Source organism: Bufo bufo, chromosome 5 (genome assembly GCF_905171765.1).
Source record: "Bufo bufo chromosome 5, aBufBuf1.1, whole genome shotgun sequence".
Classification (NCBI taxonomy): domain Eukaryota; kingdom Metazoa; phylum Chordata; class Amphibia; order Anura; family Bufonidae; genus Bufo; species Bufo bufo.
Window position 1 is genome coordinate 173,187,230 of NC_053393.1, and position 288,358 is coordinate 173,475,587.

Genomic DNA, 288,358 nt, shown 5'->3' on the forward strand with positions numbered 1-288,358 from the left:
TCAGCGCCTTTGGTGGATTATAAAACCCACATCATTATCTGTATAAATGTATAATCTCTTCCTCCAGCTTGTATCCCACAGCTAATGCCCACTATGTCCTGATCTAAACTCTAAACTCTCATCTAGTCATGCAACATGATACATGGACAATTTATGTAAGATACATTTTGTATATTTTTATATGTATTTTTTGGTACTAAAATGCTAAAACATTGAACAGCTGCTATATACAGAATATGATACGTAATATTTAAAACTTTCATATGGTCCTATGTTTGTGCATACTCACATAAGAGGGGATTTATCAAGCACCACTCCAGAAATCTGGAAGACAAGGGCTTTGTGACTTTTTGGGCTTATCTGCAGAAAAATGGTGTAACATTTTGGATTTTTACACAACTTATGTTATGTCCAATTATGGAAAGTGGGGTGGTTAGCTTGTCGAGGAAATTTAAAGGGCTTCGGTCACCAGAATGATTGTAGTGAAACAGGCTGACCTGTGACATGGGTGCAGGTCAGCAGAGGCTAGCAGCCTTGGTCCCATCCCCATCTGCGTCTTTATTTCTGAGAAGATAGAACGTTTAAAGTGTAACTGTCATTCTTTTTTTTATTTGTGTAATGTGTAGGGGCAGTGTTACTGCAATTTCTTTTTAATATACTTTAATTACTGAAATCGCACATTTCTATTAGAAAAATAACTCTAAAGTGGCCCATTTTGGGCCTTAGCAACGCTCCTCTGTCTTCTGTTTACATAACACAGTCAGTTTTTAGTAAGTCTACACTGTTATGTAAACAGAAGACAGAGGAGCGTTGCTAAGGCTCAAAATGGGCCACTTTAGAGCTATTTTTCTAATAAAAATTTGCGATTTCTGTAATTAAAGTATATTAGAAAAATGGTCAGTATCACTGCCCCTATACATAAAAAAAAGAAAAAAAAAGAATGACAGTTACACTTTAAGATATGCAAATGAGCCGTTCTCCAAAATGGCTCCATTTTCCCTGCTGCCACCGTACCCCTGAACTTTAATTGACAGGACCAGGCAGTGTAAACGTCATCACCCTGGCTCTGACTTCTCCTAGTCTTGTGTTTTTGCTGTGCGTTTTGTTACCATGCGCATGCGCAGTACAGTAGACAGAGCCTCGCTGATAGTTCTCCTCTGTACTGTGCCAGATACTGAAGCGCATGCCAAAGGTTAGAGACTAGGAGAAGTCAGGGCCAGGTGTGATGATGTTTACACTGTCTGGCCCTGTCAATTAAAGTGCAGGGGGGCAATGGAGGCTCATTTGCTTATATTAAAAGTTCTGTTTTCTCAGAAATAAAGCACATGTCGTGTGTCAGGCTGTTTCACTACAATCATTCTGACAGATTTACATACAGAAGCCCATTAAGCCAGATTTATAAACTGTTACTTCAAAGGCAATAATATTTCAAGAGAGAAGGGTTAGACTTAAACATGCACCAAATTTCTTTTATCAACCAACCTGCAGCATTTTATACATTTGGTGCATATTACGGCAACGCAGACTCCTGGAAAGCTGACTTTAAAAATTCCTCTAATTATAAATCTCCCCAACAGTGGTCTTTTCTGTTAAATGTGAATATATGTGATTTTATTATAAAATTTTTATGATTAGGTTGGGAATTTATAACTTCAAAGTGATATCAAGATATCCAAGATGTAGATTAATATTCATATCATGTTGCTTGTGGTACAACCCTCCTGAGACTCATAATGAGCAACTCTGAAAGTGAATGTGCCTTTTTTGTATTTCCACAATGAACTGGTAGTCCAAATGAAATTAAATGCAAGATTTGTCCAGTGTATCTCACCTTTGTGTTAATAAATGCGTATATTGGACAAAACTTTGTGAAGGATAAGACCTTTCACAAACAGCTGCAGGTAGCGAGCACCAAAAGTAAAGATCAAACAATTCAACACTTTGAGATCCACTCACTGTCAAAAGTTTCTGTGCCTGTATCCAGCTTTTACAGAGGAGTCATGGCGGGATACGTACATCACAGCCTATTCACATGAAGACTGCCCCAATTGTATACCAGACACTCAGGAATGGAAAGCATTGAATCTGACCTTGATCAGAATATGGAATCTGAAAGAACCAAAGGCAGCACAGTGGAGATGTGGTTCTCCAGTTTGGTGGCCTGACTGCTCAAGGTAGAATGAGCCTAAAAAATATTTTCCATAAGTATCACTAGGATGTTTTAGAATGGGAACTACTTATAGAAGCTGGCTATGGAAGTTTAAAGGGAACCTGTCATGTTGAACGTGGTTTCTGAGCTGCAGGCATGTTATAGAGCAGGAGGAGCTGAGCAGATTTAGTATAACCTGTATTGCATTCTTTAAAATTTCTGCTCATTCTGGACTTTGTAGTCCAGGAGGCGGCCCTATCAGTGATGGACAGCCTTCCCTCTATGACTGTGTATACAGATATAGCTGTCAATCACTGATAGGACCACCTCCTTGACTTCAAAGCCCAGAATGAGCAGGAATTCAAATGAATGAAATATAATTTATACTGAATCTTTTCCAACAAAACTATCAATCTGCTCGGCTTCTCCTGCTCCTCCTGTTTCACATTTTCATGGTGACAGGTCACCTTTAAATTATTTCTGCATTAAAATCTTGTTCGATTTTCATTACATACCAAGAATATGGCCTAAAATCTGCTGTTAAAGGGAATGTGTCATTAGAAAATGACTGATTGTTTAAATCATGTTTTTATGATTAATATATTTTAAAGAATTTTTGGTATTGTTATTTTTAATTTTTCATACCAATATCTATAGTTAAACAAAAAACATAAAATCCTGCAGTTTGCGCACTGCCCACTAAGCCTAATAAAAGGCTCCACTTCTTGGTCTGTACAGATCACTTTACTGCAGTTATCTGCTTATCTATATACAGATGTGATATCATTACAGGCAGGATTAGAATGACAGATACGACAGGATCCTCCATTCACAATAAGTGTTTGTCAGAGCTTATCTATTCTTTCCTTGTGCAATGACCTCTGCACAGGGCACAGAGCATGCCTAGAAAACTCTCTATAGAAGTCAATGAGGTCCCCTCCTGACCATTGTGTCTATGGCCCATGGGGCTGCCATAAAGCAGTTTTCTTAATGCTTTCTAAAGGCTGTTAAGAACAGCTCAGGCAAGATGGTTGCCCCCATAATCATGTTCAGAAAACAGAATAAAAAAATCTGCAATCAGAAAATAAAAACAGATTAGAAAAAAAAGAATATGTGTTGCTATCAGGTCTCAACTGGCAGATAACATTTCTGGTGACATATTTCCTTTAAATCCACCATATGTATTACATGCAGGATGTCTGAGAAGGTTGTCAATCAACAAGGTCATGGTAAAGTATATCAGTAGTAATACGTCAGAGCAACTTGTAACTTGTATTTTCTCTTGAAGACACTTTGCAATTCATCTGACTGGTTTTCTCAATTAAATTGACTTGTAATATGTGGATTTTGGTATATTTTGAGCAGATTTAACCCTTTGCATAGCAGTGGATAACATCTATAGATACCTTTTTGGTAATGAAAATATCCACCAACTCCTTTATGACTCTGCAAAGCACAGTTGAGGGAAATTTGTTATGGTCATTGTGGCAAAAAAAAACAAAAAACTGGAATGAAAAGTCACAACTTTGGGGTGGAGTTTATTGGGAGACTAATTGGCTATGGAAGCCCAATAGATTTATATGTATTTACACCTGAAACTGGCAGAACTTATTTCACAAATGTATGCCAGCTTATCGCCAGCATAGATTTGCTTTTTTTGGGGGAGTGACAGGGGGGAATGTGACAAATGTAATACATTAGTTGCATCTAACTTCCATGCACTGTGGACTAACACCACTAAAACCGGTGTGTGAACCAGTCTTTGGCTACATCACATGAAAGTGAAAAACAAACAATGATAGTTTATGTGGTTATTCACACGGCTGTTATTTTGATGGCCAGTGAATAACGGACGTCAAAAAATAGAACATGCTTTGTCCATTTTCACGGACTGGACAGCCCCTGTACAATTGAACGGGACCGTTTTTAACAGTTGTTTCTGAGAAAGGAATCAGTTAAAAACAGGTCCATCAAAAACTGACCATTTTTAACAATGTTTTTTTCACTGTTGTGTGAATGTAGCCTTACTAAATTCAGTAAATTCCAGTTCTTTTAGGTGGTGCGGTAAAGGGTTGCAGAGGATTTTAGAGCCGTCACTACAGTATGAAAAAGACAAGGGGTACATTTATTAAGCTCTGCACTCCAGAATTCTGACTTCCAAACTTGCAAAATAGGGCTTTACAACTTTTTGGGCTTATTTGCTAAAAAAAAAAATATATATATATATATATATATATATATATATATATATATTGTGACACAGTGAGGGGTTGTGTCTGGCAAGGCAGGTATTTTCCTCCCAGCATGTGCGGCTGGGCTAGTTTCCAGCCAGGTGAGATCAAATACCGGACCTGGCTGTCCTTAAATAGGCAGCTGGGCTCAGCAGAGATGTCTCTGTTTTTGGGATCTGAGGCTTTGTGCTGTGCTGGAGGGCTGAGAGCCGCATGCTGGGGAAACAGCCCCCTAAAGCCTGTTGTGGACTACTGGAGGCAGAACTGCCAGCAAGGTGACTTGTGTTATATGAACTTTCCATTGTGTGTCAATTAACACCAAGACAGCAAAGTTATGTGCTGTTTTGTGCAATTGCCTCAAGTGTGAATAAACACTGACGTTTTGAGTTAAGAACTTGTATTTTGCCTCTGTACTGCGCCTGCTTACCTTATCTACCAGAGCGAACCCCACTATATATATATATATATATATATATATATATATATATATATATATATACACATACAGGTGAAACTCGAAAAATTAGAATTTCGTGCAAAAGTCCATTTATTTCAGTAATGCAAATTAAAAGGAATTGTATTAATGCAACTTAAAATTAGAATATTGTGAAAAGGTCTAATAGGCTCAAAGTGTCACTTTCTAATCGGCTAATTAATCCATACCCCCTGAGCAAGGGGTACCTGAGATTGTGACTTTGGGGTTTCATAAGCTGTAAGCCATAATCATCCAAATTATAACAAATAAAGGCTTGAAATATCTCGCTTTGCATGTAATGAGTTTATCTCATATGTTAGATTCACCTTTTAAGTTGCATTACTGAAATAAATGAACTTTGCACGATATTCTAATTTTTCTAGTTTCACCTGTGTGTGTGTGTGTATATATATATATTGTTAGGCTACTTTCACACCTGCGTTCGGGTGTCCGCTTGTGAGCTCCGTTTGAAGGGGCTCACAAGCGGCCCCGGACGCATCTGTACTGCCCTAATGCATTCTCAGTGGATGCGGATCCGCTGAGAATGCATCAGTCTGGCAGCGTTCAGCCTCCGCTCCGCTCAGCAAGCAGACACCTGAACGCTGCTTGCAGCGTTCGGGTGTCCGCCTGGCCGTGCGGAGGCAAGTGGATCCGTCCAGACTGACAATGGAAGTCAATGGGGACGGATCCGCTTGAAGATGACACCATATGGCTCAATCTTCAAACGGATCCGTTCCCCATTGACTTTCAATGTAAAGTCTGGACGGATCCGTTCAGGCTACTTTCACACTTAGAAATTTTTTTAAACTATAATGCAGACGGATCCGTTCTGAACGGATCCAAACGTCTGCATTATAGGAGCGGATCCGTCTGAGCAGACACCAGACGGACCCGCTCTGAACGGCAGTGTGAAAGTAGCCTTACCCTGTCAATATGATTTAAACTAAATTTATCAAGAAGTCACAAAAATTGTCTCAATCTTAATAGTAAATGGATAGCGTAGAAAGTGGAGTAGCATCTCAAGGCAGAAGGCTTAGACTTAACCGCCTCCGGACCGCCTAACGCAGGATCGCGCTCCGGAGGCGGCAGCCCTGCGCACAGTCACGCATATATGCGTCATCTCGCAAGACGCGAGATTTCGCTCAAAGCCGGCCCGCGCATCGCGGGCAGGCAAAAGTTAGAAGAGTATTTCGTCACCATCCTGCCAGCCAATGATCGTGGCTGGCAGGCTGGCGATTTTCAAAAAATCAAATCAAAAGCCAGATAACACATTATACGGTATTAGTAAATATGATGTGTTAAATGGCTTGTCTGCTCCTCTGCTGGTCCTTTTCGTTGGTTGGTTTCAGCAGAGGAGCAGAGATCACTGTGAGTACCCACCAACACTACACTTAGCCCCAGATCACCCCCCATCACCCGAATTAACCCCTTGATCACCCCTTGATCGCCCGTGTCAATCACCTAGTGAAAGGAAAAAAGTGATCAGTGTAAACTGTCACTTTTTTTTTTCACTGGTATTGACTGATAGGTTTTAGGATAGTTTAGGCCCCTTGGTTAGGTAGTTTAGCGTCAGTTAGCGCCCAGCCCACCGCACCGCAGTCACTGATTCGCTGATTAGCGTATCGCTAATCAGCATTTGTACTTTTATAGTATCTGTAAGTGATCAAAACTGATCACAGTCAGATCTATAATAGTATTAGTGTCACCTTAGTTCGCCCTCCACCCAAAACGCAGTGTTTGCCCGATCAGGCCTGATCGGTCGCCCACACGTGCGTTCACCCACGCCCGCCCCACCGCAGTGACAAAAAATATATATTTTTTTGATCACTGCACAATCACTTTCCAAGCGCTGCGGCGATAAAAAAATCAGTTTTGATATTTTTTATCAACCGCAGCGGCCTCCGGTACTTCGCTAGCCTCCCCTTTGTAAGACAGGCTTGCTTTTTTTCTTGGGTAGTCTCAGGGAATACCCCTAAATTTAGTAGTCCAAATGTCAAACAGGGGGTATTCTTCTGAAGAGGCCTACAGGATTCTGACCCAGTCGGATGAGGAATGGGAACCCTCATCTGACGAATCTAGCGGGTCAGAATATGAACCTGTAGAAAGCAGTGGCACTCTGACCCAAAGTTCGGACGAGGAGGTTGAGGTCCCTGATAGAACCAGGCGTACCCGGCCCCGTGTCGCTAGACCACAGGTTGCGCAGTATCCGCTTCAAGAGCAGCAGAGTGGGGCTGGCGCTGTCGGATCACGTGGTGAGGCATACACCAGCAGCGCAGCCCTCCCTGGACCTATTACCAGCACTGCCGTATAACATGGTGAAGTGGCGAGCACCAGAAGGGCAGTTGAAGCTGGTACGGTGGCACGTGCAGTAGTTACCCCGTCGCAGCCACCACACAGACAGGCCCGTAGACCCCCTAGAGTCCCTGAGGTGCTGGCAAATCCTGATTGGCAGTCACCAACTTCAGCCGCACCTGTAGTTCCCCCTTTCACCGCCCAGTCTGGAGTTCGGGTTGAGACGGCTCAGATCGGTTCGGCCCTGGGATTTTTTGAGCTGTTCTTGACTGCGGAGCTCTTGGACTTAGTCGTGGCAGAAACAAATCGGTATGCCACTCAATTTATATCCGCCAACCCGGGAAGCTTTTATGCCCAGCCTTTCCGGTGGAAACCAGTCCAAGTTTCCGAAATTAAAATTTTTCTGGGCCTTCTCCTGAACATGGGTCTTACCAAAAAGCATGAATTGCGGTCATATTGGTCCACGAACCCGATTCATCACATGCCCATGTTCTTTGCTGCTATGTCCAGGGCACGATTTGAGGCCATCATGCGTTTCCTGCACTTTAGCGACAACACCACCTCCCGTCCCAGAGGCCACCCAGCATTTGACCGGCTCCACAAAATTCGGCCCCTCATAGACCACTTCAACCAGAAATTTGCAGATTTGTATACCCCAGAGCAAAACATCTGCGTAGACGAGTCCCTAATATATTTTACCGGGCGCCTTGGCTTCAAACAATACATCCCAAGCAAGCGCGCCCTGTATGGGGTCAAATTGTATAAGCTCTGTGAAAGGGCCACAGGCTATACCCACAAATTTCGGATCTATGAGGGAAAAGATCAGACCCTGGAGCCGGTCGGTTGCCCTGACTACCTGAAGAGCAGTGGGAAGACAGTCTGGGACTTGGTGTCACCCTTCTTTGGCAAGGGGTACCATCTTTATGTGGACAATTTGTACACAAGGGTGGCCCTCTTCAGGCATTTGTTCCTAGAACAGATTGGCTGCTGTGGCACCGCGCGAACTAGTCGCGTGGGCTTCCCCCAACGGCTCATTACCACCCGTCTTGCAAGGGGGGAGAGGGCTGCCTTGTGTAACCAAGAACTGCTCGCGGTGAAATGGAGAGACAAGCGTGACGTTTTTCATGCTCTCCTCCATTCACGCAGACACGACAATACAAATTGAGCGAGCAACCCGTGTCATTGAAAAGCCCCTCTGTGTCCACGACTATAATTTGCTCATGGGAGGGGTGGACTTCAATGACCAGATGTTGTCTCCATATTTAGTTTCCCGACTCACCAGACGCTGGTATAAGAAGGTGTCTGTATATTTAATTCAATTGGCTGCATATAATAGTTTTGTTCTCTACAGTAAGGCTGGGAGAACACGATCCTTCCTCAAATTTCAGGAAGAGATCATCGAGAACCTCCTGTATCCAGGAGGTTCCGTGGCCCCAACCACCAGTGTAGTTAGCCGTCTACACGAGCGACATTTCCCCAGTGTCGTTCCTGGTACCTCAACCCAACCGTCACCCCGAAAAAGATGTAGTGTCTGTAGCAGGAGTGGAATAAGGCGTGACACCCGCTATTTCTGTCCTGACTGTCCTGACCACCCTGCCCTATGCTTAGGGGAGTGTTTCCGGAAGTACCACACACAGGTACACTTAGCATAGGGATTGCATCTCACAGGACAGGCACACAGGGCTATTAGGGCCCTTTCTCTCACAGCTGCTGCAAACCTCTCCTTTCACCTGGGATAAAGTGCATAACGTACTTCGCCACATCTTTGGGCGATTTGCGCTTTGCACATTGTCCCATGGGGAAGGAGAGGTTTGTCCTATAAAAGGTAAAAAAAAAACAAAAAAAAACACCAGTAAGCAAAAAAGTTAACTTTCAGTTAAAAAAGTTAAAAAAAGTTTATATGTTCTGTTCAAAAGTTATTATAAAGTTAATAAAATTTATTGCGTTGCGGCCTGGTTTTTTCTTTTTTCTTTAGTTTTTTTTACCTTCCAGGTGGACCAACTGATCGACTAGCTGCAGCACTGATGTGCATTCTGACAGAAGCATTGCGCTGCTGTCAGATTACACGCAAGTCGGTGTATGCGGCGCTGCAAGACGAGATTTCTCCTCTGCAGTAAAAGATACGTTTGCCGAGGCATATGAGCTGAGGAGGTGGCGGTGTTCATATGCTTTGGCAAACACTTTGTATATATATAAAAAAAAAAAAAATCCCGGCAATGATTTATTCATCCACATCGATTGATGTGAATGGATAAATCTGGTTTGCCAGGGCATACGGGCTAAGTGGGTATGGATGTTGGGCGGAGCTCCTATGTCCTGGCAGACGCCTTTCCCCTCCGTTTTTTTTTTTGGCAGAGATTTTTTCCTCCACATTGATCGATGCGAATGAAGAAATCTGTGCCGTTCATTTTTTCTTTCAGCCCTGAGGCTGAACGGAAAAAAAAAATCTCATTACCCGTATGCTCAATATAAGGAGAATAGCAGAAACTCCTAATGCTGGCGATACATGTAATGATTGCGGAGACCCTCAAATGCCAGGGCAGTACAAACACCCCACAAATAACACCATTTTGGAAAGAAGACACCCCAAGGTATTCGCTGAGGGGCATATTGAGTCCATGAAAGATTGAAATTTTTGTCTCAAGTTAGCGGAAAGGGAGACTTTGTGAGAAAAAAACCCAAAAAATCAATTTCCGCTAACTTGTGGCAAAAATTTATTTTTTCTATGAACTCGCCATGCCCCTCATTGAATACCTTGGGGTGTCTTCTTTCCAAAATGGGGTCACATGTGGGGTATTTATACTGCCCTGGCTTTTTAGGGGCCCTAAAGCGTGAGAAGAAGTCTGGGATCCAAATGTCTAAAAATGCCCTCCTAAAAGGAATTTGGGCACCTTTGCGCATCTAGGCTGCAAAAAAGTGTCACACATGTGGTATCGCCGTACTCAGGAGAAGTTGGGGAATGTGTTTTGGGGTGTCATTTTACATATACCCATGCTGGGTGAGAGAAATATCTTGGTCAAATGCCAACTTTGTATAAAAAAATGGGAAAAGTTGTCTTTTGCCGAGATATTTCTCTCACCCAGCATGTGTAACGGTCGCGTACACACACACACAGGGGGGAGGGAAGTGACCACTGCGCTCCACCCTTACCCCTGGCCCTGCCTACTTGCCTCGCGAGTCCTAATGACAGGGGACAACTGGACCGCAATCCCTAACTTGGAGTAAGTGCAGGGATGACAGACAGACAAACAACAGGACGTGAACGGACCGAGTCAATACCAGGAAAGCTGCAAAGTACAAATGGAGCAAGCAGAGAATTGTCAGGAGAAGCCGGGGTCATAAATACCAGGAGAGCAGAGAAGTACAAGAGGAGTCCTAAGAGAGTAGTCAGGTGGGAGCCGAGGTCACAATACCAGGACGGATGCGCAGTACAGGAGGATCAGGCAAAAGGATGGTCAAGGAACAGGATCAGGTAAGTATTCAGCAGTCCAACAAATACCAGGAACCTAGAAATTAACAGGCAACCTGTAGCCAGCAGGCTGCCTGTATTTATAGTGGGGAGTGAGGGTCATGTGACGTGGCCAGCGTCACATGACCGACAGACCAACCAGTCGAGCACCGAGTGATCAGCTCGGCGCTCAAGGCAGACTTAGGAGCAAGGAGCCACCCAGCTAGTGAAGCCGCCCTGGGAATGAGGTCAAACACAGAACCTCATTCCAAAAGCTAAGCAACAGTTCTGCGGGCAATGGGGGACCGAGTGCACCTTCGGAACCCCGTGACAGCATGGGTATATGTAAAATGACACCCCAAAACACATTGCCCAACTTCTCCTGAGTACGGAGATACCACATGTGTGACACTTTTTTGCAGCCTAGTTGGGCAAAGGGGGCCACATTCCAAAGAGCACCTTTAGGATTTCACCGGCCATTTTTTACAGATTCTGATTTCAAACTACTTACCACGCATTAGGGCCCCTAGAATGCCAGGGCAGTATAACTACCCCACAAGTGACCCCATTTTGGAAAGAAGACACCCCAAGGTATTCCGTGAGGGCATGGCGAGTTCCTAGAATTTTTTATTTTTTGTCACAAGTTAGCGAAAAATGATGATTTTTTTTTTTTTTTCTTACAAAGTCTCATATTCCACTAACTTGTAACAAAAAATAAAAACTTCCATGAACTCACTATGCCCATCAGCAAATACCTTGGGGTGTCTTCTTTCCAAAATGGGGTCACTTGTGGGGTAGTTATACTGCCCTGGCATTCTAGGGGCCCAAATGTGTGGTAAGTAGTTTGAAATCAAAATCTGTAAAAAATGGCCGGTGAAATCCGAAAGGTGCTCTTTGGAATGTGGGCCCCTTTGCCCACCTAGGCTGCAAAAAAGTGTCACACATGTGGTATCTCCGTACTCCGTACAATGTGTTTTGGGGTGTCATTTTACATATACCTAAGCTGGGTGAGAGAAATATCTTGGCAAATGACAACTTTTCCCATTTTTTTATACAAAGTTGGCATTTGACCAAAATATTTATTTCACCCAGCATGGGTATATGTAAAATGACACCCCAAAACACATTGCCCAACTTCTCCTGAGTACGGAGATACCACATGTGTGACACTTTTTTGCAGCCTAGGTGGGCAAAGGGGCCCACATTCCAAAGAGCACCTTTCGGATTTCACCGGCCATTTTTTACAGATTTTGATTTCAAACTACTTACCACACATTTGGGCCCCTAGAATGCCAGGGCAGTATAACTACCCCACAAGTGACCCCATTTTGGAAAGAAGACACCCCAAGGTATTCGCTGATCAGCATAGTGAGTTCATAGAAGTTTTTATTTTTTGTCACAAGTTAGTGGAATATGAGACTTTGTAAGAAAAAAAAAATATATCATCATTTTCCGCTAACTTGTGACAAAAAATAAAAAGTTCTATGAACTCACTATGCCCATCAGCGAATACCTTAGGGTGTCTACTTTCCAAAATGGGGTCATTTGTGGGGTGTTTGTACTGTCTAGCCATTGTAGAACCTCAGGAAACATGACAGGTGCTCAGAAAGTCAGAGCTGCTTCAAAAAGCGGAAATTCACATTTTTGTACCATAGTTTGTAAACGCTATAACTTTTACCCAAACCATTTTTTTTTTTTTTTTTACCCAAACATTTTTTTTTAATCAAAGACATGTAGAACAATAATTTTAGAGAAAAATGTATATATGGATGTCGTTTTTTTTGCAAAATTTTACAACTGAAAGTGAAAAATGTCATTTATTTGCAAAAAAATCGTTAAATTTCGATTAATAACAAAAAAAGTAAAAATGTCAGCAGCAATGAAATACCACCAAATGAAAGCTCTATTAGTGAGAAGAAAAGGAGGTAAAATTCATTTGGGTGGTAAGTTGCATGACCGAGCAATAAATGATGAAATTAGGGTAGGGTCAGAAGTGTAAAAAGTGGCCTGGTCATTAAGGGTGTTTAAGCTAGGGGAGCTGAGGTGGTTAAAGGGGTTGTCTCCCTTCAGCAAATAGCATTTTTCATGTAGAGACAATTAATACAAGGCACTTACTAATGTATAGTGATTGTCCATATTACCTCTTTTGCTGGCTTGATACATTTTTCAATCATGTTATACACCTCGTTTCCATGGTTATGACCACCCTGCAATCCAGCAGTGGTGGACGTGCTTGTACAATATAGGAAATAGTTCCGCGTGACCGAGACCATAGGAGTACACACAGATCAGTGATTTTTCCTATAGTGTGCAAGCACGACCACCGCTACTGGATTGCAAGGTGGTCATAACTCCTGTATATGAGCAGCGTATAATGTGATTGAAAAATGAATCCAGACAGCAAAGGAAGCAATATGGACAATCGCAATACATTAGTAAGTGCCTTGCATTAACGTTCTCTACATGATGTCATTTGCTGAAGTGAGACAACCCCTTTAAAGATACGCCGTGTATCACACATTATACAAGTAGGATAAATTTGGTGCAAATTATAGCAATCCAGACTCCTGCCAGATAAATCTTCCCAAGGTATTTACCTAGCGCTTTTCTTCACATATGGAGGAAGAGGCTAGACAGGCTTTGAAGTTCAGTCCTACTCTCCTGTGCCCTCAGACTAACCTATAAAGCATGGTCATTGAGCCGTATAGTGTATCCAGTTGTGTGTAATGAAGGAACAACTATAAAGTGTTTTGCAACCAGCTCTATGCAGTTGCAGCCGTTTTCAAATCTTCTTATTCTGTCAAGTTGCAGAAGTGACCTCATTTATCCATTGTGTGGCTACGAGCCAGGATGACTCGAAATAAAGGCAGCGCCTGCTTGCATGAGCTTGCGAACCTGACCCAGGGGTTTACAGCAGCTGCCTCATTGTCAGTCTCCCTTACATGTACGAGGCTGCCAGGAATAGGATTACTCACAGGGGTTTAGTAGGAGAACAAATGTTATCTCCCACAGTAATAGCATCTCAGCTTTGCTACAATTCCCACAAAGCACATTACAGCCAGAGAACCTTTTAGTCGTAGGACATAAGTGAGATGTGGTGTAAGTAGTGAATCAGCTCTCACTATACATGTGCACAGGTGAAGATCTTACTCAATTCAATGAGAATCTGGTAAAATATTCGACAGCAATAGAACCGGCCGTACATGGAAAACTACTTTTAAAGGGCATCTGTCAGCAGATTTGTACCTATGACACTGGCTGACCTGTTCCAAGTGCGTTTGGCAGCTGAAGGCATCCGTGTTGGTCCCGTGTTCATATTTACCTGCATTGCTGAGAAAAATGATGTTTTAATATATGCAAATCAGCCTCTAGGAGCAACGTGGGCGTTGCCATTACACCTAGAGGCTCAGCTCTCTCTTTCCACTTTGAGTTGACAGGGCCATGTGTGATCACGTTTACACTGCCTGGTCCTGTCAAAGTGGAGAGGGCGAGGATGCTGCAGAGAGAGCTGAGCCTCTAGGTGTAACAGCAACGCCCCTATTGCTCCTAAAGGCTCATTAGCATATATTAAAACATCATTGTATTCAGCAATGCGGGCACATATCAACATGGGACCAACACAGATGCCAAGTGCACGTGCAACAGGTCGGCCAGTTTCATAGGTACAAAACTGCTGACAGATGCCCTTTAATGGTTTATGTCAACTTTTTGTCCTCTTCACTCTTTACCTTGGCGCACTGCCATACATACACCTGTGGCTGTACCTGCTACTACAGCTCAGTTCCATTTAAAATTCCTTAGAGGGATTATCCCTTTTTTTATTGCACCCTGCCTGGGATACATGTGGAGAAATCCACACTCCCCCGCTCCCTACCACTCCGTTTAAGCTCCCTGAATCTTTTCACTGGTCAAATTCTGCACAGATAGGGTGACATGAGCCACTGCAGCCAGGAACTGTCCTCAGTGGTGATCTGTCTCTAATTGGCACGTGAATCCCTGCACAAGGAAATATTAACATTTGCAATCTTACTGTATAATACAGTGTGTCTATCCTTTATGTACTGCCACGGGTCACCAGTAAAACGCCTCACATGACATTCTTACTCTTGCTATAACACATTGCCATTGATTTATTCCTCTTTATTAGGCCTCATGCACACGACCGTTGTGTGTTTTGCGGTCCGCAAACCGCGAATCCGCAAAACACGGATGGCGTCCGGGTGCGTTCCGCAATTTGCAGAACGGCACGGACAGCCTTTAATATAACTGCCTATTTTTGTCCGCAAAGCACGGACAAGAATAGGACAGGTTATTTATTTTTTTGTGGACCACAGAACGGAGCAACGGATGCGGACAGCACACGGAGTGCTGTCTGCATCATTTGCGGCCCCAATGAAGTGAATGGGTCCGCATGCGAGCCGCAAAAACTGTGGCTCGGATGCAGAGCAAAACAACGGCCGCGTGCATGAGGCCTTATATGTATTTAGCTTTCTGGGGACACTCCAGGACTACAGACTTGCATGTTGGTCAGTAATGCTTAATGAAAGTCCACCTGAGGCCTTGTTCACATTTACGTGTCCGTTTGACATCTGTGACAAATCCATCTGTGCTTCATCCGGGAAGAATAGCTGTGTCCGGTTTTTTGCCCTTCGCGTGTCATCCACATTCCACGGACACTGCTAATTTCCGGAGCATCTGCTACCAATGGTCCATGAAACACTGACAGCGCACGGATGCCATCCATGTTGTGTCAGTGTTTTTTCACGGACCCATAAACGCAGCGTAGTACAATACCAGCAAAGTGTGTGAGAGTACACAAATAGTATGTACACTTTGCAGATTTTTTCAGAGCGGAAATTGACCTGCCGTGAGGATTTTCAAATCCGCAGTCTGTCAATTATGTTTGTGGTTTTAGCTGCGATTTCACAATTTTTCAATGAACGCTGAGATCTGTGGCCAAGCTGCAACAAATATGCACCAAAAACTGCAGATTTTGGTGCGGATATGGTCCAGAAATGCATATAAATCCAGATGGAAATTCTTGTTGATCTTATATCTGTTCATCCACGCTCGTGTGAAGGCGGCCTTAAAGAGGACCTTTCACCACTTCTGACATGCCTGTTTTAATAGTTAGATGAATTCCCCATGTAATAACAATTATAGAGCATCTATTCTTATGTCTGTATGTTGTGCCATTCCTCTATTATTTCTACTAGAAGGTATGAATGAATTGCTGTTCAGTAAGGGTACAGAGGGGAGGTAACCAGTTGGGGGCGTAACTGCACAGTCTGACTCTATCCAATCAGTGCTGCCATTGTCAGACTGTGCAGTCACACCCCCACCTGGTTACCTCCCCTCTGTACCCTTAACTGAAGGCTAATAGCAATTTATTCATAACTTCTAGTAGAAATAATAGAGGAACGGCACAACATACAGACATAAGAATAGAGGCTCCAGAATTGTTATTACATGGGGAATGCAGGAAGCTATTAAAAGAGGCATGTCAGGAGTGGTGAAAGGTCCTCTTTAAAATCAATGGGTATGTGTGCTGTCCGTGGAAAATTTTCATATCTACAAGACAGGGATAAGCAACTATATCTACCAAACTGCAAGTCACAGAATGATTATTAATATGAAATGCTGATCCAGCAATTTATTTAAAGGGGTTGTCCGAGTTATTTTTAAAAAGACAGGGAACCTATTAGAAGAGCTGGTCTTTTTTGGACCTTTTACGCTGGCATTGCTGCCGGAATATGCCTAATTTATGATGGGGCATGTGCCTGGTCATAAATTAGGCGCATCTTTGGTAGTCCTTGCGGCAGCCACTGGCTGGTGTAGTTTTTAGCAGCTTTTACGCCTATTTCCTGGTATAAAATGAGTAAACTTGCTGGGCCAGAGCCCCAGCCCTGCCCTAGCCCTGCCACTCCCTTTGCAAATATTGTCACATGGGCATTCAAAAAGTCACAAAAAAAGGGTCAGTGTGACAATTTTACGCCAAAGGTATAAAACTGTTCGAATGGCTTTTTAAGCTAGGGCTACAAGGTAACTTGGGTCCACACATTAAAGGTCCATTCACACGTCCGTAGAATGGGTCCACATCCGTTCCGCAAACTGCGGAAAGGGTGCAGACCCGTTCATTCTCTATGGGGCAGGAATGGATGCGGACAGCTGTCCACATCCGCATTTCCGGAGCGTGCCCCCGATCTTCCGGTCTGCGACTCCGGAAAAAAATAAACATCGCGGATAACAATAGGCAGTTTTATGGGGTTGCTGGCCGGGTGTATTGCGCATCCGCAATACACTACGGACGTGTGAATGGACCATAAGATCACAAATGTTGATCTGCCATTCGTACCTGATCATAGTGAATGTGGTCATGCAGAAATCCAACAGGTTCGGCCAGCCATTGTGTCATACTCGTGGCAACTTGCAGGTCACAAAGCAACCACAATCAATATCATAAAGTGAATGTACATAGTGTGGCCTTCAATCTTATGTCGTGCAACGGCCTTGCCTTAAAGGGGCTGTCCACTCATTTGCAAGTGATGGTGTATACTCAGGATAGGCCTTCACTATGTGATTGGCGGGGGTCAGACACCCTGCCAATCAGCTGTTTCGCTGTAGCTCTGGCGCCGGAATTACACAGCTCCATCCGTTGTGCGGTGGGCAGAGCTGGTTACTGCAGCGCTACTCCCAGCACTGTAGTTATTACCAACGCATGGAGCTGTGTAGTTCCTGTGCCAACTTCCAGCACCAGAACTACTGCAGAACAGCTGATTGGGATGTGGACAACCCCTTTTTAAGATGTTTCCACTACCACATCGTTATATCACCTCAATAATCACATTTTCAATGCAATTACGATTAAAATGACAAAAAATTATTTGCTGGAAAAAGAAAGGAGGACCATCTGTGGTGAACTGGCAGGCCCGGTACATGTGTCTAAGCTGTATAATAAAACTTAGCCCAGAACGCCATTCATTTTAGGTATTTCCACCAAATTTGCAAGTATGTACCACAAACCCCCTGACAAAAGGGACATCAGCAGGGACACTTTCTGTAGAAAGACTGAAAACTGGTGCCACCCAGAGAGGACCCCATATTTCTTCTGTTACATATAGCTACAGATTGAAGTGTAAGAGGAGAGGTGTACACTGTGGGGGTCAGTGACAAGCCAATCTTTTACCCCCTTTTGCGCTCTCTTTAAATGCGCCTAATTTTTTATGAGGCGTGCACCTCGTCATAAAGTAGGCGCACCTTCAGCAGTCCGTGCCCCTGACCGAAAAACGATAGCAGCCCCTGACTGGAGTAGTTTTTTTGGCCAACATTACGCCTGTTATGTTATAAATGGTGGTAAATTTGAAGGGGCAGAAGTCCCAGCTCATCTCCCAGCACACCCGCAACACTCCTAAGTGTTGAACACAGCGCAAAAATGCCCGTGCGACAAAACATTGCATGGGTATTAAAAAAGTCGTAAAAATGGAGTCGGGAGACATTTTTTGTGCCAGAAACTGGCATAAAAATGTTCAGAAATGACCCCCTGTGTCTTGTTCGAATCATTCTGGGAAAGCGCTCTCCCAAAATCTGGCTCACATTTAGGCCTCCTGTACACGAACCGTTTTTGCGTTCTGTATACGGTCCGTATACAGAACCATTCATTTCAATGGTTCCGCAAAAAAAACTGAATGTCCTCCGTAAGCATTCCATTTCCGTTCCGTTGAAAGATTGAACATGTCCTATTATTGTCCGCAAATCACGTTCCGTGGCTCCATTCAAGTCAATGGGTCTGCAAAAAAAACGGAACACATACGGAAAGGCATCCATATGTCTTCCGTATCCGTTCTTGCGGAACCATCTATTGAAAATGTTATGCCCAGCCCAATTTTTTCTATGTAATTACTGTATACTGTATATGCCATACGGAAAAACGGAACGTAAACAAAAAACGGAACAACGGATCAGTTTAAAACGGACCGCAAAACACTGAAAAAGCCATACGGTCATGTGCGGGAGGCCTTAGCCTGAGATGGAAGAGGGGTGGACAACCACAAGGACTCTCCACCACAACAGGCCATAGATGAAATACACCAGGTGAAAAGAGAACAAGTGTTTGATCGGGGCAGTGATGGAGAGCGTTAGTTCATGCCCACTGCCCCATGTAAAAAGGCTACTGAATCAACCTGTTAGGATACTTTCACACTTGCGTTTTTCTTTTCTGGCACTGAGTTCCGTCAAAAGGGCTCAATACTGGAAAAGAACTGATCAGGCATATCCTAATGCATTCTGAATGGAGAGCAATCCGTTCAAGAGGCATCAGGATGTCTTCAGTTCAGTCACTGTCAGGCGTTTTGGATGGAGGAAATACCTCAGCATGCTACAGTATTATCTCCGTCCAAAACGCCTGATCAGTTGCCGGAATGCCGGATCCGGCATTAATTTACATTGACATGTATTAGTGCTGGATCCGGCATTAAGAAACACCTGAAGGACGGATTCGTCCTTCTGGTCTGCGCATGCGCAGACTGTGAAAAAAAATACAAGACGGATCCGTCTATCCGCATGACAAGCGGAGAGAGACGGATCCGTTCTTGCTATGCATTTGTGAGACCGATCCGCCTCACAAATGCTTTCAGTCACATCCAGATCGGCGGATCCGGCAGGCAGTTCCGACGACTGAACTGCTTGCCGGATTACACTGCCGCAAGTGTGAAAATAGCCTATGTAGATAAATTGTACATTGGACCTATCCAGGGGAATGGTAGCGTTCTAATGTCATAGTACAATTGATTTGTAACCCACATGCTGATCTCGGATGTCCGTTGTGAGGGATGGGGTCCAATGTTTGCTTACATGGGTTTCCTATAGGCATTGGATAAATCCATAGGGACTGTCCACATATCTTGTCCATTTGAAGGAATATACCGTGTATGTCATGCTTTGCCTGTCCGCTGTGAGATCAGTGTCAGTAACCAAGCCTCTTAAATTGAGCAGGGAAGGATTTCTCCTTTAAGATTGCACTCCTTGGGATCTTTATAATGACCTCCCCCCTGCCCCATAGCATTTAGCTCGGGGGGGGGGGTAACGACACAGGGTGGCTCAGTCACTGTCATTATAGTAGTGCCCTGTTCTGTAGGTTTGCTGTTTCCCCCACCCTTTATTTGCCTTTTCTCTCTCCCTGCTATCCCCCATTCTATCTAAATCTGGGTAAGGCCTCTTTCACACTTGCGTTGTCCGGATCCGTCGTGCACTCCATTTGCCGGAGGTGCCTGCCGGATCCGTAACACCGCAAGTGAACTGAAAGCATTTGAAGACGGATCGGTCTTCAAAATGCGTTCAGTGTTACTATGGCAGCCAGGACGCTATTAAAGTCCTGGCTGCCATAGTAGTAGTGGGGAGTGGGGGAGAAGTATACTTACAGTCCGTGCGGCTCCCGGGGCGCTCCAGAATGAGCGTCAGAGCGCCCCATGCGCATGGATGACGTGATCCATGCGATCACGTCATCCATGCGCGTGGGGCGCCCTGACGTCACTCTGAAGCGCCCCCGGGAGCCGCACAGTAAGTATACTACTCCCCACTAAACTTTACCATGGCAAACAGGACTTTAGCATCCTGGCAGCCATGGTAACCATTCAGAAAAAGCTAGACATCATATCCGGTAATGCGCCGAAACGACGTTTAGCTTAAGGCCGGATCCGGATTAATGCCTTTCAATGGGCATTAAATCCGGATCCGGCCTTGCGGCAAGTGTTCAGGATTTTTGACCGGAGCAAAAAGCGCAGCATGCTGCGGTATTTTCTCCGGCCAAAAAAACGTTCCGGTCCGGAACTGAAGACATCCTGATGCATCCTGAATGGATTTCTCTCCATTCAGAATGCATTAGGATAAAACTGATCAGGATTCTTCCGGCATAGAGCCCCGACGACGGAACTCTATGCTGGAACACAACAACGCAAGTGTGAAAGAGCCCTAAGGCTACTTTCACATTACCGTCATGGATCTGCAAAAATGCTTCTGTTACAATAATACAACCGCATGCATCCGTCATGAACAGATCCGGTTGTCTTATGTCTTTTATAGCCATGACACGATGTTTTCTATTGTGTCAGAGAAAACGGATCCTTCCCCGTACATTGTATGTCAGGACAGATCTGTCTTGCTTCGTACCACATAACGGACAGAAAAACGCTGCTTGCAGCGCTTTTCTGTCCACGATGGGAGCACAACCAAATGGAACGGAATGCATTTTGGTGCATTCCGTTTCTTCCCCATTGACAATGAATGGGTACAAAATGGAAAGGGAAAACGCTAGTGTGAAAGTAGCCTTAACTGCGCCGAGCATGACTGGCTCTAACCGGTTATTTCAGGCTGAAGAGCGGGAAGATTTGATTTGTCTGATTAGTTGGAAGCGCCAATGGTGGGAAGCATGTCCTTTAAAGTGCCATGTTTGACCAGGGCTGGTGCCTGTTGAAGAAGACCGAAGACCAGCGTCCCTCCATTTTGAATTGTCGTAATGTTTATTAGTGGGAGTTTTGTTACTGGGTGGACTGATTTAGATGGATCTGATGTTTTTAACTGAGGACAATATGAATATTTATGGGTTTAATTAATTTATTCAGATGAATTATGGTAATTAACGAAAGTATTTATTTCAAATATTTTCATCTGAAGACTGGTGTAGAGTGCGTTTATTGAGGATTTATTAATGAGTAGGCTTGAGCCACCATATGCAGAGTGATACGTGACGTGCTATGCAGAAAATCGGCTCCAGATTCAATAAACGTCCTCTAAAACTTCTTTATTTTGGTATAAAATAGTACAGCAGACACATCCACCTTGTATACAGTGATTGTTGACGCGTTTCAGACACTACGTCCGTAACGTGCTATGTATGCAGCAGACACACGAGGGCGCTGCTGAGGCAGCTGGGTGACAGACAGCAGCGTTTGCAGATTTGCAGGGACATTAGAGGAGGCGTCGGGGAGAAGCCGGCTGAGGATGGATACGGGCAGGTTGGTTGCGGTGGATATTGGATGTGAGTGCTGAGCGGTTACCGGCGCAGGCAGCAGGTTGGGGACCGGGAGGAGCCGGGCATGCAGTAGAATGGTCGCAGGTGGCTGGGAGCCGCAGGAGAAGTGATGAGAAGCTGCGCTGGGACTGTGCTCGGATGCTGTAGTGCTCAGCCAGGATAGCCGGCGGCAGGAAGGGGTCCTGTCCCTGCTGCATCCTATGGAGACTGTCAATCCCGAGCCCAGGCTGCTGCAGAGCCTCGCTGACAAGAAGCGGCTCAACAGGGCGCCTTCCCCGGCCAGACCCTTCTTGAAAGACTCGCACCCCAGGGCGCCCCCTGCTAAACCCTCCGTGCTGCCCCCCAAGTCTCCCAGCCCCGGCATCAGACGCCAGTCCTCCGGGCTCCTCGTCACCCAGAACCGCCTGTCCAGGCGCAGCGTTCCGGCCAAAGACAAACCAAACCCCGCGAAAGCCGCCAGTGCCAAGGCTTCCCTGAGCAGCAAGAGGGCGTCCAGGCCGAGCCATGGAGCGGTGGAGCCGGGCAGCAGGAGGGAGCCGCTCTGTGCCCCTTCCTCCCCTCTGACTGCGGCAGGTGCCGGGCGCAGGAGGGCGCACAAGCTGGAGCCCCCCTCCCCAGGAGCCAGGGTCAGCCACACTGACAGCAGCTCCGACCTGTCCGACTGCCCCTCCGAGCCCCTCTCTGATGAACAGCGCCCCCTAGCGGCTCACAGCAGTGACAACGAGTCCGGCTGCAGCGAGCGGCTGGTGGCATCCTTGCCAGAGAGAGTCCTTACTGCGGAAGCCAAACAGGATGGCCCCAGGAATGAAGAGCCCAAGGGAGCTAGGAGCACCCCAAGTAAAAACCCTGCACCCCCAAATCCAGGACAAGACGAGGAGCTGCTCAGGGAGCTGGAGGAGCTGCGCTCTGAGAATGACTATCTCAAGGTGAGTGTTGGTTGACAATGGTGGTGGTGCCCCTAGAGCAAGGCCACCCCACCCTGCAGGAGACACTGGTCAGCCACATCTGGTTACTGTAGTGCCACCAGGGTGGGTAAAGTGGGGGGACACAAAGGCCCTCGCCCAGGGTAGACACCATTTCCTTGATCCATGGATGATGTATCACACCATTTCAGCCTAATGTATTTGCATTTAGCAGTAGATATTTGAAAGTTCACCACCACCACCCGAGACAAACCTCTCTGTGTGGAAAGTTCAACCATAACAGTTAGTGGTTGGTGTTGTACCCATTGAATGCCGCTTTGAAATCTCATGTTGGAGCTGTCCCAGAGTCTGCTGTAATCTAACCAGTTCTTGAGGGATCACGTGGCCTGCACTACCACTCCTTTCCTGTAGAAGTGCTGTAGGACACTTCAGGTGATCTCTCTCTCTAGCGGTTGCAGTTCTGGGCTGTTACATGGCTGCAGTACCACCCGCTAGCTTACATTTATTACTACTGGTGTATAGGTGTCTGACCGTAAAGAGGTCTGTCTCCCATATATCGGAGCTGTGAGATGACATCACTTCTGCCTGCTGTGTAGGTGTGACATCATGAAACACCATGGTAGAAGAAGTGGCACATTAGCAATGCAGCATCTTATATTATGTATACAGTGGGACCTCAGGTTAATCTAAGTGTAGGAAATGCAATAAAACAATTATCATTTGTGCACCTGTTAGGGCTCATTCACACGACCGTAGCCCATCTGTGACCGTATTGCGGGCCACAAACAGTGGTTCCACAATATAGGGCACTGGCTGTGTAAATCGCACCTTTGACTTGAACGGGTCCGCAATCTGCAAGGCACGGTGCGGAGGGAAGGCACTGGTCGGAATCGCTTCCGTGAGCTTTTTGGTCAGTGCCTCCACCCCGCAAAAGATGGGACATGTCCTATCTTTTTCCATATACAGCCAGGGCCATAAATATTGGGACACCAACACAATTCTAAGATTTTTGGCTCTATACACCACCACAATGGATTTGAAATGAAACGAACAAGATGTGCTTTAACTGCAGACTGTCAGCTTTATTTGAGGGTATTTACATCCAAATCAGGTGAACGGTGCAGGAATTACAACAGTTTGCATATGTGCCTCCCACTTGTTAAGGGACCAAAAGTAATGGTAATAATGGTAATAATCATAAATCAAACTTTCACTTTTTAATACTTGGTTGCAAATCCTTTGCAGTCAATTACAGCCTGAAGTCTGGAACGCATAGACATCACCAGACGCTGGGTTTCATCCCTGGTGATGCTCTGCCAGGCCTCTACTGCAACTGTCTTCAGTTCCTTCTTGTTCTTGGGGCATTTTCCCTTCAGTTTTGTCTTCAGCAAGGGAAATGCATGCTCAATCGGATTCAGGTCCGGTGATTGACTTGGCCATTGCATAACATTCCACTTCTTTCCCTTAAAAAACTCTTTGGTTGATTTTGCAGTATGCTTTGGGTCATTGTCCATCTGCAGTGTGAAGCGCCGTCCAATGAGTTCTGAAGCATTTGGCTGAATAGGAGCAGATAATATTGCCCGAAACACTTCAGAATTCATCCTGCTGCTTGTCAGCAGTCACATCATAAATAAATACAAGAGAACCAGTTCCATTGGCAGCCATACATGCCCACGCCATGACATTACCACCACCATGCTTCACTGATGAGGTGGCATGCTTAGGATCATGAGCAGTTCCTTTCCTTCTCCATACTCTTCTCTTCCCATTACTCTGGTATAAGTTGATCTTGGTCTCATCTGTCCATAGGATGTTGTTCCAGAACTGTGAAGGCTTTTTTAGATGTCATTTGGCAAACTCTAATCTGGCCTTCCTGTTTTTGAGGCTCACCAATGATTTACATCTTGTGGTGAACCCTCTGTATTCACTCTGGTGAAGTCTTCTCTTGATTGTTGACTTTGACACACATACACCTACCTCCTGAAGAGTGTTCTTGATCTGGCCAACTGTTGTGAAGGGTGTTTTCTTCACCAGGGAAAGAATTCTTCGGTCATCCACCACAGTTTTCTGTGGTCTTCCAGGTCTTTTGGTGTTGCTGAGCTCACCGGTACGTTCCTTCTTTTTAAGAATGTTCCAAACAGTTGTTTTGGCCACGCCTAATGTTTTTGCTATCTCTCTGATGGGTTGTTTTTGTTTTTCAGCCTAATGATGGCTTGTTTCACTGATACAGACAGCTCTATGAATCTCATCATGAGAGTTGCCAGCACAGATTCCAAATACAAATAGCACACTTGAACTGAACTCTGGACCTTTTATCTGCTCATTGTAATTGGGATAATAAGGGAATAACACACACCCGGACATGGAACAGCTGAGAAGCCAATTGTCCCATTACTTTTGGTCCCTTAACAGGTGGGAGGCACATATGCAAACTGTTGTAATTCCTACACCGTTCACCTGATTTGGATGTAAATACCCTCAAATTAAAGCTGACAGTCTGCAGTTAAAGCACATCTTGTTTGTTTCATTTCAAATCCATTGTGGTGGTGTATAGAGCCAAAAATGTTAGATTTGTGTCGATGTCCCAATATTTATGGACCTGACTGTATTGCGGATTGTGGACCCATTTAACTGAATGGGTCTGCGCCGCAATACGGGATTCACATGGCTGGTGCCCGTGCATTATGGACAGCAATTTGCGATCCGCTGCACGGACGCCTTACATTTAGGCCTCATGCACACGACAGTATTTTTTTGCGGTCCGCAAAAAGCTGTTCCGTTGTTCCGTGATCCGTTTCCGTTTTTGTTTCCGTGTGTCTTCCTTGATTTTTGGAGGATCACCAGACATGAAAAGTGAAAAAAAAGTTTGCCTTGCAAATGATAGGAAAAAAATGGACGCGGATGACAATCTTGTGTGCCTCCGTGTTTTTTCACGGACCCATTGACTTGAATGGGTCCGTGAACCGTTGTCCGTGAAAAAAATAGGACAGGTCATATTTTTTTGACGGACTGGAAACACGGATCACGGACGCGGATGTCAAATGGTGCATTATCCGAGTTTTCAACGGACCCATTGAAAGTCAATGGGTCCACAGAAAATCACGGAAAACGGAACAACGGACAGGGAACACAACAACGGTCGTGTGCATGAGGCCTTAAACAGATTTTTGGACTCCTCCCAAAAATATGTGAGGGCAGGGAAACTGAAAGAAAGAAAAAACACCTATTGAATGTCGCTCTGTTCCAGAGGCTCCCATCCTCAGCGGACTGGAAATGTGACATCCTCCCTGTGGTCACGTGGAGCTCTGCAGCCATTCACTGGACTCAGCAGTGACATGTGCTTTAGGGCTCATGCACATAGCCGTAGTTTCATCCGCATCTGGTCTGTGTTTTTTGTGGACTCATTCATCTCAGTGGAACTGCAAAAGGTGTGCTGTTCACATCCGCAAGTCAAGTCCGTTCCGTGTCCCAGCCAAAAAATAGTTGTCCATTTTGTGGACAATGATAGGACATTTTTACAGAAGTAAAAAAAAAAAAATGGTGGCGTGCACTCGGCCATGATCTGTCTTTTGCAGATCCGCGATTTGCGGACCGCCAAACATGGGCGTGTGCATGAGCCCTTAGGCCCCTTTCACACGGGCAAGTATTCCGCGCGGATGCGATGCGTGAGGTGAACGCATTGCACCCGCACTGAATACCGACCCATTCATTTCTATGGGGCTGTTTTACATGAGCAGTGATTTTCACGCATCACTTGTGCGTTGCGTGAAAATCGCAGCATGCTCTATATTCTGCGTTTTTCACGCAACGCAGGCCCCATAGAAGTGAATGGGGCTGCGTGAAAATGGCAAGCATCCGCAAGCAAGTGCGGATGCGGTGCGATTTTCACGCACGCTTGCTAGGAGACGATCGGGATGGAGACCCGATCATTATTATTTTTCCTTATAACATGGTTATAAGGGAAAATAATAGCATTCTGAATACAGAATGCATAGTAAAACAGCGCTGGAGGGGTTAAAAAATAAATAAATTTAACTCGCCTTAGTCCACTTGATCGCGGCCCGGCATCTCCTTCTCTCTCCTCTGCTGAACAGGACCTGTGGTGAGCATTAATTACAGGTAAAGGACCTTTGGGGACGTCACTCCGGTCATCACATGATCCATCACCATGGTAAAAGATCATGTGATGGATCATGTGATGACCGGAGTGACGTCCCCAAAGGTCCTTTACCTGTAATTAATGCTCACCACAGGTCCTGTTCAGCAAAGGAGACAGAAGGAAATGCCGGGCTACGCGATCAAGTGGACTAAGGCGAGTTAAATTATTATTTATTTATTTTTAACCCCTCCAGCGCTAGTTTACTATGCAGTCTGTATTCAGAATGCTATTATTTTCCCTTATAACTATGTTATAAGGGGAAATAATACAATCTACAGAACACCGATCCCAAGCCCGAACTTCTGTGAAGAAGTTCGGGTTTGGGTACCAAACATGCGCGATTTTTCTCACGCGAGTGCAAAACGCATTACAATGTTTTGCACTCACGCGGAAAAATCGCGGGTGTTCCCGTAACACACCCGCACATTTTCCCGCAACGCCCGTGTGAAAGAGGCCTAAGACCACTTGAAAAATGGCAAAAAATCTTATTTAGCATGGCTGGATCTTAACAAGGTTCCAAGTAGAGCTTCAACATGCAACAAGAAGAAATGGGAGTGAGAGTAAACGGTTCTGAGGCCGCCACAAAATATCATCCTAAAATAAGGACTAAAAATAAAGATTAGAGACAAATAAGCAGATAAGGCTACTTTCACATCTGCGCTTTCCCTTTCCGCTATTGAGATCCATCATAGGATCTCAATAACGAAGGAAGACGCTTCCATTTTGTCCCTATTCATTATCAATGGGGACAAAACTGAACTGAACGAAGCGGAGTCCACCAGAATGCACCATCGCGGAAAGATCCGTCTTGGCTATGTTAGAGATAATACAACCGGATCCCTTCATAACGGATTGTCTGTGTGAACAAGAAGCAAGAAAACCTTGCAGCGAGCACAATCTTTTCTTTTGGACTGAGACTCTTGAGGCTTGTTCACACGAGCGGATGCCGTGCGGGTAATCTGCTGCGTGAAAGAGAGCCAAGCCCCATTCCGGACGGCAGAGACACGGAGCGTTAACATGATTGATAATGCTCCGTGCCTCTCTGTGATCTTTTTACTACAAAGTCCCGGGGACAACTTTATCTCACTGTGATTTTGTAGTAAAAAGATCACAGAGAGGCACGGAGTATTATCAATCATGTTACTGCTCCGTGTCTCTGCCGTCCGGAACGGGGCTTGGCACTCTTTCACGCAGCAGATTACCCGCACGGCATCCCTTAGGCTATGATATGTTTTTTTGTGGATCTTATCATTTGCAGCCTTCTTGGTGCTTCTTGAAAATCCACAGATATCGCCGTTTGAACTTTAAAGGGGTCATCCTACAAATTTACAACTCTTTTTACTCGCCTAACTGGAGAACTTTTTTTTTTTTTCTTTTTTGTGGGAGGACAGCAGCTGGTCAAGCTCCTGCATCTCCCAAGATGCCTTGCAATTAGCTCTTGTTAACCCCTTACTCCCCCGCATGGATAATAACCCCTCATGTATAGCTGCTATATATGATTTGTAATGCCCCCCCCCTGTCTAGGAATGAATTGTGTCCTGGGCCTGATAGAGCAGAGAAGCGGAGCAGTGCGGACACAATACTGCATTTTGCTGTTTCCTCCCCCTGAGCAGAAGCTACGGTGCTAGAAAAACGTATGCATTGTCCCTTACAGTGATCATGTTTTGACATGATGGTGATTATTTCTTTCCCAATTGAAGTCAAAGGGGGAATAAATGTAACCTCATCACAAGAGTATTGAGGAGTTAAAAACCACAGCGTGCCATGGAAATGTGCAGATTATCACATATAGTGTATTGGATATCTCCAAACCCAACTCGCCATAGAGGAAGCTGTGCGTGGGTGTGAATATGTGATTATGGTCAGAATCTGTACAGGACGAGACATCATACTGCTATCAAAAGGGAGGACCGGCGATCGGCCGAACATTCCTTCAGATCATTGTCCTTTAGAAACATTCCCAGCCGTGCTGATTTGTCATTGATCACGTCTTTTCTGCCAGCATAGAAATCATTTGTCGGCAGGGCACCCCGTTGTGGATACAGGGGATGTGCTGCCCACCATATGCTAGCTGTATGGCTATAAGTGAGCCTTCTTCCCCATACAGCAAGTGATTGCTCCATTGAAATGCACGCTGCTGACTTGGTCCATTCACACGTCTGTATGAATGGTCCGGATCCGTTCCGCAGGTGCTGACCCATTCATTTTCGATAGGGCTGGAATGGATGCGGACAGCACACTATGTGCTGTCTGCATCCGCATTTTCGGATCTGCACTTCCGAATCCGCAATTCCGTTCCCGAAAAAAATAGAACATGTCCTATTCTTGTCCGCAACTGCGGACAAGAAAAGGCATTTTCTATTATAGTGCCGGCGATGTGTGGTCCGCGAAATGCGGAACGCACATTGCCGAAGTCCGTGATTTGCGGACCGCAAAACGCCTACGGACGTGTGAATGGACCCTAAAACAGGCAGATTATCTCCCTATGAACATGTTATCAACAGGTTTATGTGCCAGGGGACAGTAATGATCACACTGACATATGTATTCTGCAGTCCGCAAAAACGGATCCACAAAAAATACGGATGACATCCGTGTGCTCCTATTAGAACAGCTGGCCCCTAATAGAACAGTCTTATTCTTGTCCGTGATGTGGACATCACTAGGACATGTTCTATTCTTTTGCGGAACGGACATACGGAAACGGAGTAACTGAACAGACACGGAAAGAAAATACATTTGTGTGCGTGAGCCCTTATTCTCACGTATAATACTCTGGGCTTTTAATATTGATGACCTATCTATCCCTGCTGCTATAACTATGGCAAAGCAGCGGCGAGCAGGAAGAGAGACGGGAGGCGGCACGCGCACACAGCGCACACCTTCCCATCATTCAGCTGATGGGCGGGGGTGCCGGCTGAGCATAGGTCATCAATATTAAAAGCCTGGAGAACCCCTTTACTGATTTTACCCAGTTCCTGGCCATAATATTCTGCAGTACGTGTAGGACTGTATTATAGGCTTGTGTCAAGCAGAGAGAAACCATATCTTGAGCAGCCAGTTGCTGAGTACTGTGTAATAGCAGTGACCTTTCTAGGGAATCCGGCCCAAGACATAAAATGTGTCTGTAGTCTCGTCTCTGGTACTTTGGGACTCTTTGAATTTGGACTTTTGCTGCATTTGTTTGTTTGGATAAGAATTATTCGATATACTGTATCTAAGAGGACCTGACTTTTATTAATCCTGCATGTAAGCATCCCTGATGAAATATGATGGGGGGGAAGAAGGATAAGGTATATTGGATTTTAAAAGGCCGATGCTTTGGTTCCCACGGCCAGGTCTACATAGAGGCAGATATGACTGCACCCTCCATGACAGGGCAGTCCTCAATTCTACCATAATGCCAGTTTCATATTTGGTGAATTTGTTCTGGGTTCCCGGTGCATAAAGTACAGCACGGTGCTAGTAACTGGTGCCCTACAAAAGCCCATTCACACATGACAGAATACAATTCAGATTTTATGGCGTGCTATGGATTTCCCAATAAGTCATGGATTCTTTTCATAATTCTGAAGATTTAACCCTTTGCTGATCATAATAGACCACTAATATTTCAGTCTTGGAAACTCCCTTAACGTGTGTGTGTGTGTGTGTGTGTGTGTGTGTGTATATATATATCCCTTAGGATTTATGGGTATTTCGGTTTTGCAATTTTCAGCATTAATTGACAGGAAATCGCGAGACTTTGTGTAATAACTTCGGAAATTGATGTCTACTGTAAAAAACTTTGGACCTTGGAACCGAACCCAAGTTCGGTATCAAGGTTTTTTTACATTTAATTTCCGAAGTTATTACACAAAGTCTCGCGAGACTTCGGCTAATACATTCTAATACTGTACGTTGCTCCGTACAGTATTAAAACGAAGATTTATGTGAATTGACTTCGGATGAAGCATCCTAAGTCGATTCGCTCATCCCTACTTGCAAGGCTCTGCCCTGTAGACACAACATCATCAGGGACCTTACCTCTGAGGGCGATGTTCTGCTCATTCTCATGGACACTGCCATTTAAACGTGATGTCAGCAATGATGCTGTGCCTTCAGGGGGAGGGGGCGATTTTTACAGTAGGGCTTCAAGCAGGCTTGGATCCAGGGCTGCTGCCAGGAATTTCAAGGCTCTCGACACTTAAAACAGTACTATAAGATCCCACCTTTACAACACAGCTTTTCCATAGAGGAATTAAAAGCAGCTTTTTACTATACAGAAGGTCCGGGGTTCAAATCTCATTTGCATCTGTAAAATCTTCTTTATAGTAAAAATGATGGCAAAAAAAATAGAATTTTTACTTTCAAGCTTTTTGATGATAAAAGTTCCAATTTCCTGCAATCTTATTGTTATTAAAAAATATCAAAGCAACAATGATTAAAGTTTTTGTAAGGCTACTTTCACACTGAGATCCGTTCAGGGCTCTCACAAGCGGTCCAAAACGGATCAGTTTTGCCCTAATGCATTCTGAATGGAAAAGGATCCGCTCAGAATGCATCAGTTCAGTCTCCATTCCGCTCCGTAGCTACTCATTACTGAGTTCATGTTTGGAAGTTGGATTTCTGTTTTGGGGGGGTTTAGTTTTTATTCGTTGTTTTCATTAAATTTAATGCTCAAAAAATGTTTTGTCTCTCTCCAATTTCTTCTTGTTGCATGTTGAAGCTCTACTTGGAACCTTGTTAAGATCCAGCCATGCTAAATATGATTTTTTGCCATTTTTCAAGTGGTCTTAAACTTTTGATCAGGACTGTATACTATTTACTAGCTGAAGGACCCGGCTTCGCTCGGGTATATTTAATCTATTTCATTTAATGTTTGTGTGTGTCGTTTAAGGGTACTTTCACACTAGCGTTATTCTTTTCCGGCGCTGAGTTCCGTCCTAGGGACTCAAATCCAGAAAATTACTGATCAGTTTTAGGCCGCTGATCACGGACGCGGAAGCCAAACGGTGCATTTTCCGATTTTTCCACGGACCCATTGAAAGTCAACGGGTCCGCGAAAAAAAACGGAACAACGGCCGCGGATACACACAACGGTCGTGTGCATGAGGCCTTATCCTAATGCATTCTGAATGGAGAGTAATCCGTTCAGGATGCATCAGGATGTCTTCAGTTCAGTCTTTTTGACTGATCAGGCTTTTCAGAAAACCGTAGCATGTTGTATTTTTACCTCCGGCCAAAAATCTTGAACACTTTGACTGAACGCTGGATCCGGTCTTTTTCCCATTGACTTGCATTAATGCCGGATCCGGCGCCGTGTGTTTGCATGTTAAACCCGAAAAATGTGAAAAAAAAGTTAGTCCATAAATGGCGGATCCGTTTTTTCCAATGCATTTTTTCATTGTGATCAAAATCCTGATCAGGATTCAAATGTAATCCATTTTCACACGTTTTTCCAGATCCGGCGGGCAGTTCCGGTGTCGGAATTGAATGCCGGATTTAAACAACGCTATTGTGAAAGTACGAAGTAGCCTAAGAGATATCAACACTATCCACTATAACAGTGACATCTACAGCACCCCGCTCCCAAAACAGTGACCTCCACAGCCCTCCACCCCTTAAAAGGGACCTGTCACCTCCTAAATGCATGTAAACCCGCCAGCAGTACCTCAGGGCAGCCCGCAGTGCGATACTAATCATACTTTTCATCCTGCAGTCCGATACTGCATAAGGTCAGAAAACGATCTTTTATCCTCCGTCTGCACTAATTTGCATGTTATATTTTTGCTGATAAGCGAACTGTAGGGGGTCAGCAAAAGGCCACACCTTTAGGAAGTGAAGTGTGTTATATTTAGCGTTAGTTACTTTTAGTTCCAAACCACATAAAAGTTTGATGACCATATCCAGCCCACACCCCACATCATAATGGTTTCATGCTAACCCAATCTATTTCGTACTCCTAGTTAGGGCTGCAGTAAACGAATATTTTAGTAATCGAGTATTCTACCGATTTTTTTTTTTTTTACGAGTAATTTAATAAGAAAAAATGAATTAATAGACTGTTTTCCTTTATAAAAACTCATCAGACCCCCTGCCATCAGTCCCCAACACCCTTCACCCCCCCCCCTCGTGCGATCAGCCCTACTGCATCAGCTCCACTATCCCCCGGTGTCATCAGCTCCACTATCCCCCGGTGTCATCAGTTCCACTATCCCCCGGTGTCATGAGCTCCACTATCCCCCGGTGTCATGAGCTCCACTATCCCCCGGTGTCATGAGCTCCACTATCCCCCGGTGCCATCAGCTCCACTATCCCCCGGTGCCATCAGCTCCACTATCCCCCGGTGCCATCAGCTCCACTATCCCCCGGTGCCATCAGCTCCACTATCCCCCGGTGCCATCAGCTCCACTATCCCCCGGTGCCATCAGCTCCACTATCCCCCGGTGCCATCAGGTCCACTATCCCCCGGTGCCATCAGCTCCACTATCCCCCGGTGCCATCAGCTCCACTATCCCCCGGTGCCATCAGCTCCACTATCCCCCGGTGCCATCAGCTCCACTATCCCCCGGTGTCATCAGCTCCACTATCCCCCGGTGTCACGGCTGTATGTGAGCAACAAGAGCATACACTGTAAATAGAGCTACTGACCGGACCCAAACTAGGGAGGATAAAGGGTGACCCCTGTCAGACCCTCAAAGCTCTCCCTATGCTGCTAAAGCACATGCCCGGATCCAAATGGTGGAACGAGGCATGCCCGCGTACCTAAGACTGATGACCACTGTAACCCCTACACTAGTGGAAGGGGCACGGCCACCGGTGCCCTGCTCAGTATATGGAGGGAACCGTGGTCGCCTCAGATCCAGTCAGGAAATAAACAGATACACAACAATGTCTGCACACTTAGCTGAAGGAGCTGCGGCAGCAGAGAAGACGGATCCAAGGAGAGCTGGCAATATCCGGAGTACTTGCTGCAGCAGAACACAGGTCCAGTGAAATGATGGCTTACAAGTGATGATACTCAAGCAAGAGCTACAACCCAAATGAGAAATATAATCCACGCCCTACAATAGGAGGAGGGGTGATTTAAAGGGAGGGAAATCAAACGCAGGAGGAACAGCTGGGAGGAAGGAAACAGAAAGTAAAGAGCAGTGAGAACTCCTCCCAGCTCTAGTAGTGACATCATCACAGGGGTGGAGAAACAGAGCTGTGAGAACGTCCCAAAGCTCTGGTAGTGACAGTACCCCCCCCTCTACGGGTGGACTCCGGACACCCAGGACCCACCTTCTCAGGATGAGCCCTATGAAATGCCCTGATGAGGCGAGTGGCTTTAATGTCCGACACCGGAACCCACATCCTCTCCTCAGGACCATAACCCTTCCAATGAACGAGGTACTGAAGAGAACCGCGGACAACGCGAGAGTCCACAATTCTGGAAACCTCAAACTCCAGATAGATTGCCATCAACCAAAATTGGAGGAGGAGGCAAAGAGGAGGTTACCGTGGGCTGGACATATGGTTTTAAGAGAGATCTGTGAAATACATTATGTATCTTCCAAACCCGTGGAAGATCAAGACGGAAGGCAACAGGATTGATGACTGACAAGATTTTATAAGGCCCAATAAACTTGGGACCCAATTTCCAGGAGGGAACCTTCAGTTTAATATTTCTTGTAGACAACCACACCAGATCACCCACATTCAGGTCCGGACCAGGCACACGTCTCTTATCAGCCACACGCTTATACTTCTCACTCATCTTTCTAAGATTACTCTGAATCTTTTGCCAAATGGTAGACAAAGACGAGGAAAATCTCTCCTCCTCAGGTAAACCAGAAAGAGCCCCTCCCGAGAATGTCCCAAACTGCGGATGGAAGCCTTATGCACCAAAGAATGGCGACTTATCAGAAGATTCCTGACGACGGTTGTTCAGAGCAAACTCAGCAAGAGGGAGAAATGAACACCAATCCTCCTGGTTCTCTGCCACAAAACAGCGCAAATATGTCTCCAGATTCTGATTGAGGCGCTCAGTCTGACCATTCGACTGCGGGTGAAAAGCAGAAGAGAAGGACAGCCGAACCCCCAGGCGAGAACAGAAAGCCTTCCAGAACCTGGACACAAACTGCGTGCCTGTATCGGAAACAATATCAGAGGGAATGCCATGCAATTTAACAATATGGTCGACAAAAGCTTGCGCCAACGTTTTAGCATTGGGTAAACCAGGGAAAGGTACGAAATGAGCCATCTTGCTAAAACGGTCCACCACCACCAGGATCACCGACTTCCCTGAGGAACGAGGAAGATCTGTGATAAAGTCTATGGACAGGTGTGTCCAAGGACGGGAAGGTATGGGTAACGGGAGAAGGGAACCTGAAGGCCGTGAACGAGGGACCTTAGCACGAGCGCACGTCTCACAAGCAGCCACAAAACCCTCCACCGACTTACGAAGAGCCGGCCACCAAAATCTCAGAGCAATGAGATCTACCGTGGCTCTACTCCCGGGGTGACCAGCAAGAACAGTATCATGATGCTCCTTGAAGAGTTTGTGACGTAGCTCAGGAGGCACAAACAACTTCCCAGAAGGACAACGGGCAGGTACCTCAGTCTGGGCAGCCTGGACCTCGGCCTCCAAATCAGAATATAGAGCAGAATCAACTACCCCCTCCGCCAAAATGGGACCCGGGTCCTCGGAGTTTCCTCCTCCCGGAAAACAGCGAGAGAGAGCATCAGCCTTCACATTTTTGATCCCAGGGCGGAATGTGACGACAAAATTGAATCTGGAGAAGAACATAGACCATCTGGCCTGTCTCGGATTCATACGCCTGGCCGACTCCAAGTATGCCAGATTCTTATAGTCGGTAAAAACGGTGATAGGGTGCCTGGCCCCCTCCACCCAATGGCGCCACTCCTCGAAAGCCAACTTGATGGCCAACAACTCCCTATCTCCCACATCATAGTTTTTCTCTGCCGGGGAGAGTTTTTTTAGAGAAAAAGGCACAGGGTCACCATTTGGCAGGAGAAGGGCCCTGGGACAAAACCGCACCCACACCCACCTCGGAAGCATCCACCTCAACAATAAAAGGTAAGGAAACATTGGGATGCACCAAGACGGGAGCAGACGCAAAACTCTCTTTAATCTTAGAAAAAGCTGCAAGCGCCTCCTCCGACCAAGAGGAAAAATCCGCCCCCTTTTTTGTCATGTCAGTGAGAGGTTTGACAACAGAGGAATAATTCAAAATGAACTTTCTGTAATAGTTCGCAAAACCCAGAAAGCGCATCAATGCCTTCTGATTCTCAGGAAGCTCCCACTCAAGTACAGCACGGACCTTCTCCGGATCCATGCGAAAACCAGAAGCAGAGAGGAGAAAACCCAGAAATTGAATCTCCGATACAATAAAAAGACATTTCTCCAGCTTGGCGTACAATTTATTTTCCTGCAGAATCTGCAGAACCTGAAAAAGATGATCCTGATGGGTCTGAACATCAGGGGAAAAAAATCAAAATATCATCAAGATACACCAATACAAATTTCCCCATTAAATGGTAGAAAATACTATTAACAAAATGCTGAAAGACGGCCGGAGCATTCATCAGGCCAAAAGGCATAACGAGATTCTCGAAATGCCCGTTAGGGGTATTAAAGGCCGTTTTCCATTCATCCCCCTCTCTGACCCTGACCAGGTTGTACGCGCCTCTCAAATCCAATTTGGAAAAAACCTTGGCCCCAACAATTTGGTTGAAGAGGTCCGGGATCAGAGGAAGGGGATAGGGATCGCGAATCGTGATACGGTTCAGCTCCCTAAAATCTAGGCAAGGTCTCAGAGAGCCATCTTTTTTTTTTTTTTTTTTTTTTTTAAAAACCCGCGGCAACAGGTGATTTTGAGGGACGAATATGCCCCTTATCGAGACTCTCGGAGATATAGGTTCGCATTGCGATTCTTTCCGGTTGTGAGAGATTGTAGAGGCGTGCTTTTGGCAGCTTGGCGCCGGGAATGAGGTTAATGGGACAGTCAAACTCCCAGTGAGGAGGTAGCTCCTGAACACCGCTCTGGGAAAACACGTCCGAGAAATCAGAGAGAAATGATGGCACAGTTTTAGTAGACACCTCTGCAAAAGTCGCTGTGAGACTATTCTCTCTACAAAAGTCACTCCACTCATTTATTTGCCTTCCTTGCCAATCAATAGTGGGGTTATGTCTAGTGAGCCAGGGTAACCCCAAAACTAGAGGAGAAGGCAATCCGTTAAGGACAAAACAAGATATATCCTCCACATGAGTGTCACCTACAGCTAGCCGGATATTGTGAACAATGCCCTTCAGAGATCTCTGTGAGAGTGGAGCAGAGTCCATAGCAAAAACAGGTATATCCTTTTCTAATGTGCAAACCTGAAAACCATGCATGGCTACAAATTGAGTGTCAATAAGATTGACGGCCGCTCCACTATTGACAAAAATCTCACAAGAAATGACTTTGCTCTCTAGCGCCACCCTGGCAGACAGGAGAAAACGGGAACTGCAGGTCAGAGGAAAAGCATCAATTCCTACATCAACTTTGCCCAAAGTAGCAGATGAAGCAGAGTTTGATGATTTACCTTTTGAGGTTTTTCTCTTATTATCGCTCTTAATACAGTTCAAGAATCTCCTAGACGGACAAACATTTGCCAAATGACCTATGCCCCCGCAACAAAAACACACCATACTCTGAGGACTAAATCCTCTTTTATCAGGGGCAAGTCGACCTAGCTGCATGGGCTCCCCCTCAGAGGGGACCGAGACAGGATGAGGCCCCTGCACACTGAATGAGACCGCACCACTGCCCCTAGACTGACAATGGCTGGACAGAGAGGTCTCGTTTCTTTCTCTTAGACGCCTGTCAAGGCGTACTGCCAATGACATGGCAGACTCTAAGGACGTTGGTCTCTCATGGAAAGCAAACGCATCTTTCAATCTCTCTGAGAGACCATGACAGAACTGACTCCGGAGTGCAACATCATTCCAACCAGAATCAGCTGCCCATCTCCGAAATTCAGAACAATAAAGCTCCGCAGACAGTTTGTTCTGGCATAAAACACGTAAGTTAGATTCGGCCAAAGCAACACGATCCGGGTCATCATATATCTGCCCCAGGGCCACGAAAAATCTTTCCACGGATCGAAGGGAGGGATCCCCTGATGGCAGCGAAAAAGCCCAAGTCTGAGCATTACCCCTGAGCAGGGAGATGACAATCCTCACCCTCTGCTCCTCATTACCAGAGGAGTGGGGACACAAGCAAAAATGGAGTTTGCATGCCTCTCTGAAGCGAACAAAATTCTCACTGCCCCCGGAGAACGTTTCCGGAAGTGAGACCTTTGGCTCGCAACAGACTCCATGGGCCGGAGCAGAGCCCAAAGCTTGAAGCTGAGTCATAGATTGACGGAGATCCGCTACCTCCAAAGAAAGACCCTGCATGCGGTCAACCAGGCCAGAAAGCGGATCCATGTCAAAAAGGACGGTTTTGGTGGATTATAATGTCACGGCTGTATGTGAGCAACAAGAGCATACACTGTAAATAGAGCTACTGACCGGACCCAAACTAGGGAGGATAAAGGGTGACCCCTGTCAGACCCTCAAAGCTCTCCCTATGCTGCTAAAGCACATGCCCGGATCCAAATGGTGGAACGAGGCATGCCCGCGTACCTAAGACTGATGACCACTGTAACCCCTACACTAGTGGAAGGGGCACGGCCACCGGTGCCCTGCTCAGTATATGGAGGGAACCGTGGTCGCCTCAGATCCAGTCAGGAAATAAACAGATACACAACAATGTCTGCACACTTAGCCGAAGGAGCTGCGGCAGCAGAGAAGACGGATCCAAGGAGAGCTGGCAATATCCGGAGTACTTGCTGCAGCAGAACACAGGTCCAGTGAAATGATAGCTTACAAGTGATGATACTCAAGCAAGAGCTACAACCCAAATGAGAAATATAATCCACGCCCTACAATAGGAGGAGGGGTGATTAAAAGGGAGGGAAATCAAACGCAGGAGGAACAGCTGGGAGGAAGGAAACAGAAAGTAAACAGAGCAGTGAGAACTCCTCCCAGCTCTAGTAGTGACATCATCACAGGGGTGGAGAAACAGAGCTGTGAGAACGTCCCAAAGCTCTGGTAGTGACACCCAGTGTCATCAGCTCCACTATCCCCCAGTGTCATCAGCTCCACTATCCCCCAGTGTCATCAGCTCCACTATCCCCCAGTGTCATCAGCTCCACTATCCCCCAGTGCCATCAGCTCCACTATCCCCCAGTGCCATCAGCTCCACTATCCCCCAGTGCCATCAGCTCCACTATCCCCCAGTGCCATCAGCTCCACTATCCCCCAGTGTCATCAGCTCCACTATCCCCCAGTGTCATCAGCTCCACTATCCCCCAGTGTCATCAGCTCCACTATCCCCCAGTGTCATCAGCTCCACTATCCCCTAGTGTCATCAGCTCCACTATCCCCAGTGCCATCAGCTCCACTATCCCCCAGTGCCATCAGCTCCACTATCCCCCAGTGCCATCAGCTCCACTATCCCCCAGTGCCATCAGCTCCACTATCCCCCAGTGCCATCAGCTCCACTATCCCCCAGTGTCATCAATCAGCTCCACTATCCCCCAGTGTCATCAGCTCCACTATCCCCTAGTGTCATCAGCTCCACTATCCCCAGTGCCATCAGCTCCACTATCCCCCAGTGCCATCAATCAGCTCCACTATCCCCCAGTGTCATCAGCTCCACTATCCCCCAGTGCCATCAATCAGCTCCACTATCCCCCAGTGTCATCAGCTCCACTATCCCCCAGTGTCATCAGCTCCACTATCCCCCAGTGCCATCAATCAGCTCCACTATCCCCAGTGCCATCAGCTCCACTATCCCCCAGTGCCATCAGCTCCACTATCCCCCAGTGCCATCAATCAGCTCCACTATCCCCCAGTGTCATCAGCTCCACTATCCCCCAGTGCCATCAATCAGCTCCACTATCCCCCAGTGTCATCAGCTCCACTATCCCCCAGTGTCATCAGCTCCACTATCCCCCAGTGCCATCAATCAGCTCCACTATACCCCAGTGCCATCAATCAGCTCCACTATCCCCCAGTGCCATCAATCAGCTCCACTATCCCCCAGTGCCATCAATCAGCTCCACTATCCCCCAGTGCCATCAATCAGCTCCACTATCCCCCAGTGCCATCAGCTCCATTATCCCCCAGTGCCATCAAGGCATAAGCTGTGGAGCAGGATCATGCTTGGTAGATGCCAGCTACCACAATAAGCTGCATAACCCGCATACCACTGTAAACTGGCACTGAGCCCTAATACCATATGTATAACAGAAAGCCAGGACATAAAGTGCCACCTAGGCTGTAAGTCTCGCCCCCTCCTTTGCACCAGTGTGACCTGTCATGTCATCCTCCAGCCAGCACATGGTACCAACAGTGGCTGGCATTCCTGTTACACCAGCCCCACTCCCCAGGATCCTCACCTCCTTGATCTTGTCCCACTTCTGCTTGACATCAGGATCTGCAGGTTCCTTGCCCTCCACTCCGATAGGCTCATCCTGCAGCCCAGGACCAAAGGTGGAAGAACACTCCACACTGAAAGGCAGCAGACTGCCGACTGGCATGGCAGCTGGAAACACGCACAAAGTTTCCCTCAGTGGAGTGCAGCAAGGTACGGGCCGGCGGGTGACCACATAGCGGTGAGTTAGCAAGCGCTTCACTCCTGCTCTGTGGTCACATGACACAAACTTTAATCGAGTAATCGTTTCAGCCCTACTCCTAGTGCTTATTCCTATCCATATGAACGACACATGTAGAAGATCTCGATAAGTTTGTCCCAGGTTCGGAAACAGTTGCACCCTCCCAGAGCCACACTTGGCTGCTATACTCCAAGACTACTGCTGCTTATAGAAAATATACAACTTTTAGTAGCCATGTAGGGCGGAATGTCTGCAGCAGAGTTTCCATTACCGATTTTGGTGCAGATTTGACGAGGACTTAACCCTATACATTGCAAAGGGAGGGTGAGATCAGTGGTGGAAATTCACATATACCGTATTTTCGCTTTATAAGACTCACCAATCTTTATCAGACCCCCAAATCAGACTCCCAATCTTCAGCAGACCCCCAATCTTTATTAGATTTCAGATCAAACTCCCAGTCTTCATCAGACCCCCAGTCTTCATCAGTATCAAAATCTTAGCTAACCCCATTAAGCCTGATTATAAGAAGATATAGCATCAGTCCCTAACTCATGAGGGTCTTACTTCTGGGACCACCTCCTGTTCCTGAACTTTACTTCTGAGTGACACTTCCAGCCAACTGCTGTCCCGCTGTGTACAAAACAGCCAGAGTGACCTCTATTCCTTCATATTTCAGGACCACTGGGGATCTACAAACACTGAGGGACATTTATCAAAACTGGTCTTCCCTGTAAGATGTCTTAATTAATTAAAGGAGTTGTCGCACAAAAAATATTCTACAGTTTTTAAACCAGCTCCTGGATCTGAATACTTTAGTAATTTCATGTAATTAAAAATTTACTTATTTAATAAAATGTACCTGTATAGTGCCACTTAATTTCTTTTTTCTTTGACCAGCTCATTAAAGGGAACCTGTCACCGGGATTTTGTGCATAGAGCTGAGGACATGGGTTGCTAGATGGCCGCTAGCACATCCGCAATACCCAGTCCCCATAGCTCTGTGTGCTTTTATTGTGTAAGAAACCCGATTTGATAAATATGCAAATTAACCTGAGATGAGTCCTGTATGTGAGATGAGTCAGGGACAGGACACATCTCAGGTTAATTTGCATATGTATCAAATCGTTTTTTTTTTACACAATAAAAGCACACAGAGCTATGGGGACTGGGTATTGTGGACGTGCTAGCAGCCATCTAGCAGCCCATGTCCTCAGCTCTATAGCTAAAATCCAGATGACAGGTTCCCTTTAAGACTGGTCACACATGTTTCATCTTTCATCTGCCTCCTGAGCTGTTATAGGAAGACTAGGCGTCGCTTAGCTGCAGCAGAAAAGACACGCCCCCTGACCTGCAGCAGAAAAGACACGCCCCCTGAGCTGTCAGCAGAAAAGACACGCCCCCCTGAGCTGTCAGCTTGATATAAATCTAGCAGAGCAATGAATGTGGAGATCTCTGGACCCATGTGAGGTGCAGGGCTGGTTCTAGATTTGTTAGAAAGAGATTGTCATGTACTATGTGATGTCTGATTTAAATTTTTTACATTAGTCATGGGATAACCCCTTTAATGGATCTCTTGAAGTCAGTGCACCAGGGACTGATGTATGCTTCAGCTATTACTTACGCCAGTCAATGGCGTAAGTTACAGTAAAAACGGAAGGCTTTGCTAATCCCCGCCCCTCTGCTAAGACCCACCCCTTTTATTGCCACTTTGCTGGGAATTGGCCAGGCACAAACAGCAGCGTGCATCATTTTCTGTCCGGCCAGTTCTCAGCTTTTGCGCTGGATTGCAGCCAGATCTCCACCGGACCCCATTATAGTTAGGGTCCATTCACACTTCCGTATGTGTTTTGCGGATCCGCAAAACACTGACACCGGCAATGTGCGTTCTGCATTTTGCGGATTGCACATCGCCGGCACGATCATAGAAAATGCCTTTTCTTGTCCACAATTGTGGACAAGAATAAGACCTGTTCTATTTTTTTGCGTAACGGAACGGAAGTGCGGATCCGCAAATGCGGATGCGGACAGCACATTCCAGTCCCATTGAAAATGAATGGATCTGCACCTGTTCCGCAAAATTGCGGAATGGATGCGGACCCATTTTGCGGACGTGCGAATGGACCCTTACTGGGGCCGGCGGGCATCCCTATCGCATCCAAAAGCCCCAGATCAGGAGAACTCCAGCAGGCTGTTCTCTGCCAGAATTGGTGCCGTACATGTGAAAGTAGCCTTAGGGCATATTCCACCGCTGTGTCATAACATTGTAGGATGGGAATGCCCCTTTAATTCAGGAAGTCACTGCTAGTTTCCAGGATAAGACCTTTATGAGCGTATGTGTTTTGCAGTCTGCAAATTGCGTAGCCGCAAAACCTGGTACCCGGGCTGTTTGCACGCCGCCATTTTATTTTACTCCTGTTGAAATGTCCTTTTTGTCTGCAAAATGGACAAGAATAGGACGTGTTCTGTCTTTTTTGTGGGACGGTGAAACGTACTTATGGATGCGGACAGCACACTTCAGACAGCACACTGTCAATAAATGAGGATTGGATGTGTACCGAAAATACGGTTGGGTGCATCAGGCCTTAAATGGGTCAGGGTTCTATATGATGTTTCCGAGGCACTTCCAGCACCCGCACATGGTGACATGTTATTACTATACTGTCAGGATAAGGCTACATTCACACACACTTATTGTGTTTCCATGTCCGTTCCTTTTCTTTTGCGGATAGGATGTAGACCCATTTATTTCAATGGGTCCGCAAAAAATGAGGACAGCACACTGTGTGCTATCTGCATCAGTATGTCCGTTCCGTAGCACTGTAAAAAAAAATAGAACATGTCCTATTTTTGTCCGTTTTGTGGACACGGATAAGCATTGTTTCAATGGATCCGCAAAAAAAAAAAAAAGATGCCATACGGACGTCATCCATTTTTTTTGCGGCCCGCAAAACACTCATATTGTCGTGTGAATGTGGCCTTACTGTTATCATGCAGTTTTCAACACCAGATACTGTTTTCAACACCTGCTGTGTTGTGCTACGAAGTGTTAATTTTAGTCGCTGTATTTCTCTTTTCACTCTAAGTCCAGACGGGGGAGAGAATTCCTCTGGAGAGCATCTTTTCTCTTTTGTGGTTTCTCCCTTGCAGGGGGTTGTAGTATAATGGGCACTATGGCAGAGATAAATCCCCACAGTGGACGTCCTCACATTGAGCATATCTATTTCTCGTCAAGCTGTGGGAGAAGCAGGGGGAGGGTCTGGAATAATTACTAGGTCATGCTTCGTTTTATGGTAAAATCAAAGATTAACCCTTCAATGAGTAGCTGATCCACTATGGGTGTACCCTGGCTACCTATGTGCAGCAACAGATGAACCAAATTCCTGACTATGACAAAGTCTCCTGTTTGCTGCAGCTCCACACATCTGGCTGGACTATATTCTGTTGGAAAGTAGGTCACCCATTTTGTGTACACGTATATACTGTACAAATAGAGAACGGTATGCTAGAAGTTGACGATTTGTAGTGATAGCTGTGCGTATGTCATCAGCAGTAATGGTTACTCTGTATCAGCAGTGGATCTATAGTGGGTTTACCGCATATGGATACATTTCCATTATTGACAGCATGCTATTACCTCCTGCCATTACACCACCATTATCATGTACCGTACTGATAGGTCTCTTCCTGCTTTCACATGGAAAATGCAGTTTATGAGATAGGAAGATACTGAAATGGCCAGGCAGAAACGTCATAAATTAATCGCCCTTTTTGTCTTGTGTAGGTCTCTCTCTGTCGCACGGTGTATTTTCACTCACCTGCCCATAAGACGCACCTAGGATTTAGAGGTGGAAAATAAAGAAAAAAAATATTGATTGACCTCAGATCAGACCCCCAATGTTAATAAGTCCCCCCCATTCAGACCTCAGATCAGACCCCCAATGTTAAAAGGACCCCATTCAGACCTCAGATCAGACCCCCAATGTTAAAAGGACCCCATTCAGACCTCAGCTCCGACCCCCAATGTGAATAAGAACCCCCATTCAGACCTCAGATCAGACCCCCATGTTAATTAGAGCTCAGAGCAGAGAAAAAATAAATAAATCAACATACCTTTCCTGCTTCGAACACCACCGCTCCCTAGATCCAGCGCTCCGCTCTTCCCGGTCTTCCTGTGACCCAATGTCGCACAGCGCGAGGTCTCCGAGCGCAGGTTGTGGCGCCAAGGAAGATCAGGAAGCGGTGAGTACAGAGCCCACATAGGGAGCACTGCATTCTCCGCTTCCCGGTCCTCCTGTACTAATGAGCACTGCCATAATGGAAGCGCTCATTAGTATTCGCCCCATAAGATGCACTGACATTCCCCTCCCCCCCCCCCTTTGGGGGGTAAAGTGCGTCTTATTGGGTGAAAATATGGAATATATACTACATTACTGTATCAGGTCAAACCCCACCAAAGGCATGTACTAATTCCCACTTCTATGGTTGCAAATGTGACCAAAAATATACCTTGGATCCTAAATTTTTGGCATGGATAACTTGAAATTGCTGAAATTCTAGTAGATATCATAGACCGCTGTTGCATCCACAGCGTTGGATCCTTGTATAGGAACAAGCCATCCCCTTGAAATGAATGGGACAGCTTAGATGTAATTACACCTGCTCACCGCTGCGGATGCGACGGCAAGCAGGTAAACAATAAAGAGGAGACAGTGCTGGCACGGCGCGCGCCTTCTCTTCAAACAGCTGATCGTCAGTTGTCCGACACTGATAAGACATAGCCTGATAAAAATAACTTGGACAACCCCTTTAAGACCTCACGCACATGACCGTAGTTTCAGTCCGCATCCAATCCCCATTTTTTGCGGATTGGATGCGGACCCATTAATTTCAATGGCGCCGCAAAAGATGCAGACAGCATACCGTGTGCCTTCTGCATCTGTAGGTCCGTTTTATGGCGCCTCCCAAATGATAGAACATGTCTTGGCCGTTTTGCAGACGAGAATAGGACTTTTCTCTAGATGGGGGGGGGGGGGGGGGGGAGGCGGCATGCTCACAGCCAGGATTCGCAATTTGCGGACTGCAAAACACTCTCGTATGCATGAGGTCTAACTGAATGTGCAAGAGGTACCCTCGGAGGTGAAACATACATATTAGGCCTCTTGCACACGAACGTTGTGTGCCCGTGGCCATTCACTTGGGTCCACAATCGCAGAGATGCGGAACGGAAGCACGGATCGGAACCCCACGGAAGCACTACGGAGTGTTTCCGTAGTGTTTCTGTCCGTGCCTCTACACCGCAAAAAAATAGAACTTGTTCAATTTTTTTTTGCGGTGTGGACGGATCGCGGACCCATTCAAGTTGAATGGGTCTCGACGCGTCCTGGCCGCCACACGGACGTTGCCCATGCATTGAGGAACGCAAATTGCGGTCCCCAATGCACGGAACGAATGCACAACGTTCATGAGATCTAGATCTAGTTTGTTATGTTATCATTCTACGGTATATTACCAGTAGAGATGAGCGAATTTCAGATTATGAAATTCGTTCACGCTTAATTTACTGGTGAAAGGTGAATTGCGTTATGGATTCCGTTACCACGGTCCATGACGCAATTCTATGACGGAATGCCTCATTCCATCATAATAGAAGTCTATGAGCTGCATAACGGATCAGTCCCATTTCCGTTATGCAGGAGAGGACTCCCCTGCATAGCGGGAACGGAACGGATCCGTTTTGCAGCCCATAGACTTCTATTATGACGGAATGAATAACGGAATGCTTCTAAAGGCATTGCGTTATGCATTTCGTCATAGAATTGCGTTATGGTCCGTGGTAACGGAATCCATAACGCAATTCACCTTTTGCCAGTAAACAAAGTGTGAACGAATTTCAAAATATGAAATTCACTCCTCTCTAATTACTAGTGGTATCCCTGTAATACAAGCGTACTTTGTCAGGTCCTGTTTGTTCTCATTGGTTTACATGCTGTGCGTCATTATTAACCCCTATTGCCCACTGTACTGTGTCACTCAGCACATCTTTATATCGGCTTGTATCTCTGTTGTTGCTTTTTTTCTGTCTTGTGTTGAAACTTGTGGCCTTTGTATTGATATTGATAATAAGAATGTTTTACAATAAGTTCCTAGCATTTGGCCTCAGCTGCGTTCGTGCTATGTTCTTCTTCTCTTCGATCGGCGGTGGTTCTTCTCACGTCATTATCCGGTCTGGAAATAAGCTGCAGTGGACAATCCTCCTATATTCTGCCATTAGGCCTCATGCACACGACAGTATTTTTTAGCGGTCCGCAAAACGGGGTTCCGTTATCCGTTTCCGTGTGTCTTCCTTTATTTTTGGAGGACCACCAGACATAAAGGAATGTAAAAAAAAGTCCAAGACCAGTTTGCCATGCCAATGATAGGAATAAAACGGACGCGGATGACAATCTTGTGTGCCTCCGTGTTTTTTAGCGGTCTCATTGACTTGAATGGGTCTGCAAACAGTTTTCCGCAGAAATAATAGGACAGGTTATATTTTTTTGACGGACTGGAACCACGGATCACGGACGCGGATGGCAAACGGTGCATTAGCCGAGTTTTCGACGGACCCATTGAAAATCAATGGGTCCGCAGAAAATCACGAAAAACGGCGCAACGGACACTGAATAAAACAACGGTCGTGTGCATGAGGCCTTAGGCCCCTTTCACACAGGCGAGTATTCCGCGCGGGTGCAATGCATGATGTGAACGCATTGCACCCGCACTGAATCCTGACCCATTCATTTCTATGGGGCTGTGCACACTAGCGGTGATTTTCACGCATCTCTTGTGCATTGCGTGAAAATCGCAGCAGGCTCTATATTGTGCATTTTCCACGCAACGCAGGCCCCATAGAAGTGAATGGGGCTGCGTGAAAATCATAAGCATCCGCAAGCAAGATTTTCACGCACGGTTGCTAGGTGACGATCGGGATGGAGACCCGATCATTATTATTTTCCCTTATAACATGGTTATAAGGGGAAATAATAGCATTCTGAATACAGAATGCATAGTACAATAGCGCTGGAGGGGTTAAAAAAATAAAATAAAAATTTAACTCGCCTTAATCCACTTGATCGTGCAGCCGGCATCTCTTCTGTCTTCTTCTTTGCTGTGTGCAGGAAAAGGACCTGTGGTGACGTCACTCCGGTCATCACATGGTCCATCACATGATCTTTTACCATGGTGATGGATCATGTGATGACCGGAGTGACGTCACCACAGGTCCTTTTCCTGCAGTCAGCAAAGAAGAAGACAGAAGAGATGCCGGCTGCGCGAGCAAGTGGATTAAGGTGAGTTAAATAAAAAAAAAAAAAAAATTTTTAACCCCTCCAGCCCTATTGTACTATGCATTCTGTATTCAGAATGCTATTATTTTCCCTTATAACCATGTTATAAGGGAAAATAATAAAATGATCGGGTCCTCATCCCGATCGTCTCCTAGCAACCGTGCGTGAAAATCGCACCGCATCCGCACTTGCTTGCGGATGCTTGCGATTTTCACGCAGCCCCATTCACTTCTATGGGGTCTGCGTTACGTGAAAAACGCACAAAGAGGAGCATGCTGCGATTTTCATGCAACGCACAAGTAATGCGTGAAAATCACCGCTCGTGTGCACAGCCCCATAGAAATGAATGGGTCAGGATTCAGTGCGGGTGCAATGCGTTCACCTCACGCATCGCATCCACGCGGAATACTCGCCCGTGTGAAAGGGGCCTTAGAGTTTTTTTTCATGTTAAGATCACATGCACATGATGAATTAAATCCAATATAGAATCTGTGGGAGAAATTCGGGCCCCATTTAGTGGAGCTAATCTGCATGTACCTACTCACTATGGTTTCCTTGCAGAACCTGCTTCAGTAAATCATACGTCCCTTATTTACGTGGATTTCAAAACCACGCAGAAAACCCCTACCTGTATGAACAGCAAAGCCGATTTCCCATTCAAGACAATGTGACACTGATTTCCATGCACAATACACACCAATATCCGCATGACATTTTTCTGTGTGAACACGCCCCAAGATTTATCCAGTATGTAGCGTTGGCTTGCTGGGACAGGGTCAGCGTTACCTTTTTAAAGAACCAGATGAAATGTATAAATTGAAGTTTAGTGAACATGGGAGGAGATTAATCCTATCCCACTATGCTTTTCTTTTTTTCTTTTTTAGCTTAAGAAATGTGGGAGGGTCCATCAGGGGCACATTCATCATTATTTATGGCAAGAACCGGTGTAAATAAAGTCTATGACCGCTCTGAGCCTCCGTAGATTTCATTCTGGCGCATGGACTGCCAGAGGAGGTATGTCATTTATGATGAGGTCACACCTTATAAATGACATGCCGGACTTGATACATCAGGGCCATGATATCTTCTTTCCTGAGATATCATTATTTGAGTGTTGGGCGCCATACTATACATTTTTTTTTTAATGACTGTTTTATGGGGAACTTGTGTGGATGAACAACAGATTTAAACAGTGGAGAATATGGGAGGAATTTACCAAGACCTGCTTTCCAGAATTCTGCTTTCAGAATGTCGCTAAATAGGGCTTTGTGCTTATTTGTGGGCTCACTTTTGCAGAAATGTAGCAAAATTTTGCATTTTTACACCACTTACTCCAGTTTTGGGAAGTGGATGGGAAAGTGAGTGTGAAGCTGCTGCAAAAATGATCACAATCTTCCACACTTGCGTTGTTAATTCCGTTATTGAAATCCGGCAGAGGACCTCAATACCGCAATTAAAAGGATCCGTTTTGATTTTGCACGTCAGGATGCATCCGTTCTGTTAGGATGCAGTTGTGTGAAATCTAAAACGGAAAAAAAACGGATCCATCACTAAATACATTGAAAGTCCATAAAAAACGGATCCATCACCATTGACTTACATTGTTTTCAGTGCTGGATCCATTTTTTCCCCCATTTTTATCACCACTGCAAGCTGCGGTTTTGTGTCCGGTCAGAAAACGGAATGCTGCCAGAACGGAAGACATCCTGATGCATCCTGAGCGGATCTCTTTCCATTCAGAATGCATGAGGACTAAACGGAAACGTCATTTTTTTTTCAGTTATTGAGATCCCCTGCCGGATCTCAATACCGGAATAACAACGCAAGCGTGAAAGCAGCTTACTCCAGTAAAGGGGTGGTGTAGAAAGTGGAATAACCGCTCAATACAGAAGTGTGAAGTCAGGGTGCAAATTATGGCATAGTCCTGCAAAGCTGCTGATGACAAATCTCCTCCTAGGTGTTGATGAGCAGCCCATGTGGTGGATGACTGATTGGATCCATGCACGGTCTCTGTGACAATACCGAACTTATCATATGTGGAGGACGTGTTGTCACCACAGGCTTTGTCACTTTTAACAGTCACATTTCAGCATAGAAGAGAAATGATAGCTCTGCTTGAAGGGGATGTGAAGTGTATGATATTTATTCCCTCCTTTGAACAATTTAATATAATAGCAGTAATACTGGTTCTGCTGGTAGATCTGCCATTTGATATGATATGTGAGCAAACTTGATAATACATATGTAGTTTATGTGTAAATCTGCCCCCTGTTTTCTTTCTTTATAATTAAAGGGGTTCTCCGGGAATTAAGAAAATGAAAATACTTAAATATTACTTCATTATTAATATATTCTCAAATACCTTTCGTTTAGTTATAATGGCTCGTTTTGTCCGGGGAGCACTCATTTAGGAGAAATAAAATGGCCGCCGTCCTACTAGTCCACACAAACCCTGTCCTAATTACACAGGAGGACAAGTTAGGCTGAGTTCACACGGGCGAGTATTCCGCGCGGGTGCAATGCGGGAGGTGAATGCATTGCACCCGCACTGAATCTGGACCCATTCATTTCTATGGGGCTGTGCACATGAGCTGTGATTTTCACGCATCACTTATGCGTTGCATGAAAATCGCAGCATGTTCTATATTGTGCGTTTTCCATGCAACGCAGGCCCCATAGAAGTGAATGGGGCTGCGTGAAAATCGCAAGCAAGTGCTTGGAGACCCGATCATTATTATTTTCCCTTATAACATGGTTATAAGTGAAAATAATAGCATTCTGAATACAGAATGCTAAGTAAAATAGCGCTGGAGGGGTTAAAAAATTTTTTTTTTTAATTTAACTCACCTTAATCCACTTGCTCGCGCAGCCGGCATCTCTTCTGTCTTCTTCTTTGCTGACTGCAGGAAAAGGACCTGTGGTGACGTCACTCCGGTCATCACATGATCCATCACCATGGTAAAAGATCATGATCTTAGCTGTGTGCAGGAAAAGGACCTGTGGTGACGTCACTCCGGTCATCACATGATCCATCACCATGGTAAAAGATCATGTGATGACCGGAGTGACGTCACCACAGGTCCTTTTCCTGCACACAGCTAAGATGAAGACAGAAGAGATCACGAGCAAGTGGATTAAGGTGAGTTAAAATGTTGGTTTTTTTTTAACCCCTCCAGCCCTATTTTACTATTACTATCTTGTATGCAGTCTCCATTAGCACAGTCTGTTTTGTCCATCCTCTCTGTACTTCATGTCTCCTCATGAACTTCATTCCTACAGAGATTTAGCTGAAGATCTTATCATCTGACAAGCAGAGAGGAGGATGAGGCAGCTCTTTACCTCAGTGTTGTAAAGTAACTTGTCCTGCTGTGTGATTCGGACAGGTTTTGTGTGAACTAATAGGACGGCAGCCATTTTATTTCTCCTGATGATTGTTTCCTAGAAAAAACGAGCCATTATAATTAATGAAAGGTATTTGGGAATATATCTATAATAAAGTTATATTTAAGTATTTTCATTTTCTTAATTCCCGGAGAACCCCTTAAGTTACTTCACATCCATTTCCCTTAGTTGACCTCCCTTTAAATGGTCCTGAAGCTCTCCGATCTGTTCTTCACCTGGTAATACTCCTTCCTAGTGACTGGGGAGGCAGACGGGATAGTGGAATGATAAAAGACTGCTTAGGTCTATTATCCAGAGAAGCTAGTGGGGGAGGGCAGCTCTCTTCATTTCAGGCTTTCAAACAAGACAAAAAAGGATTCCTTTGTGAAAGACGTATTGTTGTTTCTTTTATTTATATAGGAAGAATAGGGACAGTAGGACACAATTTTATACGTCATATTTTTTTTCTGGCCAAAAAGGCCTTCTGAAGTGGATGTCATAATGGAAACCATTGCTTTCAGTAAGAACATTTTCCAGCTTATCACTTCTTTGCAAGGACCCCAGGCTTGTCTTGGGGTAATAATAGTCTGGGACAGGCAGGACTGTGCAGGTAAAGGTTGAAACTGGACAACTCATTGACATCATGTTGACAACAGTTGACCTCTGCAGCTAATACTGTCCTCAGCTGTGTTACCCGGATGCAGCGGTGACTTCATAATGACAACACATGACTGCTGCAGCCAATCACTGGCCAAAGCAGTGCACTGTAGAGGTCAGTAATTGGCTGCAGCGGTCACGTGTTGAAATGATATCGCCACTGCAGCCGGGAAAGCAGGGAAGTGCCTGGAGAACCTGATTGGCGTGGGATCTGCCAAGTAAAAAAAAAATCATCTATTCTGTATTACAGGTAGATTCCCTGAGTTGTCCACTGAAACCGGCTCTCTGGTCAGGAGCAAAATATAATACACGACAGCAGTCTGTCTCAGATCTCCATAATTTAAAGGGGTTATCCAACTATTTGTAAATGATGACCTATCCTCTGAATAGGTCATCAGCATCTGATCGGTGGGGGTGTGACACCTGGGATCACCACCGATCAGCTGTTTCAGAAAGCCTGGTGCTCCTGTGAGAGCTGCGGCCTTCTCGCTACTTATCCTGGGCGCAGCCCAGTCCAACATGACCGGCCAGAGGATAGGTCTTCAGTTTTACGCTCTAATACCAGGCACAACCGCTTCTAACAGTACAGAGCTCTGTCTGGTAACAATAAAGGGAGCGTGGGAGCCTTTTCAGGTAAATTATCACGGGGTACAACTACCCAAAGCACAGACCATCAGATTTCAAGTCCCGGATAACACCTTTTAGCCCCTTGTGTACTGCAATCAAAGTTGAGTGCTACATACAAAGGAAAAGCCTTTGAGCAATCACAGTGATATTCTATACAGCCAATTGTCCTTTGAAGAACCTTAGGGCTGTCTGTCTATAATATTTTTTGTTAGGGCATACTATGGCTGCTTTCACACATCAGTGTTTGATCAGTGATTTTCATCAGTGATTGTGGGTCAAAATCAGGTGCAGGTAAAAAACATAGATCAGGTGCAAATCTTTCCATTATACCTTATCTCTGTAGCCACTACTCCTGGTTTTGGTTCACTGATCAAACACTGACCATATACTGGCTATATTAATCTAGTTTCACATATGCATTAAAGGGAACCTGTGCTGACCTGACTGAGGGCAGCATAAAATAGTGACAGACATACTGATGTCAGCGGTGTGTTCACTGATGAGCTAAAAGTAAGTGGTTGCTGAGAACCAGTATCATAATCATTGCAGCCCAGGCCTTGAAGAGTCCAATCTCCCTGAGAAGAGTCCTGGTTATCCATAATCTCCTGCTCTCCCCGCCATCTGCTGATGATTGGCAGTTCTCTCCTAGATAGATAGGGAGAAAACTAGGTAGAAGACGGTCAGTCATCAGCAGGTGGGCCGGAGAGCAGGAATTCATGAGTAACCAGGACTCTTCTCAGGTGGCCGGGACTCTTTTCCAGGCCCAGTCTGCAATGATTGTGATGTTGGTTCTCGGCAACTACTTACTTTTAACTTATAAATGACAGACCGCTGAAATCAAATCACCTGTCTCTACTTTATACTGCCATTAGTATGGGCAGCATAAGGTTGATGGCAGGTTCCCTTTAAAGGGAACCTGTCACCAGGATTTTGGGTATACAGGGAGTGCAGAATTATTAGGCAAGTTGTATTTTTGAGGATTAATTTTATTATTAAACAACAACCATGTTCTCAATGAACCCAAAAAACTCATTAATATCAAAGCTGAATATTTTTAGAAGTAGTTTTTAGTTTGTTTTTAGTTTTAGCTATTTTAGGGGGATATCTGTGTGTGCAGGTGACTATTACTGTGCATAATTATTAGGCAACTTAGCAAAAAACAAATATATACCCATTTCAATTATTTATTTTTACCAGTGAAACCAATATAACATCTCAACATTCACAAATATACATTTCTGACATTCAAAAACAAAACAAAAAAAAATCAGTGACCAATATAGCCACCTTTCTTTAAAAGGACACTCAAAAGCCTGCCATCCATGGATTCTGTCAGTGTTTTGATCTGTTCACCATCAACATTGCGTGCAGCAGCAACCACAGCCTCCCAGACACTGTTCAGAGAGGTGTACTGTTTTCCCTCCTTGTAAATATCACATTTGATGATGGACCACAGGTTCTCAATGGGGTTCAGATCAGGTGAACAAGGAGGCCATGTCATTAGATTTTCTTCTTTTATACCCTTTCTTGCCAGCCACTCTGTGGAGTACTTGGACGCGTGTGATGGAGCATTGTCCTGCATGAAAATCATGTTTTTCTTGAAGGATGCAGACTTCTTCCTGTACCACTGCTTGAAGAAGGTGTCTTCCAGAAACTGGCAGTAGGACTGGGAGTTGAGCTTGACTCCATCCTCAACCCGAAAAGGCCCCACAAGCTCATCTTTGATGATACCAGCCCAAACCAGTACTCCACCTCCACCTTGCTGGCGTCTGAGTCGGACTGGAGCTCTCTGCCCTTTACCAATCCAGCCACGGGCCCATCCATCTGGCCCATCAAGACTCACTCTCATTTCATCAGTCCATAAAACCTTAGAAAAATCAGTCTTGAGATATTTCTTGGCCCAGTCTTGACGTTTCAGCTTGTGTGTCTTGTTCAGTGGTGGTCGTCTTTCAGCCTTTCTTACCTTGGCCATGTCTCTGAGTATTGCACACCTTGTGCTTTTGGGCACTCCAGTGATGTTGCAGCTCTGAAATATGGCCAAACTGGTGGCAAGTGGCATCTTGGCAGCTGCACGCTTGACTTTTCTCAGTTCATGGGCAGTTATTTTGCGCCTTGGTTTTTCCACACGCTTCTTGCGACCCTGTTGACTATTTTGAATGAAACGCTTGATTGTTCGATGATCACGCTTCAGAAGCTTTGCAATTTTAAGAGTGCTGCATCCCTCTGCAAGATATCTCACTATTTTTGACTTTTCTGAGCCTGTCAAGTCCTTCTTTTGACCCATTTTGCCAAAGGAAAGGAAGTTGCCTAATAATTCTGCACGCAGTGTAGAGCTGAGGACATGGGTTGCTAGATGGCCGCTAGCACATCCGCAGTACCCAGTCCCCATAGCTCTGTGTGCTTTTATTGTGTAAAAAAAACGATATGATGCATATGCAAATTAACCTGAGATGAGTCCTGTCCCTGACTCCTCTCACGTACAGGACACATCGGGTTAATTTGCATATGTATCAAATCGGTTTTTTTACACAATAAAAGCACACAGAGCTATGGGGACTGGGTATTGCGGATGTGCTAGCGGCCATCTAGCAACCCATGTCCTCAGCTCTATACCCAAAATCCAGGCGACAGGTTCCCTTTAAAATGACCCTGCAGGCTGCTCCAGCCGAGGAACAGCCAGCTGGAGTTCATTGATAGGGTCGGAGCACTGCCAGACCCCATTGACTATAATGGGACCCCCTGAAGAAGCCTTGCGTGAAATGTACGTTGGGGTTGCTGGAGCACTACACAGGTACTTTGTCTATGGCTTTACAGTGAACTATTTAGCTTCTGCTATCCATGTACTCTGCTATATTTGCACTCTGCACTTTATATGCATATTTTGGTTACTATATATGATACCTTTACTTAGCTTCTATAGTTTTGCCTGACTATATGTATTTTTGATATCCTGTTTGGCCCACATGCACATTAGTGCTATATTTTTATATACTCATTGTCTGTATCTATTTGCCATTCCAGGTGTTAGTTGTGCTCCGTGTCATCTTGTGTGCTCATTTTTCACCATCTACTGTTTTCTATGTGCTTTTATTGTGATTTGTCTCATATGGAGACGCTAATAAAATTGATATATTTATAATATTATTGAGTGCGAGCCCTATTTTTCTCTCTTTGGCGTACTACCATACGTGGTGGCTCTGCACGGGTACTCACTTCTGTGAGTCATTCATTATTGGTGCCTATAATGGGACCCTGCAGGGATCCAGCCTGTTTCCAGCATTGGTGCTGAGATTCGGCCGGACAATAAAACAGTGCTTGCACAAGTTTTGGTCTGCCCGAATCCCAGCACTCATGCCAGAAACTGGATGGATCCCCACCTTATATATATACCTTACAGCTGCTGTCAGATGGCTCATTCTGCTGACAGCTATTCTTCCCGACTCCCCCATGGTCATGTATATTCAGCCAGGTGTCTACATGTCTGGCCATAGGGGAGTTTGTCGATTCGCTTGTCTGCTTGTTGCGGAATGATATTAAGTTGTGCTTTAGGTGTCAGAATCGTCGTCTTGTACAAGCAGAAGGCATTTTAATGGACCTAGAATGGTTGTCCATGTTTCTAGTGAGATTCATCTCCACGCTGTTCTTCTGTGTGGCTCTCGGGATGCTCTGATATGAAGCAGCACCGTCCAGCTGGAGTGTCACAGCCAAGTCCACGCCTTACAAATCACACATCACAAGCTTTGGGCCCCTTTTGTGTGTGTCATTTATTTATTTTAATTTTTTTCAAGATGTGGTCGCACAAGTCATTGGTGGACATTGTGGAGCTAGAATCTTCTGAACTGGAAGATCTAGAGAATGGCTGCCACAGGACTCTCTTTTGGCATATACTGTGTACATAGCCATGTCAGAGTATGTCAGGGAATATTCCTGGTATATACCTCTAATATAGCGAACAGAGCATAATCAGGGGCACATTAGTGACACAAGAATCCAGGCTGACTTATAGTAGACATTGTTATGTGCTTCCAGTAAGTTACCATATGCTACGTATACTTCTAAAGCAGTTGAATGGATACACACATTTCTTCCAGTCTATTGTCTGGCCCTCATTTGCATTGATTATTTGGGATTCCTGGGCTGTGACTGTCACTTACTGCACGGACCTTATTAATCCCTAATAAATGCTGTGACGTCACTCGTGCCCTACCAGATGGTATAACAAAAGGTGCCGCAGGTCATTGTCTTCTAATCACACGCTTCCAACTGAGCCTTATTAGCATGGATGGCTCCTTTCTCTTTCCCTAAATTCTGAATGTTCTGCACCTATAGTTATCAAATACCTAAATGTAACTTCTTCCAGAGCTTGGTTCATGCCCACATATTATTTCATGATTCACAGGGGGCACAGAATATCTTCTACGTATAGTACAGTAAGGTTGTGGTCACACAGTGGAATTTCCCACATGCAGTTTACACCAAGAAGTGACATGTCACCTCCTGACACCGATTCTGTGCCGGAGCATCTGTTTACCAGACTAGGATTAGCGCCATTGAATGGAGCTAAAACACTTGCGGGCACGTGGCAGATCTGCGTCATATATCTGAGAGTCACCCTCATATTTCTGTCCAGAGGTCGCAATGGGGCCTGTTTAAACGTCATAGACGTTTACAAAACTCTTTACAAAAAGTCTCATGCATAGTCCTACGCATGAGACTTTCTTTGGTCCGGAGCGCTGTATTAGTGCAGCCTCTGTAGTCTGCTCAGTCCCTGCCTCCGCACCATTCATTTTGGTGCGGCTGGCAGGAACTGAATAGGCCTCAAAGGCTGCTTAGATCTCTGGCCCCCTGCAGGAGCCCAGCTGTAACAGCCGGGATCGGAGATAACACTGACCCCAGTTGCTTAAAGGGTTTCTGTCATCAGAAATTCTGTTATGTAGCTGACTGACACTAGCGATGTGCTAATGTCAGCAGTACATAACAGTGTTCTTTATACTTTTGTCCCTGCCGCCGTTCTACTAAAAGGCGCAGGCACTGCGCCGAATACAAAACGGGACGGCGCAGGCGCAGGATTTCTTCGCCGATCAGGAGAAGTCGGACGTCATTCAAGAGGACCTGGGCGTGCTAAATGGTTCGTAGACTGAGCCTCTAGGTGCTGAATCAACGCCCTCATAGCACCTAGAGGCTTATTAGCATATTTTAAAAGTGTATTTTTTAGGAGAACGGCGGCAGGGACACAATTATAAATCACACTGTTATGTACTGCTGACATTAGCACATCGCTTATGTCAGTCAGCTACATAACAGAATTTCTGATGACAGAAACCCTTTAACTCCCTAGATACCACAGTCAATAGTGACTGTGGCATGTAGACATTTAGAAGCGAGAGTCCTACCTCTGCTGCAATCTTGGAGTTCTAGTGTGATGCCATGGCAGTTGGGGGCCTAACAAGGGCCCCCAGACCTTATTGGGCTGCATGTCTATTAAACAACCTCTTTAACTCAGAAGTCACTAATAGTGTGCATAAAAATTGGCTTTCCAAAATGGACAACTCCTTTAAGTAAATACTGGAATGCTGTTCTACCAGTTTATGATGCAGTTGAGAAAATAAAATGGCATCAATGGGCCAAATGTAAAAAATTACACGATGCCCTTGTATTTTCACCAGGTAGACATCTGCATTGTTTTTTTTTCTGTTTATAATGGAGCCACCACGCCGTGCTGTATCCATTGTACTACAGTGTCCAATGGACCCCCGTGGTCTCTTGTCTAGACTGAATAGCGATGCAACTGCTGACGGAGGCTCTGAAGCCCAGACAGTCTTATAGCGTATGTACTAGTATCACAAGCCAGTGCTTCACATACTACATTAGATGTGAGATGAACACTTGTACTATGTTTGCTGGACACGTTTGGTAACGTATTCCATTTTATGTTTATACGGCGACAGCCTTCCTTCACATGTATTTGTTGAGAAATCCCCCCGAGGTATACCTATAATTGCTGGTTATTCCTCATATAGGAGCTCTTTGAGATCCCTCTGAACAGTTGAGCTTGTTAACTCTAATGTATGCCTAATATTAGTTGCCTCCTCCATTCATCCTGTTGCAGATCTTTTCTTATGGTCCATTTCCTTTGCTAAGGGCCCATCTGTGATGTTCCATCTGTCTTCCACCTGATGAATAATCTCCTGACACTTGCCTTTCATTTCTTTTAAAGGGAACCTGTCATCAGCTTTATGCTGACCTCACTGGGGGCAGCATAAATCAGTGACAGAAATGCCGATGTCAGCGGTGTGTCACCATCAGCTAAAAGTAAGTGGTTGCTGAGAACCAGTATCATAATGATTGCAGCCCGGGCCTTGAAGAGTCCAATCTACCTGAGAAGAGTCCTGGTTATCCATAATCTCCTGCTCTCTCACCCATCTGCTGATGATTGGCAGTTCTCTCCTAGAGAGAAAGGGAGAAAACCAGGTAGAAGAGGTCAGTCATCAGCAGGTGGGCGGGAGAGCAGGAATTCATGAATAACCAGGACTCTTCTCAGGTGGCCGGGACTCTTTTCCAGGCCCAGTCTGCAATGATTGTGATGTTGGTTCTCAGCAACCACTTACTTTTAACTTATAAATGACAGACCGCAGAAATCAACTCACCTGTCTCTACTTTATTCTGCCGTTAGTATGGGCAGCACAAAGTTGATGACAGGTTCCCTTTAAAGGTTGTTTGCTAAGACCAGTTATTGCGGTACACAGTGCTGACAATGGCTGACAGTGTACTCACCTGAAGGCCGCTGATGTTTGTTCGCATTACGTCTTTTATTTGCATTTTGAGATCCACAAACCTCGTTTTCCAGACTTTAACTGGAATTATTCATTGAAAAGACTAATTGAATGGTGACGCTGTGGACTGGTTCTGAAAATGAATGTTTGCCCAGATTGGATTTTCCACTTGCTCTAACTAGCAGAAGGTGGAAAATAACAGAGGAGCAGCTCAACAAAGAGTTTTACGAAAAGATGCTCCAGAATAATTAGAGAGATGTCAGGAGGACTCTTCTCATTGAAAAGCTAATGCTTACTCTATACAGTTACCCAAATTTTAATAGCAGCTTACACAACAAGCAACATTTAGTATTATTCGCATTTAGGGCCCATCCATACGACAGAATTTGCTAGAGGAATTTTGTCACGGCCGCATGGTGTTGAAAACAATGGGTGGCAGCTCTGCAGTTTCCTCTTTAAAGCCGTAACCACACCAAGAAGGGACATTTTGACGCGTTTTAAGCAGTCCCATAAGCATTCTCATTCTGTCTCTACATGGCTGTCATTATCTATGATATCACCATACACAGTTACCCCCAGTATGCCCAGTCATACTTCCTGCCCTGTTAGGTAACGACCACATGTAGCGTAAAAGCTCCAGAGTTTCTCCCGTGGAATGGCGCATGGAAAGTCTGTGGCATATACAGTAGCAGTGACGTGGATGAGATTTTAACAAATTTGCAAATTCACAGAAAAATGCAACAGAATCCGCACTGGTACCAATTTGGTGAAGATTTTGCCAATTTCAATTTTTATCTAGATACACTGCTGATTTTCCATTGAGAAAAATCTGCAGTGGCCCCACTTTATGTGACTGCTCCCTTACTGTTCTTTTCTTTCCCTGAAGATGCACTTAAAGTGTAAGTGTAATTCTTTATTTTATTTTTCCAATGTGTAGGGGCACTGATACTGACCATTCTTGTACTATACTTTAAAGGGGTTATCCGAGTTATAGCTATATATGTTTCGGTGGCTTATAAGGTTATTAAAAATACATTTGTAATTTACTCACATTATTTCTTCTGCAGGCTTTCTGAACTGTCGATGTGGGTCACGTGACCCCTAACATCATCCACCAGGCTCCGGTGGTGACATTTAGTGTACAGGCTTCTCCCTGCCTTAGGGAGTGGCCCAACTCTGTACACGAAACATCAGAGCCTTGTGTGCCCGCCCCCCTCTCTCTCCTCTGGCTGCCACGGCTCCTGTGAGGGATCGCACATTCGCGATCCTTACCAGTGCCGGCAGCCGTGCAGAAAGATTCAACAGTGTGCCCGCTCCCTCCCTGTGATCCTATCTAAGCTATATGACAGCTATATGTATCTAAGCTATATGACAGCTGTAACGGCACCCCGGGCATAAAAGGGGTTAAAACCGTTTAGGCGATCTTCCCCTTTCAGAGCTACAGGCACAGCTACTTACAGAACACCAAACTCCCGAACGGCATACAAGGGAATGCTCCAAACTCCCGAACGGAATACACCATAGCACTCCAACCTCACGAATAGCTGCTAGCAGACGAATAGTAAAAAGAACCCAAGCGGTATACACTCCTAGCAATCAGTCTCTAACCGCATACAGTGAATCCCCCCAAGAACTAGACGAGGCTCTGTGTTGAGAGTCAAGCAGTGGACAGCCAGCGCTGTGTGTTTATTGATCTTATATACACATTAGTACCACCCACAGGGTTTTGTAAAACAACCAGTAACCCCGTACAATACACTCAGACACTCCCACACAAAATCCTCCCCTCTGCCTGTGATACAATTACCTTACACAATGGGTTAATGTAATTATCACAGGCAGGAGAATACACCGTTTTACACAATGTCTTCTGTCCTGGAGACAATTGGGAAGTAATCCAATATATCTCCAAGGGCAGAGGCAAAACTCCATTAGCCACATGGTAGCAAAAGACAATCAGAGACATAACAATATTTAACTGTGCAGCTATTGCATAAAACATAGACATTTAACATATCCCCAGATAGCTCAAGGTCTGAGTGCATTCAATTATTAGGTTAATGGCACTCAGACTACACGAATACAGTTCAATTGCCATGGAGCCAAATTCTTTCACATAGTCTTTGCAGGGGAAAATCAAGCGTTTCAACATGGGGCCATAGTCTAAAGGAAGCAGGCGGGCAACCAGGCTTCTCCAATGCAATGTGGCGAGATTGGTCTCGTCACATCTCTCCCATTTTCCAAACAGACTAACAGGGTATCTGACTTCCTGCCAGTCAGTGACCTTGTTAGTCCAGCAGCCCACCCACAAAACAGAAACAGCAGTATAGCCCACCCACAATAAATGGTTACTACACCTGGGCAAGGGAGAAACCTGTCCATGTCCATGTGCCTCACTACGGCTGTGTGGGGGACTGGTAGACTGCCTTGGTGGGTTGCTGAGTGGGCAGAGACCAGCGGTACTCTGCCCTGGTGCCAGCGTTACCACAGAAGTAGCCTGGTTGTTGGAGGGGGAGACAGACTGTCTCCCCTTTAGATACACAGCTCTGCTGTTGTAGGGAGAGACCGGCTGCCTCCCCTTTAGATAGACCACCATGCTGCTGTGGGGGGAGACCGACTGTCTCCCCTTTGGCTAAACAGCTCTGTTGCTGTGGGACAGGACCGACTGTCCCTACCCCCCTGTGCTGTGAGTGCAAAGACTATGGTCCCACCTGCACTGTTGTGGGGCTTACTGTCTCTCCATGGTGCGTTAAACTGCTGCTGGGACTGGGCTCCCAATTCCCTGTAAATCACACGGCCACTGGGGAATGGAGACTGTGCTCCCAATTCCCTGTAAATCACACGGCCGCTGCGGAATGGAGACTGGGCTCCCAATTCCCTGTAAATCACACGGCCGCTGGGGAATGGAGACTGGGCTCCCAATTCCATGCAATTCACACTGCCAATAGGGAGAGGGGGTAACAAGCTCCTCTCCCATACATACTTCCAGCCTCTGGGAGGGAGACCGACTGTCTCCGCTCCCAATACAGTGTCCTGTTGCTGGGGAAAGTAGACTGGGCTCTCTATTCCCTGTAGGACACACTGCCGCTGAGGAATGGAGACTGGGCTCCCAATTCCCTGTAAATCACACGGCCGCTGGGGAATGGAGACTGGGCTCCCAATTTCCTGCAGGACTGGTGGAGAGACCTCGGTCCCATCTCCACCGGCCACCTGGGGTTCTTCCCAGTAACACTCCACAATATCTGCCCAGCTGAATGGGTCTGGATCCGGGTCTGTCATCTTGCTGTCCTGCTGAGCCTTCCCAATGGAGTGAAAGAGATCTCGGTAGTCCTGCTCCAGTTCCCACTCCAGGGTTGCTATGTGAGCCAGGTCTTTCTCTACCTCATGGGGGTCATCCCAATCCTGCCTAGCCTCCCTCTCGTAGAAAATGTCCTGAAGTCTGGACTGTGCAGGGCCCCCGAAGTCAGGCTCTGCAAAGGACTCCCATAATAGGCCAGGACCATCAAACTCCTCTCCCTCTGGCTTGTCATACTCAGCTGCCCAGGGTATATACTGTGCCATATACCACCAGAGCGCCTGGTAGGCATCCTCCAGCCATAGCTACTGCCATACCCGGTGCTCTAGTTCCTTCACCCATTCCTCCAGGGGCTGCTCTCCCAGAAAGGGCATCCGCAGGGCCACTTGCTTCTGCAATCGCTGCTTTTCACTGGGGAGGCTCTCTCCTCGCTGGTATTGTACATTATCCAGGGCCTGGTACCAGATGCCTTTCCTTAATGCATCCCGGCCATCCAGGTCTTCCTCATTGTATGCCACTGCTGGTTCCATCCTGCTGCTGTCAGGGTCGCTGTACTGGGACATGCGTTGCCCTCAAATTGTAATTCCAGGGAATGATGTTACTTTGTAGCTGTCCTTCTGGGCTGTGATAACCATCCTGTCGCTTGCCACCAATTGTAACAAGCCACCGGGCATAAAAGGGGGTAAAAGCCTTTTATGAGATATTCCCTTTCCAGATGCAAAGGCAGCTACTAAAGACGCCAATCCCAGCCGAATAGGAAAAACCATCCACCAATTGTAACTGCACCCCGGGCATAAAAGGGGTTAAAACTGTTTAGGCGATCTTCCCCTTCCACAGCTACTTGCAGAACACCAAACTCCCGAACGGCATACAAGGGAATGCTCCAAACTCCCGAACGGAACCTCACGAATAGCTGCTAGCAGACGAATAGGAAACGCACCCAAGCGGTATACACTCCTAGCAATCGGTCTCTAACAGCATACAGTGAATCCCCCCAAGAACGATACGAGGCTCTGTGTTGAGAGTCAAGCAGTGGACAGCCAGAGCTGTGTGTTTATTGATCTTATATACACATTAGTACCACCCACAGGGTTTTGTACAGGGTTACTGGTTGTTTTAGAAAACACTCAGACACTCCCACACAAAATCCTCCCCTCTGCCTGTGATACAATTACCTTACACAATGGGTTAATGTAATTATCACAGGCAGGAGAATACACCGTTTTACACAATGTCTTCTGTCCTGGAGACAATTGGGAAGTAATCCAATTTATCTCCAAGGGCAGAGGCAAAACTCCATTAGCCACATGGTAGCAAAAGACAATCAAAGACATAACAATATTTAACTGTGCAGCTATTGCATAAAGCATAGACATTTAACATATCCCCAGATAGCTCAGGTCTGAGTGCATTCAATTATTAGGTGAATGGCACTCAGACTACACGAATACAGTTCAATTGCCATGGAGCCAAATTCTTTCACAGTCTTTGCAGGGGAAAATCAAGCGTTTCAACATGGGGCCATAGTCTAAAGGAAGCAGGCGGGCAACCAGGCTTCTCCAATGCAATGTGGCGAGATTGGCCTAGTCACAACAGCTATATGTATCTAAGCTATATGACATATACATATAGCTGTCATATAGCTTAGATACATATAGTTAAGTTATATGACAGCTATACCTATCTAAGCTATATGACAGCTATATGTATCTAAGCTATATGACAGCTATATGTATCTAAGCTATATGACAGCTAAATGTATCTAAGCTTTATGACAGCTATATGTATTTAAGCTATTTGACACCTACAGTAGGTGTCATATAGCTTAGATACATATAAGCTGTGATATAGCTTAGATATATATAGCTGTAATATAGCTTAGATATATAGAGCTGTGATATAGCTTAGATATATATAGCTGTAATATAGCTTAGATATATATAGCTGTGATATAGCTTAGATACATATAGCTGTCATATAGCTTAGGCTACTTTCACACCTGCGTTCAGTGCGGATCTGTCTTGTATCTGCACAGACGGATCAGCACCGATAATGCAAATGCTTGTATCCGTAAATAACGGATCCGTTTGCATTATTCATTAAAAAATAAAGTCTGAGTCAAAACGGATTACATTGAAAGTCAATGGGGGACTGATCAATTTTCAATTGCACCATTTTGTATCAGTGAAAACGGATCCGTCCCCATTGAGTTACATTGTAAGTCCGGACGGATCCGTTTGGCTCCGCATAGTCAGATGGTCACCAAAACGCTGCAAGCTGCGTTTTAGTGACCGTCTAAAAAACGCAACAGAGACCAAATGCAGCCAAATTGATGCATTCTGAACGAATCCTTATCGATTCAGAATGCATTGGGGCTGAACTGATCCGTTTTGGGCCACTTGTGAGAGCCCTGAAACGGATCTCGCAAGCGGACCCAGAAACGCCAGTGTGAAAGTAGCCTTAGATAGATGTAGGTGTCATATAGCTCTCATATAACTTAGATACATGTAGCTCTCATATAGCTTAGATAGATATAGCTGTCATATAGCTCTTCCTGCAGAAGTGGTAGCTGCAAATACAGTGGAGGAGTTTAAGCATGCATGGGATAGGCATAAGGCCATCCTTCATATAAGATAGGGCCAGGGGCTATCCATAGTATTCAGTATATTGGGCAGACTAGATGGGCCAACTGGTTCTTATCTGCCGACACATTCTATGTTTCTCTCATATAGCTTAGATACATATAGCTCTCATATAGCTTAGATACATATATATCTGTGTATCTGCAATGTGACAGGAAGATCTTCTGCCGGTGTGAGCTAGGAGATGATCATGTGACTGTTTTTTATGCAAAGTGCAGGGGGCGGGGAAGGTCAGATTATTCACACCCACAAATATTCATGAGGGAGAGCTCAGGCATTGTTGTTACACGCCCCCACAGCTTTGCTGCAGCATGTAATCAAAGCAATAATAACATAACTATGCAAAGGTGTAAGTATGGGTTTTTTCTCTTGAGAAATCAAGCTTAACTAATGTATATGTATGTCCTGATGAGTTTTAGAAGTTTTTTTTCCTATAACTCGGATAACCCCTTTAATTACTGAAATCAAACATTTCTATTAGAAAAAAAGCCCTAAAGTGAACCATTTTGAGCCTTAGTAACGCTCCTCTGTCTTCTGTTTACATAACTGTGGAGACCTGCTCAACCCTGACTGTGTTATGTAAACAGAAGACAGAGGAGCGTTGCTAAGGCTCAAAATGGGCCATTTTATAGCCATTTTTTAATAGAAGTGTTTGATTTCTGTAATTAAAGTATATTACAAAAATGGTCAGTATCACTGCCCCTATACATTACAAAAAATAAAATAAAATGACAGTTACACTTTAAAGGGGTTGTCCCATGACTAATGTAAAATGAAAATCAGACATCATATATTACATGACTATCTCTTTCCCAGCCCTGCACCTCACATGGATCCAGAGATCTCCACATTCATTGCTCTGCTAGATTTATATCAAGCTGACAGCTCAGGGGAGTGTCTTTTCTGCTGCAGCTAAGGGGCGTGTCCATTCTGCGGCAGCTCTCCCTATCAAAACTAAGAAAACAGTTGAAGGATGAAACTGAGCATGTGTGGCCATCTCAGTGAGCAGGACAAAGAAATAGGAAAAAAACACAAACAGCAGGTGGCGCTATACAGATACATTTTATTAAATAACTCACTGGCTATGCAAAATTTTTAATTACATGCAATTACAAAAGAATCCAGATTCAGGTGCTGGTTTGAGAACTGTAGAATATTTTTGATGGGACTACCCCTTTAAGGGAGCCAGCAAATGGTGTTGAGGAGGGAACAGTCTGGCCTCATCCCTTTTAACATCTCAATAGCAGAACTGTGGCTTTTATTTTGAGCAGGTACTTATAATACTTATTTATGCCCATGACCGTATTTTACGGTCCGCATTGTCCAATCCGTATTGTTCACAGATTAGACCCATTCATTTATATAGGTGTGCAAAAAAAACAAAAAACAGACCCCACAAGGATGTCATCCGTGTGCTGTCCGCATACATGTGTCCTCCGCAAATTATAGAACATGTCCTATTGTCTGTATTGCAGATGAGCGTGAAAAAAATGTGGATTGCACACGGGTGTCCGTGTTTTGTAGATGGTTTGCAGACCCCAATGTGCATGAGGCCTTAAACAAAAGATTCAACTGATCTAAACACAAAATATGAATCATCATAGAAGCCTTTCAAGAATCAGCTTTTCAATTATATCCGTTCTAGTTTTCAGTTCTGTATTGATCCTTGAACAGATTTTATAGTTATTTTTTCACATAAATACTTTGCGTCAGATTTTTCTATTGAATGTTCTGTGAATGGAGATACCACCAGCCATTGTTATCGTGCACAGGGTAATCCTTTTGCCTGCTCTTCCCCAGAATACAAAGTAGATGAATGAGTTGTATAACACAGTGACAGAGACCAAATCATCCATTACCTGCACAAGCCAAAAAATATTCTGCCGAGGCGCTTTCTTGTGCGAGGCATTTAGTCTGTATTGATGCATGTTTCTCCATTCAGTGTCGTCAGAAATGTCTTATTCGGCCAAAATATGAATGGCCTAGTACAGCATTTTACAGCATAAGCTTATTTTAGAAGGATTTTTCCCTTTTACACGTTATTCTTTATGTACTTATGTTAATATTGGACTTTTAACACTCCATGTATCATTTTAAGGGCTTGTTCACAGGACCGTTGCCCCTCCGTGCCCGTGCTGTGGACCGCAAATTGCTCTCTGTATAGCGTTAAAATGAAGTGTTTGAACGAATTGACTTCGGATCTATGATCCAAAGCTCGATTCGCTCAACACGAATTATTTCTCTCTGAATATGGGATTGGGAGTCAGCCACCCCCGGACATCTCTGGTGTTCTCCCTTGAGAACAGTCGGATCAGGCATGTTGAAATCCAAAATGCTCACCCATTCTTTCCCTTGACATCTGCCATCAGTGGCTAATTAGGACACTTCTATGCACAATTGATGGTCGGCTGATCCCATCAAAATCAGGAGCAGGTGCAGCGAAGAAAATGGGTGCATGAAAAGGACTGCATCAAATATTTGGTGTAATAATAAAACCATGCAGTGTGACTTTTCCAAGCTGAGCTTGTAGTACATCTTAGAATTTATTATCCTATTTGAAAGATTGAGGGTCATTTATCAAAGCTTTTATGTTATTATTGCGGCATAAAAAAAGTCTCAAATTATGGTGCAAGCCACAATTGAGCAATAATTTGTGACTTTTCACTTTTTAAAATTGGGTGTGCTTAGCAAGAGGCACGTGGCCTCCACAATCCCACGGATTTGCTGTCATTTACACCAGAATCTGGCTGTGTAGATGACCACATAGATTTGAAAGTCTAGTGCACGGCCCGCCTGGAAAAGAGAGGCCTGTGCCTCCTAATATATTTGGCACGTTCTGCGTCAACTGACTTTATACTAAGGGTACTTTCACACTAGTGTTATTCTTTTCATGCATTAAGCTCCGTCCTAGGGGATCAATACCGGAAAAGAACTGATCAGTTTTAGGCCCCATTCACACGTCCGCAATTTCGTTCCGCATTTTGCGGAACGGAATTGCGGACCCATTCTTTTCTATGGGGCAGCACGATGTGCTGCCCGGATACAGAATTGCGGACCCCTACTTCCGGGTCCGCAATTCCGTTCCCGAAAAAAATAGAACATGTCCTATTCTTGTCCGCAATTGCCGACAAGAATAGGCATATTCTATTAGTGCCGGCAATGTGCGGTCCGCAAAATGCGGAATGCACATTGCCACTGTCTGTGTTTTGCGGATCCGTGTATCCGCAAAACACACACTGATGTGTGAATGGACCCTTATCCTAATGCATTCTGAATGGAGAGCCATCCGTTCAGGATGCATCAGGATGTCTTCAGTTCAGTCTTTTTGCCTTTTCAGGACAGAGATAATACCGCAGCATGCTGTGGTTTTATCTCCATCCAAAATTCCGGAACACTTTCCGGAATGCCGGATCCGGCATTTTTTCCCATTGAAATGCATTAATGCCGGATCTGACCCCGAGTGTTCCGTCAAAACTAATCCGGCATTGCGGTCTGCGCATGCTCAGACCGCAAAAAATGTGAAAAACAATAATGCCGGATCAGTTTTTCCGGATGACACCGGAGAGACAGATCTGGCATTTCAATGCATTTGTCAGACAGATCCGGCAGGCAGTTCCGGCGACGGAAGTGTGAAAGTACCCTAAGGCTGGCTTTTGTGATGCCAATCCTAGCATATCTGCCCCAGTGTCTTTTACATACTTTTTAATGTCACGGCTCCATTCTCATTATGTATTGCTAGTGCTCGAAATTGTATTAATTTCTTAATGGGATATAGTGTCTATGTGAATACAGAGGAGAGACACTGTGTTGAAAAGCTTTGCCTTCTTTGAATTTGCCTTGGCATACTGTACCTCCTTCCTGCCTTAAAATGAGTGCAAACCTAATAATAGTGTGTTCATATCCCAAGGGCAGCAGGCCGGTAATGGAATGAGTGGGTCTCAGAGACTGAGTTCTATCTTAGGAAATACATTTGAAACTTTATATTCTCACTTAGTTGCCATCAACATAACTGTAGATAGTATTATTCTGCAATTTACCGAACTCTTATTAGACGTAAAGTGTAACCGAGACATCTGTGTCTTGTGTGTCCATTGCTAATTACATTGTGTCTCCTAAAATGCCATTGAAAGTAGACATGATCTTTAGGAGGATATATAATGATTACAATCGTTTGTAAAATCAGTTTTGAATACCTTGATGGGTGTAGTTTCTAGAATGGGGTCATTTTTGGGTGGTTTCTATTATGTGAGCCTCACAAAGTGACTTCAGACCTGAACTGGTCCCTAAAATGTGGGTTTTTGAAAATTTCTGAAAAATTTCAAGATTTGCTTCTAAACTTCTAAGCCTTGTAACATCCCCCAAAAATAAAATATCATTCCCAAATTGATCCAAACATGAAGTAGACATATGGGGAATGTAAAGTACCGGTAATAACTATTTTTGTAGGAATACTATGTGTTATAGAAGTAGAGAAATTGAAACTTGGAAATTTGCAATTTTATACAAATATTTGGTAAATTTGGTATTTTTTTTATAAATAAAAATGAATTTTTTGGACCTCATTTTACCAGTGTCATGTAGTACAATATGTGACGAAAAAACAATCTCAGAATGGCCTGGATAAGTCAAAGTGTTTTAAAGTTATCACCACTTAAAGTGACACTGGTCAGATTTGCAAAAAATGGCCTGGTCCTTAAGGTGAAATAAGGCTGTGTCCCTAAGGGGTTAAAGGAAATCTGTCACCAGGATAATCGCTATTGAAGTAAAGCCATGGCCTAAAAGCACTTAGTACCTTATTTCCATATGTGTCTTTGTTCCAGCAATAGATGTTTTTTATGCTCAGAAAATCCAGTTTATTTGGTATGCAAATGAGCCAGTAAGGTGTCCAGAGGGGCGTCATTCTTGCAGGAAGGAGCCCAGACACACCCCCTGCCACTCCCTGCAGGTCACACTCAGACAGCATAGTGCTGCCGTATTACAGTGAGCTGTTCAAAAGGACACGCCCAATATCCGGTTAGGCCACACCCCCTCCCACTTCTCAGCCGACTGAGATTGAAAAAATGAAGTTAAAAATCAACTTCTAGGTCCTGCTAAGCCACGCCCAGATCTGGTTAGGACACGCCCCCTCCCACTCCTCAGCCAAATGCGATTGAAAAAATGAAGGTAAAAATCAACTTCTGTCAGTTGCAAGGGTGGGAGGGAGGGTGACTTTCTCCCTGCAGCTTACACTCAGACAGCACAGTGCTGCTGTCTGAGAGTGAGCTGTTCAAAAGGACACCCCCCCCCCCCCCCCCCGATCCAGTAAAGGCCATTGTTAAGGGGGCGGGCCCCTGTGGAGGTCACTGTCAAGGGGGTGGTATGCTGTGAAAGTCACTGTTAAAGAGGAAGGCTGCTGTAAAGGTCAAAGTTAAGGGGGTTGGCTGCTGTGGAGGGCCAATTTTAAGGGACGGGGCACTGTGGGGGGGTCACTGTTTTGGGGGCCGGGTGCTTTAGATGTCACTGTTATAGTGGATAGTGTTGATATCTTTTAACGACACGTACAAACATTAAATTAAATAGACTAAATATACCCGAGCGAAGCCGGGTCCTTCAGCTAGTAGCATTATATTGATTTATTATGCTATGTAACCCTTACAGTTCTGGGATGTATTATATGACACTGACAGCATTATGTCACTGTTATCCAATACATTCCAGACCTCTAAGGGTTACGTAGCATCATAAATCAATATAATGCTATGTGACCCCAGCAGGTGAGTCCGTAGCGAGACACTCGCTTGTCTGAGGCCATGCAAGCTCCTCTGGAATTCTGTGAAGAAAAAGGATGCAAATGAGCTATTAGCAAGCTCTGCCTCTGATTCCACCAGATGTAAGGCAGGTGTTTGACCCTTTAAATAAACCTTGAGACATAACTCGGATATTAAATAAGCCAGCACCTCATCTGCAGACAGCTGTTTCGGGGTGATTGCCCCTCATCATTGCAGAGCAGAGAGTACTGGCTTAGGCTACTTTCACACTAGCGTTCGGGGCTCCGCTTGTGAGCTCCGTTTGAAGGCTCTCACAAGCGGCCCCGAACGGATCCGTCCAGCCCTAATGCATTCTGAGTGGATGCGGATCCGCTCAGAATGCATCAGTCTGGCAGCGTTCAGCCTCCGCTCCGCTCAGCAGGCGGACCCTTGAACGCAGCTTGCAGCGTTCGGGTGTCCGCCTGGCCGTGCGGAGGCAAACGGATCCGTCCAGACTTACAATGTAAGTCATTGGGGACGGATCCGTTTGAAGTTGACACAATATGGCTCAATTTTCAAACGGATCCGTCCCCCTTTGACTTTCAATGTAAAGTCAAAACGGATCCGTTTGCATTATCATGAAAAAAAATTATTATTTTTTTTTTTTCATGGTAATGCAAACGGATCCGTTCTGAATGGATCTAAGCGTTTGCATTATAGGAGCGGATCCGTCTGTGCAGATACCAGACGGACCCGCTCTGAACGCCAGTGTGAAAGTAGCCTTAAGCGGGTGAGAGGCCTAAGTCAGGATTTGGGGGATACTAACTCTCTTTCGGAAGAGAGTGCCTTAGGGCTCATTCACACAAGCGGATGCCGTGCGGGTAATCCGCTGCGTGAAAGAGAGCCAAGCTGCGCTCTGGACACCAGAGACACGGAGCATTAACATGATTGATAATGCTCTTTGCCTCTCTGTGACCTTTTTACTACAAAGTCCCGGGGACATCTTTATCTCACTGGGATTTTGTAGTACAAAGATCACAGAGAGGCACGGAGCATTATCAGTCATGTTAATGCTCCGTGTCTCTGCTGTCCGGAACGGGGCTTGGCACTCTTTCACGCAGCAGATTACCCGCACGGCATCCGCTCGTGTGAAAGAGCCCTTAGCCGGCTTGAGGAGACTTATAGGCAATCACCCCGAAACAGCTGTCTGCAGATGAGGTGTGCTAACACACATCTGAATGCTCCAGACCAACAAAGTGCCAAAACTTCTGGTTTTATACAGGTGGTCAAGCTGACTGATGATGAATTAAACAGGGGCATTTGATTAGCAGCAACTGGCTGCTACTTACCCTTTTAATTCCTATGGAAGCAGTAAGGGTGTACTTAATTTTTCATACACAGATTCTACATTTTGGCCTAGTTTTTATAAAATAAATAATGGCATGGTGTAATTTGTCCTGTGCTGTGGATGATCTGAGGTTGTATTTACCTAGTTTTAAGACCTTCTAAGGGCCATTTTTTTTATCCATGTCCTGATATGTAAAACCGTAAAATTTAAAGAGCGTGTACTTTGCTTTTCCCATTACTGTAAAAGGTAAACTAAGGTAAGATAAATCAATCTATACAAAATTACTAAACCTTTTATGTAGAGCACATCTGTATATTTACACATACCAATTTTCCATAAAGATAAAAATCGATTGCTGAAGTGCAGTCTAGTAAGGAAAATAATCATGAACATTTACATGCTATTCTGATTTGTCAGATATGTATTATATATACCTAATTTTTACGTACCATGAATGATTAGTTGTTAGGCTAAATAAGTACCGTTAGGGCTACACACAGAAATTTGCTTTGGCATTTTTACAGCTCAAAAACCTTGGTAGAAACGTTTGCATGTTTTTTGGCGTCGCATGTGTTTTTTCCTTAAAGGGCATCTGTTAGCAGTTTTGTACCTATGAAACTGCCTGACCTGTTACATGTGCGCTTGGCAGCTGAAGGCATCTGTGTTGGTTCTATGTTCATATGTGCCCTCATTGTTGAGAAAAATTATGTTTTAATATATGTAAATGAGCCTCTAGGAGCAATGGGGGTGTTGCCATTACACCTAGAGGCTGAGCTGTCTCTGCAACTATCACACCCTCTGCACTTTGATTGACAGGGCCAGGCAGTCTAAACGTCATCACAACTGGCCCTGGGGCTGTGTGCAATACCAAACACAGCCGCTATACAATGTAAAACACTGTGCTTGGTAAGCACAAAGAAGGCCACAGAGCATAAAAGAGCGCGGGTGCCTTCTCAAACAGCTGATCATGGGGTCCGGGGTGTTGGACCCCCACCAGTCACATACTGATGACCTATCCAGAGGATAGGTCATCAGTTATAAAATCTTGGAAAACCCTTTTAAGCAATCTGAATTAATAGAAGTTGTTATATTTTCACACTTCATCTTCAGTCTATATTTCCTGACATTGTTTTAACAGGATGAACTGGATGAGCTGCGAGCTGAAATGGAGGAGATGCATGACAGCTATCTAGAGGAAGATGTTTACCAATTGCAGGAGCTCCGAAGGGAGCTTGACCGAGCCAATAAGAACTGCCGTATTTTGCAATACCGCCTCAGGAAAGCAGAGCAAAAAAGCTTAAAAGTTGCACAGACAGGCCAAGTGGATGGAGAGCTCATCAGGAGTCTGGAGCAAGACTTAAAGGTAGGAGAAATATTATAAGGTATTAACTTTATTCATTATGTAGAAGAATATTCAAAGTGGCTCCTCCAGCCTTCAATAGTTCTATATTGTACAATAAATGAATCCTCCAGTGCAAACCTAAAAATGTATTCTATATAACACATGTATAGTCAACATATCTGTTGCTGTCCATTTCTCCTAAGCTGCCTCCTTTCCTATCCCTAATTGGTTCCCTTGCAAGTTGGCCATCACCATCAGACTCCTGCATGCAGAGCCCAGTAAGAAAGTCTAAGGCCCCTTTCACACGGGCGTTGCGGGAAAAGGTCCGGGTGCGTTGCGGGAACACCCGCGATTTTTCCGTGCGAGTGCAAAACATTGTAATGCGTTTGCACTCGCGTGAGAAAAATCGCGCATGTTTGGTACCCAAACCCGAACTTCTTCACAGAAGTTCGGGCTTGGGATCGGTGTTCTGTAGATTGTATTATTTTCCCTTATAAGATGGTTATAAGGGAAAATAATAGCATTCTGAATACAGAATGCTTAGTAGGTGATCAATTGAGGGTTAAAAATTAACTCACCTTCTCCTCTTGTTCGCGTAGTTCCCGGTCTCTTCTTTACTTCTTTAATGATGAGCTGTGGGCTAAAGGACCTTTGGTGACGTCAGATCACATGCTCCAATCACATGGTCCATCACCGTGATGATGGACCATGTGATTGGAGCATGTGATCTGACGTCACCACAGGTCCTAGCCGGTAGTTCATCTTTTAAGAAGTAAAGAAGAGACCGGGAACTACGCGAACAAGAGGAGAAGGTGAGTTAATTTTTTATTTATTTTTTAACCCTCAATTGATCACCTACTAAGCATTCTGTATTCAGAATGCTATTATTTTCCCTTATAACCATGTTATAAGGGAAAATAATACAGTGAATAGACTGTCACCTAGCAACCATGCGTGAAAACCGCACCGCATCCGCACTTGCTTGCGGATGCTTGCGATTTTCATGCAACCCCATTCACTTCTATGGGGCCTGCGTTGCGTGAAAAACGCAGAATATAGAGCATGCTGCGATTTTCACGTAACGCATAAGTGATGCGTAAAAATCACCGCTCATCTGAACAGCCCCATAGAAATGAATGGGTCGGTATTCAGTGCGGGTGCAATGCGTTCACCTCACGCATCGCATCCGCGCGGAATACTCGCCCGTGTGAAAGGGGCCTTAGAGTCCACTGATCTCAGATGTACACAGTATCTATACGACTGATGCTGGTCCATCCGACAGCAGTGAAAGGAGTGTCTTACACTTTCCAACACTGCTCTGGGTAAGCCTGAGATGGTCGTGACCATATTGAAAGGTGTCCAAAGGGGGACCAGAATGGGGGAATGGTGGGCACTAGGTATCTTGACTGTACATGTGTCATGTAAATTTTAGGTTTCCACTGTATGGTCGCTTTAGTAAAAGTCATAAAATTGGATCCAGTCATAATTTAGCCAAGTTTATTTCTGAGTAAGCTAGATGACATGCAATATGGCCACCATGTAAGTCTGCTTGACTTTGTAGAAGTACCTCCACTGGTCTCTCACTGCTGCTTATGTAAGCCGCTCTCTGAAAAAAATAATTCTTTACGAAATGGAAAAAAAGTGGAAATAGTTTTTATTTTATAAAGCCTTTAATATAGCAGGGAGGTACATGGAAAGAGAAATTGAAACGTTTCAGCCTTAACATGCTTAATTTGAAAGGGGCTCATCAGGGTATGGTTCTTCTAATTTTTCCCATTTATTTCAGTCAATTTTTGTATCCATTAATTAAAAATGTCAACTGCCAGATTCCCACAGCTAAACAAAGCCTTCAGTTCTGGCCCAGGTCCGACCATGTTAGGGTCATATACTGGATGCTTAATTACTTTAGTTAGGACTCTCACAGCAAATAAACACTGGAGTGCTTCCTGTCAGCTATAAAAAGACTTCCTAGGAACGGGAGATAGCCAGCTAAGACTTTTTGTACAGCATTGTAGCTCCTTAGACACTGGGTCCAGAATTAGACTCAAGTGCCAAGTCCCCTACTGAGCAATGAGCTTTATTATATCAAGATCATGAATATTCTTCTTTGCACTGCACTTATGAGATCAGTTATTAGTTAAAAAAAAAAAAAAAAAAAAAAAAAAGATTGCGCTAATCTAATGATCTGTGATTGTTGTACAACTTGATAAATGTTTCATGGAAACGTAAGGGTGTGTGATAAATGTGGATGTTAATGACTCCTGTGTGGATGTCAAGGGGGAGATTTATCCAAACTGGTGTAAAGGAAAATTGGCTTAGTTGCCCATAGCAACCAATCAGATTCCACTTTACATTTTTCAAAAATGCTGTGAAAAATGAAAGGTGGAATCTGATCGGTTGCTATGGACAACTAAGCCAGTTTTCCTTTACACCAGTTTTGATAAATCTCTGCCTAAGTCTTTTTCAAAGCAGTCCATTTTATGTTGCACCTCTACACATCAAGTTAAAGGGGTTCTCTGGGAATTAAGAAAATGAAAATACTTAAACATTACGTTATTATAAACATATTCCCAAACACCTTTCAATTGTTACTATGGCTCGTTTTGTCTAGGAATCAATCGTTAGGAGAAATAAAATGGTCGCCGTCTTATTGGTACACACAAAACCTGTCCTAATCACGGAGCACAAGTTACTTCAGAACATTGAGCTGTAGACCTGCCTCATCCTCCTCTCTGCTCTACTTGTCAGGGATTATCATCCTGAATACAGTTTAATATGATCTTAAGCTGAATCTCTGTGGGAATGGAGTTCATGAGGAGACATTAAGTACAGAGAAAGAAGTGTATACCAAAAACAATTATGGGAAGCTCACCAAAATAGAGCACGGCCTGCTACCATCCAATAGCTAGACAATAAATATACAAAAAGATGGCCATCTGGATTAAATAAGATTTAATTGACTTCTTGTGAGCTGGCCATCTTTTTGTATATGAAGTACAGAGAGACAGACAGGACAGACTGTGGTAATGTGGGTCTGTGGTAATGACTGCATACAAGTGCTGCTGCTCATTAGCCACATCTTCAGCTCTCTCTCTGTACTTCATGTCTCCTCATGAACTCCATTCCCACAGAGATTCATTGTGTCATTTATATTCAGGATCATAATCACTGACAAGTAGGAGAGAAGGATGAGGCAGCTCTTTACCTCAGTGTTGTGAAGTAACCTGTCCTTCTGTGTGATTAGGACAGGTTTTGTGTGCACTAATAGAACGGCAGCCATTTTATTTTCCCTAATTGTTCCCCAGACAAAATGAGCCATTATAACTAATGAAAGGTTATTAGTAATTAGTAATTTTATTTTCTTAATTCCAGGAGAACCCCTTTAAGTACCATACTGAAGTGCATCTAACACATCCAGCCACTATTTCCATTGTCAGTTGGTGATTTCACTGTTGATATACTATGCTAATTCCAGCTCGAAGTGTTTATTGCCTGTATGGCAATTATAGTGTCACTCATGTCTTAAATGGCAGGTAGCATTTAGGCAGAAAACCTAAGTCACCTTCTCAGAAACTGTGTAAAGACCTTTCATCCTGTAGCCAAATCATATCCTGATTGTGCCATACATGAGCCTTTTACCTGTAGGGCCCAGAGACTTTAGGAGAGTATCACCATGGTAGGTTGTGGTTCTCTATTGTTGTGACCCGCAGATGCATCTCTAGGTCCTGTACAATTCCAGGTCCCAGGCATCCGGGGGCATGAGTCTTAGTACCTTGATGGATGGAGTTGTGTTCAATGTCCTCTAATACTAGGAAAGTTTGTACCTGGCACAACCATTCTCCAGGGTTACTCCTAAGTTACTCCCCAACCTCGCTCTTAGATTGCTTTGCTGGGGCAAAATTTCCCATCTCACCATGTGTGTTCATTAAAGGCACTCTAGGGAGCATGGAGTAGATCAATATATAGTTTTTGGTAAAACACTCAGAGCGTATAATGTTTTAATTTCTATTATTGCTTACTCATTAAAGTGAATGGGAACAGCGCTGCAAGTACAAATTCTGTCCACTACACATTGGGTGGAGCTGTGTAGTTCTGATGTGACTTCTGGTGCCAGAGCTACTAGGAAACAGCCGATCAGCAGTGGTGCAGGGTGGCGGACCCCCACTGTTCTGATATTGATGGCTTATCTGATAAGCCATCAATATATAAAATCCTGGACAACCCCTTTAAATTTAGCACAGCAATTGGAGCAGTGAATAGAGGAGCTCTGGATCCACGTTAAGTACCAGGCTGGTTCTAGCATTTGTTAGAAAGATACTGTCATCTATTACATTAATCATGAGATAACCCCTTTAAGAGGATCTGCAAACAGTAGCAAAGGCTTCTATTCCCTTTTGTGATTTTCTGTAATATAAAAATTGTTGTAGACAGTAGGAGGTAGGATAAAGTGGCTACTGATTTCATCGGGCTTTGGGCAACTCTTGATGTGCACAATGTGACCTATTCATTCTCTATGGGGCAGGAATGGATGTGGACAGCACACAGTGTGCTGTCCGCATCCGCATTTCCGGAGCGTGCCACCGATCTTCCGTTCCGCGGCTCCGGAATAAAAATAGAACATGTCCTATTCCTATTCGGACAAGAATAGGAAGTTCTATGGGGGTTCCGGCCGGGTGTATTGCGGATCCGCAATACACTACGGACATGTGAATGGACCCTAGGGTTTTAGAAAGTGTCCTCTACCCTTAGTCCCTAAAATCAAGCGATCTTTTTATGCCTGTGTGTATAATATCCATGTATGTGTGGTTGTGTCATACCTTGTCAGTGGCACCCTAGGCAGTCACCTACTCTGTTTTTCCCCTGTCCTAGCCCTGAATATACGTTTCAAGGCGCAAGTGCCTGTTTATGTAGCTGTGGTATTGTTTTTTTTCCTTTTTCTGGAATAATTTTTGATTCATGCCAGAATTGTTCAACCCACATTGTGGCATTCAGAGCACATAGGGACAGAGACTTAACACCTGCTGAATACTCTACAGGCCTCTGATTGATTTATTTCTCATCTGTGCCCTCGTGTTTCTAGGTAGCCAAAGATGTATCTGTCAGATTGCACCATGAGCTGGAAAATGTGGAAGAGAAGCGAATTAAAGCAGAAGATGAAAATGAAATGTTGCGTCAGCAAATCATTGAAATGGAGGTGGCCAAACAGGCATTACACAACGAGCTGGAAAGAGCAAAAGAGGTAAGAGCTTCCCGTCCTGTGGAGAAATGTGAAGGAGAAGTCCAGAAGAAATGCATTCAAGAGGCCTGTGTTAGGCTAGGTTCACACTGAGGATTCCTTGCCAAGAGCTCATGCAGAACCTCCCTGCATGTTAAACCATACAACGCCTTTTTCCCGGTTTTAAAAACTGCACCACAACAAAAAGAAGTGTCCTGTGCATTCTTGACCCCGATTCCGCATTGAATTCATTCATAATGGCAAGGAATTAAACTCCTTGCCAAACCCGCACACAAAACCGCGTTAAAAAACACATCGGGGGAAAAAATGCATGGAATAAAACCTGATGATGGCCTCATAGGACAATCGCTAATAAAACAGATATTTGAATTCTTCTGTACCACTGTGACAACATTTTTGCTAAATTGAAAGTTTCAGTGCTGGATGCCTCGTTTTAATTATCTTCTCAGGAGCTGGTGATACAAATGTCACGTTGTCATTAGTAAATTTCTGTGACAACCAATATGGCTGCACCACTTACTGTCACTTTCACAACAATTCTCACCACAACTACATAGAAAAATATATCTTTAAAGGGGTTGTCCAAGTGTTTAACACCGATGACCTATCCTCACTGTACATCATCAATATGTGACTGGTGGGGGTCTAACTCCTGGCACCCCCGCTGTTTTAAGTGGCCACTCTGGTGAGCGCCGTGGCCTCTGTGCAGTTTACCAAGCACAATGTCGTCCATTGTATAGTGGCTGTTCTTGGTACTGCAGCTCAGCACAATTAGTTTAAATGGGACTGAGCTGTGCATAGGCCATGTGACCGGTGGATGTGGTGTCACTGGCCTAAGAAGGGGCTCTGGCACTCAAGGAGTGCCACGGCCTCTTCAAACAGCTGATCAGCAGGGGTGGCAAGAGTTAGGCCCCCACCGATCAAAAACTGAGGAACGGTTATCAGTATTAAAGGGGTTCTCGGGACTCTCCAATATTGATGACCTATCCTCAGGATAGGTCATCAATATCAGATCGACGGGGCTCCAACACCAGGCACCCCAGTCAATCAGTTGTATGAGGAGACAGCGCGCGCAGTGTGCATGAACGTCTCCCTTCTCTCTTCCTGTTCGCCGCTGCTTTGCCATAGACCAACAGTGAACAGGAAGAGAGAAGGGAGACGGCACGTGAGAACTACGTGTGCAATCTCCTCATACAGCTGATCGATGGGGGGCTGGGTGTCAGACCCCCACCGATCTGATATTGATGACCTATCCTGAGGATAGGAAGAACGGACCGGCACTCGCTGTTAGTATATAATCTTGTGATTTATTGTCACATTCCAGTGACGTCGTTTCGATAAAGGCAGATTGTATGCCGAAACGCCATCACTGGAATGTGACAATAAATCACAAGATTATATACTAACAGCGAGTGCCGGTCCGTTCTTCCTTTGATCTACATGGGACGCCTGCCCTGGGACACGCGCACCGCCACTCTATCTCCCATAGTGCAGATCGATATATTGTACACACTATCCTGAGGATAGGTCATCAATATAGGAGAGCCCGGAGAACCCCTTTAAACACTGGGACAATTAACAGCAATGTAATTCAGGGTTTTGTTATGCTTTGTATAAACTAGTAAATCTTTGGATTTGTAAAATGGTAAATCCCTGGATTTGTTGGATAAGGTTGCAATGCTTGTAGCCATCCAAGTTTTGTGAAGATTTTGGTTGACCAGCTTAGGTTGCTTCACATCTGATGTTTTTCACATTTTTTTTGCCATGATTTCTACAAAACCAGGAACTGTGAATGTGCACTCTAATTTCAACATCTTGCATTCAGTGTGGATTTGCTGCGAATTTCACCCTCTTTAAAATTCATACTGCAGGTCAGTTTGTCCTAAGGTATGCCCCGCAGCATGTGGAGGCGATGGGACAGATGGATGGTACTTGCAGAAACTTGTGACCTGAACCATTGACTTTTAGGTACCTGCACACATTGTTTGTGGCTTTTCAGTGCGGATTCTCTTGCAGAAAAACCGCAGCGTAATACAAAGTGCTTGAGATTTGACAAATCTCATGTCTGCCAGCCCTGTGCTCTGGTGAAATCTCACGCCGTTCAGCATTCGCGCCCGCAGGGCTGGCAGACAGATGCGAGCGCTGCCCGGCCCTGTCAATCAGAACTTGGAGGGAGGAGACAAAGGTGGGAGAACGGAGCCTCTAGGAGCAGGGGCAACGCCCCCCCCCTCCCCCCGCTCCTAGAGGCTAATTAGCATATTATAACAGTTAGATTTCTGGCGTAACGGGGGCATAGATAAAAGTAGGAATAGGCTAGTTAGGTTTAGCTGACATTAGCACATCGCTAGTTTAATAGGGTTAAATCTGGTGACAGAAGCCCTTTAACAAACAGAAAATCTGCAACAAACACCACACAGATAAGGGTACTTTCACACTAGCGTTTTTCTTTTCCGGCAATGAGTTCCGTCCAAATGGCTCAATGCCGGAAAAGAACTGATCAGGTATATATATCCCCATGCATTCTGAATGGAGAGTAATCCGTCCAGGATGCATAAGGATGTCTTCAGTTCAGTCATTTTGACTGATCAGGCAAAAGTTAAACCGCAGCATGCTACGGATCCGGCATTTTTTTCCATAGGAATGTATTGGTGCTGGATCCGACATTCAAAATGCCGGACCCGTCCTTCCAGTCTGCGCATGCGCAGACCGAAAAAAAGGTGATAAAAATAAATGCCGGATCCGTTTTGCCGGATCACACTAGAAAGACAGATCCGGCATTTCAATGCATTTTTCTGACTGATCAGGCATTTTTAAGACTGATCAGGATCCTAATCGGTCTTACTAATGCCATCAGTTGGCATACGTTTTGCCGGCGACGGAACTGCTTGCCGGATCACTCTGCCGCAAGTGTGAAAGTAGCCTAACGCACCTAAACCACGAGAAACAGTGCAGTTTTCAGTGCCGTTTTTGGTGAAGATTTCTTGTGGATTTTCTGCATGCAAATCTGCACCATGTACAGCCACCCTTGCTACTTGCACATGTTGCAGATTACACGTGGTTTTTCCATGCAGATTCTCGTGCGGAAAAAACCTTGCATAATACAGTACCAAAACGTGTATGAGATCAGACAAATGTCATGTACACTTTTTTTTTTTTGGGTATGAAAATTTACCTGCTGTGTGGATTTTGGATTCGGCTGCATGTCAGTTCTTTTGCGGTTCTTTTGTACAGATTTCACTCTTTTCAATACAAGGGTGAGATCAGCGCAAAACCTCATCAAATCCCCACCGAAAACCGCAAGTAATCAGCTCGAATGTCCACGAATTTTCAAGACAGACCGCGTGCAGGTGCCCTTTGAGGGTAATTGTTCAGTGTGGATGACAGTAGGATGATCCATTTCGAAAGGGCCTAAGTAGATTCCTGAATCTTACCCAGACAGCCCAGGATTATTATGCAGCACTGCCAGATTGCAGCCACACCGACAGGAGGTTATCAATGGTCGTATCTTGCAGCTGCCGCCAGCGATGTAGACTCGCCTTAACCCCTTAGTGACCACACACATTTTTTAAAAAGCCCATGAAATCCTAATGGGAAACATTAACTGCCCCTAGTGACTCGCCTCTGCAAAATCACCCTTAATACTATAACAATAGTCTTTATTTATAACCATACTATACCTAGAGGAAGAATTCTAAAAATGGCTCCAATTAACCCTTAAATTGCTTCAGCGCAGAGGGTATCAAATACCAACATGAAATGCAGGTATTTGATAAATCTCCCCCTAAGACTTGACAGATGAACCATACATATGTAATTATAATCTGTTACCCACAGACTAGAATGACTTTGCATGACTTTTTTCTTTATTATTAGCCTTCTACGTAGTAATCATTAAGTCGGCGTCTACATACGTAGAAGATAAAGCATAGCTTTCCGTCTTTGTGTGGTTATCAATAGGAAGCAGAGAAAATATATGGCTCTGGCCTTTTCCTAGCAGCATTGTCTTGCAGTAATACCCAGCTGCTAGAAGTTACTTTGTGCTTCTTTGTGTCCGCCTCATGCTGTTTATATTGCCAAGAAGCCTTCAGACAGTTGCCTGGCTGGGCATCACAGAGGGTTGGGGCGACCCGGGTGAAGAGCACAGCGCTGCAGGAGGATTAGGCGCAGGGGAGCAGCTGCACTGGGATTTGCCGTGAATAGTTTAAATGGTTTTGTTAAAAGAGTGAATGGATCAGGGCTGGCGTGAAGAGAAAAGGAGGAGAGGGTGTTGTCTCCACAGCTGACAGCCCTCATTAGTTCTAATGGAAACAGACGGCCTCGGTGACTTGACATGTCAAGAACGTTCATTGCACATTAAACTAACCAGCAATAATTTACCAGTTTCCCACAAAATATATAGTTTCATGTCGTACTTGTCCAGTGTTATTTTTAAGAAAGTATTACGGGGTTAGTCAACATTCTCCCAACTGTATGTCGTTAACAGCACATCCTTTTAGGACAGATGATCCATGGCATTTAAAGAGCACCTATCAGCAGGGCCAACCCCATTAAACCAGGCATACTGACTTGATCCCGCTGATTAAAATGATTCCTGTCTTAAATCGGTTGTGGAGTTCCCCATAAAAATAATTGTATCCTTCATGCAAATGAGGCATCAGTGCACCGAGAAGCATGACCAGCACTGGAAAGCTAAAGAGCTGAGGTGCTCCGAGGAGCTAGGCCGCCCCCTCAGTGCACTGAAGCCCTCATTTCCATATAGAAGAAAAGTCTTTTTTTTCCTTGGAAATGCCACGATCGATTTCATTTTCACATTTTCATTTTGTTCAGCTGAATCAATCTTAGCAGGATGTATGCCTAGTTTAAAAGGGTGGATGCTGCTCATATAGGGTTTTGAAAGGGGTTGTCCGAGTTATTTAAAAACTTGGGCAACCCATGCAAATGTCTTAAAATAATGAATGTATACTCACCTGTTTCGTCCTTTGGTTCTTCGAGTGCTGTGCTCCGGTCCTCCCACTGTTGACGCTTAAACTCGGACAACCCGTTTAAGCATGCATGATTATTTTGCATGCTAAATTACATTGCGATATCACATGTAGTATTAGCCTTATGGGATCTTTTGACATTGCTTAAGTTTAAGTCCCTCTCCCTAGAACCAACAAACAGCTCACTGATCATATATGAAATTGTAGCGCAGCAAAGCATGGGCACTATGACTCCATGGAGGCCCAGCCTTAGATGTGATTTTACTACAGAACAGTGCCTATGGGAATAACACTCTAACCCTATGTAGTGAGGCTGCAAAGGCATGTCAGCAAAAATGAGGGGCAAGATGGAAAGGAGTATGGCTGCAGAGTTTGTTCCCTATGTGACCATGGAGACACACGGTTCTGCATTAGAACTGTAGGCACAAAATAATAAGAGATTGTTAAAGAGGACCTTTCACCACTCCTGACGTGCCTGTTTTAGTTGCGTTCCCAATGTAATAACTCTGTGCGGCGCTGTTCCCCCACTCATCACGGTGGTCCCCGGTGCCGTGCTCATCTACTTCCAGCCTCTGTTGCAGCTCTGGACTCTGCCTGTGCGGTTGGTACTACCTATGTGGATTCCGCTCCACAACTTTCATTTAACTTGGACACTGCTTGTACTCGGCTACTGATGTGGCAGTACGCATCACTCTCTGGGCGGGGCTGAGTCATGTCATGTGATCTCGTTAACCTACCCTGGCTCTCCTGCAGGTATTTAAGTGGCTCAGCCCTTTACCTAGATGCCGCAGAGTCAAGGTCCTAATCTTGTGCTAAGAGCTTGCTTACCACTTCGTTTATCGTCGGATCCCTGCCTGCTTGCATCGCCTCTCCTGTTGCCGACTCGGATTGCCTGACCTTGTTCCTGTGCCACCTGCCCTGACCCATTTCTTGTTCTGACTATGTCTCTGGTTCCTGTCTTGTTGCTCCTGGTAACGACCATGCCTGTCTGACCATGTCTGCCTGGATCAGCTGCTACTGACTGGTTTGTGCTCTGGAGTAGCCCCTGGCAATTACCGACGCTCAAGCCTATCCTCACCATCTGAGGGTCTAGTGAAATCTGGGTAGTTGCTTAGTTACTCCCCTCCAGAGTATTGCTAGTCAGTGGCACAGTGGGTTCACATCCGCTGATCCGTGATACTAACAATTCTGGAGAATCTATTCTTATGGCTCTATGTTGTTCTGTTCCTTCATTATTTTAACTAGAAGTTATGAATTAATTGCTAGCAGTCTGCAGTAAGGGTACAGAGGGGTGTTAACCAGTTGGGGGTGTGTCCCTGCACAGTCTGACTCTATCCAGTCGATGCTGCCATTGTCAGACTGTGCAGGTACACAGCCCCAACCGGTTAGCTCCCCTCTGTACCCTTACTGCAGACTGCTAACAATTCATTCATAACTTCTAGTAGAAATAATAAAGGGATGGCACAACATACAGACATAAGAATAGATGCTCCAGAATTGTTATTACATGGGGGATGCATGAAGCTATTAAAACAGGCATGTCAGAAGTGGTGAAAGGTCCTCTTTTTTAAGGCCGCCTTCACACGAGCGTGGATGAACAGATATAAGATCAACGAATTTCCATCTGGATTTATATGCGTTTCTGGACCATATCCGCACCAAAATCTGCAGTTTTTGGTGCGTATTTGTTGCAGCTTGGCCACAGATCTCAGCGTTCATTGGAAAATGGTGAAATCGCAGCTATTTAAACCACAAACGTAATTGACAGACTGTGGATTTGAAAATCAAATTTGCTTTATTTTTTATTTCACATGCATTGCTTATTGTTAATAGGGTTATTCCGCCTGGTCCGAGAGCGTGTGGTCGGGATATTAGACATCAAAAATCGTCATCATCGTTTGGGAGTACAGTGTCTACTATTTCAAGCTAGGAAACTCATAGCTAGATTTTGGCTTAAACCTCAGTCTCCGACTAGGGGAGAATTCCTCAATAGAATGTCAGATATATTACGCTTAGAGAAAAGTGTGTATGTTAAAAGAAACTGTGCTGGGAAGTATGTCAAAATATGGGATAACTGGGAGAAATGCAGGCTACAGTGTCCGGTTTAGCCTTTCCTCGTAGTTGGACTACGGGGTAGGAAGCAGGGCTGTGGAGTCGGTAGATAAATGTTCCGACTCCGACTCCTCAGTTTTATGTACTTCCGACTCCTCTGTATTAATATGCGAATGTATTTTATACATTCCTTATTAATCAATCAAGTGGCTGGATAGTAGCAGCAGGCATAAACATCAGGAACAGGATCTTTACCAGTTCAAAAATACAAACCACATTATTTGGTTGTTTTAGAACAAAAACAAAGCTTATCTATAATGAACCAAAAACAAAATCTGTAAAACCTAGAAATGGTTTATATTAATCTTGAAATGTAGTTATAGGCTTAGCAAATGCAAATCAATTCAATGTAGAGTTCTAAGGAAGAGAATTGCCTCTGCCAGATCCTCTTTCATAGAGGCTCTTAAGTCAGACTTTATTATTTTTAGGGCTGGAGGTAGTTGGGCTGCTGCTTTCTCCTTTGTGTGCTTATCTGCTGCTGAAGATAGGGCAGTGGGACGATCCAGGAAGGGGCATTTATTCTAAAACATGATTTTCCTAGGAGAATCCCATAGTCATGTTTAAAGTTTAAGCTAACAATCGGAGTTTACAAGTTTTTATAGCCTTAGCTAAATGACAACAGTTTTTCCAATGGTTTACAGCTTCAGTCTTGAACTATTGGCCCTCCATTCCCTTCACTTATACAAGTGTCTCACTCTCTAGTCCTCCAAAAAACATATTTATTTAATCCCTTATCAGTGAGAGGCTAGGTTACACATGGACGCTGCGTTCCCTGTAAAAGCAGAACACAACACTATGGAAAGTATAAGTATTGCAGCTCCTAATTGTGCGTTTGCGTGCCATATAGTGAAGGACATGAAAAGCATGCTTCTTCACGGTCACTTAACGTGTTCGTTTTGCGGTTACGTGAGGCACTGCATGCATTGGTCTTTATTCTTACAGTAGAGAAGTCATTAATTATAACTTTTTGTGAATTGGGACATTTAAACTTGCTTTTTTTTTTTTATTCCAATCTAAATTTAGTAGGAGTCGGAGTCGGTGCATTGTTTGCCGACTTCGACTCCGGCTCCAGGTACCCAAAATTTCCCCCGACTCCGACTCCACAGCCCTGGTAGGAAGAGGCGCAGTATTGGTTTATGTAGGCTCTCTATCTCCTCTATCCTATTTTACTCTGGATGTATGCTGTATGAAGGTGTGTAGTACTACGCAGGTCGGGTGTGCAGAGGTCTGATACACAGACAGGAGGTGTACACCAATGGATGTGCCTTTGACATGCTAATAAGATGTCCAATCTTGGAGTTTGGATCCGCTCCATCGCTTGGGTAGGGAGGGGGGGGGGTACTGGGCTTTAGTTGGGTAGGGAAGGTTGGTTTCCTGTTGATAAATTATTAGATGGTAAATGTGGTTCTGTACCAGATATAATTTGTAACTAGAATACGTGATTTTATGTGCTTCTTGTACCATGGTTTATGTTACTTGTGATACTTATGTAAGTAACTATCTGTCCGATCGTGTAATGCTATGGTATTTTTGTCATCAACTGTTGCATGTATGCTGTACAGACTGTCTTCCTTTGCTTTTTCGTGATTTTTTGAAAAAACAAATAAAAATTATCTGATTTAAAAGAAAATAGGGTTATTCCAGCCGAAACATTCCTCAACCATCCTCATGATAAATGTTAGATTGATGCCAGTTTTCTACGATGCCTACTTATTGCTAGATGGGGCACCCCAGTCACTAACCCAGGCTTCCGCACCATACAACTGTATTGGAGTCATGGAAACAGCATCGGATAGATGCTCGTTGTAAGGGCTGTTTACTAGGTGAATGTATTTAGCTGTACATAAATAATATGTTTGTCTTCCACATAATTCATATCGTTATGACGTGTTCATTTACATTCTTCTCCATGCGGTACAGCCTTGCCTTGTTGATGCAGGCAGGAGATTTACGCCACAACTTATAGCCTGTGTAACTTTGCCTTTTTTTATAACATAGAGCACTTGAAGGTCTTGTCATTTCACATTATCAACATCTAATGCTAAATGCCAGGGAGCTGGCTGAGCAGGAGGTGCAGCAGAATTCCACTGTAGTCTTCTTGGCAGGAGCAGATTGTGTGATCTCCCCTCCTGCTTGCAGAATGGAAATAAGACCGTCAGTGGGGAAATGTTTTACAGCATTATTATACTGCACTTTAATAACATTTATACACATGAAGAGCCAACGTGAAAGAGTCGTTCATAACAGATAGTGTCTGCCTGCTGAGAATGAAGAATACAGGAAAGCACTGCAAATCCTAATCCACTAAGTGGTGGGGCAGTGACGTCATATCTACTGAGATTACAGGTTTGTCTAGTTTTTTTTACCTCTTTCTGTGCACTGTGCGCATGGAAGGAGGATATGTCTGAATAGCAAGGAAGACTGGGACAGATAGTAATGTAGTCTAATATTTAGACAGTGTAAATTTAGATCAGACAGTCGGAAGTTGCGCCAGATGTAAGGTGTGTAAGGCAGGTTTCACATGCCTCCTGTCATCCGGCTCAGTTCCCCTCTGGCGTTATCTGCACCACTGAAATCAGAACTGATCCCGTAGTTTTCTAAGGGGTCACTCACAAGTATTTGGCACATTACTCATGATGCCATATGTCAAATAGCGCAGGATAGAAAAATGCTGCATGCTACTTTTTTCTGTCCGGTGCCGTCCCACTATGGAAGGCGTACCTGGGCACTAAAGTGTACTGTAGAACACATGTTGTGTCTGGTTCCTAGCCTAAAATAACTGCCCGTGCACAACTGTTAAGCGGGCCTTACATCTTACAATAAATAAGCCTTTTCTAACTTTTTTCAATAGCATTCAGCCAAAAGCAGTTGAAGGTGTGCGGGTATCTTTAGTATTTGAATGGCTTCCTTTAAAAGAGAAGTGCAGAGACAATGCATCAGTGCCTGTCAGGAGAATATTGCCTCTGGTTTATTCACAGACGATGCAGTCATAGAGAAAAATGTAGAATATGAATTTCTCCACTGCCGTGTATCTTAGTTTTCAGCTTGTTTACGAAATTAAAGCTTCATTCATTCTTGTGCTTTCTAAGATCTATAGTATATTCATTTGTTGATTACCCATCTAAAATGATATTGCACCTAATGAACCAGTAAAGAAATCATAGGGAACATGATTCCATAAAAAAGGTTTTGGTGAGCAAAAACCGTATTACGTATTGCCACATATGGTGTTTGCAGAAGAAAGCCTTTTTTAGAGATGGAGCATTGTTCCCTACGTTTTCTTTACTAGAGGAGGTTTGACTGGTTTTGGAGACAGGTTTTGGACAGATGGCCTTAAGTTCTCTTACAAAATGTCTTGATAAACTTGGGAATTAATTTTTCCTTCGATGATAGCAATCCGTCCAGGCCCTGACGCAGCAAAGCAGCCCCAAACCACGATGACATCTGTCCACCAGCTGAAGCTCAACAGAAGATGGGTGTTGCAACAGGACAACGACCCAAAGCATAGAGTAAATCAACAACAGAATGGCTTAGACAGAAGAAAATACTCATTTTGGAGTGGCCCAGTCAGAATCCTGACCTCAACCCGATTGAGATGCTGTGGCATTCACACCAGACATCCCAAGAATATTGCTGAACAGTTCTGTAAAGAGAAATGGTCAAGAATTACTCCTGACCGTTGTGCACGTCTGATCTGCAACTACAGGAAACGTTTGGTTGAAGTTATTGCTGCCAAAGGAGGTTCAACCAGTTATTAAAGGGAGTCTGTCACCACATTTCAGCATATTAGACCGATCAAATAGGGTTATATGATCCACCCAGAACTTAAAAACTGTACCTTTTGTTGTAGAAAACGGACTTTTCTTTTAGCCGAAAATGAACTTATAAGGTTATGTTAATGAGCCCTCTCAAGTGCCCAGGGCGGTCTCTCAATCCTCGGAGCCCCAGGCAGCACCTCCTCAACGGCTCATAACCCCGCCCTCCGTGCGCCTCTCCCCGCCCGTTTACTCCCCTCCCCTGTCCTTTTCCACTGCTGCTGTGCGGTCCAAATCGTAGCGGGCGCATGCGCAGTAGGTATTGCGATGCCCTGCCAGGAGCGGGCATCGCATTGCGCATGCGCTCGCTACGATTTGGACCGCACAACCGCAGTGGAAAAGGATAGGGGAGGGGAGTAAACGGGCGGGCAGAGGCGCACGGAGGGCGGGGTTATGAGCCATTGAGGAGGTGCTGCCTGGGGCTCCGAGGATTGAGAGACCGCCCTGGGCACTTGAGAGGGCTCATTAACATAACCTTATAAGTTCATTTTCGGCTAAAAGAAAAGTCCGTTTTCTACAACAAAGGTACAGTTTTTAAGTTCTGGGTGGATCATATAACCCTATTTGATCGGTCTAATATGCTGAAATGTGGTGACAGACTCCCTTTAAATCCAAGGGTTCACATACTTTTTCCACCTGCACTGTGAATGTTTACATGGTGTGTTCAATAAAAACATGGTAACATTTAATTCTTTGTGTGTTATTAGTTTAAGCAGTCTGTGATTGTCTATTGTTGTGACTTAGATGAAGATCAGATCACATTTTATGACCAATTTGTGCAGAAATCCATATCATTCCAAAGGGTTCACATACTTTTTCTTGCAAATATATATATATATATATATATATATATATATATATATATATATATACAGTACAGACCAAAAGTTTGGACACACCTTCTCATTCAAAGAGTTTTCTTTATTTTCATGACTATGAAAATTGTAGATTCACACTGAAGGCATCAAAACTATGAATTAACACATGTGGAATTATATACATAACAAACAAGTGTGAAACAACTGAAAATATGTCATATTCTAGGTTCTTCAAAGTAGCCACCTTTTGCTTTGATTACTGCTTTGCACACTCTTGGCATTCTCTTGATGAGCTTCAAGAGGTAGTCCCCTGAAATGTTTTTCACTTCACAGGTGTGCCCTGTCAGGTTTAATAAGTGGGATTTCTTGCCTTATAAATGGGGTTGGGACCATCTGTTGCGTTGAGGACAAGTCAGGTGGATACACAGCTGATAGTCCTACTGAATAGACTGTTAGAATTTGTATTATGGCAAGAAAAAAGCAGCTAAGTAAAGAAAAACGAGTGGCCATCATTACTTTAAGAAATGAAGGTCAGTCAGTCAGCCGAAAAATTGGGAAAACTTTGAAAGTAAGGGCTATTTGACCATGAAGGAGAGTGATGGGGTGCTGCGCCAGATGACCTGGCCTCCACAGTCACCGGACCTGAACCCAATCGAGATGGTTTGGGGTGAGCTGGACCGCAGAGTGAAGGCAAAAGGGCCAACAAGTGCTAAGCATCTCTGGGAACTCATTCAAGACTGTTGGAAGACCATTTCAGGTGACTACCTCTTGAAGCTCATCAAGAGAATGCCAAGAGTGTGCAAAGCAGTAATCAAAGCAAAAGGTGGCTACTTTGAAGAACCTAGAATATGACATATTTTCAGTTGTTTCACACTTGTTTGTTATGTATATAATTCCACATGTGTTAATTCATAGTTTTGATGCCTTCATAGTCATGAAAATAAAGAAAACTCTTTGAATGAGAAGGTGTGTCCAAACTTTTGGTCTGTACTGTATATATAATAGAAAAAGTAAGAGCAGCACACTATATCAAGCGATATGTGAGGAAAAGCACGGTTGCACTCCAACGTAGCACAAAAAACTGTGATTTATTCGACCCAGTGTCGGCAACGTTTCAACTGCTTTTTCAAGCCATACAGACATGTGCAGTAGGTGTGTTCAATTACATCCATGATCATACAATTAATACAATAAATAATCCAAAAGATAGATAAAAAGCATATACAAATATATAAATAATCCAGTGAATGACATAATCCAAATGTGTACAATTCATATAATATAAGCCAGTGTATTTTATATACTACCATAAAAACATTAAAGACCCATAATTAATAAATACATAATTCAGGTGAACAATTAAAAATCAAAGCACAATCTCACATCGTGCAATGGACGACTGTCACCGCCAGATCTCTAAGAAGCTCTGACAGACGTTCTTCTGTACCTCCTGCATGATGTTCTTTTGTTTTGCTTTCACTTTGTCATTTCTTTCCCTTCTCCCAGCTGTCATCTATTCACACTGATTGCCTGCCTTTATATCCCCTCCCATACTGCCTCACTTTGTGGTTTACACTACTTCCTGAATTGTGCTCTCTGCTAGAAGCTGCAACTGCTGGTTCCTCAGATAAGTCCCTTCCTTTATTTGTGTTTTTCTGCTGGCTTGAATCTAGGTGACCCTGACTCCCTCCGTATTAAGTGCAGGGAGCCGGTGCTCGTGTCCCCTCACTATTGTAGGGTTTTCAGGTGTCATATAGTCGAGGCATGTGGGCATGCAATTATCTATCATAGAGATCTTTGCATGGGCTGAGCAGTAAGGGAGAGCTCTAGGGCTGTTATAGGGCTCACCCATATGTTCCTTAGTTTGGGATCAAGTCAGTCTGATGTTTATTTGTGACTTCCAGTTTTCTGCAACACCATCCCTGACAATGACAGGACCGCCGCGGCGTACACACTGGGCCAATGCGCATGCGCGGGACTTCGATCCAAACGCAATGCTGACATCTCGCGCGAGACGCGATCATGCGTTGCACCGAACTCCCGTGAGAAATGTGATTTTGTGTTACAGCTGCGAGACCATAACAAAGATGTACGGCTTTCTCCACCATAGTCACAGCGCATGATCATGCCCATTTTACAAGCGCCACCCAAGGGCGTCACATAATATAGAGACACATAATCCAAGAAAGTGCGAAATTCAAATATTACTAGGAACCTACCCTTAGCCTAGGATGTGTATCACACCGGTGTTAATGCGTCAGCAATGGCACCACTGTGTCCGGTTCCCGAAAGGGCGCCTCCACATTTACTGTGGTACACGACACAGTCGTTACCCATCACAACCATCATCGGCCAATTAAAGTTCCAAATAAAATTCCCTTTGATACATTGCCCTTTTGAAGGTATTTTGATGTTGGGTATCAAGATGGTGCGATTTAGAGTCATATAACTATGTCCAGTACAGGGATGGAGGCCATGTGCCACTTACCGGTGATGTGTGGTCCTCTGCCCTGATTGGGAGGGTGCAATAATTGGGGCGACCCCTAATGTTCCACCTTATCCCCTGGACTATTTATTGGAACTTTTATTGGCCGATGATGGTTGTGATGGGTAACGACTGTGTCGTGTACCACAGTAAATGTGGAGGCTCCCTGTCGGGAACCGGACACAGTGGTGCCATTGCTGACGCATTGACACCGGTGTGACACACATCCTAGGCTGAGGATAGGTTCCTAGTAATATTTGTTTGAATTTTGCACCTTCTTGGAATATGTGTCTCTATTTTATGTGACGCCCTTGGGTGGCGTTTGTAAAATGGGCATGATCATGCGCTGTGACTATGGTGGAGAAAGCCGTACATCTTTGTTATGGTCTCGCAGCTGTAACACGAAATCACATTTCTCACGGGAGTTCGGTGCAACGCATGATCGCGTCTTGCGCGAGATGTCGGCATTGCGTTTGGATTGAAGTCCCGCGCATGCGCATTGGCCCAGTGTGTACGCCGCGGCGGTCCTGTCGTCCTTTGCACCATGTGAGATTGTTCTTTGATTTTGAATTGTTTATATCATGTTCACCTGAATTATTTATTTATTGTGGAAGCAATGTGGGAATTTAGTCCATTGTCAGGGTATGGAAGGCTGGCGGGGTTAGTCCTGTTCGGTCCGCTTCTGGCATTACCTGGAAAAAAGCAGGCAAGTTAAATCGTGAAAGGCGTCTGCCGCCAGGTTCTTAGAGCCCTGGATATGTCTGCAGATAAAATGGAAATTGTAACCCATTGAAGCCAGACCAACTTGCGTAAAAAATAAATAATTGGGGGGGATCTGGATCTTCCCTTGGCGAGTATTTCAACTATAGACTGGTTGTCTGTGATAAAGATGAATGGGGAATTAGCCCAGTGCCTACCCCAAACTTGAGCTGCTGCTACGATGAAACATTCCAGACTGGTCTTAGAAGCTTGTTCCAAGCACTCCTGAAGAAGAGGGCTTTAGACCCTCGAAACGCGTTGAGCCACGTACCATTAAAATGATTGACCAGAAGCCACTTGTGTAGGCGTTGTTCAATTATTTACATTTCTGCATGTGATCCTGGCTGGGGGGGAAAGTAGTCCCAGGGGTCTCTGAATTGATCCGGGTGACAGCCCCCCCCCCCCCGTGAAGTGAGTGCATTTGATTTTATTTTTCTTATTTTATAATTATCATCTGTCAACATCACCATTACATGGATGTGTTGATAGTCTTAAATATTTGGCTCTTTTATCAGACCTAGGTGAAGGTCTTTTTATTTATACCTACCTTATTTATATAACTAACAACAGATTCGAATTATCATCACGTCTAGTGACTGAGGGAATTTGGCGCCTATTACGTGTTTTCTTTTTCTTTTTAACGGGTGTGAAGGGTTCTTCCCTCTTTTTTCCTTTCTACACCACCTCTATGTCTTCTATCAAAAGAAAGTTATTAGCTAATGAATAACCATTTGGCAGTGGCAATGGTTAACCAAAATCCAGTGCGAACTGGTCGAACCACCATGGACTACTTTTGGATCCGAAAGTCAACCTGTTCGCGAAGTAATATTTATCCATCCGATTGATACCATAAAATTACCTGTGAATGCAGAAGGTATAAGCATGAAATAAACGTGAATCTTGAGCAGAACAAGCAGAGACGAGGACCGTGCCTATGACCTAGACAGAAAGCAAGGAGGCAATCGTTGAACCTGGTGATGACGACTGTGAGGGCCGCAAGAGCTGAAAGCAACAGGCAAGGCATAGGCAAAAATATTAGGACGTGCTAGCCTAAAACACGTGAAAAACGTAACAAAAATAAGCTCCAACAAGTCTCTCTCTCCAACCTCTGCCGGCAGCAAGGGAAGAGAGAGGGATCCTGATTCAAAGTATGCCAGTATCTCCTGTCTGCTTGCAAGTTTTGCCTTCATTCTCTTCCATAAGCATATAAAGGGTTAAATTACCCTTAGCAATGCATAGGATGATATGGGTGTGGATTTGCCACAAATTCATTTGAAATTTGCTACAAAATTAGCAGCAAAAATTCTTACTATATATGACCATCCAAATGTCCTGGTTATATCAGTTTTTCTTTTACCCAATTTTCCTAAAATGCTGAAAAACCGCGAGTTGGAATAGACCCTTTGTTTAGAGTTGGCAGATCTTCACAAAAAGTCGTCCAAATGAACGGAATAGCTGTATATTATTCGCACAGTTAGCGCTGAGGTCACGTGGCCGCGGCCTGGGACGCGAGCTCCGTTGCCGGGGAAACACCCGAGCGGTGAAGCTGAGAGCTCGCGGCCCACGTAACCTCACAGCGCCGGCGGGAGGAGATGCGACCGGAGCCGGCCCTGCAGCGGGTGGCCAAGAGAGGGACCCGGTGGCTGAAGGCCTGCTTAATAGTAAGTATTGGTGTCATGTATTTGACCCTGTTCACACATTCACCTGTTCACCCAGTCTTAGTGCATTTAGTAGTGTGCTGCTACTTTTTTCACGTTTTTATACATTATTGCCTTGGTAGCTTGCACCTGCGATTCTGTCTTGGTATATTTCTATACCTGGCTGCAGATAATTGCGATTCACCTGAAGAGACAGCTCTGGATTCTTTTCTCTACAGCGAGTAAATACAGTAAATAGGATAAAGAAAAGGGCATTGCAGTATTCATAATTTAGCAAATATTTTTAATGCTAAAAATAAAAGGATAATATTTCTAATTTCCCAACTCCTGGAATACTGGCTAAAGTGTGTGTGAGAAAACAATAACAATACGAGAGGGAACAGCTCTCTGTGGACTGCAAAGATACATAGATACAAGCGGTTATTTAGCTGGTGATGTACACAAATACAGATTTTTATATATAAATATACCGTATATATATATATGCCTCTACATTATGATATATTTATAACAGATCAGAATACTCAGGAGCGCTCTAGTCGTGCTGTTCCCTCTGCCATTTAAAGGACGTGCTCATAAATCAGTGAGCCCAGGGGTTCAGTGCTCTGATGAGATTTGTCTAGCTAGGTCACTTAGGTCTTGCTGTAGAAAATCCTGGTGTGTACGTGTACAGATAATCACAAGTGCCTGGAGAGGCTCTGTCTAATCCAGAGATCAGAAGAGAGTAATGTTCTGTCCTGTGTTCTCTGCAGAAATGAACATCAAGACTGAGAATTGAAGATAGGTACTATAGACAGTTTTAGGGTACTTTCACACAACGATATGTATTTTGTGGTTTGCAAAACACAGATGTGCAAAATACGGATACCGTTCTCGTAACGTCCGCATTTTATGCGGCCTCAATGGGTCCATGGTCTGCATTTGCAGCCAAGAAGAAGACATGTTCTATCTCTTACAGAATGGACATACTGATGTGGAAAGCACACGGATGTCATCTATGTGCTTTCCTCATCCATATGTCCGTTCCGCAAAAGATAGAACATGTTCTATCCCTGACCGCAAATGCTGACCACAGACCCTTTTGAAGTCAAGTGGTCTGCACTAAATGCGGATGTCGTGCGGATGGTGTCCATATATTGCGCACTGCAAAATACATACGGTCGTGTGAATGTACCCTTAAGGGTGCCTTCACATGTAGCAGAATTTGTTCTGGGGGGGTTCGTTTTTTTGGGGGGGTTTTGTGGCAGTAAGCACTTTGATTTCTGCAAGTGCTATTCAGATGAATGGAACTGATTTTCAGTCGCCTCTATGTATGAAGGTACCCTTAGTTTTCCAACAAATGTATGGGTGATATACAGTAAATATGAAGTGGCAAGTCAGGTGGCCATAAAAATACCATACACTCATGAACCTCCGATTTTATATAGAGCACATAGAGGTCCTTTCTCTCTGACCTCTTGAGATTCTATCAGGGTTACAAAATTACTTAGTACCGTTCAAAAAAGACACAAATCTATCAAGTTCAACGAAGGGATGGGCAGGGATGTAAATTCACATATTTTGGATCCTGACTTCACACATAAGTTCTTGCTGGCATTTTATAAACCTTTTGTTTTTGTTGTGTTTTTTTTTGCTGTAGGAATGCCAGCTCCAGATATCATCTGAAAGTCTATGGGAAATAAGAAAGTCAGGGCTCCAATTACTTAAATTGGTGGGGCGGCCAGCTCTAGGAAGAGTCCTGGTTGTTCCAAATGTCTTCCATTTAAGAAGTATGGAGGACACTGTGCTCTTGGGAACTTCCATTTTCTCCAGCTCTGTGCCTCCACACAATCCTGTCTCTGAGCTCTACAGGCAGTTTATTTCCTCGTCATGGCTTAGCTTTTGCTTTCATATACATTGTCAACTATGAAACCTTATATAGACAGGGGTGTATCAAATCATGTCCAATTAACTGAATTCTGAATTTGCCACAGGTGGACTCAAAGAGGATCAAGCAAAATGTGAGGCCCCCAAAGCTAAATTTCAAGTGTCATAGCAAAGGGTATGAACACGTATGTCCATGTGAACTTTTAGTTTTTCCTTTTTTAATAAGTTTGCATACATTTTGAAAAAAGTAAAATGCATGATTGCTTTACTTACTATGAGACAAAGTAGAAGCTCTTAGCTCATATTGTTGATCAAAAATATGTCGGGGCAACATAATGATGCTGTAAATTTGGTTCAGAAGAACTGTGCGAGGATCGGCATTGCTTCCTGACTACAATTAGAGTAAGGAATCTTAGTTATACATTGCATGCACATAGATTTGTCTGCATGCAGTATACCACCGCTAATCCAATCTCTGCATGTGCAGCCACTTTTCTGCCACGACTGAATTGTGAAAAAATAGAAAGAGACTGTTCTCATTAGAAACCTAAAAGTTTAATGTGCACTGGAGTCTATAAGGGGGATTGCTGTTAATTATTGTCGCCTGCTGTTTTGCCTAATTGTAGTGCACTGATAGACTTCAGCATAGAAGGAACTCATTATTCTGTCTACCGCTATGTTTGCCAGTTCCAATAAAAACAAGGTGTAACATGTAATTATAGTTTTCTACATATGATGGGAATGTAAAAGCTTAACAGAATCCTGCCTGTGCATACAAGTAGTGATATGTAGGGTAAGTACTGGACACTGGCAGCTTCTGCTTATGGCACCTGGTGCGTTCAGAGGTTAAGAAATGAAAGGATCCTAACTATTAGGGAGCATTCAGACACGGCAGATTTTATTGCAGAAAATGTCTGCAACTGAAAATCAGTTCCATTCACCTGAATGAAGCTTGCATACATCCACATGCTTCCCGCCAAAACAACCCCATTCAAATGAATGGAACTGATTTTTGGTTATATACATTTTTTTACAACAAAAGCTGCACAGTGGAGAAGGAGGGAGAGCGTCCCTCCCACATCACCGCAACGCAGCTGGCCACTGCCACCAATGAAAAAGCTGAAGGGCCCGATGAATGTCAGGGAGAGATGGAGAGGAAAGCAGAAACTCACCTCATCCTCGCTGTGATGGAAGCTGATAAGTCAAAAAAAATTAAAACAAAAATATAAAAGTTTTAAAATCACCCCCTTTTCCAATTTTACATATAAAAAATATAAAGGCCAAAAAAAAAAAAGTATCAGACATCACTGCGTCCAAAAATGTCAACTATTAAAATAGTTTAAAAAATGTTCCTGTGCAGTGAACGCTGTAACGGAAAAAAAACAACTTTCAATTCAGTGTTTTTTAAATCACTTTTTCCCCTCAAAAAAGTTGGTGATCAAAAGTTGTATGTACCCCAAAAATGTAACCAATAAAAACTACAGTTTGTGCCACAAAAAAAAAAAAAAAAGCCCTCATACAGCTCTGAAGACTGAAAATAAAACAGTTATGGTTGTCAGAAAATGGCGATGTAAAGCAAATGTTGATTTTTTTTCAAAGGTTTTTATTTTTTTACGTGGTTTCAAATGGTATCAAGTATCACAAAACTTTTTCTTGGTATTGAAACCAAATCAAAATTTTGGTATTGTGACAATTCTAATAGAGTCAAGCTGGTCTACTGGTTGAGCCTTCTGACTGGCAGACAAGTACTGTATATACTCTAGTATAAGCCGACCCGAATATAAGCCGAGGCCCCTAATTTTACCCCCAAAAAATGGGAAAAATTATTGACTCGAGTATAAGACTAGGGTGGGAAATGCAGCTATAATGCAGAGTGTATGTGTATATAATGCACACACTCTACATTATATACACACATCTGCAAGAGGGTGACTCAGATTGATGGGAGTCTGACTCTGACTCCCTGTATTTAATGCAGAGTGTGTGCATTATATACACATTAAATACAGGGAGTCAGACTCCCATCAACTGGGCATTTATTTTTTTTTTTTATTTTTTTTTTATATTTATCAGGTTGTTTATTTTTTTTTGTTCCCCCCCCTCCCTACTTCATACTTGGCCGGGGAGGGGGGGGGGGATGTCCAGGGGGAGGGGGGGCTGTCCAGGGGGAGGGGAGGCTGTGCAGGGGCCGGTACTTACTGCCGGTGTAAATCTCGCGGTCTGCTCCCAGTGTAAATCTTGCGGCCCGCGTGTCTCGCGAGATTTACACTGGGAGCTTAACAGAGGTGCCGCGCGGACGTGCTGGGAGCTGACCGGAGCAGCTGTAAAGGTAAGTAACAGCTTCTCCGGCCCCCAACATGTCATGGTGCCAAAAAACTCGTTTAAGGCTACTTTCACACTGGCGTTCAGAGCGGGGCCGTCTGATGTCTGCTAAGACGGATCCGCTCCTATAATGCAGACGTTTGTATCCGTTCAGAACGGATCCGTCTGCATTATAGTTTGAAAAAAAAACTAAGTCTGAAAGTAGCCTGAACGGATCCGTCCAGACTTTACATTGAAAGTCAATGGGGGACGGATTCGTTTGAAGATTGAGCCATATGGTGTCATCTTCAAGCGGATCCGTCCCCATTGACTTACATTGTAAGTCTGGACGGATCCGCTCGCCTCCGCACGGCCAGGCGGACACCCGAACGCTGCAAGCAGCATTCAGGTGTCTGCTCGCTGAGCGGAGCGGAGGCTGAGCGCTGGCAGGCGGATGCATTCTCAGTGGATCCGCCTCCACTGAGAATGCATTAGGGCTGGACGGTTGCGTTCGGGGCCGCTTGTGAGCCCCTTCAAACGGAGCTCACGAGCGGACACCCGAACGCAGGTGTGAAAGTAGCCTTATACTCGAGTATATACGGTACTTTTATCACACTCCCACCCACATTTGATCTGACTATTATTCCAGTTGTTTACTGATTGCCAACATGGCTGGAGAAATCCCAATCAGAGGATTAAAAGGAACCCGTCACATTGAAAAGGCATTCCAGACTTTAGGCAGCAAGTTATAGAGCAAGAGATACGGAGCAGATTGACTTATATTTCATGGGAAAAGATTCAGTATAACTTGTAATTTATTTATTTAAAAGAAATCTTCTAATTCTGGTCTTAGGAGTCCAGTGGGAGGTCCTACTCAGACTCGGTGTTCCCTGTATGACTGTACATAGAGAAATAGCTGCCATACAGTGGGACCAGAATAGTGAGAATATTTAAGGGGGTTCTCTGGGCCTGTACTTAAAACGCTTCTTTCAGCTTAGGCTACTTTCACACTTGCGGCAGAGAGATCCGGCAAGCAGTTCCGTCGCCGGAACTGCCTGCCGGATCAGGCAAAATGTATGCTAACTGATGGCATTAGTAAGACTGATCAGGATCCTGATCAGTCTTAAAAATGCCTGATCAGTCGAAAAAATGCATTGAAATGCCGGATCCGTCTTTCCGGTGTCATCCGGCAAAAACAGATCCGGCATTTATTTTTTCACCTTTTTTTCGGTCTGCGCATGCGCATACCGGAAGGACGGATCCGGCATTCCGGTATTCTGAATGCCGGATCCGGCACTAATACATTCCTATGGGAAAAAATGCCTGATCCGGCATTCAGGCAAGTCTTCAGTTTTTTTAGCCGGAGATAAAACCGTAGCATGCTACGGTTTTCTCTTTTGCCTGATCAGTCAAAACGACTGAACTGAAGACATCCTGATGCAAACTGAACGGATTACTCTCCATTCAGAATGCATGGGGACATACCTGATCAGTTCTTTTCCGGTATAGAGCCCCTGTGACGGAACTCTATGCCGGAAAAGAACAACGCAAGTGTGAAAGTAGCCTAACCTGTGGAGAGAAGACACTTTATGCAGTAATTACCCTTCAGACACGCTGCAAATTTCGCAATCCTAGCAGGAAGGCAAAGGCCTCATATTAATATAGTTACATCTCTGGCACTCTGTGCACCAGAAACTCGTCTACACCAGCCACAAGCTGGCATAGAGTTAAGCAATAACTGACGCCAGTTTCTGGCACATGTTTATTAAATGTCCCCACTGTGACAAAAACTCCAAAATATACCCCCACAAATATGAGGCAAAAACCCACGCTGCAGAGCCGCCTGTGTGGTTATTCATCCTTTGCACTGGCGTACAGGCTCCTTGTGTACAGAAATCTTTATCTAAGGGTACTTTCACACTACGCAATCGCATACAAAACTCACCCCACTCGCAGGCAAAACCGCACGATTTTCCCGCGACGCACCCGCATCCTATCCAACCCTTCACACGTGACGCCCGTGTGAAAGAGGCCTAAATCAGCATGAGATCTTATTTGCATTTATTAAAGGTAGGTTCACACTGAGTTTTTTGGAGGAGGTTTTCAGACAGATTTTTTTTCAGGTTTTTCAATCAAAGCCAGAGGTGAATTTGAAAGAAATAAGAAATATAAGGGAATGACTTATAATTCTTCCTCTTGGATCCACTTCTGGGTTTGGCTGAAAAGCCTGCAGGAAAATCTGCCTCAAAACCTCTTCCAAAAGCCCCATGTGAATATACCCTCACAGTTTTGGGGTGCTTTTCATATATGAGTAGATACAGAGGGCTCGCGGGATCCGACCTCAGGGGGTATTAGTCCTCAGACTCGCTGCTCCGGCTATAGAGTAAATTGGCCGTCATGTAGAGCTACAGGGGGAATTACTTGATTAGAGAAATGTGTTATTCGTTATTCATTACACACTTCTCGGTTTCTCTTCCGGCTCCGTAAAAGATTTCAATTTTATAATAGGGTGTTAAATTGTGTTCAGGTTTCTAGACATAATCATTAAAAAAATCTGAGGTCATCCTTAATGAACTCGTGATCAATAGTCATATGTAATTTTAAAGCATCTCTGGGATAATGTGGATCTTGATAGCTTAATTGTGCATGGGAAGTTTCCTAATGAGCCGGCTGCCATTGTGTGTGATTTCATTCTGAAAATCCCATAGTATTAACAGGATGTTTATATTGATCTCCCTGCTTGAGAAATTCAGACCAATTACAGTTTAATGGCATAACTAGTATTAATATTACATGTAAGCATATTGATTCACCTGTAGTATTAGCAGGCATCCAATTTCGTACATTTAAATTTCTTACATTTTTTGCGAAAATGTGGCCCTTTGCATGGCATTAGAAATTATTTCTAATACACTGCATTGCAGTGCCCACGTAATACCACCATACAACTCAATACAATTAATGCTGTTCACTTGACTAGCTGGTACAGACTGATTGCCCAAACTGCAACCCAAAACCCACTTATTTATCGCAAAGTGCCAAGACAGCAATTTAACCTGAATACCAATCTAGTGTATCTTCCATGTACCATTTAGCTATAACAGCCTGCCTGCCTTCACTGCGCTGCCTGTGCCGTTCATAGTGCGCCCTGCGCTGATGAATGGCAGGAATGGTCTAAGGCATATTGGTACACCATAGACTCTTTCCAGGGTGCAGGTGCCCACAGAGAGAGCTCTGAACTCCACCTCTGGCACCCTTGTCATAGGTTCGCCACCACTGGCCTAGGGGGTACACACCAAAGTTCTTTCAGTTTTGTGTGATGCCCTCCAGCCATTCTCGTGGACTTTTTCTACCTTCTTAGCCCTTACAGACACTAAAAACAGTTGTGACTTTTTTTTTAACATTCTATGGGTATAGTCTATTTAACGGCCATCAAAAAATAGTTAATGTCCTATTTAGTGTGTTTTTCATGGCCTGACAGCCACCATACAATTCAAGAGGGACGTATTTAATGGATGTTTTCATAAAGGCATCCCTGAAAAATTGACCTTTTTGCCATTTTTAACATCCGTTATCACAATAGTGTGAATGAGGCCTTAAAGAGGTTTTCATACCTCAGACCTTGGTGGCATATCGCTAGGATATGCTACCAATGTCAGATATGTGCAGGTCCCACCTATCTCTTTAATGGGACCTCCAAAGTGAACGAGAACACAATGTGCAAGCTCGGCCAACCTCCATTCATTTCTATGGGAGTTCCAAATATAGCCGAGCGCTTGCTCAGTGATTGACATCTGTGTGAAGTCTGTGTTCTCCACGAACAACACACAGATCCATTCAATTCTATACGTGTATTCAGACATCCGCGTTCTTCCACGAACCTTTGGTCTCCAGGAAAAACGTGGGTCCATGCACTACATGGTCCATGGACAGATTGATCCCATTCTATTGACTATGGTCTGTTTTTAATTAATCTGCTGATGCAAGTTGGTTCTGTCATGTGGGTCTTGTTGCCTTCTGTTATATGTGAGTGTTGCAGGTTAACTTTTTTATGTAAAAGGTGTGGGGGGAGGGTGTTGTTTTGTTATTTTTCCATACCCAAAATTTGAAATTAATCTCCATACCCCCTCCCCTCTCCCCATAATGATGTGACCTTCAGGCGCCACTCCAGACATCAAGTAACACAGCACCAGTAGGCACACCACAAAATGATGGGATACTTGACTGGAAATGTTTTTGACTATGGGTTCCTTGGCTAAGACCAGTAAAGAGACACTGGTATACAGTACCTAGGAAAGATGTGTGGGCTGTTTCCATTCACTTTGTGACTGCTGGGCTTACATGCAAGCAATCTATAAAATTTTAATGCCAGTTTCTTTTAAGGGACGGTTAATTGCGGCCATGTTACATGAGAAAGCTCGTTAATTATGCCTTGTATTATAAATAAATCAGCATTTTAATGTGTTTTTCAGCTGCTGCTACAAAGTATGACATAAACTGAATTATTGATTTTTGGCTTTATGGAAAAATCTAAGTAATGCACAAAGTACAAGTGCGCTATTAGCGATTAAACTTATGTACTGACATTCCTTTGGGCATCAAATGCAAGACTTGGCTTGAGATTACTATATTACATATAGAAGTGTCTGAGTTAGAGGCTGTAGGCACGCTTGGGCCCTTATCTTTTGTGTAAGTGCATATATTTTGGCCCCTTTGTACCCTATGGCTCATACAGCGTTCAAGTATCACAGTACATAGCAGAATGCTGTTCACAGTAAAATCCAGGCCCTCTCTGTCCTCTCCTGAATGATCTTCTAAGCTGAGTTATGGACAAATCACAGTTTGGTTGGTTGTTCCCCCTTTAACTTCTTAGCCACAAGTCATTTTGGACACAGCTTTTATTTTCTATGGGGCTCCTTTAAGAAGCTGCAAAAAGAAAGTCTATATCCTGTGAAAGCAGAGTTAGTCTGACAGCAGACAGAAGGTCTCTGTGATGTGTGTTCAGAGTCTTGCTGATGTCCTTAAATGGAAACGTTAAATTGTTCTTTAAAAATGAAAAAAAAACTAAAATCTATTAAGTAGACTGATTTCAAAGCTGCCCGAACTCGGAGCGAGCATGTTTATCCCAGCCACTTCTGTGATGATTGCATTGCTGCATTGAATTTCAAGATCTAGTATTATGTCTACAGCAGCCACAATGTGTTCGAAAAGATGTTTTTGTTGTATGGTTACAGCATATTACGAGTAGTGTAACCTTAAATGGCAATGGAACACATTTCATTCTTACAGATGCTTTATTTCCTACCAATTGAGAAACAAATCATTGCTTGTATTTGTATTTTTAGGACATATTTGTGAGTATAGATTTTGGTATTTGAAGATGGCTGCCTGAAGAGCGTTACTTTGAAGTGTTATATAATGTAACATTGTATTCTTAGTTGTTTATTTGCTTGTCTAGTTCACAAAATGATACCGTTAGCAAAAATTGAGTGTTCTTGAAGAGGTTGTTTCATCTCAGCCTTTCATATCTGAGATGGGAATAACACTGAATGTTAGCTACTCAAATAACCTACCACAGCAAGCTACACTTGTATGGTCTTGTATGGGGGGGGGGGGCACAAAGTGTAAAATGAAAAAAATTATAATAGAAAATGTCTCTACTAGCCAGAATTGAGGCTTTTAGCCCCACCCCATAAACCATATATATATTCCCTATATCAAAATGACCTTAATAGAAAGGGGAGACAATTAAAAATGTATTGCTACTTTCATATCCTCGTTTTTGCTGGATCCGTCATGGATCAGCAAAATCGATTCCGTCATGATAATACAATCGTCTGCATCCGTTCTGAACGGATTCGGTTGTATTATCTCTAAAATGGCCAAGACGGATCCGTCTCTAAAACCATTTTAAGTCAATAAGGGACAGATCCGTTTTCTTTTGCGTCAGAGAAAACGGATCCGTCTCCGTTGACTTACATTGTGAGTCATGACGGATCCGTCTTGCTCCGCATCCCAGGACGCACTCAAAAAAGCTGCTTGCTGCGCTTTTGTGTGCGTCATGGGAAAGCAATAAAACGGAATGGAATGCATTTTGGAGCACTCCGTTCCCTTCAGTTCAGTTTTGTCCCTATTGACAATGAATGGGGACAAAACTGAAGCGTTTTCCTCCGCTATTGAGACCCTATGACGGATCTCAATAGCGGAAAGGGAAAACGCTGATGTGAAAGTGAGACTTTGTGATATAAAAAAAAAAATCTAGAAAATGTGAAAGACAGACAGTTGTTTTCCTTTCTTTAAATTTTTTAAGGTATAAAAAGTATAAATAAAAAATACTATAGTAAAAATGGCATAAAAATAAAGCCCCTTGTGTCACCCAAAGAGCTGCAGGGAATATTAAAATGACCGCATGTACTAAGAAAAAATAAAGAAAAAATGTGTAGGGTAAATGGCCGGTCTTGAACTGGCCAAGGACTGTTATATGATATTAATCCTCTTTACTCATGGACACACACAGAAACACATGCAGGACGTTTAGGAAAAATCGCAGCATGTTCTATATTCTGCGTTTTTCCATGCAGCTCTGGTTCCATAGAAGTGAATGGGGCTTGCGTGAAAATATCCAGATGCAATACGTTTTTCACTGAAGGTTGCTAGAATGTAGGGTACCCAACAGCAAGCCGCAACAGGAACGAGCCTCTCTAGCATTGCGGGAGATGCATTAGGGGGGGAATTTTAACCCTTGGATAACCACTTTCCCCTGCTACATGGAGTCATCATACAAGGAGGGCCATGTACTAAATCCCAAAATGGGTAGAGCTCAGTGCAACCATAGTGTAGCAGCTATGTGAGTATGCATGCACGGTGATACAGTCAGGTCCATAAATATTGGGACATCGACACAATTCTAACATTTTTGGCTCTATACACCACCACAATAGATTTGAAATGAAACAAACAAGATGTGCTTTAACTGCAGACTGTCAGCTTTAATTTGAGGGTATTTACATCCCAATCAGGTAAACAGTGTAGGAATTACAACAGTTTGCATATGTGCCTCCCTCTTGTTAAGGAACCAAAAGTAATGGGACAATTGGCTTCTCAGCTGTTCCATGGCCAGGTGTGTGTTATTCCCTCATTATCCCAATTACAATGAGCAGATAAAAGGTCCAGAGTTCATTTCAAGTGTGCTATTTACATTTGGAATCTGTTGCTGTCAATTCTCAAGATGAGATCCAAAGAGCTCTCACTATCAGTGAAGCAAGCCATCATTAGGCGGAAAAAACAAAACAAACCCATCAGAGAGATGTCAAAAACATTAGGCGTGGCCAAAACAACTGTTTGGAATATTCTTAAAAAGAAGGAACGCACAGGTGAGCGCAGCAACACCAAAAGACCCAGAAGATCACGGAAAACAACTGTGGTGGATGACTGAAGAATTCTTTCCCTGGTAAATAAAACACCCTTCACAACAGTTGGTCAGATCAAGAACACTCTCCAGGAGGTAGGTGTATGTGTGTCAAAGTCAACAATCAAGAGAAGACTTCACCAGAGTAAATACAGAGGGTTCACCACAAGATGTAAACCATTGGTGAGCCTCAAAAACAGGAAGGCCAGATTAGAGTTTGCTAAACGACATCTAAAAAAGCCTTCACAGTTCAGGAACAATGAACAGATGAGACCAAGATCAACTTGTACCAGAGTGATGGGAAGAGAAGAGTATGGAGAAGGAAAGGAACTGCTCTTGATCCTAATCATACCACCTCATCAGTGAAGCATGGTGGTTAGGGGTGCACCGAAATTCCGGCAGCCAAAAATATCGGCCGAAAATGTACCTAACCTATTGTTACATATCGGCCGAAAATATGGGGTGTGGGATTTGTCACCCACCATCTGCGGGCGGGCGGTTCACTGCATCTTTATTTTACCTTACAATCGTGACGCTCCAGTAACAACTCTGCAGGCAGAGCGGAGGGCGGCGTAACATCACATACTCACGTGACGCGCCTGCTCCGCCTCCTTCATTCATAAAGTGGGCGGAGCAGGTGCGTCACGTGAGTAAGTGACGTTACGCCGCCCTCCGCTCTGCTTGCAGAGTTGTTACTGGAGCGTCACGATTGTAAGGTAAAATAAAGATGCAGTGAGTGATGCTGTGAGCAGCAGGGCCGGGGCTGTTATGGGTAGGGGGATCGGTCTATGGCACTGCTATGGGGAGGGGGGATCTGTGCACTGTTATGGGGAAAGGGATCTGTGCACTGTTATGGGGAAAGGGATCTGTGCACTGTTATGGGGAAAGGGATCTGTGCACTGTAATGGGGAAAGGGATCTGTGCACTGTAATGGGGAAAGGGATCTGTGCACTGTTATGGGGAAAAGGATCTGTGCACTGTTATGGGGAAAGGGATCTGTGCACTGTTATGGGGAAAGGGATCTGTGCACTGTTATGCCCATAACAGTGCACATATCCCCCCCCTCCATAACAGCGCCACCCACAGATCCCCCTCTCCATAACAGCGCCACCCACAGATCCCCCTCTCCATAACAGCGCCACCCACAGATCCCCCTCTCCATTACAGCGCCACCCACAGATCCCCCTCTCCATAACAGCGCCACCCACAGATCCCCCTCTCCATAACAGCGCCACCCACAGATCCCCCTCTCCATAACAGCGCCACCCAGATCCCCCTCTCCATAACAGAGCCACCCACAGATCCCCCTCTCCATAACAGCGCCACCCACAGATCCCCCTCTCCATAACAGCGCCACCCACAGATCCCCCTCTCCATAACAGCGCCACCCACAGATCCCCCTCTCCATAACAGCGCCACCCACAGATCCCCCTCTCCATAACAGAGCCACCCACAGATCCCCCTCTCCATAACAGAGCCACCCACAGATCCCTCTCTCCATAACAGTGCCACCCACAGATCCCCCTCTCCATAACAGCGCCACCCACAGGTCCCCCTCTCCATAACAGAGCCACCCACAGATCCCCCTCTCCATAACAGCGCCATTCATTTAAAAAAAAAGTATTTTAAAAGTATTTGGGCAAAAAGGCAGTTTCGGTTTCGGTTTTCGGTCAAGGGCATCCTGAATTTTCGGTTTCGGACCAGAATTTTCATTTCGGCGCACCCCTAATGGTGGTGGTAGTGTCATGGCGTGGGCATGTATGGCTGCCAATGGAACTGGTTCTCTTGTATTTATTGATGTTGTGACTGCTGATAAAAGCAGCAGGATGAATTCTGAAGTGTTTCGGGCAATATTATCTGCTCATATTCAGACAAATGCTTCAGAACTCATTGGATGGCCTTTCACAGTGCAGATGGACAATGACCCAAAGCATACTGCAAAAGCAACCAAAGAGTTTTTTAAGGGAAAGAAGTGGAATGTTATGCAATGGCCAAGTCAATCACCTGACCTGAATCCGATTGAGCATGCATTTCACTTGCTGAAGACAAAACTGAAGGGAAAATGCCCCAAGAACAAGCAGGAACTGAAGACAGTTGCAGTAGAGGCCTGGCAGAGCATCACCATCGATGAAACCCAGCGTCTGGTGATGTCTATGCGTTCCAGACTTCAGGCTGTAATTGACTGCAAAGGATTTGCAACTAAGGCTACTTTCACACTAGCGTTCGGAGCGGATCCGTCTGATGTTTCATCAGACGGATCCGCTCCTATAATGCAGACGTTTGCATCCGTTCAGAACGGATCCGTCTGCATTATAACTTAGAAAATTTTCTAAGTCTGAAAGTAGCCTGAGCGGATCCGTTCAGACTTTACATTGAAAGTCAATGGGGGACGGATCCGCTTGAAGATTGAGCCATATGGTGTCATCTTCAAGCGGATCCGTCCCCATTGACTTACATTGTAAGTCTGGACGGATCCGCTCGCCTCCGCACGGCCAGGCGGACACCCGAACGCTGCAAGCAGCGTTCAGGTGTCCGCTCACTGAGCGGAGCGGAGGCTGAGCGCTGGCAGGCGGATGCATTCTCAGTGGATCCGCTTCCACTGAGAATGCATTAGGGCTGGACGGCTGCGTTCAGGACCGCTCGTGAGCCCCTTCAAACGGAGCTCACGAGCGGACACCTGAACGCAGGTGTGAAAGTAGCCTAAGTATTAAAAAGTGAAAGTTTGATTTATGATGATTATTCTGTCCTATTACTTTTGGTTCCTTAACAAGTGGGAGGCACATATGCAAACTGTTGTGATTCCTACACCGTTTACCTGATTTGTAAGTAAATATTCTCAAATTAAAGCCGACAGTCTGCAGTTAAAGCACATCTTGTTTGTTTCATTTCAAATCCATTGTGTTGGTGTATAGAGCCAAAAATGTTAGAATTGTGTCTATGTCCCAATATTTATGGACCTGACTGTATATGTGCGTTGACAAGCTTTTGCCAGGCAGCATATAGCTCTAGAGTGAGCTGAGAACTTTCCAGGACCATCTTCCGCTATTACTTAAGTACCTCTATTATGTTACCGCTCCAATGATTGTGGTTGTCTGGAGCTGCATTTGAAGTACAGACAGACAATATCATAGTTCTAAATTGCATTAAAGCTGAGGAATAAGAGGATATGACTATACGCCTGGCATCATAATCTCTTGACCTATTGATTTTGTCTGCTTCTATGAGCCTCCTTGAGGGTTGTTGAAATTCAGGGTGCTTGTAAATGGTTAAAACGATGATCCTGGCATCCATTAGGCATCTCTTCCATTTATAGCATAGAAGAGCACTCAGTGGCTCTGCCGATACAGCACTTTTTCTTTTACCAAGGGAATGATTAATTCCCATGTTGTATATCCATTTCCATGTTTTTCTATATGTCTATAAATCATTCCAGGAGAAGGCCATATCTGTTCTGTGCACATTCACTGAAAATACAATTTTACACTAGGTGCCTGTATAGTGAGCAGCAACGTTTAGAGTAATTCAGTCAGTATCCAGGACAGTGCTGCTTGACTAATGGCAAAGTCATTGATTGCTGATCCCAACCACAGGTAACCTTGAATGAACATTGCAAGGTCACAAAGCAATGGAAGCTTCCATTTTTAGATATTGACAGATAAGATGTGGGTTGCTGTTGTTCTTGGATTTGTGATACTTACGGTTAATGGTCTGGATGCTTTAGGACATGTCATGAATATCAGATCTACAGGCGTTCAACATCTGGCACCCCCTCCGTTTGAGGAGGTTGTAAGGAGCACAGTGTCCTCCTTGCAGCTTGGATAGTGGCCATGCTTGGTATTACAGCTCAGCCCCATTAACGAGCTGTGACTAGGCCATGCGACCAATGAACTTGACCTCACTGATTTAGGAAGAGGCTGTAGTGCTCACTAGAGCGTGGTGGCCTCTTCAAACAGCTGTTTGGCGGGGGGCTGTAAGTCTGACCCTCACCAATCTGGTTTTGACAACCTATCCATCAATAGCAAAATCTCGGGCAACCTCTATCTAGTATATTTTTTCTGTTGATGTCTATGGTTTGGCTACTGAAAAATTAAACTGGTTCTTGGATTTTTCTTAATGGTCCCTGTAGACTACAGTAACTTGTTTATAAGCTTATATGAAAGTGGGCATCTAAATCTAAAGAGAAGATGGTTGAATGTGGTCCGTTACATAATTTTGGAATAGTAGGTTATGTACTTTTTGAAGGCTGTTATAGAACTGTTATGAAATTTGAACTCTCTGTACATATAACAGGCAGCAAATAACAAACAGTAAAAATAAATGCTTCCATTTTGTAGAAGAATACATTTTTAAAGTGGTTTCTTGGTTCAGACAACCACTGGTAATATTCTGTGTTGGATATGTTCACATGTGATGGATTTCACATGGACTTCTGCATCTTATGAATGTGAGTAGGGCTTCTCTAACCCTGTTCACTCGCATTGAGAGATTTTCATGTGGATTCTGAGTGTGCAGTGGAGAAAAAAAAAATCTGATGTGGAAATAAGTGGAATGTCAGATATTTTAGATGCAAATGGCAAGGATTAGCCTCATTGAATGGCAGTGAGGATAACCCTTATGCGAATCGGCTGCATACACACAGCAAATCTACAGAAAATCTGCAGAAGAAATACACTGCAACCCCCACCTGTTAGGCAGGATAACAGAGCATTGATTAAAGCTAATAAACAGCCCATGGATTTCCGTGGAGCACAGATCATATGCATATAGATTAGATACATACTGGATGACACGCCAAAAACATTGTCTACATTTATCCAGAACATGTAGAAGGAGGAAGTGACAATATGCTGGATATGTTATAATGTGACTTATATTGCTGTATCTGAGAGTGTGTGATAGCCTGAACCTCAGTACTTACCACTTCGATAAGATTGGCTGTAATGGTTGGCTTCCTGTATTCAATGCCAATGATCAAATGATCATCTACAATGCTTTTCCTAATATATTTTACTGTATTTTAGACTGCTGAATACACAGCTTGAACCCTGCACTCTGTTTTAATTGGGCTGGGGCCAATGGAGGACCTGTCACAGTCACTTATAGCTCAAGGTATTGCAAAAAGCTTGAATCTTATAGAATGCAGGCTCAATAGATAGTTATACAATGGTAAATATATAAGACCCGACTACATGCTTACTGCTGAAGAAGGTCCACATGACTGAAATGTCCAGCGTATTGAGCCCTATGTAAACTTACCATTGTATGATTACCTGTTGATTTCAATAAAATTGAAGTGTTTTGCCATACCTCGAGGGGGTGCTGTGGAATATTTTCCTCCCTTTTGTATGCAGTGGCTGTAGTCTTCTTATGCTTTGATATCCCATTTGCAAGATATAGCAGGAAATCATTCAGAGAGTTGGCAAAAAAACTTAAATTGCTTAAAGGGGTTGTCCCACTTAAGCAAATGGCATTTATCATGTAGAGAAAGTTAATACAATGCACTTACTAATGTATTGTTATTATCCATATTGCTTCCTTTCCTGGCCTGATTCATTTTTCCATCCCATTATACACTACTCGTATCCAGGGGTTATGACCACCCTGCAGTCCAGCATTGGTGGCCATGCTATTTTTATTTATTTTTTGTAAAGTATAGCAAACTCAGTATGTGTGGATACATCCCTATACCAAAACTCTGCTTTTTATCATGTTTATTTTTGGTTCAAAATGCTGAGTTGATTAAATTCTTTATATCGGTCAGAGCTGTTTTCCTAATAAAGAGCTCCAAACAGGACATTAATTTAATCAATGTTCTCTAACCAGGGGCTTGTGTTCCGCATGTGGTTCTCATGCTCATTGGATGTGACCCTCAGGCTGATTACTGCAGTTATGAAAGAGGAACATCCGGTGCATATCAGTGGGATGATAACAAATATTGTTGGAAGATGTTTTCTTATCCAACACTTGTCATATCCAAATGTGGCTACACATACTTTAAGGTGCTCAGATGTGTAGATCATATACAGTAGGAGTACAACTCCAATTCCAAAAAAGTTGAGACACTGTGTAAAATGTAAATAAAAACAGAATTCAATGATTTATAAATCTCATTGACCCATATTTTCTTCACAGTAGATCATAAGACACATATCAGATGTTGAGACTGAGACATTTTACCATTTCATGAAAAAAGTTAGAACTTGATGGCAGCAATGCATCTCAAAATAGTTGGGACAGGGGCAACAAATAGTTGGAAAAGTAAGTGGTACTAATAAAAACTGGAGGAGCAATTTGCTACTAAGTCACATGACTGGGTATATAAAAAGAGCATCATGTTAGAGGTTCACCAATCTGAAATGCTGCATCCTAAAAACAATTTCTGAAAAATGCTCCTCAATGTGAAATTGAGTTTGAATATTCCAACATCTATGGTACTTAATATCATCAAATAATTCAGAAAATCTGTAGAACTCCATGTGTGCAGGGGACAAGGCCAATGGTCAATATTGAATGCTCGTGATCTACGGGACCTCAGACGGCACTACATTAAAAACAGACATGATTCTGTACTGGAAATCACTATATGGGCTCAGGAACACTTCCAAAAATAATTTTAAGTGAACACAGTTTGCCATGCAATCCACAAATGCAAGTTATAGCTGAATCATGCAAAGAAGAAGCCATATGTCAACATGAGCAAGAAACACCTCTGTCTTCTCGGGGCCAAAGGTCATTAAAAATGGACTGAGGCAAAATGGAAAACTAGTCTGTGGTCAGTTGAAATTATTTTTGGAAACCATGCACTCATAAGGAGATGGACCATCCAGCTTGTTATCAAAGTACATTTCAAAAGCCTGCATCTCTGATGGTATGAGCTTGCATTAGTGCCTATGGTGCAGGTATGTACTCCCATCCAGACAACGTCTCTTTCAGGTAAGGCCTTGCATATTTCAGAAAGACAATGCTAAACCACATACTACTTCCATCATAGCAGCATGGCTTCGCAGAAGAAGTCCGCGCGCTGAACTAGCCAGCCTGCAGTCCAGACCTTTCACCAATAGAAAACATTTGGCGCATCATGAAATGAAAAATCCGGCAAAGAAGACCCAGGACTGTTGATCAGATAGAATCCTACATCAGATAAGAATAGGACAACAGTCCTCTCCTAAAACTCCACCAGTTTGTCTCCTCAGTTTCCAGACATTTCCAGACTGTTGTTAAAATAAGAGGGGATGCTACACTATGGTAGACATGGCCCTGTCCCAAAATTTATGAGATGCATTGCTGCCATCAAATTCCAAATGAGTTTTTTTTTTTCTCATGAAATGGTAAAATGTCTTGCCTTCAACATCTCATATGTGTTATATTAGCTATAAGATTTATAAATCATTGCATTCTGTTTCTATTTATTTAAATTCTACACAGCGTCCCAATTTTTGGGGAATTGGGGTTGTAAAAGGAATGGTGTTTCAGCTATGTTTACACTTGGGTTTTTAATAATACTGCTATTGATATTACTTGAAGCAAATATAGTTTAATCCAGTGTTTCTACTGTCCGAAATAATGAGAATCCATCTTGTCTAGAATTGTCTTCTCTAGTCTGAATATGTAATGTTCCTAGGTAAAAAATCTCTCTGTGCTCGGTCAACCACCTCTGCCTTTAGCGCTTCACCTTATTAGTGTCATGTCCTTGGCTCGTCTATCTATTTTCATCTACTCAGTGTTCTTGGGGAATTTGATTCTCTTATTGAGCAGCTTCTCAAGATACCATCACATTTTACCACCTTTCAAGGGCTAATCCAGTAAACCATTTAAAGCTTTATTGATTGGTTGCTCTGTATACCTTCTTGTTACTATCCCGTATAACCTACCAAGGTATTACATGTACATTATACATAGTACTAAGGCACAGTGGTAAATTGTGGGAAAAATAATGGTGGCCGTTACTGGACTCATAATAACTGATCTCATCAACCGGAGTTGTAGGGGATTTTTTTTTTTTTTTTTAAATGTTCCATATTTTCAAATCGGTGGTCTCAATGGACTTAAAAAGATTTTCAGAGAATAACTAACTTTTTAGTGATGCCTGCAGCTTGCCTCCTTTATTGTAAGATTCATGCTTACCTACTTCCTGCAGCTCTGATCCTGCGTTCTGGCTCCTTCATGTCCATCTTCTGGTCCACTGCTTGTTTACTTCCGGTCAGTTATGGGCATAGTCATCTGCTCCACTGTAGCCAACCACTGACGTGTAGGTCGTGGAAAAACTATGTGTTGCTTGAGGATGAACACGTGACCACTGAAGCCAGTGTTTAGCCACCGCGGAGCAGGTGACCAGGTGGATTGGAAGTTAGACATGTGGGAGTGAGCACACAGGACCATAGTGGTGGGGAACAGGTTAGTATGAATCTTTCTAGGACGGAACCAGGCTGCGGGGAACACTGAAAAGTAAGCTATTCCCAGACAACCCCTTTATAATAACATCTTATTTGATATTGAGTGTAAACATTCCTCTCGCACCAAATGTAATAATTACATCAAAGGGAATAAAAAATATTAAGGGCTCATTCAGACGGCCGTATGCTGTCTGCAAAAATGAGGATCCGTTTTTTGGCGGATTAGATGTTGTCCCATTCACTTCTATGGGGCCCTTTTCTTCCATTGCAGGGCTCAGCAAAAAAATTAAACATGTCCTATACTTGTCAGTGAAAATCAGGACATGGCCCTATTGAAGTCTATGGCTCAGCAAAAAAACAGAATGAAATCCGTTTTTTTGCGGACATGTTGAACTGTCCGCAAAAAAACGGATCCGCATTTTTGCGGACAGCATAAGGCCGTCTGAATGAGCCCTTAATATATGTATTTTGGAAGTTAAGTTTAAATATTGTGGGATAATTTCTTAACCTCTGCAGTTTTACTTGGCTATTATAGGAAATACAGGTTTAACTCTTCTCAAATCAGGTATTTAAAACAGCCAGTGATATACAGTATGTATAATCATTTACATCAGTAAATACTAAAGGTTTGGTTAGACATTAAAAGAATATTTCAGATTTCTAGCTTTTTATAGACTTTACTTTTTTGTGCCATAATTCTTCCCTTGAAGGCTTTAACCCTTTCCTGACGAGGTGATTTTCAATTTTTGTTTTTCACTCCCTGTCTTCCCAGAGCCATAACTTTTTTATTTTTCTGTTTACATAGCCATATGACAACTTGTTTTTTGTGGCACAAGTTGTACTTTCTAATGCCACTATTTAATATTTCATAGGTAAAATTGACTTGTGCTCTTCATTCTCCAGGTCAGTACAAATCCGGCAATACCACATATGTATAGTTTTTCTTGTGTTTTGATACAAAAAAAAAAATCTTATTTGTTCAGTCTGGACTGTTAGAGCAGGAGTGCAGCAGTGTGTTTGATTAGAGGAGACATCACATGGAGGTAATTTGCCTGGTCACATGACCCTCCATCAGCGGCCATCTTATGGACAGGAGCTCTATGTGGGCAGCACAGAAGATTTGCCTAGCAATGGGATCTGGCTTCTCACATATAGCAAACAGTACAGAATATCACCAAAGACTATATTAGGAAGTGCCATATAGTCATTACCTACACATTGGTCTCAAGTAGTCAGGAAGTGGCCAACCTCCTTAAGTAACAAACTTTGCTGCATCCCTAACCCCTTATGGACCCAGGAGGAGAATGCTCGTCCTAAATGGCCGGTACTTTGTGCCCCAGGACGAGCATTCTCGTCCTGTGGTCCTTCCTCCCTCCCATGTGCGGTGCCGCGATCAGTAGCAAGGATCTGTTACTGACAGCCGGATCCCTGCTGCATCCACCAGCATTGGTGATAATGCCGATGCCGGTGGATTAACCCCTCTGGGAGGTTTGCGCTCCCTCTCCTCATCCATTGGGTCCCCGCGCTGCGGTGGGGGGACCCGATGGCTGCCATGGCAGCCCCAAGCCATTCGAGGGCCCCCAGGCTGGGTTTCATAGGCAAACTATCAGTGTATTACACTGTGTAATACACTGATAGTCAATGCAGTACAATACAGTTGTATTGTGCTGCATTGAAACAGGGATCGGACCCTGTAATGTTGAAGTCCCATAGTGGGACAAAAATAAAAAATAATAAAAGTGAAAAAAAAGTGTTTAACAATAAAAAAAATGTATGTTTCAATAAAAAAAAAAAAGAAAGCTCCTTTCCCATAAAAAGAGACATATTATTGTAAAAAATAGAAAGGGAAAAAAAAAACTGACATATTAGGTATCGCCGCGTGCGTAACAACCTGCTCTATAAAAATATTACATGATCCAACCCATCTGGTCAACACCGTAAAAAAAATTAAATAATAAAAACTGTACTAAAAAAAGCAATTTTTTGGTCACCTTTCATCACAAAAAGTGTAATACCAAGTGATCAAAAAGTTATATGTACCCAAAAATAATACCAATCAAACCGTCATCTCATCCTGCAAAAAATGACACCCTAACTAGGATAAAAAAATAAAAAAAAGATATGGCTTTCAGAAAATAAGGACACTAAAACATAATTTATTTTTTTTCAAAAATGCTTTTATTGTTTAAAACCAAAATATAGCTTATAAACATTAATAAGGAAGGTGCACTACTGTGGATGCAAACAAACAAGTCTGACTGAACCCTCAAACTGGTGTTAAAATTGAGAATTTAGCCAATATATCCTTATATGAAGGACATATCTGAGGCCGAGCACTGCGCCAAGGTATCTCAAGTAGCTCGGGAACTAACGCTAACCTACCTGTGCCGTATGGGCAATACTAGGAGCCAGTGGGCGAATTACAGGAGCGTTAGGTCCGACTCACAGCAAACTCCCAGTTACCTCCAGCATGCAGCCATGCTTGCAATGGGAGGAGGGAGGAGGCTGTGAGTCTCACCCAAGACTGACTGATAAGGCCCAGGGCTCACAGGTGCACCTAAATGTTGCCTATGGATGAAAATCAGGCACATTTAAATATGGAGTTTATATACCTCCAAACATATCTATATACAAACTACAAAAAATGGTGTGGTGTCAAAAGGCAGGAAGTGCTCAACCCCATATGCAGTTGTGCATCTATACCCAGGGGAGCAGATCCTGCACTTGTGGCCCGTTGCTAATGGCGATCCCCTGCAAAAATGCATACAGTGGAGGATGCCCGCAGCGGACCACAAGTACCACAAAGAGACATCCTACACAAGATAGAAAAATGTGTGGATGTAAATAGCTATTTGAAATAAACATTAATAAGCCTCCTCCCATTGCAAGCATGGCTGCATGCTGGAGGTAACTGGGAGTTTTCTGTGAGTCGGACCTAACGCTCCTGTAATTCGCCCACTGGCTCCTGGTATTGCCCATACGGCACAGGTAGGTTAGCGTTGGGTCCCGAGCTACTTGAGATACCTTGGTGTGGTGCTTGGGCTCAGATATGTCCTTCATATAAGGCTATATTGGCTAAATTCTAAATTTTAACACCAGTTTGAGCATTTAGTCAGACTTGTTTGTTTGCATCCACAGTAGTGCACCTTCCTTATTAATGTTTATTTCATATAGCTATTTACATCCACACATTTTTCTATCTTGTGTAGGATGTCTTTTTGTGGTACTTGTGGTCCACTGCAGGCATCCTCCACTGTATGCATTTTTGCTGGGGATCGCCATTAGCAACTGGCCACAAGTGCAGGATCTGCTCCCCTGGGTATAGATGCACAACTGCATATGGGGTTGAGCACTTCCTGCCTTTTGACACCACGCCATTTTTTGTAGTTTGTACAAAATATATCTAAAAAAACTGACATATTAGGTATCGCCGCATCCGTAACAACCTGCTCTATAGAAATATCACATGATTTACCCTGTCAGGTGAAAACTGTAATAAAAAAAAAAACTGTGCCAACAAAAATCTATTTTTTGTCACCATACATCACAAAAAGTGTAATACCAAATGATCAAAAAGTACTATGTACCCCAAAATAGTACCAATCAAACCGTCATCTCACCCCGCAAAAAATTTGACCCTGCCTAAGACAATCGCTTAAAAATAAAAAAAGATATGACTTTCAGAAAATGGAGATATAAAAACATTTATTTCAAAAATGCTGTAAAACTGAAACAAAAGAAAAAGAAAAGTAGACATATTTGATATTGTCGTGTCCATAACAACCTGCTCTATAAAAATAGCACATGATCTAACCTGTCAGGTGAACACTGTAAAAAAACTAAAATTAAAAACTGTGCCAGAACAGCCATTTTTTGGTTACCTTGTCTCGCAAAAAGCGTAATATAGAGCAATCAAAAGTCATATATACCACAAAATAATACCAATAAAAGTGTTACCTTATCCTATAATTTCCAAAATGGGGTCACTTTTTCGGAGTTTCTACTCTAGGGGTGCATCAGGGGGTCTAAATGTCATATGGCAACTTAAAATTATCCCAATGAAATCTGCCCTCAAAAATCCATATGGCGCTCCTTTCCTTCAGCAGTTTACGAGCACGTGGGGTATTTTTCTAAACTCCAACATTAAACAAATCGCAGCCAATGATGTGTGATAATACAACAAAAAACACCAATTTCAGAACACACATATTCAAAATATCAAATTTTATTATATACCATGATTACATTATAGACACAATAAAACCCATAAAGAACAGATTATGCAGGAGAGAATATGGAAAACTGTGTGTTCCCTGATTACACTGAAATGGTAAGGACACAAAGGCACTAACATCAAATTATAACCATCATGGTTAAGTAACAAACACTGCCCAAGTCCTACACCCACCCAGCATCCATCAATAACAATCCATCTCGGAGGGCACAATGCCTAACTGTGTAAATAGAGACAAGTGCCTACACCCCCGACCGGGAGTGCTAACAGCAAGTTCCGAACACAATATTACTCCTGAGCAGCCTAATAACATACACATGAATGGACACAACTGTGGGGATACCAACCAGCGATCAGGAGACACGCCACCCCGACGTACATTTTGCCGTCTCTTCCTCTTGGGGGCGCTCAGGAGTAATATTGTGTTAGGGATATAATATAATTAAATAATATATATTAAAATATATATATATATATAATCAAATTTGTTATTTTGAATATGTGTGTTCTCAAATTGGTGTTTGTATTTCTCTAAACTGCAGAATCGGAGTAATAAATATTGAGTTTTGTTTGGCTGTTAACCCTTGATGTGTTGCAGGAAAAAATAATTAAAATGAAAAATCTGCCAAAAAAGTGAAATTTAAACATGTAATCTCCTTTTGCCTTTAATTCTTGTGAAACACCTAAAGGGTTAACAAAGTTTGTAAAATTTGTTTTGAATAACTTGAGGGGTGTAGTTTTTACAATGGGGTCATTTATGGGTGGTTTCCACTATGTAAGCCCCACAAAGTGACTTTAGAATTGAAGTGGTCCTTAAAAAAGTGGGTTTCGGAAATTTTCTTAAAAATTTTAAAGTTTGCTTCTAAAATTCTAAGCCTTATAAGATCCTAAAAAATTTAATTACATTTCCCATATGTCCACTTTCATGTTTGCATCATTTTGTAAATGTAAAGTAATAACTCTTTTATGATTTATCACTATCCGCCTTAAAAGCAGATACATTTTTAAAATTGCAAATTTTTCCAAATTTTTGGTAAATGTGGGATTTTTAATAAATAAAGGTGAAATATATCGACTAAAATTTTTCACTATCATGAAGTACAATGTGTCAAGAGAGAACAATCTCAGAATGGCTTGGATAAGTAAAAGCGTTCCGAAGTTATTACCACATAAAGTGACACATGTCAAGTTTCCAAAAAACAGCCTGGTCCTTAAAGTGAAAAATGGCGAGGTCCTTAAGAGGTTAAGGGGCTAAAACGTGTTTATAATTGTATTTTTTTTAAAAACAACTTTAACTATGGAACCCAAAGGTCCTTTAGTATCCATAATAAAATTCTCCACCAACCAGGTAGGAATCTATAAACTTTATAAAACACTTACAGTATATGTGATGAGGCCTTCTCAAATCCCAAAACAAACTCACTCAAGGGTATAGGAATCACTATAAAGTAATTGAACCGGAATTTATCATTAACTCCAATTTATCTTTGTGTATAGGATTTGTTACACATCTTCCTTTCTTCATAGAATAGGCAGGAGGGTCTCTGGAGCTTGCCTGCAGTGTTTTTGACCCAATGCGCAAGTTCAGCTGATTAATAGAGTAAACAAGCTTAATTAGCCATAGACTAAGCACATACTCCCTTATAAAATTAGACCTGGAATAGGGTTGACACGAGTGCTGGGGCTTGTACGAGGACAGAAAATAGTTTTAGGCAGTTTCATTATTGGCAAAGTGTCCTGCCGTTAAACATAGTAGTTAGACGGGGCAGGAGACATGTACACTATGGAAGATTCTCAAACACACTTGCTAATATCTCACTGACTATGTTCATTGTATCTATGTCTATTTTATTATGTACCGTTTCCATTCACACTTACCGGCCTGTTACCTCTCCATTGCAGCCACAAAAAGTAGAGTTACAAATCACTGAACCATTTTCTGTTTCTCTCTATACTTTTGCTTTTAACCAGGCGGCGTCTTTCCTAACCTTGGTCTACCTTCTGCTAATTTTAATCTCTTCCCAATCTTCGTTCTTTAGCTGTGCGATCTGAAATCTGCGTTCAGTGTGCAACAAACCCCTTATATTCATGACTTTTTTCTTTCAAGATCTCTTAATCTACTGGACCTTACAGAAACTTTGATTCAACAATCTGACACAGCTTACCTTGCTTCTCTCTTATGGTTGCTTACATTTTTCTAATTCCAAGCTTGAGAATAGATATGGCGGTAGAGTCAGCATACTTATTTATTCACAATGTACCTTCTAGCTCCATTCCACAGTATTATCCATTTCCATTACCTTCTTTTGAGGTCCACACCCTCAGACTGTTCCACCCACTGTCCCTGAGATTGGTGGTTGGCCACCGACTCCCTGACGCACCCACTTAGTTCCTGGATGACTTTGCTGCCTGGCTTCCACATTTCCTCTCTTGTAAATTGCCAACTTTCATTTTGGGTGACTTTAACATCCCCATAGGCAATCCAATCTCTCCATCTGTCTCCCAGCTTCTGTCTCCAACTTCCACTCTTGGCCTTTCACAACGTTCTTATTCTTAGATGCACAAATAATACACTTCTCCAGGTCTTCTTTCATCTCTCCTCTGTTTCTGACTTCACTAATTCTCATCTCCCGATCTCTGATCACAACTTTCTTTCCTTCATTGTCACAAATCCTCATACATCCCAGCACCCTCCTACTTATCAGTCATTTGGAAATCTACATGCCATTGATCCTAAGAAACTTATAGACAAACTCTACAGTCATCTTTTTCTCCAATCTCTTCCCTTTCCTAACCAGATATGGCTGCAAAACACCATAGTGATACCTTGAGAAGCATCAATGAAGTAATGTCCCCTACACTCGCTACCAACACATAAGAAAGCATCCCTGGAGAATTTTTTTGTGGGGAAAATTTCATGCACCGGAAGATTTCCTCCATTATAACTTTAGCTAAGAACCTTTAACTCTGCCCTTCAGTTTGTCAAACAGACGTATTTAATAAACTATCCAGTAATCCGAAAAAACTCTTCAACAGTTTTCACTCCCTCCTCAGTCCTAAAGTGCAGGTGCCTATTACATACAGTATCTCTGTGCTGTAGATCTGGCCACTTCAAAGAGAGAGTAATTATCAAGTTATCAAGGCATTATCAAGGCATCATCAATGCCCTTCTGTCCTGCACCTCCTCTCGTTCACTTTCTACATTTGACCAAGTCACAGAAGAAGGTCCCCAGGCTGCTCACTTTTTCTTGCCCTATTACTTCATCTACTGACCCTATTCCCTCACACCTTCTCCAGTCTCTCTCCCAGGCTGTCACTACTCACTTAACTAAAATTTTCAATCACTCTCCCTCTTCTGGTATCTTCCCATCCTCTTTCAAAACATCTATTGACCCATCCTACACAAATAACTACAAACCTATCTCTAATCTCCCCTTCATCTCTAAGCCTCTGGAATGCCTGGTCTACTCTCATCCACTATCTCTCTGTTAACTCTTTCCTTGACCCCTTATAATATGGTTACGCATTCTATAGAAAGTGTTCTTATCAGTGGCAAATAACCTACTGAAAGCTAAATGCAACAGTGACCACTCTGTACTCATTATTCTGTATCTATCTGCAGCATTTGATACTGTAAACCACCAACTCCGAATGCTAACAATATCCAGATCACTTCATTCTATGACATCACCCCTGTACTGTTACAAAACACCTGTCTATCTACTGTCTCCAACTCATGTCCTCGCTCTATCTGAAGCGGAATCTTTCAAACATTGAACTTGTCTTTACCCTATCTACTACCCTACCTAAACCTGATATTTCACACTCAGTGTGTGGCACTACCATAACTCCTAGGCAGCACGCCAGCTATCTCAATGTCAGTATCTATCCACCAGCTATCTCAACGTCAATATATGTCCAACCCTTATTCCGATGAATCCAGCTTGTGCCAGTTATTGCACTTCTTGCTCATACAGTATAGGATTATATTTAAACTTCTTACTCTCACCTACAAATCTCTCCACAGTGCTGTACTCCCTTGTATCTCCACACTAAGTTTTGTCTACCACTGTATTCATGCTATAAACTCTGCAAATGATTTAAATCTAAAATCCACCATAATCTGAACCTTTCACTCACGTGTCCGAGACTACTCTCAAGCTGCGCTATTTATCTGGACTGCCCTACCTTAAGCAATTAGGTTAACTCCTAACATCCAAAGTTCTAGCCGCTCCCTAAAAATACATATTTTTAGGGTGGCCTATCACATCCCCCAATATAGCGGTTTTCCTTTCACCCCTCCCCCTTCAACCTCCGTCTTCAGCAACTGATCGTCATCTAACAATATCCACCACACCCCATGCACCCCATGAGCTGGTGACTGACTCATGCAGCTTTTATGATATTCCCTATTTTGTTAAGATGGCTGGAACATTGTACAAAACAAGCACTTTTTTTTCCTTTTGTGCCACCCCTATCTCCTTTATATATTGTAAGCTCTTGCAAGCAGATCCCTCATTCCTCTGAATTGTTGACATGTTTGTTGCTAAGTAATGTACTGTACGATCTTGTTTGTACATGTACATGAACCCTCTAATTGTAAAGCGCTACGGAATATGTTGGCGCTGTATAAAGATTATTATTACTTGGCAATGTCCCGGACTCCAGAGTTACTGGGACGAGGTCATATATTCTTTAAACAAAATATTTGATTTTAAAGAGGACCTTTCACCGATCCTGACATTGTGAACTAAGTATACAGACATGGAGAGCGGCGCCCGTGGATCTCACTGCACTTACTATTATCCCTGGGCGCCGCTCCGTTCTCCCGCTATGCCCTCCGGTATCTTCGGTCACTAAGTTATGGTAGGCGGAGATTTTGGTCACTAAGTTATGGTAGGCGGAGTCTGCCCTTGTTCTGCTGTACAGAACCTCCCAGGCTGTGAGCTCTGCGCTGCGATTGGCCAGCGCTACAGCAGAACAAGGGCAGACTCCGCCTACCATACCTTAGTGACCGAAATCTCCGCCTACCATAACTTAGTGACCGAAGATACCGGAGGGCATAGCGGGAGAACTGAGCGGCGCCCAGGGATAATAGTAAGTGCAGTGAGATCCCCGGGCGCCGCTCTCCATGTCTGTATACTTAGTTCACAATGTCAGGATCGGTGAAAGGTCCTCTTTAAAATACATTTGGATCCTAAATTGTGTCTCCATGGTTTTACCTAATAGTAGTATTATCACTATGCAGTGGTCCCTACTTATTGCCAGATCTCCTATTCAGTAGGTCAGTGGAAAGAGCTACTATTTTCTTTTATTGGATTTGAAACAAGCATCTCCATATCTTTGGCTAAAAATCAACTCTCGGGTGAAACTGGGAAACTTGGGTTGGGGGATTCTAATTGGGGTGACACTTTGAAACTATTTCTCAGGCCTTTTCCATATAACTGTTATAACTGATAGTCAATCGTGTTAAAGAAACATTAGTCACTTTTTAGCACTGCTTTGAATGAGAAAAATGAATGCAATGGTTGTAAAAATCTGTTAAATTGGATGTGTTGTTAGTCTAATGACAAGCACTGATAAAAATGCCAAAACAAGTGTATGTAGAAGCTGCCAGGGCAACAGATGGCATTGAAAAATATTTTACAGAGTTTGGCAGTTTCTCCAGTTCTCCATTTATGAGCATATGATAAATAATGTATAGAAAAGTGCCTCGTAACATACAGTATGTCATAAAGAATGTCATTTGTGTGATGTTGACCTGTAATTCTGATGATAATACATTTCCTATGGTGATGACAACTAAATTCTACAACGAGCACATATACTGGCAAAAGGACCTATCACAATGACAGACTGCAGTGGTCCATTAGGATGTATGAAAATGATGCAATCCCCATATATCCTATTCGGGAGAAGGGGGAATATGACAGCTATTCTATCTGCATGGGCAAAATATATGATCTTTGTTCTGATGAGACAGTACTGTTTATTAAAATGCATTATGAAAAAGCTCTGATAAATATGGCAATAGTGTCATTACCTATGCTGATCTGCACATTTCATCTATTGTACACATACTAGGATGAGTCTATGTTTGTCTAGGAGGCTCTGTCGAATAAAGGGTTGGCATCTACTTTTGGATTTTTATTTCTACCTATGTTTTCAAGGTTATACTGTGCAAATGCATTATCTGCCATTGACATCCATTATTTGCAAAAAGTCTACCTAATCTTTATAAGCGTGAACAATAGCAGAGTGTCCTAAGCTATTGTCTACAATAACAAATTATGCTTGATGTTTAGGACAAAAAATATATATATTGCACTCACCAAAACTATGGCAAAACCTGTGAAAATGTGCACTGCTGTACAGGCTTCACAAGTAACGCTAAAACTGTGGCGGTACCACTTTTCACCAGCTAAACCCCATTTCTATTCTGTCACATTGGTGTCATTAAGTAACTCCATGTTACCTCATACTGACTCGTTTAGCTGTTTTAATTTGCTTCAGGCTCTGTTCTCGTCATGTATGGGCTCTTTGTTTGCCGCATCAGTTATGAAGTGCTCCTGATGTATAAGTCCAGTGTATTTGTGGCCAATATACACAGTCAAGCAACATAATTATGACCACCAGATAATATCCAGGGTAACCGCTGTGTGCAGCCCGGACAGCAGCTAGACAGGCTGGGAGTGACTCAGTAAGGTCCTGGTAGGTTGTGTGAAAGAAGTCATTATGAGCGCCATCTTGACTACTTCTTGTAGACTAGTATTACTTTGGCAGTGAGCCGATCCACTGTAGCTTGTTGGTCCACCCTTGTGCACCCTTGCAGTGCTCCACAGTAACCACGTCACTTATTCTCAGTGGTGCCATTTGTTCACTCACGATACGCTTTCACCGCAGCAGCATTTCACAAACTGCGCAATTTCAGAAATACTGACACCCTTTGCCTGAAAGCCAATAATAATCCCATTTTGCAACTCCCTTTTTACCCATGACAACAACGAAGGATATGTGTGCACACATCCTATCCATCACCTTATATACCCACCAGGCCAGCTCACCACACGTGACTTCCTTCATGAGCTGCGCACTGCCGATGTCTAAAGTAGGAAGTGGTCCTAATAATGTGACTCGAATGTATATGTTGTGTGGGATTTCGCTCTGGTAGACAGGATTAGGGGACGCAGTATAAAGGCAACAACAAGTTCTTTGGATCAAACAGTTCAGTGTTTTATTCACACTTTAGGCAAGTGACAAAACAAGCAGACATAATCAAACAGAAAGTCACCTTGCAGTGTTGGTGGTAATTCACACCATGCGGCAATTCTGCCTCAAAGAGTCCTTGCCCATAGCAGCACCAACCTGTTTTCACGCCAAACAGGTAGCAAGCCTTCATCCAGACACAAGGCTCCCCGATCCCAACACAGAGACACGGCTTCTGAGCCCAGCTCCCTATTTAAGGACAGCCAGGTGCTGCCAAAACCCAGACCGGCACTTAAAATTTGGTCCGGTATTTGACCTCACCTGTCTGTAAATCAGTCCAGCAGCACATGCTGGGAGGAAAATACCTGTTTTCTCAGACAAAACCTCTCACTGTGTCACAGGCTTTTATTTGTTTTTTAACTATATGAAAAAGAGTAGCTGGTGGAATATAGTACGTTTTGCAACACTGTTCAAACCTCAGTTATAAAACCCAAATATAATGGCCCACATTTTCTAATGTGAGTGCACCTAGTGTAAATTGTGCAAACATGTGGTGCAATTGGACATATCCAGGTTTAGAAAAATTACCTCTGCCTGACAAGGGGGTAGTTCTTACTAGAAAAAGATGTGGCTTTGTGGGGGTGCACCATAAATCTGTCATAAAATTTTGTTTCAAAGTAGGCCAATGTATAGTTGGTGTATAGTGTTTACCCCAGGGAGTACCATGTCTCCTTGTGGAGTGCCATACAGAGTCTTAGGGTATGTTCACACAGAGTTTTTTCTTCAGGATTCCTTGTGGTTTTTATTCCAACACAGTTTTTCATGAGTTTTTTTAATGCTGTTTTGATGTAGCTTTTCATCCCACACATTACACTGGGAACTCTGGGTGCGGAATCCACGTCATGTTTCATATGAATTAACAGACGGTCTCCCTTTTAATTTAATACAGTGGAGATTATTTGAAAGGGTGTAGAATCCGTGCTAAAATCCACATTGGAAAAAACGGTGTAAACATGCATATCTAGACAGCCTAACTTTACACCACCTAGGGCTCCAGACTAAAAAAATGTCTTACCTAGGGTTGTCACAATACCAAAATTTTGACTCTAACTCGATACCATTTTTGTCGGGACAAGGTGACAAAAAAAAAGGCAAATTGCAAGTTTTTTTATTTTTGTTCTGTTACTGCGTTCTCCGCATAGGAGATATTATTAAATATTTATACCTTTTCCGACGTGGCCATATGTAATATGTTTTAAACTTTTAATATTTTGGTGTTTTTTTATTTGTTTACTAACTATTAGCCCCCTTAGGGGCTATAACCCTTGTCCTATTAACACTGATAGAGCTCTATTAGGGTGAATAGGACTTCACACTCTTCCTGCTGCTCTGTGCTCTGTGCACACAGCAGCATGGAGCGGACTATGGCAGCCAGGGCTTCAGTAGTGTCCAACAATGAGGAGGAGAGAAGAGGGGACCCTGTGGCCACTGCCTCCAATGATTATAATAGTTATAATACTGGGGGGGGCGGCGCACTACGCCACCAATGATGATACTTTATAATACTGGAGTTGGGGGGGCGAACTGTGCCACCAATGAATATAGTTGATGCCTGAATACATACCCAGGCTGCTGGTGCCGGCCATATCCCATACCCGGCCTCTATGACTGCGCGCTGCGATCCGCCACAATTAGCCCCTCTGGTGCCGCACCTGAGGGGTTAATTGTGACGGATCACAGCGCGCAGTCATATAGGCTTGGTGCCAGATATGGGATATGGCCGGCACCCGCAGCGTTTTTATTCAGGCATAAACTATATTCATTGGTGGCACAGTGGCCACAGCCCCTCCCCTCCTCCTCCCTGCTATCATTCCATTGGTGGCAGCGGTGCAGGGGGGAGGGACTGCCTCCTTCTCCCCTGTGCTGCTGAGGAGAACATGGCACGCACTGAGAGAAGCGCGTCCCATGTCAGTTCCTCGTGTGTGAAAGAGGCAGAGCAGCGCAGGGTCTAGACGCAAATGGCAACACGTCTACAAAGTCTTGTCGGCATTTTGCAATTCTAAGTCGCATTGGCGACCATTTTGGTCGCTATCTGGAGCCCTGCCACCTGTAGGATTAGTAAATACAAGTATGCCTCAGTGTGAATACAGACTTTTATTAGTCTTTGTGAGATCACAGTGTGGCAGATTTACTAATACTATCTAATAGTAAGATGGTGTAAACTTAGACTAGACAGTATTTAACTGTGCTAGATGTATTGCAGTGGCTGATGTATGTTTGAATGATAAATCTGGTGCATCTATAGACTGTCTAGTCTAAGTTTAAAGAGGTCGATCACCCCTGGGGGTTTTCACGCACACCCTTCCACCCCAGCATGGCCAGACCTGCGGAGGTAGTCATTGTTACCTAATCCCCGCCATTGAGTTCCTGTTTCTTCACACTCCCCGATGCAGATCATGCCACGTCAACATTCTGTTTGATGTGGGTCATGGTCACTTATAGGAGACACTTCACTTGCTGACTCAGTGACTTTCTGCAGCGGCCACATGTCTCTCATATTTCATGTCTGTAGGTCATGTGAGAGCTGCCTTGGCACGGGGGGGAAGCAAAGGAGACAGAACCCAACAGGGGGTATCAGGTAAGTGTGATTCCCTACACGGGTCTGGCCACGCTGTGGGGTCTCCCTGAAAAATCCCTGGGATGAACAACCCCTTTAAGCCACTTATTTGCTGGCTAAGTTTAATCCAAAAAAATAACCAGTTGTTTTGAGCCATACCCCTTTCCCACAAACTAATGCCCCTTTACAATAACCAGTACCCCGTTGGCCGAAGAGAAAAAAAAGTATCTAAAAGTGTTTGAAACAGTTAAAGGTTGTCAATTTTATTTTTATATTTATGAGCTATCCTCAGGATAGGTCATCAGTATCAAATCGGCAGGGGTCCAAATCCTGCCCCCCCTCCAATGATCAGCTGTTTGAAGAGACCGCAGCTCTCGTACGAGCACTGCCTTCTCATCACTATTTACCTGCTCGCAGTCACAACTGCAGCAGCAAGCAGGTGTAAATACGACGTTGTCCCATTCGTTTCAATGGGATGGCTCTTTACTGGGGACGGAGCAGTTATAATTACACCTGCTCACTGCTGCAGATAAACAGTGAAGAGAAGGCAGCTCTCATATGAGCTCTGTGGTCTCTTCAAACAGCTGATCGGCGGTGCAGTTGGACCCCCGCCAATCTGATATTGATGACTTATCCTGAGGATAGGTAATAAATATAAAAAAAAAAGCATCCAACTCCTTTAATAGATGTAGTGCAAGGTACTGTATGTATGTGAATGGGCACGACATTTGCCAATTTCCAATCTTCCGGGACGACTCCTGTTACTAATGATTGGTTAAATAAATCTGTTAGCGGTTTTGCCAGCTCACCACTAAGCTCTTTTAATAATTTTGGGTGTAGGGTAGTAGGGAGGAATCGAGCAACTATAGACCAGTGAGTCTGACATCAATAGTAGGCAAATTAATGGAAACCCTATTAAAGGATAGGATTGTGGAACATCTAAAATCCCATGGATTGCAAGATGAAAAACAACATGGGTTTACTTCAGGGAGATCATGTCAAACAAATCTTATAGATTTTTTTGACTGGGTGACTAAAATAATAGACGGTGGAGGTGCAGTAGACATCGCATATCTAGATTTTAGTAAGGCTTTTGACACTGTCTCACATAGAAGACTTATCAATAAACTGCAGTCATTGAGCATGGACTCCCATATTGTTGAGTGGATTAGGCAGTGGCTGAGTGACAGACAGCAGAGGGTTGTAGTCAATGGAGAACATTCAAAACAAGGTCATGTTACCAGTGGGGTTCCACAGGGATCTGTACTGGGACCAATTTTGTTTAATATCTTCATAAGTGATATTGCAAAAGGCCTCGATGGTAAGGTTTGTCTTTTTGCTGATGACACAAAGATATGTAACAGGGTTGATGTTCCTGGAGGGAAACGCCAAATGGAAAAGAATTTAGGAAAACTAGAAGAATGGTCAGAACTCTGGCAACTGAAATTTAATGTGGATAAGTGCAAGATAATGCACCTGGGGCGTAAAAACCCAAGGGCAGAATATAGAATATTTGACACAGTCCTGACCTCAGTATCTGAGGAAAGGGATTTAGGAGTAATTATTTCAGAAGACTTAAAGGTGGGAAGACAATGTAATAGAGCAGCACGAAATGCCAGCAGAATGCTTGGATGTATAGGGAGAGGTATAAGCAGTAGAAAGAGTGAAGTGCTTATGACGCTGTACAGAACACTGGTGAGACCTCACTTGGAGTATTGTGCGCAGTACTGGAGGCCATATCTCCAGAAGGATATAGATACTCTAGAGAGAGTTCAGAGAAGAGCTACTAAAGAGCTACTAAACTAGTACATGGATTGCAGGATAAAACTTACCAGGAAAGGTTAAAGGACCTTAACATGTATAGCTTGGAAGAAAGAAGAGACAGAGGGGATATGATAGAAACTTTTAAATACATAAAGGGAATCAACTCGGTAAAGGAGGAGAGCATATTTAAAAGAAGAAAAACTACCACAAGTGGACACAGTTTTAAATTAGAGGGGCAAAGGTTTAAAAGTAATATAAGGAAGTATTACTTTACTGAGAGAGTAGTGGATGCATGGAATAGCCTTCCTGCAGAAGTGGTAACTGCAAATACAGTGAAGGAGTTTAAGCATGCATGGGATAGGCAGAAGGCTATCCTTCATATAAGATAGGGCCAGGGGCTATTCATAGTATTCAGTATATTGGGAAGACTAGATGGGCCAAATGGTTCTTATCTGCCGACACATTCTATGTTTCTATGTTATGTTTCTATGTTACTGTATGTATGCCAGTAAAATACTAAATCTGCCCCAATAAGAATACATGACTGCAAGGAGCGGGCTGCCAGCTGACCCTGCTTCTCACATATAAGAAGGCAGCTGTGACTACGAAATAGATTAGATTTTTATGCATTTATTTAAGCTGTTTTCATTGTATCACCAATACTTATTATAACCTTATAGCACGTGTGTAATGTCTGCAGCCATGACATTTGTGTTCCTAGATAAATATAGAGCAAACCAGGTCATAGATGTTGTTGCCACCACAGAGCAAAGTAGCAGCTTTTATATGAGCTGTTTTTACTCAGCATGAACGCACAGCCAGACAGGGTTGTGCAGTATCATTGGCAATAATTGTCCTATATAGTATTGCAATGGTGCACAGCCAAGTGGGCACACTGCATCTTAAAGGCACACCATATAGAGTTTATTTTTTTTAATTACAATACTAAAGAAAGTGTTTGCACATTTCAAGTGATATATCAAAGTATAAAAGAGTAACTTGTTCAGCTGCTTGATCAAAAAATTGTTACCCTTAAAAAACAAAAAAATACCCGGTGTCTGTTAGGACTTAATTGACGCTCTTCCACGAGACCTGAAATCAGCTGCTGTGTACCACTATACTGTGCTGCCCTCAGAGAAGGCAGGATAAAGGAGCTGATAGGTTCCTGTTAAAATAACATTGATATTTTTTTCCTTTTTTTTTTTTTTTTTAAGTGAAAGAAATGTACTTCTCAAACTTTTTGGCATTTTTTATAATTTACATTTTGAGTGAACCTTAATCAAAGCCATTGGAGCCCCCCTCCCCCCCCCTTCCACTCTAAAAAATAACAATAGGGCAAATTTACTAATCATGTCTAATATTGAGATAGGATAAAACTAGACTAGACAGTCTGAGAGTGTGTGAAATATAGCGCAAAGGCTAATGCTTGATGGGAAATGTGGTGCCTCTTTAGGCTACTTTCACATCAGCGTTTTTGGTTCCCAGTTTTGAGATCCAGCAGAGGATCTCAAAACCGAGCCAGAACGATTTTGTCCCCATTCATTGTCAATGGGGATAAAACTAATCAGTATGCATCAGTTCCGTTTTGTTGCGTTTTGTGACCAAACTCAAGCTGGAGGTTTTGTGTCCAGTCTGCAAAACCAAACAAACTGGATCCAGCAAGAAAAACAATGTAAGTTAATGGTCCCGGATCAATTTTTTTTCGTTACTGAAATGTATTTAATTTCTATTTAATACAACCGGATCCGGATTAAACTGATGAATTCGGGTGTATTAAATGAAACGGAAGCATTTTATTCAGGTTTTGAGGTCCTGTGTCGGATCTCAAAACCTGAATAAAGAATGCTGATGTGAAAGTTTGAAATTACATCACCTTTTGGAGTAAACTTAGGGTGCATTTACACCAACAGATTATCTGACCAATTTCTGTCCAATCAGACCAAGAGTTGTTGTGTATAACAAAAGATCTGTGTGTAAATGGCCATCTGACCAATTGGCCAGAAAATCTGTCAGACAATCTGTTGGTGTAAATGCACCCTTAGAGCGGCTGTCTAGACCTGCACCATATTCATCACAGGGACTCAGGCTGGAAGATAAATGTGGTGCAGGGATAGACACTGACTCTAAGCCATCTACTGGTTGGCTTACTTTGAGACAGATTTTTATGTCAGAATTGGGGCAACTTTTTGGCACAAAATGGGCATCTTAGACCCTGCCCGTTTCCCATGAAGCTACACCCAGGGGACCCAAGTAAGTATATTCACTGTGGGTGGCCCGGCATATGGGGGGCTTTTTATAGGATTGGATAACCCCTTTAAGTAAGCCAACTAATAGGTTGTATAATCTTAGCCTAGACAGTATAAAGATGCACTAAATTTATCATCCAGTGTCAGCCACTTTGATAAATTTGGCCGTTCATTACCGTCTAGGCTAAAGCTAAATGTATATTCTCTGAACCCGCTGATATCCAACCATCTAATGCGTATGGAAGGGGGGGGAACTTTTACCTGTCCTGATGGCAGAAGTTGGGTGAAAGAGTGGCTGGATATGTTGTCTAGCAACCGCTCTTTTTTCTCCTTGCTCATGCACAACACATGCATGCTCGGTAGAGACCGTGTTATTTCATGTGAATACAAATATCTAAAGGCCCCTTTTACACAGACCGATTATTGGAAAAAATGGAGGTGCCAGATCCAGCACCTTACCAATTTACTAGGTAATAGAAGTAAAAATGCTGAGTTCAATGGACCAAATTTTCTATAATGATATCCATTGGGTTTCCATTACGGTTTTAACAATTCTGCCAAGCTAAATAACACTGAATGCAGGCGTATTTTAAAAAAAAATTCTGGACTCTGTTATGGAGGCTCTTGCTGAAACCTCTTTCACACGTGTGAACCAAGCCTCATGCCTCATTCACACAGTCAGTGTTCGGTCAGTGATTTCCATCAGTGATTTTGACAGATCCAGACCTTATCTCTATGTAGCCTCCACTCCTGGTTTTGGCTCACAATCACTGATGGAAGTCACTACCAAAACACTGACGTGTGAATGAGGCTTTAGTGAGCTTGTTAAATGGTCATCTGGTGATCCCCAAGAAAAATTTAAAATTCACTGTTGTCTAGTATGAAATATAACAGGTTGTCATGCAGGGACGTGCACAGACATTTTGAACGGCAGGGGCTTGAGTAAAAAAAAAAAGGGCACTTGTCATAATTTAAAAAAATGTTTGTACCACGAAGCTTACTTTACTAGAAGTCCTACCTTGTTCTCCATCAATTTTTTGATACTGTACTTGTAAACATGACAAAATCCACAAATATTACTTTTTTGGTTTCACCGTACATATTATGGTAAAATGAGTGATGTGATTACAAGACTCTACAGACTCTAATATGCAAAGAGACAACACACTACAACCACAAGTATGCAAAGGGTCAAAGCAGTACAACTATTGTTCCTTGGCATACTTGTTTTGTTCCTGGACTTTAAATTATATACAATATATTACCAGGGTGGACACTGAGGGCAGACAGGCACTAAAGGAACTTAGGCAGCAGACGGAGTCGCACAGGCCGGCGCTTGCTCCCTTGCATTAATCCCGCTGGGGGGGGTCACGTGACGTAGTAGACGTGCGTCACGCACGTCCGCTACCCAGGCAGCCCCTGCGCTAGCCTTAAAGGACCCTGTCACCCTGACCCTTCACAGGTGAGCGGGCGGACTGGTGAATAAATTGTATCGGTGAATAAATTGCGCTGCGGACTTGCGGCGCGCCTGTAGTGGGTCAGCTTGGGCAGGGCCGTCTTTAATATTGATTGGACCCTGGGCGAGAATTTACTTGGGCCCCCTGGATCCCGCCTTCCCACACCCTAGCAGGCAATCATGCCCTCCACCACTATATATAATATAGTTTACAGTGAATGACTGTAAATACTTACAGTTCTGAAGACTCCAGCAGCTCAGGATCAGTGCTCAGGGCTGGAAGTGGGCACCGCTCTGCAGTTCAGGAAGGAGACCGGGGCTCTGCTCACCCTAGCGTTACAGTGCACCCCAGCACCCCACAGTATGCAGTATAGCACCCTATAGTATACAGCACCCCACAGTATGCAGTATAGCACCCTATAGTATACAGCACCCCACAGTATTCAGTATAGCACCCTATAGTGTACAGCACCACACAGTATACAGTAGAGCACCACACAGTATACAGCACCCCCAATATATAATCTCATATAGCACCCCCAGTATATAATCTCATACCACAGCCCCCCAGTATATAATCTCATACAGCAGCCCCCCAGTATATAATCCCACACAGCAGCCCCCCAGTATATAATCCCATACAGCAGCCCCCCCAGTATATAATCCCATACAGCAGCCCCCCCAGTATATAATCCCACACAGCAGCCCCCCAGTATATAATCCCACACAGCCTCCCCCAGCATACAATCCTCAGACCCTCCCCAGTAGTCACATCCAGCTCTCCAGCGCTGACAGACTCTCTCCCCTCTACAGACGCTGCTGAGCAGCCATCCCTGATCTTCCTACTCTGAAGACAGTCGGCCAGTGCCTGTGATAGCAGAGCGCTTCCGACCCACGTGACCTACCCATCTCCTGCAGGCTGCAGCAACACTGAGTCCTGGAAGAAAGAAAGGACCTTTGATTACCTCATAGCCATGTGACCAGTAATATCGCTATGTTACTGGTCACATGGTGATGATGTCATGTAAGGTCCTTTCTCACACAGCTCTCACTCTCTCACAGTTCGCTTTGGAGTGCCGGTGTTCTGTAATGGCATTAAAGGGGCAGAAGGGGGCAGCGGCTCAAGCCCCCTTTGAGCCCTATGTGTGCACGTCCCTGTTGTCATGTAACATAATTAAACTTTTGTCACTGAAACTTACATGCCCTTAGAATATTATGCAGCAAAACCAAAAGATCATCTCTTTTGATATAGCCCCCCATCTAGACTGTGCCTCTGTCTTCTGTGTATATTGGCGTCGCTATATATGGATTCAGTTGTATTCTCAGTGCAGATCCCTGATGAGGATATGCTGTATTGTAACAGCAGGGTTGACATTTCGGAATATGTAAACCAGGTATTTTTAGTACAGGGTATATGATTTTTATGTATCCTTTTTATTATTGTTTTAAGTTTTAATTTCTTTTACCAAACGGTTAACGTTGCTTCTTTGAACTAGCCACTTTTACTTCGATTACCTAGTAAATAGTAAATTATTTAATGAATAATTATAACCCCTAGTGTTTTCAGTATTCCCGAGTAACCAGAGTAATTTTCTTGTTTGCAGACCACTCTGAAACGAAGAGGAAGTCGAGAGATGCACAAAGATAAAAAGACCTCCAGTCAGGTATCTGAATTTTGGCTTTTTCAAGTGATTGATGTAGCCACTGCTTTCATGTGAGTGGAACATGTTAAAGCTTTTGGGGAAAATTGGGCTAGCTACCTAGAAACTGCCTTCATTAAAGGTATATTTCATTTTCTTCAAGTTCACCCCTATCCACAGGATAGACTCTAGAGGATATACTGTTAGATCAGTGGGGGTTCGACTGCTGGAACCCCAACCAGTCATGAGAATGGCTGCCCGGTACCTAATGGGGACTCCCAAAATTAATGGAGCGGCAAGTTGAGCATGCGAACTGCTGCTCCATTCATCTCTATAGGGCTGCCAGAAATAGCTGAGCATTTTTGTACTTGGCTGTCTCCGGTAGTCCCATAGAGATGAATGGAGCAGCCGTGTGTATACTTGACTTGCTGCTACATTTATTTCAGGATCCCCACAGAGTATAGTGCCTCTGTTCTCCTGATAGGTGGGGGTCACAGCAGTCAAACCACCACTGATCTAATAGTTATGCCCTATCCTGGGAATATTGGATAGCTTGACATAAGTGGAACACCCCTTTATTAAGGGCATTGCGCTTCTTGGTAAATGTAGCGCATCTTATGCCAGTCTTAATAAATTTCTCCCACTGTTGAGTTGAGAGAGGAAATAATGTCTGCTTGGGTAGATAGCTGTATACTGGTTTAGAAGGAGCATTATAAATCTCTATGCAGTGAGCTCCTTCTGGTGGTGAGTACAGGCAGACAGACTGTTATAATGTGCCATAACACTATGGATATGAGAAGGTAAGACATCCTTAATCCATTAAATCTGCTCCTATTTAGATTGAATTATAGGTATGAATACAGTCCAGACGTCCACCAAAAGTCACTAAAAGCAATCATAAACCAAGAGGAGGAACAGTGCAACTGAATAAATATATTTCTACCACCTGAGATATTAAAAGGGTTCTCTGGGAATTAAGAAAATTTAAATACTTAAATATTACTTTATTTTAGATATTTTTCCAAATACCTTTCATTAGTTATAATGGCTCATTTTGTCTGTGGAGCAATCATTAGGAGAAATAAAATGGCCACCGTCATATTAGTACACACAAAACCTGTCCTAATCACACAAGAGGACAAATTACTTCAGAACACTGAGCTAAAGAGACGCCTCATCCTCATGCCTCAAGATAAGATCTTTAGATGAATCTCTGTGGGAGTGGAGTTCATGAGAAGACAAGAAATACAGAGAGGATAGAAAGGACAGACTGTGGGACTGTGGTAATGGAGACTGCATACAAGTGCTGCTGCTCATAAGCCACATCTCCACCCTCCTCACAGTACTTCATGTCTCCTCATGAACTCCTTTCCTGCAGAGATTTAGCTGAAGATCATATTAAACTGTATTCAGGATCATAATTTCTGACAAGCAGCGCAGAGAGAAGGCTAAAGCAGCTCTATAGCTCAGTGCTCTGAAGTAACTTGTCCTGTTGTGTGATTAGGACAGTTTTTGTGTGTACTAATAGGATAGCGGCCATTTTATTTCTCTTAATGATTGCTTCCTAGACAAAATAAGCTATTATAACTAGGGTTGAGCAAAGCAAGCTTCGGATCATACAGGGTGGGCCATTTATATGGATACACCTTAATAAAAATGGGAATGGTTGGTGATATTAACTTCCTGTTTGTGGCTCATTAGTATATGTGAGGGGGGAAACTTTTCAAGATGGGTGGTGACCATGGCGGGCGGGTGGCAATTTTGAAGTCGGCCATTTTGAATCCAACTTTTGTTTTTTCAATAGGAAGAGGGTCATATGACACATCAAACTTATTGGGAATTTCACAAGAAAAACAATGGTGTGCTTGGTTTTAACGTAACTTTATTCTTTCATGAGTTATTTACAAGTTTCTGACCACTTATAAAATGTGTTCAATGTGCTGCCCATTGTGTTGGATTGTCAATGCAACCCTCTTCTCCCATTCTTCACACACTGATAGCAACACCGCAGGAGAAATGCTAGCACAGGCTTCCAGTATCCGTAGTTTCAGGTGCTGCACATCTCGTATCATCTGAAGGCAATCGTCTATGCTGTGAAGATATGAGATTTTAATACTGTACAGAAATTCATTTCCATACAGCATTCAAATGTATGGGCCCCGGCGATGTGAAATTCGTTATGTCCGAAGTCGCGCAAGACTTTGTTTAACTTCGGCCATCAATTTTTTAACTTGAAAGCCACTCTAAAAATTGATTCGAAGCCAGTTTTGGTACCGGTTGGTACCTCGGTACCAAAGCCGACTTCGGATTCAAGTTTTTAAATGGTTTTCCGAAGATTGCAAGACTTCGGCGATGACGAATTTCACCTCGCCGGAGCCCATGCATTTGAATGCTGTACAAAGACAGATCTCTGTACAGCATTAAAACAAAGTTTTGACCAAAGTGACTTGGGATCTCTGATCCGAAGCTCGCTTTGCTCAACAGTAAGTGATCAAAGTTATTTGGGAATATATTTATAATAAAGTAATATTTAAGTATTTAAATTTTTTTAATTCCTGGAGAACCCCTTTAAGTACTTACTCATCACCACCATGGATAATGGATATCTGTATTAACCACATAATTACCATGGACCTGCAAAGAGACTTATTAAAGGGGTATTCCCATCACATACAATGCAGGCATATCGCTAAGATATGCCCCCATTGTCCTCTGGGACCAGCACCTACAAGGAGAACGGTGCAGGGAGAGCTGTGGCTGGAGGACCCCAGGTTTCCCAGGGTCCGTCCACCACAACCGCTGCTCCCCGCCGCTCCCATACAAGTGAATGGAAGCGCATCGCGCACGCGCGGCCCCTGCTCCCATTCATTTTTATGGGGCAGACGGAAATAACCGAGACAGCTATTTTCGGCCGTCCCATTGAAATGAATGGAGGGCGGCTGCGCATGCACAGTGCGCCCTCCATTAATTTCCCCGCTCCGTTCTCGTTGTAGGTGCGAGTCCCAGAGGTGGGACCCGCACCTATCAGACAATGGGTGCATATCCCTAGCGATATGCCCCCATTGTATGTGATGGCAAAACCCCATTAACCACTAAGCCTCTGTATAAATACTAATCACAAATCCTTAAAATTGCTTTATGTATAATGTGTGATGCAGTGTGCTGTATGTACATAGATGGCAAAAAAAGAGTGTACCGTAATTGAGGTTAGAGGCAAGGGAGGGGAAATGTGCGCCTGCATGTCCTGTATTTGTCTCTTGGAAGTTCAGGATATACTGCATTTGGTGGGTTTTTTATGCTTAATCAGGTTGATAATGTGAATGTATGGATGGCAATAAGGAAGGTTTGTAATACCAAGCAGTTTGAAGTTAGTGGGTATGAAGTGACGGGTGTGGCAATGTTTAGGCAACCATACAAAAAGCACAAAAGCACTTCAAAAGACAGGTTTTCAGGACTTAGTCTATCTGGCTTTTGTGATGTATCCAGTCCTGTTATATAAATTGCAAAAATATAATTGTGTGTAAATGTATGTCCCTAATGATTCTGTAGAATTGGAGACATTACCATATGTAAATGGTTTTTACCTCATTTTTCATTTGGGAATATTTGCTACTCTACTCATGAGACTTGAAAGTGCAGGATGGAATCATTTTCTCTGCTGGAACATATCCCTTTTGGCCAGTTTCACACTAGCGTTCAGAGATCCAGCAGGCTGTTTCGGCAGGAAACAGCCTGCTAGACCTCTCTGGATCCAGAATTGCCAGATGCTGCCTGAATACCCGCCGACCCCTTTATCTATGATGGGGACTGGTGGAGATCCGTCCGTAACCTGGCAAATATACCAAGAATCGGCCAGACTAAGGCCCCTTTCACATGGGCGAGATATCCGCACGGGTGCAATGCGGGAGGTGAACGCATTGCACCCGCACTGAATCCGGACCCATTCATTTCTATGGGGCTGTGCACATGAGCGGCGATTTTCACGCATCACTTGTGCGTTGCGTGAAAATGGCAGCAAGCTCTATTTTGTGCGTTTTTTTCACGCAACGCAGGCCCCATAGAAGCGAATGGGACTGCGTGAAAATCGCAAGCATCCGCAAGCAAGTGCGGATGCGGTGCGATTTTCACGCACGGTTGCTAGGAGACGATCGGGATGGGGACCCGATCTTTATTATTTTCCCTTATGGTTATGGTTATAAGAGAAAATAATAGCATTCTTAATACAGAATGCACAGTAGAATAGGGCTGGAGGGGTTAAAAAAATAAATAAATAATTTAACTCACCTTAATCCACTTGATCTCGCAGCCCGGCATCTCTTCTGTCTGTCTTCTTTGCTGTGTACAGGAAAAGGACCTTTGATGACGTCACTGCGATCATCACATGGTCCGTCACATGATCCATCACCATGGTAAAAGATCATGTGATGGACCATGTGATGAGCGCAGTGACGTCATCAAAGGTCCTATTCCTCAAAGAAGAAGACAGAAGAGATGCCGGCTGCGCGAACAAGTGGATTAAGGTGAGTTAAATTATTATTTATTTATTTTTTTAACCCCTCCAGCCCTATTGTACTTTGCATTCTGTATTCAGAATGCTATTATTTTCCCTTTTAACCATGTTATAAGGGAAAATAATACAATCTACACAACCTTGAACCCAAACCTGAACTTCTGTAAAGAAGTTCGGGTCTGGGTACCACATTTAGTTTTTTATCACGCGCGTGCCAAACGCATTGCACCCGTCCGATAAAAACTGAACAACGGAACGCAATCGCAGTCAAAACTGACTGCAATTGGGTACTTACTCGCGTGGGTTTGCCGCAACGCATCCGGACCTTATCCGGACACGCTCATGTGAAAGAGGCCCAATACCTCTGCACGCAGCCTGCCAGATCTCCGAACGCTAGTGTGAAATTAGCTTTACATGTACAAGTCACAAATACTGCTTACTTTTACCTGTGGTTTGTAATTTGTGTAAATGTGAAAGACATTAAATTGAAATATCATTACATTAACAAGGATGTATATTTCCTAATATGCAGGAAGACAGAGCCGATTTAAAGTGCCAGTTACAGTTCGCAAAGGAAGAAGCAGCATTGATGAGAAAGAAAATGGCAAAACTTGGAAAAGAGAAAGATGAATTCGAACAAGAACTAGAGAAATACAAGTCCATTTACGGAGATGTTGAAAGTCCTCTTCCAACAGGGGAAACTGGAGGTCCACCCAGCACAAGAGAGGCTGAACTAAAACTACGTCTAAAGTTGGTGGAAGAGGAAGCAAATATCCTTGGCAGAAAATTAGTTGAGCTGGAGGTGGAAAATAGGGGCATTAAAGCAGAAATGGAAGACCTCAGGTGTCAGTATGAAAAAGAATTTCTTAGCAGGGAGTATGTTTCAAGCATTCCTACCTCACCATATGGTGATTCCATGGAATCCGCCACAGAGCTGCGGCGCCATCTCCAATTTGTGGAGGAGGAAGCAGACCTCTTGAGGAGATCCATTTCAGAGATAGAGGATCACAATAAGCAACTTACAACAGAGCTAAATAGATTCAAGTTTGGACCAGTTCAGGACCTTGTTTGGATTGATGACAATTCCTCCAAATGCAATGGTTCTACACAGGAGGAGCTAAAGTCTGCAAGAATCCAGATAAGTGATCTAAGTTCTAAGGTTATGAAGCTTCAATATGAAAATAGGGTTTTACTATCAAATGTCCAACGTTATGATCTTGTTTCACACTTGGGAATGCGTACCGCAAGTCCACGGGATAGTGATGCAGAAAGTGATGCAGGGAAAAAAGAAAGTGACAGTGAAGATGGACGTCCTGTTCAACCAAAGAGGGAAGGGCCTATTGGCGGGGAGAGTGACTCTGAAGATGCCTACGAGAAAACTTCTGGCTTTGAAAGTGGAAAACCATCAGACGTTGGTGACTTGTACTGTATGGAACTGGCTAAAAAGCGAGAGGATACACAATATTACATGAGCATAAAACTTGAGGCCGATCGACTGGGGAAAACTGTAGACCGTCTTATTTCAGACACAGATAGCCTAATCTATGATGCCAAGTTGCAGATGACCGGTGGATCTGTGGAGGAGATGAAGAAGAGCTGTCAAGAGAGAGAAGATACTACTGGGTCAGATGTTTTAAACAGCATCAATAATAAAATGAAAGTGTTCAGGAAGGAACTCAATAGTTTTTTAGACACGATTGAGAACTCAGGTGAAGGTCTAAAAGAGCATGTAGAAGACCTCTCCCCAATGCCACATCTCACTGAATCATCAAGTTATTTGTCCAACTTGACTTCAGCATCTCGAGATTCTCCAGTTGGAAATCTTGGAAAGGATCTGCTAACTGACTTTCAGGTAAATAGATGTGTATTCACATGATATTTTTCTTTTTTGACATTAACACATGGATACTTTTTCCCCAGTTAACTAGTGTTAGAGGATTAAAACATCAAATTGTACGCTTACCTTTGAACACAGTTTTACCTTTTATATGTTGGTGTAATCTACTTGTACTGGTTGTGCATTGCAACTTGTATTATAGCCCATATGAGAACTATAGTCTTCTGATTTGCAAGGGAAACAGTCAACATTGCCAACTAAGGGCTTGTTCACATCCCTGTTATTATTACTGTTCATCTGCTCCATTATAGGAGCAGAAGAATGGAAATAATGGAAGTGCCAGATTCGGCACATAACTGACAGGAACAGAACCTAACAGATCCCATTGACTATAAAGGGATTAATTCGGTTTCCGTTCTGGAGAACGTTTTTTTTTTTTAGCAGAGAAAAATTTCCTGCATGCAGGACTTTTCACCCTGATATTTCCGACAACTTCTATGATGGAGGCTCCAACGCAGATGTGAACAATTTGATTACTGTTCTTTAACTTTTTAGAATTGTGAATGCAGCTCTGAACAATGATACAGCCTGTAATCCAGGATTAATAGAAGATATTAAAGGGAACCTGTCATCAACTTTGTGCTGCCCATACTAACGGCAGTATAAAGTAGAGACAGGTGAGTTGATTTCAGCAGTCTGTCAGGCCCCTTGCAGACGAGCGTGTCCGGATTAGGTCCGGATGCGTTGTGGATGCGTTCAGTGAAAACTGTGTGATTTGGCAAGCAAGTCCATCCAGAAATGAATGGGTCAGGAATCCGTGCGGGCGCAATGCGTTAGCATCACGCATTGCACCTGCGTGGAATACTCGCTTGTGCGAAAGGGGCTTAAGTGGTTGCCAAGAACCAACATCACAATCATTGCAGACTGGGCCTGGAAAAGAGTCCCGGCCACCTGAGAAGAGTCCTGGTTACTCATGAATTCCTGCTCTCCTGCCCACCTGCTAATGACTGACCGTCTTCTACCTAGTTTTCTCCCTTTCTCTCTAGGAGAGAACTGCCAATCATCAGCAGATGGCGGGGAGAGCAGGAGATTATGGATAACCAGGACTCTTCTCAGGTAGACTGGACTCTTCAAGGCCTGGGCTGCAATGATTATGATACTGGTTCTCAGCAACCACTTACTTTTAGCTCATCAGTGACACACCGCTGACATCAGCATTTCTGTCACTGATTTATACTGCCCTTAGTGAGGTCAGCATATAGATAATGACAGGTTCCCTTTAATGCATTGTAATTATATTGTAAGGTTACTCATTGTTTTCTGTATATAAGCAACAAAATTATGTTTAAAGGTAAACATACAATTTAATTTATTAAAATGTTTATATGTCCGTTAGTTATTAGATTGTTACCCCCAGTAGTTTAAGGGGTTTTCCAGGAATTATTTAAAATGGCCGCCAGAAACCTGTCCTAGGATCTGAGCAGGATTGTTTGCCTTCACTTGCAGAGCTGCCTAGGGGGTGAGGAGACAGGACCTCACTAACACTTGTATATGCTACATTGGTGAGTTTTCCTGTCAGGCTGCTCAGACATGATGGCATATCATAGGCAGGATCACATAATTATCATCCCCTCATCCCCTTGGCAGCTCTGCAGGTGGTTGCAATCAGTCCTGTTTACATACTAGGACAAGTTTCTGGTGGGTTCAGTATATTCAGGGCCTATTCTCAAGTCCAGCACCCGCACTGCAGTGCTTGTGTGAGATCTGTAGCCTCTTTATTGTTTACATGGGATGTCCACCTGCACACCGTCTACTTAGTAATGTCAGAGCAGCGTATTGCAGCTTTATTCCATTCACTTGAATGGGACAAAACTGCAGTATCCTGCTCCACCACCAATAAGTAGATGGTGTGCAACAAGATGGAGTCATCTTAAAATTGAAGAGGTTGCAGCACCCTCACGAGTGGTGCTGGCTCTTTAAACAGTTGATTATTGGGGTTGTTGGACCTCCAACCAGCTGTTGCTGATGATCCTAAAAGGCCATAGGTATTCTTAAACTGGAAAACCACTTTAGGTAAGCTTCATCCAGTACCTGTTTACTATCGGTTATAATGCTTTGTATTTGCATTGTGACAAGCTATTGCAGTGGATGATAAAATTTGACGTGGGCAAAAGGCTTGGTTTGTTGATGCTTTCATTGCTTGCACGCTTGATGTTGGTATGACACATGCATCTCTCATTGCATGCGCGTCTCATAACCAGTGTTTGCATTCTTTTTTCCCTCTGTTTTTTCTCTTTTGCTTTGCAGATATTTCAACCAATCATTTTGCTCATCCTCTTTCTGCTTTTCTTTTCATCACTGTCTTACGCCACAGTTTTTAAGTTAGTTTTCCTGTTCACGCTTTTCTTTGTTCTGTAGTGTTTTAATTCTTTCTCCTTACCCATTTTGTTGTGTATTTCTCTGTTTATTTTGTTTTTCTTTACTCCCCTACGCTGGTCTTCTTTTTTTTATTATTTTGTGCTTATATACTGCCCATGCACTTAGCAGCCCAAGCTGAGGGAGCACATGGATTGGCAACTCCATCATGAGCTTGACGAAGATACCCACCGTCTCCATGTTAATCTTGAGTCACATCGCAGAGCAGATGGAGACAGTAAACACTGCAGGCCAGGAGACAAGGGCTGTTTCAGTCCAGAGGTCAGCAATATTGTATAACCCATTCCAACTGTCTATACATAGATAGATACATAGAAAAGGTCTGGCAGCACTCCCTTGAAGTTTTGAGGTGTAGGGTGCCCGCGGTAATCCCTCGATTCAGGACTGAAAACAGACAATGAAACCTGACTTGAGAAAGGTTCTGTGAGAGAACCGAAATGTTGTCACTTGATATGTGTGAATAAATAGGACATTTTATTTTTCAAGGAGTATTGCAGACTTTCATTGTCTAGATAGATAGATAGATACTAGATGTTTACATGCAGTAGGATCAGTCACTTACTAATGTGCAGCTAAGATGCCTCTGTAAGCCAGTCTCACCTGAAGTCACAAGACCATGCTCCTGCTTTTTACTTTCTGCTTGTGTGACGTGTAGTACACTGAACACGTGTCTTCTCTCTCCCTGATGTACAGGATGTCACACATCACATGCCTTTCATCTCCACTGTTCTCTTCCTCCCTCTCTGTTATTGGGGAGTTTTGTTTCACAGGCTGGGCAAATAATGCAGAGTTAGGCTAATTTCACACTGGCGTTTTGACTTTCCGTTTCTGAGATCCGTTCAGGGTTCTCACCAGCAGTCCAAAACGGATCAGTTTTGCCCTAATGCATTCTGAATGGAAAAGGATCCGCTCAAAATGCATCAGTTTGCCTCCCTTCCGTCTCCATTCCACTTTGTCCGTCTGATGAAACTGAGCCAAACGGATCCGTTCTGACACACAATGTAAGTCAATGGGGACGGATCAGTTTTCTATGACACAATCTGGCACAATAGAATCCGTCCGGATCCGTCCTCCATTGACTTTCAATGGTGTTCAAGACGGATCCGTCTTGGCTATGTTAAAGATAATACGAACTGATCCGTCTGTGCAGATCCATGACGGATCCGCACCAAACGTGAGTGTGAAAGTAGCCTTAGTGGGCAATCAAACAAATGGCAAAGCAGTCAAGGAATAAGTACAGTACTACCTTACATTTTGTAATATAGGGATATTTCGACAGATTGTAACGAGAGGCAATGTCTACGAAAATGAGAGAAGGCAGTGGACCCATGGGAACTATAGTCTTTTACATGGTAACTGAATCACAGCAGGCCCTAGTCGCCTCAAAACAATGGTGCAGCACATTGCTTTGCAAGTTAATGAAAATAGAAAATAACCACTTACGCTCTGTGGTGGCATCGTGTTCAGTCTGTGCAGTGATAAATTATTTAAAGAGAATCTATCATATTGAAAATCCTGTACACTCTGTGGGCACTTTTATGCAGAAAGAGTATAGAGTTAAATGGTATATAATTCTGCGGGAAAAGATACAGTATAACTTTTATTATACTATTTTAGTCCAGTGAGCAATTTAGGCCCCTTTCACACGAGCGAGTATTCCGCGCGGATGCGATGCGGGAGGTGAACGCATTGCACCCGCACTGAATACTGACCCATTCATTTCTATGGGGCTGTGCACACGAGCGGTGATTTTCACGCATCACTTTTGCGTTGCGTGAAAATCGCAGCATGCTCCTCTTTGTGCGTTTTTCACGTAACGCAGGCCCCATAGAAATGAATGGGGTTGCGTGAAAATCGCAAGCATCCGCAAGCAAGTGCGGATGCGGTGCGATTTTCACGCACGGTTGCTAGGAGACGATCGGGATGGAGACCCGAACCTTATTATTTTCCCTTATAACATGGTTATAAGGGAAAATAATAGCATTCTGAATACAGAATGCTTAGTAAAACAGGGCTGGAGGGGTTAAAAAAAAATAAAAAGTCATTTAACTCACCTTTATCCACTTGCTCGCGTAGCCGGCATCTCCGTCTGACTCTTTTACTGTATAGGACCTGTGGAGAGCATTAACTATAGTTTAAGGACCTGGGATGACGTCACTTTGGTCATCACATGGTACGTCACATGATCTTTTACCATGGTGATTCACCATGGTAAAAGATCATGTGACGTACCATGTGATGACCATAGTGACGTCATCCCAGGTCCTTAAACTATAGTTAACGCTCTCCACAGGTCCTATACAGTAAAAGAGTCAGACGGAGATGCCGGCTACGCGAGCAAGTGGATAAAGGTGAGTTAAATGACTTTTTATTTTTTTTTAACCCCTCCAGCCCTGTTTTACTAAGCATTCTGTATTCAGAATGCTATTATTTTCCCTTATAACCATGTTATAAGGGAAAATAATACTATTTACAGAACACCGATCCCAAGCCCGAACTTCTGTGAAGAAGTTCGGGTTTGGGTACCAAACACGCGCGATTTTTCTCACGCGAGTGCAAAACGCATTACAATGTTTTGCACTCGCGCGGAAAAATCGCGGGTGTTCCCGCAACGCACCCACACATTTTTCCGCAACGCCCGTGTGAAAGAGGCCTTACGCTATGAATGACAGCTATTTTTGTTTACAAGTTCATGCGGGGAAGGCATTCAGTCATTGAATGATTTGCCCACTCCTAAATCCACAGTGCTCTTGGATGTAGACAGAATTTATTGTGAGAAAATAATCTATTGTTTTCATAAAAAATTTGTTAAACATTTTTTTTCTCTGATTTTACTTTTTATTTTCCATGTCATTTTTGTAATTTTCAATATAAAAATAAATCCTGAAATATTGCAGTTTTTCACACTGGCCACTGAGCCTCACAATAGGATGACACTTTCAGTTCTGAAGAGGTGACTTTTCAGCAGTTATCTTATCATCATCACAGGCAGGATTACAATGAAAGGTAACACCTGTATATATAACTCAGGGCCACATCATTCACAATAGGTTTTGGGGACAGGTCCCTCCTCCTATGCCTAGAAGGCTCTCCCATAGACATCTATGAACACCCCTTGTCTGTTGTGTACAGTGGTCCATTTCACAGCTTAGGCAAGATGGCTGCCACCATATTATTTGACAGAAAATAGAATAAAAAAATGTACATGAAAGTAAAAACAGATTAGGATCAAAGAACTCTTTGTCACTTTATTGTTTTAATAAGTAAAATATGCATAGGTGATACAGTCAATAAATAACCAGTTGAATTCAAAGTTTTACCACAGAACTATACAATCTGCTCAGCTCCTCCTGCTCTATATGACAGGCTCCCTTTAATATACCTGCTAGTGTTTAAAACTGCTCTAAATCTGCTGTCAAATCTTTGGTGAGAATTGAAAAAAAACCATAATCCATGGAAAGTTTGTCTCCAGCAGAGTGTTGCTGGTCATTAGCTGCAGCGCAATTGATTTTACTGCATAATGATTCCAGCTAAACGATTATTGCTGTTGTCTGTCTATTAAATGTTTCTGAAACATCAGGTTCAAGTTGGTAAGACGCTGAGCAAAAATATGTCAGAAATTCTTCCTCTTTAAGGGGTTTTTCTGAGTTCTAGATAATGATGGTTTGTCCACAGGGTATGCCATCAATATCAGATCAGTGGGGGTCTGACACCTGATTCCCCTATCGATCAGCTGTTCTCAGGAGCCCTCCAAATCTGTGAAAAACCACAGTGGACAGAGCTAGAAGCACAGTGTAGTGGCCGTGCCGTGCGTACTGCAGATCAGTTCTCATTCTGCTTCCATCCACTGTGCTTTTTGCAGTGCAAGATGGCTTCTGAGAACAGCTGATCAGTGGGGGTGCAGGGTTTCAAACACCAATCTGATATTGTGGCGTAGACCCCTAAATACCCGTTAGATAGAATTTCATAAATTAAAGTACCCTTTGACGGTAACAAAATAAAAATAAAAAAAAGTTTTGAGACCTCGTGACATATCAAAGGTTATGAACTATGGGTTCTGCGTGCTGAGACCTCCAGCGATTGCTCAAATGAGGAGAAAGAAGTGCTCCTACAGAACTCTGTATCTCCTCGCTGCAGGAGACAGTCTAGAGGTGGGCTTATAGACTTATAGACACATCTCCAGCAGTGAGGAGAGAGAAGTGCTCCTACAGAACTCTGTATCTCCTCGCTGCAGGAGACGTCTAGAGGTGGGCTTATAGACTTATAGACACGTCTCCAGCAGTGAGGAGAGAGAAGTGCTCCTACAGAACGCTGTACCTCCTCGCTGCAGGAGACGGACTAGAGGTGGGCTTATAGACACGTCTCCAGCAGTGAGGAGAGAGAAGTGCTCCTACAGAACTCTGTATCTCCTCGACGCAGGAGACAGTCTAGAGGTGGGCTTATAGACTTATAGACACGTCTCCAGCAGTGAGGAGAGAGAAGTGCTCCTACAGAACTCTGTATCTCCTCGCTGCAGGAGACGTCTAGAGGTGGGCTTATAGACTTATAGACACGTCTCCAGCAGTGAGGAGAGAGAAGTGCTCCTACAGAACGCTGTACCTCCTCGCTGCAGGAGACGGACTAGAGGTGGGCTTATAGACACGTCTCCAGCAGTGAGGAGAGAGAAGTGCTCCTACAGAACTCTGTATCTCCTCGCTGCAGGAGACTGTCTAGAGGTGGGCTTATAGACACGTCTCCAGCAGTGAGGAGAGAGAAGTGCTCCTACAGAACGCTGTACCTCCTCGCTGCAGGAGACGGACTAGAGGTGGGCTTATAGACACGTCTCCAGCAGTGAGGAGAGAGAAGTGCTCCTACAGAACTCTGTATCTCCTCGACGCAGGAGACGTCTAGAGGTGGGCTTATAGACTTATAGGCACGTCTCCAGCAGTGAGGAGAGAGAAGTGCTCCTACAGAACGCTGTACCTCCTCGCTGCAGGAGACGGACTAGAGGTGGGCTTATAGACACGTCTCCAGCAGTGAGGAGAGAGAAAAGTGCTCCTACAGAACGCTGTGAGACCTCCAGCGATTGCTCAAATGAGGAGAAAGAAGTGCTCCTACAGAACTCTGTATCTCCTCGCTGCAGGAGACGGACTAGAGGTGGGCTTATAGACACGTCTCCAGCAGTGAGGAGAGAGAAAAGTGCTCCTACAGAACGCTGTGAGACCTCCAGCGATTGCTCAAATGAGGAGAGAGAAGTGCTCCTACAGAACGCTGTATCTCCTCGCTGCAGGAGACGGACTAGAGGTGGGCTTATAGACACGTCTCCAGCAGTAAGGAGAGAGAAGTGCTCCTACAGAACGCTGTATCTCCTCGCTGCAGGAGACCGACTAGAGGTGGGCTTATAGACACGTCTCCAGCAGTGAGGAGAGAGAAGTGCTCCTACAGAACTCTGTATCTCCTCGCTGCAGGAGACTGACTAGAGGTGGGCTTATAGACTTATAGACACGTCTCCAGCAGTGAGGAGAGAGAAGTGCTCCTACAGAACTCTGTATCTCTTCGCTGCAGGAGACTGACTAGAGGTGGGCTTATAGACACGTCTCCAGCAGTGAGGAGAGAGAAGTGCTCCTACAGAACTCTGTATCTCCTCGCCACAGGAGACGAACTAGAGGTGGGCTTATAGACTTATTTATAGACACGTCTCCAGCAGTGAGGAGAGAGAAGTGCTCCTACAGAACGCTGTACCTCCTTGCTACAGGAGACGAACTAGAGGTGGGCTTATAGACTTATAGACACGTCTCCAGCAGTGAGGAGAGAGAAGTGCTCCTACAGAACGCTGTACCTCCTCGCTGCAGGAGACGGACTAGAGGTGGGCTTATAGACACGTCTCCAGCAGTGAGGAGAGAGAAAAGTGCTCCTACAGAACTCTGTATCTCCTCGCTGCAGGAGACTGTCTAGAGGTGGGCTTATAGACACGTCTCCAGCAGTGAGGAGAGAGAAGTGCTCCTACAGAACGCTGTACCTCCTCGCTGCAGGAGACGGACTAGAGGTGGGCTTATAAACACATCTCCAGCAGTGAGGAGAGAGAAGTGCTCCTACAGAACGCTGTATCTCCTCGCTGCAGGAGACCGACTAGAGGTGGGCTTATAGACACGTCTCCAGCAGTGAGGAGAGAGAAGTGCTCCTACAGAACTCTGTATCTCCTCGCTGCAGGAGACGGACTAGAGGTGGGCTTATAGACACGTCTCCAGCAGTGAGGAGAGAGAAGTGCTCCTACAGAACGCTGTATCTCCTCGCTGCAGGAGACAGTCTAGAGGTGGGCTTATAGACACGTCTCCAGCAGTGAGGAGAGAGAAGTGCTCCTACAGAACTCTGTATCTCCTCGCCGCAGGAGACCGACTAGAGGTGGGCTTATAGACACGTCTCCAGCAGTGAGGAGAGAGAAGTGCTCCTACAGAACGCTGTACCTCCTCGCTGCAGGAGACGGACTAGAGGTGGGCTTATAGACACGTCTCCAGCAGTGAGGAGAGAGAAGTGCTCCTACAGAACGCTGTATCTCCTCGCTGCAGGAGACTGACTAGAGGTGGGCTTATAGACACGTCTCCAGCAGTGAGGAGAGAGAAGTGCTCCTACAGAACTCTGTATCTCCTCGCTGCAGGAGACTGACTAGAGGTGGGCTTATAGACTTATAGGCACGTCTCCAGCAGTGAGGAGAGAGAAGTGCTCCTACAGAACTCTGTATCTCTTCGCTGCAGGAGACTGACTAGAGGTGGGCTTATAGACACGTCTCCAGCAGTGAGGAGAGAGAAGTGCTCCTACAGAACGCTGTATCTCCTTGCTGCAGGAGACTGACTAGAGGTGGGCTTATAGACACGTCTCCAGCAGTGAGGAGAGAGAAGTGCTCCTACAGAACGCTGTATCTCCTCGCTGCAGGAGACTGACTAGAGGTGGGCTTATAGACACGTCTCCAGCAGTGAGGAGAGAGAAGTGCTCCTACAGAACTCTGTATCTCCTCGCTGCAGGAGACTGACTAGAGGTGGGCTTATAGACTTATAGGCACGTCTCCAGCAGTGAGGAGAGAGAAGTGCTCCTACAGAACTCTGTATCTCTTCGCTGCAGGAGACTTACTAGAGGTGGGCTTATAGACTTATAGACACGTCTCCAGCAGTGAGGAGAGAGAAGTGCTCCTACAGAACGCTGTACCTCCTCGCTACAGGAGACGAACTAGAGGTGGGCTTATAGACTTATAGACACGTCTCCAGCAGTGAGGAGAGAGAAGTGCTCCTACAGAACGCTGTACCTCCTCGCTGCAGGAGACGAACTAGAGGTGGGCTTATAGGCTTTCTATTGAGCCCGTCTCCAGCAGTGAGGAGAGAGAACTCTGTGTGAGCGCTTCTTTCTCCTTGTTCTAGCGATGAGTGGGGGTCTCAGCACTCAGACGCCCACCTTTGATATGTCAATATGAGCTAACAATAGTTTATTTTTAGGGTTGATTGAATCGGGTTCGGATTGCTGTATCTGAACCCGATTCTTTTAAAAACTACGTTAAGAATATTGGCTCCATCCTACTGTAAAATGTATTGCCTACACGGAGGTCTTTCCTAAGTTTCAGCAAATATCACAAGACTTACTTTGCCACGCCTGTATCAAGTGTCACTTCACTTATTCACATAAATTACACTACTATATGAAAATACGAAGCTGAACTTGGCTTCGTTAATAAGGCTTGAAGCCAAGTTCTGCTTAGTATTTTGATATAGTAATTCATGCGAATAAAAGAAGTGATACGTGATAGATGCGAGACAGAGGAAGTCTCGCCATATTTGCTGAATCTTCGGAAAACATTTTACAGTAGAACGAAGCCAATATTCTCAAAGAGGTTTTTAAAAGAATTGGGTTCAGATACAGCAATCTGAACCCGATTCGCTCAATCCTATTTTTTTTAAAATCTAAGTACACTTTAATTTTCATGATTCATACACTATACATACAAGACAATACCCGCATCATTTACGTATTTATAGACATTAAGTCAATATAAATATTTCCAACCAATAATTTCTACCAATTTTAAGATTTTTGTTGGCTTTATTGCAAAGACATCACTACATTGCTATGATGGTATCCCATTCTGGTATCATTTAACTCCCCAAATCATTGTCCTGTGTGATTCTTCTCTGTGGGTTCACACAGCAACTATTTGTTGCACAGAAATTCTGCAGCCACTTGCAGGACTATGTAAGTGAATTGGGTTTTAACTATCCCCATTCGCTTACAGTGTAGAAATATCAGTTGTAGCTGATTTAAAAAAAAATTAAATTTCCATCATGCTTCTTTTTTTGCAGCTAAAACTGCATGTAACGTACAGGTATTAAGAGGCAAAGCTAATGGCACTTTGCCTTTTGGTGAGCAAAATGGAAGCTACAGTATGTAAAACAACCAAAGTATTACATTTATATTAAGGCCCAAATATTTACAGTACAGACCAAAATTTTGGACACACCTTCTCATTCAAAGAGTTTTCTTTATTTTCATGACTATGAAAATTGTAGATTCACACTGAAGGCATCAAAACTATGAATTAACAAATGTGGAATTATATACATAACAAACAAGTGTGAAACAACTGAAAATATGTCATATTCTAGGTTCTTCAAAGTAGCCACCTTTTGCTTTGATTACTGCTTTGCACACTCTTGGCATTCTCTTGATGAGCTTCAAGAGGTAGTCCCCTAAAATGGTTTTCACTTCACAGGTGTGCCCTGTCAGGTTTAATAAGTGGGATTTCTTGCCTTATAAATGGGGTTGGGACCATCAGTTGCGTTGAGGAGAAGTCAGGTGGATACACAGCTGATAGTCCTACTGAATAGACTGTTAGAATTTGTATTATGGCAAGAAAAAAGCAGCTAAGTAAAGAAAAATGAGTGGCCATCATTACTTTAAGAAATGAAGGTCGGTCAGTCAGTCAGCCGAAAAATTGGGAAAACTTTGAAAGTAAGGGCTATTTGACCATGAAGGAGAGTGATGGGGTGCTGCACCAGATGACCTGGCCTCCACAGTCACCGGACCTGTACCCAATCGAGATGGTTTGGGGTGAGCTGGACCGCAGAGTGAAGGCAAAAGGGCCAACAAGTGCTAAGCATCTCAGGGAACTCCTTCAAGACTGTTGGAAGACCATTTCAGGTGACTACCTCTTGAAGCTCATCAAGAGAATGCCAAGAGTGTGCAAAGCAGTAATCAAAGCAAAAGGTGGCTACTTTGAAGAACCTAGAATATGACATATTTTCAGTTGTTTCACACTTGTTTGTTATGAATATAATTCCACATGTGTTAATTCATAGTTTTGATGCCTTCATAGTCATGAAAATAAAGAAAACTCTTTGAATGAGGTGTGTCCAAACTTTTGGTCTGTACTATATATGAAAGAAAAGGAACATGAACTCAAGTAATGTATGTATTTCATATGATGTCATCATGGTGTCATTTCACATATTGTCCAGACAAAAATATTGAGCAAAATGGTGCCCTAGGGACTAGAATTTGAACATAGTTCTTGGTCGTGCACACTAGAGATGTCATGATTGGGTGCAGAGTAGCAGAATCAGGCAGCGCCCTGTCCACATACCAGTCTTTGAGTACCATTTAATTGTTGTGTAGAACGCTCTTAAAGGATACATTAGTGACAAAGTTGTTTTTCAATCTTAGGAGATTTGTCAAATCTTAAGTGGTCTCCAAATTTTACATCTCTTGTTTTAGTAAATGTTGGGTGATAATAAGGGGGTTTTCCAGGTTACAGATATTGATGACCTATTCTTAGGATAGATCGTCATTATCAGATCGTGGGGGTCCGAACCCGGCACCACACCTATGTTATATTGATCACCTATCCTAAGGATAGGTCTTCAATGTATGTATCCCGGAAAACACCTTTAAGAAGATGTACTAATAGAAATGGGCCAGAATTCCAGCTCAAATTAAGCAAGAAAAAAGACCCTGTCACCTGGGACCACTCCTGTTAACTATAGTACATGAATGGAACGGATGTCACTGAGTTGAGGTCAGTAATTTGTATGTGAATACTCACCCTCATTTTCCCACTGCAAACCTGTAATGCACTGAGAAGACCATAATAAAGAGGACCCCAGGAGGACTCCTCTCTGTGCATTACACAGCTGGTTTGTGGGCACACAGTGGGGCCAAGGAGTGAGTATAGACATGCTCATTAGTTAGAAGGTGGTTTAAGAGCAGTTAAACAAACATCTAGTGAACATTCGTTTCACAGGCTCATACATTTTACTCCTCATTGGCCGTTTTTGTTCAGACTGCCCATACATGTCCAATAAAACTGGGCGATGGACAAAAGATCTTTCTAGGAACATTCTCTCAAAGAAAGATTTTTCATTCACGAACGAGAAGATCTTCTGTCCAACTATCACATGAAGAGGGTCATCGGTCCGCTAAAAAAATAGTCTGACATTAAATTTCAACCACCGAATGTTTTGGTTGAAGTGGTTTGCTTTGATCAACTTTAGACTAATGTGTATGGCTGCCTTAAAGGACATCTGTCAGCAGGTTTGTAGCTATAAAACTGGACGACCTGTTACATATGCACTTGGCAGCTGAAGGCATCCGTGTTGGTCCCATGTTCATATGTGCCTGCATTGCTGAGAAAATGAAGTTTTAATATATGCAGATGAGCGGAGTAATGCCTCATTCACACGTCAGTGTTCGGTCAGTGATTGCCAGTGATTGTGAGCCAAAACCAGGTGTGGCTCCAAACAGAGAACAGGAGCAGATCTTTCCCTTATGTCTGATGTCTGTGGAGGCTGTCCTCCTGGTTTTGGCTCACAATCACTGATGGGAAATCACTGACTAAACACTGACTGTGTGAATAATGCATTAATGTGATCACACCTGCCTGGTCCTGTCAGTCAAAGTGCAGAGGGCACTGCAGTTGCGGAGAGAGCTGAGCCTCTACGTGTAAAGGCAACGCCCCTGTTGCTCCTAGAGGCTCATTCACATGTATTAAAACATCATGCTGCTCAGTAATGTGAGCACATATGAACATGGGACCAACACAGATGCCTTCAGCTGCCAAATGCCTATGCAACAGGTCAGCCAGTTTCATAGGTACAAAGCTGCTGACAGATGCCATTTAAGTTTACACTGCCTAAATATTAGACAGGATTAGTAGATCATTGTATTCTAGTGAATAACTAAATAACATCTCACATTATTATTTTATGATGTCATTATCTATGGAGATTCAACAACTAGATCCCCACTAGCTCTTTCTATGGGCTAGTTTTGTTCATAACTGCAGTTGAAGAGCAGGCGATGCATGTATGGCTGTTTTCCACTGAAATTAACCTGCCAAGACCTCTCTCATTTAGTTCAATAGAGAGCAACTGAACATGCATGGAGATCAAACTATAGTGAGAAAACCCTTTTATTCAAGCGTCTTAACGTATAAGAATCAGGCCTCATGCACACAAACGTATATTCTTTCCGTTCCGTTTTTTTTGCGGACCGTATACGGAACCATTCATTTCAATGGGTCCACAAAAAAACGGAAGTTACTCCGTGTGCATTCCGTTTCCGTATGTCCGTATTTCCGTTCCGCAAAAAAACAGATCATGTCCTATTATTGTCCGCATTACGAACAAGGATAGTACTGTTCTATCAGGGGCCAGCAGATCCGTTTTTTGCAGACCGCAAAATACATACGGTCGTGTGCATGAGCCCTAACTGTAGAGTAGCTGAGCAGTATTGGTTTCATCACTTATTACCAGTTATAAAATTACACTAGTCATAATATTATGATGGAAGCATTCAGTTAGAGGAGAGACTTCCATATTAATGCAGCATTATTATGAAATTTCTCAGTTCTGAGATCTTTCTTTTGACTGGTGTTATTATCGAGATGTTTTCTGCTTTTGTATCCTTATTATTGTACGATGATGTGTTATCTAGAAGTAACACTGTGTAAAATGTTCTCTAATATTCAGCTCAGCAATCATCTGTCACCTGAAAAGAATTCAACTTTACGTGAACTACAGGCTATTCTTGACCAGGAAAGGAGACTTCACCAAGAGGAGCATGACAAAGGGACAGACAGGCTAATTCAGGTATTATATGTCTCTAATCCACTAAAGAAATAGACGACTGGAAAGCAGGAAAAAGTCTAGAAGGTGGCATTACCTCTGTTTTCCACGGTATCTCTCTTTTGTGTGACTGTTGTGTTGTACTATTAGCTATACAATGTCTTAACCACTGGTATCCTACACAATAATGCAAGTGATCATTTTAAAACATTTCTTTACTTTTCTCTTCCACCATCACCTTCATGGCTGGAAGGATTTTAAAAAAAATGTTTGTGTCTAGACCATTTTGTTATTTTTGTACTAGACACTTGTAATTATGCATTCAGATTAACTTTATTTTCTTGACATTCAGATAGTTTTTTTTTAAGGTTCGTGCTTCACTCTTTTATTAGGCACATTCAGGTATGCCTTGACCAGGGTCTTCTAGACATTAAAGCCTCATTCACACGTCAGTGTTCCACAGACGTGTGCCGTACATGTTCTCCACGGACAGCACACGTCCCCATTCATTTTAATGTGTGTATTCACACATCAGTGTATTAGTATTAGCACGGTCCGTGGGTCCATTTTTTTTAGCACGGATGCATGCTCTATTTTGTCCGTCTTCACGTATCCATCACGCCCATTATAGTCTATGGGTCCGTGCCATCCGTGTTTCATCCTTGTTTCACAGATCATTTGGAAGAGATGCTTTGAAAATTATTCAGCTGTGCAGAGTCAGTGAAATATGGATGGCACACAGACAGCGAAAAACTGACCCACGGATCCATCACGGACATCTTCACGGAGACATCACTGACCACTTTTTCACAGATTTAAGCATGGACACGGACGTGTGAATGAGGCTTAACTTTGAGTTGGTTTTATCATGTGAAAGTAGCATTTTAACTTACCTTAATAGTTGTTTCCCTTTAAATCAAATATTCTAGGCCTTTTGTTCCAGACCTGTGCTAGAGTTACAGAGATCTTCCCCCCCATATTTTCATTTACCTGATCAACGGTTTTGGGGAACCTCTGCCATTTTCTTGTCCTCTATTAGCCAGCCTTGTGCTTGGCAAAAAAAACTAGTGGTGCTTTCAGAAGCCATCTACCACTGACCACAGATAATGGGAGAGATTTACTAATCCTGTCTAATATTTAAAGGGAACCTGTCGGCATGAAGTGCAATGTGAGCTGTCCTATCAGTGATTGACAGCTATATCTGTATACACAGTCATACAGGAAAGGCTGTCCGTCACTGATAGGACGCCTCCTTGACATCCGAGCTCAGAATGAGCAGGAATTTAAATGGATAAAAAACAAGTTCTACTGAACCGTTTCCCAGAAAACTATATATCACTCTGCTCAGCTCCTCCTGCTCTATAACATGCTGCATACAGCTCAAACACAGTATTCAACCTGACAGGTTCCCTTTAATGTAAACAGACTAAATAGTCTAATTATGTAGCAGATATATCTCAGTGTCTTATGCTGTTTGATAAATTTAGTGCATCTATAGACACCTTTGTCTACCTTTATACCACCTATTCTTTGTCTGACTTTGCCAAAATTTTAGCTCAATTTTAATGCATATTTCCGCATCTCAGACCTCATGCAATTTGGAAGTTTTAGTAAAGGTCTTGATGGTCGCGTATATGATTGTACATCCTCCAAATAGACCTGGGTCTTAGGGCTGATTCACATCTGCATTTTAGGCTACTTTCACACCACTGTTTCTCGGTCCGCGGCCCCAAACGGATCAGTTTAGCCCCAATGCATTCTGAATGGATAAGGATCCGTTCAGAATGCATCAGTTTGGCTCCGTTCCGCCTCCATTCCGCTCTAGAGGCGGACACCAAAACGCGATGCGGAGCCAAACGGATCCGTCCTGACTTACAATGTAAGTCAATGGGGACGGATCTGTTTACATTGACACAATATGGTGCAATTGTAAACGGATCCGTCCCCCATTGACTTTCAATGTAAGTCAGGACGGCTCCGTTTGACTTACACTTAGACTTCGACTTTTTTTTTTTTTACAGAGTAATGCAGACGGATCCGTTCTGAACGGATACCAGCGTTTGCATTATAGGTGCAGATCCATCTGTGTAGATACCAGACGGATCCGCACCTAAACGCAGGTGTGAAAGTAGCCTAACTGATCCAGAAGCTGCCCTGGCAGAGGAACAGTCTGCCGGAGTTCACTGGATTCAGCATACCCGGATACGGCCATGCAAAAGGCATCTAGCATTGATCTGGCCACTTTCCGACATAAGTTCTGGCTTTGGCCAGACTTAAAGGGAACCTGTCACCGGGATTTTGTGTATAGAGCTGAGGACATGGGTTGCTAGATGGCCGCTAGCACATCCGCAATATCCAGTCCCCATAGCTCTGTGTGCTTTTATTGTGTAAAAAAAACGATTTGATACATATGCAAATAACCTGAGATGAGTCCTGTCCCTGACTCATCTCACGTACAGGACTCATCTCAGGTTAATTTGCATATGTATCAAATCGTTTTTTTTACACAATAAAAGCACACAGAGCTATGGGGACTGGGTATTGTGAATGTCCTAGTGGCCATCTAGCAACCCATGTCCTTAGCTCTATACACAAAATCCCGGTGACAGGTTCCCTTTAAAGCTGTGCATAAAGGACCTTTTGTTCTGCTAAAGCCAGCACTTATGCCGGCAAGCAGCCAGATCACCACCGGATCCCAATATAGTCAGTGGGTTCCAGCAGAACAGCCCCTGGATGAGTTAAATGCAGATGAGAATCAGCCCTTTGACATCTAGGTTTTCTGTGTATTGTGCTAAAGCTTGCTATAAGTCCCCCAAAAAAAAATAATAATAATAATACTAATTCTAATATTAATATGTATGCATAAACCATAAAATAAGACCAGTTACTCACAAATAAACATATTAAACTGCCCCCACCCCCCCCAAAAAAAATAATAATATATATATATATATATATATATATATATATCGCAAACGCATCTGGTAACACCAAACATTAGTACAAGTTGTGGAAAATGATAACTTTACTGTTTACTAGGGATCAAAACATGAAAAATGATATATATACATTGAGCAAATTGATTATCTTCTATAATAGTGATTTTAAATGCTTGAAGGTTGGTTATAATATATCATAAATCCCAAGGGTTAGTAACATTTGGTTTTGCATCACCCAGCTAGAGGAAGAACATCTACAGAACATTCGAAGGAAGGACTTAGAGGTGCAGAGCCTCACGCTGCAGAATAAGTTGGAGGAAAAAACATGGGGTCAGGAAAAGGGCTTTCTCCAGCAAGAGCTGAGGAACTTCAAGAAAAATGTCTTTGTTCTCTATGTCAAGTTAAAGTGGCTGCTGGCACATTGGCAACAATGCAGAAGAGTGGAAGAGGAGGAAGTCAGCGATGAGTTACTACAGGTAGATGTCATCTGGTGCCAGTGCATCTAGGGATGGAAATCTCTGTAATAAAGCATTCATTTGAACTTACCACAAAGCATTTACAGTATGGGCCCATTGATACATATGCATTATAAATTTAAAGGGGTTGTCCGAGTGTTTAAAACTGATGATCTATCCTCAGGATAGGTCATCAGTATCTAATCGGTAGAGGTCCGGTGGGCGCCAATCAGCTGTATGAAGAGGCCGCAAGGTCCTGGTGAGTGCTGCGGCCTCTTCCTAGGCCAGTAATCTAACTTTCATTGGTCACATGGCCTAGATGCAGCTCAATCCCATTCAAGTGAATGGGGCTAAGCTGTAATACCAAGAATAGCTGCTAATCAATGGACAGCTGCAAGGAGGCGTGAGCAGAACAGCCTCTTCAAACAACTGATTATTGGGGTGTCAGACCTCCGCCAATCAGATAAAGATGACCTATCCTGCAGATGGGTCATCCATATTCAACACTCAAAAAACCCCTTTAAAACACATTTTCCACTCTTCTACTTGTAAAGTATCTACAGTATGTACGCCAAGCCATGAGCCGCACAATCTGTTCTCAGCATACCGATCACATATTTGCAGGCTGTTATTTTGCTTTTATAGTACCTATATAGTGATTTTAGTGGAATGGTCTGTGATTGTATTATTACTATTCTAATATTTTTTTTAAAAATGGTCTTGGCTGACATTTTAGGCTAAATAAGTAGATCTTAATGGCAAACTTTTAAGGCTACATGCCTTCACTGGCTAGCGTTGGACATACTTGCCAACAGACTTGAGATCACAATTGCAAAAAGGGAGAGGTTTTGCTAATGTGCGCTAAAAGGGCCCTTTCTATGCTTTTTGGGGGTACTTGCAATTTATTCCATTTTATTTTTTGGTTTCAAATGTTGGTAACTTTGCATTATGTAATACAGACAAAACAGTACCTGAAATAATGCAGCCTTGAAATCTAGTTTTTTTCCTGAAGCAGCACATTTATTTGTAAGGAGATATATTTCAGAGGTCTTGGGCATATCTGCGTTGTGAACTTTGGCACTCACTGTATCCGACATACACTCAGTATTTTTTGTCTGGCCGAAAGCTGGCATATATGTCAGAAAGCGGCCAGATCCCGCAGGATTTCATTACAATGAATAGGGATCCAGCGGGACAAGGCCGGCTATGTCAGATATGGTGAACTCCGGCAGTCTGCTCTGGAGTTCACAGCGCATACGTGAACGCGGCAATATGTGAACTGTTGACTCTTTGCAGATTGACCAGCTAAACGTCCTTCCTGAATTTGCTGCACACTTTGACTTCAGAGAAGGTGATCCTGACTTGGAAGAAGTGGAGGAGGAGGATGATGATGGAGTCTTCGCCTTAACAGATTATCCCCAACATTCCACAGCAGAGCACAGCCAAGACCTCAGCCCTCAGCTACAGACAGCCGAGATCCTCCAGCATCAGAAGCAGGTACTGTAGTGTTCACCGCCTGCATGCTGCAACTGGACAATAAAATGTGCAGGCCTGGTCTATATAGGCTTCATAATAAACACATGGGGCGAGATTTATCAGAACGGGTGCAAAGGGGTGCCCATAGCAACCAGTCAGGAGCTCTGAAAAATAAAAGGTGGAATCCGATTGGGTGCTATGCGCATTTAAGCCAGTTTCCCTGTATGCTGCGTCCCCAATGTATACCTCCGATAGAAATCGAATGCATTGTAAACAGAGCCAAAGTCATGCATTCAGGTGATTTACAAGGAACGGCCGCATGATTCACTTTACTTCTTTCCTGTTCATGCTTTCAAACAATGGTTTCACCTTTAGGCTGTAATAAATAAATCCCTGTGTGATTGAAGGGTTAATGTAATCCTTCTCCCTTCTGGACAGACAGCTTTACCGTCATATTAGACGCAGCTTGGACACCAGCAGAACAAGTCTCAAGGGCTTTAAAGCGGTGAATCAGAATCGGTCAGGAGGTTTTACTGAATGAAATGCGCTAATCTCTGATTGTTTAAGGTGGTGTTCAAGTTCTACAATCCCCTTTTGTTAGAAGAGTCACCTAAAATAAAGGGATTGGGATCCCCAGTCATCAGCTCTAGGCCTCTTTCACGCGAGCAGGTTTTGCGCGCGGGTGCAATGCGTGACGTGAACACATAGCACCGACACTGAATCCTGACCCATTCATTTAAATGGCATCAGTTCTGCGTTGCATGAAAAATGCAGCATATTCTCTATAGGCCTCATGCACACGACCATTGTGTGTTTTGCCGTCCGCAAATTTTGGATCCGCAAGACACGAACGGCGCGGATAGCCATTAATATAACTGCATATTCTTAAAGAATAGGACAGGTTATATTTTTTTTTGCGGACCACGGAACGGAGCAACGAATGCGGAGAGCACACGGAGTGCTGTCCGCATCTTTTGCTGCCCCATTGAAGTGAATGGGTCCGCATCCAAGCCGCAAATACTGCGGCTCTGATGCGGACCAAAACAACGGTCGTGTGCATGAGTCTATATTCTGCATTTTTCACGCAGCCCTGGCCCCATAGAAGTGAATGGTGCTTCAGTGAAAAACGCATTGGAAGCAAGTGCAGATGCAATGCGTAGTTCACTGATGGTTGCTAGCAGATGTTGTTTGTAAACGTTCAGTTTTTTAACACGCACGTGAAAAACGCATCAAAACGGATTGCGCTCGCACGGGAAAAAACTGAACGCAATCGCAGACAAAACTGACTGAACTTGATTGCAAAATGGTGCGAGTTTCACTGAACGCATCTGGACCTAATCCGTCACGCTCGTGTGAAAGAGGCCTTAATCTCCAGGGGAATGTGACATCAAGCTATCAATTCTTCTGCAGTGCCACCACAGGTGACAAAAGTCACAGATTATGGTGCCATATTTGCACCATAATTTGCAACTTTTTAGGCTTCTTGACACTTTTCCGGTGGCAAGAAAAGGTGTGAGGCTTAGCAGAAGAGGTCGCCTTCGTGCAGCCAGCGCAGGGAGATCAAGACTGGCACATGGATGCGCCAATCTTGATTAATGTCCCTATCTGTCCTCCAGAGAAAGAGACAGTCTTTGTGGTCATTCCATGTTCTTGTTAACTAATGTATGTCTCAAATGATGGCCCCTCCGCTGTTAACAAAGAATGCTAACTCTAGTGTATTTAAAAAAAAAAGCTTTATAAACTGGACACCCCTTTTAAATGTAGTTCAGATATTTTTTCTTTGCTTATACTTTAATATTTGTAAATCTGCATTCTGATACTTACCGTATATGCAGTAGTATTGTGCTACAGCCTTTTCCTGTTACCTATACAGTGCTAACCTAATCTGCAGCACTGTACAGAGGTTTTCATCAATTATTGTATCTTAATGGGGCTCCAATTTCCCAATCTCATACACACAAATTTAGGACCAATTTCATAGAAAGCCAATTAAACTATCAGCAGGAGTACCGAGACTTCATGCTGTGTGTCCCACACCACTTCCTGTAAAGGCTCATGCACACGAACGTATTTTCTTTCCGCTTCCGTTCCGTTTTTTTAGCGGACCGTATGCGGAACCATTCACTTTAATGGGTCTGCAAAAACAACGGAAGGTACTCAGTGTGCATTCCGTTACCGTATTTCCGTTCCGCAAAAAAGTAGTGCATGTCCTATTATTCAGCGGGAATCATATAAGGAGTCACAAGGCGCAGTATTCACTTATTTATCTCTTACTCAGAGGACATCACCACAAAAGAATATTACTATCCTATATAAGGAATAAAACGCATTATTCTTGAGACTATTATTTCATGAAAAGACGATTTTATATATAAGGACAACTTTTTTAGCGCATCTTTCAGCGCACATTTTTATTTTTATATTTTTAATTTTTTAAAATTTTATATGTTATTACCTCAACATTCCTAATACCAGCTGGTGACCATTTAATGACAACCCACCTATCTCGACATCCATTACTCTTTACCTACCTAAAAGGACAGTTAGCCGAATTTTATTCCCCAATGCGTTTTTTCATACTATATACCACACCTTTGCCTCATTTTATCGACCAATTTTAATATATCCTACATCCACCATATATATAAATAAATTAATATATTGACCCAAATTAGAGTGTGCCTGCTTACTTATTTTCCTTCAATTAATCCACTCCTGACTGGGTGAGTCAGTTCTAGCAGCCTTGCACCTCGACCATTTGCCTGAGCAGTAGAGACGTCTATTCCACCCCTTTTCCCATGTCCTATTATTGTCTGCAAATCACGGTCTGAGGCCCCATTCAAGTCAATGGGTCTGTAAAAAATACGGAACGCACACGGAACACATCCGTATGTCATCTGTATTTCATCCGTATTTTGCGGATCCATACTGTAGAAATGCTATGCCCAGCCCTTATTGCTCATGTGTTTGGTGATTAATAAGTTACTGTTTCCGGATATGTTTTGTGGAATAACGGAACGGAAGAGGACTTAAATCAGAGGAAAAAAAAACCTCAGATACGTAAAGACGGATCCGTGAAAAACAGACCGCAAAACAACAACGGTCGTGTGCATGAGCCCTAAGTTTGCGCATGCCTTTACTTTATAACGTTAGCTTAACATTAGAATCCCTTCAAATAGTGTCGGACTTTAAAGGATAACTGTCACACTTAGACCCTAATTTCAATTTTCATATATGTAGTTACTAATAACATGATATTCCAGAATCAGTTACTATTAGACTGACTTACCCCATATTTAATAAGATTCAGCCCTTAGCAACCAGTCTGCATAAAACTGCAATTTCACTATTCAGTTAAGATGGCCGCCACTGCCCTCACCCTGAGGCTAATCCCGCCTGCCCTCACTAGCCAGTAACAATAGCCCCCCAAAAGTGTCAGTAACCAGAGCCCTCCCCCCTAAAGGGTTAATCTCCTGCAGCACAAAGGGGTCCTCTTACCACATGTTGCTTTCATTTATACACTGAGCAGATGGCAGATCTCCCTTCCCTGGTCTGCGCTGCACCAACTCTGCATTCCCCCAGCTCTGCAGAGTGAGGGAGCGTCTGCCAAGCGCAGGGACAGGGAGAAGTGCACACAGCCCAGGCACTGTTATCAGCTGCTGGGGAGGACCTGGCTTTAATCATTTACTTACAGTCCCTGGCTGTCAGTAATCTGACCTTGCACGCAGCGTCCTCCGTCCTCCTATGAAGGACGGACCATGCCTAGCAACCCTATTTTATGCACAGGTAAAAGTAGGCAGTACAGGGGACAAAAATGTGGAATTAAGGGGTAATTGAATACACAGTGAAAAATTGAAATAGGGCCACCAAGGTTATATTAATCCCCACAATCCAATAGTTCAAAAAATATATATACGACAGTTATACTTTAAGGTATGTCGACATGTGATGGAAAATATAGCAGAAAAGTCCACTGAGGATTTTGTTGCAGATTTTGGTGTGGATTTGCAAAGGGCAAACTCTGTATTGGAGACCCACACAATTTAACATGCTGCGGATTTCGAAATGTGCCCTGAAGGTCAATTTATTGGCTGAAATTTTCCACAACATGTAGATGAGATTTCAAAATTATCATCTACTTAAGGTGAGTTTGAATCACCGTTTAGCTTTCCGTTCTTCTGATCCGTCAGAATATGAGAGAGGGGAAAAAAACAGGATCCTGTAAAAAAAACATCAGTTGTTATACGTTTGATCCGCAAAAAACGGAAGCCGCCCGTGTTGCCTTCCGCAATTTTCAGAACAGAACGGGCTCCGGCAATATAAATGCCTATTCTTGTCCGCAAAGCGCGGACAAGAATAGGACATGTTATGTTTTTTTTAGCGGTGCCGCGGAACGGAGCCACGGATACGGACAGCACACGGAGTGCTGTCTGCATCTTTTGTGGCCCCATTGAAGTGAATGGGTCCGCATCCGAGCCGCCAAAACGGCGGCTGGGATGCGGACCCAAATAACAGCCGTGTGCATGAGGCCTGAGTCTGAGATCCGTTTAATTAGATGGAAACAAAAGTACTGCATGCAGGATTTTTTTTCCCCGTTTAAAAAAACGGATCTCAGACGGAAATGGCTCAAACGTATAACAACTGATGCAACAGGATCCGTTTATTTATTTTTTCTCTCTCTCTCTCTTCTGATGGATCAGAAAAACGGAAAGCTAAACTGTGATTTGACCTCAGGCTTAGCTGGTACTATGTTCCGCTGCAGATTTTTCTGCCCAAAATCCTGCATGGAAAAATCCATCAATATCTGACCAGTAGCAGTCCGACACCCTGTAGCCCTGCTGATCAGCTGTTCTGTAGTAGCTTGGGAGTAGTGAATGGGAGCAGCATGTTGGACGAAGCTGTGTGGTTCCTGCATCAACTTCCAGTGCCTGAGCTACTGACTTTAGGGAGGGGGTGGGGGTTGCCACTGAAGTTCTGCTAATTTACAGATGTCTACGAACTACAGTCCTGATCAAAAGTTTAAGACCACTTGAAAAATGGCAAAAAATCACATTTTACATTGTTGGATCTTAACAAGGTTCCAAGTAGAGCTTCAACATGCAACAAGAAGAAATGAGAGTGAGACAAAACATTTTTTGAGCATTCACTTAATTGAAAATAACGATTAAACTGAAACAGGCTGTTTTTCAGCTGATCCAAATTCTAGGACCACATGCCTTTAAAAGGCCAAATCTGTGCATTCATTGTCATTTTCTGTCAGGTAGTCACATGTTGTGATGGCAAAGGCAAAAAAACTCTCCCTTTTTGAACGTGGTCGGGTTGTTGAACTGCATAAGCAGGATCTCTCACAGTGCGCCATCGCTGCTGAGGTGGGACGCAGTAAGACAGTCATTTGGAATTTCTTAAATGATCCTGAGGGTTATGGAACAAAAAAGTCAAGTGGAAGACCCAAAAAAAGTCATCAGCACTAAGCCGGAGGATCCAATTGGCTGTCCGTCAAGACACTGGACGATCCTCGACCCAAATTAAGGCCCTTACTGGTGCTGACTGCAGCCCTATAACCATCAGACGGCATCTGAGACTGAAGGGCATCAAAAACAAAAAAACGTCTTCAAAGACCTCGTCTCCTTGAACGCCACAGAACTGCTCGTTTGGACTTTGCAAGAGAGCACCAAACATGGGACATTCAAAGGTTGAATAAAGTTTTATTCTCTGAGGAGAAAAAATGTAACCTTGATGGTCCTGATGGTTTCCAACGTTACTGGCATGACAAGCAGCTCCCACCTGAGATGTTTTCTACGCGCCACAGTGGAGGGGGCGCCATAATGGTCTGGGGTGCTTTTTCCTTCAGTTTAACAATGGAGCTTCAGGAAGTGCAGGGGCGTCAAACGGCCGCTGGCTATGTCCAGATGTTGCAGAGAGCATTCCTCATGACTGAGGGCCCTCGTCTGTGTGGTAACGACTGGGTTTTTCAACAGGACAACGCTACAGTACACAATGCCCGCAGGACAAGGGACTTCTTCCAGGAGAATAACATCACTCTTTTGGCCTATCCTGCGTGTTCCCCTGATCTAAATCCAATTGAGAACCTGTGGGGATGGCTGGCAAAGGAAGTTTACAAAAATGGACAACAGTTCCAGACAGTAGATGGCCTTCGTGCGGTCATCTTCACCACCAGAAATGTTCCCACTCACCTCATGGAAACGCTTGCATCAAGCATGCCGAAACAAATTTTGGAAGTGATAAACAATAACGGCGGAGCTACTCATTACTGAGTTCATGTTTGGAAGTTGGATTTCTGTTTTGGGGGGGGTTTAGTTTTTTTTGGGAGGTGTGGTCCTAAACTTTTGATCAGCTGAAAAACAGCCTGTTTCAGTTTATTCGTTGTTTTCATTCAATTGAATGCTCAAAAAATGTTTGGTCTCACTCCCATTTCTTCTTGTTGCATGTTGAAGCTCTACTTCGAACCTTGTTAAGATCCAGCCATGCTAAATATGATTTTTTTTGCCATTTTTCAAGTGGTCTTAAACTTTTGATCAGGACTGTATTACTGTGTTTAACCCCTTAGTGACCACCCATACGTGTTTTTACGGCGGTCACTAAGGGGCCTTAGGCTGGGCTGCCGCGTTTTTACGGCGGCCCAGTTTAAGCGCTGCACGGCTCCCCCGTGCAGCGGGGAGCGAGGACCTGGCTCTCACATGAGAGCCGGGTCCCTGCTCTAACAGCCCGGAACGGCAGGAGTGCCGATCCGGCTGTTTAACCCTTTACATGCCGGGCGCAATGGCGCCCGCTGCATGTAAAGTGGTGACAGAGGGAGCGGACTCCCTCTGTCTTCCATCAGCACCCCGAAAATGCGATCGCGGGGTGCTGATGTGCTGGGAAGCTTACCTTGCTTCCGATCAGGGCCCCGAGCCTTTCTTCCGTTACTTCCAGCAGGCTGTGCCTCTCTAGAGATAATGCATTACATTTTAAAAGCAATCAAAATACTGTATATTATAGTCCCCTTGTGGGACTATTAAGTAGTAAAAAAAATAGAAAAAAAATACACATTTATTAAATAAAAAAAATTCCATAAAATAAAAAAATATGGGTTTTTTTCCATTGAAAATACGCTTTTCAATGAAAAAAATTGCAAAAAGAAAATATCCCCCATATGTTTGGTATTGCCGCGTCCGTAACGACCGGGACTACATAAATATTACATAAATTATCCCCTATGGTGAACGCCATAAAAAATAAAAAAAGACTGAATTTCAAATTTATTCTTAGTTTCCACCGAAAAAAAACGTAATAACAAGCGATCAAAAAGCGGCATTTACTCCAAAATCATACAAATGAAAAATACAAGTCGTCTTTCAAAAATCAAGCCCTCACACAATTCCATATAAAAAAATAAAAAAAAGTTATGGGTCTTGTGAAGTGGCAATGCAAAATCATTTTTTTGGTTAATAAAAGGTGTTTTATTGCAAAAAAAGTAGTAAAACGTAAACAAAATTATAAGTATTTAGTATCACTGTAATCGTACTGACCCAGAGAATAAAGATATTATGTTATTTGTACCGAAAAATGAACGCCAAAAAATGTATAATGTAATAACGCAGTGGCAGTATTGCTATTTTTCCCTATCTCCCTCCCAGAAAGAGTTAATAAAAGTTAATCAGAAAGTTATGTGTACCCCAAAATGGCGCCATTAAAAACTACAACTTGTCCCATAAAAAACAAGCCCTCATAAAGCTATATAGATGAAAAAATAAAAAAGTTATAGCTCTTGGAACGAGACCATAAAAAAAGGAAGAAAAACGCTTGGTCATAAAGGCCCAAACAGGCTTGGTCACTAAGGGGTTAAAATGTGTCTGTGGTATTAGATAAGGGACAAGGCATTGAAGTGACCAGACAGGCGGTGTTTCACCGTCATATTGTGTCAGCAGGTAATAGCATTTGTCCCTGTACTATTACACTTAAAACTACTACTAATTTTTGAGTAGCCATGTATATACAGTATAACATTCATATTAATACCAGAAGACATATTTTTATGAATGTTTTAATTTTATGTCACAAGTAATGAGTTACCTGTAGTGTGTACAAAAGTGAAAATGATATTTTTGCTTAATAACCATTTCATCTCAAGAAGATCACTTGTGTTAAAAATGTGGTTGAATGAAGACTGCCAACAACATCTCCTTGGGGACTGTAAAAATGGACATCATCCAACCACAACACATTCACCCTTCCGAGGCCAGAATGTTGGGGATAAAGAGGAATTCATTATTAATGTAATCGGTGAGATGTGATAACCTATGGAAATCTGTACCTGCAGATTAGATACAATAGTAGATACATGATATTGGTTACATTTTATCACTAAGGATAATGTACTAGTAACATTGTAATGTAAAGCCCTTGTTTGCACAGGTAACTTTGTTGCATTGTGAGATGGTTTATCTCTAACCATATATTCTTTTAGGCGAGTGAAAATCGTCGCCTCCTTGCTGCATTTAAGGGCTTATTGGATGATTTCCGCTCTGAACTCCGGGATGAAGCAGAAGACAGACATGAAGTCAAACAACAGTTTGCTGAGGACAAAGCTGCTTGGGAAGTGGAGAGAACAGAACTTAGATGTCATCTGGAGCAGGTATGGAGACCCATAATGTGGAGAGTAAACTATTAAATGCAACATGTGAAGAATGTATACTTGAGATGACCATAAACATTAGACATTGGATAAAATTTGCTGGTAATTGAATGTGCATGGGGGAAGGACAGGGGTTTAGACCAAATCTGGCTTATGTACATGGCCTGAGGACATGAGACGTGTGTACACATGTCTGTGGTGGCCCATAAATTTTGGTTTGGCATGGGATTAAAGATTCTGCAGTCTAGCAGGATCAAGCCTGGTCCTCAGCCCTTGACCACAGGGGAGAAGATAGAAGCGGTTTATTACCACTTCTGCCCTTTCCTGTCACCGTGTTGCCTCGTCTGTTAGGCACAACAATCATGTGATCCCTGGGTTTTCTTGGGTAGAGCAGAGCTGCTGGGTCTTAGCAGATCCAGATCAGCTCTGCATGTGTAAAATACCTCCACAGGGGCTTTTTCCCCCTGTTACTGGGGCTCCTGTGGCTGCTTCAGTTACAGTGGAAAAGTACAAAATATAAAAAAACATAAATGTCCCCATTATGACCAGTTGGGAAACATATGTGCTAAAAATATATAAAAAAATAAATTAAAAAAAATGAATACAAATAAAAAGAAAAACACCGGGCCAGCTAAAACTGTCATCCCTTTTTCATATTTCGAAACCACCCACACAAAATAGGGAATCCGTTTTAAGAATTTATTTTGCAGACAGTTTGCATATTTAAAAAATAAGGGACTGTAGTTTGGAAAAAAAAAATCCCAAAATGAAACAAAAAAAAAAAATCTTTAAAAAAGCATATTAATAAAATACCCTATGTGTCACATAAACACTGCAAATATTATTTTGGTACTCCAAAAAAAAAAAAAAAAATCATTAAACCACCTACGCTAAATCACAAGATGGTTTCTGGTCTTCACAGGGGTTTTTCCCAGTATTTTGATATTGATGTCCAATCTTCAGGATAGGCCAGCAAAATTAGATCAGCGGGGGTTGGACACCCGGCATTAGTTCAGGCGCTGGACCTACTGTATGTTTCACCCTATAAGACGCACCTAGGTGCATCAGTTCAGACACCCAGACGTCAGCTCAGACCCCCAATGTAATTTAGACTTAAGAACAGACCCCAATGTTAATCAGACTTCAGAACAGACCCCCCCCACCCATGTCAAGTCCCTTAATCAGACCTCTATGTGAATGACACTGATTCAGACTTTAGATCAGACTTCAATTCGTCCCCCAATCAGACCTCCATATGAATATCTCCCAATTAGACCTCAGATCAGACCTTCACCTTACCTCTCCTGCTCTGGACACCGCCGCAAGCTTTTCGCATCCAGCGCTCTTCTTCTTCTTCCTGCCGTGCGCTGTTCTGAGACTCGACATGCACAGCGTGAGGTCACAGAGCGCCAATGTCCTCACGCTGTGCGCAGTCACAGCACAGCGAGCGGCCGAGGAAGACCCGGAAGAGGTGAGTCCAGAGCCTTTCTGCATTCTCTTCTTCTCAGTCCTCCTGCACTAATGAGCGCTTTAGTAGTCGCACCATAAGACGCACTGACATTTTCCCCCCACTTTGGGGGGGGGGGTGGTGGGTGCATCTTATAGAGCGGAAAATATGGTAAGTACCGTATCTACACAGCTCCATCCATTGTGTATTGGACAGGACAGCTCTGCAGTAACATACATAGTGGACGGAGCTCTTTACTTCCGGTGCCTAACTTACTTCCAAACAGCTGATCAGCAGTGGTACAGGGTGTCAGACCTCTGCCAATCTTAAATTGAGGGCCTTTCCAGAGGATAGTTCCATCAATATCAAAATACCGAAAAACCCTTTTAAAGTTCAAAGTTGTAAGTAGCAGAAAAAGAAGAATCAGAAGAGAAGAAGGAGAGAGATATGTGGCACACAGTAAGGGTCCTATACGCAGCAGATATTTTTCATTAACAAGTGGTGACGATCAAGCAAATTGTTTGCATTGATAAGATGTTCAGTTACACAAAACAATAATCTCTAAGTATTTTTTTTTCTGTTTTCTCGTTTTTGGGATTGCTGCTCTTTTGCCTCTAGAGCAGGGATCAACAACCTTCGGCACTCCATCTGCTGTGAAACTACAACTCCCAGCATGGACACTTACTCAGCAATTCTTTTAACTCCCCTAAAAGTGAAAGGAGGATTCTGGGAGTTGTAGAATCAGAACAGCTGGAGTGTCAGAGGTGTGTATATATAGAGACAGGCTCATTAGCTGGCCTAATTCATTAGCTGCAAGTACTACCTTCAAGTACTACATCAAAGTACAGTGAAGAGATATTGCAGGAGATAGTCAGGAGGTAGGCTGGAAGGTGGAAACAATACAAAAAAAAAAGGTAAGATTTGTTTGATTTGTTTGATTTAAATTTACAATTTTTTTATTTTTTTATATATTTTTTTTTCCTCCTCTTTAACCACCTCCGGACCGCCTAACGCAGGATCGCGTTCCGGAGGTGGCAGCGCTGCGCACAGTCACGCATATATGCCTCATCTCGCGAGACGCGAGACTTCCTGTGAACGCGCGCACACAGGCGCGCGCGCTCACAGGAACGGAAGGTAAGAGAGTTGATCTCCAGCCTGCCAGCGGCGATCGTTCGCTGGCAGGCTGGAGATGTGTTTTTTTTAACCCCTAACAGGTATATTAGACGCTGTTTTGATAACAGCGTCTAATATACCTGCTACCTGGTCCTCTGGTGGTCCCCTTTGTTTGGATCGACCACCAGAGGACACAGGTAGCTCAGTAAAGTCCCACCAAGCACCACTACACTACACTACACCCCCCCCCCCGTCACTTATTAACCCCTTATTAGCCCCTGATCACCCCTGATCACCCCATATAGACTCCCTGATCACCCCCCTGTCATTGATTACCCCCCTTTCATTGATCAACCCCCTGTAAAGCTCCATTCAGACGTCCGCATGATTTTTACGGATCCACTGATAGATGGATCGGATCCGCAAAACGCATCCGGACGTCTGAATGAAGCCTTACAGGGGCATGATCAATGACTGTGGTGATCACCCCATATAGACTCCCTGATCACCCCCCTGTCATTGATTACCCCCCTGTCATTGATCACCCCCCTGTAAAGCTCCATTCAGACGTCCGCATGATTTTTACGGATCCACTGATAGATGGATCGGATCCGCAAAACGCATCCGGACGTCTGAATGAAGCCTTACAGGGGCATGATCAATGACTGTGGTGATCACCCCATATAGACTCCCTGATCACCCCCCTGTAAAGCTCCATTCAGATGTCCGCATGATTTTTACGGATGCACTGATACATGGATCGGATCCGCAAAACGCATCCGGTCGTCTGAATGAAGCCTTACAGGGGCATGATCAATGACTGTGGTGATCACCCCCCTGTCATTGATTACCCCCCTGTAAAGCTCCATTCAGATGTCCGCATGATTTTTACGGATGCACTGATAGATGGATCGGATCCGCAAAACGCATCCGGACGTCTGAATGAAGCCTTACAGGGGCGTGATCAATGACTGTGGTGATCACCCCATATAGACTCCCTGATCACCCCCCTGTCATTGATTACCCCCCCTGTAAAGCTCCATTCAGACGTCCGCATGATTTTTACGGATGCACTGATAGATGGATCGGATCCGCAAAACGCATCCGGACGTCTGAATGAAGCCTTACAGGGGCATGATCAATGACTGTGGTGATCACCCCATATAGACTCCCTGATCACCCCCCTGTCATTGATTACCCCCCTGTCATTGATTACCCCCCTGTAAAGCTCCATTCAGACGTCCGCATGATTTTTACGGATGCACTGATAGATGGATCGGATCCGCAAAACGCATCCGGACGTCTGAATGAAGCCTTACAGGGGCGTGATCAATGACTGTGGTGATCACCCCATATAGACTCCCTGATCACCCCCCTGTCATTGATTACCCCCCTGTAAAGCTCCATTCAGACGTCCGCATGATTTTTACGGATGCACTGATAGATGGATCGGATCCGCAAAACGCATCCGGACGTCTGAATGAAGCCTTACAGGGGCATGATCAATGACTGTGGTTATCACCCCATATAGACTCCCTGATCACCCCCCTGTCATTGATTACCCCCCTGTCATTGATTACCCCCCTGTAAAGCTCCATTCAGATGTCCGCATGATTTTTACGGATGCACTGATAGATGGATCGGATCCGCAAAACGCATCCGGACGTCTGAATGAAGCCTTACACGGGCGTGATCAATGACTGTGGTTATCACCCCATATAGACTCCCTGATTACCCCCCTGTCATTGATTACCCCCCTGTAAAGCTCCATTCAGATGTCCGCATGATTTTTACGGATGCACTGATAGATGGATCGGATCCGCAAAACGCATCCGGACGTCTGAATGAAGCCTTACACGGGCGTGATCAATGACTGTGGTTTTCACCCCATATAGACTCCCTGATCACCCCCCTGTCATTGATCACCCCCCTGTCATTGATCACCCCCCTGTCATTGATCAACCCCCTGTCATTGATCAACCCCCCTGTCATTGATCAACCCCCTGTCATTGATCACCCCCCTGTCATTGATCACCCCTCTGTAAGGCTCCATTCAGATATTTTTTTGGCCCAAGTTAGCGGAATTTTTTTTTTTTTTTCTTACAAAGTCTCATATTCCACTAACTTGTGTCAAAAAATAAAATCTCACATGAACTCACCATACCCCTCACGGAATCCAAATGCGTAAAATTTTTTAGACATTTATATTCCAGACTTCTTCTCACGCTTTAGGGCCCCTAGAATGCCAGGGCAGTATAAATACCCCACATGTGACCCCATTTCGGAAAGAAGACACCCCCAGGTATTCCGTGAGGGGCATATTGAGTCCATGAAAGATTGAAATTTTTGTCCCAAGTTAGCGGAACGGGAGACTTTGTGAGAAAAAAATAAAAAATATCAATTTCCGCTAACTTGTGCCAAAAAAAAAAAATTTCTATGAACTCGCCATGCCCCTCATTGAATACCTTGGGGTGTCTTCTTTCCAAAATGGGGTCACATGTGGGGTATTTATACTGCCCTGGCATTCTAGGGGCCCCAAAGCGTGAGAAGAAGTCTGGTATCCAAATGTCTAAAAATGCCCTCCTAAAAGGAATTTGGGCACCTTTGCGCATCTAGGCTGCAAAAAAGTGTCACACATCTGGTATCGCCGTACTCAGGAGAAGTTGGGGAATGTGTTTTGGGGTGTCATTTTACATATACCCATGCTGGGTGAGAGAAATATTTTGGTCAAATGCCAACTTTGTATAAAAAAAATGGGAAAAGTTGTCTTTTGCCAAGATATTTCTCTCACCCAGCAAGGGTATATGTAAAATGACACCCCAAAACACATTCCCCAACTTCTCCTGAATACGGCGATACCACATGTGTGACACTTTTTTGCAGCCTAGGTGGGCAAAGGGGCCCATATTCCAAAGAGCACCTTTAGGATTTCACAGGTCATTTACCTACTTACCACACATTAGGGCCCCTGGAAAATGCCAGGGCAGTATAACTACCCCACAAGTGACCCCATTTTGGAAAGAAGACACCCCAAGGTATTCCGTGAGGGGCATGGCGAGTTCCTAGAATTTTTTATTTTTTGTCACAAGTTAGTGGAAAATGCTTATTTTTTTATTTTTTATTTTTTTTCATACAAAGTCTCATATTCCACTAACTTGTGACAAAAAATAAAAACTTCCATGAACTCACTATGCCCATCAGCGAATACCTTGGGGTCTCTTCTTTCCAAAATGGGGTCACTTGTGGGGTAGTTATACTGCCCTGGCATTCTAGGGGCCCAAATGTGTGGTAAGGAGTTTGAAATCAAATTCTGTAAAAAATGACCTGTGAAATCCGAAAGGTGCTCTTTTGAATATGGGCCCCTTTGCCCACCTAGGCTGCAAAAAAGTGTCACACATCTGGTATCTCCGTAATCGGGAGAAGTTGGGGAATGTGTTTTGGGGTGTCATTTTACATATACCCATGCTGGGTGAGAGAAATATCTTGGCAAAAGACAACTTTTCCCATTTTTTTATACAAAGTTGGCATTTGACCAAGATATTTATCTCACCCAGCATGGGTATATGTAAAAAGACACCCCAAAACACATTCCTCAACTTCTCCTGAATACAGAGATACCAGATGTGTGACACTTTTTTGCAGCCTAGGTGGGCAAAGGGGCCCATATTCCAAAGAGCACCTTTCGGATTTCACAGGTCATTTTTTACTGAATTTGATTTCAAACTCCTTACCACACATTTGGGCCCCTAGAATTCCAGGGCAGTATAACTACCCCACAAGTGACCCCATTTTGGAAAGAAGAGACCCCAAGGTATTCGCTGATGGGCATAGTGAGTTCATGGAAGTTTTTATTTTTTGTCACAAGTTTGTGGAATATGAGACTTTGTATGAAAAAAAAAAATTAAAAAAAAATCATCATTTTCCACTAACTTGTGACAAAAAATAAAAAATTCTAGGAACTCGCCATGCCCCTCACGGAATACCTTGGGGTGTCTTCTTTCCAAAATGGGGTCACTTGTGGGGTAGTTATACTGCCCTGGCATTCTAGGGGCCCAAATGTGTGGTAAGGAGTTTGAAATCAAATTCAGTAAAAAATGACCTGTGAAATCCGAAAGGTGCTCTTTGGAATATGGGCCCCTTTGCCCACCTAGGCTGCAAAAAAGTGTCACACATCTGGTATCTCCGTACTCAGGAGAAGGTGGGGAATGTGTTTTGCGGTGTCATTTTATATATACCCATGCTGGGTGAGAGAAATATCTTGGCAAAAGACAACTTTTCCCATTTTTTTATACAAAGTTGTCATTTGACCAAGATATTTATCTCACCCAGCATGGGTATATGTAAAAAGACACCCCAAAACACATTCCTCAACTTCTCCTGAGTACGGGGATACCAGATGTGTGACACTTTTTTGCAGCCTAGGTGGGCAAAGGGGCCCACATTCCAAAGAGCACCTTTCGGATTTCACCAGCCATTTTTTACTGAATTTGATTTCAAACTCCTTACCACACATTTGGGCCCCTAGAATGCCAGGGCAGTATAACTACCCCACAAGTGACCCCATTTTGGAAAGAAGAGACCCCAAGGTATTCGCTGATGGGCATAGTGAGTTCATAGAACTTTTTATTTTTTGTCACAAGTTAGTGGAATATGAGACTTTGTAAGAAAAAAAAAAAAAATAAAAAATCATCATTTTCCGCTAACTTGTGACAAAAAATAAAAAGTTCTATGAACTCACTATGCCCATCAGCGAATACCTTAGGGTGTCTACTTTCAGAAATGGGGTCATTTGTGGGGTGTTTGTACTGTCTGGGCATTGTAGAACCTCAGGAAACATGACAGGTGCTCAGAAAGTCAGAGCTGCTTCAAAAAGCGGAAATTCACATTTTTGTACCATAGTTTGTAAACGCTATAACTTTTACCCAAACCATTTTTTTTTTACCCAAACATTTTTTTTTTATCAAAGACATGTAGAACTATAAATTTAGAGCAAAATTTCTATATGGATGTCGTTTTTTTTGCAAAATTTTACAACTGAAAGTGAAAAATGTCATTTTTTTGCAAAAAAATCGTTAAATTTCGATTAATAACAAAAAAAGTAAAAATGTCAGCAGCAATGAAATACCACCAAATGAAAGCTCTATTAGTGAGAAGAAAAGGAGGTAAAATTCATTTGGGTGGTAAGTTGCATGACCGAGCAATAAACGGTGAAAGTAGTGTAGGTCAGAAGTGTAAAAAGTGGCCTGGTCTTTCAGGGTGTTTAAGCACTGGGGGCTGAGGTGGTTAAAATGGCAGTCTTGGTTCAGTGCAGGAATTGTTGTGCATTTATTTCATGTTCCACTCTTTGGAGATTCGGATGCTGTCAGATCTGTAGACAGTTCTCCTTACTGCAGCAGGAAATTGCATTTTTGAAAGCTGAAATATTTAAATTATCTGTTAAACAAACTCCAGCTAGGACTGCTGCACTGCCACAGAGGACCCCCAGAAATGGCAGATGGGTTACTGTAGGTTCTGGAAAACTTAGAGTGGTGGATAGAAGACATGTCCCACAGTCGGTGGTTCTCCATAATTCATTTGCAGCACTCTCAGAATGTAAGGACAACATGGATATGGACTCAAGCACAGAGGGTGTGAAACCATCGACTCCTATGTCTAATGTATGCAAGACTGCAGCCAAGGACAAAAAAGATAAAGTGAAGTCTCAAAGGAAGCAGCTGTTGCTGGGTGATTCAATCATAAGAAGTGTGGAGCTTAAAGAAAATGGTTTTGTGAGATGTCTCCCTGGGGCTACTGCTAGAAGAGATAGAAGACGTATTATTAATATTGTTAAGCAAGCAAAGCAGGAAGGGGACGTGGATGTTCTTGTCCATCTAGGGACAAATGACCTGGCTTGCAATGAAGTGTCAGAGGTGAAAAAATCTTTTATCACACTTGGTAATGACGTACAGGATTTTGCATCCACCATTTCATTTTCTGAAGTTCTGCCTGTGCATAATGTTCAGAATGATAGGCAGAGGCGCATAAAGGAGTTCAACATATGGCTTGGTAAATGGTGTCAAGAGCAAGGATTTGGCTTTGTTTCTCATGATAGCTCTACTTGGAATAGAAAGGAACTGTACAAAAAAGATGGTTTGCATCTTTCTTTTAAAGGAACAAATGTACTTAGTGAACAACTCCAAGAATTTGCAAAAGAGTATTTAAACTAGGAAGGGGGGGGCAAAAGAGTGAAAATAAAAGAGTCCAATTGCCCCCCGAAACAATGCCAGAACAGGTCAGAAGCACAGAGGTTAAGAAATGATAAGCTCAGAGTCCTGTCTACAAATGCTCGCAGTTTAGGTAAAAAAAATCTATGAACTTGGGTCAATAATGGCATCTGAGAATGTAGATTTAGTGGCTGTTACGGAGACATGGTTTAATGAAAGAAATGACTGGGACATAACCATACCAAGGTACTCTTTATACAGAAGAGACAGAGAAGGCAAGAAAGGAGGAGGAGTGGCCCTGTATGTGAAAGATAGTATTAAATCTAACCTAATACAAGTTGGTGAGGCCAACATAGAGTCAGTTTGGGTTACGTTGCAGTTTGCTAACCATGCAGTAACTCGTGTAGGTGTGATATATAGACCACCTGGTCAAGTTAAAGAACTAGATGATCTACTAGTTGAAGAAATAGCTAAAATGACAATGAAAGGAGAAGTTATCATTATGGGAGATTTCAATCTTCCAGATATAAACTGGAAAACCAAAATAGCAAGTTCTACCAGGAGTACAGATATTCTAAATTCTCTACTGGGGTTATCTCTACAACAAGTGGTTGAGGAGCCAACCCGGAGGGAGGCCATTTTGGATTTGGTATTCACAAATGGGGATTCGGTATATGATGTCATTGTAGGCGAAACCTTGGGATCTAGTGATCACCAGTCAGTGTGGTTTAATATAAGAACTGTGAAAGAGTCCCACCACACAAAAACAAAAGTTTTAGATTTTAGAAAAACAGACTTTTCAAAAATGAAATTAGTCATGAATGAGTCCTTATCAGACTGGAACGGATTACATGGAGTCCAGGAGAAATGGGACTACTTAAAAGGTGCATTATTGAAGGCAACAGAAAATTGCATTAGACTTGTCAGTAAAAGCAAAAAAAGGAAGAGACCACTGTGGTACTCAGCAGAAGTGGCCCAAATCATTAAAAATAAAAAGCTAGCATTTTGTAATTATAAAAAAAACCAGAGCAATGAAGATAAGGAAATCTACAAGATTAGGCAGAAAGAGGCCAAGCAAGTTATAAGAACTTCTAAAGCGCAGGCAGAAGAAAAACTAGCTCAGTCTATGAAAAAGGGGATAAGACATTCTTCAGATATATAAATGAAAAAAGGAAATTAAAACAAGGAATAACTAAATTAAAAACAAAGGACGGAAGGTATGTAGAAGAGAATAAAGGGCTAGCCGACTGCCTTAATGAATACTTCTGTTCAGTTATTACAAAAGAAAAAGGAGAAGGACCTCCACGAAAGGAGGACTAAGAAATCGTTTGATGCATGTATCTTTACAAAGGAAGATGTTGTAAGTTTGCTGTCTAAAGTGAAGACAAATAAGTCACAGGGGCCTGATGAGATACACCCAAAATTATTAAAAGAGCTTAGTGGTGAGCTGGCAAAACCGTTAACAGATTTATTTAACCAATCATTAGTAACAGGAGTCGTCCCGGAAGATTGGAAATTGGCAAATGTCGTGCCCATTCACAAGAAAGGTAGTAGGGAGGAATCGAGCAACTATAGACCAGTGAGTCTGACATCAATAGTAGGCAAATTAATGGAAACCCTATTAAAGGATAGGATTGTGGAACATCTAAAATCCCATGGATTGCAAGATGAAAAACAACATGGGTTTACTTCAGGGAGATCATGTCAAACAAATCTTATAGATTTTTTTGACTGGGTGACTAAAATAATAGACGGTGGAGGTGCAGTAGACATCGCATATCTAGATTTTAGTAAGGCTTTTGACACTGTCCCACATAGAAGACTTATCAATAAACTGCAGTCATTGAGCATGGACTCCCATATTGTTGAGTGGATTAGGCAGTGGCTGAGTGACAGACAGCAGAGGGTTGTAGTCAATGGAGAACATTCAAAACAAGGTCATGTTACCAGTGGGGTTCCACAGGGATCTGTACTGGGACCAATTTTGTTTAATATCTTCATAAGTGATATTGCAAAAGGCCTCGATGGTAAGGTTTGTCTTTTTGCTGATGACACAAAGATATGTAACAGGGTTGATGTTCCTGGAGGGAAACGCCAAATGGAAAAGGATTTAGGAAAACTAGAAGAATGGTCAGAACTCTGGCAACTGAAATTTAATGTGGATAAGTGAAAGATAATGCACCTGGGGCGTAAAAACCCAAGGGCAGAATATAGAATATTTGACACAGTCCTGACCTCAGTATCTGAGGAAAGGGATTTAGGAGTAATTATTTCAGAAGACTTAAAGGTGGGAAGACAATGTAATAGAGCAGCACGAAATGCCAGCAGAATGCTTGGATGTATAGGGAGAGGTATAAGCAGTAGAAAGAGTGAAGTGCTTATGCCGCTGTACAGAACACTGGTGAGACCTCACTTGGAGTATTGTGCGCAGTACTGGAGGCCATATCTCCAGAAGGATATAGATACTCTAGAGAGAGTTCAGAGAAGAGCTACTAAACTAGTACATGGATTGCAGGATAAAACTTACCAGGAAAGGTTAAAGGACCTTAATATGTATAGCTTGGAAGAAAGAAGAGACAGAGGGGATATGATAGAAACTTTTAAATACATAAAGGGAATCAACTCGGTAAAGGAGGAGAGCATATTTAAAAGAAGAAAAACTACCACAAGAGGACACAGTTTTAAATTAGAGGGGCAAAGGTTTAAAAGTAATATAAGGAAGTATTACTTTACTGAGAGAGTAGTGGATGCATGGAATAGCCTTCCGGCAGAAGTGGTAGCTGCAAATACAGTGAAGGGGTTTAAGCATGCATGGGATAGGCATAAGGCTATCCTTCATATAAGATAGGGCAAGGGACTATTCATAGGATTCAGATATATTGGGCAGACTAGATGGGCCAAATGGTTCTTATCTGCCGACACATTCTATGTTTCTATGTTAACCACTTGCCATCTAGGCCATTTGCCCCCTTCCTGACCAGGCCTAATTTTGCAAAACTGACATCTCACTTTATGTGGTAATAACTTTGGACTTTACTTATAACTTTACTTATCCAAGTCATTCAGAGATTGTTTTCTCGTGACACATTGTACTTCATGATAGTCATAAATTTGAGTCAAAATATTTCACCTTTATTTATGAAAAAATCCCAAATTTACCAAAAATTTTGAAAAATTCACAATTTTCTAAATTTCAATTTCTCTGCTTTTAAAACAGAAAGTGATACCTCATAAAATATTTATTACTTAACATTCCCGATATGTCTACTTTATGTTGGCATCATTTTGGAAATGTAATTTTATTTTTTTAGGACGTTAGAAGGCTTAGAAGTTTAGAAGCAATTCTTCCAATTTTTAAGAAAATTGCCAAAAACCCACTTTTTAAGGACCAGTTCAGGTCTGAAGTCACTTTGTGGGGCCTACATAGTGGATACCCCCATAAATGACCCCATTGTAGAAACCACACCCCTCAAGGTATTCAAAACCGATTTTACAAACTTTGTTAACCCTTTAGGCGTTCCACAAGAATTAAAGGAAAATGGAGATCAAATTTTTAAATTTCACTTTTTTGTCAGATTTTCCATTTTAATCAATTTTTTTCTTTAACACATCGATGGTTAACAGCCAAACAAAACTCAATATTTATTACCCAGATTCTGCGGTTTACAGAAACACCCCACATGTGGTCATAAACTGCTGTATGGGCACACGGCAGGGCACAGAAGAAAAGGAACTCCAAATTTTTTTTAGATGTCATGTCCCATTTGAAACCCCCTGATACACCCTTACAGTAGAAACTCCCAAGAAGTGATCCCATTTTGGAAACTAGGGGATAAGGTACCAGTTTAATTGGTACTATTTTTGGGTACATATGATTTTTTGATGATTCATTATAACACTTTATGGGGCAAGGTGACCAAAAAATTGGTTGTTTTAGCACAGTTTCTATTTATTTATTTTTACAGCGTTCACCTGAGGGGTTCAGTCAAGTGACATTTTTATAGAGCAGATTGTTACGGACGTGGCGATACCTAATATGTATACTTTTTCTTATTTATTAAAGTTTTACACAGTAATAGCATTTTTGAAACAAAAAAATTATGTTTTAATGTGTCCATGTTCTGAGAGCTATAGTTTTTTTATTTTTTGAGAGATTTTCTTATGTATGATTTTCTTATGTCATTTTTTGCGGGATGAGGTGACTGTTTTATTGGTACCATTTTGTGGGACATACGCATTTTTGATCACTTGGTGTTGCACCTTTTGTGATGTAAGGTGACAAAAATTGCTTGTTTTGACACAGTTTTTTTTTGTTTTTTTTTACGGTGTTCACCTGAGGGGTTAGCTCATGTGATATTTTTATAGAGCTGGTTTTTACGGACGCGGCAATACCTAATATGTCTACTTTTTTTTATTTTTTCTATTTTTAACATTTTTTTTTTATTTCTTACTTGGGGAATTTTTTTTTTTTTTTTACATGTGAAACCTTTTTTCTATTTTATTTTTTCAACCCTTTATTTTTTTATTTTTTATTTTACACTTTTCGTCCCCCATAAGGTCATACAAGACCTCTGGGGGACATTTGCTTCACTTTTTCATTTTTTTTTCACTGTTGATTTCTCCTGTAACTGGGGCTGACATAGTAGCCCCAGTTACAGAAGAAATGCACCCCCCAGAGAGGCTGTACAGCATAATTCTGCGCTGTACAGCCTCAGAGCAGGGCTGATCGAGGTCTCTGAAAGACCTCACACAGCCCCTGCACTCTCCGGTCACGGCGGTCACATGACCGCCGGGCCGGAACAGGAAGCGCATAGCGATCCAGAAGGCAGGAACACCTGGGCACTGTCCCTGCCTTCTCTCTGGGTTGCCCTGCTGTCACTGACAGCGGGCAACTCGATCAGCAGCTGCACGATAAGCGTGCAGCTGCACTTTCTGAACGGCCGTTTTAAAACGTCCGTTCAGAAATAGAGATCCCCCTCCCGGACGTTTATAGTCTATGGGCGGACGGGAGGTGGTTAATCCCTGCTAAAGATTGGCAGTTTCTAATTAAACAATCTGTCTGCTGCACGGAAAACAAATGATCAAACGCTCATGGTTTGATCGCTGTACACTGTACATACAATCATAATTTTTCTAATTTGAAAGAATATACAAAAAATTTTATAATCTCTTCCTCCAATAGACCCTTAAATGGGTTGTCTCATCATGGACAATGGGGGCATATCGCTAGGATATGCCCCCATTGTCTTATAGGTGTGGGTCCCTCCGCTGGGACCCGCACCTATATCGAGAATGGAGCCCCGCAAGTGAAATAGGGCGCACTCTCAATATAGGTACGGGTTCCAGCGGTGGGAACCGCACCTATAAGACAATGGGGGCATATCCTAGCGATATGCCCCCATTGTCTATGATGAGACAACCCCTTTAAGCCTTTTTAATTATTCCATTAATTATTATAAGTATTTAAAGTTACACTACCATCCAATTTTTTTTTAAATCACATATTTACATTCAGTATTTGACTATTCTATGTAAGTTTCTTTTTACTAATGGATGGATGATTTTCTTTAGTTTTTTTTTTAATTACTCCATGTATTCTACTTCCTGTATTGGCTCTTTAAAGGGAATGTGTCACCAGAAAATGACCTTGGTGATGTTTGGTGATGTTACTTCTAATTTTCCACATCTATATCTATATTTAACCCCTTAAGGACACAGCCTTTTTACACCTTAGGACCAGGCCATTTTTTGAAAATCTGACCAGAGTCCCTTTAAGTGCTGATAACTTTAAAACGCTTTGACTTATCCAGGCCGTTCTGAGATTGTTTTTTCGTCACATATTGTACTTCATGACACTGGTAAAATGGAGTCAAAAAAATTATTTTTTTTGCACCAAAAAATACCTAATTTAACAAAAATTTTGAAAAATTTGCAAATTTCAAAGTTTCAGTTTCTCTACTTCTGTAATACATAGTAATACCCCCAAAAATTGTGATGACTTTACATTCCCCATATGTCTACTTCATGTTTGAATTGTTTTGGTAATGATATTTTATTTTTTGGGGATGTTATAAGGCTTAGAAGTTTAGAAGCAAATCTTGAAATTTTTCAGAAATTTACAAAAACTCAATTTTTAGGGACCAGTTCAGGTCTCAAGTCACTTTGCGAGGCTTACATTATAGAAACCACCCAAAAATGACCCCATCTAAGAAACTACACCCCTCAAGGTATTCAAAACTGATTTTGCATACGTTGTTAACCCTTTAGGTGTTGCACAAGAGTTATTGGCAAATGGGGAGCAAATTTGAGAATTTCATTTTTTTGTCTAATTTTTCATTTTAACCCATTTTTTCCACTAACAAACCAAGGGTTAACAGCCAAACAAGACTGTATCTTTATTGCCCTGACTCTGCCGTTTACAGAAACACCCACTATGTGGCCGTAAACTACTGTACGGCCACACAGCGGGGCGTAGAGGGAAAGGTGCGCCGTATGGTTTTTGGAAGGCTGATTTTTATGGACTGGTTTATTTACACCATGTCCCATTTGAAGCCCCCTGATGCACCCCTAGAGGAGAAACTCCCTAAAAGTGACCCCATCTAAGAAACTACACCCCTCAAGGTATTCAAAACTGATTTTACATACGTCGTTAACCCTTTAGGTGTTGCACAAGAGTTATTGGCAAATGGCAATGAAATTTGAGAATTTCATTTTTTTGCCTAATTTTCCATTTTAACCCATTTTTTCCACTAACAAAGCAAGGGTTAACAGCCAAACAAGACTGTATCTTTATTGCCCTGACTCTGCTGTTTACAGAAACACCCAATATGTGGCCGTAAACTACTGTACGGGCACACAGCGGAGCGTAGAGTGAAAGGTGCGCCGTTTGGTTTTTGGAGGGCTGATTTTGCTGGACTGTTTTTTTGGCACCATGTCCCATTTGAAGCCCCCCTGATGCACCCCTAGATTTTAAACTCCATAAAAGTGACCCCATCTAAGAAACTACACCCCTCAAGGTATTCAAAACTGATTTTACAAACTTTGTTAACCCTTTAGGTGTTGCACAAGATTTAATGGAAAATAGAGATACAATTTCAAAATTTCACTTTTTTGGCAGATTTTCCATTTTAATATTTTTTTTCCAGTTACAAAGCAAGGGTTAACAGCCAAACAAAACTCATTATTTATGGCCCTAATTCTGTAGTTTACAGAAACACCCCATATGTGGTCGTAAACCGCTGTACGGGCACACGGCAGGGCGCAGAAGGAAAGGAACACCATATGGTTTTTGGAAGGCAGGTTTTGCTGGACTGTTTTTTTTTACACCATGTCCCATTTGAAGCCCCCCTGATGCACCCCTAGAGTAGAAACTCTAAAAAAGTGACCCCATTTTAGAAACTACGGGATAGGGTGGCAGTTTTGTTGGTACTAGTTTAGGGTACATATGATTTTTGGTTGCTCTATATTACACTTTTTGTGCGGCAAGGTAACAAGAAATAGCTTTTTTGGCACCGTTTTTTTTTTGTTATTTACAACATTCATCTGACAGGTTAGATCATGTGGTAATTTTATAGAGCAGGTTGTCACGGACGCGGCGATACCTAATATGTATACAATTTTTTTTATTTATGTAAGTTTTACACAATGATTTCATTTTTAAAACCAAAAAAATGTTTTAGTGTCTCCATAGTCTAAGAGCCATAGTTTTTTCAGTTTTTGGGCGATTATCTTAAGTAGGGTCTCATTTTTTGCGGGATGAGATGACGGTTTGATTGGCATCTATTTTGTGGTGCATATGACTTTTTGATTGCTTGCTATTACACTTTTTGTGACGTAAGATGACAAAAAATGGCTTTTTTTACACCGTTTTTATTTTTATTTTTTTACGGTGGTCATCTGAGGGGTTAGATCATGTGATATTTTTATAGAGCCGGGCGATACGGACGCGGCGATACCTAATATGTATACTTTTTTTTTATTTATGTAAGTTTTACACAATGATTTCATTTTTGAAACAAAAAAAATGATGTTTTAGTGTCTCCATAGTCTAAGAGCCATAGTTTTTTCAGTTTTTGGGCGATTATCTTGGGTAGGGTATGATTTTTGCGGGATGAGATGACGGTTTGATTGTTACAATTTTGGCGTACATGCGACTTTTTTGATCACTTTTATTACCTTTTTTGGGAAGTAAGGTGGGCAAAATTTCAATTTCATCATAGTTTTTTATTTTTTATTTTTATGGTGTTCACCGTTCGGGTAAAGTAACATGACCGTTTTATAGATCAGGTCGTTACGGACGCGGCGATACCAAACATGTGTAGGGAATTTTATTTTTTTCATTTTTTATCAGTGATAAATGTGTTTTTTGATTTTTACTTTTTTTTCACTTTTATTCACTTTTTTTTGACCCAGACCCACTTGGTTCTTGAAGATCCAGTGGGTCTGATGTCTGTATAATAAAGTACAGAACAATATATATTGTACTGCACTGTATTTTACTTACACTGAACAGATCTATGCCTTTCAGCACAGATCTGTTCAGCACCATGGACAGCAGGACGCCTGAGAGGCGTCCTGTTGCCATGGGAACCTTCCCCGTCTGCTCAGAACTTCGCAGACGGGGAGGGTAAGGAGGGGATCTCTCGGGGGGCTGTCTGGGGGCTCTCTCCCTCTCCATCGGGGGGCTGCAAAGGCACAGCAGCCCCCCGATGGGAGAGGGAGGGAGCTCCCTGCGCTGTTAACCTTTTCCATACAGCGGTCCGTACGGACCGCTGTATGGAAAGGGTTAAACGGCTGACATCGCATCGCAGATGTCAGCCGTTTATACCAGGGTGCCAGCAATGTGCTGGCACCCTGGTATACCCACTGAACACCAATGAATTTTCAAGGGGAGGCGGGCGGGGGATCGCGATCCCGCCTGCCGCACCGCCCACCGCCCGCAACCCTCCCCCTGCACCTCCCGCCACCATAAAAATCATTCGGGGGTGCAGGGGGGGGTGAATAAAACTTTTTTTTAGGCATATAAAGTTTCTGATCCCCGCGGTCAGGGACTGCGGGGACCAGAAACTGCAGAAATCGCAGCAAACCGCAGGTCTGAATTGACCTGCGGTTTGCCGCGATCGCCGACATGGGGGGGTCACGGGACCCCCCCGCGCATTTAGCCTAGGTGCCTGCTCAATGATTTGAGCAGGCACCGGGTTCCGATCACTGCCGGCCGGGCGGCAGTGATCGGAACAACACATGACGTACCGGTACGTCATGTGTCCTTAAGTACCAGGACATCATGACGTACCGGTACGTCATGTGTCCTTAAGAGGTTAAACAAAAAAACATAAAATCCTGCAGTTTTCGCAATGGCCACTAAGCCTAATAATAGGTGCCACTTCTTGGTCTGTACAGATCACTTTACTGAAGTTACCTGCTTATTTATCATTCTAATTCTCCTTGTAATATCACTTCTGTGTATAGATAAGACAAGATCCACCATTCATAATTGTGATATTGTAGCTTATCTATACTCTCCTTGTGCAATCACTTCTGCACAGAGCATGCCTAGAAAATTCTCCCATAGAAGTCAATGAGGTTCTATCCTGACCATTGTGTCTATGGCCGATGGGGCTGCCATAAAGCATTTTTTCTTAATGCTTTCTAAATATTGTTAAAGGGTGTTTTCTTCCAGAAACTGCACCAAACCTTTCTATCGTCTGTGTCTGGAATTACTTTTCAGTAATTGGCTGTGTAGAATGGGGATGAGCTGCAATACCAAACACAACCCGTGGTGCTGTTTTTGAAAGAAAGCAGTCATCTTTTTCTAATCCTGGACAACCCCTTTAAGAACAGCTCAAGCAAGATGGCAGCCCTCATAATTGAATAGAATAAATAAATCTGTAATCAGAAAATAAAGACAGATTAGCAAAACAATGGGCCTCATTTATCAAAGCTGTTAACAGGAAAACTGTTTTAGTTGCCCATAGCAAACAATCAGAGCTCACCTTTGATTTTTTTTCAGAACACTTTAAGAAATTAAAGGTGAGTTCTGATTGTTTTCTATGGGCAACTAAGACAGTTTTCCTGTTAAGTTTGGATGAGGCCCAATATGTTTCACTATCTGGTTTTAACTGGCAGATAAAATTGTTGGTGACACATTTCCTTTAACTACATTGTTTGTTTGGACGGCAAGCAGCCTAGCTTGACTTTCTCAATCAGTCCATTTACTCCGAGAGTGCCTCATGGAATGACTCAATTAGAGCATTGCACATTGCACTGAAGTACAGTGCCCTTCTGTGGTTTTTATCTAGGTCTATCAAGAGATCAGTAGAGCTGTCATGCTTTCTTTCCAATTCTGCAATCTACTGTTAGGCCTCTTTCACACGGCCGGATAGGATGCGGGTGCGTTCAGGGAAAAATGTTGCGTTCTTCTGTTTTTCCGCACAAGTGTAATGTGTTTTGCACGCGTGTGTTACCCAGACCCGAACCCGAACATGGTTATAATGGAAAATAATAGCATTCTTTAATACAGAATGCAAAGTCAAATCTTACTCACCCCATCCACTTTATCGCACAGCCGGGATCCTCTTCTTTGTTCTTCTTGAAGGACCTGCAAAAGGACCTTCGCTGACGTCATCGCGCTCACTAGGTCCTGCTGACGACGTCAGCGAAAGTCCTTTTGCAGGTCTTCCAAGAAGAACAAAGAAGAGGATCCCGGCTGCGCGATCAAGTGGATGAGGTAAGTAATGTTTTTATTATTTTTTAACCCTCAATTGACATTTGACTTTGCATTCTGTATTAAAGATCGTCGCTCATCTCTCGTCTTCTTAGCAACCATCCGTGAAAATCGCATTGCATCAGCACTTGCTTGCGGATGCCCAGCCCCATTCATTTCTATGGGGCTTGTGTTGCGTGAAAAACACAGAATATAGAACATGCTGCGATTTTCACGCAATGCACAAGTGATGCGTGAAAAACATCGCTCATGTACACAGCCCATTGAAATAAATGGGTCAGGATTCAGTGCGGGTGCAATGTGTTCATCTCACGCATTGCTCCCGTGCAGAATACTGGCCCGTGTGAAAGGGGCCTTATACTAACATGTTGTCCTCACAGCAGCAGTAATCTGGCAAAAGATTAGCTATCTTTACATGGTGTCACAAGTGCCACTGTTCTGAGCGTACCAACGTCAGTGGGAGCGATTTAGGGACATTTTTCAGTATGGCCATTCGCTGGTGCCACTGCCCTGTGTATAATGGCGCCAGTTTCTTGTGGGTGTAATGGTACCATTCTGTTTGTATCCCTTCCCTTTTCAATATAGCAGGGGTTAAAAGCCTTTTTTGCTTTTTGGGTGCATTTGTGTGTCTTGCAGGGTTAATGCCTCTTTCTGTTTGTGTGCACCCAAGTGTGTTTTGGGCTAATCAGCTCAGCTATATGTTCAGTAACAGCTTCGGCTGTTCTGTTTGCCTGTCCAGTGCTCACCAGTCTATATGTTTGTTCAGTGTCCATCCCAGGAGGTAGCAGTCTGGTCGCTAACCCGTAGCGAAGTCTACATCCCAGGGAATACCAGGGAGGCACCAGAATAACGCCCTTAGGCTTTGGCCCAACGTCAAACCAAGTTTTTGGCACAGTAGTTCCACAGCCACTGATTCGTAACACAGTTTTTATCTGTCAATGCTGACGGCTACATTAGGACAAGATTTTATATAAAAATTTTAGTGGTATAGTAATTTTTTTCTATTGAATATTAAGTTAAAAAATACCAATTTGTATACTACCTAAACTTTTTCGTTTTGGAGCCAGTGGCTCCTATGTAATTTTTTTAGTCTGGAGCATTGCATCACACTTGTTCAGAGAGTGCCTTCCCAATGAAGCTTCTTGGTGTCCATCAGACTGTTTACTGGTTGCAAAATGTTCCTGAGATTAAGCAAATAAAAAACTGAATATGTCAGGACTTGAAAAACAAAACATTTCTCATCTAAAAATGTGGCTGCCTGCTTGGATGTGCCTACAGGGGAAAGATTAGTGAGACAGAGCAAGATTAAATGGAGATTACAATTGCGATTAACCTCATTTCTCTACTTCGAACCAAAGTGCACTGTGCTAGAGAATAAATCTTTTCAAAAAGCTTATACACAGTTACATCTAATCTCGAGCTTGTAACTATGTGAATTCTAAGGTTTTAGCTGTCTCTATCCAGGGGTCTTGTATCTTAGTTTCCCAATTTGTTGACAATGTAGTCTGGAGTTTAAAGAGGTTTTTGGCATCTCAAAAAGTGAGAATGTATCACTGATTATGCCTTTACTTTCTACTGCCGTCTCCCCCTGTCACGAACCAGCGGGTGTGAACCCACTGTGCCACATGACCAACCTCCTCTAAGGGCGTTGTTCACAGTGCACCAGATGGTGGGGATAGACTTTCCCGAGGGGAACACCAGGTTGCTACCTCTTGAGGAGTATTGGCACACGAGATAGCTGGTCCAGGAGAACCAGTGGGTACCAGTGCAAGGTACCAGAGGTACAGACGAAGTCAAACAAGCAATAGGCCTGGGCAAGCAGCACAAGTACAGGCCAGGCAATCCGGGTCGCCAACAGGAGAGTCGAAGCAAGCAGTTAGGGATCAAACAGGTAGCGGAGTCCAGAAACAGAAGCACGGGTCAGGTAAACAGGAACACAAGCAGAGATAACAGCAACCTTGCAGTGGAGGAGCAGCTTATCATGGATGCTGTGGGATCATTCTGTTGCTCTTTGATGATTTCCTTGTGAGTTGATGGACTGTGTTGTCATCAGTAATAATGGGCAGATCGTTCTATTTGCATTTGTTTTATGCTGTATTTTCTTTTGCACTCTGCAGAATTCAGTATGGTTGCTTTGGTGACATGAAGTTGGTTGTGAGAAGCGTACTTGCAGCTTTCGGGCACTGTCGTCATGTATTTATCGGACTTTTCAGATGTATACAGGTTGTTTGTTCCCAGCAGCAGGTGATTTTGTAATCAGGACACTGCATTCAGGATTTTACAATTGCCCTTGGCAGCCACTTCATACGAACAGGTTGAAATATGTCTGTGTGGAAGAAAGATTAGTAGGATGACTGCAATATCTGGAACGAGATCTTTCAATGCAAAGAGTAGACGCTGGCCACTAATGAGATGTTTGGATTATAAATCACTAGTTTTACAGAAGTCTGGGTGTTTCCCGAGACAGACATTGCGTCTGCTCATAAGATGATATCATATTTCTCAATTTTACCATGTGCAGTATACAATTCAGTTGTATATAGCTCTTAGCTTACATGTATGAGTGAGGAAACATTGCTACTCACTTTATATGAAGTGCTTGCACTTTCAGTCCTTTATTTGCAAAACATTAAAAGCAGTTTCTAGGCTCGCAGGCCTGTGTTTCTGAGACGCCGAGTTGTAACCTACTAATTTATGTGTAATTTCTGCAAGATATGTCGCATCCGTGTGCAAGTAGTGAAAAATCAGCCGTGCAAGACCCTGCAGCATCCTCCCATCATCCTCCCCTACAGCATACCACCCATCATGTTTCAGTCACCACCATCACCAAGCAGTGGTAGAGCTTCCAACACAGACGTGAACGTAGCCTGGGAAATCATTGGTTCACTGTGGGCAAGTTTTTCTTGCTGATAAATGAGGCCAATTGAGTTATTTGTATTTGAAACTAGAAAGGAAGAAGCTGTTCATTTTATCGGGGTGCCCAGCAGTCTCTAGCCTGTAGCCTCCACCACAAAAATTCTGTCACGTGTCCAAGGGCGGTGAGCACCCACTGTAAATTTACAGCAGGATGTTACAATTTTTTTTCAGGCTCCACTAATTTCTACATAAATCAACTCGAGACCTTTTGTATTGAAAATAGAGACTTTACAATACATTGATGCTGAGAATTAAGAGACTAGAAACCCATCGATAATTCCGAGCACTATTGTTTGTTGCTGGGATTGTAGCAGTTTTTATCATCTGCAATAGAGTGAGTTCCTTGAAGGGCTTATCCCATGATTAATGTAAAAACTGAAAACCAGAAATCATGTAGTACATGACTATCTTTTTCTAACAAAGCTAGACCATCCCTATAAATCACATGGATCGAAAGATTTTCCCATTCATTGCTCTACTAGATGTATTTCAAGCTGGCAGCTTTGCGGCGTGTCTTTTCTCAGGGGGGCATGTCCTTTCTGCTGCAGCCTCAGTAAGTCTCTGCTGGTGGCAGTTAAAGGATAGACATGAGCACATGCGTCCACCTCAGTGATGTTACTGAGATAGACAGAGAAATAAGGAAATTAACAAACAGGTGACACTGTACAGATACATTTTATAATAGGGCTACATACACGCGACTATAGTTTTGGTTGGTGTTTTTTGTGAATCGCACGCGGACCCATTAATTTCTGTGGGTCTGCACAAAATGCAGATAGAACACAGATGTCATCCATGTGCTGTCTGCATCTGTGTGGCCGCTCCACAAATTATAGAACGTGTCTTATTCCCATCTGTGTTGCAGAAAAATTAGCTATTTGTACTGATGGGTGTGAAAAAATTGCAGAAGGCGCACAACCAGCATCCTTATTTTGTGGATCACAAAATATCTACAGTCATGTGCATGAAGCCTAACTCAGTGGCTATACTAAATTTTAACTTTTTGCTGTTTATTTTACTCACTTTTATTGCACTGTGCTTTACAGACATCTGTTGCTGTCTCCAGTGGAGCTCACAATCTAATTCCCTATCAGTATGTGGAAGGAAACCCACGCAAGCACGGGGAGAACATACCGTGCAGATGTTGTCTTTGGTTGGATTCGAATCTAGGACTTCAGCAATGCAAGGCACCAGTGCTAACCACTGGGCCACCATTTTTACTATAGTATTCAGATCTTGGTGCTAGTTTCAAAACAGTGTTCTTCATGAGACAACTTGTTTACTGTGGCTATATAAAAAGGGTTTTCCAGGATATTTTTAGTGATGACCTATCCTCAGGAGGGGTCGGCAGGGGCCCAACACCCCCGCCGATCAGCTTGTTGAAGAAAGCTGGTTGTTTACCTGCTCGCCGTTGACATTGCTGCGGTGAGCACGTGTAATTACAAGAAACCGTCCAATTCACTTCTATGGGAAGGCACCTTCCTATACACTTGTATAGTGAATGGGACGGCTTCTTGTAATGACACCTGTTCACCGCGGCGATGTTGACAGCGAGCAGGTAAGCAATGAAGAGAAGGCTGATCTGATATTGGTGACCTATCCTGAGGATAGGTCATCAATAGAAATATCCTGAAAACCCCTTTAAGTTCCTGGTTGTTAATAAAGATCATTCTGACTATTTATAATGAGTGAAGGTTATTCCTCTGCAGCATAGGGTTCACTGCTTTAATTTCATTTTCTTTATACAGTTTGAAACAAGAAAGCCTGGAGATTTCAGCCCCACTGAGAATACATCCTTTAATCATGAACGCGATGAGTATAAGAAACTGCTCGCTGAGAGCCACAGGTTGGTGATGGACCTCCGTAGACATGTCCAACAGGGTGATAAGAACTGGAACCGGGAGAGAGCAGAGCTTCTGGATCGAGTTGACAGAGAAAGGCACAATTGGGAGAAACAACGAAAAGAACTCCTGAGAAGAATAGAACAGGTAGAGTGCTATAAATATAACGCCAAAAAGTATGTTTATTAAAATAATGCTAAAATCATAAGAAATCGGTGAAACCTTATGCAGAAGCATTGTAACATTGTGCCAGTCAGTTATTAGTTTGTAGGTTCATAAATGTTTTATATGTACATCTATTTGTGTAACTGTTCATTTGAGTAAATTATTTGTTTATTAAAGGTTTTTGCAAGGTACATTTCTTAAATTCAGAAAAGTATGAACACTTATTACAATGCAAAATGTCATAACAATAAAACAAGAGTAAGGATAGTGTACAGAGCATTCATTTTCTTGCTAAGTATTACAATTCAAGTTCAGTACATTGTATAACCTAAATGGTTGAACATAGTGTTATCAACATAATAATTGAGCGTAGTCTATCTAAGTTGTTCAATGATATGGGACCGAAGTCTTTATTAACAGTTCAATGAACAATTTGAGAAATAAAAAAAGGTTATGTTAAAAATCTAACAGTAAAATTCTTTAGTACTTGTGTAACTGTTCATTTGTACAGTAGTTGCTTCCAAGGATGGTAACACTACTGCACTTATCCTCTGCAAGCAGAGTTAATTCTTGGTCTTCCCCTCCTGGGGTGGTCCTCATGAGAGGCCATTTCTACAAAGCATTTGATGGTTTTCATGATTGCACTTGAGGATACCTTTAAAGTTCTAGAAATCTTCCAGATTGATGACTTTCATGTCTTGAAGTAATGATGGACTGTCTTTTCTCTTTACTTAGTTGAATGGTTTTTGCCATAATGTGTATTAGGACAGTAGTATAATAGGGCTAAACACTATGGAGCTATGTACCAGTCTTACCTCTGCACAACACAACTGATGGTCTCAAAAATATTATGAAGGCAAGAAAGGTCACAAATTATGGCATACCTTTTAATTGAAAAGCATTCTTTCCTCATGAAGCTGATTGAGAGAATGCTGAGTGTGCAAAGTTGTCCTCAATGCAAAAGGGGGCTACTTTGAAGAATTTAAAATATAAAACATATTCTGATTTAACAGTTGTTTCCTGCTTAATTCCATATGTGTTCCTTCATCATTTTCATGTCTTCAGTATAAATCTATACTGTAGATAAAAACTATGGAATGAAAAGGTGTGTTGAAATTTTTGACTGGTACTGTACCTCCAGATAGGTATAGTTCCTTATTTTGATACTGTACATTCAAGTTCATGGAGATTGTTTTTTTAAAGCCATGATACCATATACAGGGAGTGCAGAATTATTAGGCAAGTTGTATTTTTGTGGATTAATTTTATTATTGAACAACAACCATGTTCTCAATGAACCCAAAAAACTCATTAATATCAAAGCTGAATATTTTTGGAAGTAGTTTTTAGTTTGTTTTTAGTTTTAGCTATTTTAGGGGGATATCTGTGTGTGCAGGTGACTATTACTGTGCATAATTATTAGGCAACTTAACAAAAAACAAATATATACCCATTTCAATTATTTATTTTTACCAGTGAAACCAATATAACATCTCAACATTCACAAATATACATTTCTGACATTCAAAAACAAAACAAAAACAAATCAGTGACCAATATAGCCACCTTTCTTTGCAAGGACACTCAAAAGCCTGCCATCCATGGATTCTGTCAGTGTTTTGATCTGTTCACCATCAACATTGCGTGCAGCAACAACCACAGCCTCCCAGACACTGTTCAGAGAGGTGTACTGTTTTCCCTCCTTGTAAATCTCACATTTGATGATGGACCACAGGTTCTCAATGGGGTTCAGATCAGGTGAACAAGGAGGCCATGTCATTAGATTTTCTTCTTTTATACCCTTTCTTGCCAGCCACGCTGTGGAGTACTTGGACGCGTGTGATGGAGCATTGTCCTGCATGAAAATCATGTTTTTCTTGAAGGATGCAGACTTCTTCCTGTACCACTGCTTGAAGAAGGTGTCTTCCAGAAACTGGCAGTAGGACTGGGAGTTGAGCTTGACTCCATCCTCAACCCGAAAAGGCCCCACAAGCTCATCTTTGATGATACCAGCCCAAACCAGTACTCCACCTCCACCTTGCTGGCGTCTGAGTCGGACTGGAGCTCTCTGCCCTTTACCAATCCAGCCACGGGCCCATCCATCTGGCCCATCAAGACTCACTCTCATTTCATCAGTCCATAAAACCTTAGAAAAATCAGTCTTGAGATATTTCTTGGCCCAGTCTTGACGTTTCAGCTTGTGTGTCTTGTTCAGTGGTGGTCGTCTTTCAGCCTTTCTTACCTTGGCCATGTCTCTGAGTATTGCACACCTTGTGCTTTTGGGCACTCCAGTGATGTTGCAGCTCTGAAATGTGGCCAAACTGGTGGCAAGTGGCATCTTGGCAGCTGCACGCTTGACTTTTCTCAGTTCATGGGCAGTTATTTTGCGCCTTGGTTTTTCCACACGCTTCTTGCGACCCTGTTAACTATTTTGAATGAAACGCTTGATTGTTCGATGATCACGCTTCAGAAGCTTTGCAATTTTAAGAGTGCTGCATCCCTCTGCAAGATATCTCACTATATTTGACTTTTCTGAGCCTGTCAAGTCCTTCTTTTGACCCATTTTGCCAAAGGAAAGGAAGTTGCCTAATAATTATGCACACCTAATATAGGGTGTTGATGTCATTAGACCACACCCCTTCTCATTACAGAGATGCACATCACCTAATATGCTTAATTGGTAGTAGGCTTTCGAGCCTATACAGCTTGGAGTAAGACAACATGCATAAAGAGGATGATGTGGTCAAAATACTCATTTGCCTAATAATTCTGCACTCCCTGTACTATACATTCACATTTTCAAGCCATTTTACATATATTAAACCATCATTTTATAAACTGTTTTATTGTATTGCGATTATTTAGTTCGTATTTCATTTCCTATTCCAGGGATACCACTTTGAGAATAGCCAGGCTTCTCCTGAATATAGGTCGCTGAGTCTTACATGAGTAGGAAACTTTTATACCTTTCAAGCATTAATCACCTAACCAATCTTGGCATTGTGTTCTCTGGGGTTTCTAAAAAGCAGCTTACAGCAAAGCAAATGTCAGCCAGTAAAGCATTTTATAGCCAAAACAGGTCTGACCTGGTACACTTTAATATTGCTAAATAAGGGGCACTTTCTCCATTAATAACACACCCTTCCTTACTTTAGTTATGGTTCATGGCTGCTTTCAACCCTAAAGGGTATTCAAGTTGCAAATAATCCTTCTTACACTTTGCTAAACATGACCTGGAATAGCATTTAGACCCTAGTATCACAGTAAAGTTTGGTGCAGTTTTCAATTCATATTTTAAGCTGAAGGCTAGATTGATTTTGGAAAATGTGTCACTTTGGGATGGTTTTGAAAAAAAAAAGAAATCTTACAGCCGTAGTATCCAGAGCCACCCATGTTTATTAAAGGGGTCATCTATTTCTACCTGAAGACCTATCTTCTGGATAGCTCATCAGCATCTTATCGGTGGGAGTCCACCACTCCGCTGAGCATCACAGCCTTCTTGCTGCATAACCTAAGGCAGTGACGTCACAACCATTGGTCACGCGGCCTAGGCGCATCTCAGCCCCATTCAAGTGAAGCACAGCTGATATACAGTGTATAGGTCATTGGATAACCCCTTGAATATCACATAATAGTTATAGCACTTTGTTTAAAGGGAATGTGTCACCTAAAGTACTTTTTTTTTTATTAACTAAAACCAGATACTGATAAATCTTCATCCATCTACATATGATTATTATCACACCATTTCATGAGTTGCTGTTAACAGCATTTAAAGATATGTTTTAAAGAAACCACATGTAACATGTTGATAAGAGATGTTCATTGGTTTCAGAGGGAGAATATTTTGGGCATGCTCTGAGAACTGTGCAGAGGTCATTGTCCGGGACGGGGGAGTAGATAAGTTGTGACCATCACCTATTGTGAATCCTGTATTATCTATACAAAAGTGTTTACATTCATTGTGATCATGCCTGTGATGATAATGTGATAGGCCAGAAAGAAAACTGCATTTTATATAGATAACATGGAAAAGTGAAAGAGAAAAAATCACCAAAATTCACAGTCTTGGCTACTAAAGTCTTGATTAACAATATGTGTATAATTAAATTGCATCTTTTCCAAAGTTATTAAATGGTACTTAGTTTTTAATTGGTTCAGTCCAGCAAAATGTAACATTATATTGTATGTAATATCTTTAGAAGAAAGATTATGTGCAGCCGTAGGTTTTTAGTATCTACAATTTTATAACTTAAGCTACTTTCACACTAGCGTCGGGGCTCCGCTCGTGAGCTCCGTTTGAAGGCTCTCACAAGCGGCCCCGAACGCATCCGTACTGCCCTAATGCATTCTGAGTGGACGCGGATCCGCTCAGAATGCATCAGTCTGGCAGCGTTCAGCCTCCGCTCCGCTCAGCAGGCGGACACCCGAACGCTGCTTGCAGCGTTCGGGTGTCCGCCTGGCCGTGCGGAGGCAAACGGATCCGTCCAGACTTACAATGTAAGTCAATGGGGACAGATCCGTTTGACGTTGACACAATATGGCTCAATTTTCAAACGGATCTGTCCCCCATTGACTTTCAATGTAAAGTCTGGACGGATCCGTCTGAACAACTTTCAGACTTAGAATTTTTTCTAAACTATAATGCAGAGGGATCCGTTCTGAACGGATCCAAAAGTCTTCATTATGGGAGAGGATCCGTCTGTGCAGACACCAGACGGATCCTCTCTGAACGCTAGTGTGAAAGTAGCCTTATAGGGACAGATTTATCATTTATATACTTCAAAAAACTGGAGTGAAAAAGTTGCAAATTGCATTTTTGAGATTTTTTTCAAAACTGCATGTTTACATTTTTTTGGTGGTGGCGTATCTCCATTGGTCTCACCACTTGCCTAAGGCTAGGTCTACACAACGACATTTGTCGCGCGACAGATAGGGCACAACTACACTGCAACATTTGTAGAGCAACATTTTGTTGCACCAATGTCACGCAACAATTTTTATATTGGCAGTCTATGGTGTCGCACTGCAACATGCTGCGACTGCGACACAACAGTCGCTGAAAAATCCATCTCGAATGGATTTTCTGCGACTGTTGCGTTGCAGTCGCAGCATGTTGCATGTTGCAGTGCGACACCATAGACTGCCATTATAAAAATTGTCACGCGACAAATGTCGTCAAGTAGACCTAGCCTGAAAAGGAATTGCATGGTGAGGACGAGGAAGAGGCAGGACCACTTGCCCAACCATATTTATGATATTTTACACCAGTTTTCTGGCATAAAAGAATATTGAAATAAACACCAGCCATGTGCTGGCATAGATATCTGTATGGGCCCAAGGACTGCCAGATGCTTCACTTAATTTATGACGAGGCACCGCAGCACATCTGGTTATCATAGACCAGCTTACGCCACCGGGCTATGATAAATCTGCCCCATAGACTTTAGAAATTTTAAGTAGTCAGACTACAACTTTAAAGGGAACCTGTCACCATGAAAATGCAGTGTAATTAGCAGGCAGGATCTTACCTAGCAGATGGAGCTGAGCAGATTGAGAAATAGTTTTGTGGGAAAAGATTCAGTAAAACCTATATTTTATTCAGTTATATTCCTTCTCATTCTGAGCTTTGAAGTCAAGGAGGATTGGGTCCTGGATCTTTTCAGACACTGGCAATGCCCCTGGTGTACAGTGTTAGTCTTTGAACTACTAAACTCCTGTATTTATGGGGTAATTGTAAGATTATTGAGTCTGTCTATTCTTCTGTAAAAGCAATATTCAATGATTTTATCATAAAATTTATTTTTATACTCAATTTCCAGCTCCAAAAAGAATCGAGTCCTCGAAAAGCAGATCTTTTCCTTGCTGACCAAAACGATGATGGTGCCACTCATTATTTATCCACGGCCTCATTGCCTGGGTCCCAGTCACGTGCAGCCAGGTCATTTTCTGATTCTGATGAAATGCCATTTGAAGAACACTTACTTCCCAAGTTAAAAGGGACTGACCGATGCTCTGGCTCTGAGAACCTCTTCCTTGATGCACTTTCTCTGGATTCTGCTGATGAGGCCGATTTGCCTCAGCCCCGCAAACTGGAGCGTGATAAGTTCTCCACTGAGGTAATGCATCTTTTCTCTTGCTGCTTCATTTTTGGTCACAGAATTTAGATGGATTCACCTCTCAATACTTCATTGAAATGCGTCAGTCCCCTTGATTTTTACTGGAGTTTTTGCAGCCTTCATTTGTGTACACTTCTGCAGTGATGACTTTTATCTGTTTACTGTGCTTTTGTAAATCCTTACATTTTCTTCATTTAATAGTCTTTTAGTCTTGGAATCTGTTGTGTGTTAAAATAAACTAGTTAGTACTGTTGTCTTGTTTTTCTAGAACTGAGTTTGTTATATGTGATTATTATCAGTCTAATATCACTTTTCCTGGTAAACCTTTAAATTAAAAAAACACAGGATTGAAATGGATTAAAAAAAAATACAAAAATCTGTGCTACTCCTAACTGATTCCCAGCTCCCGCAATTCTGACACTGCTCCTACCTCCACTATTTTCTACATCCTGGTCCCAGATATCACAGATAGGAAATAGCTTGGACTGCCCATTCAATAGATAATTGGCTGAGGTGGGTCACCTCTGCAGCCAGTGATTGGCTTATGCGTTTAGCCTTGGACCAGAAGATGGATAGCAATGGGTCCTGTTGATTTTATTAATTATTATTTAGTTTTTTACTTTTAACATATTTCTTTAAAAAAATACTCTCTAGAAATAAGCCTTTCAAAGTATCAAACTTTTGTCCATACTAGTGTCCACATATCTGATTGGCAGGATGTCAGAATTCTGCTGCAAGATATAGCATTGACATCTTTGTTCCCTCTCCCTAAAACAAACAGTTAACCAAAATCAACCACGTACTTATTGATATATACTTGTTTATTTTCAGGGACATATTTAAAAATAATGAAGCAAAACCTTATCTAGATGGGAATTTGGGTGTTTCCTCCAAAAGACTCACTGTCAGCAATTTTATGCGCGATGTCAAGAAAATATAAAACTTTATTGATGAAGCTTTTTGGAACGTGAATAGCAAACATGCATCAGTTGCTTTTCATTTTTCTTATAGTTGACCACATAAATGACCACCTAAAAAAAAGCCATTTAACCTTCCACTTCAAACATAAAAGGTCTGCATTTAATTTGTACTAGATGATGAGGAGTAAGTCTACATCATGCTCTGCTGCCTCTAAACCCCTTCCTATTCTGCCTTGTCATAACTCTTGTCCTGTGTCTATTTGTACTGAGCCCCAAAACTCAGGGTAAATTTTTATGGAATAATAAGGCAAAATGTTTAACTCTTTCAAAATCTATTCTTTAGTAAACTTTGTCATTTCAAAAAACAAGAGAAAACTTGGATTGGACATCCACATTAATCGGGTTGCTTCTCAGCACAATTTACTTTGCTTCTCAGCATAATTCGTTGTATACCAATCCATAATCTATGTAGATTTTGATTAGAGTGCATAGGCCCACTCACCACATCAAGATTGCCTCTTTCGAGTGGGACATACTCCAGTTTGGCACAGCACCATGTGGCAACCAGTGCTGCAAAAACACAGCACTCGCAGGCATCGAGACCCAGCAGTCCAACAGCACCCCTGCTGCAAGAATAAAACCCCTTGACACTGGGCTTAGTCTGATAGCAGGGGTGCTGTTGGACTGTTGGGTCACACCACTTGCTGGTGGGGTCTGTGGTCGCTACATTGTGCCGTGCTGCAACCTTGACATGGTGATTGGGCTTATGCTTTTTGATCAAAACATATACAAATGCCTTGTGTACAGTACGTAGATTATGGGGCTGTATATTATTAATTACTCTGACAAGCAATGATAGATCAATGTATATATAGCATGTGGATGGGCAATCCATACTTTTCTCCTTTTGTTGGAAACTTTAACATGTTTAATATGACAGTTGCATGACCATTGACAAATAAGCATATAACAGTGTTGCTTATTATTTCAGGAAGATATACAAAAAGGAGGATTACAGAGGTAAGTATTACTACTAAACTTGTGAGATGCTCATAATTAATGTAAATTGGTCTGCATGAGATAACATGTGGACACCGTTTTGTGGATTTAGACTAGGAGCTTGCATTTCATAATTTTTTTTTGGTTCTGCATGCATTCAGTAGTCATGCATGTTGTCCTTTTCTGTTTATTGAAAGTCTTCCAAAGGATGAAGTCAAATTTCTTAATGACTACATGCCCTTTTTCTTATAGGGTCATGTCTGTTTCTTCTATGTCTGAATTTCATCGATTAATGGAGAGCTCACCTTTCCTTCCTGACAAGAGTTTAGATCTTTCTGGTGACAAGGATGAATTAACTCCTCCCTTGTCCCCTGATGATCTGAAGTACATTGAAGAGTTTAACAAGAATTGGGATTATAGTAGTGTGGGTCATGGTGATAAAATCATAAGGGTAGGTGGGGAAAGAGCAGGGAATGGGAAAGTGGAGTCAAAGTCATCTTCGGATACATTCCAATCTTCTTCATGGTTCTTTACTACTAGTGTTACAATGACAACAAATACTATGACCAGTCCTGAACACTGCCTGAAGCAGTCTCCTCGAAGCCACCTCGTTGCTGAAAGAATGGGGGTTAGGGTCTTCCACAGTCCACCTGCGGTTCGTAGGTTTGATAAATCTGTTGTTAATGGCAATGAAGCGGTAAAACATATAGAATCAGATTTACTTTTTTCTACAAGTAAAGCAAATGGAAATGTTTCTGAAGCAAAAAATGGCACCACTGAGGTGTTTGGGAGATGGCCATGTGATCTTAATAATCAGCATAAAGACTTTTTAGAAAGTGGTTTACATCCAATGGATCGACCTGTTTGCACTACTGTTGGTTTTGCGTCTTCGCTGCACAATATAGAGTTGTCTAGAAACATGAGTGACGACATGAAAGAAGTTGCCAATTCTGTTAGAAATGCTATCCGAACAAACCCTGTAGATTCTCAGTTCAGAGACATTGCTTGTCAGACCAATGGTTTAAAGAGTACAGGAACGCAAACCACACAAACCATTAATGTTAGCTTGCAAACTGAAGCTTTTCGAAGCATTACCAGCAGTCCACATAAGTGTCTAACTCCAAAGGGAGGCTCTACTCCAATTTCATCACCTTCTCGTAGTTTGAGGAACAAGCAAGTTGCTCCAGCTATTGAAAAGGTGCAGGCAAAGTTTGAGCGTAGTTGTTGTTCCCCAAAATATGGTTCGCCAAAACTGCAGAAGAAACCTCTACCCAAAGGGGATCAGCCCCCTAATCGTGTCAATTCAGGTACACCACAGAAAGGGTTCAATGAGTCTGCCTGGGCCAGATCAACAACAACAAGAGAGAGCCCAGTTCATACAACTATCAATGATGGTCTTTCAAGTCTATTCAATATTATCGACCACAGCCCAATCACTTGTGACCATTCGCAAAAAACATCAAGGCCAAGTAGCAGATCTCGGTCAGCAGAAGCTAGATCAGAGTTTGGGACAATGCCTGATGTATGCATTGATGGGAGGGGGAGGTCGCCAAGCCCTATTCGCATAATTATAGACCTCCAAGGGGATCAGTACATCGATAGCAGCTGTGGCAGACAAGACCTCTCTACTCCTCCAGGTTACTCTTTGACAGAAAATGCTGCCAGAATGCTTAGCAAGAAAATCTTAGAAGATCAAAAGCAACCTCCAGATAGTCCAACCAAAGGCTACAGAAACAGCACTTCTGCAGAACTGTTAAATATTGAGCAAGCATCAATTGAGGTAAGGGCTTTAAGTGTACAGTATTCTTGCTTGAATTTTTTTTTTTATGAATCCCATTGTTTGTTATGAAATCATTTTCCACCAAAAATGACATTTAAATCAAACCGTCTTGTTATTCAAAAGGGCAGGATGCATTAATTAACTGAAAACTATTACTACTTATGAAAATGTATGTAAATCTCTTCTTATTGATTAAGAAAAGAGTTTTTTTTCTGGAAAATACTATTTGAAAGTGTTACCTATTTCCATATAGTCCCTAATTAAAGGGAGGAAAAGTCTAAGGCATATTGGTATATCATAGACTTTTTCCAGGGTGCGGGTGCCCACAGAGAGGGCTCTGAGTGCCGCCTTTGGCACCCGTGCCATAGGTTCGCCACCACTGGCCTATACTCAGGATAGGCCTTCAATATCGATACAGCGCTGCAATAACCAGTTCTGGACACTACAAACAATGGAAGGATCTGTAGCTGATTGGCGTGGGTAGAAACCCCCTTTAAACGACCCTTTTGAGGCATGAATGATGAAAGAAGATATTCAGAGTGACATTCTCAGGTATGCTTGATTTGTTACTAGTAGTTTATCAGTTTACTTTAAGGGGTTTTATTGGGTACACAATATTGATGGTCTATCCTTATTATAGGCCATCAATATAAGATTGATGGGGGTCCGATACTCGGCACCCCGCTAATCAACTGTTCAAAGGGCTTGCGGTGCACAGACAAGCAATGCATCTGTTCATTGTTTACACTGTATATCTACTTTCACACCTGCGCTTTCCCTTTCCGCTATTGAGATCCATCAAAGGATCTCAGTAGGGAGGAAAACGCTTCAGTTTTGTCCCCATTCATTGTCAATAGGGACAAAACTGAACTGAAGGGAATGGATTCCGTTCTGTTTCATTGCATTTCCATGACGCACACAAAAGCGCTGCAAGTAGCGTTTTTGAGTGCGTTCTGGAATGCGGAGCAAGACGGATCCATCATGGCTCACAATGTAAGTCAATGGTGATAGATCCGTTTTCTCTAACACAAAAAAAAAAACGGATCCGTCACCAATTGACTTACAATGGTTTTAGTGCCGGATCAGTCATGGCTATTTTAGAGATAATACCACCAGATCTGTTCATAACAGATGCAGACAGTTGTATTATCATGACGGAAGCGAAAGCACAGATGTGAAATTAGCCTATGCTGTCTACTTAGTAGCGGCTGTACAGGGTATTGCCGCTTTGTCTTAAGGCCCCTTTACACTGTCCGAGCATCGGTCATATCATCGTTGTCTCCCATCGGCACCAAGCAGATGAGATTGCGGGGTGCAGCCTACCGGTCAATGTCAGTATGGCAGTGACTTTAAAATACATTGCACTATAGAAATACTGCAAAGTATTTTAGAAGCGATCAAAAGATCACCTATCATAGTCCCCTTAAATGGTTAAAAAAGAAAAATTTAATAAAAATAAATTGCAAGTAAGAAAAATACACCAAAAAACGCTTTTCAATGGAAAAAAATTGCAAAAATAAAATTTCCTACACATTATTGTAACGATCCGTACTACGCAACTATCCTGTAATTGCTGTTTTTTTCTTATTCACCACCAAAAAAAGGGAACAAAAAGCGATCAACAAATGTCATATACCCCTAAAACAGGGATTGCCAACCTGAGGCTCTCCAGCTGTTGCAAAACTACAACTCCCAGCATGTCTAGACTGCCTACAGCTATCACCCTACAGCAGGGCATGGTGGGAGTTGTAGTTTTACAACAGCTGGAGGGCCGCAGGTTGGCCATCCCTGCCCTAAAAGATACCAGTGAAAACTGTGACTCTTGCTGTCAATGCTATGAAGGTTTCTGCTGAGCTAAAACAAATTTTACCATAAAAAAAACTGGTTATGTCCCGACATACAGTACAAAGAGCAACATTGTGATCTTGGGGCTCATAGCCAAAGCATTGTGTCACACCTACATTAAACGCTAATTTAATGTAGGTGTGGCACAGTGGCTGTGGGCTGGCTAACCATGGTCTTAAAGGTTGTCTATGAGAAGCTAATGTTGACATATCCATCTTGTTTTCTTTAGTTATACAAAGTTGACTTTCAGTAGGTCATGGTTGTAGCACAGTCCATGTCTGTAGGGCATCCCTTGCCATTTACTAACAATACTACTTATATTTCTCTTTCTGATAACTCTTCCTTGCAACAGTCTTTATCAACGTGGAAATATCTGCTGGAAAAGACAACTAATGCCGATTATTTTCTTTAATGCACTCTTCAATCTTTTGCTTTTTTCTGTCTATCCTGTCTAGAATCAAACTGTCTTACTAACTGCCCCCTGGGGACTCTAACTATGCCTGCTACAGAGCTGTAAGTTTCCGTTCATTCTTTGTTCCCTCTTTATGTCTTACTTTCAAACTTTTGAATACTGTTTTGAAGCAAAGCCAAAAATAAATGAATCTGGACACAGTGCTCCATATAGCTAAAGCCATCACTAGGTGCTTTCACAGTGTTCACAGCAATCACTTTATAAGTTAGTACTTTACATATAGATACAAGTGGCATCTGTTATTTATAAACCCAACCTAGAAGAGCATGGAAGGACGGTTAGGAGTCTTACTAGGAGAAGACCAGGGTGGACAGAATATTGTACCGATAAACACCATTTGCTGTGCAGCTAATCTTACTGCAGCAGCACTGGGTTAGGCTGGGTTCACACCTGAGCGTTCCTACGCGCTGTAAAACGCTCAACAGGCAAAAACCAATGTTTCCCTATGGGCATGGTTCTCACCTGAGCGTTTTACAGCGCGTACGAACATGCTGTAAAACGCCCTACGCCCCAAGAAGTACAGGAGCTTCGTATTGTCGCGCGTATTGTGGCAGTTTTTCATTGGATTAATCACACGCGTTTCCAAAATACAAAAACGCCCCAAAATACGCCTCAAAAACGCCTGTAAAAAGCGCTTATCGAATACGCTCAGGTGTGAACCCAGCCTTAACTCTTCTGTCTGCAGCAGTAGAGACCACCAACATTTTGTTGACCCTGGTAGAACCCATTAGAGGCTGCTCACACAGCATTTTGTGCAGGCAGAATTTGGGGCGACCAAAAAGCTGCCATAAGACCCTGTGGCATCCACCTGCCATTCTTTTCAGTGGGAGACTGCACTGCCGTCCTTAGGGGTGTGGGTTATAGCTGACGGGCTCGATTCTGGCCACAATGTTATAATTTATACTAGATTGAGCATTCATTATGGGGGTCAATCTGATAATACATTTTGGTGGCCTATCCTCAGGATTGGTCATTAGTCTCTGATCGGGGCTGACCTCTTCATACTATAATGTGCTTATATAGCGGCTGTGCTTGGTATTTCTTCTCAGTCCCATTGACTTAAACACCATACAGTGCCTAAATAGTTAAAAGGGTTAATAGTAAAGACCCATGCAGTCTTGGGCAGTGAAATTTTGCAAATAGTCCAGTCCCTAGGCAACAGGAGCGGACTGGAAACTTAAAGTGGCTCTGGAAAAAAACCTAAAAGTGGCCCCATGTTGTAGGCGGGTCCAAATTGACAGAAGGTGGGACAACAGAAGTAGGCGGGGCAAGCAATACCATAGTGCAGCACAAAAATACCACCCCAGCAGAACCACATACCACAGCGCAGCACAAAATACTGCCCCAGCAGAATCAGATACCACAGTGCAGCACAAAATACTGCCCCAGCAGAACCAAATACCACAGTGCAGCATAATATACTGCCTCAGTGGAACCAAATACCACAGTGCAGCACAACATACTACCACCTCCACCACAGTATGAAGCTGAATCGTCTTCCTGAGGACGGTAATACAGTTGAATTCAGGAGGGCATCTGTGGACACTTGCGAGGTGTATAAGTGCCTGTTTCTCCTACATTAATTAATGCTGACAGCATCAGAACTTTATGTACCTGGCTGGCGGCCAAAAGGGGAGCTTGGGTGGCCCTCTGGGCTTCTGCCCAGCAGGAAATTTCCCTGTAGGGTCTATGGCCAGTCTGCCCATGCAAGGTAATTGCTTAATTTGCCATCCCCTTAAACCAACAGTGACTACACTACACCTTTTGCTGCATTGTGTATATAACTAGTGCATCATTGTGTGCTTGCCCTATAATAGCCTAAATTAATTGGAGTATTCCCATCTCAGATTGGAATACCTGTCTTATGTGGAGGTCAGGGTTACAAAATAAATGCTACACTTTCCATAATTCCATAGATCTGAATATGAGCTCCCAAAGGATCATAGCATATGATAGATCCTGGGCACAGCATAGCACAGCAAACTGTGTGTAACACCGTTCACTCAGCTGCCTCTGTATCTCTTGTCACCCTGACCGCCGCATTACACAGGTATTCTAATCTCAGCCATGAATGACTGCGATTCGGAAAGTGTCAGTAGACAACTGCAGTCTCGAGTCCACTGCAGGAAAATCACCACCAAATAGTTCGTATTTTGTGTCAGATTGTAATGAGAAATGCTCTAAATTTGGAGAATATTTACCCTTCCCATTGCAAAGGAATTGCATGGCCAGTTGTGGGCAGATATTTCTGCAGTGTGTGGATGAGAATCCTTTAAACTCTTATCCACTTCCTTAGTGTTTACGCTATGTTTGGCTGTATCTTAATGGACTATAAGATGATTCTTCTGTCCCAGTCTAAACAGCAAAGCAAATGAGCTGTCTAGATAGATACCAAGTAACAATAAAACCTAATTTAGATAGAATGTGTGATGTTCTCATGATACATTATGTGATTATACCATACTATATGAATGCTTATAAGATTAATAATATACAAACTTTCCACGTTGAATAATAAAACAACCATTGCAGGATTGTATATATTAATAGTTTTTTTTTTTGCTTACAACTTTGCTGCATGCACATTTTTTTATTGTCTCCTTCATTTCCATGGTTTCAGTAACCATTATATACCGTACTCTTCTAGCTGCTTTGTCAAGTACTCGTTTTACATTTTTATGTTAACCAGTAAATGCAATGCAGTTAGGGCTGCAACTATTAATCGAAGTTATCGATAATATTCGACAACGGGATTCGTTGTCGACGAATCCCGTTATCGAATAATCGCCTGATTCGTTGCTATGTGGGCGGGAGCGGGCGGTTTACTTTAACTTTAAATCAGCACATCTTTATTACCTTACAATGAAGCTCCAGTAACAGGCAGAGCGGGCGGCGGTGTAACGTCACTTACTCACGTGACGCGCCTGCTCCGCCTGCTTTATTCATAAAGTGGGCGGAGCAGGCGCGTCACGTGAGTGAGTGACGTTACACCACCGCCCGCTCTGCCTGTTACTGGAGCTTCATTGTAAGGTAATACAGATGCGCTGATTTAAAGTTAAAGTAAAAGTTACTGCTGGGCCGGGGCTCTTATGGGGAGGGGCATCTGTGGATGGCACTGTTATGAGGGGTCTGTGGATGGCACTGTTATAGGGGAATCTGTGGATGGCGCTGTTATGGGGAGGGGGATCTGTGGATGGCGCTGTTATGGGGGGATCTGTGGATGACACATATAGCATAAGATGCTATATAGTGTCATCCATAGATCCCCCATAGCATAGTCATCCACAGATCCCCTCCATAACAGTACCATCCACAGATCCCCCTCCACATAACAGTGCCATCCACAGATACCCCCCATAACAGTGCCATCCACAGATACCCCCCCATAACAGTGCCATCCACAGATACCCCCCCATAACAGTGCCATCCACAGATACCCCCCCCATAACAGTGCCATCCACAGATACCCCCCCCATAACAGTGCCATCCACAGATACCCCCCCCATAACAGTGCCATCCACAGATACCCCCCCATAACAGTGCCATCCACAGATACCCCCCCATAACGGTGCCATCCACAGATACCCCCCATAACGGCGCCATCCACAGATACCCCCCATAACGGCGCCATCCACAGATACCCCCCATAACGGCGCCATCCACAGATTCCCCCCCATAACGGCGCCATCCACAGATTCCCTCCCATAACGGCGCCATCCACAGATTCCCCCCCCATAACGGCGCCATCCACAGATTCCCCCCCATAACGGCGCCATCCACAGATTCCCCCCCCATTACGGCGCCATCCACAGATTCACCCCCCATTACGGCGCCATCCACAGATTCCCATAATAGTGTGTCATCCACAATTTGTTTTAATATGGCCTTTGAACATAATTTTTCAAGTAAAATCATATAAACCCCTTTTATTGTCATTTTGGTGTTTTTTGCCGATTAATCGATGAAATTATCGACAACTAATCGATTATTCAAATAATCGTTAACTGCAGCCCTAAATGCAGTAATTAAAAGGGGGAGGGTATTAAGGGTATGCATAAATGCTGCTATAGTGTGTATTGTTCTGATGTTGCATAGTTAAAGGGTTTCTATCACTTCGTATGACATAATTAGTTGTCAGACACTAGCGATCTGCTAGTGTCTGCTCTGGCCAACCATCCTACTATAATCACTTGTGGGGCAGCGGTTTTGCTAAAAAACTAACTTTTATAAATATGCTAATGAGCCTCTAGGTGCTATGTGGGCGTCATTAGCACCTAGAGGCTCCGTCTACCTTCATACACAGCGGCCGCCCAGCGCGTCCCTCCAGCCCGCCCATGTCCTCCTCCGTGTGACGCAGCGGACGAATTCTCGCGCATGCGCCGTGCGCGGCTGTATTCGGCGCATTTGAGATGTCTGAGCTCGGAGCGGTCAGACATTCAATGCGCATGCGCCGAATACAGCCGCGCACGGCGCATGCGCGAGAATTCGTCCGCTGCGTCACACGGAGGAGGACATGGGCGGGCTGGAGGGACGCGCTGGGCGGCCGCTGTGTATGAAGGTAGACGGAGCCTCTAGGTGCTAATGACGCCCACATAGCACCTAGAGGCTCATTAGCATATTTATAAAAGTTAGTTTTTTAGCAAAACCGCTGCCCCACAAGTGATTATAGTAGGATGGTTGGCCAGAGCAGACACTAGCAGATCGCTAGTGTCTGACAGCTAATTATGTCATACGAAGTGATAGAAACCCTTTAAAGGGGTATTCCAGTGGAGTTAAAAAAAATCATAAGTTTCCCACTGGCTGCAAATGTTTTAAAACTATAACAGTGGTTATACTCACCTCACCGATCCCCCACTGATGCAGTTCCGATGGTGCCTGTGTCCAAGCCGTGCTTCACATCCATCTCTAGTTTTGGCATGACAGTCAAAGACTGTGAATGGCGCTCAGCCAATCACTGGCTAAGGCAGGTCATTACTGCAGCCATTGCTGGGCAGCATTTGTAGCCATTTCCTGCCATGCCGGAACTTGAGCAGGAAGTAGAGCACAACAGGGACCCAGGGAACATCAGAGGTATGGGATTAGTGACTTGAGTATAACCACTGTTATTTTCGTAAAGCATTTGCTGTGAAGTCTTTTTTTATTTCAATGGAATACCCCTTCAACTAAAAAGCTTAAGAACATAGACATAGTTATGATACTGTACCCACAGACTTTTATGGAGTGCCGCCATATCTGTGTATGCCCCATTCGTATTAAGGGGCTATTCACCATAAAATAATATAATACTATAGCATGGCACTGTACAGAGCACCATACAGCAGCACAGGAAGTGCCTTATGTTTCCATAGTACAGAACCACAGCTGGAAACATTTTGAATGTATTGAGATTTTGAAAGTATCTCCAGATGATACAAACTCTGTAATATAGCATTTTTGATCCCTTTGGCTATTTTGTATTGAATGCGAATACCGAGTGTGAACTGTATTGTAGACAGACTGAGGGTGAATGAATATAGAGTTTATAAACATTTACTTTAAAATAACTAATAATGCATTTACTTAAAGCGTACCTCCAGTGATCCATATTAACATGCACCTAATTGCATATCCTTATGTAAACCCAAAATTCTAATACTAAAAAATCATGACTGCTGTTTTTTTTTATCTACATTCACATGCAGGCTGCACACTTCAGTCATTTTGATGAAGTGCAGAGTATGATAAGACTTAAATTACTGCAACTCTTTACTGTCTCCATGCTGAGAGAGGTAGAAATATGGCTAAAATATCTTGAATATCTTACCGAAGCAAGAAGTTAAAAATGCATTATGAGTCTGTAGAGAAAACTTTGTAACTAATAAAGTCCTGTGATCACAGCAGCCTCAGCGCTGATTCAAGCAGACAGTCTGATTCTCTCAGCAGGAAAGGTTCCTCAAAGGTAGCACATGTAAGAATCTAAGAGCAATGTGAAGTTTATATTTTCACTGGAGGTTTGCTTTAACCCAGTCTCTCATTCAGTATTTCCCTGCCTGATAGCTGTGTCAGATCATCACAAGCATTGTGTTTTGTCTCCTTTCACTTTCTAAAACTTTTCTCATTTTACATTGATCAGCCCACTTGACTGTTGTGGACATCTGTCTGTCTCTAACTGCATTTTCCAAAACTAACAGCATAACTTAATTTTGTCTTTCTTTTTCCTAATGCTCAGAATTTCATATGTGCGTCTTTTGTGATCTCCCTGGTGTCTGTGATCACCTGTAATTATTTGCAATTTGATTATGTTTCATTTATGGAGATTATTTCTCAAGCTGTTCTGTACATTACAAGGCTTTTATTTCAATTAACTATCACAAAATTGAAAAACAGCAATTTCCTAATATATTCTGATCTGAATCTTACCCTTTACAAGCAGAAAGGGTTGGTAAAGGTTGATTTCCATAGACAGGTGAGCAGCAGATTCTCGAGAAGGAAGCGTTCCTTCTCGACAGTCGGCTGCTCGCTCAGTGGAGGTGAAGCGTTGCATTCATATTCAGTGATCATCTCCACAGTATGAGGACGATTGCGATCCCTTTTCCTCATACAGCTGCATTGTTTCTGGGCAGCAGGTCGCTGTTTAAACACCACAATCTGCTGTCCAGAAACAATCATTTATAATAGTAATAAATCCGCCTTTTAAGGGAACTTTTTTTTCTCCCAAAGTCTGTGTGTACTGTTCTATAGGTAGCGTAGTGTATACGCTTCTGTAAATGGCAGCCTGTATTCTGCAGAATCTTGGGGCAACAGTGGGTAGCTTGAGTTCCCAGTGAATGGTTCTGAGTATAGTATCGTTGTTTATGTATTTCACCATTAGATGTTGGTGTATATAACTAAGAAAATGTTGTTTTGTAGAATAAAAAAGAATGAGATGTATAATTCTAAAATTTATCAGCTTGATACATAATTCTCCTTGTGGATCCTAATATTTTGTACCTGTCTTGGTGTTTCATTCTTTGATGGATTCCATATGTTAAATGTCTCTTCAATTGTTACCTGTGTTTTCCAAAGGGAATCTGTCACCAAGTACCTCCCTATCAAACTCGTTGCATAAACACTTAGCTGTGGTTCATCTGATGAAAATGTTGTTTTTGGTTTATTTTTTGTTGTTGATCTGAGTCTCCATTCCCGAGTTAAGATACTTTATCTTAATATGCAAATGAGGTATTTGGTGCAATGAGGGAATCACCACGGCTCATGTTGCACCCGAGTTCCACTCATTTCTGTGGCTATTCCCTCCCTCACTGCTTTGAATGACAATCCAAATAAGGTTGGCACTGCTCAGAGGATTTGGCGGTGCACGTGTCTGCGGGCAGGGATCCCAGTAGATTATTCACGAAGAATAAAGACCGGCACTCGCTTGATGAATAATCTTGTGGATTTATTCAGTCACATATTTCATCATAGTGAAACGCGTTATTCATCAAGCGAGTGCCGGTCTTTATTCTTCGTGCTTTGAATGACAGTCCAAGGCAGTGGCAAAGCAGTGAGGGAGGGGCTGGCCCTAAAATGGAGTGGAGCTTGGCTGCAACAAGAGCAACGCTGACGCGCTTGTTGCACCAAAGGTCTAAATTGCATATTAAGAATAAGAATCACAACTCAGGAACAGATCCTCAGATCAACAAACAAATAAATTGTTTTTATCAGGTGAACCACAGCTATGTGTCTATGCAAACAGTTGGATAAGGAGGTCGCTGGTGACAGATTTCCTTTTACTGGACAGTGTTGTTGTTCATTACAACACTGTATGCCTATATATTTGCCTTAAAGAGGACCTTTCATCTGTTTTACTTATAGGATCTAAATACCTGCCACCCAGTTTTGTTTTTTTAAACATCGCACCTACTCCCCGCTGCGCCCGCCTGAAGTTTTTGCTCTCAGTATGCTAATACTGAGCATCGGTACAGGGAGGAGGAGACGCCAGGGTTTCTCAATGGGCGTCTCCTTCTCCCTGGCTGTGCCGTGATCCAATCACATCGGAGAGCGTCACAGCCAGCGATTTTTACGCAACTTACAAATGATGCGTGAAAATCGCTGCTCATCTGCACAGCCCCATTGAAGTGAATGGGTCCGGATTCTGTGCGGGTGCAATGCGTTCACCTTAAAGTCTATGTACACCTTCATGGGCATTTTTATGATTGTATTTTACTAATTTGGGGCTAAAAAAAAACGAACAATTTTTTCAATTGATCTTTATTAAAATGTTTAGCCTTTTCTGAGATACAGATTTAAAAATCAGTTTTCAGGCTTGTTACACTTATTTAAACCATATTCTTATTAGTTTGAGATGAATTGAGCTATGAGTGTTTATGAGGTCAAGAGATCAGAACCACAAATGAGCCATCAGATGACAGGATTCACAGGAAACAGAACCTGACAGCCTACAGATTTTAAGCCTGTATCTCAGAAATGGCTGAACATTTTTAATAAAGTAGTAAAAATAATTTGTGAGACCCCTTCAGGTTGTCTATTTTAGCATTGTAGTTCCCACACAAAAAAAAGTTGTGTACCTCCTAAAATGTTATTCTAGTGCCATTATACATTGCAATTTTTTGTTTATTTTTAGTTTCCTAAATAAATTGGTTGTAGATTAAAAGAAATGCCCTAACATGGTTGTATAGATTATGGGGGAGATTTATGAAACTGGTGTAAAGTAGAACTGGCATAGTTGCCCATAGCAACCAATCAGGTTCAAACTTTAATTTTTCACAGCTCCTTTGGAAAATGAAAGGTGGAATCGGATTGGTTGCCATGGGCAACTAAGCCAGTTCTACTTTACACCAGTTTCATAAATCTCCCCTAATATCTCTATAGTTGTTAAGTCTTCCTTCTCTTTTCTTACAAAGGAACTGCCTTGTGCTGCGTTAGCTCCATCCTTAGAATCTAGCTTCTCCAGACCAGAGAGACCAGCGAACCGACGCCTGCCTTCCAGATGGGCTTCTCATTCCCCGACTGCCTCCCGAGCTCCCTCTAGTAACAATCTACACGAGGAGCAGGGAAACCAGGAAACCTGAGCAGAGGGAAAATTGGACTGACACCATCTTGCATGAACTATCAGTCATACAACCCAATATGTGTTAAGCCAAGTTCACATGGCTTAGTGTGTGCCAGTAGACATAAGAAGAGGAATGATACATGCAATTGCTGAATGTTTGCTCTGTATTCATGTGGTTGTGTTTCTATTATAGAACATATGATGTGCCTTTATGAGATGATCTTGATGAAGTTCCCATTGTTCCTTTGTCCTGCAACATCACATTAACAGCAGAATTTGGGAAGCAGGGCAAATATTCTCTTTTTCTCAGTGCTGGCTGTCTTTAGGTTGATTTCCCGTTTTATTTTTGCACTGTCTACTTTGTTTTTATATGTTCCATTGTTTTACTATCTGTTGTAGCCCCTTGTTATTATTTATACTGTGCAATCATAGGAAGAGGACTATACTAAATATTATATGAAGCTGTAGAGACAGCAACAAAGCCAATCAGTTAGCTGAAATCTAATGTATTTTAGAAATTGAGGAAATATTGGCAAAAAAAACTGTATGCAAACCAAGATGTATCTCTAGATAGCTGAAACAGGCACTTTAGTGCGTGTATATAACTTCTACCCTGACTGTATCATCCTTCATATGAATGAATCCGAGATTTTCTGTAATATTGTTGTGAATTTATGTACTGTAATTTTATTGTTAGTTTTTCTTGCACTGATGACACAGGAAATGAATTTTTAAATCACTGTCCACCAGCTGTATGTACAAATCTCTGTGAAGTTTCATATAGAAAAGCTAAGGCGTAATGAAATATAGCAGATTGTACTGAGAGGTATGTACTAAGCTGTGCTGAGATGAAAAATAAAATATTTAACATTTACAGAGGTAAGGGTGTTGGTCTTTCCTTCTTTCTCATAGTAACATAGTATATAAGGCCGAAAAAAGACATTTGTCCATTCAGTTCGGCCTGTTATCCTGCAAGTTGATCCAGAGGAAGGCAAAAAAACCCTGTGAGGTAGAAGCCAATTTCCCCCACTTTAGGGGAATAAAAAATTCCTTCCCGACTCCAATCAGGCAATCAGAATAACTCCCTGGATCAACGACCCCTCTCTAGTAGCTATAGCCTGTAATATTATTACACTCCAGAAATACATCCAGGCCCCTCTTGAATTCCTTTATTGTACTCACCATCACCACCTCCTCAGGCAGAGAGTTCCATAGTCTCACTGCTCTTACCGTAAAGAATCCTCTTCTATGTTTGTGTACAAACCTTCTTTCCTCCAGACGCAGAGAATGTCCCCTCGTCACAGTCACAGTCCTGGGGATAAATGGATGATGGGATAGATCTCTGTACTGATCCCTGATATATTTATACATAGTAATTAGATCTCCCCTCAGTCGTCTTTTTTTTTTTTAGAGTGAATAACCCTAATGTTGATCATCTTTCAGGGTATTGTAGTTGCCCCATTCCAGTTATTACTTTAGTTGCCCTCCTCTGGACCCTCTCCAGCTCTGCTATGTCTGCCTTGTTCACAGGAGCCCAGAACTGTACATAGTACTCCATGTGTGGCCTGACTAATGATTTGTAAAGTGGTAGGACTATGTTCTCATCACGGGCATCTATGCCCCTTTTGATGCAACCCATTATCTTATTGGCCTTGGCAGCAGCTGCCTGACACTGGTTTCTACAGCTTAGTTTGCTGTTTATTAAAATTCCTAGATCCTTTTCCATGTCAGTGTTACTGAGTGTTTTACCATTTAGTATGTACGGGTGACTTGCATTATTCCTTCCCATGTGCATAACTTTACATTTGTCAGTGTTAAACCTCATCTGCCACTTATCTGCCCAAGCCTCCAATCTATCCAGATCCCTCTGTAGTAGTATACTGTCCTCTTCAGTGTTAATTACTTTACACAGTTTAGTGTCATCTGCGAAAATTTATACTTTACTAGGCAAGCCTTCTACAAGATCATTAATAAATATATTGAAGAGAATAGGGCCCAATACTGACCCCTGAGGTACCCCACTAGTGACAGTGACCCAATCTGAGTGTGTACCGTTATTAGCCACCCTCTGTTTTCTATCATTGAGCCAGTTACTTACCCACATACAGACGTTTTCTCCCAGTCTGAGCATTCTCATTTTATATACTAACCTTTTATGTGGTACAGTGTCAAATACTTTGGAGAAGTCCAGATATACCGTACGATATCCATTGATTCGCCGCTGTCAAGTCTAGAACTTACCTCCTCATAGAAACTGATTAAATTAGTTTGATATGACCGATCCCTCACGAAGCCATGCTGATATGGTGTTATTTGCTTATTTCCGTTGAGATGCTCTAAGATAGCATCTCTTAGAAAACCTTCAAACAGTTTACCCACAACAGATGTTAAACTTACCGGCCTATAATTTCCGGGGTCTGTTTTTGCACCCTTTTTGAATATTGGCACCACATTTCCTATGCGCCAATCCTGTGTGCATTCCCTATCAGTATAGAGTCCGCAAATATCAGAAATAAGGGTCTGGCTATGACATTACTTAATTCCTTAGGATGCGGGGGTGTATGCCATCCGGTCCTGGCGATTTGTCTATTTTAATCTTTTTAAGTCGCTGCTGTACTTCTTCCTGGGTCAGACAGGACACTTTTAATGGGGAATTTATTTTTACATTCTGCATGTCATCTGACAGTTTATTTTCCTCAGTGAATACAGTGGAGAAAAAAATATTTAACAGCTTTGCTTCCTCCTTATCTCTCTCTGCAACTTCCCCCTCATTGCTTTGTAGGGGGCCGACACCTTCAGATTTATACTTTTTACCATTTATATAACTGAAAAACATTTTAGGGTTAGTTTTGCTCTCTTTGGCAATTAATCTCTCGGTCTCTAGTTTGGCGGCTTTTATTTGTTTTTTACAAACACTCCCTCATCATTAAAAAGAATACACAAAATAGTCATACATTATAATTAGTCTACCTGTGGTTTTAATTATTTATATTTTTGTCAATTAAGTGTGTGGTTAAATATTCTGCACATTTTAATTGGGCGCTATTAACCCATTAGAGAAGTTTCTGGGATTAGTAATTGTTTTTTGTTTCAAGAAACAGCGCCAGTCCTGTCCATAGTCAGTGTCTGGTATTGCAGCTCATTCTGCTGAATGACACTGTTTCTGGAAACAATGAGGCAGATTAATGAAACTATCTAAAAGAAAAGCTGTCTTCGTTACCCACTTTAACCAGTCACAGCTCTGTTATTTATTATTCAAGGGCGGAATACAAAATTAAAGTTGTGCTGTGATTGGCAACAAACACAGTTTTTCTCTTAGTTTTATTAATCGCTCCCATTAAAGATTGTTAAAGGCATTGTCTAAGCATCTACATTTTTTAAAGGATCTACATGGTGTAAAATAATAAAGTTGCCAATCCTCTTGATACATCATGATCCGCAGGAAATTCCTGCTTAGCCAATCACTAGCTGAGGTCACCATTGCGGCCATTGATCAGCTGAGCTGTGGTTTGCTCTCCGGTATAAGAACGGAACGGAATGCATTTTGGAGCATTCCGTTCTGTTCAGTTACATTTTGTCCCCATTGACAATGAATGGGGACAAAAAAGTTTTTTTTCCGGTATTGAGACCCTATGACGGATCTCAATACCGGAAAATACTAACGCTAGTGTGAAAGTAATCTTAATTTGGTGTGCCCTCAAAATAACTCAGCACACAGCCATTAATGTCTAAACCGCTGACAACAAAAGCGAGTACACCCCTAAGTGAAAATGGTCACATTGTGCCCAATTAGCCATTTTCCCTCCCCGGTGTCATGTGACTTGTTAATATTACAATGTCTCAGGTGTGAATGGAAAGCAGGTGTGTTAAATTTGGTGTTATCGCTCAAACACTCCCTCATACTGGTCAATGGAAGTTCAACATGGCACCTCATGGCAAAGAAGTCTCTGAGGATCTGAAAAAAAGAAGTTTCTCTACATAAAGATGGCCAAGGCTATAGGAAGATTACTAACACCCTGAAACTGAGCTGCAGCACGGTGGCCAAGACCATTCAGCGGTTTAACAAGCTATGGTCGACCAAAGAAGTTGAGTGTACGTGCTCAGCATCATATCCAGAGGTTGTCTTTTCAAAATAGACATATGAGTGCTGCCAGCATTGCTGCAGAGGTTAAAGGGGTGGGTGGGGGGGGGGGGAGTCAGCCTGTCAGTGCTCAGACCATATGCCGCACACTGCATCAAATTGGTCTGCATGGCTGTCATCCCAGAAGTAAGCCTTCTAAAGATGAGGCACGAGAAAGCCCACAAGAAGACAAGCAGACTAAAGACATGGATTACTGGAACCATGTCCTGTGGGCTGATGAGACCAAGATAAACTTATTTGGTTCAGATGGTGTCAAGCGTGTATGGCGGCATCCAGGTGAGGAGTACAAAGAAAAGTGTGTCTTGCCTACAGTCAAGTATGGTGGTGGTGTCGTGGTTTGGGGCTGCATGAGTGCTGACGGCTGTGGGGAACCATGAATCCCAACATGTACTGTGACATACTGAAGCAGAGCATGATACCCACTCTTCGGAAACTGGGTCGCAGGGCAGTATTCCAACATGATAACATCCCCAAACACACCTCCAAGACCACAACTGCCTTGCTAAAGAAAAGGGTAAAGGTGCTGGACTGGCCAAGCATGTCTGCAGACCTAAACCCTATTGAGCATCTGTGAGGCATCCTCAAACGGGAGGTGGAGGAGCGCAAGGTCTTTAACATCCACCAGCTGTGTGATGTCATCATGGAGGAGTGGAAGAGGATTCCAGTGACAACCGGTGACGCTCTAGTGAACTCCATGCCCAGGAGAGTGTACTCTTGTTGCCAGCGGTTTAGACATTAATGGCTTTGTGTTGAGTTATTTTGAGGGCACACTAAATTCACACTGTTATACAAGCTGTACACTAACTACTTTACATTGATATAATATTCCAAATTTATATCTTTCTCAAAAAGGTGATTTTTTTGAACTGTAATGTAATTATGAATGTCCGTTTGTATAATGATGCCAGCAGCTGTAGAGATACAGCTATGAGAGACTGTAACTTTTTTTTTTAACTTGGGTAATGTCCTACCTTGATTTTTTAAGGGGAGACAAGAATAGGAAATGCTCTATCTTTTTTTGCGGGGTTGTGGAATGGAAGTACGGATGCGGACAGCACACAGTGTGCTATCTACATCTTTTGCGGCCCCATTGAAATAAATGGGTCCACATCCGTTGCACAAAATTGTAGAACGGATGCGGACCCATAAATACGGTCATGTGAATGCGATGGAGCAAAGATTGCCAAAGTATAAACTGCTAGTGGTGCTTAGTCAATGATCATACAACTAAGGTAGTGCAGCAGGGTATATGTTAATACATTAATACTGGCTGGCATCTCCCCAATATATGTAGCCACTCTGGCATGGCATTGATCATACAGATACTGGATAGCCTCCTATTATATGGCATTCAAAACTCTTTCAAGTTGGACCTGTAGTTCAGCCAAAGTGGTTGTTGGCTGCTGTGCATGGGAGATCCTGTTGCCTCATTCAGTCCCAGACATTCTCGAATGGGGAGAGATATGGCGATTGAGCTGGCCAGGGAGGCTGCAGGATACCCCAAAGAGCATGATTTGTAGCATGGGCAGTGTGTGGGTGGCATTATTATGTTGGGACACCGCATCTCTTGACTGAGTCAAAAAGGTCAATAGGGCTGGTTCCATGATGTCCCAGACATACCGAAGGCTGGTCAGTGTTCTCTCCATAAATGCCATACAGGTAGCTAAAGATTCCAGGTAGTGGTAGCTAATGGCGCCCAACACTATGATCCTTTGTGTCTCTGCATTAGGAGTGATGGCAGTAAGTGCATTCCAGTGCTCCTGTAAATTCTGATGCGGCCATCATTAGTACATCATGGCAGAACCTGCTTTTATCATTGAACACAATAGTTTTCCATTCATGCCTCCAATGGGCTCTCGGGTGGTACTAATGCAGGTGCTATTGTTGATGATGAGAGGTCAGTTGCAAACAAGCTGGTGGAGTGCGTGAATGCAGTCAGCTTCAAGTAGATGTTTTTATATGGTCCAAGTGGTCACTACAGGGGCTACAGCAGAACCAATTTATGATGCCTATGTTGTCCATTGAGATACTGCAGTTCTTCTTATACGGCTAACTTGGCATGCATTTCCCTGTCTTGACCATCCAGACCGCTCTCTGTGAAAGTGCCCATCTTTGACCATTGTCAACACCACCGATGCACTACAGAAATTTCTTGTCCAACTCTTTCTGAGATTTGACAGATGGACCAAACAGCCATTTGTAAAGGCCCACTATTCGAGCCCTTTCGGAGTCCGTTAGTTGCACAAATGGTGCACACCTTAGTCTAACAGGCACAGTAAACTGTTCAACAACACACAATGAACTGATGAAAAGATGAAAAACAGTGCTGTCAGACAAAAAACAACAGGGGATGTCAGGAAAAGTCTGTGGAACATCTATATCTAAAGTAAGGATCATGGAACTTTGATCACTACATATAACACACTCCAGCATTGCCATATTGGAAAATAGGCTTTTTATCTTGACTCCTTGTATTTATTTTTCATTTTCTGTCATGAGTATATGTATGTATATATATATATATATATATATATATATGTGTGTGTATATATATATATACATACACAGACCGGATTCCAAAAAAGTTGGGACACTATACAAATCGTGAATAAAAACTGAATGCAATGATGTGGAGGTGCCAACTTCTAATATTTTATTCAGAATAGAACATAAATCACGAAACAAAAATTTTAACTGAGAAAATGTACCATTTTAAGGGAAAAATATGTTGAATCAGAATTTCATGGTGTCAACAAATCCCCAAAAAGTTGGGACAAGGCCATTTTCACCACTGTGTGGCATCTCCCCTTCTTCTTACAACACTCAACAGACGTCTGGGGACCGAGGAGACCAGTTTCTCAAGTTTAGAAATAGGAATGCTCTGAAGGAGAAATAAAAGGAGAAATGGGAAATATTCCGACCTTGATTCTTATGAGGAAAGTATGGAATAAGGCAAAGAGTATTTTAGGGATAACAGGGTTGTTGAACATCTCGCCTTTATGGCATAACCCCGCACTTCAGGAATTGGGAAACCTGAATGGATTCTCCCAGTGGAATAAAAAAGGGGTGTGGAATCTGAGCCATATTTATTTTAAAGGAACTTTAAAGCAATACCAACAATTGTGCTCTGAATTTGGGCTACCCTTTTCACAGTTCTATTGATACCTACAACTTAGACAGGCTTTAGAAGCTCAATCTAAGATAGCCCCAGTGACATTTATGTCAAGCCAGACATTGAATATGGTGGTTGCAGCTGGTTCAGTGAAGGGAGCAATCTCCATGGTGTATCAGGCCCTTTTAGAGGACTTTAAGGGGTATCCATTAACAAGTAGACGTCAGTGGGAAAGAGATCTAGGGGAACTCACGGATGAGCAGTGGACTGAGGTGGTGGAACTTACCCCTACTTTATCCCTTAGTGAGGCAGCACGTTTATCTCATCTATATTTAATACATAGGGTATATAAGACCCCAGTGTTCTTGCATAAAATAGGCTACAGAGATAGTCCAGCCTGTCCGAAGTGTGGAAGTGATGAAGCTGACCTTTTACACATGATGTGGTCATGCTCATCACTGACATCTTATTGGAAAGCAATAATACATCTGGTGAATAAAGTATATAGTGCTAGTTTTAAGTTGGATCCCAAACTATGCGTATTAGGCCTGTTACCAGACAATAATTTGCAGTCTGTTATAATTACTGGAATAGGGAGAATGCTATATCAAGCTAGGAAAACATTGGCAGCAAAGTGGATCCAGCCCATACCTCCTGATATATCAGAATATGTTGCTAGATTAAATATTGTGATTCGCTTAGAAAGAGGAGTATATCAAAAAAGGAAGTGTCTGTCCAAATTCGAAGCGATCTGGGGCAGTTGGATTGATAATTCTGGATGCTGTAGCTCATGGCTGGCACTTACAAGGACTTTTTCTATGACAAGGTGAATGCAGTGAGGATGGATGATATATATAGAATATTGGATGGTAGCAGGTGTGTGGGGCATTTATAGAAGTTTGATGGTGAGGGGGTTACCTGGAATTGGAATGTGGCTGTATGGGAAGATTGATGATGGACTGTGATGATATATGAAGCATCGCTGGTTGGAATTAGATGATGGTGGATGGCTTATTTAGGAGTATTGTGGTGCCGACACCCCGAGAGTGACGATTAAGGAAGGTGTTTTAGAATGTGTCCTGCCTTAAAGGGATTGGGGGGGGGGGGGAGGGGGGTATGGGTTTATTTGTTTAGGATGGATAATTGTACTCACATTGAAAATACTTTTGATACCGGAGTTTCTATGTGGATTTATGCCATGTCTTATGTAGATATGTGTAATATAATGTATATATTATATATGACAGATAATGTATACATTTGTGGTCTACAAAAATATCATGGTAATGTGATAAAATATGACAGAAAATTGTTAATAAAGAAACATCTGATTTTAAAAAAAGAAATAGGAATGCTCTCCCATTCTTGTCTAATACAGGCCTCTAACTGTTCAATCGTCTTGGGCCTTCTTTGTTGCACCTTCCTCTTTATGATGCGCCAAATGTTCTCTATAGGTGAAAGATCTGGACTGCAGACTGGCCATTTCAGTACCCGGATCCTTCTCCTACGCAGCCATGATGTTGTGATTGATGCAGAATGTGGTCTGGCATTATCTTGTTGAAAAATGCAGGGTCTTCCCTGAAAGAGATTACGTCTGGATGGGAGCATATGTTGTTCTAGAACCTGAATATATTTTTCTGCATTGATGGTGCCTTTCCAGACATGCAAGCTGCCCATGCCACACGCACTCATGCAACCCCATACCATCAGAGATGCAGGCTTCTGAACTGAGCATTGATAACAACTTGGGTTGTCCTTGTCCTCTTTGGTCCTGATGACATGGCGTCCCAGATTTCCAAAAAGAACTTCGAATCGTGACTCGTCTGACCACAGAACAGTCTTCCATTTTGCCACACTCCATTTTAAATGATCCCTGGCCCAGTGAAAACGCCTGAGCTTGTGGATCTTGCTTAGAAATGGCTTCTTCTTTGCACTGTAGAGTTTCAGCTGGCAACGGCGGATGGCACGGTGGATTGTGTTCACTGACAATGGTTTCTGGAAGTATTCCTGAGCCCATTCTGTGATTTCCTTTACAGTAGCATTCCTGTTTGTGGTGCAGTGTCGTTTAAGGGCCCGGAGATCACGGGCATCCAGTATGGTTTTACGGCCTTGACCCTTACGCACAGAGATTGTTCCAGATTCTCTGAATCTTCGGATGATGTTATGCACAGTTGATGATAGATGCAAAGTCTTTGCAATTTTTCGCTGGGTAACACCTTTCTGATATTGCTCCACTATCTTTCTGCCCCAACTTTTTGGGGATTTGTTGACACTGAAATTTTGAATCAACGTATTTTTCCTTTAAAATGATACATTTACTCGGATGAAACGTTTGATCTGTCATCTACGTTCTATTACAAATAAAATATTGACATTTGCTATCTCCACATCATTGCATTCAGTTTTTATTCACAATTTGTTTAGTGTCCCAACTTTTTGGAATCCGGTTTGTGTATATGTATATGTGTATATGTATATATGTATAGAAAAAAAAAATATATATACACTCACCTAAAGAATTATTAGGAACACCTGTTCTATTTCTCATTAATGCAATTATCTAGTCAACCAATCACATGGCAGTTGTTTCAATGCATTTAGGGGTGTGGTCCTGGTCAAGACAATCTCCTGAACTCCAAACTGAATGTCAGAATGGGAAAGAAAGGCGATTTAAGCAATTTTGAGCGTGGCATGGTTGTTGGTGCCAGACGCGGCCGGTCTGAGTATTTCACAATATGCTCAGTTACTGGGATTTTCACGCACAACCATTTCTAGGGTTTACAAAGAATGGTGTGAAAAGAGAAAAACATCCAGTATGCGGCAGTCCTGTGGGCAAAAATGCCTTGTGGATGCTAGAGGTCAGAGGAGAATGGGCCGACTGATTCAAGCTGATAGAAGAGCAACGTTGACTGAAATAACCACTCGTTACAACCGAGGTATGCAGCAAAGCATTTGTGAAGCCACAACACGCACAACCTTGAGGCGGATGGGCTACAACAGCAGAAGACCCCACCGGGTACCACTCAGCTTCACTACAAATAGGAAAAAGAGGCTACAATTTGCACGAGCTCACCAAAATTGGACTGTTGAAGACTGGAAAAATGTTGCCTGGTCTGATGAGTCTCGATTTCTGTTGAGACATTCAAATGGTAGAGTCCGAATTTGGCGTAAACAGAATGAGAACATGTATCCATCCTCTGATGGCTACTTCCAGCAGTATAATGCACCATGTCACAAAGCTCGAATCATTTCAAATTGGCTTCTTGAACATGACAATGAGGTCACTGTACTAAAATGGCCCTCACAGTCACCAGATCTCAACCCAATAGAGCATCTTTGGGATGTGGTGGAACGGGAGCTTCGTGCCTTGGATGTGCATCCCTCAAATCTCCATCAACTGCAAGATGCTATCCTATCAATATGGGCCAACATTTCTAAAGAATGCTATCAGCACCTTGTTGAATCAATGCCACGTAGAATTAAGGCCTCTTTCACACTTGCGTTGTCCGGATCCGGCGTGTACTCCACTTGCCGGAATTACACGCCGGATCCGGAAAAACGCAAGTGTACTGAAAGCATTTGAAGACGGATCCGTCTTCAAAATGCTTTCAGTGTTACTATGGCAGACAGGACGCTATTAAAGTCCTGGTTGCCATAGTAGGAGCGGGGAGCGGTATACTTACAGTCCGTGCGGCTCCCGGGGCGCTCCAGAATGATGTCAGAGCTCCCCGCTACACTTTACCATGGCTGCCAGGACTTTAGCGTGCCGGCAGCCATGGTAACCATTCAGAAAAAGCTAAACGTCGAATCCGGCAATGCGCCAAAACAACGTTTAGCTTAAGGCCGGATCCGGATCAATGCCTTTCAATGGGCATTAATTCCGGATCCGGCCTTGCGGCAAGTCTTCAGGATTTTTGGCCCGGAGCAAAAAGCGCAGCATGCTGCAGTATTTTCTCCGGCCAAAAAACGTTCCGTTCCGGAACTGAAGACATCCTGATGCATCCTGAACGGATTTCTCTCCATTCAGAATGCATTAGGATAATCCTGATCAGGATTCTTCCGGCATAGAGCCTCGACCACGGAACTCTATGCCGGAAGAAAAGAACGCAGGTGTGAAATAGAGATGGCCCGAACTATCCGACGGCGAACAGTTCCCGGCGAACATAGCTTGTTCGCGTTCGCCTCTGCCGGGCGAACACATGCGATGTTCGGTCCGCCCCCTATACATCATCATTGAGCAAACTTTGACCCTGTACCTCACAGTCAGCAGACACATTCCAGCCAATCAGCAGCATACCCTCCCTCCCAGACCCTCCCACCTCCTGCACAGCATCCATTTTAGATTCATTCTGAAGCTGCAGTCTTAGTGAGAGGAGGGAGACTGTAACTGCTGCTGATTTAATTGGGAAATCGATAGCTAGGCTAGTGAATTCAGTGTCCACTCCAGTCCTGAAAGACTCATCTGATCTCTGCTGTAAGGACAGCGTCCTGACAGCACCCCAAAAAGCCCTTTTTAGGGCTGCAACATTAGTCTGCTTTTTTTTTTTCCTTTATATACATATTGCAGTTGCCTGGCCTGCCTGTGTGTGAGGAGCTGCAGGCCCACAGACTGTAGTGTGCCCACTGCCAGTGCTCACCCCTGTCATTCCGTGTGGCACAGGACTTTGCTTAAAAAAAGGCACTTAATTTTTACACTTTAATCTAAGGTTAGTTGCCTGCCAGTGTGTGTCAGGCTGACTTCCACTGACTGTAGTGTGCCCACTGCCAGTGCCCACCACTCATACCGGCTGGCACAGGACTTTGCATAAAAAAGGCATTTAATTTTTACACTTTAGTGTAATTTCAGCTGCTTGCCTGCTGCTAGTGTGTGTCAGGCCGACTTCAACTGACTGTAGTGTGCCCACTGCCAGTGCCCACCCCTGTCATCCCGTGTGGCACAGGACTTTGCTTAAAAAAAAGGCACTTCATTTTTACACTTTAATCTAAGGTTAGTTGCCTGCCAGTGTGTGTCAGGCCGACTTCAACTGACTGTAGTGTGCCCACTGCCAGTGCCCACCCCTGTCATCCCGAGTGGCACAGGACTTTGCTTAAAAAATAGGCACTTAATTTTTACACTTTAATCTAAGGTTAGTTGCCTGCCAGTGTGTGTCAGGCTGACTTCCACTGACTGTAGTGTGCCCACTGCCAGTGCCCACCACTCATACCGGCTGGCACAGGACTTTGCTTAAAAAAGGCATTTAATTTTTACACTTTAATGTAATTTCAGCTGCTTGCCTGCTGCTAGTGTGTGTCAGGCCGACTTCAACTGACTGTAGTGTGCCCACTGCCAGTGCCCACCCCTGTCATACCGAGTGGCACAGGACTTTGCTTAAAAAATAGGCACTTAATTTTTACACTTTAATCTAAGGTTAGTTGCCTGCCAGTGTGTGTCAGGCTGACTTCCACTGACTGTAGTGTGCCCACTGCCAGTGCCCACCACTCATACCGGCTGGCACAGGACTTTGCTTAAAAAAGGCATTTAATTTTTACACTTTAATGTAATTTCAGCTGCTTGCCTGCTGCTAGTGTGTGTCAGGCCGACTTCAACTGACTGTAGTGTGCCCACTGCCAGTGCCCACCCCTGTCATACCGAGTGGCACAGGACTTTGCTTAAAAAATAGGCACTTAATTTTTACACTTTAATCTAAGGTTAGTTGCCTGCCAGTGTGTGTCAGGCTGACTTCCACTGACTGTAGTGTGCCCACTGCCAGTGCCCACCACTCATACCGGCTGGCACAGGACTTTGCATAAAAAAGGCATTTAATTTTTACACTTTAGTGTAATTTCAGCTGCTTGCCTGCTGCTAGTGTGTGTCAGGCCGACTTCAACTGACTGTAGTGTGCCCACTGCCAGTGCCAACCACTGATACCGGGTGGCACAGTAGCTTGCCGATAAATAAGGCATTTAATTTTTAGACAGTAGTCTAAATTCAGTTGCTTGCCTGCTGCCAGTGTGTGTCAGGCCCGCTTCCACTGACTGTAGTGTGCCCACTGCCAGTGCCAACCACTGATACCGGGTGGCACAGTAGCTTGCCGATAAATAAGGCATTTAATTTTTAGACAGTAGTCTAAATTCAGTTGCTTGCCTGCTGCCAGTGTGTGTCAGGCCCTCTTCCACTGACTGTAGTGTGCCCACTGCCAGTGCCAACCACTGATACCGGGTGGCACAGTAGCTTGCCGATAAATAAGGCATTTAATTTTTACACTTTAGTGTAATTTCAGTTGCTTGCCTGCTGCCAGTGTGTGTCAGGCCCGCTTCCACTGACTGTAGTGTGCCCACTGCCAGTGCCAACCACTGATACCGGGTGGCACAGTAGCTTGCCGATAAATAAGGCATTTAATTTTTAGACAGTAGTCTAAATTCAGTTGCTTGCCTGCTGCCAGTCAGTGTGTCAGGCCCTCTTCCACTGACTGTAGTGTGCCCACTGCCAGTGCCAACCACTCATACCGGGTGGCACAGTAGCTTGCCGATAAATAAGGCATTTAATTTTTACACTTTAGTGTAATTTCAGTTGCTTGCCTGCTGCCAGTGTGTGTCAGGCCCGCTTCTACTGACTGTAGTGTGCCCACTGCCAGTGCCAACCACTGATACCGGGTGGCACAGTAGCTTGCCGATAAATAAGGCATTTAATTTTTACACTTTAGTGTAATTTCAGTTGCTTGCCTGCTGCCAGTGTGTGTCAGGCCCGCTTCCACTGACTGTAGTGTGCCCACTGCCAGTGCCAACCACTGATACCGGGTGGCACAGTAGCTTGCCGATAAATAAGGCATTTAATTTTTAGACAGTAGTCTAAATTCAGTTGCTTGCCTGCTGCCAGTCAGTGTGTCAGGCCCTCTTCCACTGACTGTAGTGTGCCCACTGCCAGTGCCAACCACTCATACCGGGTGGCACAGTAGCTTGCCGATAAATAAGGCATTTAATTTTTACACTTTAGTGTAATTTCAGTTGCTTGCCTGCTGCCAGTGTGTGTCAGGCCCGCTTCTACTGACTGTAGTGTGCCCACTGCCAGTGCCAACCACTCATACCGGGTGGCACAGTAGCTTGCCGATAAATAAGGCATTTAATTTTTACACTTTAGTGTAATTTCAGTTGCTTGCCTGCTGCCAGTGTGTGTCAGGCCCGCTTCCACTGACTGTTTTTCATAAAAGGCAATTCCTGATATGGGACGTAACAGGGATTAAACTGATGAGAATAATACTACAGAAAATACCACTCATATCGGTGGAGGGAGCCAGCGTTTTTTTAACCATCTCCCCGTTCAAAAAATCTATTTAATAAATGGCCCCCAGATTGGGGATGTTAGAGGGATTAAACTGATGAGAATAGTACTACAGAAAATACCACTCATATCGGGTGTGACAGTAAATTGCACGGCGCAGATGCAGTCACCGTGGTTTAAAACAGAGTGGAGGGAGCCAGCGTTTTTTTAACCATCTCCCCGTTCGAAAAATCTATTCAATAAATGGCACCCAGATTGGGGACGTTAGAGGGATTAAACTGATGAGAATAGTACTACAGAAAATACCACTCATATCGGGTGTGACAGTAAATTGCACGGCGCAGACGCAGTCACCGTGGATTAAAACAGAGTGGAGGGAGCCAGCGTTTTTTTAACCATCTCCCCGTCCGAAAAATCTGTTTAATAAATGGCCCCCAGATTGGGGAGTCGGGGACGTTAGAGGGATTAAACTGATGAGAATAGTACTACAGAAAATACCACTCATATCGGGTGTGACAGTAAATTGCACGGCGCAGACGCAGTCACCGTGGTTTAAAACAGAGTGGAGGGAGCCAGGTTTTTTTTAACCATCTCCCCGTTCGAAAAATCTATTCAATAAATGGCACCCAGATTGGGGACGTTAGAGGGATTAAACTAATGAGAATAGTACTACAGAAAATACCACTCATATCGGGTGTGACAGTAAATTGCACGGCGCAGACGCAGTCACCGTGGATTAAAACAGAGTGGAGGGAGCCAGCGTTTTTTTAACCATCTCCCCGTCCGAAAAATCTGTTTAATAAATGGCCCCCAGATTGGGGAGTCGGGGACGTTAGAGGGATTAAACTGATGAGAATAGTACTACAGAAAATACCACTCATATCGGGTGTGACAGTAAATTGCACGGCGCAGACGCAGTCACCGTGGATAAAAACAAAGGGGAGGGAGCCAGCGTTTTTTTAACCATCTCCCCGTTCGAAAAATCAATTCAATTGACCTTTCGGGGACCCTTGGTGTTGTACGTGGCTGGGTGGAGGAAGAAACCTTCAATGACATCACCGGGACGTGGCTAGCTTGGTATCCAACCTTGTGCAAATGGGGAGTTTGCGGTTGTGCAAATGAACTGTTTGCGGTGCATTAAAAGGGGAGTTTGGTCTGTCAATGTCTGTGATGCGGGCGTAACCCTTACACTACCTGATCGATACAACATCATACCTGATCGTATACACACACTGGATGTTTTAAAGCACGTTATTCCAAACAATTTAGGAATGTTAGTTGATTTATGCCCTTTATGGATTAAAACCCGACTCTGCGTCCACTACGTAATTTTCCATGGGAGTTTTGCCATAGATCCCCCTCCGGCATGCCACAGTCCAGGTGTTAGACCCCTTGAAACAACTTTCTCATCACTATTGTGGCCAGAAAGAGTCCCTGTGGGTTTTAAAATTCGCCTGTCTATTGAAGTCTATGGCGGTTCGCCCGGTTCGCCAGTTCGCGAACATTTGCGGAAGTTCGCGTTCGCTGTTCGCGAACTGAAAATTTTATGTTCGCGACATCACTAGTGTGAAAGAGCCCTAAGGCAGTTCTGAAGGCAAAAGGGGGTCCAACACCGTATTAGTATGGTGTTCCTAATAATTATTTAGGTGAGTGTATATTATAATAATACAAATACAGAATGAAGGTGAAAGATCATACATCATTCTGCTAGGCGAGAAATGTAATTAAACACATATTCCAATGCCTTGGTCATTTATGCAAATGATTGTAGATGGCTACATTGGTAATATAGACTATACCGTAATTATTTTCATTCCAGTTAAAATATGATAAATGTGCTAATGACAGCTGGCCGCTAGCCTCAGAACTTTAATAAAGCCAGAGCAGCAGAGATTTTACAGGGTAATTTGAAACAGACTAACATTTGAGTTTGACATGTCTGCCCTCGGTAAGATATATCTAATACCCGTCGATGAAATTATAATTGGCTCCAGTAACTGCAATGCAAATAACAGACGTGATGTCAGTGGGTGAGGCTGGCACTAAAAAGGCCTGTGCAGCTGCTGTCATAGAGTGGTTCACCAAGAGTAGCAGAGAAAGAGATGAGGGCAATGACAGTATAAGAGCACATCATTAGGAGTGCACATAAGGTCATCTGGTAACTCCCAATGTAATATCTCTTTATCTCTATAGTTAAATCCAGTAGCTGTGGTAACAGGCTACAGGCATGACTGATGTTCAGTGGACAAATGGAACCAAAATTAACTGACACTTATTATCCTAGTTACACTACATATAATGTACTATACTTATTACATGTTAGTATATTATTTGCATGTGTGTGTATTACCCAAGTAAGCATCTACATTGCAGTCAGTTATTCTGTATGGACATAAAAGCTTTAACCCCTTAAAGACATAGGACATACCGGTACGCCCTATTTCCTGAGTCCTTAAGGACACAGGACGTACCTGTACGTCCTGACTTAAAATCGGGATTCCGGCGCCGCGGGGGTTAATCGGAACAGGATGCCGGCTGAAATCATTCAGCCAGCATCCCGTAACCATGCAGGGGGGGTCATTTGACCCCCCCGTATCGACGATCGCAGAAAACCGCAGGTCAATTCAGACCTGCGGTTTTCTGCCTTTCCGGTCCATTCGGGTGTCCTGTGACCCGATGAACCGGAAAAAGACTGCGATCTGTGGCGTAATTATACACCACCTATCGCAGTCCGAGGATTTGGAGAGGCGGTGCTGGCCCTGGTGCTGATGCCTGCTGTCCAGGGTGCTGATTGGTGCAGGGGAGAGAGGCGCGAGATTCAAACTTCCTGCGCTCCTTTCTCCCCTCCTCTTCCTGTCCAGCACCCTGACCGTGCAGCACCGTTCAGCACCAGCTCCTGCGTCCCCCTAATCGCCATCCATCACCCTCCTGCACCCATCGCCACCCAGGTAGGTTAGGGTCAGTGAGGGAGAGGCACTGTTAGGCAGGAAAAGAAGGGAAAAGTTAGTTAGGAAAAAAAAAAAAAAAAGTACTTTTATTCAAAACTTTTTTTGATCCATCCATCAGACCCCAGACCCCCCCTGCCACTTGCCACAGATTCCCACAGTGGGGTTTACTGAAATTGACTATTTTAGTTTTTTTTTCAGTAACCCACTGGTGAATCTGATGGTGGAGCAGACGAATCTGTACGCCCAACAGTTCGTCGCTCAAAACTCAGGCTCATTTTTGGCTAGACCCAGTGGCTGGACGCCGGTCAGTGCAGCCGAGATGAGGACATTTTGGGGCCTCGTGCTGCATATGGGTCTAGTCCAAAAACCCAGTGTCAGGCAATACTGGAGTGGGGACGTCCTCTACCAGACCCCACTGTACAGTATGGTCATGACACACTCCCGGTTTGAGGCCATCCGGAAATGTCTGCATTATTCCGATAATGCAGCATGTCCACCCCGAGGTGATCCTGCCTATGACCAGCTGTATAAGATACGGCCGGTCATCGATCACTTTGGGTGCCAAATTCATGGAGGCCTACGTACCTGGAAGGGAGGTCGCGGTGGATGAGTCTCTCGTTGCGTTCAAGGGGAGACTCCGTTTCCGCCAATATATTCCCACAAAGCGGGTGAGGTATGGCGTGAAGCTATACAAAATTTGTGAGAGTACCTCAGGGTACACTTACAAATTTCGTGTGTACGAGGGACGAGATTCCCGTATTCAACCCCCAGAATGTCCCCCCACTCTGGGTGTTACCGGGAAACTCGTGTGGGACCTTATGTACCCACTGCTGGATAACGGTTACCACTTGTACGTGGATAACTTTTATACCAGTATCCCCTTGTTCAGGTCCCTTGCCGCCAGATCCACGTTCGCTTGTGGGACCGTGCGGAAAAATCAACGCGGCCTCCCTGCCTACCCCCTCCAGGTACCTATCCCAGGGGTGAGACCTGTGCCCTTACCAGTGGAAACCTGTTGCTGGTCAGGTATAAGGACAAGAGGGATGTCCTTATGCTGTCCACAATCCACAGTAACAGCACCACCCCAGTCCCTGTGCGAGGTACCGCGGCAACGGTCCTCAAGCCCGATTGTATCGTCGACTACAATCGGTATATGGGAGGAGTTGATCTCTCTGATCAAGTCCTCAAGCCATATAACGCCATGCGCAAAACCCGGGCATGGTACAAAAAAGTTGCGGTCTACTTTGTGCAGGTTGCCTTGTACAACTCTTTTGTACTATCCCGAAGCGCTGGCAGCACAGGGACATTCCTCCAGGCAGTCCTCAAGGACCTGATCTTTTCGGACCGGGAAAGAGCAGGCCGGAGTACTTTGGGAATTGGAGGCGCCCGGATCGTCCCTGGCCAACACTTTCCAGGTGTGGTCCCCCATACTGGAAAGAAGGGACGAACCCAAAAAAAGTGCAGAGTGTGTCACAAGAGGGGGATACGGAAGGACACCACCACTCAGTGTGACACGTGCCCCGATCATCCGGGCTTCTGCGTTATCGATTGCTTCAGGGAGTACCACACTTCCATGGAGTACAAAATTTTTATAATCCCCAACAGTCCACTAGAAAACATAAAAAACTATGTCTCTCAGACTTTGGAGACACAGAAACAATTTTTCTTTCCCCAAAAAATATTAGTTTTAGAGCAGGCATCCTCAAACTGCGGCCCTCCAGATGTTGTAAAACTATAACTCCCAGCATGCCCAGACAACCTACAGCCATCAGCAGGGCATGGTGGGAATTGTAGTTTTACAACATCTGGAGGGCCGCAGTTTTAGGATGCCTGCTTAGTGTCTCCAAAGTCTGAGAGCCATACATATTGGGCATCGTCGCGTGCGTAAAAGTCGTCGCTATAAAAATAACTTTTGACCAAACGCCTCGGATGAACGGTGTTAAAAATATAAAATAAAAACGGTGCCAAAACACCCATTTTTGGGCAAAATTTAAATTTGAATCCATTTTGGCGGTAATAAAGCAAGGGTTAACAGCCAAACAAAACTAAATATTTATTGCCCCGATTCTGTAGTTTGCAGAAACAACCCATATGTGGTCGTAAATGGCTATATAGCAACACGGCAGGGCATAGAACGAAGGGAACTCCATATGGTTTCTGGAAGGCAGATTTTGATGGACAGTTTTCTTTTTGACACCATGTCCCATTAGAAGCCCCCCCCTGATGTAGCCTAGACTAGAAACTCCAAAAAAGTGACCCCTTCTAAGAAACTACACCCCTCAAGGTATTCAAAAGTTACTTTACAAACTATGTTAACCCTTTAGGTGTTACATTGCCTCAAAAAGAGTAATATAGAGCACCCAAAAATCAAATTTACCCCTAAAATAGTCCCAAAACAACAACCACCTTATCCCGTAGTTTCCTAGATGGGGTCACTTTTATGGAGTTTCTACTCTAGGGGTGCATCAGGGGGCTTGAAAGGGTACATGGTGTAAATAAACCAGTCCAGCAAAATCTGCCTTCCAAAACCCATATGGTGTTCCCCTTCTTCTATGTCCTGCCGTTTAGCCAAATAGTAGTTTACGACCACATATGGGGTGTTTCTGCAAACTACAGAATCAGGGCAACCCATTTTGAGTGTTGTTTGGCAGTTAACCCTTGTTTTACTCCTGGAAAAAATTGATTATATTGGAAAATTTTCCAAAAAATTGAAATTTTGAAATTGTTTCTCCATCTGCCATTAACTCTTGTGGAACACCTAAAGGGTTAACAAAGTTTGTAAACCCAGTTTTGAATACCTTGAGGGGTGTACTTTCTTAGATGGAGTCACTTTTTTGAAATTTCTATTCTAGGGGTACAACAGGGGGCTTCAAATTGGACATGGTATAAACAAAACCAGTCCTGCAAAATCTGCCTTCCAAAACCCATATGGTGTTCCCCTCCTTCTATGTGCTCCCGTTCGGCCAAACAGTAGTTTACGACCACATGTGGGGTGTTTCTGCAAACTACAGAATCAGGGAAACCCATTTTGAGTGTTGTTTGGCACTTAACCCTTGTTTTACTCCTGGAAAAAATTGATTATATTGGAAAATTTTCCAAAAAATAGAAATTTCGAAATTGTTTCTCAATCTGCCATTAACTCCTGTGGAAGACCTAAAGGGTTAATAAAGTTTGAAAAAACTGTTTTGAATACCTTGAGGGGTGTAGTTTCTAGAATGGGGTCATTTTTGGGAGGTTTCTATTATCTAAGCCTCACAATATGACTTCAAACCTGAACTGGTCCATAAAAAGTGGGATTTTGAAGATTTCTGAAAAATTTCTAAATTTGCTTCTAAACTTCTAAGCCTTGTAACATCCCCAAAAAATAAAATATCATTCCCAAAATGCTACAAACATGAAGTAGACATATGGGGAATGTAAAGTCATCACAATTTTTGGGGGTATTACTATGTATTACAGAAGTAGAGAAACTGAAACTTTGAAATTTGCAAATTTTTTAAAATTTTGGGCAAAAATTGTATTTTTTTAATGCAAAAAAATTAACTTTTTTGACCCAATTTTAGCAGTGTCATGAAGTACAATATGTGACGAAAAAACAATCTCAGAACGGCCTGGGTAAGTCAAAGCGTTTTAAAGTTATGAGCACTTAAAGTGACACTGGTCAGATTTGCAAAAAATGGCCTGGTCCTTAAGGTGAAATAGGACTGTGTCCTTAACCCCTTAAAGGGGTTGTCCCACTTCATTAATTGTGTTTAACTCAATTTACTATCCCCAATGAACATTTATTCCTATCTATGTGATTAAAAAAAATGCTTTGCTTTTCTGCAAACAGCTTCTATTAGAAGCTGTTGTTTACCTTGGTGTCCCATGGATACGGCCGGCTTTTCGCCGGCCGCATCGTTTCGCCGCGCCTGCGCACTACAGGCAGAGAAATAAGCGGCCGGCCTCTCCATTACATGAACGCGCACGACCGCGCATGCGCAGTATATCCACCGCGTCTTAGATAGAGCTGCGCATGCGCGGCCATCCGAACAGTTCGGGCGAGACAGCAGGGTGAGCGGACGGACGTCGGAGGAACGGGATACTGTAAGTATAATATCTAATGGCCCACTAATCGACCAACGATTATTGAACTCTGCAATAGAGGGGGTTCATAGTGAATTCAATGGGGGCATATTTATATATAGAACTTTGGGCAACTATATTATGTCGATTCACACTGGGGGCAACTATATTAATTTTATGCAGAATGGGGGCAACTATATTATAACTATGGACACTGGAGGCAGCTATATTGATTATATGCACAATGGGGGCAACTATATTTATTATATGCACAATGGGGGTAACTATATTATATCTATGGACACTGGGGGCAACTATATTTATTATATGCACAATGGGGGTAACTATATTATATCTATGGACACTGGGGGCAACTATATTATAGCTATGGGCACTGGGGGCAACTATATTATATCTATGGGCACTGGGGGCAACTATATTATAGCTATGGACACTGGGGGCAACTATATTATATTTATGGAAACTGGGGGCAACTAAATTCTATGTATGGAAACTGGGGGCAACTATATTATATCTATGGGCACTGGTGCAAACTATGAGTTTTATGCACAATGGGGGCAACTATATGAATTATATGCACAATGGGGGCAACTATATTATATCTATGGACACTGGGGGCAACTATATGAATTTATATGCACAATGGGGGCAACTATATTATATCTATGGACACTGGGGGCAACTATATGAATTTATATGCACAATGTGGGCAACTATATTATATCTATGGACACTGGGGGCAACTATATTATATGTATGTAAACTGGGGGCAACTATATTATATCTATGGGCCCTGGGGGCAACTATATTATAGCTATGGGCACTGGGGGCAACTATATTATAGCTATGGACACTGGGGGCAACTATATTATATCTATGGACACTGGGGGCAACTATATGAATTTATATGCACAATGGGGGCAACTATATTATATCTATGGACACTGGGGGCAACTATATTATATGTATGTAAACTGGGGGCAACTATATTATATCTGTGGGCCCTGGGGGCAACTATATTATATCTATGGGCACTGGGGGCAACTATATTATAGCTATGGGCACTGGGGGCAACTATATTATAGCTATGGACACTGGGGGCAACTATATTATATCTATGGACACTGGGGGCAACTATATTATATGTATGCACACTGGGGGCAACTATATGAATTTTATGCACAATGGGGGCAACTATATTATATCTATGGACACTGGGGGCAACTATATTATATGTATGTACACTGGGGGCAACTATATTATGGGGGCGGATGGAGGAGGCACTTATGCGGGCGGATGGAGGAGGCACTTATGGGGGCGGATGGAGGAGGCACTTATGGGGGCGGATGGAGGAGGCACTTATGGGGGCAGATATGCAGAGATGTGTATGTGGCGGTTTAGAATCAATGCGGGTGAAATATAGAATCAGATGTAGCAGAGCTACATAAGCGCTGTTCAGTCACAGTACTAATGGTGAAGGAAATAGAAGGATTTAGCAGAGATGTGTATGTGGCGGTTTAGAATCAATGCTGGTGAAAGAGAAACAGATGAAGCAGAGCTGAATATGCGGCTGTTCTGACACAGTGCTGGTTGAATAGAAAAACAGATGTAGCAGCGCTGTATATGTGGCAGGTCAGCATCAATGCTGGCAAAAGAGAAACAGATGTAGTAGAGCTGAATATGCGGCTGTTCTGATACAGTGCTGTTTGAAGAGAGAAACAGATGTAGTAGAGCTGAATATGCGGGTGTTCTGACACAGTGCTGTTTGAAGAGAGAAACAGATGTAGTAGAGCTGAATATGCTGCTGTTCTGACACAGTGCTGGTTGAAGAGATAAACAGACAGATGTAGCAGAGCTGTATATGCATCTATAAAGATACATAGTGTGAGGTTTATACACAACTGGAGTACAGCTGTAATGGAAACAAATCTGCATCAGTGCTGGGGGGTGGGGGTCGGTCAAGCTTTTGGGCTAATGTATAATATGGAATTATAGTTTTTGATGCACAGAATGGGTTTGTAAAAGATTAGACAGAGATTTTATGTGTAAAACTGTACACTGAGCTTACTTCACCTGGCTCTGAGTGACCATTCCCCTCACAGACACTGCATACTGATGAGTCATACTCTTCACATGAACGAGCACATAAGAACTCAGTGCTCAGTGTGATGTCATAAGGAGGTGTGGCCGGCCTTCACTCTAGCTGCCTAAGCCCGCCCAGCCTTAGCTGCAGAAAACCAGGAAGTTACCAGCCGAGCTGGCTGCAGGTGAAGCTGATTTAGCAAAGTGGGAAAACCCCTTTAAGGACTCAGCCCTATTTCACCTTAAGGACTTGGCCATTTTTTGCAAATCTGACCAGTGTCACTTTAAGTGCTCATAACTTTAAAACGCATTGACTTATCCAGGCCGTTCTGAGATTGTTTTTTCGTCACATATTGTACTTCATGACACTGCTAAAATTGGGTCAAAAAAGTTAATTTTTTTGCATAAAAAAATACCATATTTACCAAAAATGTAGAAAAATTAGCAAATTTCAAACTTTCAGTTTCTCTACTTCAGTAATACATAGTAATACCCCCAAAAATTGTGATTACTTTACATTCCCCATATGTCTACTTCATGTTTGTAGCATTTTGGGATTGATATTTTATTTTTTGGGGATGTTATAAGGCTTAGAAGTTTAGAAGCAAATCTTGAAATTTTTCAGAAATTTACAAAAACCCAATTTTTAGGGACCACTACAGGTCTGAAGTCACTTTGCGAGGCTTACATAATAGAAACCGCCCAAAAATGACCCCATTCTATAAACTACACCCCTCAAGGTATTCAAAACTGATTTTACAAACTTCGTTAACACTTTAGGTGTTGCACAAGAGTTATTGGCAAATGGGGATGAAATTTGCGAATTTCTTTTTTTTGCCTAATTTTCCATTTTAACCCATTTTTTCCACTAACAAAGCAAGGGTTAACAGCCAAACAAGACTGTATCTTTATTGCCCTGACTCTGCCGTTTACAGAAACACCCCATATGTGACCGTAAACTACTGTACGGGCACACAGCGGGGCGCAGAGTGAAAGGTGCGCCGTATGGTTTTTGGAAGCCAGATTTTGCTGGACTGTTTTTTTGACACCATGTCCCATTTGAAGCCCCCCTGATGCACCCCTAGAGTAGAAACTCCATAAAAGTGACCCCATCTAAGAAACTACACCCCTCAAGGTATTCAAAACTGATTTTACAAACTTTGTTAACCCTTTAGGTGTTGCACAAGATTTAATGGAAAATAGAGATACAATTTCAAAATTTCACTTTTTTGGCAGATTTTCCATTTTAATATTTTTTTTCCAGTTACAAAGCAAGGGTTAACAGCCAAACAAAACTCATTATTTATGGCCCTGATTCTGTAGTTTACAGAAACACCCCATATGTGGCCGTAAACTACTGTACGGGCACACAGTAGGGCGTAGAGGGAAAGGTGCGCCGTATGGTTTTTGGAAGGCAGATTTTGCTGGACTGGTTTTTTGACACCATGTCCCATTTGAAGCCCCCCTGATGCACCCCTAGAGTAGAAACTCCATAAAAGTGACCCCATCTAAGAAACTACACCCCTCAAGGTATTCAAAACAGATTTTACAAACTTTGTTAACCCTTTAGGTGTTGCACAAGATTTAATGGAAAATAGAGATACAATTTCAAAATTTCACTTTTTTGGCAGATTTTCCATTTTAATATTTTTTTTCCAGTTACAAAGCAAGGGTTAACAGCCAAACAAAACTCATTATTTATGGCCCTGATTCTGTAGTTTACAGAAACACCCCATATGTGGTCGTAAACCGCTGTACGGGCACACGGCAGAGCGCAGAAGGAAAGGAATGCCATACGGTTTTTGGAAGGCAGATTTTGCTGGACTGGTTTTTTTGACACCATGTCCCATTTGAAGCCCCCCTGATGCACCCCTAGAGTAGAAACTCCAAAAAAGTGACCCAATTTTAGAAACTACGGGATAGGGTGGCAGTTTTGTTGGTACTAGTTTAGGGTACATATGATTTTTTGTTGCTCTATATTACACTTTTTTGTGCGGCAAGGTAACAAGAAATAGATTTTTTGGCACGTTTTTTTTTTTTTGTTATTTACAACATTCATCTGACAGGTTAGATCATGTGGTAATTTTATAGAGCAGGTTGTCACGGACGCGGCGATACCTAATATGTATACAATTTTTTTTATTTATGTAAGTTTTACACAATGATTTCATTTTTAAAACAAAAAAAATGTTTTAGTGTCTCCATAGTCTAAGAGCCATAGTTTTTTCAGTTTTTGGGCGATTATCTTAAGTAGGGTCTCATTTTTTGCGGGATGAGATGACGGTTTGAGTGGCACTATTTTGGGGTGCATATGACTTTTTGATCACTTGCTATTACACTTTTTGTGACGTAAGATGACAAAAAATTGCTTTTTTTACGGTGGTCACCTGAGGGGTTAGGTCATGTGATATTTTTATAGAGCCGGTCGATACGGACGCGGCTCTATAAAAATATCACATGACCTAACCCCTCAGGTGACCACCGTAAAAAAAATAAAAATAAAAACGGTGTAAAAAAAGCAATTTTTTGTCATCTTACGTCACAAAAAGTGTAATAGCAAGATATTAGATGTATACTTTTTATTTATTTATTTAAGTTTTACACAATGATTTCATTTTTGAAACCAAAAGAATCATGTTTTAGTGTTTCCATAGTCTAAGAGCCATAGTTTTTTCAGTTTTTGGGCGATTATCTTGGGTAGGGTATGATTTTTGCGGGATGAGATGACGGTTTGATTGGTACTATTTTGGCGTACATGCGACTTTTTTGATCACTTTTATTACCTTTTTTGGGAAGTAAGGTGGGCAAAATTTCAATTTCCTAATAGTTTTTATAATTTTTTTTTATGGCGTTCACCGTGCGGGGAAAGTAACATGACCGTTTTATAGATCAGGTCGTTACGGACGCGGCGATACCAAACATGTGTAGGGAATTTTATTTTTTTCATTTTTAATCAGTGATAAATGTGTTTTTGGATTTTTACTTTTTTTCACTTTTTTTCACTTTTTTTTGACCCAGACCCACTTGGTTCTTGAAGATCCAGTGGGTCTGATGTCTGTATAATACAGTACAGAACAATATATATTGTACAGTACTGTATTTTACTTACACTTTGTCTGAACAGATCTCTGCCTTTAGCACAGATCTGTTCAGCACCATGGACAGCAGGATGCCTGAGAGGCGTCCTGTTGCCATGGGAACCTTCCCCGTCTGCTCAGTAGTTGTCAGAACTTCGCAGACAGGGAAGGGTAAGCACAGGGCTGAGGGGGGCTGTCTGGGGGCTCTCTCCCTCTCCATCGGGGGGCTGCAAAGGCACAGCAGCCCCCCGATGGGAGAGGGAGGGAGCTCCCTCTTACTGTTAACTTTTTCCATACAGCGGTCCGTACGGACCGCTGTATGGAAAGGGTTAAACGGCTGACATAGCATCATCGATGTCAGCCGTTTATACCAGGGTGCAAGCAATGTGCTGGCACCCTGGTATACCCACTAGAGACCAACGATTATACAAGGGGAGGCGGGCGGGGATCGCGATCCCGCCTGCCGCACCGCCCGCCTCCCGCACCGCCCCCACCGCCCACAACTCCCCCCCTACACCACCCGCCGGCAAAAAATCATGCAGGGGGGGTGTAAAATATATATTTTAGGGACACAAAGCTTCTGATCCCCGCAGTCAGGGCCCGCGGGGATCAGAAACTGCACAAAGCGCAGCAAACCGCAGGTCTAAATTGACCTGCGGTTTTCTGCGATCGCCGATGCGGGGGGGTCAAATGACCCCCCCCCCTGCATTGTTACGGGATGCCGGCTGAATGATTTCAGCCGAAATCCCGTTCCGATTAACCCCTCGGGCGCCGGAATACAGATTTCAAGTTATGACGTACCGGTACGTCATGGGTCCTTAAGGACTCGGGATCCATGCCGTACCGATACGTCCTAAGTCCTTAAGGGGTTAAGGGGTTAAAGGGATTCTGTCACCTTTTTTTTACCCTATAGAGCTGCAGACATGCACGGCTAGATCGTCGCTAGCATGTCCGCAATATACCTGTCCCATATCTCTGAGTGGTATTGTTGAGTGTAAAAAATGATTTTATATATATGTAAATCAGCCTGGTAAGGTGCCTAAGGGGCTGTACTAACCATGCCGGAGCCCAGCCACGCCCCCCTGTGAAGGAGCCCAGCACTGCCTGTAACCACCAATCTCCTCCTTGCTCACGAAGTCAAATCGCCGTAATCTCGCGATGCGCAGTGCCGGCATAGTATTCCTTCCCTGTGTCGGCATCAGCCTCAGGAAAGGGACTGCGCATGCGCGAGCTCGCGCACCGCGAGATTACGGCGATCTGACTATGTGAGCAAGGAGGAGATTCCTGGATACATGCGGTTAGTGCAGCCCCTTGGGCTCCTTACCAGGCTGATTTACATATATCTAAAATAATTTTTTACACTCAATAAAAGCACTCAAAGATATGGGAGAGGTATATTGCGGACATGCTAGCGGCGATCTAGCCGTGCATGTCCTCTTCTCTATAGGGTAAAAAGAGGTGACAGAATCCCTTTAAGCAAATTTTTCATTCTTTACACATGCTTGCAGATTTCTCAACGCCTGTGGGCACTCAACATCATCATATGTTTGGTGTTAGTATTTATTCAGTCTCTATTAAATGTTTTGTGACTGAGGAGATCGCCTCTTACCGTTTGTTTTTTGAATCCCCCTCTCAATCCGACTTCGTTATTATTTCAGTACTAGCTGAAGGACCCATTTCATCTATTTCATTTAATGTTTGTGTGTGTCATAAAAAGATATCAACACTATCCTCTATAACAGTGACATCTACAGCATCCCGCCCCCTTAACAGTGACCTTCACAGACCGCCACCCCTTAACACTGACCCCCCCCTCACAGTGCCCTGTCCCTTAAAATTTGACCTCCACAGCAGCCCACCCCTTAACTTTGCCCTTTACAGCAGCCTTCCCCTTTAACAGTGAGTTTCACAGCACACCACCCCCATGACAGTGACCTTAACAGTGGCCTTTACAGCAATCTGCCCCTTAACACTGACCTCCATAGCAGACCATCCCCTTAACTGTGACCTCCACAGCAGCCTGCCCCTAGGGTGGCCAAAAGTCCAGTTTTAGGCTGGACAGTCCGGGTTTTCAGACTCCCTGTCCTCCATCTGGCGCAGGGCCTGGACGGACAAAAGGATGTCCTTTTGAACAGCTCACTCTCAGACAGCAGCACTGTGATGTCTGAGTGTGAGCTGCAGGAAAAAAGTCACCGTCCCTCCCACCCCTGCAGCTGACAGAAGTTGATTTTTACCTTAATTTTTTCAATCCCTATCGGCTGAGGAGTGGGAGGTGGTGTGGCCTAGCTGGATCATGGGCGTGGCTCAGTGGGACCTGGGGGTGGGGTTTTGAGTTTGTCTTTTGTGGGTGGACACATTGTGGCGGGGGGTGTCTGGGCTCCTTCCTGCAAGAGTGACGGCCCTCTGAGCACCTTACTGGCTCATTTGCATACCAAATACACTGGATTTTCAGAGGATAACAACATCTATTGCTGGAACAAAGGCACATCTTGAAATAATGTACTAAGTGCTATTAGGCCATGGCTTTACTTCAATAGCAATTATCCTGGTGACAGATTTCCTTTAAAGCTCAACTACAGCATTGAAGAAAAATGGCTGGGTTGTTATGGAAACCTCGTTTAAAACTGTGTGTATGTGGAGGCTAACGGCCTGCGAGCTTCTATTGGCTGCTAAGGGTCATCTGACTACGCTTCTATTGGCTAATGCATTTTTTGGGAATATCTCAGGAATGGTACGTCCTAGAGAGCTGAGACCTGGTCTAAAAACTTCCTGGACACCTGATGTACCTGTGTGCCAAATTTCGTGATTGTAAATGTGTGGATTCCTTTAGCGGACACATATACACACACATACACTCAGCTTTATATGTTAGATTTTTTGCCCTATATATTCTTAGGCCAGGTTTACACAGCAGTTTCTTACAGTTTTTCTGATTCTTACTATGACTGGCAAGTGGCAACACAACTGTGTATGAGAACCCCTGGATCTACATAACCTTTGAGGACCACAGAGAATAGTGTACAGAAGTGTGAAGAGGGAAAAGGTGAAAGAAAGAGAGAAAAGATAACAAAAGGGAATTTTTTCCACAAGACACAACTAAAGTGTATTAGAGGAGATGTGCCAGTCCAACAGAAACTGATAACGCAGTAGATACCTCTGGTTCCACGATTCAATGGGAGGCCCTGAAGTGTGTGGTACGGGGTAGACTCATCTCGTACGCTTCTAGACTCAAGAAAATGCAGACTGCAGAGATTCATACATTACTCCAAAAGCTGTCCACATTGGAGAGGCGACATAAAAGCTCCCTCTACTGAGGCCTACCAGGAGTTGTGTGACACGAGGACTGCCATTAGGAAACTGATTGACCAAAAATACCTTGGAGCTAGAAAAGCTAAAGAGACTTTTTTATGAACGTGGGAACAAGAGTTGTAGATTATTGGCGAGGATGTTGAGGCCAAGACAAGCTACCTCTTTCATCCCTGCCCTTAATCGTAGGGTAGGAGGCCGCATTCACGCCACTAGAGACATTTTGCAGGAATTCCAATCCTGCTATGAAGGTCTTTATAGTCTGAGGGGGAAATTTGCAGATTTGTCCAAGGACCTTAAGACTCAGAAAATCAGGGACTATATCTCGAACCTACTAGGCCCCAAGCTCTCTGTGTCTGATAGGGATACCCTTAAAAGGGAGATAACTATGCAAGAGGTCCAAGGGGTCATAAGGCAGTTAGAGGTCGGTAAATGTCCAGGCCCTGATGGATTCACGCCCCGCTTCTACAAGTTATTTCTGGATGAAATATCTAACCCCACTAGAATGTGTAACTCTCTCTCGCTGAAGGATCTTCCCCCCCCCCCCCCCAGGCATTGATAGCACATATATGTGTAATTCCTAAACCGTGAAAAGACCCTCTGGTCTGTAGTAACTACCGACCGATATCATTAATCAACATAGACGATCATATGCTAAGGTTCTGGCAGATAGATTGAAGGTCTATATGCCATTTCTAATACATGCAGGGCAGTCTTTAACGCGGGGCAAAAGGGGCTGCTTCCCCGGGTCCAGTTGCTCCTGGGGGGCCCAAGGCAGCTGCCTCTTGAGCCCCGCTGGCTACATGGGGGGGGCGGCGGCAGGGCACAAGGAGATAAGTGCTTCCATTGTGGAGGCGCTCATATCCATAGTTATCTGTATCGCCGTCCTCAGGACAGCAATACAGATAGAAGTGCTGCGGCCGGGCAGGGGAGGGAGAGGCATCTTTCTTCCCCGTTCCTCTGATAGGCAGCAGGCACTAGGTTTGCACCGTACAGCGTGGGACACAGGCCGGAAGAGGCCTGCATCGCATCGCTGCCAGCCTGATGGAGGTAAGTATAAGTAATAATTTTTTTATATGGTACTACTACTGGCACATGATTGGGGGGCACCTGTTACTGGCACATGATTGGTGGGCATCTATGGGGGCTCTTGTTACTGGCACATGATTGGGGGCTTCTATGGGGCCACTTGTTACTGGCACATGATTGGGGGCATCTATGGGGGCACTTGTTATTGGCACATGATTGGAGGGCATCTAGGGAGGCACCTGTTACTGGCAGATGATAGGGGGGCATCTATGGGGGCACTTGTTACTGGCACATGATTGGGGGGCATCTATGGGGGTACTTGTTACTGGCACATGATTGGGGGCATCTATAGGGGTACTTGTTACTGGCACATGATTGGGGGGCATCTATGGGGGAATTTGTTACTGGCACATGATTGGAGGCATCTATGGGGGCACTTGTTAATGGCATATGATTGGGGGCACTTTTTACTGGAACATTATTGGGTGCCACTATGGGGGCACTTCTTACTGGCACATTATTGGGGGCACTATGGGGGTATCTACTGAGGTCACAAAGAAGGGGTATTTTATATGGGGGGCTCTGTATAGGGATATTTTATACTGGGGCACATTATGGTGGGTACTATGGGGAAGGGGATAGAGGAGTACTGTGGGCTCATCTATGGGGGGCACTAAGAAGGGGTATTTTATACTTGCAAATTATGGGGGACACTGAGGGCATCTACTGGGGCACTATATACGGGGCATTTTATACTGGTACATTATGGGGGCACTAGGAAGAAGGGGGGAGAGCAGCCATATGGGGGCATATACTGGGGGCACTATATAGGGGTATTTTATACTGGCACATTATGGGGGCACTATAGGGACATTAGCTCAACTGGGGGCATTAAAAGGGGGTATTTTTTGCACTGGCACATTATAAGGAGAATTATTACTACTGGGGGCATTATGATGGTCTTTATTACTACTGGGGGTCTATGGGGAACATGATTACTACTATGGGCACTATGGGAGCATTATTACTTCTGGGGCACAGTGGGGACATGTTGGGGGCACTGTAGGAGCACTATTACTAGCATGTATGCTCTAGCAGAGAATTATTCCTATTGGTGGGACTTTTGGGAGCACTATTACTGTGGGGGCACCTTGGCACAGTATCAGCTTACCACAATTATTTTTGGGGGACGTTATGTTTAGACAATTAGTGTCAGGGGCACGATTTGCTGGGTGCAGTTATTTTAGGGCACTGTGTGCCAATAATTATTGAAGGGCACTATCTGCATGGTACTACTATTATCAGGGGGTTTATCTGTTTCTGTAGTATAGTATTGGGGAGCACAGCGGTACAGTATTGGGGGTGGTAGGATGATTTGTCCAGAAGATGGGAGGATGATGGATAAGTAGTAAAGTAAGATTTTGTTTGTCAAACTGCAGAGACGAGAAATGGCTGAGAAATGGTGGTCTTGTGGTCTGCTTCGCTTCAGTCTTTTTGACGTTTCCGCCGAAATACAAAACCATAGCATGCTCAATTTTCATCTCCGGCTCAAAAACCGTAGCATTTGCCGTAATGCCGGATCTGTCCTTAATTTCCATTGAATTGTATTAAGGACGGATCCGGCTTAAAGTGTTCCGGCAAACGACGCAACGACTGATCCGGATATCCTCTCTGCGCCTGTGCCGGATAGAGGAGGAGCAAGTTTCGCGCCATCCTGTCTGGATCCTGCCTGTGAGGGAGTCGGGAGCAAGCCATAGAAGGGGAGTCCATTTTTTTTTTTTTGTTTGACAGAAAAATGACACATAAACAGCTCCTATGTACTTATACATAGGAGCTATAAGTACATAGTGCATGTTAGGAGTAGTAGTCCTGTGTACTGCTACCCCTAGCATCCGCTATGTACTTATATTAACTGCAACCCCTATGTAATATAGCATAAGGGATTGCAGGTAATATAAGTACATAGTGCATGTTAGGAGTAGTAGTCCTGTGTACTGCTACCCCTAGCATCCACTATGTACTTATATTAACTGCAACCCCTATGTAATATAGCATAGGGATTGCAGGTAATATAAGTACATAGTCCATGTTAGGAGTAGTAGTCCTGTGTACTGCTACCCCTAGCATCCGCTATGTACTTATATTAACTGCAACCCCTATGTAATATAGCATAAGGGATTGCAGGTAATATAAGTACATAGTGCATGTTAGGAGTAGTAGTCCTGTGTACTGCTACCCCTAGCATCCACTATGTACTTATATTAACTGCAACCCCTATGTAATATAGCATAGGGATTGCAGGTAATATAAGTACATAGTGCATGTTAGGAGTAGTAGTCCTGTGTACTGCTACCCCTAGCATCCTCTATGTACTTATATTAACTGCAACCCCTATGTAATATAGCATAAGGGATTGCAGGTAATATAAGTACATAATGCATGTTAGGAGTAGTAGTCCTGTGTACTGCTACCCCTAGCATCCGCTATGTACTTATATTAACTGCAACCCCTATGTAATATAGCATAAGGGATTGCAGGTAATATAAGTACATAGTGCATGTTAGGAGTAGTAGTCCTGTGTACTGCTACCCTTAGCATCCACTATGTACTTATATTAACTGCAACCCCTATGTAATATAGCATAGGGATTGCAGGTAATATAAGTACATAATGCATGTTAGGTTTAGTAGTATTATGTTCAACAATATGACCACCTGTCCAAATGTAATTTTTTTTTGGACGGAAAAAAAAAATTACAGCCAGCCAGCCAGCTTTTCATTAAGATTACAATGACAAGTAAGTATTATTTTTGTCGGTCTGTTCTTTTATTTAAAGTCCAAATATACAATAATTTTATTTTATAGGCATATCTTTGTCATCCAGTGAGGCTGGGAGCTCTCCTCCTCGATCACAGAGGCCGCCAGGATGTGGTATGTAAAGTTCCTTAGCATTCCAAACTGTATATTGTGTTATTATTCTAATAATTATTTAGTTTTTTTAATCAGTCATCATCTATGGAGGAGAGTTGTCCCGGGCAACCCAGAGGAACAGGGGAGGAGGAAGTCAGGGGTGGAGGAGAAACGGTTTGTTAATATTTTTGTTATACTTTTCAAAGTAAAAAGGTATTGTATTTTACCATCTGCCAGAGGACGTCGTGGAGCACGCGACGGTCGTGGTCGTGTGAGTATTGTAAAGTTATGGTTTTTATTAAATTCAAATTTATCAAAGATTAAAGTTTAATTTTTTTCTAATTTTTTTTTTCTTTTAGGGTTCACAATTCTCCACCAGAAGGGATGAGAAGGACGTCGAAGGATTTTTTATCGACAATGACCTCCTCATCCATATGGTGGAGGAGCGTCCACTGTTGTGGGACCACACCGACCGCCGCCACGCAGACCATCAGGGAACACGGCTCCACTGGCACAAGATATGTGTGGCCATTCTGCCCAACTGGGACGACCTCAGAGAAAGGCAACGGGAGCAGTGCCGTAAGTATAAAGTATTTAATTTGTAGATAGCAGACACGTAATATTTTTATTGATCAAAAGTGGTTTAGTCTATTTTTTTTTATCACCGCCACTGATATTTTTCAAAATAATAAAAATAAATATTCTTCTTGTGGCTGTTTCAATTAAATTGTAAACCATCTTTGATTAAACCACAGATTTTTATAATATACATAATTTTTTTATTTACTACTTTATAGGGAATACGATCATGGTTCGGTGGCGCTCAATCAGAGACCGCTACAAGAAGGCCTTTAATGAGGAACTTCGGCGCCCGAGTGGGTCGGGAGGAACCTCAAGGCGGGAATACCGCTATTCTGACGCCTTGGGGTTCCTACGATGAACCCTAGAGCTGCGAAGGTAAGATATATGGTTTCTATAGATTATGTGTTCTCAAACTAGGTGTATGGCCCAGTCAGACTGTCATTTGGCACTCTGTCTTGGACATCCACATTGTATTTAGTGGAGTACAGATGAGCGATGCGTGCTTCCGATTTTGCATTAGAAGTTGCTTTCACCAAAAAAAGCTACACTGTACATAGACACTTCTATGAACACTAATATAATGCATGGGCTCTATCTATGTACAGCAGTCCCTGAAGAGCAAGCCACCGCGGGTCCCTCTCTGTCACAGCGGGGAGCGGGGAAAACCCCCCACCGTGCAATGGAAGTGGCTGCAACGCAAGATAGCAGGGCACAAGGAGCTGGTCACCACCTAAAGTAACCCCGAGCTCTCCCTGGACTCCTAGCGCATGAGCCGCCTCAGATGGTAAGGGGGCTCATGCTCACGAACCTAGGACCCTACTATCCCTGTAATGCCCTAGGCCAAACGACAGGGCAGAGACCACCCATTCATCCTACACCACGGATGAAAAGGTGTCTCCAGAGACCCAGTGGCAGACAGGAAGCAAGACCATGGGATAAACAGTACGGCAGGTAAGTTACACAGCAACATAACTATGCAATCCACACTTACCTGCCGTAGCCAAGATGGAATGAGGCTCCAGGCTGGGAAACCCACAGTCTTGTCTTCGCTTAAACCCCTCCGGGAAAGCACGCCCCTTGCGGAGCCCATACACCAACCACACCAATACAAAATACCAGGTGGGGGAGGAAAGCAGAGACACACCGGAGGGGACACACAGCCAAAGAATCAATATAATAAATAAGGGTGACTCACACAGACACAAAGACATACCGCCAGGGAGCAGAGCTCCTACTCAGGCAGACAACAAAATAAGACTGACCACAGGCTCCAACACAGCATCATATAAAGAGGCCTGAGGTCACACCCACCACACCTAGCAGACACACCTAAATTAACCCCGTGACCACCAAAACAGGGAATGCACCAAATAAAGTAAAGTGTACGTGCAAACAGAAAACTACATGTTGCCCCCGGCAACCAGTCTGCACACAACAGCGTCACGGTGAACATAAATTGGCTGTGACACTCTCGTCCTGCTCCTACTGCTGGTCAGGAACACCGTGTTTCCCTACCTGTTCCCCTACCTAGGCCCTCAGGTGACGCAACAATGTCCACTATGGCTCCACTTTTTGAGGCCCTCATGCGTCACCAGAGGTCAGGTAGGAGCCGCCAGGTGGACTACGAAGACCTCACAAGGCTCATGTATGAGTCCTTAGTGGGGATCACAAATAGGGTTGCATCTGTGGAGGCCAGAAGACAAATGGACAGCGTCTTGTGGCAACTGGCACACCGCCCCACATCCATTGCCCCACCCCACCCCACCCCACCCCTATCCCCCATCCTACACCTATCCCCCATCCTTCACCTATCCCCCAGCCCACACCTATCCCTCTTTACAGCCTCCACAGACTCTGCATTCCCACCCTCCCCCTCCCCCTTCCCACAACCCACCCCCGTCCAAAACCCCCGAGCTCTTTTCTCAACACTTTTCTTCTCCTCCTTCATACTATGCTCCTACCTCTTTCACCACTCCCTCTACTATTGCTTGGGAAACTCCTTCTCCTGCCCAAACCACACTTAATACTCCCTCTGTTCCACTTGCACCAACACGCACTTTGTTGTCCACAGCGGAAGGACAACAGGACAGAGTGGACCCAAACCAATCACTTCCCTCCACCCCCCACCCTACCTTCCATAATTTGTAAATATTTCTTTTAATATTTGTATGGTTATTTATTAATAAATGTTATTTGTTATTTAAATTCAATGACTGTATTATTTATTTTAAAAAAAATTTAATAGTAGATCCAAAATGTGTGGTTTTTTTTTAAAACAATTAAAATCTCCCAGCACTGGCTGAGCGACACAACTAATTGTCGCTCCTCCAGCGTTGGGAGATTGTAGACAAGCTAGGTGTATAAGAGGCCAGACATAATCTCCCAGCACTGGCGAAGCGACACAACTAATCGCTTCTCTAGCATGGGCAGATTTAACCTCAGTCTCCAGAACAGGCCTGATAAAATCTACCAGCGCCAGTGGAGCGACACAAGTATGTGTCGATCCTCTAGCGTGGGCAGATTGAAAATGAGTCTCTATAAACATGCCTCACATAATATAACATCGCCAGTGGAGCGACGCAAGAATGTCTTTCTCCTCTATCGTGCGCACATAAATATATTTTAAAAAACTTTCAAGTACGTTGAAAAACAATATTTATTGAACCAAAAATCCAATCGAAAACAAATACAACACACTGTAACCACCAACAAACAGGCAAACAAACAGAAATTAACAGTTATTTGAAAATTAATCACAAAATGTTTATACAAATTGGTCCTGTCAGTCCACCCTTCTTGCTTCAGAGCAGAAATAATCCGCAAAACAGTCTCTCATCCGTGAAACCGCTACACTTGACCGAGGTCAAAAACTTTGAATGCTTGCCATCTCGCTGTCCTCCGGTATCTGTTCCAAATTGAGTTGTTCTTTTTTAAGAAGGTAGTTGTGTAACACCACAGCAGACTTTACAACCTCGTCGACCGATTCAACCTTCATATGAATTGGTTTAGGGAAAATCCTCCATTTTGCTACCAAAATTCCAAATGTGCATTCAACCATTCTTCGAGCCCTGGTTAAGCGGTAGTTGTATGTGCGTTTTTTAAAATCTAATCTGCGACTTGAATACGGTTTCAGAAGATTTCCACACATTTGGAAGGTCTCATCACCAACCAATACAAACGGCATGGGTAGGGCATCAGTACCTGGCAGTGGTTGAGGAAGAGGAAAATCTAATTGTCTGTTATATAGACTACGGCCCATATAAGAATTTTTAAATACCATTGAATCGTTGGTGCGTCCATAGGCCCCTACGTCTTCAAGGGGAGTAATGACTGGGATATAACAATACCAGGGTTCTCTCTATACAGGAAACACAGAGAAGGCAAGAAGGAGGGGGGGTGGCCCTGTATGTGAAAGATAGCATAAAATCTAATTTGATACAAGTTAGCGAGAACAATTTAGAGTCAGTTTGAGTTACCTTGCAGCTTGATAATCATAAGGTAACTCGTGTAGGTGTGATATATAGACCACCTAGCCAAGTCAAAGAATTGGATGATCTACTAGTTGAGGAAATAGCTAAAATGACATTGAAGGGGGAAGTTATCATTATGGGAGACTTCAATCTTCCTGATGTAAACTGGAAAACCAAAATAGCTAGTTCTGCCAGGAGTACAGATATTCTAAATTCCCTACTGGGATTATCTCTACAGCAAGTAGTTGAGGAGCCAACCCGGAAGGAGGCCATTTTAGATTTAGTATTCACAAATGGGAATTTGGTATATTATATTACTGTAGGGGAAAGCTTGGGATCTAGGTTTACTATAAGTACAGTGACTGAGTCACACCACAGAAAAACAAAAGTTTTAGATTTTAGAAAAACTGACTTTTCTAAAATTAGATTAGTGGTATACGAGTCCCTATCAGATTGGAGCAGTTTCATTGGAGTCCAGGAGAAATGGGACTACTTAAAAGTGTCGCTATTGAAGGCAATAGAAAATTGCATTAGGCTTGTCAGTAAAAGCAAAAAAAGGAAGAGACCACTGTGGTACTCAGCAGAAGTGGCCAAAATCATTAAAAACAAGAAGATAGCATTTAGGAATTATAAAAAAAATAAAAAACGAGGATGACAGGCAAATTTATAAGATTAGGCAGAGAGAGGCCAAACAAGTATTAAGAGCTTCTAAAGCACAGGCAGAAGAGAAATTAGCTCAGTCAGGGAAAAAAGGCGATAAGGCATTCTTCAGATACATAAATGAAAAAAGGAAACTAAAACAAGGAATTACCAAATTAAAAACAAAAGAAGGAAGGTATATGGAAGAAGATAAAGAACTAGCTGACTGCCTCAATGAATACTTCTGTTCAGTTTTTACAAAGGAAAACGAAGGAAAAGGACCTCAGTTAGGAAAGAAGACTAATGAATCTTTTGATGCATGTGTCTTTACAGAGGAAGAGGTTCTAAGTCAGCTGTCTAAAATTAATACAAATAAGTCACAGGGGCCTGATGGGATACACCCAAAGCTATTAAAAGAGCTCAGCGGTGAACTAGCAAAACCATTAACAGATTTATTTAACCAATCACTGGCAACAGGAGTCGTCCCAGAAGATTGGAAATTAGCAAATGTTGTGCCCATTCACAAGAAAGGTAGTAGGGAGGAATCGGGCAACTATAGGCCAGTAAGCCTGACATCAATAGTGGGGAAATTAATGGAAACCATACTTAAGGAGAGGATTGTGGAACATTTAAAATCCCATGGATTGAAAGATGAAAAACAGCATGGGTTTACTTCAGGGAGATCATGTCAAACTCTTATTGATTTTTTTGATTGGGTGACTAAAATAATAGATGGAGGAGGTGCAGTAGACATCGCTTATCTAGACTTTAGTAAGGCTTTTGAGACTATCCCACATAGAAGGCTTATCAATAAATTGCAGTCTTTGGGCTTGGACTCCCATATTGTTGAATGGATTAGGCAGTGGCTGAGGGACAGGCAACAGAGGGTTGTAGTCAATGGAGTATATTCAGACCAAGGTCTTGTTACCAGTGGGGTACCTCAGGGATCTGTTCTGGGACCCATATTGTTTAATATCTTTATCAGCGAAATTGCAGAAGGCCTCGATGGTAAGGTGTGTCTTTTTGCTGATGATACAAAGATTTGTAACAGGGTTGATGTTCCTGGAGGGATACACCAAATGGAAAAGGATTTAGGAAAACTAGAGGAATGGTAAAAAATCTGGCAACTAAAATTTAATGTTGATAAGTGCAAGATAATGTACCTGGGGCGTAAAAACCCAAGAGCAGAATATAAAATCAGTGATATAGTTCTAACCTCCGTATCTGAGGAAAGGGATTTAGGGGTCATTATTTCAGAAGACTTAAAGGTAGGCAGACAATGTCATAGAGCAGCAGGAAATGCTAGCAGAATGCTTGGGTGTATAGGAAGAGGAATTATCAGTACTGGAGACCATATCTCCAGAAGGATATTGATACTTTGGAGAGAGTTCAGAGAAGAGCTACTAAACTGGTACATGGATTGCAGGATAAAACTTACCAGGAAATATTAAAGGACCTTAACATGTATAGCTTGGAAGAAAGACGAGACAGAGGGGATATGATAGAAACGTTTAAATACATAAAGGGAATCAACAAGGTAAAAGAGGAGAGAATATTTAAAAGAAGAAAAACTGCTACAAGAGGACATAGTTTTAAATTAGAGGGGCAAAGGTTTAAAAGTAATATCAGGAAGTATTACTTTACTGAGAGAGTAGTGGATGCAAGGAATAGCCTTCCTGCAGAAGTGGTAGCTGCAAATACAGTGAAGGAGTTTAAGCATGCATGGGATAGGCATAAGGCCATCCTTCATATAAGATAGGGCCAGGGGCTATCCATAGTATTCAATATATTGGGTAGACTAGATGGGCCAAATGGTTCTTATCTGCCGACACATTCTATGTTTCTATGATATTGTGCATCTGCGATGGCCATTAGGATTATCGAAAAATATTTCTTGTAGTTGTAAAACTCTGATCTGGTTCCTTGGGGCTTGATAATTTACAGCACCTATGCAGTTGGGAAACTGACAAACGTCCCAAAATATTTCAGCTATTTCTGTCCAATGCTGTCTAGTTGGATGTGGAATAAATTCATCATGCAGTTGTTCCCACAAAACACGGCATGTCTCCTTCACAATTATGGAGACAGTTGATATGCCAAGGCGAAATTGAAAATGGAGTTAGCTGAAACTTTCTCCACTTGCCAGAAACCTAAAAAATTAAAAAAATTTAGGGTATTAAAAAGATTTTCAAAAAACATAATATACAAGGTATATCAATCGGATGCAATTGTATGGGACCTTATTTCCATATTTTTGTTTGGTCAAGATTTTTATGTGGCCAATATATTTTTTTTGAAAAAGCAACGATAAAGGTTTGTTCTCCATGGTGACCAATATTGATGACAGTTCATTCTACATCGTTAATGACCATTTTATGGATTAAAACTTTAACATACTGTCACGACTGTATGTGAGCAACAAGAGCATACACAGTGAATTAGCTACTGACCGGACCCAAACTAGGGAGGATAAAGGGTGACCCCTGTCAGACCCTAAAAGCTCTCCCTATGCTGCTAAGCACATGTCCAGATCCAGATGGTGGATCGAGACATGCCCGCGAACCTAAGGCTGATGACCACTGTAACCCCTACAATAGTGGAAGGGGCACGGCCACCGGTGCCCTGCTCAGAATATGGACGGAACCGGGGTCACCTCGGATCCAGTCAGCAAACAAACAGAAACACACAATGTCTGCACACTTAACTGAAGGAGCTGCAGCAGCAGTGAAAACAGATCCAAAGTCAGCAGACAATATCCGAAGTACTTGCTTCAGCAGAACTCAGGTCCATTGAAAGATATCACACAAGTGAAGATACTCAAGCGAGAGATACAGCTCAAATGAAAAGTATAATCCGCACCCTACAAAGGAGGAGGGGTGATTTAAAGGCAGAGAAATCAAACACAGGAGGGACAGCTGGGAGGAAGGAAACAGAAAGTAAAGACCTCAACACAGGGGCGGAGAAACAGAGCTGAGAGAACTCCTCCAAGCTCTAGTAGTGACATCATCACAGGGGTGGAGAAACAAAGCTGTGAGAACGTCTCAAAGCTCTGGTAGTGACACATACAAGATGTAGAAGTCAAAATAATAATGCTGAGCATCAATTGTGGCCAAAATTATGCACTTTGTACAGTGATACCAGAATAACAGAGCAAATTTGGGTTAAAAAAGATTTATGCTTTCACACTACCTAAAATAACATCTTTAAAAAATTTATACCGAAAATAATTTTTACTATATCTAATAAGTATGTACTTTACCTTATGGTCAGCAATAGGCGTTCTGCTGGGGAAACACAGCGGCGGAAAGTGGTGTCTTGTCTTTGAATGTGAGGTGACACACGTTGTAACAAATCATCAAAACTTTCTACGGTCATCCGTAAGTAATTAAATAATTTTTCAGGATAATCCCTCAATTCAGGAAACAGAGTTTGAAAAACTCCCCTTCATATTCTTGCAGAGGTTATTGGATGCACCCAATAGCGATGCTTACGACGCCGTCTGGCCCGAAGACGTCTTCTCCAGCGTGAAACCAGAATTAGAGCCTGAAATCCGAAACAAATATGGTCCGGCATCATCTTTGCAATCTGCAGAAGGAACTTCTGAGTGGTAAGTGACCTTCGGTTGTCTTTTAAAGCCACTGTAGTATTTGCTTTACAGATTGCATCTTTTTATCTCAAAAATTTGAATACCAGATCCGTCTTTCCGTTTACGACGGATCCGGCAGACGGATCCGTCAAAAACTGTCTACGGTATGAAACGGATTGACGGATCCGGCTTGAATTTCCTTCGACGGAGCAACGGATCCGTTGCATGAAAAATGTCCAGCAATGTTCGTTTTGCCGGATCCGGCAGGCAATTCCGACGACGGAATTGCTTGCCGGATCACACTGCCGCAAGTGCGAAAGTAGCCTTAGTGGTACAGTACTATCTTCACATTGTAAAAAAAAAAATTAATCTGCAAAATACTATATATTTGTGTCAGAAGTTGTGCTTTTTTAATTTTTAGAATAATTATACAGCCATTTTATTTGATACTTTTGTGCTGATTATTTTTTTTCCCCTCTATATTAAGGGACACTATAGTCACCAGAACTACAACAGCTAAATGTAGTAGTTCTTTTTTTTTTTTTTTTTTTTAAATTCTTTATTTCTTATTTTGTAAAAATAACAGCATTATTGCATGTTGAATCACATACTTTAGAAAATAATAGTCGAGACCATGCCGACTGATATCATGAAGCATAATCCAACAATTTACAAACAAATATAACACATACGTCTGTGTTTGGTGTTCAGCCCATGGTGACAATAAGGCACATCGATTCATCAACAAGAACCATACAAAAATCAAAAAGAAAAAAGCCATAGAAAATGTAGCCATAGCATAAAAATAAAAGAAAATTTGACTGACAATGACATGAATGGGGGGGGGAGGCACAAGACGAGGATACAAAAGGAAGAATTGAGGGGGAGAGGATTTAAGGGGGGGGCAGGGGTGGATGAGTGAGGAGTATAGTAGTGTCCGGCCTAGACTCTTAGGACAGCAAATTCTGATACTCCGCGGATTCCTGAAAGGTGAACCAAGGAGACCACATATCTACAAAAGCTCTGTTACCACTTTTCAAAGATGCTGTGAGTTCCTCCATTCTCCGAATCTCTTCTACTTTCTGAATCCACATTCCCACAGAGGGAGGCGAACCAGACTTCCACCTCGCAGGGACACAAGCTCTAGCTGCTATAACCAGATAACGTAGACAAGATCGTCGAAGTAATATCAACGGCAAGTCCGAAAGAAAGAGTAGGAAAAACTCTGGAGTGTTAGGGATTGAAAAGGGAAAAATTGAGGCCAGGGCCTTTTGGACCGCCTCCCAGAATGGTTTAACTTTGTCACATTGCCAGAAAATATGCAGAAGGGAACCTTGGTGGGCATCACATCTCCAACATAAAGGAGAAGCCGACGGAAACATTTTTTGAAGACGGGTAGGAACATAATACCACCTCGATAGTAATTTGTAACTGGCCTCCTGATATTTACTTGCAATGGAAGATTTATGAGTAAACTGGAATATTCTACGCCACTGGTCGGAGGAGATATCCCTCTGCAAGTCCTGAGCCCATGTTGCTGAGTAAGGTGGGAGATAGTCCGAACCCGGCGTTACCAATGCCTTGTATAATTCTGAGAGAGAGTGCCGATATAATCCGGAACCTATACATATTTTTTCAAAAGAAGTGAGTGCCCTATCATATCCCTGAGTGGATGGGATAGAAGAAAGGAAATGATGTAGCTGCCTTGATCTCCATGGACCTAGAGGACAGGGGTCTGTCCTACCTAATAGTTCAGAGTAAGTGAGCCATCTGCCAGAAGTTCTGAAGAATGGTGCCCTACACCTACCACTCGACCTCCACTGTGCGGACGTACCCCCTGAGCAACCCGCTGGGAAGTCCGGATGTCCTAGGATAGGGAACATTGGAGATGGTGCAGGGGAGATTGTAGATATCTGTTGGTACTTACGGAATTGAGCTAAGGTAGGGCCTATGAGAGGATGGGAAGAAAGGTCACTCGGGACCTTCCTATCCGTCCATGGAAGGAGGGCCAAAGGAGTTTGTGATGTGGATTGCTCAATTGAGATCCATTGCTTGAACTGAGTGTGCCGGGACCAATCTACCACACGTTGAAACATAGAGGCTGCATAATACTTTCTTAGATCAGGAATCCCCAGGCCCCCCCTTTCCTTCGGCACATGTAATAAGGATCTAGACAGTCTCGAATTTTTCCCTGCCCATAGAAATCTAAAGAGATCCCGATGTACAACAGAGAAGAAACTGGCTGGAATGTGGATAGGAAGGGTCTGAAACAGATACAGTAAGCGTGGGAGGACGTTCATTTTAAAAATGGCGCACCTGCCAAACCACGTATATAGACCTTTGGACCATCTCTTTAGGTCATCTCTTATCCGATTTAAGAGAGGAGTAAAATTCCTGGAGAAAAGCTCACGCAAATCCCTGGGAATCATTGTGCCCAAATATTTAATGAAACCTGTCGCCCAACGGAAAGGCAAGGAGCCCGCCAGTTCGGCTTCTAGAGCCGGTGGAATGGAGACATTAAAAATGTAGTAGTTCTTGTGTCTATAGCATGTCTCTGCAAGCTTTTTGATGTAAACACTGCCTTTTCAGAAAAAAAAGGCAGTATTTACATTACTGCCAAGGAACACCTCTAGTGGCCACTCATCATTATTAAAGTTTACTACTCTACGAGGTGTGTGGATTTTTTGTGTGTGTGTGTTGTGGTGGAGGGCATGATTGAATGCTAGGGTGTGGGAAGGCGGGATCCAGGGGGCCCAAGTAAATTCTTGCCCAGGGTCTAATCAATATTAAAGATGGCCCTGAATACATGGCAACCAGGTGGGCTTTGTCCCTGGATGGGAAGCGAGAGACAATACTATACTCTCTCTGTGCGGGCACATAAGACCACTTCCCCCCTTTGACTTCTCTCGATCGATGCTGAAAACGCTTTCGATCGGATGGATTGCGACTTCTCAAGAGAGGCCTTGAGATCCTTCATTTTAGGACCTTGCATGGTAACCCATATTCTGGCCCTATACAACAACCCTAGGGCCCAGGTTCAAGTCAATGGCTCCTTGTCCTCACCTTTTCTAATACATAACGTTACCAGGCAGGGGTGCCCGCTCTCCCCACTGTTATACATCATGGTCATAGAGTTCCTGGCCAGGGCCTTAAGGGCTAATCTATCAGAGGAGTCAAATTGAGGGAGCTGGAGTCCAATATTGCTATTTACACAGACGATCTCCTCATCTATTTCTCTAATCCAGTTATTGGTTTCCCCAATATTTTGAAGGAGTTCACGACCTTTGGCGACCTCAGCAATTTCAAAGTGAACCTCCACAAATCCGAGGTGCTTAACATATCTATACCGCCTAATACTGTAATCTATGTTGCAGTCCTCTTTTCCCTTTCAGTGAGCAAACGGTCATATCACCTGGTCACGGCTATCCCCTCACGGTTAGCTGATCCAGTGGCGCACCTACAGGGGGGGTCCAGCGGGTCTGGACCCCCCCCCTAGAACAACCAACCGAATTATTTTTTTTTTAATCCTTCAGGGCCGCACCGCCGATCACCACAGGCGGCGCGGCCCTGGATGTAATTGCGGCGGCGGAGGTGGTGGTGGGGGGGGGGCAGTAGGAGTACTAGGAGATGAGCGCTTCCATTGTGGAAGCGCTCATCTCCATATCTAATCCATCTGTATCGCCGTCCTTAGGACAGCGATACAGATGCCTGTGCTGTGCTGCGGCAGGGGAGGGAGAGGCGTGTCCCTCCCCTGTTCTTCTGATAGGCCGCAGGCACTAATGCCTGCAGCCTATCAGAGGCCGGCTCAGGCGAGATGACGTCATCATCACGCGCCTGAGCCGGGCAGCACACAGCAGGGACACAGGCCGGAAGAGCCTGCATCGCATCGCTGCTGATGGAGGTAAGTATCAGTGTATTTTTTATTTTATTTTTGTTGTTTTGTTTTTTTTGGAGGGGGGGAGCTGGCACTATGGGGGCACTAAAGGGGAGAACGGCACTATGGGGCATCTGGTGGTACTCTTTTTTTTTTTTTTAAGTGGCACTTCTTACTGGCACATTATGGGGGGGGGGGGGGACCATGGGGGAGAGGAGCACTATGGGGGCTCTAAAGGGGCTTTTTTTTTACACATTATGGGGAGAACGGCACAAGGGGGCATCTGGTGGCACTATAGGGGCATTATTTTGGGGGCACCATGGGGGAGAGGAGCACTATGGGGGCTCTAAAGGGGCTTTTTTTTTTTTTTTACACATTATGGGGGGCACTATAGGGGAGAACGGCACTAGGGGGCATCTGGTGGCACTATAGGGGCATTATTTTGGGGGCACCATGGGGGAGAGGAGCACTATGGGGGCTCTAAAGGGGCTTTTTTTTTTTTACACATTATGGGGGGCACTATAGGGGAGAACGGCACTATGGGGCATCTGGTGGCACTATAGGGGCATTATTTGGGGGGCACCATGGGGGAGAGGAGCACTATGGGGGCTCTAAAGGGGCTTTTTTTTTTTACACATTATGGGGGGCACTACAGGGGAGAACGGCACTATGGGGCATCTGGTGGCACTATAGGGGCATTATTTGGGGGCACTATGGGGAAGTGGGGGTACTAAAGGGGCCTTTTTTTCTTATTGGCACATGGGGGCATTATGGCATCTGGTGGCACTAAGGGGGCATTTTTCACTGGCACATTATGGGAGGCACTATAGGGGAGGGCGGCACTATGGAGGAGTGGAGCACTATTGGGGCATATGGTGGAACTTTATGGGGCGGCACCATGGGGGAGAGGAGCACTATGGGGGCATCTGGGGGGCTTTTTTTTTATTGACATATTATGGCACTATGGGGCATCTGGTTGCACTATAGGGGCATTATTTGGGGGCACTAAGGGGAAGTGGGGGCTCTAAAGGGGCCTTTATTCTTATTGGCACATTATGGGGGCATTATGGCATCTGGTGTCACTAAGGGGGCATTTTTTTACTGGCACATTATGGTAGGCACTATAAGGGAGAGCGGCACTATGGGGGAGTGGAGCACTATTGGGGCATATGGTGGCACTTAGAAGGGGCATTTTTTACTGGCATATTATGGGGGACACTATGGGGAAGGGAGAGGAGCACTATGAGGGAATTTACTGGGGCACTATATAGGGGTATTTTATACTGGCATACATTATGGGGACATTAGCTCAACAGCGGGCACTAAGCGGGGGTATTTCATGTACTGTCATATTGTAGGGAGAATTATTAGTACTAGGAGGTATTATGCGGAGCTTTGCTAATACTGGGGGGCTATGAGGAACATGATTACTAGTATGGGCACTATAGGGGCATTATTACTACTAAGTGTGCTCTGGCAGAGAATTATTTCTATTTTGGGGAGCCCTGTTACTTTGGGGGGCACCCTGCCACAGTATCAGCTTAGCACAATAATTTTTGGGGGACATTATCTTTATACTATTAGTGTCTGGGCGCAGTTATTTTTTTAGAGCACTGTGTGCCAATAATTGTTGAGGGGGGCACTATCTGTGTGGTAGTAGTATTTCCAGGGGGACTGTTTCTGTAGTATAGTATTGGGGGCACAGCGGGCACAGTATTGGGGGTGGCAGGAAAGGGTGTTCAGAAGATGTGAAGATGATGGAAATGTGGGAAACTAATGTCTGTTTGTTAATCTCTGCAGAGATGGGAGATGGCTGAAAAATCATCATGGCGGTCTGGTCTGAATGGAGAAGATGAGGAAAGAGAACGTCTACAACAAAGGTGACATCACTGGATGTAAGAGGTATGTGGTGCTATGTAGGAGAGGAGATGTTCCGGCTCCTCCCCCTGCCATTTGCAGAAGGAGGATTCAGAGCTGGGTGAGGACGGTCAAGGGGGGCAGCAGGCCACGGGCGGGTGGCAGATGGTGGGGGGAACCACAGGCCTTGAGCAGGATCAGGGGAGGGAGGAGAGCGGAGGAGCTTCCTGGCTGTAGCTTGTTATATAAGCAGGCAGTGCAGCCAGGACAGACCCTCCCCTCTCCGTATGATGTGTAGAGACAGGCCGCAACTATAGAATGTCAGCTGTACAGTGTTTGTTGGGAGTGGCCTATTATATGTAGGAGGGGCTTTTAATAATGGGCGGGGCCAAAAAAATTGCGATGCGCTTGCAGGCCTTTTAAAATCGCCAAGTAAAAGAATCAGCACAACACACTACACCCTTTCCCTGCATTTTTAAATATAAAGGGGCTTTGAAAAATTCAATTAGCATAGCGCACTACACATGCCGCATTTTTTTGCCTTTCGGACCCCCCCTAAAGAAAATTCCTGGGTGCTCCCCTGAGCTGATCTCTACTATACCAACTTTCCTTCCCTTATTGAAGACATTAAGAAGGATCTCCAGCCTTGAAAGATAATATCTTTATCTTGGTTTGGGAGGATTCATGAATATCTTTCTGCGAATACTATACTTCTTTAGAACTATCCCCATCCCCTTACCAACTAAATACTTCAAGGCCTTTCGCTCAATGTTCCTGGATTTTGTTTGGGCAGGCACATCCCCTAGACTAGGTATACGATTCCTGACTCGTTCTAAGAGGGGTGGGTCTTGATCTAAAACTTTACCATAAAGCCACAATCTTCTTGTAAGTCCTTGGTTGATTCCACTTTGGATCATCTAAAAGATGGACCCAGTTTGAAAGGCAGGAATTGGGACAGCCTGTCCAAGACTTGCTTTGGCTTAAAAAGTCAAATAAACCCCCACACCTCCCCTCGCTGACAACAGGAATATTACAAATCTTGGATAGAAATGCGGTGTCTCTAGGCCTCACTACCCATCTGGGACCCATGACTCCTGTGTTTGATAACCCGGATTTCCCCCTTGGAGTTCAGCAACTGGCGATACTGGGTCTTCTGAGAGAAGACATTCCTTGGGTGCATCACTTTCTCAAGGACTCAGCCGTACGTCCCTGTCAGGAATCATCCTGCTATGTCTGTTTAGTTCAGATTGTCTTGCCCTCAAATTCTCAGTTAAGATGGTGGATTGTGTCTCAACTGGGTGCCATCTTACTTCCTGTTTCACATTTAAACCTCTCAAGCCTGTTACTAATTGCTTGAGTATTGTGTTTTAGCTTCTTCTTGTGCAGTCCTCTTGCTTGGAACTAGCTCTCTGGTTTGTTCCTCCTCCTTGCGGTTTACCCTGCTACTCTGTGACATCCTGCTACCTCCTGTTGCCGACCCGGATTGCCGGACTACGTTCCTGTGCCGCCTGCCCTGACCCATTGCTTGTCTGACCTCGGCTCTACTGCATCCTTCGGTCCTGCACCGTTGCTACCGGTAATGGCTCTGCCTATCTGGCTCTGCTGCATCCTTCGGTTCTGCACCGTTGCTACCGTTAATGGCTCCGCCTGCCTGGCTCTGCTTTATCCTTCAGTCCTGCAACCTTCTGTTCAAGACTCCGGTGCTTCCTATGTATTGGCCTTGTCCCTGCCATTGGATTCCAGCAGTATTCCACTAGTATCGTGACAGTCCCCTTGACTCATTCCCTGGAAGGAAAAGTAGAGGGGCGTGGTATCAATATGCCATACTCAAGAGCTTTCTTTCCTCTCTAGGACCCCTTTCGACTTTTTCTAGGGACCTCACCCCTTTTGAATCTACCGATGTAATAGAGTTAACACTCATGCTTTCTGAGATTTCTGAGATGTGTTATCTAAACTAAGCAAACACCTTCAATTGCTTTTCAATGGCTTTTGTTTCAAGATAACACATGATTTAAGAAATTTGAGTTAAGAGTTTGAGTGCTAATCCTGCTACATCTGTATGTGCCTTCAATTCACTCCACCCACGCATCTGGTGTCTCAGGTCTATGGATTGCTCCAGGGGAACGGGGAAACTCCATCTTCCCCGGCTTACGTGTCGACTTGGGAGAGAGAATTGGTGAGATTTTTCTCCTCGGACCAATGGGAGAAGGCGCTAATTTTATTGCATAAGTCGTCCATTAGATGCAGACTTTAGGAGAAGAACTTTAAGATCATTTCCAGATGGTACAGGACCCCTGTGCTCCTACATTCATTTTACCCCTCATGCTCAGATCTATGCTGGCGCTGCGGCGGAGAAGTAGGTAATATGTCCAGTGGCGTGCACCCGGGCTGGGTCCTTTCTCTGCCGCCCCCCCCAATACTTTAAAAAAATCATACCCCCTCACAGTAGTATTGCCCTCATTGTACAACCTTCACAGTAGTTTTGTACAGATGTGTGCCCCCTAACAGTAGTTATGCCCACATTGTGCCCCCTTAAAGTACTTATCCCTTCATTGTGCCACCTTCACAGTAGTTATGCCCTCATTGTGCCCCCTCACAGTAGTTATGCCCTCTCTGTGCCCCTTTCACAGTAGTAATGCCCTATCTGTGCCCCTTCATAGTTGTAATGCCCTCGGTGTGCCCCCTTCACAGTAATACTCCCCATTGTGCCCCCTTCATAGTAATAATCCTCATTGTGCCTCCTTCACAGTGATAATGCCACTTAATATTAGTAATGCCCATTGTACCCCCTTCACAGTAATAATGCCCTTTGTGCCCCCTTTACAGTAATAATGCCCTCCGTGCCCCCTCCAAAGTAGAAATCCCCATTGTGCCCTCTTAATAGTAGTAATGCCCTCTGTGCTAGTAATGCCCATTGTGCCCCTTTCACAGTAATAATGCTCTCTGTGTCCCCTTCATAGTAGTAATGCCCTCTGTGCATGTGCCCCCTTCATTGTAGTAATGCCCTCTGTGCACTGTACCCCCTCCATAGTAGAAATGCCCATTGTGTCCACTTCACATTAGCAATGCCCTCTGTGCCCCCTCCAGAGTAGAAATGCCCATTGTGCCCCCTCTAGAGTAGAAATGTCCATTTTGCCCCCTCCAGAGTAGAAATGTCCATTGTGCCCCCTTCACATTTGCAATGCCCATTGTGCCCCTCCAGAGTAGAAATGCCCATTGTGCCCCCCTGTGTTAAAAAAACTAAAACACAGTAACTACTCACCTTGTCTCGTTCCTGAAGCTCACAGTCCTCTCTCCCCTAAAGCGCAGATCGCTCTGCAGCACTGTGTGGGCGGAGCTTATGCAGAGTTCCAGGTCGCAGGCTCCGCCCACACAGGCTGCCAGCGCGATCTGTGCCTGCAGGCTGAATGGTGGAGCAGGGAGAAGTCTTCCTGCTTCACCATTCAGAGCACAGCTGGCATGAAGGAGGGGAGGAGAGCGGGGAGCTGACCGGTGAGTGACAGGACTGCAGCTCCTGGCACTCCAGCAATGAGCGCTTCCAACTGTATTGATGTAAGCGCTCATTGCTCCTGGACTCTGGCACTCCCTGAGAGTTGGCACCTGGGGCGGACCTCCCCCCACATCCCCACCTTAGCACGCCACCAAATATGTCCCACATCTGGTGGCAGTGTGTTTGTGTTGCACCCTTTTGGAGGGCCTTGAATGATCTGTACAACCAGATGAGTGGAAGCGCCTTGCAATGGACCCTTGAGGAAGCTGTTTTTTCTATTCTCCCAGGATCCATCTCTACCCTGAAAAAGGGCCTCCTGAGATTTTTTCTGCAGGCCGCTAGCCTGGTTGTACCTAGATATTGGAAGTCCTCCAATACACCTCCCCTTAGAGAATGGTTAGACACAATTGAGCTGATCCGTAGAATGGAGGAACTCACAGCAGATGAGGGAGTAACTGAGAGGTACCTTAAGATTTGAACCCCTTGGATTCTATTTAAAGGTTCACAGGCCTTTCGTAATTGGTTGGCCCTGGCCGATGTTCAAACGTAAGACTTTTAGCCTTATATGTATGTTTTTTTCCCCTTTCTCCCTCCCCCCAACCGAAATGTATGGTCTTATGTTTTCATACTCTTCTCCTGTATGATAGTTTTGAATATCCCTTATGCATAATCTATTTTATTCAGAAAATTTTGAATACATACAATGTTGCACCATGACCGTCACTTGATACACTTTGATGTTGTTATATAATGTCCTTTTTTTGGATCTTTTCAGTAAAAGTATTTGAATAACAACAGAAACTGATAATCATGAGAATCTTGGAAGAAGATCCAAGGAATCTAGGCCAAGACAAAATGAGGATTCTGGATAGTTGTGGTATGCTCAATCATTCTCTGAATATCTCCAATCTTATGAACACAGTGGGCTAGAGAAGGCAAGAAGGGAGACTTCCAAAGGACTACATATACAGGATCAAACACCATTCCAATGCTTAAAGGGAACCTGTCACCAGTTTTATGGTGTCCAAACTAAGGGCAACATAAATAAGTGACTGATTCTCTTAGCACAATGCTGGGTCACTTTCTTTAATTGACCCAGTCAATCTGCCAACATCTTGTATTGAAAAGCTCCAGCTGATAATGATGAGTCCTGAATATTCATGAGCTCCTGACTCTCCCCGCCCACCTGCTGCTGAATGACAGTTTGTTTCCATATGAATCAGCAGCAGGGGAGTGGCTATAGCTCTGAATTAAATATATGCTGGACTCAATGACATCACGCTGGACTCAAATCAGCTCATTAGCATGCGGCATCTTTGTGTGTATATTATGAGGTAACCATCTGTCACACCAGTAAGTGAATACATCTAAGGTACTTTTTAGTAGTTAATGATTGTATATAATTAGTTAGATTATAATCAAATATCCACATGACAGGTTCCCTTTAAGTCAAAAAGAAAGAAAGTTATAAATGGAAATACATCTGTTTTTACCCTTGATTTTAGAGAAAGAAATGCATAAACGCTGCATCAAAACCGCAAGTATGAACAAGGCATTTTGGATATTTTCTTAATAGTTTTAATATGTAATATTACTAGTTTTAGTGCCAGTACAAGACAAAGTGACAGAATCCTGCAGTTTCAGTGCTTCTAATGTTAGTTTCTATCAGGTCTATGTGGAATTTTCATTTCTTTGCCATGCTATAATGTCAACAGCAGTTCTTGTAGTTGTATGAATACATCCATAAGTAGATGTAAACCCAAGTTGCGTACGTATATTCACAGCTATGCTGCTGTCTATATCTACATCATCTACTCGGGGCAACGAGTTGAGAGAACAATTCCTATACATATAATATTAATTTAAAGATTAGTACACAATTTGAACAGGCTTTTTCAGTATGGTGGCTCCTTTGGAATGTATATGCTCTTGGTAAGCTGTGTTAATACAGTTTACATAATACAAATTTACCTAATGTCTGTTGTTGTTCTGTATGTGCTGATGTATGATGAAAAAGATTCAATATGCCCAAATTGCATATAACTCCCACATACCTTTTAGGCCTCATGCACACAGCAGTACCTGTTTTAGGCCTCATGCACACGGCCGTGCCGTTTTTGCGGTCCGCAAACCGCGGATCCGCAAAAAACGGAAGCCGCCCGTGTTGCCTTCAGCAATTTGCGGAACGGAACGGGCGCCGGCAATATAAATGCCTATTCTTGTCCGCAAAGCGCGGACAAGAATAGGACATATTATATTTTTTTTAGTGGGGCCGCGGAACGGAGCCACGGATGCATCTTTTTGAAGTGAATGGGTCTGCATCTGAGCCGGCTCGGATGCGGACCCAAACAACGGTTGTGTGCATGAGGCCTTATAGTCTGTTTGACTTCATTGGGTCCGTGCCCTGTATTTTCTATCTTTTTACAAAACAGAACTAGAACTTAGGATACAGAAAACACACAGATGATCAGTGTGCTTTCCGCATCTGTATGTCCGTTCCGCAAAATGATAGAACATGTCCTATATTTGGCTGCAAAATGCAAAACACAGACCTATTGAAGTCAACAGGTCCACGAGAAAAGCATATACAACACAGATGGTATCCATATTTTGCAGATCCGTAATCTGCAGACCACAAAGGCCTTAGTAAGTAAATGACCGTAAACATTAAATCACACATACAAAAACCAAGCAGCTTTTTCAAGAAAATACAAGGGGTGTTTAATAAGTTATCTACCCCAGCATGTTCTGTCAGTGTTAGAGAGCCGAGCTTGTTTGTGCAGCACACACAGTAGCAATTCAGTCTGATGGAAGCACTGAAAGTGACAGAATGGCAAGTGCAGTACTGTGCGGGTCTACAAAGAAATTTGGAGCTTCATTCTGTGATTACATTTCTTACAGAGGAAGAAAAGAAGCCTAAATAAATCCATTAACCCCTTAGTGACCACCCATACGTGTTTTTACTGCGGTCACTAAGGGGCCTTAGGCTGATATGGCGGCCCAGTCTAAGCGCTGCACGGGTCCTTCATGGGGGGACCGGAGACCCGGCTCTAACAGCCCGGACTGGCAGGAGTGCCAATCCGGGCTGTTTAACACTTTACATGCTGCGGGCAATGGCGCACCAGCATTTAAAGTGCTGACGGAGGGAGCGGACTCCCTTTGTCTCCGATCGGCACCCCGCAAATGCGATCGTGGGGTGTCTATGTGTGTGAAGGCTGCATGGGGTCTTATGTAGGCCCCAGACCAGTCTTCAATAATTTCCAGCAGGCTGTGCCTCTCTGGCGCAGCCTGCTGGTCAATGTTATAGAAACATAGAAACATAGAATGTGTCGGCAGATAAGAACCATTTGGCCCATCTAGTCTGCCCAATATACTGAATACTATGAATAGCCCCTGGCCCTATCTTATATGAAGGATGGCCTTATGCCTATCCCATGCATGCTTAAACTCCTTCACTGTATTTGCAGCTACCACTTCTGCAGGAAGGCTATTCCATGCATCCACTACTCTCTCAGTAAAGTAATACTTCCTGATATTACTTTTAAACCTTTGCCCCTCTAATTTAAAACTATGTCCTCTTGTAGCAGTTTTTCTTTTTTTTTTTTTTTCAATTCTTTATTTAATTAAAGACAGAAGTCCAAAATACACATTAGTAAAATCTTACAATACAATCCTTGTATCAGATATATAGGATAACAACGATGTCTCATCATACATCAATTCCCATATTAATATCTTAAGGCATTCGTGGTATAATGAAAGGAACCTCGTCGGAACGAGGGTCCTTTTCGACTGGCCCAAGACCATATCAGGCGAAGAAAAGAAAAAGCAAATGAGAACATAATCCTGGCATTAAAACACCATTACCAGAATGAGTAAAGTGCATAAATGGACACCGACTAGGAAGAGCCGTTTTTTAGATAATAACAACAGAAGTAGGATGAGAAACACACAGACAATAGACACTAAGGGGGGGGGGGGGGGGGGGGGGGGGGGGGGGGGAAAGGGTACTGAGTATAGGGTGAAATAGAGGTATAAAGTAGAATCCGCAGTTTAGACCAATAGGTCCTGATATTCCTGAGACTCCTGAAAAGAAAACCAGGGGGCCCATGAATCAAGAAATGCGTTATGCCTAGTTCTCAGTTGGGAGGTAAGTTCCTCCATTCTCCGGATCTCCTCCACCTTTTGGATCCAGAAACTGATAGTCGGAGGCACCGAGAGCTTCCACCTCGCGGGGATACATGACCTAGCCGCTATCACCAGGGAGCACAGACAAGACTTCCGGAGAACACTCATTGGCAGATCCGAGAAAAATAATAGAAAGAAACCAGGGGTGTGTGGAATCGTAAATCGGAAAATTGAAGATAAGGTCTTATGTACCAACTGCCAAAAAGGACGAATTTTTGGGCAATCCCAGAAAATGTGTAACATGGAGCCCATATCGGAGTCACAGCGCCAGCAATTAGGAGACGCAGATGGGAACATTTTCTGCAATCTAGTTGGAACATAGTACCACCTGGACATTATCTTGTAGCCCGCCTCTTGGAATCTACTCGCTATGGAAGACCTGTACAGTAGAACGAAGAGTTTTAACCAGTGGTCGGGAGGGATGTTAACTCCTAGATCTTGTGACCATTTAGCCACAAACGGAGGAAGGTAGTCCTGACGAGGGACTATCAGGGACTGATAACATTCAGAAAGGGAATGTCTATAGGCTCCTACCCCAATACAGGTTTTTTCAAACGATGTGAGAGCCCTGTCATATCCCGTAGAGGTCGGAATAGATGAAAGAAAGTGCGTCAATTGCCTAGCTCTCCAGAAGCCCAAGGAGCAAGGATCTGTTATACTTAGAATCTCGTCATAAGTGCGCCATCTACCTGAGGTTCTGAAGAAGGGAGCTCGGGACCTACCATTAGTTCTCCACTGCATGAACGGCCCGCCCTTGCATCCCGCTGGGAAAGTGGGATTCCCCAAGATGGGAAATAAAGGTGAGGGAGAAGGGGAGATCAGAGGATTATCTCTGACTCTATGGAACTGTGAGATAGTGGGTCCAATTGTGGGATGATTAGCTAGGGCTGAAGGTAGTTTGAAAGCCACCCAGGGCAGAGACTCTAATGGGTAGTTCGAGCATAATTGTTCAATTGATACCCATTGCTTGAGCTGCGAATGCCTACACCAATCCACTATCCTCTGGAGCAGGGAAGCCGAGTGGTATTTACGTAAGTCAGGTACTCCTAGCCCCCCTTTGTCCCTCGGTATGTGTAAGAGAGATCTGGCAAGTCTCGGGCTACCCTTTGCCCAAATAAACCTGAATATGTCTCCATGCATCTTGTTAAAAAAGCTAGCGGGTAGTTTGATGGGGAGGGTCTGAAAGAGGTACAACACTCGTGGGAGAATATTCATTTTGAAAATGGCGCATCTTCCAAACCATGTGTGCAGTCCTTTCGACCACTTCTTGAGATCTTCCCTAATCCGTTCCCGGAGAGGAATAAAGTTTTTGTGGTATACCTCTTTCAGGTTTATGGGGATATATGTACCTAAGTATTTCACTGCCCCAGAAGCCCACTTGAAAGGGAAGGAGGCCACTAGGTCTGCCACGAGTATAGCAGGAAGGGAGACATTTAAGGCCTCTGATTTCTGAAAATTAATCTTCAGATTCGAGAGACCATGAAATGTATGGAATTCCGCCATCAAATTAGGGAAGGAAGTCTTGGGATTAGTCAAAGTAAACAACAGGTCGTCCGCATATGCCGCTATCTTAAATTCTTTACCCTCCACCGAGAGTCCCGATATATTCGGGTTCTGTCGGATTGTCCTCAGGAGCGGCTCAAGGGTAAGAACAAAAATCAACTCTTGTAGCAGTTTTTCTTCTTTTAAATATGCTCTCCTCTTTTACCTTGTTGATTCCCTTTACGTATTTAAAAGTTTTTATCATATCCCCTCTGTCTCGTCTTTCTTCCAAGCTATACATGTTAAGGTCCTTTAATCTTTCCTGGTAAGTTTTATCCTGAAATCCATGTACTAGTTTAGTAGCTCTTCTCTGAACTCTCTCCAAAGTATCAATATCCTTCTGGAGATATGGTCTACTCTCCAGTACTGCGCACAATACTCCAAATGAGGTCTCACTAGTGCTCTGTAGAGCGGTATGAGCACCTCCCTCTTTCTACTGGTAATGCCTCTCCCTATACACCCAAGCATTCTGCTAACATTTCCTGCTGCTCTATGACATTGTCTGCCTACCTTTAAGTCTTCTGAAATAAGGACCCCCTAAATCCCTTTCCTCAGATACTGAGGTTAGGACTGTATCACTGATTTTATATTCTGCTCTTGGGTTTTGACGCCCAAGCCTTCTATGTGGGACAGTATCAAAAGCCTTACTAAAGTCTAGATAAGCGATGTCTACTGCACCTCCGCCATCTATTATTTTAGTCACCCAATCAAAAAAATCTATAACATTAGTTTGAAATGATCTCCCTGAAGTAAACCCATGCTGTTTTTCATCTTTCAATCCATGGGATTTTAGATGTTTCACAATCCTCTCCTTAAGGCCTCATGCACATGACCGTTGTGTGCACCCGTGGCCGTTGTGCCGTTTTCCGTTTTTTTTTCGCAGACCCATTGACTTTCAATGGGTCCGTGGAAAAATCGGAAAATGCACCGTTTTGCAGCCGCATCCGTGATCCGTGTTTCCTGGCCGTGAAAAAAATGTGACCTGTCCTATTTTTTTCACGGACCCATTCAAGTCAATGGGTCCGTGAAAGAACACGGATGCACACAAGATTGGCATCCGTGTCCGTGATCCGTGGCCGTAGGTTAGTTTTTATACAGACGGATCCGAAGATCCGTCTGCATAAAGCTTTTTCAAAGCTGAGTTTTCACTTCGTGAAAACTCAGAACCGACAGTATATTCTAACACAGAAGCGTTCCCATGGTGATGGGGACGCTTCTAGTTAGAATACACTACAAACTGTGTACAAGACTGCCCCCTGCTGCCTGGCAGCACCCGATCTCTTACAGGGGGCCGTGATCAGCACAATTAACCCCTTCAGGTGCGGCACCTGAAAGGGTTAATTGTACTATCATATCCCCCTGTAAGAGATCAGGGCTGCCAGGCAGCAGGGGGCAGGCCCCCCCCCCCCCCCCAGTTTTAATATCATTGATGGCCAGTACGGCCCCCCCCCCCTCTATTGTAATAATAGGTTGGTGGCCAGTGCGGCCCCCCCCTCCCTCTATTGTAATAATTCGTTGGTGGCACAGTGTGCGCCCCCCCCCTTCCTCCCTCTATTGTAATAAATCGTTGGTGGCACAGTGTGCGCCCCCCATCGGCCCCCCCTCCCTCTATAGCATTAACAACATTGGTGGCCAGAGTGCGGCCTCCCATCTCCCCCCCCCATCATTGGTGGCAGCGGAGTTCCGATCGGAGTCCCAGTTTAATCGCTGGGGCTCCGATCGGTAACCATGGCAACCAGGACGCTACTACAGTCCTGGTTGCCATGGTTACTTAGCAATAGTACAATAGTAGAAGATTCATACTTACCTGCTGCTGCGATGTTCGTGTCCGGCCGGGAGCTCCACCTACTGGTAAGTGACAGGTCTGTGCGGCGCATTGCTTAATGAACTGTCACTTCCCAGTAGGAGGAGCTCCCGGCCGGACACAGACATCGCAGCTCCCAGGTAAGTATGAATCTTTTACTATTGTACTATTGCTAGTAACCCGCTGCCACCAATGATCGGGGGGGGGGGGAGAGATGGGAGGCCGCACACTGGCCACCAATGTTGTTAATGCTATAGAGGGAGGGGGGGCCGATGGGGGGCGCACACTGTGCCACCAACGATTTATTACAATAGAGGGAGGAAGGGGGGGGGCGCACACTGTGCCACCAATGAATTATTACAATAGAGGGAGGAAGGGGGGGGCCGCACTGGCCACCGATGATATTCAAACTGGGGAGGGGGGGGTCTGCCCCCTGCTGCCTGGCAGCCCTGATCTCTTACAGGGGGATATAATAGTACAATTAACCCCTTCAGGTGCGGCACCTGAGGGGTTAATTGTGCTGATCACGGCCCCCTGTAAGAGATCGGGTGCTGCCAGGCAGCAGGGGGCAATCATGTACACAGTTTGTAGTATATTCTAACTAGAAGCGTCCCCATCACCATGGGAACGCCTCTGTGTTAGAATATACTGTCGGAAATGAGGTTTCACGATCTAACTCATATCCGACAGTATATTCTAACATAGAGGCGTTCCCATGGTGATGGGGACGCTTCAAGTTAAAATATACCATCGGATTGGAGAAAACTCAGATCCGATGGTATAAAAGGGACTCCAGACTTTACATTGAAAGTCAATGGGGACGGATCCGTTTGAAATGGCACCATATTTTGTCAACGTCAAACGGATCCGTCCCCATTGACTTGCATTGTAATTCAGGACGGATCCGTTTGGCTCCGCACGGCCAGGCGGACACCAAAACGACTTTTTTTTCATGTCCGTGGATCCTCCAAAAATCAAGGAAGACCCACGGACGAAAAAACGGTCACGGATCACGGGAAAACGGAAACCCGTTTTGCGGACCGCAAAAAAATACGGTCGTGTGCATGAGGCCTAAGTATGGTTTCCATTAATTTTCCATTAATTTCCCCACTATTGATGTCAGACTTACTGGCTTATAGTTGCCCAATTCCTCCATACTACCTTTCTTGTGAATGGGCACAACATTTACTAATTTCCAATCTTTTGGGACGACTCCTGTTACCAGTGATTGGCTAAATAAATCTGTTAATGGTTTTGCTAGTTCACCGCTAAGCTCTTTTAATAGCTTTGGGTGTATCAGATCAGGCCCCTGACTTATTTGTATTAATTTTAGACAGCTGACTTAGAACCTCTTCCTCTGTAAAGACACATGCATCAAATGATTCATTAGTCTTCCTCCCTAACTGAGGTCCTTTTCCTTCATTTTCCTTTGTAAAAACGGAACAGAAGTATTCATTGAGGCAGTCAGCTAGTTCTTTACCTTCCTTCTTTTGTTTTTAATTTGGTAATTCCTTGTTTTAGTTTCCTTTTTTCATTTATGTATTTGAAAAATGTCTTATCACCTTTTTTCACTTCTCTTCTGCCTGTGCTTTAGAAGCTCTTATAACTTGCTTGGCCTCTCTCTGCCTAATCTTATAAATTTCCCTGTCATCCTTGTTTTTTTTTATTTTTATTAATTACTAAATGCTATCTTTTTGTTTTTAATTATTTTGGCCACTTCTGCTGAGTACCACAGTGGTCTCTTCCTTTTTTGCCTTTACTGACTAGCCTAATGCAATTATCTGTTAACTTCAATATGTTAGAATAGCATTGCCATTAAAATGAAATGCACTATAGGGATAGTGCATTGCATTTTAAAAGCAATTAAAAAGCTGTCTGTTATAGTTCCCTTGTAGGACTATTAAGTGGTAAATAAAAAAAACTTATTTATTCTATAAAAAAAATCCTATAAAAAAATTACACTTTTTTCCATAGAAAATACGCTTTTCAATTAAAAAAATAGTAAAAAAAATATCTTCCCCATATCTTTGGTATTGCCGCATCTGTAACGACCCGAACTACATAAATATCATGTAAACTATCACCTACGTAAAAAAAAAAAGAGACAGAATTGCTAATTTATTTGTAGTTGCACTGAAAAAACATAATAACAAGCGATCAAAAAGCGCCATTTACTCCAAAATTATACCACTGAAAAATACAAGTCATCCCGCAAAAATCAAGCCCTCACACAACTTCATAGAAAATGGAGAAAAATAAAAAAGTTATGGGTCTTGGAAGCGGCAATACAAAAACATTTTTTTTCGTTGCAAAAAAGTTGTGAAATGTATAAAAAAACTATATGTATTTGGTATCACTGTAATTGTACTGACCCAGAGAATAAAGATATTATGTTATTTATACCAAAAAATGAACGCCATAAAATTTATAATGTAAAAATGCAGTGGCAATATTGCTGTTTTTCCCATCTCCCTCCCAGAAAGAGTTAATAAAAGTTAATCAGAAAGTTATGTGTACCCCAAAATGGCACCATTAAAAACTACAACTTGTCCCGCAAAAAGCAAGCTCTCATAAAGCTATATAGACTGAAAAATAAAAAAGTTATAGCTCTTGGAACGCAACAATGAAAAAAGGCAGAAAAACGCTTGGTCAGTAAGGCCCAAATTAGGCTGGTTATTAAGGGGTTAAAGGATGATTGCTGTATATGGTGATGATGCACCTTCCTACTACCAAGTAAAGTTTTGGGCCAAGCAGTTTAAATAGGGTAGGGAATCAATTGAAGATGACCCCCATTCAGGGCAACCTGTAGAAGCATCATTGGGTCAAAATCAGTGTTATAGCTAATGAAATAGGCATCACAGTTGGCAGAGTTTCTAGTATCATTCATGATGTTTTGATGATGTTGAAGGTCAGTTCCCGGAGGGTGCCTTGAATGTTGACGATTGAGCAAAAAACTTGGTGCTTAGAGAAAATCCAGGAGACTTCTATTCTCTAATTATTATGGCACTGTCTGCCATATATTGACTTCCTAAATTTTGGAGGTTTAATGCTAAGCGGTAGGGTGGTTTAAGAATCCACCAAAGGGCAGATGGCACTTTCCTCTCTACTTGGAGAATGATGGCATTTGCATAATGAATATAGAGTAACATTAAAAGGCTGCCATGTCACTGTTACATATATTTCTTCACTTTGCCCTTGAAGATGTCATTTTGAAAATGTTGAATATTTTCCGATAATTCTTTTATATGGAACTTTAATACTAAGTCCAACATGATCTCTGTCTGTCAGCTAACACGAATAAGCCTGTTAGTATAATAGCATTACTGAAATTCATTTACATAACCACTTTCCATTGTTTGCAGATTCTGAAATCTTATTTTCTGTGTCTTATCCGATTAAATGCAGTTCCTTGTTGATTTGATATATGCAGATCCTGCTAATATCTTGTATAAACCTACATGAAAAATGAAACATTTGTATCCTTCCTGAGAACCCTATTGAATCTTACTTCTGTGCATTGGTGAGCGCTCACAATAGCAGCTTTTCTACAATGCTTTACTGCCCCTGTATTCTTTCATTCAAGAGAGAATGTAGTGCCCTGGAGAAGGGGTACTTTGAAGTCTGGACATTTGTGGACATTTTACCCCTGTTTCGCTTATATAAAGTCATCTACTCCTCACTTTATTTTACTTTAAATTGTTAACTTATACTCAAGAAAATAATATACTAAACCGCGCTGGCTATCCAGTGTAAATCTGCAGGTTGTATACCTAAAACAGGGTGAGCGTACTGGTAACTTGCCTTGCTACCGATGGCTTATGGGGATTCCGTCCGGAGCTTCCTGGTACTTGTCTTCAGAGATAGTGGTGACGGCTGTATCTTCAGGTTTCCTCTTTCAAACGCTCGCGGTCCCGGCCGGTGACTCGTGCGCGTGAGGGAAACCCAGGCTGGTGATCAGGGAGGACGCTGCTTCCGTGTGACGTCACACTGAGTACGGATACTCTCTTAGACCAAAAGACCTCTCCAACGCGCTTCGAAATTAACGAATTTCTTCATCATTCCGTTCCCTGATGAAGAAATTCGTTAATTTCGAAACGCGTTGGAGAGGTCTTTTGGTTTAAGAGAGTATCCGTACTCAGTGTGACGTCACACGGAAGCAGCGTCCTCCCTGATCACCAGCCTGGGTTTCCCTCACGCGCACGAGTCACCGGCCGGGACCGCGAGCGTTTGAAAGAGGAAACCTGAAGATACAGCCGTCACCACTATCTCTGAAGACAAGTACCAGGAAGCTCCGGACGGAATCCCCATAAGCCATCGGTAGCAAGGCAAGTTACCAGTACGCTCACCCTGTTTTAGGTATACAACCTGCAGATTTACACTGGATAGCCAGAGCGGTTTAGTATATTATTTTCTTGATTCTACTCACTCATTTAGGGTTTAGGCATTTTTTCCCTATTCTAAACCTGCAGCGGCACACTCCAAGGAGTGTTATACAGTGTTCTGTGGATCATACTCTGTTTTATTTTATTTTAAGAAGGCAGCGCGGGTTCCTTTTTTGATTGTGTTAACTTATACTGTTTAACTGAATTTTATATTTTTGTTGAGATATATACCTTGTTCATTTCCACTGTGTTTGCACAACACCGTGGAAAGGGTTAATGAACACTGAGAGACTTTTGGGACTTTCTAACTAATGATGAGAAGCTAGTAATTTTCCACAGCTACCATAAGGTTTAAAGAAAAGCATGTTTTGGAGGGAAAAAGCCAGACTTGTTTACCACCAAATCCGGACAGACTGACCTTTTGATGCCAGGTGCTGCTATGCTATTATGTCTGAAAACCTGTTTTTGTCTGGAAAAACTGCTGTGTCATTTCAACTGGGGCAGAATTTATAGCTGGTGCCACCCTAGGCACCAAGTCTGAATACTTCCTATCAGGGCCCAAATTGACAGAAAGTGGGGCCAACATGAGTAGGCAGGGTCAAGTAGGTGGGGCTAAAACATAAATGGGGCTAGCAATACCACAGAGGGGCAGTATATCATGCTACACTATAGTGCCCACCAGTAATAATGTACACAGCACAAAAAATCCTGCTATATTTCCCCAGTATTACAATGTCCCCAGTGCCTATAGTGCCCCAGTATTAAAATACCCCTAGTGCCTCCAGTAATGCCCTCTACAGTGCCCCTCTTGATCATAAATGCCCTGGTAATGCCCCCTATAATGCCCCTGTATTAAATAAATGCCCCAGGTGATGCCCCTATAGTGCCCCAGTATTAAAATTCCCCAGTGCCACCTGTAATGTCCCTTATACTGACCCCACTATTAAAAATCCCCCTATATTGCTCCCAGTATTGTCCCATATAGTGCCACCAGTAATGTCACCCCATGCCCCCCCAATAGTCTTGTCCCCAACAGTGCCCCCCCAGTAGTAATGTTTCCCACAGTGCCCCTCCAGTAGTTACTGTATTTTTTGCCCCATAAGACGCAGTTTTTTTCCCCCCAAAGGGGGCGAATACTAATAAAGCACTTCCATTTTGGAAGCGCTTCATTAGTACCGGAGGACTGGGAAGCTGTGAAGGATCTGTACTCACCGCTTCCTGGTCCTCCGCTTGGCTGTCTGATGTGCAGGGCTGCGCACCATGTGACCTCACTATGCGCAGCCTTCACAGCTGACAGCCGAGAACCAGGAAGAAGAGAGAGAGCACTGGTGGTGAGGAGCGGTGGCGTACAGGAGCAGGAGAAGTAATTTTTTTATTTTTTTTTATTTGCGCTGATGGCTGACATGGGGAGCATTATGGCTGGCATGGGGGGGCTGATCTAAGGCATTGGGGGTCTGATCTGAGGTCTGATTAACATTGGGGGTCTGATTGCTGGTCTGACCTGAAGTGTAATGGAAAATATTTTGTTCTTATTATCCTTCTCTAAAACCTAGTTGTGTCTTATGGGCCGGTGCATCTTATAGGGCGAAAAATACAGTATGTCCCCCAGTTCTGCCTAGTAATGTGCCCCAGTGCCCCCCCAGTAGTAATGTCCCTCACGTTTCTCTCCTTCACCCACGTAATGTTTCCAGCAATGTCCCCAAGTGGCCAGTGAAGAAAAAAAAATAGTTACCTGTGTCCAGTTTCCTGTCATCTGGCCGCAGATCTCTTCTGGTTTACAGCCCGGGATGCTAGGATGCAGGTGGCTAGACGGACTGACATCATTGCGCTGCATTCCGGCACAGGGGGTATGATGACGTCATCATGAATTTGCTGCCTGAGACCTATGAGGGTGATCTGTGGACCAAGGAACTATTGTCTCCAATGCTCCACCTCAGTATTCAACTGCATTACAGTTGAATTCAAGAGGGAGACTTGTGGCTGCACATAGAGTGCTGCCCCTCAAATTTCTGGAGCCTTAGGCACATGCCTAATGGAAAATACAGCCTTTAGGACATGTGACCACCTGAATGAGGTAGATGGAGAAATAAGCTAAATAACAAACAACAAATGACGCTATACAGAAACATTTTATTGAATAGCTCAGAGGCTATGCTAAATTTCTAATTACATGCAATTACAAAAGTATTTAGATCCAAGCTCTGGTTTGAAGAATGTTGAATATTTTTCATGGGACAACCCCTTTAATGTAAATCTACACCTTTTAACCAGCAGGTCACTTTTAAGCTCAATTTATTGTTGTTTAACTGAATGTATTATATATTATTATTATAATTATTATTATAATATATTTAATATAATGTCGTGTTTCTACAACAGAGTTCTATCTGGGGCATAGTCAGATTTAACCCCTTAGGGACTTAGGGCGTACTGGTACGCCCTGTTTCCCGAGTCCTTAAGGACCCAGGGCGTACCGGTACGTCCTAACTTTAAACAGACATTGCGGCGCGGCGGGGGTTAATAGGAACAGGATGCCCACTGAAAGCATTCAGCGGGCATCCTGTCACAACGCCGGGGGGGTCATGTGACCTCCCGTGTCGGCGATCGCAGCAAACCGCAGGTCAATTCAGACCTGCGGTTTGCGGCTTTTACCTGCGGTTGCGGCGGCTGTGCGGCGCTGCCATCGGGTCCCCATGCGGCTGTAGTGGCGACCCGATGGCATGGAAGGCAGCGCGATGTCTAAGGAAGGCACACACAGTATTACTCATACAGCCAATGCATTCCAACACAGAAGTGTTGGAATGCATTGTAAAGGATTAGACCCCCAAAAGTTCAAGTCCCAAAGTGGGACAAAAAATAAAGTGAAAAAAAAAGTTGAAAAAAGAAAGTTTTCCCCCAAAAAAATTAAACGTTTCAAGTAAAAATAAACAAAAACTTCATTTTCCCCAAATAAAGTTAAAAAAAATTGGTAAAAAATACGGGGAAAAAAAAAGTATACATATTAGGTATCGCCGCGTCCGTATCGACCGGCTCTATAAAAATATCACATGACCTAACCCCTCAGATGAACACCGTAAAAAATAAAAAATAAAAACTGTGCTAAATAAACAATTTTTTTGTCACCTTACATCACAAAAAGTACAACAGCAAGCGATCAAAAAGGCGTTTGCCCACCAAAATAGTACCAATCTAACAGTCACCTCATCCCGCAAAAAATGAGCCCCTACCTGAGACAATCGCCCCAAAAAAATAAATAATATGGCTCAGAATATGGAGACACTAAAACAACATTTTGTTTTAAAAAAGCTGTTATCGTGTAAAACTTACATAAATAAAAAAAAGTATACATATTTGGTATCGCCGCGTTCGTATCGACCAGATCTATAAAAATATCACATGACCTAACCCCTCAGATGAACACCGTAAAAAATAAAAAATAAAAACTGTGCTAAATAAACCATAGACCTGGAAACCGCTGACATCACCGTCCCCACGTGACTGCAGCCAAGGACTATTCCACCATCATAACCCCAAGTAACTTTCATCTACCCGGTAACTAACTTTTGCTCTACTCAACCCTGTTGTACCTATATCACCTGTATCTGTAACCTCAGACCGCTGTATATATTGTGTCATCTAGTGTACCCTTAAGGTGATTAAATATATAATTTAATCTTGGGCTATCTTGTATCTCGATCACAAATCCCTAAGTCCGTGTTTCAGCCTAGTTATAGGCTACAGTGGGTTGGTTTCGCACCCTATATAATCCTGTTAGCAGACCGGTCTTATATCAAATGAGAAGCTGGTGGCAGATTACCCTGGTTGAGGATGTGCTGTTTCACGGCGGCAGTGAAAAGGCTCTTTCAGCTTGTTGCCTTTCTGTACCCGCGTGGAGAAGAGGTGTCTGTGTAAACTGTACCAAGCTGAACTTACCTGCTCCTCTGGAGGGCGTAACGTCACACTTTGGTAACAAGTGACCATACTGCGTTTCATGAGCTCGACGTAGGTGACGTCAAGCGGGCACAAGGCGTGGTATTCCATCACAGAAGACTTGATCATTCTATTTCCCCATCCCTTCCCTATCCCTTACCCACCAGGACCGGTATTACGTCGGAGATGGCAGGTAACAGACGTGCAGCGCAAAGGGGAGGGAAGAGGAGTATCCTTCCACTAGGGAGAGGGAGAAGTGGTGACACCTAGCTCACCTGGCACTGGAACCTGGCTGCCCTGACGTCCCTAGATGGGCTGCTAACCCGTATGCCGATCACGTGCCTTGTCCCTGGCTTACCCTGAAATAAGCCCTAGGTAGTGAATAGGGTGATGGGAGCACTAGTCCTCACCACTGACACCTAGGGTAACAACAGGGAAAGGACAAACACCACAAACAATCCCCGAAGGGAGGCAACAAACAGGAGAGAATCGGAGATCTAACAGCTCTAGTTCCAACAGCTCCACAGCAACTCTAACTCCACCAGAGGTCAGAATAGAAGATCTGGAAAGAAGGTCTATATCTGGCAACAAGGGAAGCAGATAGGTAGAATATATAGTAGCTGGGAGTGGCTGACAGAGAACAGCTGAAAGAAAACCTTGTACGTCGAACTTGAAACCAAGTTCAACACTATCACTGAACTTTTCCATATTTTTTCACATTACACCCACAAATTTAAATGTATTTTATTGGGATTTTATGTGATAAATCAACATAACACAGCAAGTATGTGTGATACATGGTTTTCAAAATGTTTAATAAATAAAAATCTGGAAAGAGTGGCATGCATTTGTATTCAGCCCCCCTCCCCCTTCCCCTGGGTCAATACTTTGTAGGGCCACCTTTCTCTGCAATTACAGCAAAGTCTTTGGGGGCATGTCTCTAACAGCTTTGCACATCTAGAGGCTGAAATTTCTGCCCATTCTTCTTTGCAAAGTAGCTCAAGCTCAGTCGGATTGGATGAGATCATCTGAACAGCAATTTTCAAGTCTTGCCTCAGATTCTCAATGGGATTTAGGTCTGGACTTTGACTGTGCCATTCTAACACATCAGTATGCTTTGATCTAAACCATTCCTTTGTAGCTCTGGCTGTATGTTTAGGGTCATTGTCCTGCTGGAAGGTGAACCTCTGCCCCAGTCTCAAGTCTTTTGCAGCCTCTACCAGGTTTTTCTCCAGGATTTCACTGTATTTGGTTCCATTCATCTTCCCATCAACTCTGACCAGCTTCCCTGTTCCTGCTGAAGAAAAGCATTCCCACAACATGATGCTGCGTCCATGTTTCACGGTGGGGATGGTATGTTCAGGGTGATGCGCAGTGTTAGGCTACTTTCACACTAGCATTTTGGCTTTCCATTTGTGAGATCCATTCAGGGCTCTCAAAAGCGGTCCAAAACGGATCAGCTTAGCCCTAATGCATTCTGAATGGAAAAGGATCCGCTCAGAATGCATCAGTTTGCCTCCGTTCAGTCACCATTCCGCTCTGGAGGCGGACACCAAAACGCTGCCTGCAGCGTTTTGCTTTCCACCTGATGATTGGTATGGTTGTATGCAATTTGGATTTCAATATGGAATTTGAATTTGGATTGTGAACTTTGTAGCTTGCAATTGGTGGAACTGTAAGTAAACACACATATAACTGGTTCAGTATACAGTTCTAATCACTATATTAACAGTAGAAACATTATATAATTGTTTTAAATACCTATTTTGGCCTCTCTGCTTCCATAAAACACAGCTCTTAGTGGAGTGAATGTCTGTTTAGCTTCTCTCCTCTATTGTAATGATTCCAGCAGCTCCTGCTAGAGGTATTTACCACACAGGCTGTGTGTGAGGCTGGCTGTGATTGTTCAAGACTCCTGCCCAGCAACAACAGTTTAACTCTATGCTTTCTGTTGTTTCTGCTGTGTCATTGAGCTTACCTCACATCATATAATGCATCTTAAAGGCATATTATCTTTTCTTCTTCTGTGAACACAATATATAACAGTTATATGACATCCAAAACATGAAGTCACAGTAAATAACTCTGCTTTTGTCTTTAACACACAGACATAGGAACTGTATTAAGGTTATTGGCAGGTCTAGCTGTATAAACACACAAGCTATATTAGCAACATAGGACAGGTCTTAGCTGGCCAGCTACACCATACTCCTTCCATTTTTGGATGATGGATTGAACAGTACTCCGTGAGATGTTCAGAGTGTGGTATATTTTTTATAACCTTACCACAACTTTATCCGTGACCTGTCTGGTGTGTTCCTTGGTTTTCATGATGCTGTTTGATCACTATTGTTCTCTAACAAACCTCTGTGGCCTTCACAGAACAGCTGTAGTTATTCCAAGAATAAATGACACACAGGTGGACTCTATTTACTAATTATGTGACTTCTGAAGGCAATTGGTCACACTGGAATTTATCTAGGGTTATCAGAGTACAGGGGACTTGAATAGAAATACATGTCACACTTTTCAGATTTTTATAAAAAAAATTGAAAACCATGCATTGTATTCTTATCACTTTACACATACTTACTACTTTGTGTTGGTCTATCACATAAAATCTCAATAAAATACATTTGCGGGTGTAGCATAAAAAAGTGTGGAAAAGTTCAAAGAGTATAAATACTTTTTCAAGGCACTATATATATATATATATATATATATATATATATAATTTGAAGATATGTGTAAGGAAACGGCTCCGACCACTATAAAGATATATTAAGAAATTCATCAGCACAGACATTTGAAGCTATTTAGGTTTAAAAAATGCTTTTCAAAAATGCTTTTCAAAGGTGTCATTATCATAAACAGCACTTGTCACATGTATTCTGTTGATGGCATTTGATATAGCAGCTCCAATAATTGTATTATTATTGATATTTTTGTATTAAAAAAAAAAACAGAACAATACAGAAGGAAACTAGCAGATAGAGCAAGGGAAATTATTCATATACCGGTACATTATTCCCATGAATTATTAAAGGAGTTGTCTCACTTCTGCAAATGGCATTTATCATGTAGACTTGAATGCTTTCACATAGTATTTTCTTACTATTAGATGAACAGAGATGGATAAGCAAGACTAAATGCCCCCAATGCTATCTGGTATGGTTCCAAGTGAAAATATATTAATAGCACTGAGACTGCATGGATACTGAAAGTTTTACTAAGTGCTTTAGCATTTAAATATTTTTTCAATGGAATTACTACACGTCTATTTTTTGGATTGGGACTACAGCATCAATGAGAATCTATCTCGGACTCTCAGGAGCAGATGACCTTTCCTGCAGGACACCAGATTTGGACTACAGCATCAATGAGAATATTGTCTGGATTCCCAGGAGCAGGTGACCTTTCCTGCAGGATACCAGATTTGGACTGCAGCATCAATGAATCTTGGCCGAACGCTCAGGAGTAGGTGACCTTTCCTGCAGGACACCAGATTTGGACTGCAGCATCAATAAATCTTGCCCGGACTCTCAGGAGTAGGTGACCTTTCCTGCAGGATATCAGATTTGGACTGCAGCATCAATAAATCTTGCCCGGACTCTCAGGAGTAGGTGACCTTTCCTGCAGGATACCAGATTTGGACTACAGCATCAGGCTACATGTACACGACCGTATGTGTTTTGCGGATACGATTTTTTTTGCGGATCCATTGTAATAATGCCTATCCTTGTCCGCAAACTAGAAAAAAATAGGACATGTAATATTTTTTTTGCGGGGCAACGGAACGGACATACTGATGCTGTCCGCGTTTTCTGCGGACCCATTGAAATGAATAGGCTCGCATCCTATCCGCAAAAAAAACGGAACGGACACGGAAACAAACAACGTTCGTGTGCATGTAGCCTCAATGAGAATCGGGCCTAGACTCATAGAAGCAGGTGACCTTTCTTGCAGGAGACCGCAAAGGCAGGGGCCTTTTTTGCCTAATAGAAGATATGGTCCTGTGGTAAAGATAAGAACCATATTATTATTATTTATTATTAAAGCGCCATTCATTCCATGGCGCTGTACATATGATAAGGGATGCCCATACAGAATATAGACAATTGCACTAAGCATGAACAAGACGAGTTACAAACTGGTACAAAAGGAGAGAGGGCCCTGCTGGCGAGGGCTTACAATCTACGAGTCCACGTGTAGTTTGGCAGATTGGTGACCAGTTAGTTCAGGGGACCATACAAAGTGCACACACCAGTCCGGACACTCATTCATCCAGGTAATTGATCATACATGCCTCTCTACACTAGAAAGCTTTGGCTTTGGAAGATTCACATCAATGCTGGGACACTCTGCCTATGTATGCTGAGCCAAGTGTGCATATTTATTTCAATGGAAAAAGGAAAATAATAATCATCCTATGCTCATTAGTTTTTTAATTGCCTCCTATTTTCTGTCACTGAGCTCCAAAGGCCTGTATATACGTACAGTTAAATGATAAAATTGTGGCTCCTCTAGGGGAGCTTACCGGAAACTGTTTCATTATTGAGTTCAATGTATGAACAGAATGCAGTGAGTCATTAAGCTCCCCCAAGTGGTGGCTACAGG

The 288,358-nt window shown here is 43.3% G+C and overlaps 1 protein-coding gene across 3 annotated transcripts; it reads left to right on the forward strand.

The window, feature by feature from the left end:
- Nucleotides 1–21,565: 21,565 nt before the first annotated feature.
- Nucleotides 21,566–217,318, forward strand: MTCL1 (microtubule crosslinking factor 1). Of its 3 annotated transcripts, none has more exons than XM_040432034.1 (15): nt 21,566–22,547; nt 73,311–73,535; nt 78,595–78,753; nt 136,475–136,534; nt 141,553–142,872; nt 145,402–145,554; nt 157,278–157,397; nt 160,552–160,788; nt 162,064–162,264; nt 170,711–170,878; nt 195,029–195,268; nt 201,109–201,405; nt 203,317–203,345; nt 203,577–205,104; nt 216,301–217,318. In XM_040432034.1, the coding sequence occupies exons 1-15, from the start codon at nt 21,822–21,824 to the stop codon at nt 216,466–216,468; spliced, it is 5,631 nt and encodes a 1,876-aa protein (XP_040287968.1). In that variant the 5' UTR covers nt 21,566–21,821; the 3' UTR covers nt 216,469–217,318. The 3 variants fall into 3 exon arrangements, with proteins under 3 accessions (XP_040287968.1, XP_040287969.1, XP_040287971.1); XM_040432035.1 differs by having other exon boundaries at nt 145,405–145,554; XM_040432037.1 differs by lacking the exon at nt 145,402–145,554.
- Nucleotides 217,319–288,358: the final 71,040 nt, after the last annotated feature.

What these genes read in the sequence shown, in the direction of transcription:
- MTCL1 (XM_040432034.1), top strand. Translation starts at nt 21,822, where the DNA reads ATGGAGACTGTCAATCCCGAGCCCAGGCTGCTGCAGAGCCTCGCTGAC. An exon ending in TCCTCCAGCATCAGAAGCAG is followed by an intron (nt 162,265 to 170,710) that starts GTACTGTAGTGT and finishes ATATTCTTTTAG; the next exon opens with GCGAGTGAAAATCGTCGCCT. An exon ending in TCCTGAGAAGAATAGAACAG is followed by an intron (nt 195,269 to 201,108) that starts GTAGAGTGCTAT and finishes CTCAATTTCCAG; the next exon opens with CTCCAAAAAGAATCGAGTCC.